This window comes from Cheilinus undulatus, linkage group 8, assembly GCF_018320785.1.
Source record: "Cheilinus undulatus linkage group 8, ASM1832078v1, whole genome shotgun sequence".
NCBI lineage: Eukaryota > Metazoa > Chordata > Actinopteri > Labriformes > Labridae > Cheilinus > Cheilinus undulatus.
The window spans coordinates 26,343,918-26,618,386 of NC_054872.1; the positions used below are offsets into that span (position 1 = coordinate 26,343,918).

The 274,469-nt window shown below is 39.4% G+C and overlaps 6 protein-coding genes across 10 annotated transcripts; 3 read left to right on the forward strand and 3 right to left on the reverse strand.

Moving 5' to 3' along the window:
* Positions 1 to 42,543: 42,543 nt before the first annotated feature.
* On the forward strand, positions 42,544 to 83,943 carry kirrel3l (kirre like nephrin family adhesion molecule 3, like). Of its 3 annotated transcripts, none has more exons than XM_041793072.1 (15): positions 42,544 to 43,137; positions 68,919 to 69,074; positions 69,674 to 69,823; positions 71,759 to 71,916; positions 73,267 to 73,417; positions 74,103 to 74,208; positions 74,461 to 74,609; positions 74,727 to 74,854; positions 77,758 to 77,884; positions 78,036 to 78,136; positions 79,877 to 80,075; positions 80,903 to 81,022; positions 81,204 to 81,313; positions 81,496 to 81,585; positions 81,699 to 83,943. In XM_041793072.1, exons 1-15 carry the CDS (start codon positions 43,098 to 43,100, stop codon positions 82,188 to 82,190), a joined length of 2,277 nt encoding a protein of 758 aa, XP_041649006.1. In that variant the 5' UTR covers positions 42,544 to 43,097; the 3' UTR covers positions 82,191 to 83,943. The 3 variants fall into 3 exon arrangements, with proteins under 3 accessions (XP_041649006.1, XP_041649008.1, XP_041649007.1); XM_041793074.1 differs by having other exon boundaries at positions 80,903 to 81,010; XM_041793073.1 differs by having other exon boundaries at positions 68,922 to 69,074.
* A 495-nt stretch (positions 83,944 to 84,438) lies between these two features.
* Positions 84,439 to 122,449, reverse strand: zmp:0000001114 (suppressor of tumorigenicity 14 protein homolog). The gene is made up of 19 exons (XM_041793071.1): positions 122,268 to 122,449; positions 107,779 to 107,926; positions 106,989 to 107,146; positions 104,541 to 104,611; positions 104,039 to 104,211; positions 101,110 to 101,145; positions 100,364 to 100,592; positions 98,996 to 99,135; positions 98,752 to 98,855; positions 98,258 to 98,367; positions 96,701 to 96,831; positions 96,105 to 96,209; positions 90,820 to 90,927; positions 90,353 to 90,466; positions 89,694 to 89,813; positions 89,007 to 89,187; positions 87,926 to 88,194; positions 87,220 to 87,356; positions 84,439 to 87,072 (listed from the first exon to the last, which is right to left on the reverse strand). Exons 1-19 carry the CDS (start codon positions 122,286 to 122,288, stop codon positions 86,911 to 86,913), a joined length of 2,517 nt encoding a protein of 838 aa, XP_041649005.1. The 5' UTR covers positions 122,289 to 122,449; the 3' UTR covers positions 84,439 to 86,910.
* A 2,851-nt stretch (positions 122,450 to 125,300) lies between these two features.
* aplp1 (amyloid beta (A4) precursor-like protein 1) lies at positions 125,301 to 192,440 on the forward strand. 3 transcript variants are annotated; one of them, XM_041793123.1, is made up of 17 exons: positions 125,301 to 125,611; positions 168,735 to 168,914; positions 169,528 to 169,657; positions 174,308 to 174,420; positions 176,340 to 176,533; positions 176,622 to 176,827; positions 179,894 to 180,021; positions 181,706 to 181,780; positions 182,716 to 182,874; positions 183,628 to 183,756; positions 184,118 to 184,217; positions 184,317 to 184,484; positions 186,096 to 186,116; positions 186,226 to 186,293; positions 186,382 to 186,447; positions 186,585 to 186,728; positions 189,646 to 192,440. In XM_041793123.1, the coding sequence occupies exons 1-17, from the start codon at positions 125,546 to 125,548 to the stop codon at positions 189,745 to 189,747; spliced, it is 2,049 nt and encodes a 682-aa protein (XP_041649057.1). In that variant the 5' UTR covers positions 125,301 to 125,545; the 3' UTR covers positions 189,748 to 192,440. The 3 variants fall into 3 exon arrangements, with proteins under 3 accessions (XP_041649057.1, XP_041649054.1, XP_041649056.1); XM_041793120.1 differs by having other exon boundaries at positions 125,302 to 125,611; positions 176,622 to 176,920; XM_041793122.1 differs by having other exon boundaries at positions 125,305 to 125,611; positions 176,622 to 176,920; positions 189,649 to 192,440.
* Positions 192,441 to 210,057: 17,617 nt separating this feature from the next.
* Positions 210,058 to 227,248, forward strand: zbtb32 (zinc finger and BTB domain containing 32). The gene is made up of 5 exons (XM_041794152.1): positions 210,058 to 210,144; positions 213,333 to 214,254; positions 217,574 to 217,668; positions 223,492 to 223,659; positions 226,365 to 227,248. Exons 2-5 carry the CDS (start codon positions 213,335 to 213,337, stop codon positions 226,592 to 226,594), a joined length of 1,413 nt encoding a protein of 470 aa, XP_041650086.1. The 5' UTR covers positions 210,058 to 210,144; positions 213,333 to 213,334; the 3' UTR covers positions 226,595 to 227,248.
* Positions 227,249 to 231,990: 4,742 nt separating this feature from the next.
* LOC121513150 (ictacalcin-like) lies at positions 231,991 to 232,664 on the reverse strand. The gene is made up of 3 exons (XM_041792706.1): positions 232,635 to 232,664; positions 232,249 to 232,388; positions 231,991 to 232,162 (listed from the first exon to the last, which is right to left on the reverse strand). The coding sequence occupies exons 2-3, from the start codon at positions 232,381 to 232,383 to the stop codon at positions 232,037 to 232,039; spliced, it is 261 nt and encodes an 86-aa protein (XP_041648640.1). The 5' UTR covers positions 232,384 to 232,388; positions 232,635 to 232,664; the 3' UTR covers positions 231,991 to 232,036.
* Positions 232,665 to 241,205: 8,541 nt separating this feature from the next.
* LOC121513887 (ictacalcin-like) lies at positions 241,206 to 242,510 on the reverse strand. Its single transcript, XM_041793904.1, has 3 exons — positions 242,154 to 242,510; positions 241,462 to 241,598; positions 241,206 to 241,356 (listed from the first exon to the last, which is right to left on the reverse strand). The coding sequence occupies exons 2-3, from the start codon at positions 241,591 to 241,593 to the stop codon at positions 241,234 to 241,236; spliced, it is 255 nt and encodes an 84-aa protein (XP_041649838.1). The 5' UTR covers positions 241,594 to 241,598; positions 242,154 to 242,510; the 3' UTR covers positions 241,206 to 241,233.
* Between the last annotated feature and the right edge of the window lie 31,959 nt (positions 242,511 to 274,469).

The following is a 274,469-nucleotide window of genomic DNA, read 5'->3' on the forward strand; positions in this document are numbered from 1 at the left end:
GATAAATAAGGTATAGGGCAGACAGGGTCAACATTAATCACCAAATTACACAGCCGTACCAACATAGCAGTGAGTCCTGTGGCCGTCACACATCATCAGGGAGGGGTATAAGTTTTTTTTTCCTTTCTTTTTTTGAGCCACAGATTTCAAAGGCTGCTTTCGCTGTAGCTTAAATGCCAGGGCAACATGAGAAAATAAGCCACAGAGGGTGCCAGTTGGTGAAGCTTCAAACTGAATAAGGGAGGAAAACATCACAGCTGAAAAGGGATGGCTGCTTAGTTTCTATTTTTTTTTCACCAAAGAGAACATTGTCAAATTCCGAATCACACAAAAGAAACAGTGAACTAAGGAACAGAGACAGTTAACAAAACATGGAGCTGAAAATCTTCATAGCAAGTGGTAAAGCAGCTTTAACCCTCCCAATCCTATCCCATGACTTTTTTGTACATGGCGTGAAGCTCTGCTTGGTTTTTACTCAAGTGTATTTCATTGATAGTGGAGGCATGCAGCTTGAGGGGGTGTAGACAAGCAAAACAAATCATCCCAGCCATGAATCTGCTGCTTCTTCTGCTTCTCTTTTCTCCTCTTGGACAGTTTTCTCATTCAGCACTCTCCACTGACAGTAGACTATAGTTCAAGAGCCTCTTAACAGTCTCCCTCACCCCACTCCACCCCCAGCCGCCTGCCTTTCTCCGAGTTCCCAAGACAACGCTTAACCCAAAGGATGGATGAAAAATCAGAGGCAGCAGAATGTTCAATTTCTCTACCGAGGATCCAGTAAATGAGCCAGAATTTGATTTCAGAGTGTTGTGTTGCGTTAGATGCATCTGTAACTTTGTTGTACAAATGGTCAATACAGTAATAGCATCCTCTACTAGACAGGCAGAGAAACAAGATTGTAAAAGCAGTCATGTTTTTTTTTTCTTTTTTTTTTACAGTGAACTCCTGATTTATTGCAGACCTTTAACTCTGACTCACATGCTAGTAATGAGGGCTGCATGATTTTGGTCAAATTAATAATAATTATTTTGATGACTATTGAGATCATTATAATCACAATCTGTTTTTTAAAGGGCCATTTTTAATTGCTTACTTTTCATTTTGAAAATGTCTTATTTTACCTTATTATTCATTCATTCAAGCTTTATTTTAACCTTGTGGAATCATTGAAAGCATGCTCTTATTTTCAGTGATGTCAAGAGTACAAAAACAAGATAAACAACACAATAAGGTAATAGAAAGTTCAAGGTTAAAGATGGTTACAACATAGTTAAACAGTCACACTCAAAGGCAGAATAATTTTAAATCATGGTTTTGAATTGAAAATGTGAACAAGTGTTGACAGTTTGAATGTTTGCTGTGTTCCATGCGAAAGCAGCAGAAACGCTTAAAGTTGTTTCTCCAAAGAAGTGTTTGTCTGTAGAATTTTGACAAACAGCTAATCACGAGATCATGTGTTTTATGGAATTTTGCCTATTTAGGCTTTAGGCCAGGTCTATTCAGTTAGCAGCCTGGGGGCCACATGCAGCCCAGAACCAACCCCCAAGTGGCCCAGCCTGTGGTCATGCCAGAGATGCAGAGGGCAACCTGTTTCACAAGTTTTCATAAATTCACAATATTTCAGACAGTGAATGCAACACCCTGCACAGTCAATGCACTACAATGCACTGTGTAGTTTTGAAGCTTTGCAAGCAATGCTGACAGAAGTAGCCCCAAGATACCAAGTATAAAACATGACCTTTTCAACTGTAGCTACAATGGTGCAAATTTAGTTTTTATGCAGTTTAAGATATGCCTATGTGAAGATATGTGACCAAAATTATTATTAACAGAATTTCATTTTATTTTTTTTCATTTTATTTATTTCATTTTTGTTCAAGTGAAAAACAACATTTATAGTACCTCAGGTTATGTTCAAATACAGCTCTGCTGTTGTTTTTATGCACTTTTTTATGTGCTTTTGTCATGTTGCCAAATTTAAAAGGGAGAATATAAATAAATTGAATGAATTAAATGAATTTCACATTACCAGCTGCTTACTGGGCACCAAACATGTCTGGCCTAGCTACATTTCTGCCCTTTTTTTTTAAAATAAATAAATAAAAAACAATGCCTGTCACGTTTCACAGTTAGAAGTGCCCAGTACATTTTTCATATAAAATACAATGATGAGTGGAGTAACTGTCACCAGTTATAAATCTGAGGGCTGAGTGATAAATGGAATTTAGGGGAGCCAGAGTGGATTGAAGAATTCCTGTAAATAACACCATAGTCTAAGGACACACTCACACAAGGCAATCTGTACTCATACCGTGCTACAGTCATTTGACCCCTCTCCCCAGTCCCCCTTTGGTGTTCACTCACACAGCTTAACACATCCAGGCCTGAGCATGGATACGTCATGCACCAACGTCACCAGAGCATTCACTGTTGATGATTTTATATGTGTTGATGACTCAGTATACACTGTGTATTATTTTATAGGCTGTAAAATAGCAACAGATTCATACAATATCTGATCTGACACTGGGGTTATTTCACCTGACCTGGGAGCAGTAGGCTACGTTAACTTTACAGAGCCCAGTGAGGAGAGAAAGAGAGAGAGGGAGGTTCATAGCAGAGATTTATCCCCCACCAGAATGCCTAATCTGGAGCCTGATCAGAGTTCCAAGCACTTCTGCTGAATGAAACCCTGACTTTTGAACTCGCATGAGCCCCTACAGTCGTTCTTCTGCGTGTCCGTATACTATTGGAACTAGGGCTGGGCAATTAATCGCAAATTAGATTAAATTGCAATATGGCATGCTGCAATTTTCAAATCGCAGACAGTGCAATATTCCTGAAAGTGTCAAAATACCAGTTTGATACAATCATTTTTCCTTTTTTAAATTTTTGCACTTTATTTAAACATTCAAGTGTCTTTTTTATCTTTATTTTTTTTTAACAATTACCCAACTTATCTTGCTCATGTATTTATTTTTCTTAATTAAAAAGAGAATAATATGAGAGATGATCATCCCCTTCAATATAGCAACTGATATCAAATTGGCTATACAAGCCAAAATCGCAGTAATCAGCCCTAATCGGAACCCCCCTGATATTCCTGTATGTACCATGAAGTGTGCCATTTCACTGCATAATTGTGGATGCCTTTCAGTGTGGCACCAAACAAACTCTTATGTCATAGAACAGCCTGTGTCCAGAGCAGGATTACATATTCAGTTAAAAGAATTTTTTACTACAACAAGATCAATTTTAACCATCTGATGAGAGCTGGTATTGAATACACCACAGAATTAATAAACAATGTTCTGTTCAAACATAAAGGGATCAAGATCACTATTTTTCTTAATAATATGAAATAGAATAATAGGTAAATTACTTCGGTGGATGATAGTATGGCATGATCATTTTATATAACTGAGAGGTTAAATCAGTCGAGAGATTAACCCCAGCACACACTTCCCAGTGTATTTAGCAGACTCTCCTTTACGCACAGAGGTGTGCTATCCCATGAGCTGCTGTTTGTGGCTCAGTCAAGTGAAGCAGCTTGAATTTGCAAATCAAAAAAAAAAACTCTAAAATTTGTTTAAGCCTGACTTTGCAAGAAACTGGTCAGAAATATGGACTAGACTGGGATCATTAGGATGAGAGTTCATAGTGAAGCTGATAAAACCTTTAGAACACGTTGAAATGCATGTTAAGTGTGCTGCGCCCAAGCACGGAACACATGTACTCACAATGGTCAAATGTACTGGACTTTAGGCTCAAACGTGCCAAGGCACAGATGGCCTAGTGTGAGTGCGCCCCAAGACTTGAATTTTTATGTTTTCAAAATCCCATTTTTTTTGTCGTAGTTTGTTGGCAGATGTGTAAATGTGGAACTTAAATGTGAGTTTTTGGTCAAACAACATACCAAGATATTTGTACTCAGAGACTCTTTCAATGGTGTGTCCTGTTAAAAGTGGGGATATGAAAATTATGCAGTTTGTCAGTGAGGCCCCCTGGTTTTGTAGACTAACATAAATGTGGGATTGTTAAGGTTAAGGACCAGTTTAAAATTAAACAGAGCATGTTGCATTGGTCCAAGTATTGCTGAAGCATCTCAATGGCTGAATACACAGTGTTAGTGAAGCAATATAAAACTGCGTCGTTGGCATCAAGATGGCTCTTACAATTTGCAATAGCAGATGTTATATGTAAAAAAAACAGGATCCAGTATTGAGCCTTGTGGAACTCCATTTGGCAATGGCAGAGACACAGAACTTTATTTTCTGAAAACAACCCGTTGTTGTCCCTGTGACAGAAAGTCCTGGAACCATTTACAGGAATCACAATCAAGGCCAACCCTACATATGAGTGAAGTGTGGTCAACAGTGTCAAAAGCTTTACTTATATCTACAAAGGATGCAGCACAGTATTTCCCTGTCCATTGCACAAATAATATCATTGGTTACAGATGTATATTATATGTATTTTTTACTGTCTTACACTTAGTGTACTTTACTTCCAGTTTGGAAAATGCTCTTATTTTGAAAGACGAACAAACTTCCAGTTTATTGCCAGTTAAAGTGGTAATTTAACTACTACAATTTTAAAAAAGTGAATTGTTTGATCTAATTCAGATCACATGTTACTGTGGAATTATGAGTGAAGCTCTGTAAATGGGTGATTTGAATGTCTTTACTGATGAATTTTGCCAACAAAGCACTATACAGGAAAGGAAAGACAAAGCATTGGCTGATGTGTTAGGTGCAGAGGGCTGTATGTGTCTGTGTGTGGTTGTGTGTGAGTGCTCCCGGAGAAGAGATGTAGGAGGCAAGTTTGGCAGATTAAAGTCTCATGTACATAAACCTTTATATAAGAGAAGATTTACAGAATGCTATCTACAACCAAACGTGATTCAAACAGGATAATGCATTCTTTAAAAATATTTTGAATAGACAGGTATTTAAGACATAAGTAATCGCTAACAGTTGACTTTCTTTGATCATGGGATGGTCAAAATCGTGATTATGATGAAAATTCAATTACCCATGCTGGTCCTCTATTGATTTTCATATTGTATCAGCTAATTAAATTAGGAATATTTATAACCTCCTGTTTGAATTATTATGTCATCCAGCCTTACACACACACCTTTATGAGCAGCTAACATCTCTCTGCCCCAACTCATTCAGGGCCTTAAAAACATATTTATGAGAGCATCAGGCCATTGAGCCACAGCAATGTTTGCCATTTTCTCTGCACTCTATGATTCCATCCAAGCGTCGAGATTGATTCTGAGAGCGCCTACTGTGTCACCCTCCATAAGGAATATTTATAATTCAACAGCCTGTTTTTTTTTCTTCTTTTTTCTATAAACATACACTCATACTATTACCAGCCCCTCAGCGACGAAGCCATCCAAGGAAAAAAGAGGATTGTCTGCTTGGGGGACAGAGCAGAGGGGTAGCGGGGTGGTCACTGGTGCAGCTTTTTTATTCCTCTCAACGCCCAGAGTGCAGCGAACACAAGTCCCATGTTGTTCCCTGTGCAGAGACACTAACAGACTGTCACATGGTAGGACACTGCCAGCTGAATAATCACCAACACCAATCCTGCCTGGAAATTGTCAACCTGTCACTTCTAATGGCCATGGTGGGCCAGATGCTCGCAGAATAGGACACACATCAGCCCCAGCTTTATACCTGAGCCCGGTAGAGGAGCCTCTGCTGTGCTTTAGTGATGATTTTCTGTAGACCTGGTGTGCACGTTCCCCTTCAGGGGTAACAACTGAATGTCTACGGACCTTTAAGCGGCTTGCATGATCCAATGTGTACATCAACACGTATGGTGTGTGGGTTTGTGTATGCCAATGTGGGCCGAGTAAGTGTGCGTCTGTCAATCGCCTTTCCCAGCAACTGAGGCCTCTCTAGGCTAGGCAGGACTACAGTCATTACATTCACGCTCTCGCACAAGCAGATGGCAAAACAGATGATCCTCGCTCATCTCACTCATGACCATCCATATTTATTTCATGGTTGCTGGCCCACAGACTCCCCATGCCTATCACTTCTCCATGAGTGCCTTGGCAGGGAGAGGGCTGCCGACGCACACAAGTGTTTGGAAAACAAAGTAGGCATGAAAAAGGAAGCAAGTGTGAAAGAAAACATGCGAAAACGACCACAAGGAAAAAACTGTGAAAACCTAAAAAGGGAAACAATGGTTGCCGATGGTCGGCCATCAAAGCTGTTAAATAACTTCACATTTATCAAAGACAGCAGCAAATCTATGTGTTGTTGTGAGCTACTGTTCACGACTAAGGCTCTGGTCGATGCTGGTTGACGTGATTTATACTGCTCCTTGGTGTGCCAATAAATGAAAGGTCTGATTGGTGTACAACTGGACAGTGTACCTCTTCACTCCTTACCTTTGATCTCCTGCTACTTACTGTGGAAATGAGCAACAGAGCCCTACACAAACTCACAGATAGCCCCATATATTTCCATCCTATCCCTTGGAGCTCAGCCAGGGCTAAAAAGCCCAAATTGGTCCACACCGATGTGGTTTCATGGAACACTATGACAAGAAGCCATTTTTAAATCCACATGAACAGCTCAATGCAGACTAGGCGACATTGATGCAGTGTAGCTTTTGCTGAGGCAGGAAAGTTGGACCCTTTACCAGGTATCCTAATTATCTTCATCCTCACTTCTCTGTTTTATGTATAGATGTGCACATTAATGGTTGGATATATTCTGCCACCATCATCAAATCTTACCTTGGCCTTCTGCTCACCCCCTCCTCTCCTTGCTCTTTTATTGTGGATGTCTTAACACATACTTCTTGGCTTTGCCAGATCTGGCAGCAGTCGTGGACGATGGATGAAATTTAGGTTAATCATAGGAAGTGACACGGAGGTGTCCCCCAAGGGCCAGTGGCTGAGTGAGCAACTCAATTAAGAGCAAACAGCCTCAGACAGGGCCACCCATGCAGGCTTGATCTCCGCGAGCTCCAGGGGAGAGGGAGGGGAGATCTTAGCAGAGACTTGCCTGCCCTCTCCTTACTCTCCGTGGGCAGGCGACGGATTCAGCCCTGGCCCTAGCAAGGCAGAGCCAGGGGATGAGTGACCGTGTGCTCCAGTTACTCTGTCGCAGATGATTCACCATAACTAAGGGGGGCTTCGAGCAGGACATGTGACACACACAGATGAGTGGACAGCAGCTTTGTTCCATTATCAGTCAGCCATGGGATTCAGGGTATGGGAGGGTGGGAGCAGGAAAGGGCAGCATGAGCAGGAATCGTAAACATGATACAAAACCACCACTACCACCACCCCCCCATCCCTTTCCCTTGAGCCAGACTCCAGGAGGGGACCATGTTGAGGTTACTGATAAGGGCAGATTGTTGCCATACTGTTAGCGGTGGTATGGAAAGAGCCAAGAGGCTCAGGATAGATAGCTAGCTCTATCAAGGCTAAGACAGGGCCCTTGAGTCTAAGTGCCATCATTTCCAATAGCAGCAAGCAGATAAAAACAGCTGGTGTCTGTTGAAGAACTCTGCAACTGATTTGTTAAACCCAAGGACGGAGGATAGGAAAAATTCAAAGAATTTGCGTTGCCAGAGTAACATGAAAACACGATTATCATTTTTCCATCACAGAATATGTATTTAGTTATTTTTGTTTATTGAAGACTTTTGTAGCACTATGCATGATGCATGAATGAGTAACTCTTGTAAATTAAGCTGTTCACGCCTTTAAAATGCAGCGTTTATTTTATGCTGAAAATTTGTATTGTAAAAAAAGGGAGACTAAGCTGTTAAGTGGCATTCATAAGAGCCTTGGCATTAGCATATCTGTGAGACCACAAGGACCAGAGAGCCAGTCAGTAGCTTTGTATTCTGAGCCAAAACAACATAAGTAACAAGCAAAGTTGGCTACAGTCAGCTGTCAGTTAAAAAGAGCAAAGGAGTAAAGGAGTTGGTGGACATCAGAGAGGCATGCAAGCCCGGCTGCCTCCTCATTATGACACATGGCATGCAAAGTTCACCGCGAGTTAAGGATCAGTGTGAATCTGAAGGCTAGCCTCAGAATGTGCTTTGGCAGGTAGATTATAAAGACCTTGCAGCCTGTCCATTATAGTCTTTCTTTTCATCATCCATGTGACCATAATATTAAGTTCTTCTGTGTGTGGGCGAGACTCAGGGGAGCTTTATCAGACCTCTCATACCCATTACAGTCATAAACATGCTCACAAAGTAGAGTTCCGTAAGGGCAAGCCTCCTGAAGTACGCTGGAGTCTGAGTCTGGCTCTTTTATGTGCTTCTTGTGAGTTACTCTGTTTGGCTCTTTAGCTCATACCCAGATTGCAAGGTTGTCTGACTAAAAGGAGGATGTAAATAGGGAGAATTTCAAACACTATTTCATAAAACTGGGCTGCCCTAGACTACTGATTTCTGTGTGAATGGTTGTGCACATTAATGGTATTAGTTAAATTATACATGTTTGAACATTAAAATGTTTCTTCAGTTGCCTGTCTGAAGAGGGGTGATATAAAATTGTATGACTTTTTTTCTTTTCAGACACATAAAAATAATAAATAGTCTTAAAATATAGGCTAGAGTCCTCTTTTATTGGACTGTCTTACATTAAATGTTTCTAAAGCTTAATGGGAAGTTGTTTATCACCTGCAGCTGTACTGTCAGACTGTCTTGCTCGCACCGGTAATTTTGCTTAAAACTGGGTGATTAACTTATTTGATGTGGCAGACAATCCTTTCTAAACAACCCATGGACTTTTTTTTAATAGGGATGTTCCAATAGTCTAACTTCATTGTTGAGGTCATAGACATTGAGAACAATTTGTTTGTTTGAACTTTTGGGCATGTTTGGACCAAAATTTGAGGCCAAATTGGGGCATGTGATGGCAAGTAAGCCTGCTTGAGGGCACCATCAGGCGGAAAGGAGGATTGGCACAACCCCAGGTATGCTCTGGATGTCCTTGCATATTACCAGGGGCATGGAAAAATAATCTGTGTTAGAAATAACACACTTTTAGGATGGAGTAAGAGGTGGTTATGTAGAGGTTACATGTCAGTTTAATCTGATACCTCCTTCATACAACTTTAAACTCAAATGTTTAGGACTTCCCTGAGATATTTACCTGACAAGCAAGATGGATTTGTTTCACACTGGCCCAAACTGTTCGGATGGGAGCTTTGCAAGATGGATTTGCCAGTAAGAAACACGGAAATGGGCGTATCCATCGGCTTTGCAAGGTTACTGAGATATGAGAAAACTGTCAAAATAGCAGAAACACATGCAAAACATAAACCTACAAAATGACGTGGGGTGAGATGACCCCCTCTGCCACCCAAAGTATTGTGTCATCCTGTGGGAAACACTGGTTAGGGCAATAATTTGGGGGATGGGGGGTTAAAGCGATGACGAAGGGGACTCATCAAGGCTAAATAGAAATGTTTAGCCCATATGTAGACTATTTTGCAATAGTTAGCATAGCTCAGCAAATTTGATAAGAGGACCGCCACGTGAATTTAGGGCTAGCAATGAATCACACCTGAGTAATACAAGGACACGAAAATATGAAGAGCTGTAGCTCACCCTCAGCTTCACTAGAATAGCAACAGGCATTAACCCTCTGAGACTGACATTGTATATGACAAGAAGAGACACAGGTTATAAAAAGTTAATCACCTTTTGAATTGTCTGTTGTTCCATTCTTATGAAGTTATCTATGCCTTTGTATTCCTTACACAGCTTTTTTGTCCTTTAAAGATGGGAGAACAAGTTTGTGCACAGAAAGTCTTAGTCATTGTTGTTTACTGTGTCACACATAAAAATCTTTTAGTTTTAATTTCAGTTTATTTATTAAATTTTTTTTTTTTTAAATCCCCTAACTTTTTTTTATAATTCTAGTAATGCAACACATTAACCTTGCAAAGCAGATGGATACGCCTGTTTCCGTGTTTCTCACTGGCGAATCCATCTTGCAAAGCTCCTGTCTGAACCATTTGGGCCTGGTTAGAAAGGGACAGGACCAATCAGCATCAAGGGGCAGTACTTTTGGGCGCGGCAGAGTCATGACGTAAGCAAGCAGCAACAATAGGCTGGTGCAATTGTGGTGGAAGACATTAGCGTGGATTCTGCTGAAGCGCCAGCTTTATCAGAACTTGATGACATTCGTTAAAAGAAGAACAAAGAACAGCAGTGAGTTGTTTTCTTTTCAAAAACGACAAAGTCGCACAGTTGCCATGGTTCACATTATGCAGCTCTAATGGAGTTTACTCCTTCGATAGGGGTGCAGCTCGCTGGTGGCTTCGTCACGTGTTTTGTTGTTCTGATTGGCCTGTAAAGATGTGACAGACAGAACATTTATTCAATCCTCCTCAAAGTTTTTTTTCAAAGTTTTCTCTGCCCTTTCCCAAACATTGTGTATCAGTGGTTTGCCAGATGGACGTGTGAAACAAATCCATCTGGTGTTCCAGGTTAGCAACACATATATTCTTAAAGCCAAGTTTGTCCTAAATCAGGATGTTTCAAGCTTGACTGTTCACCAAAGTTCTGATGTTTTACAAACTTTTTAAGACAGTAAGTCCAGGAGAGACAAAAAAGGTAAAAATGATAGCCTAAGGTGGGGGGTTAAGGAGCGTTAAAGAAAGCCATACTTGTACATACCTGTATATGAAGGGTGGAGGGGCTTGGAAATTTTTCCATCCGTTGAAAGGGGGTCCAGCTGAAAAAATGTAGGATTAACTGGATAAGAGAATATCGCGTTAATATTCCCCTTCCTTATGTTTTAATCATGATGATTTTGAATGCCTCCAAAAGCAACACACAACATCAACTAAAAAATGTTCTCCTTCTCTTTCATTAACTTTTAATGCATATCAGTGCTACAACAGGGTAAGAGTCACAGAGATAGTGTTAAGTTAGAAATAGCCAATGTTTACATTATCCCTGAATAAGTATCAAAAAAATACACTGGAAGCAGGGTGAAATGTTCCCTCTAAAAATACAAGACATACTACAATATATGTTAACAATAAGGGAAGTGATAGCTATGTTGATATAGGCTGCAAAAAGCAACACAAAATCAAAGTTCCTCACAGCTGCCTTAAAGAGCGAGGACTGGAATTTGACACTAAAGTTAGCGATCACCAATATCAGTATAAATTGACCTAGACATGAGTGGTTACCAGAGGTTCTCAACTGGTGGGTCAGAGCAGCTTTGGGTCATATGTGTGTGCCTGGAAGCAAAAGTGACAAAAAGTCTATGATGTATGAGAGGCGTAAGTATACACACGCTTCTATATCATTCCAGTCTATTTTGCTCTGATAACAAGAATACTTTGGTCCTTTTCTCAGGATCATATCTTATATATCTCATTGTCTTGGGTTAACAAAGCTGTTTTTTCACATGATAATGTATTACTTTTTTGAGATCAGTAGAAAACAACAACAACAAAAAAGGAAAATATGCACATCATCACATGACAGGGTTAATTGCAGTGTATGCATGCAGGTCCTCGGGGCTTCTGTAATCATTTGCTTTGTCCTGTCTTGGCTAAATCCTGCTTTTGTTCCATCTTAGCTCCAGACTTCCACATTTTTTTATTGAATTAATTTAAAGATTTTCAGACATTTGAGTTAGAATTTCTCATGAAGGAGATGGTAATGAGTCCTGGGGCTTGACCAGTTGAGAAACATTGTTCTTGACTGACACAGCTCCTGAGTAGAGTTGGAGGATTTTTTGTTAAGATAAAGAATATTTGGTGGAACAAAGATTAGTCCCATTGGCTACCCCTTCATTTTGAGCAGTTTTGGTATCAAAGGAATGAAAAAACTCTTCATTGTCAGTGGGGCTTTTATTTTCATTTACATTGATTTTCTTTTCATTTTGTTGTCCCTCAGAATTTTGAGAAAGTAGCGTGCCTAGAGAACTGTCTATAGGAGAAAGTGTCCTTTGTCAGCCAAACAAAAAAATGCAGAAGTGCTCCTTCAAATTAAACTAAACAGGGCTTTAGCTTTTCTTTGTAACAGCTCAGGAAGTTTCCTTAGTCAGTTTAAGGTCCAATCATCCAACTAAACTGTTGTAGAGGGATATTTGGGTGCAGTTGTTCTCAATAGTTGGGTCATTGAGCTCTTTCCTGTGGGTTACAAATGCATGCCTGGAAAAACATCTGCACCAGTAAATCTTTGAAACATTCTAATTTTGTCCTGTCTTTTTTATTTGTAGTTGTATAGCACTTTTAAAAACAAGGGCTTACAACGTGCTTTAATAACACATCAGAACCCAAAACAATAGGGAAAGACAGAAAAGGAACTTAAGACACCCAAACAACATTAAGAGAAACTTAAAGGTAGAAGAAGCTAAACAAAATCAAAACCCAACCTATATATTAAAGCAAAGCATGAGACATCATTAATACTTAAACATCCCAAGACATCATAAGAACTAAGACATCATGAGACTTCATAAGAACCCATGTGCACCATCCAACAAAGAAACCCAGCTACAGAACATGAGACCAAGTTTTAAGAGCAAAAATGATGAGGAAAAATAAAAGTATAAGTATGAGAAAGGAAAGCACTTAAGTGATTCAAGCATCAAAAGGGTAAAATCAAAAATTATTAAGACCAGCCTAACTAAAAATGAATGGTCATGGTTAATAGGAAATCAAAACAATAAGAAGAGTGAAAGGTACTTTAACATGCAAAAAATAAAAAATCAATAATAATAGTAATAATAAAGAGAGAAAGGACATAGAGAAGGCAGGGAGACAATTAAAGGAATAGGAAGATGACATCATATAAAAGCAAGTCTTTAAAAATGAGTTTTAAGAAGTGATTTAAAAGAAGTGATTGCTCTTCATGCCTTAAGGATGTTCCACAGACAATAAAAGCAGACCTAAACTGAACCTTGCGGTACACAATTTGAGTCACAATTTCTCATTGAAAAGTTGATGGTGGGTCTTGAGGGTCAACCAGTTGAGAGCCACTGTTTTATGAGGTGTCATTTAATTACATGAAAATTCTGATATTTTACATACATGTTTGGCTTGTAGTGAAGGGTAAAACCTTTAAAATCAGATGGATTTGTGATGCAGAATCCCCTTTGCACCACCATTAATCAGACAAGTTCACATTGACTGTCAGTTGTAGCCTCTTCTAATTTCGTCCCTGTCATCTAGTTGGCTGACTAGCAAATAAGATAACAACAAAAGACTGTTGTGTGCTATGTAACGTCATCTCTGAGTTCTGTGGCTCTTGTTGCTGTGGCGATTGCAGAGGGCAGGTTGCGGTGCCCTGACCTGTAGTCTCTCCAAAAGGATAATGAGCCTCATGGCTCCCCAAATGAATGGCGTGGGCGGCCGAGGTTCAGTCTGTTTCCCCATAATGAGCTTCCAACCTTTCAGTGAATAGTCACAGGGCTTTTTTAGTCTTTTTAATTTCATCCCCACACCAACTGATTCCATAAGAAACAACCATAGACAAGAAAGCAGAGTTCAAATATGCAAAGAGCCTTGAGCATGATCATGCACACCAGTGCCTGGAACATTGAGAGTAAACAATAAGAAATGCAACACCAGCTGACATTTTGAGGTCAGCGTCATTCTGCTCTTCATCTTTGGTTCCTCAGCAATCCTGATGAGCTCAAGTGGCTTTGAGGGGGGGGCATTTCTAAGTGTTTGTCCATGGAGCTAATTAAGGCCGACATACCAAGCAACAAACAAAACAACATATCAGCTACATTCAATCTCATCTGAAGGCGCTGAGCAGTACAAACATGTCACTCACTCACTCACTCACTCAACCCCTCCACCACCCTACTTCCTGGCCCCCACCCTCACCCCCCTTAGGCCATGGTGTGATACTGCAGAGGAGACAGGGAAAGGTAGACAGTGTGGTGATTTTGGCCATCAAACACATGTCATCTTCCCTGTGTGGGCAGGAAACAGAGGTGGCTGAGGGAGACAGTTGTTGCAGCAGCAGTATTGTGTGATGGGTGAGGAGAAGCAGTGTGTGGTTTTGTGTTTGTGTGTTGCAAAGGCTGAAGGGAGCCGATAAGGGGTAGACAGGAGAGAGGACATTTGCGGGGACTTTTTCGAGTGCAAGCCTGTCAAGCATGGACTCCAATGACAGCCACAAACTGAACTCCTGGTGAGCTGCTATTTCCCCAACGATGGTCAAGATTGGAGTGATTGTCCTCACTGCACAGGCCACCCATAAAGCCGCAGACACAGATGTTTAGACAGCCTGGCTGGGCAAGGCTGGAATTCCAGCGTCTGTGCTTGTTTAACGTGGACAGAAACTCTCTGGAATCAGCATGTGAAGCTGTGTGACATCCAACTCTCCTGTGGTGAATTATACATACATGTTTTCACAGATTAACATTTCAATTACATTCAGCCTTCGTCACTGTTTTGGTAGCACCAGTAGCAGTGGTTCACCTAAAAGTCATGCATCAGTATTAAACTTGCACCTTTTAACAGGGTATCGAGGATGTCTTATTTGATTTCAAAAGCTGATAAATCAATTTTGTGAGAATTAAAGCTTTTAGAAAGTCATAAAATCAAATTTATAAGGTATTAACCTTTATAGCCTGTTTTCAATATTCCAGTTTTTACATTGTCAAAAGAGGTTGTAGCCTAAGTGTTTCTGTTTAGTGTTTATATTAAGTTTAGAGATTCCAATGGAACAAGCCACATCTGACAACCTTTAGCATGCTTACCACCAGCATTTATGTTCTAGTTCTCTGCCCAGTCCATAAACTGTTGTGCTTATACCTAGGAGTGGTGTTGACGCGATGCGTTGTGAGGTGAACGAGGTCCTTCCTGCATTGATGCAGAGGCAGCTCATAATCAATGCAGATGGACACAGCTTCTGTATTTTCCCCTGCTGCTAGACCTACCACACATTTTGAAATAAATGGCCTGTTTCCCTTCCAAACAAGGCTGCTTTCTATAAATTTCAACGGTAGTCTGTGCAGCTTTCCCTGTCTTTGTGGTAGCGTTAGTCACACGTGATACTACTCAACCAATCAGTTCTTTTTATAGCCAAGGCTGGCATCAGAACATGGAAATACTTGGAAGTGTATGGAGTACAGTCTGCTGACAGAAACACAGAAATATGTGGAAAATCAGGGAGAATTAGAAAAGAAGACTGTGACAAAATGTTTGAGTTTAGGTTGGATGGACTCTGATATAGCCGGTATGCTACATTTTAAACACTTGGCACACACCCCCAATTAAGCTTCCCAGTGCACACTGAAGTTGCCAGCCGTTCAATGCTTGCCGGGAAGAGTCAGACGCATTACCAGCTTTTTTTGACAAAGCACTACAGCCAGCCATGTACTGAAGCATAGACAAAAGCCGTTGAATCTGGAGTAGCACAACCTCAAGACTGATGTTACCAGGTGGAACAGCGCTCATGACATGTTGCAGTACTTTCTTGAGCAGCAACCCTCTTGTCACCGCTACCCAGCTTTCCAGTGAAGTGAGGAAGAACGAAAAGGATATCAGCACTTTCAGTGAGGCCGACATTACAGCTGCTGAAGAAATCGTGGCTGCCATGAAGCCCATGAAGATTGCCACTGTTGCCATGGAGGAAGAGAAAACTCTAACACTGTCAGCATTTGCACCAGTCCTTGCACATCTGATCCAAGAACTCCAGGAGAGCCCAGGTGATTCACACATGACAAGAGAAATAAAGTCAGCTATATGCCAGGATCTTCAGAAGAGGTACTTAGATGAGCAGAGGGAGACTCTTCAACTGTGTGCAGCTCTGGATCCCAGATTTAAGACCTTGCCTTTCCTGTCAGAGGATGAACACCAGGTCATCTTTGATAGAGTCAACACAGAGGCTGCAAGGTCCCAAGGACTGTTTCAGGTAAGCTGAGCTATGTCAGTGAACAATAGACTGCTTTCACAAAGAGTCAAAAAAAGTCTTTTAACATTTTTCATAGAAAAGTCTTTGAAAAAACAGTCAATAAAACAAGTAATTGCTTACACTTTAAATCAAATACTTGGCTTAAATGAATAAGTAGATGCTGTTTCAAAGTAGTAAACATTTATATTCAATTTACAAATGATGAACTTTTGAAATTTGGGCATATATTTTACTTAATTTCATGTGATGTTTGTGAGAGGGGGATGCAGGGCTGGAGATGCCAGATGAGGACAAAGAGAACAGCCAAGGTCCTGAGGAAGAGGAGAGCTCTGTAGCCACATCTACAACTAAGAAGAGATCCAGAGATTCTTGTGGCCTTGCTGAACTTTTTGGTCGAACATATGCTTCAGGTGAGGGTAAGACATTTGGAATTAGTTTTTCATCCTCTCCCTGCAAGTGAATTTTAAAGCCTCACTGTGCAGAATAATGTATATTCAGAGTGTGGCACAAAAAATAGATTAAGATTCTTCTGGTTAAAGTATAAGTTTATTCGTCTTTCAAAAATCCAGATGACTCAGAGCAAGTGTATTATACATAACTGGTGTAGTGTAAGTTTCACATTAAGATGTTTTTCCAACAGTCAAGTTTAAAAATCACAAATCACAAAAATCACAAATAATGTTCTGAGAAGTCTGTGCTTTTTACATTGAAAAATTCTGGACAAGTCTATTATGCCAAACTGCTCATACAATATTCTGCACACTGAAGCTAAACCATTCAACTATAGGGGAGCAAATGCATTTGGTGGTCTTATAATATTTTGGTGGGTAATTTTTGATTTTTGGCTATTTTTTCGACACTGGTCAGGTGCTACAAAGAAGCTGAAGACACTAGATAACCAGGCAGAGAAGGAGATGGGAAGATTCAAGGAAATGGCTCCAATGCCAGTTACAAAAGGGTGCCAATCCACTGGCCTGGTGGAAGGAGCATGAGTGCAAGTATCCCCTCCTGTCAAAACTTGGAAAGAGGTATTTGTGCATCCTGGGGACGAGTGTCTCCTGAGTTTTTTTTCTACAGCAGGGGACTTATCACCGCACAGAGGAGTGCACTCACTCCAGAACACATTGGTCAGATTCTTTTTCTTCACAAAAATTTGAAAACACAAGAAGTCAAGTCCAATTAGTTGGCTCATCCAGTTTATGTACACTACACTGGGAATGTAATTTTTTTGTATTTATTTTGTTTACCAGAATACCTTTATTTCCCTCATACTTTTCATCTCTGTTTTCAGTGACATAGGGCACTTATGCAATATGTATGCGCAGGGTTTTTTGAATGCAGTCTATTCAGTTCAGACAGTGACAAGAGAAATATGTAGATTTTTATTTATTTTTGTACTGTCAGTAACTCAAGGCACTTCGTTCCTCATGTTTTCAATTACAGTGTGACCTGCACTGCAGGTTAGGATGCTTTCAGGACATTATTCAAGGAAGAAAAGAATAATAATTTCTTTGCAACATTAGTTTAATGTCACAGTAGTTTAAGTGACAAACTTAATGCACTTTATGTTTTCAAGTTAAGTGTATGTACAGTATGTAACACTGCATTTTACTTTCAGTATTTCAAAAACAATAAAATGGAAAAGTTGTTTTCAATCAAACAGCTTTGACTTAATTTGTCTTTTCAATGATGAGTAATATTGTTTGATTACATATACATCATCTCTGTTTTTTTCTTAGTTAACTGTGTAGAATATAGCAGTATATCACAATATCGTGATATATCGTGATACTATCGTATCGTGACCCAAGTATCGTGATGCGTATTGTATCGTGAGGTTCTTGCCAATACTCACCCCTACCAGCATGGAGACAACATCTGCCTTACCACATTGCCATCACAGTCCAAACCGCACACATCTGTAATGGCCACTCTGACAGACAAAAATAAATTGAATATTTGAAATTTAAGGCACTCAAAAGTCTTAAAAAGGTCTGATATTTATCAGTGAGAGGTCCAAAATTTTAGAGGGCATTTTGACCAATGCCTGTCTGTATTTAATCTTTGTTTTCCAGTTTATGTAATACAATTCTGATCATTTTTTTTTGCATATATGCATATCCACGCAACAGTTCACAGCATTAACAGCAGTGCTGTCTATATATCTGTCTATGAGTCAGCTCTGCCCCTCAGTGTGAGCGGGGCTCAGTGAGGACCCTTCAGTATTAGAGAGATATTTAAGATATAATTTAAGAACAGAAGAAGAACATTTTAGATGTTACACTAGCAATGGCTTGCTTTAGCTATCTTAGCTTTAGCTAAAGATAACATAGCTACATTAGCTACATAATTAATGTTACTACATGTGCCAGTATAGCCATAATAGCTTTAGAAATGTGAGCATTAGCAAACATAGCTAAAGCTAACGTATCTACATGGGTTGCATATCTACGTAGCTTACATAGCTGCTTTGTAAACTTTGCCATAGCCATGTTAGCTACATAACTAACATATCTGTGTTTTTTTATAGCTCAGTTAGCTTAAACAGGGTGAACTTCAGCAAAGGTAGCTGAAGCTAACGTATCTACATAGGTTATGTATCTATGTAGCTTACATAGCTGCTTTGTGAACCAGTATTGATTTTGGCAGCTATTTTTAGTTTTAGTTTTAGTCTTTAAATGAAATGCATTTTAGTTTTAGTCCCATTTTAGTCATTTCTACCCTTTTTAGTTTTAGTCTAGTTTTAGTCAATGAAAACTCAAAACATTTTAGTCTAGTTTTAGTCCATAAATGTCCTCACATTTTAGTCTTTACTTTTAGTCCAAGCATTTATTTTCTTGCCTAAATTTGGTACCAAATCATGGTAGTATGTTCTCTGTACTCTGCCAAACCTGGGATCCCTGCCTTCTACAGCTGAGAGGCAGAGGAGCTGCAGATGTATTGCATTGTGACAGATTTACCCACAGTAGAGAAATATCACAGATTTTGAATGTTCGCCAAAAACTAAATTACATTTGTTTTAGTTTTAGTCATTTTGACAAAAACTAAATTTAGTTTTTGTCAGTTTTAGTCATCACAGATCTATTTTTGTTTGTTTTAGTCTAGTTTTTGTCATGGAAAAAAAAGGGTGTTGAATACTTTTGGTCATAGTTTTAGTCAACAAAATTAACACTGTTGTGAACTTTGCTACAGCCTTGTTAGCTACATAACTAATGTAACTACGTAGCTAATGTAGCTATGATTTTATAGCTCAGTAAGCTTTAATGTGAGTGGCAGCAAAGGTAACTGAAGCTAACTTGATTACATAGATGACATAGAAACGCAACTTACCTAGCTACTTTTGTAGCTTACTTTTAGCTATGTACAATGCTTACGCAGCTAACAGAGCTGTGTAAGCCTGTTGTGTTAGGATGTTTTCATGGAGGACAGACTTTTTCCAGTCAGCAGACTTTTTACTCTGCTTTTTTAGACATTTTGTAGCCGGGTTATGCAGGGCAAATTTTTAACTTTTGATATCCTCCTAATCATTTTCTTACCCTAACTCTAAACAGAAGTTGAATCCACATCATTTCTAAAGAGTTAAGTTGGCGTTTTTAAAGTGGAAGTACAGACACTACTTTATTCTTCTCGCGGTAAAAGCCAAGAACGTAAATGTGAAGTGTACATTATGACCCGGAGCGAAGTGTTTGTCCACGTCCGTTGTAAGCAGCTCTAATCTAATAAAGCATCTCTCAACGGCACACGCTTCTACAAAACTAGTGGCCAAAAACACCGTTGTTGATGCAACCGAGCAATCTTGGCTGCGCCTAAACTGTATATATGGAGAAAATAACAACGTATAGTACGGTATACGACCAAAACAGTTCAAACTTTACTCAGTCCAGTCGTCAAGTTACAACAACACACTGTGCATTGCACTTCCTCCTTTTCCTTCAAAATAAAAGTCTACCGGAAACTGACAGTTTATTAACAGGACACTGAATGTCCTCACAATGACAAAATAGCTTACATTGACACTATTGATGATGATAGCAGGCCAGGTGTGGCTAACGTGAGCTCGGAGCCATGTCGTCCAAGCAGCTAAAGCTGTATTTTTCTGCTCCAGCTTCACAAAAACTTGTGACACAGACTGAAGTGACTGGAATGATAGGCAGGTATGCTATGTGAGAATTAAAAGCACTTAATTGTTATATTGTTAAACTGTGTATTTTTGTGATGAAGAAAATACTAGAAGTACGGTGTCTACCAGTCATGGTCTGTTGAGGTGCAATAAATATTTGAAGTCCTGTGTAAGTACCTATCTATGCAATTCTACTTTAAGCAACTGGCATGTGAAACCTGCTTAGAAAAAAAAAAAAATCTTAGACATATTTAAACTTAAAAAAGTAACTCAATAGTTACTTTACCTGGTAACTAGTGACTTTTATAGTAGAGTAATTCAGTTACTAACTCGGTTACTTTTTGGGAGAAGTAACTAGTAGCTATAACTAATTACTTTTTGAAAGTAACATGCCCAACACTGTAAATATGGGCATATTGGATGTCAGCAAAAATCTAATACCATGCATCCCTAAGATATACAGTAAATGGACGACATGTTGGATGAATTGGGATGCAGTCTTGTGATATTGAAATGAATTGTAGGCCTGATAATTGTTATCAAATTGTAGGACCAGTCAAGATGCACAGCTCTAGTAGCTAATAAATTAACTGTGTGTGACCCAGTGTTTTTCGAGTGTGAATAATAGGTAAATGCAAGTTTTCTGACAAGTTGTTGGAGGAGATGGAGTTGAAGAAAGCACTGAATAACTTTACAGTGAGGCTTGTGCTGAGTGTAAGTCCAGCACGGATCTGATTAAGTTTGCACTACTAGCTTACATCATAGGATAGAAGGCTTCAGCCAGCTAGTCCTGATGAAGTCAAGGAGCAATCAAACAGACACTCCCATCGGTGACACTGCACCTTGCATAGGGTTAGTTACTCAACAAGCTTCTCTTGTTTTTTTCACACCAAAAAAATCAAATTAATTCCACAATAAGGAGTCATCATGTACTAAAGATTTATCTTGCATCAGCATATATCTGTCTGTACAGTAACTGTGTTGCTAATGTAACCAGCTAAATAGTGTAATAGTGTCTCTGAAAATGTCCAACAAGGGTGTTGAAAGTAGTCTTAAAAAGTATTAAACTTAATGTTCCATCTTTTATATAAAAACTGTTAAAGGTATATTTTACTTTCCCTTTCGTGTGAGAAATCATTACCTGCCCTGCTGAGAAAACCAAATGTGCTAACACTAGTTTTATTATAGCACTAAAGGCACATGTGAAGCTGTGATTTAAGAACCTCATTGGTAACATCATGAGTGTAACATGCCTCCCTTCCTCACCTTATTGTTTGCTAATTAGTGGCAGAACCAGTCTGAGCCTGGACCCCTTGAATGAATACTGAGTCCCAGTCCCCATGGAGCACTGTGGGACCAAGGGAGATCTGGAACCTGGCCCTGCAGACTCTCAAACAGTCATATAATATCAGCTCTCAGCAAGACTCTGATTTCATTGAGACTTGGATGTGACCAGTAATGGCTGTTGACAGACAGGCTTGCACCTAGCTCATCACGCTGCTTATTATTGTATTTTCCAGCCTGGCTAAGACCAAGCTCTGGCTTTACCAAGAATTGATTTAATCTGACCTTAGTGTTAAGTCCACATTAACCCGTCTAGGATTAATGAAGTGAGTAGAAAAGAACCTATTTGTTATAGCGATCCAACAGAGATGGCTCAAGCCGGCAAAATTAACTTGGAATGTGACGTCCTGTGTACTTCAGCAAAACCCCCCGTTCCTTTCCTTCAGTAATCCGCAGGATGTAGCTATGTCTGGTCAGATTTGCACAATGCCATGTTTGTTTAAAACGTGCAAACATGTTGTTGAGGAACACTCAGCTTCTGTCAAGTTGTATTATGTTTCATGTCAAACAAGAAAAAATACAACCCATCTTTCATGCATGTACCCTGTGAGTACAAACACATGTACACACGTGTATACCCTGCCAAACATGGGCATGCAGTCTCACACACACTCTCAGTCTCATAGTAGACTGTTTGTTTATAACTCTCTTATAGGCTTCTTGAGCTACAGTGGCCAGCCAACCATATTATTTGCCATGTGGCAGTCACAACAGGTTTGACTCTTCATCCGGCCCAGTTCGTGCCCATCGAGTTAACAGGTTTCAGCTGCAGCGAGGGCATGTCAACCCAAGAATGCACTAATCAATCATATTTCACTTTAAGCACGCTCAGGCCTAACCACAACCTACGGTCGCCTTCCCTCCCTCCTACAGCTCTGCTTTCTTTGCTTTCTCTGTGTCTCCTGAGCACACAGTGTGGGGAACACTTAATGAATCAGACAAGCTGTTCACATGGACAATAATGAGCAGGTTTTGGTTGAGGGGAACCACAATTTCTAGTTTCCACTTAGGTATTTGAGCTAGCGTTACAAAATTAATGAATAGTACCACAGGGATCTCTATTAACTGAACTCGTTTTAAAAAGGTCAGTACTGCACCACACTTACATCGGAACAAGAAATGCTTATATGTTTTCAAGGGGTTTTGATGGTGTAAAATGTATTATCCTGATTAATCTCATTATTTTGAGACTTCAATAGTTGTACTTACTAAATACAAAAAAAATAAAAAATGTCACACATGGACAAGTAGGCCCACTATGTTTCCTGTTGTGTGTTACTAATCAGCCAGTTCTGAATGAATAACAAGACATGATAGTATAACAGTGCTATCAAATGTGCCTAAACCGTATATATATACATATATACTGTATATGATGGTGAATTTCACCTCGGCTTGACAAACACCATCAGCTCGATAAAACCTTCTCTTGCTCAAAGCTTAATGTGACCACATTTTAAGTCCCCATTTTCATTGTTAGCAGCCTGATCTTCTCTGCTCTGGTATCATCACAAACAACATTTGCTAATTCTTGCTAGAATGGCTAACCCCTAATTTCCACATACAAAGTGCTGTCCAGAGCAGATTGTTTTTTTTTTTTTGGTTTATCTTTCAGATTTCACTGCTAGAAGCCCCAATCCACTCTTCTCCACTAGTGTTGCACACAAGGTCTCTTTTTGGCAGAGGCCAAAATGCATCAATCCATGTAGAGCAGATAGAACCCAAACAGGAAGAAGAATTTGCTAAGCATCTGGTCAGTTTCAAAATACCACACAAAGCACAAATTTCCAAATGTTTCTCATCACTTTATCAGCTCTACACTGTAAAGACTAATATGAGGGCCCAACATAAAGCACTGAAAGAGGGCGACACATTACACAGTCATGATGTCTGTTGTTGGGCTGAAACCTCCTTTCCAACCAAAAGTCAGCAATGCTCCAATTATTGGATGGTTTTTAAGATTATCTTGCCAGATTATCCTGTAGTGTGTGGTGTGTTACGAGTGAATTTTTCCCTCTCTAACCTGATCGGAGGTGCTCTGATCCATATCATAAATATTAAACATGTTAAATATTATGACCAGAATTCCTGTTTTGTGTGGTGAGTACCAAGGACAGCTGAGCAGAACTATGACACAATATGGAGGAATAGCCAATAAAGAAGTACGCTGACTGAAGGAGGAAGTAAAACAAAAACACAGCCATGGCAACAACAGTAAATGGCAGCACAGTAGATATGGAATCAACTTTGTGTCAGAAAGAGTCAATCAAAACTTATTTGGTATCAAACAAAAAAGAGCACTTAAGAACAAAAAAATGTGATCCGGCAAAAAAAAAAAAAAAATTCACAAATTCAAAGTTGCAAACAAAAAATTTGTCTTTAAATTTGAACATCTTTTTGTTTGCAGTTCTTTTTCTCTCTCTCAGTGATCAGACTTCTGGCTCAGGCTCCTCATTTTTGCATTTGCGCTGCCTGATCCTTTAGTTTTTGCTTTCAGTTCTGACACAAATGTTATGTGTGGGTGGGCTTTTCTGGGGTGTATCCCTATTGGCCAATGAATTTTTGAGTGGCAGTTCAGTCACTCCAGATAGTTTGGAAGTTGTTGTTCAGTACACATTTGGGAAATTTAAGAGGAAAGCAGCAGACTATCGTTTTTGCATCAGATTGACTAATCATTTCATTCATTAGGTCTAACTATTGATTAAAATGTTTGTCATTGCAGTACAAGATGTTTTGTTGTTTTGTATACACACTTGTTGTATCTTTTTTTCCAGCCACTTCAGGTGTCTTAAAAGACTTCAGGTGACTTATGTCATCAGCTAATCCATTAGCTCAGCAGTAGAGCAGGTGAGTGTCACTCAGGGGACCTGGGTTAGCTTCCCTATGAGCTCATATTTTTCTATGTCTGTACATTTCTTTTCTCAGGAATAACTAACTGCTGAATTATGAACAATTCACACAAAAGTAAACAGTCTAAGGAGAAACTTATTGATTAGTGGCAACAAAGCAAGTGTTTAACAACTCATACTGTAAAACATACCACAGACAAACAGCCAAGGGAGGGAGCTGGACTGAAATGTCAACCATAATGGACTTAGCATGTAGCTATCAGCTAACCACAATAGCTTCTTCACTCTAAAGTCAAGTTTGACTGTCCGAGACTTGGCGTTCCAAGAGAGAGAGAGACTCTGGTAGTTGGTGAACAGAATCTGTTAGTGTGTGGTGTACTGAGTTGATCCTCTCTTTCAAAACCACACACTATGAGCAAGACGGTAAAATCAGTGATTATTTGTCACCATTTGGGGGTCTCTTACATAAAAAAATGGAGATTTAAAGGTCTTTATATGTGTGATAGGCTTAAGAAAAAAGGAACTTGTAATGTTCTAAAAAAGGAAAATAAGGAAAATTCTAAAAATGTAAAATGTTTGACAAGTGCTGTCAGACGATTAAAAAATTAATCTAATCAATATACTTTGTAACCGATTGATCACAATTAATCACATATGCTCGACCATGGAGTGGAAAGTGATATATAACCTTTGTTAGGTTTCTCCTCAGTTTGTTATTTATAATATCATCCCTGTTACCCTAACCCTCACCTGTAGGTAAGGGTGCCTAACCCTCTTATTTTTCCTTTTTATGGTGTGTTAAATTTAAATCTACCCTCAGTAAATTTTCAATTCTTATTCATAATATCTGCTGTTGTGAAAAATAGCCACTTATCGTAGCCTCTGACAGCAAGTGGAAAATATTTGTCATTCAGTATTTCTGGTTCACTTCCCACCCCATGGCTGCGGTCAACCCATTGTCAAGGTCTGCAACAGATGAGCTCAAAACACCCCACCATAGAGGTCTACAGTCATGATCCTCTTGGAGAATTTTTACATGTGTTCCAGTCAAAGTTACAAAGCTACTTTGGCCAGTTGTGTGATGGCATCAGGGTGCGTTGATCAGTATACATTTTTAATGACTTTTTTTTTTTTAATTGTACATTTTACAGCACTGGTGATAACACAAGGAGCAGATGACCTTTGACTTGTCCACTGAGCTGTCTCTGAATTTTTTAAGGTGCAGTGATGTATTTATTGTACCACTGCTTTGTGAGTAATGCCCTTATACTGACAGCCCTAATTTCTTGTCAGTTTTGCAAGCTTGATGTTAACAATCTTAAGTTTTTAAAGCTAAACTCTGTTCAGGAAATCCTTTTAGCAAACTAAACGAGGTTATACAATGTAAACAATGAAAAAGCATATCTGTAACATTAAGCCACTTTAAAAGAGCTTTGATGTATTCATGGGTAAATCGCTGTGTCCCCCTCCCCCCTGTACAGGCCCTCAGGACAACATCTTAAGTGATATAAATCAGCTTTACTGCGACTGGTCAAAGTTTACTTATTCACATCACAGAGCTTTCAAGTGATCATCTATCAGCAAAACTAATCTATTTTCCTCTCAAAAGGGGCCTTTTTTCTTTTCCATTCAAGGGACCACTTCATTTGAGCACACCCTGTTTTAATATGACACGTATTATGTGGAACGGTTGTACCCTTGAGCCGTGTACTTTACCTGCGTTTCTCTGGTGCAAAGCTCAGCTGTACAAATGGGGTCTAGAATTTGTGAGTCGCTTGGGATGAAAGTCTGCGCCAAGCCATGAAACAATAACACCAATATTTACATAAGGTCTCAATTCCTCCTGAATCTTTCATTTTCTAACTCATGGACCATTTTGGGAATGCTTATTGACTTACATGTGATCCATGGACTGTTGGTAGTGTGGTTTGAACAGACACAGGGGCACAAGCTTCCAAAGTAAAATATGATTAAATCGCCAAGGTAATTAGGGTGTGTCCCAGCAGAGCTTTGGGGCTTGTTGCTTTGGTGTGGCAAGGGCATGATGAACTTCCTCTCAGATTGTATTTTCTAAAAACAGTTCTAATCATGGCAAGGATATGGCCTTTTACAGGAACTGCCAGGGAAAGTACACAGCACACAAGAAGTGGGGAGGCACTTGAGACAAGGATGAAAAATGCAATCAGGAAATACTGGAAGGAAGGCAACTGCAGGGAGCAAGTGGCCCACTAATAATAGAGCTGATAAAGCAGTGTAACCCAAACAATACGCAAACTAACTGCTTTCAGTCTTGTCTTGTAGGAAAATGAGTTAATCATTGTCAGGACACTGGTAGTCCCCTTGAGCTATATGCGCAGATGCAGATGAAATCTTACCATTATTATATTTATTCTTCTTTTTAAGATTGCACTACAAGATAAGAAGATTAGCATAACAACTAATACAGTTTTACATGATAAAAATGATCAGAGACAAATCAAAAGCCAGGTTTTTTGTTGTTGTTGGCAAAAAATCATTTCACAATTTTGGCATACAAAATGGATGTTTTACAGTAATACTATCTTAACTACAATCCTCCAACGCAATGTCTGCTAAAATCATAACATGTTATCCCCTCCACTAGGCGAGGTCAGGAAGCCTATGTGGGAAATCACACCTCCTTTTTGAATCAAAACAACCTCTTCCTCATCCTCAAACACAATCTGTCAGGCTGCCCTATCTTCCAAGACATCCTCAGTAACAGATGCTTATCCTTAGCCTATCAAGGAGAGATGAGGGAATGAGGCCAAAGGAAAGGGGTTCTGGAGATATGTAACAACAAAACAAAGGCCATGTTTTCAGCAGTGCTTCTCAACATCCTTGTCTTTTACTCGAGTGGCTGTTCCCTATTCAGAAAGGAAAAAACAAAATCTGAGACGATACTTGTTTTACTTTTGAAGTTACAATAGACATTTTCAAAGACATAAAGCGGCATAACAGCTCTGTCTGACTTGGTGTTGCCTTTCATAACATTGATTTAGCATCGCTGACCTGTTTATGGCAGAACAGTGGGGGTTGAAGGCCCATTTAGTGGGGTGGAAAGGATCTATTGACCCTTAAGACAGCTGAGGTACACTAGTAGATCTTTAGCTCTCTTTCTTGGCCAGTCTTTAGCCCCACACACAAGGGACCTTTGTGTCTGTCTCTCTTCTTTGGCTGGCAGCTGTGGGCTTAAGCACTCATCCATAGATCTACACATTTGCAATCTCGACGAGGTAGGAGCAACACCAGCCTATCATATTTTTATTTCGTTCTAATCTGGGAAAATTTGGAAATGAGGAACTATAAGTACCGCCAGGGGAGGTTGATTATTCTAGCCATGTATTTGCAAGGTTTTCCCTTGAGACATGCTGCTCTTTCTTTCCATTGAGCACCAAAGTATGAAGACAGAAAGTCAGTCAAGGAATGACAGAAAAACTCCACATTATTCTGCCTTATAGTATATCTAACTGCTCAGGCTTTTTGGAGAAGAAGCATAAGATGATTACTGCAAATGTGATGGGTTAAGATAATCACAGGAAAAGCTAAATACATATTTCTGCTTATGATGAAAGGAATGTGGTATTGATTTAGAGCACATGGGTATTAACTTACAGGCTTTTGAGGCTTAAGTAGGGGACATAGATACGCTGTGGTATATTTTGTTTATATCCTTGCTATATTCATGTAGGAGCGTGAAGGTATCCTGAATAAGTATGCTAGAGCTATTCCAGATGTTATATTTTAAATCATGTCATATCCACTTAGTGTAACCGTCCAGGAAGTCCATTTGCAGTAAATACCCCTTAAACAAGATAGTTTTGCAGGGCATTTGGTGGGATCAGCAGTCTTTGATCCACTCTCCTCCCTTCCTGCCACTTGGCTCCCCTGACCTTTCGCAAACCCAATGTGGCATGCACCTTTTCAGCTAAGACAATTTGACAAATAAGTGATGACCGCTCACATTTTTAATTTAGAAGTATGATGAAAAATTAACTCGGGCCAACTCAGGACCTTGATTTTTAAAATAAGTTTCCCAGAGCTTGGCTATCCTCCCCATCTTCCTCTCATTTTTTTGCTCTCACTCCCTTCCCCTCTACAGATCTGTGCTGATCTCTTCCTCCACTCCTCCCTCCCCTCTTCCTACCCCATAACTAATCCTTATTATGCCTCTCACATAAACCATGGGTCTGGCACCGTGCTGCCCAGCCACACAAGCTAACAGGAGCAGGGTGAAAGAGGCGCATCCTTACATCGCAGTGGGCCAAGTAACACAAAAGATGCTCCGCAGACCCTGTTTTCTCTCCCTCATTTGGGACTTTATCCATTATAGTCCTCTGTCATCCCCTCCTCAGCATAATAACTCCTGAAAGGTAGATAACTATTAATAGAGTTCGCACAGCACTGCAGTCATATGGATTGCCCCGCAGCACTGTGACTAAGTAGAACTGATGTCTCCTGTGACAAGCGCTCGTGTCGCTGTCACCCAGGACGTGCAGACACTCTGCATACATTACCCACTGCTGGCTTCCCCCGCTCCGTCCCCCCCGTTGGATGGCACCACAGCTGTCCTAAAGTGAATCCCAAATGAGAGTATCTGTCAGGGTTTGTTTGTTGCAGGCCTTGATTTGATGCTATTACTCTGCAGATGGAGGGACTGGCGCAGTCTGCAGGAGGCTCGAGCTGTGAGTGGACAACTCTTGCCTCAGGCCTGGCCTGGTGGCACCGCAGCACATTTTGAACAAACACTGAGCTGAAACAGATATGCGCTGAAAGAGTTTTTACTTTGTGTCTCCCCCCTTAACACAACATCCTCCTCTGATTCCTCAACACATCTTTGTGCTTGTGTAGCAGAGGCCGAATGGCTGAATCTTTCCCATATCTTTCTCTCCAACACCCCCCCCACCCCCCACCCCAACAGATGTTCCTCATTCATTTTTCCCAGGCACAGCTGCATATGTAAATAATCCACGATTTCTCCTGCTGGATGGGTGGATAGGGGGATAAAGTGTGTCTGTTTTAGTAAGCACTTTCTTCTTCTGAGCCGGGGGAAGACCTGTTTTTGACTTTAAAGCAATGCTGTTAGTTTTTCCTCAAGTCCTTGGGCGACAGAAAGTCTGAGTGAAGAAGATGAGGTCAATCCCTAACCACACCCCTGGCGGCACTTTAGCACAGGTTATCTAACACGAGCAGACGGATGACATCTTAGCTGAGAGCGCTCGGCTACCTGCTCCAGGTTAAGGCAGATTTCCTGCTGTTGGTTTTTCACCATCTTGTCTCCAGACCCCAAAGCATCTCTTTCTTCTCCGTGGCAACCATCAACTGCACTAACCTAGAGAAAGACTGACAGCCGACCCACTGAAGAGGTGTGCAGGCAAGTCGAGCAGAACAATAACAAAACTGGAGTCAGAGGCAGAAAGGGGAAGAGGACAGACCCTAATAATGGCCAGGCCGTGACTTGACATGCTATGAAAAGTGACAGTGGACGAGTCATCCATTATTTATAGTGCAGAGCTGGGTTATTTATTTTTTTCAGCAGCATGAGCAGCAAGGGATCATGGCACCAAACAAGCAGCCAGTCGTGGCCTATTCATGTGATTGTCAGCAGACAGCGAGGAGAGCTCAGTGGTGAAGGAAACTGTGACTGAAGTTGTGGGCTAATACGGACACTGCAACTAGGACGGGATTCACCTTGACTAGTGTTGACTCTATCTGTCCCCCTCACTGTCTCTATTTCATGTCACAGACATAAGAAGTCAGCATCAACTGTTGATTGGTTGAAAACAATGTGGCCATATTGACCTTGCTTATGTTTTTGGTTCAGAGAGTTTTATCAGATTCACCAGCAACATAACTGGATAAAAGAAATAACTGTAAATGGACTGTACTGATATAGCACCTGCCCAGTCTTAGAGTCCCTTAAAACACTCACGTACATGTCACATTCAACCATTTACATCCTCATTCACAGATGGCAAGTGCCCATCATCACTGATTTAATGATTTAGAAATGTACTCAAAAAAATACAAGTACCCAAAAAACTACTGAAAGTAATTTGAGTAAATGTAATTAGTTACTTTCCACCCCTGTTCATACCATAGATACTATGCCAATATTTAAATACAAACCCCAATTCCAAAACTACCAGAAAATGGAGGAGAAACTTGTGGTGTCTGTCTGTGCCTTTTACTCTACCAGCACAGGAATATAAAAGGAGCTTTCTTGGAGGAAAGGAAGTGAAGAGATCAGATTGCCTTGTAAGTTGTGAAAACTTTTGTCTTTCACTTAGTCACAGCAGATATGCAACAGCAATCCTCTCAATGTAGTCAAGCTCAGTCATGTTTGTTGAGAACTGACTGAAATGCCATATGTGGGAGAAGAAAGCCACCCCCCGCTCATTGTGGGCACTCGCATACACGGCATTTTACTCACGAATAAACTCTTTATCTATCTAGACAATGTCCTTTTAGGGATGTCTGCTTATTTCAGCAAGACAGTGCCAAGCCACCTGAGCACCAGTTACAACAGATTAACAGCAATTTACGGAGTAGATTAAGGAAGGATGGGAAAGAATTCCACTTTTATGGAAAGGGATATTTCTGGATTTTTGAAGTTTGGTTGTACGAGGTACTTGGCTATAGTTAGCATCAGCCTCCAGTGATTTCTGTGAAAGTTGATCCTGTGGTTATTACAGATACGGGGCAAAGTGGCTATAAATGGAAGCATCTTATCCTGTAGTTTATGTAAAAATTGACCAAGAAAATATGTTGGCTCATAAAAAACGTACAAAGCACTGAATTTCTTGTCAAAAAAACCCTTCGGCATTTTGTCTCCTCAAAGCCAAGGAAGGATCCTCTAACGGCCGTCTTTGAAGGATACTACGTCATCGACTGCTGTCAGAGGACTGTTCCAATCTCGAGGATCCTCAAATTTTTACTAAGGACTGAGTCCTTCAAACAGAGAATTTCCAAGGATGCTCAAGTGTATCCTCCGCTTGCAGGAATTACCCACAATCCAATGCACATTGTTTTCCGTCTCTTAAAAAATAAATAAATAGCATAATATCAGGAGAAAGCCAGGTCCTAGTGTGCTCAATACACTTTTAAATGTCATGTTTCCGCTTTAAATATGCTGTCATCATTATTTCATATCATCGAAGTGAAGCTGGATGGGTAAAAGTAGCGCCATGTAATATTATTTTATTAAACAACTAGAAAAGCACTCAGAGAGCGCAGACCTCTGCCATTAGCCCTATCTCCCAATAGTGAAGAATCCTTTAAAAAAATTCCTGGATCTGTCCCCATGTGCCCCCGACTCGTCTCCTAAACCGGGCGTGCAGCTTTCAAACTCTGTAAACTCCAAAACTTTGAATAGAAACACACCCACAAATGCAGCTGGGATTGAAGTTACTCATGTCCGCCATCTCCTGGTGTAAAATGGTAGCAGCGCAGACCTCCGCAATTAGTCCTATCTCCCAATAGTACAGAATCCTTGAAAAAAATCCTGAGTCTAGATGGTGATCCGGATCACTCCCAAAATCCTTATGCCATTTCTGACATTTTGTGAATATTTCATCAAAATCCATCCACAACTTTTTGAGTTATGTTGCTAACAAATGAACAAACCCACCCAATCACATAACCTCCTTGGCGGAAGTAATTATATTATATGATTATATTAAATGATTAATATCACAGCGTACAGGCGAGCCAACATATTTACTTGGCCCATTTTTACATAAAACTCGTTAAACTATGGGGATAAAACATTTCCATCTATAGCCACTATGCCTGGATCTCTCTGAGCTTATAATGACCACAGGAGCAACTTTCACAGAAATCACTATTGCCAAGCATCTTATATGATCCAACTTTAAAAAAAATCCCCAAATATCCCTTTAAGCAGTTAGTTTCCTCAGTCCACAGATGCTTACAGATTGTCATCAGAAGAAGAGTTGATATTACACAGTGGTAAGCATGCTCCTGTCCCAACTTTTTTGAATTATGTTGCATGCATCAAATTCAGAGTGTTTGCATATTTTCATAAAACAATGACATTTTCAAGTTAAACCATAAATTTCTTGTGTTTATCCTGTATAGTTGACTTAAGGTTAAAAAGAGATTTTCAAATCACTGTATTCTGTTTTTTTGTCACATTAACACAACCTAACACCTTTTTTTAGAACTGGGCTTTGATAAATCATGTTATGAGCTAACTGCAATAAAAATGTTGACAGATGATCAATACATCAAACATAACGCATAAGGGTGTAAGGAGTCAGTGTAATATTCAACAGACAATCATGAACTGTTTATAGTGCAAACAATCAACTGACATTCATCAGTGAGCGGCAGAAGTGCTGATCTCAGTGTGCGACTGAACCTCCTAATCTATGTGTATGGATTAGGAAAAGGAGTTCAATAGTTCTGTCCAGGCGACTGGAATCACTAGCGTCGTCCCAGATATTTATCGTAGCTGAGTAGAGCGCTGTGTGTCTGGACACGACTTTGTTAAGCAGAGATGCCATGGACGCCATCAGGGCATTTCTGGCACACACAAATGCGCATGACATCAGGAACAGATGTTGCACATGGCGAGGCCCATCAAGGGACAACAACTCTGCATCAGAGCATGAATATTTCAGACAGCTTACTGCTGTACTTATCAGCGAAGACACGGCCTGGCTGGCCAAGGACCCAGTCAATCTGATCTTAAATTTTAGGGATGTTGTAATCACTTCATTGAAGAGGAGGGTGAAAGCACATGCCAGGTTGTTGAAGTGCTGGCTTGCAAAAAGAAAGAGAGTAAGTTTCTTTAGGTCTGATACATTTTAGATAATGAAAAAGTATCTGAAAATTTGACCATGTCTGCACATTTGTTTTCTGTCTGTATTACATTAATGTTGTACTATAAAAGGTTTTGTTTTTTTCAGTGAGGCATATTGTGTTATTGAAAAATGTATAATGAAACCTGTCTTTTTTAGATAGCTCCAAGCATAAAAGTTTGTTTTCATTTTCTGTCAAACCTTTGCTCTTTTACCAGGGTTATCTTTCACAAAAAAATATACCAAGTCAGCTGGTCATTATTTAGTGAAGCCAATAGCTGACTTCTCTTTGAAAGATTCACAGAGAGTTCCTAGACTGGAATGTTAAGACAACTCTTTTCACAAGCATACGACAGTTTTAAAGTTAGCCAATGAACCAAGCCACCTTTTAACAATTCTCTTCAAAGGTAATGATTTTTAATGGAATATTAGTTCAATTGCTTCCCAGCTTCAGTCTTATGGCTTGTAGTTTAGGGAACTCTAATCCATGTGTCAGCTCAGGGGCTGAATCCTTTGAAAGGGTGCGCTTGAAAGCTGTTTGTCAAATGCTGTTCATTCTTGACAGCTCCTTCCAGTGCAGACTGCAGATGCATCCTCCTTTCCCTGACCACTGGAGGACCCATCCGGTGCATCCTGTATGGCCCAAAATCAAGGTTCATTGTGTGCCAGTTCAAATGAGATGGAGGACTCAGTGGCCAAGTAATTTTGAATGTAAGTGGTTGTTTCAGCTCAGTTAAATAATCTCAAATTCTGATGTTTCAGGAACAAAAGGAACAAGGAAACTTGATTTTGTTAAAATCATTTCTTTTAATCCGTTAAGTTACGTGACATGAACTATGCTAGCTTTTTCTGGTGCAGCTGGTGAGGTTCTTTCAAAGGATAATTTCCCTGAATTGTGACACATCACAGCTCTAGTAGGTTTTTTGTGACTCTTAGCTTTAGCCAACTCATGGCGGCTACCTTGCCAGCTATATAACTGGTGAAGACTGGTATAGTGAGACTTGAGTTAGACACCTTCTGCTGACTACTGAAACTTCAAAAATCATGAGCTTTTCTTTACACAGTATTACTTTGACTCAATTCCCATTTAAAATTAACAAAAATGTAAACATATATTATCAATTAGAAGGAAACCCCCACCAGATAACAATACAGATAGGTTAAACAGATAAAAGACACTCAGTATGTTAACATGCCGTGGTAATAGTTCAATTAGGCAAATTAATTTAACTGTCCTTGTCTATACAAGGAGAATTGATTTACTGATGGGCGTAAGTTGAACACTGTTATACAAGACTTTGTCTATTGGGCCAGCCAAATTATTGAATGCTTTATTCCTCAGTAACCTTGCAAAGCAGATGGATATGCCCGTTTCCGTGTTTCTCACTGGCGAATCCATCCTGCAAAGCTCCTGTCTGAACCATTTGGGCCTGGTTAGAAAGTGACGGGACCAATCAGCATCGATGGGCAGTACTTTCGGATGGGCAGTCTTGACGTAAGCGAACAGCAACAAGATGCTGGTGCAATTATGATGGAAGACATTAGTGTGGTTACTGCTAAAGCGCCAGTTTTATCAGAACTTGATGACATTTCTTCATTAAAAGAGGAACAAAGAACAGCAGTGTGTTGGGTTTTTTTCAAAAACGACAAAAGCAGTGTACTGACATGTCTACAGTCGCCATGGTTCGTGTTATGCTGCCCTAATGGAGTTTACTCCTTTGCTAGGGGCGCAGCTCGCTGGCGGCTACGGCCTGTAAAAATGTGACAGAACGTTCATCCTATCACCCTGTTTTTTTCAAAGCCTCTGCCCTTTCCCAAACTCTGTGTATGAGTGGTTTTCTAGATGGATGTGTGAAACACATCCATCTGGCGTGCCAGGTTAGTTCCTCACTTTTTTGCACAAATGATAACATTTTAAGTGCAAGTGTTGTTTAATAAATGCCGATTTCACTCTTTTCCAAGTCTTCATTTGATTATTTTAGTTTTTGATACTGCAATAAATACTGGTCCGGGCCGTACCATGGACTTGTTACCGTGGTATTATCATACCAATAAATTTTGATACAGCTACATCCCTATATATAAATGAAACAATCAGTAACCACTTTTAGCAAAGGAATGTGGATGCTAACATGCAAGGAAGACTGGAGGCCATTGGTGCATTGCTAACGTTAGCCACACTCTGCAAGCCAACTTCACATCTTTCACCCACTGACGTTGTGATTCATAGACAAATAAACAGTGCTCAAGTTTTACTGGTTTCTGGTTGTTTACTTGACTTTAGTCTAGTCTGGACTAGACTAGACTTGACGAAATTTAAATATTCATTTAACCAAATTTGAAATTGTTCACCTAGCAACATGACTAGTTACTTGTGGGCTTTCCTAAGGGTTGACTTATTAAATCACATACCAACCGACACACAAACAAGTTAGCTGTGGCAGACTACTTACATGTTGGATAGTGTTAACATGGACAACTCCACCACTTTTTATACTCATACACACACTACACGAACATGCATTAATGCTGTTTGACTGTCAGGTCAAGCCCAGCACTGAAACTTTGGAGCATGCTCAGAACATCTTGGCCAGTTTGAGCCCGATTGAAGTGTCTGCATGCAGCTGCATCATTTAAGTGCATTAATTTGATTTTGAAAGATTTGACTGAGTATTATTTCATTTGGACTAACATGGTAGCATGCTTTTGAAAAAGAAATTCTACTTTGGCTATTGCAGTAATACACTGTTTTAATGTAGGATTTTTATTAAACCGTCTAACTTAATCCGTCTAACTTTTAAATGATTGATTTGGGGGTAGCACTGCTTTTTATCCTTGAGTCAGAGTATGCTGCCTTACCTCCTTTTTGTCATGATGACTTTATGGCCATGAGACTCTGTAACTTAAAGTCTCCATGTCCAAGGCTACTGTAACATCAGACAGCAGATCTTTTCTAACCAAAGAAAACCTAAGTTCACCACCACATTCCTGTAATCCACACCCCTTTTCTCAGCGCAGCTTGAACCAGAAGCCTCAACCTCTCCTTGACCCCTGAGGAAAAGAATCCCTCAACCCAATCCCCAGAGAGACTTTCATTACAGACAAAAACAAAATCCATGGGTGGCCAGAGTCGTATTCTCATATTAGGGCAGAGGACATGGTTTTGATATGAGGCTGGAAATAGTCCTATAGACTGCAGAGAGAGCCGCAGGTCCGTGTTGAGCTTTAATGGCCCTCCTCCTGCTCGTCAATCACACATAAAGAAAATGCTTAATTGCAAATTTCCAGCCAGTGCAGTGCACTGACGTCACATTATTGGAATGGGAGAGAGGAGACAGGTTTTGAATTGCTCTCAAGCTGGGCAGATGGATATGGCCACGTAGCAAAGGTATATGTCCTGGTGAGTTATGAGCTCGTAGCAGCGTTCAGAGTTATGGTTGACACAGATCAGCTCAACATTCAATATCACAATTACAGTAAAAGCTGGTGTAATGTTTCTCATATGGATAGCAGCGTAAACCTTAGACCCTTAGAGGAACCCAAACATTGTTATATGGACATACAGCACTGTAAATAGAGCAGGATGTTAATATTCATCAATCTAGTTGGCCATATTTCAAACCCCAAGACTAAGTTTATTAATTATGCTACAGATTTAATCAACGGAAAATGATTAATGTGTTTTAATAATTAAATGTGATTCTTTCATATGCCGATACAAAAGGATTCATAGAGAAAGTGTACAGTGTGTTTTCACTGAAAACTATGCAGACTTTTCAGTGATATTCAAGGTTTTGAAACAAAACAAACCCACATTCCTCAACTTCTTGCTCATGTTTTACTTTTGAACGAGAAATGTCTTCTTTCTCCTGTGGTGGATAATGAGGTTGATTTTATTCAGTTTAATATTCATTCAAACTAAACACATGGTTTGTGTCGGTATGAAAACATTTTCCTCCACTTGACCGTTAGATCTGCTTTCCAGCCAGACAAAAGAGAAAAGCAAGCGATTGTAATTTTAAGGCCCAGCGTGCCGTTCCCCACGACTGACATCTCTTTTTTAATTGACCCCAGGTCAAACAGGGACTGGGATAATATTTTGTTAAATTATTCTCATTTCCCTGTGAATCACATTTCCATAAATCTCCACTTCATGCCTTATTTATTACCTCCTTACAATTACCATGCAAACGACGTCTTAACTGTCACCCCTTTCTCCCTCTGAACAGTTTAGTAAATATCAAACCATATTTATTATTAATAAACCCACAGCTGAAAACCCCCTTTTTATTTATAAATTATTCACACACTCAAAAGCTCAGGGAGTATGGGCGCCCTCCATTTGATGCCATGGAGGCCAGCATAATTAAGACTATTGGCTCAAACCGATGCGAGTGCTTGTATCATCTGTTTCTGCCCTCATCTACGTGTCCATCTGTGTGAGCCATAGGACATCATACATTTCAATCGCAGCATCATGCTTGCTGACAGACTTTTCACAATGGATGTTGATTTTATTATCACAACACAACTGTTAGAGGCCCCCCTGCTGCTTTTACTGCTCACCCGAGCCCCGCCTTCAGTCACTCACTCATTGATGGTTTCACACTAGCACACAGTGGCTTACAAACACACAACAAAAGGCAAAATTTCTTCTTTGTTTTCCTCTATTTTTCACATGTAAACACCCACACACGACCCGCGGTCCGTCACACTCTGACTGACGGATGTAAACAGCACACACGCGTCTATTCCTGCACATGCTCATTTACCAGTGTGCTCACTCACACTAACCTGGGTTGGCTTCCCAGCTGTGCAAGCTGTTTCTTCCATCAACATGTGTTTACTGGCAGGGGACCCTTATGTTTGCATTACAGGGAGGCAATAAACAGGAAGGGCCAGCCCGGGGGTTTTAAAAACTACTGTTTTGGAGGGGGGGGGCTCATGAGGGGTGAGCCCTAATCGGCGTGTGGTTCAGCCTTTAACTAAATTCAGCGCTAAAACGTCAAAACTAAAGACTTGTATTTTGTGTATGATGTTTTCTGGATTCCAGGCAAGCTGAAGTCCTCAGTGTCCAAATTTACACTTTGATGAATTTTTCACACTCTTCTGGAGCTCAAACCACCTGGTTGATTTAACAGGGCGCATGTGTGCGTATCTTTGTGTGTGTATGTGAGGGGAGGGGGGTGTTCACATTAAATTAAATCACTGCTTGCTACAATACACATACAAGTGAAAGACTGATTAACCAGATGACTGCGAGGCCTATTATTTTGGTTAATCAATAGATCCTTGAATAGCTAATGAACAACATCAAAGAACAAGCCCATAAACAGCCACAGGCAAATGATAGGCTGCACTGTTTTCATCTCTTTATAAAAGCTTTTGTTGAAATATGATAATGATTTTGTTCTCTTCTGTTCATTTTAGCGCCCACTGTATGAAAATGAACAATGGGCTCTTTTTAGATCAAACTGCACTTGAAAAAAAATGTTTTGTGACTAACTTCAAAAGATATAATTTACAGGAAATATGTTAGAAACCTGCACATAAACCATAGTGTTTTTTTGTTAAAAAACTCATTTATAAGTCAGTTTAAAAAAGCAATAAATAGTTTAGTTAAAGAAACATTTGGCTCAGCAGAATAAACGAAAGACAACAGGTTCATCAACAAATGTTGTTAAGCTGACAGTTTTACGGCTTTGCTCCAAGATCACTACACCATTGTCAGACATCTCCAGCTGGTTCTCCTCCAAAGCAGCTTTCTTCCACCGAAATAACCTTCATTCATTTTGAAATATTGTAGGTAATTGAAGAAAGCTATCCAATGCAGAGCTAATTCTCAATAGTTGGTCCTTCCAAATAGATATTGACTTAAAGTTGACAAAAGAAAGAACAGGCGAGAAATGTTTCTGTGGTTTTTATGCCAAAAGAGATGCATGCTGGGGGAACTTTGAATAATATTTCTGAAGCTCTTGGCTTTAAAGTTAAGTAACTGATATGCAAAGTATTAGGCTACTGCAATTCATATTTTATGAAAGCAGAGATTGTTGATATTTGAACAAAACAGTAAACAAACACCCCTGCCCTCAGTGGTCCCCAAGGAGCTCTGCCATTAAAATCATGGACATTCATTTTCAGGGAAACAACAAAATGCAGTCAGAATTGGGGAATCCAAAGCATTTGTTGCCTAAAGGTAAAATAGTCTCAACAGGGGAAGTAATTTTATTGCTACCATGACTGCCTGTAAGGGTGCATAAGGGGTAAAGTTTTCTGGGGGCCTTCCACATGGCAGGGGGTTCATGAAGGTTAGCAACAACATGGTCCATCCTAAATTGAAGCAATGATAATCAAAATGTAGTTTTTTAACCCTCTGAGTCCAATGTTGTCGTGCATGACAAGAAGAGACACAAAACTGCCAGTCGCAGTGCTTCCTATCACAGCTACATATTGTTATTAAGCATTCATTTGGGTGGTTTACTCCAATTGAATTTTCTTTGTGGTCCAAGTCAGAGCAGTGAGCAAACAACAGACTAGGGCAAAGGGATTGTTTAGCCACCAGTCCTGCCATTAAGCCCAAATTAACCCACTTGACCTACCGTTAAGTGGGGCAAGCCCAGAAGATGCCCGCCTACACCACCTTTAAGTTTAAACTTAACTGCAAACTAAGTCTAAACTTAACCAACATCTAAGTTTGAACTCAACCCACCTACACAGGTTTAAGTCTAAACTTAATCCCCTACCCAGGAATTAAGTCGAAACCATAGACTGTAGAAAGAATTTGACAAAGCCTGGGTGACGTCAGCCGTCTGCTTACAATAGGCAGACTCAAACAGCTTTTGAAGCCACTCCGTGGCGGGCTCCATGTTGAAATCGATGTCTCAACCAGGACTTCCGGTGTTCCTGCAGCCAGCCTCAAGTGGACACTCGACGTAGTGCAGTTATGCACATCAACATTGGCTTCATTTTTCAAAACGGGAGGTTGCCACTTGGTCAAAACTTCACCCTACTAACTCAACTTTTAAGCTAAAAGTGAACACATTCACCACAGTTGAGTCTTCAATAAACCACCTACCTCATTTTTAAACTTGCCCAGCTCCCCTACGTGTAAGTTTAATCTTAACCGACATTTCAGTCTAACGCTGAGTGACATCGTAGTTTAAACTTAACCCACCTACACCACTTTAAAGTCTACACTCAGTTCACCTTCCCTTTAACCTTGCAAAGCAGATGGATACGCTCGTTTCTGTGTTTCTCACTGGCGAATCCATCTTGTAAAGCTCCCGTCTGAACCATTGTGGCCCAGTTAGAAAGTGACAGGACCAATCAGCGATGAGGGGCAGTACTTTTGGGCTTGGCGCAGTCGTGAGGTAAGCAAGCAGCAACAAGAGGCCGGTGCAGATATGGCGGAAGAGCTTGGCGTGGATGCTGTTAAAGGGCCAGTTTTATCAGAACTTGACGACACTTCTTCGTTTAAAGAAGAACAAAGAACAGCAGTGAGTTGTTTTCTTAAAAAAAAAAACAAAAACAAACAAAAAAAAAAAAACCCAAGAAAAGTCATGTACTGACATGTCTGCAGTTGCCATGGTTCGCGTTATGCAATTCTATATGGATTTTCTCCTTGGTAGCGGCTACGCCACATGTTTTGTTGCTCTGATTGGCCCATAAAGATGTGACAGACAAAACATTCATCCAATCACCCTTCGAGGATTTTTTCAAAGCCTCTGCCCTTTCCCAAATGCTGTCTGTGAGAGGTTTTCCAGATGGATGTGTGAAACAAATCCATCTGGCGTGTCAGGTTACCCTCCCTTCCATTAAACCTAAATTAGCAGACTTAAGTTAGCACTTAAGCTTAAACTTAAGCCACCTACACTACTTTTAAGTCTAAATTCAAACCACCTACCACACACTTCGGCTCTAACCTAACCCAGCTGCCCCATCTTTAAGTTTAAACTTAACCAACATAAGTCTAAACCTAAGCAGCATCTTAGTTTAAACTTAACACTGCTTTTTAGTCTACATTCAGTCCATCTGCCCTACAGTTAAGCCTAAATTACCCCTCTTACCTCACCTGTTAAAGGGATATTTCGGGATTTTTGAAGCTGGGTCGTATGAGGTGCTTGGCTAAAGCAGTGCCTGACACAGAGGGGTGTTTTTTTGGGGAGAAATGAAGTGCTTTGGATGTTTTCAACACAGCATACAGGCGAGCCGACATATTTTCTTGGCTCATTTTTACGTAAAACTCATTAAACTACACGGATAAAACGTTCCCATCTACAGCCATTATGCTGCGGATCTAGCTGAGCTTGTAATAACTACAGAATCAACTTTCACAAAAATCACTGGAGGCTAATGCCACTGCTATAGCCAAGGCCCTCATACAACCCAACTTCAAAAATCCCGAAATTTCCCTTTGAGCCTTATTTTGCCAACCCACCTCCCTGTTAAGTCTACATTCAAACCACCCACCTCACCTTTAAGCCTATACATTTTTCCCATCTAACTCAACTTTAAGCCTAAACTTAGCCCTGATATCCAGACTTTAAGTTTAAAGTCGACCAACATCTTAGATTTAACTGACATGTAGTTTCAACGTAACTCAGCTACACATCTTTTAAGTCCAAACTCAGTCCACCTACCCCTCCGTTATGCCTGAAATAACCCACTTACCTCACCTCTTAACCATAAACTAAGCCAACCCTCCTCAATGTTAGTCTTAATTTAAACCACCTGCCCCACCTTTAAGCCAAAATTTAGCCAATGTACCTCACCTGTAAACCCAGCCGTATGTCTAATCTCAAAGGTGAAACAGATTAAAGTTGCTGCAAGTAACTTCTAATTTATGTTGGTGTCGCCCCCCCCCACCCCTTTATACAGTCATTGTGAGCATTTTTAGTAGACACTGTAATAGTTTGCCTCTACAGCCTGTTTTCACACACCACCTCTGACACTGACCTGCTGGCAGCAATAACAGGCATTAAGAATTACTCAATAAAAATAATCAATCTTTTTCCTGATGGTATGGTTGGCTTTTGTAGGTCATATCGAGAAATTAATCATTTCAGTTGGTTTCACGCAGCTAAAACTCCTCACTGGAGCTTTAATAAAGAGCAAAAATGGGGAAATAATACATGTGATAAAGAATTAAACATCCTAAAAGTGAAGGTTGCTACTTTACAATACTTTGCCTGTGCGATGAGATCTAAGTAGTCAGTTTTTGTTCCATTAAAACCATCTCCAGATAACAGCAGTGTCTTTTAACTCACAAATGTGCACCACATTGTTAGCCCATTATCCTTTTCAAGTCTCCAGGAGAGTTTCTCCACCCTAAACTGTTAGGACACTCATTTAAAAGGGAATAAATGTCTTAAATACCCTCCCTGTGACGCCACTCAGCCAATCGCTGCTCCCTGGGGGCGGGGGCTTCGGACCCCCCCTCCAGCCCAGCATCAGAGGCAGAGGGGCTCCTCCGACACAGCTCCTGCCAGATTTTGTTTTAGCCCCTCTCTCCCCACCAGATGACTGTCAGTGCGCATTTCCCATTGGCAAGAGGGAGTGAGAAGTAAACAGAGGAGAGCGACAGGGAAGGAGGAGAGTGTGTGAGAGAGTGAAGGAGTGAGTGTGTTACAGCGGGAACAGCGTGAGAAGCAACTTCACCGGGGTTTATCACCGCGCACTGGCGGAGACGAGAGATCGCCTCAGAGCGGAAAGTGGACTGTGTGGATGAACGACACCGACTGAAACGCTCGTTCACTAATGGACTGTTAGGGAGCGTGAGAGGTGAAATCTGTGCCTCCGTGACGTGGAAACGGACACTGGAAAAGACGCTGATGCAGAGGGGAAAGTTACCAACTATGGATGAGCATTGTTAACAAAGACTTTCCTCTCCTTTCGGACCTTTCAAAGCCATTGCTTCAACACTGGATGCTTTTATAGACGATCCCAGCGCGCTTGTTCGTCCGGTGATATTCCGGTGCCGCCGCGGAGGACCGTACCCAGCTCGGAGTGAGTGAATCCATCCACGCAACAAAACAAGCGGTCAGAGCTACAATGACGGCGTTATACCTCATCTTTTGCCTTATGGTCACAGGTAAGACATCTTTTCATTCGTCGTTAAAGCATGCATGTGTATTGATGGAGAGGATGGTCCGCGCTCCACACTAGCGCGCTGCGTCAAGCCATCCAGTGCGCTGCTGTGGAGGGGGAAACTGAGATGCTGCAGTGCTACAATTCACAGCTGTTAATCTCCGGTAAATGTTTAATTAGTTTAGAAAGAGTGATTACATCAGGAGGTTTCACTATCTGTAAGCCAGCACGGTGCACCGGTGGATAATGGCACTGCGTAATTTTGGAAAAGCCCTGATTGTTTATGCTCTGGTTCAGATATCAGATGCGTTAGGGAGACGGATCTCCGTTTTAGTGGAAGGGGAAGCCACCAGGCTGCCAGTGCGGAGCGCAAAGTTTCACTTGTATTTAATTTCACCCGTGGGATTTGTTGCTCCGGACTGTAACGCGTATGCGTATTAGGTGTCCATCTTGATAAATTCTGTTGTTTTTTAGGTTTAAGCAGGGGAGGATGACACGACTAAAGCGCTATGAGATGAGGTAGCTCAGAGTAGAGCTCCGCCTGAAGTTATTGCAGCTGTCCCTTGATTCGCATTTTGCTATATAAATAAAACAGTTTATAATAAGGACAAAGGAAATGGAAATGATCTCTTTAACTGAACTATAATGGCTGGGTGTGGAGTTCCCTGTCATTAAGTGGCAATTTTACACACTCGTGGAGCGTAAACTCATAAAAGGGTGCGTGGAATATCGTGGGTGCACAGTCTTGCGGCTGCATGCGAATGGGATGGAACAAGGCAGACAGAGAGTGAAAGGGATACACAGAGAGAGAGAGGGAGAGTAAGAGAGGGATGGATAAAAGGAGAGACAGAGAGGGGGAGCATTTGTTTTTCGGAAGACAGGAAGAGACATAACGCACCTGTCTGCACCCCCCCCATCCCCCACCCTAACACATACACTCACCCACACACGCGCACAGACAACCCCCTGCTGCTTTTTGTTTGCAGAGTCCACCACAGCGCAGCGTTTATGAATCCATATGAGTAAAATATCAGGTTTGTGCTCAGAGTGCTCATACTGCTTTTAAAAGGAAACTATTAGTGTTTAACTGAATGCATGCCAGACTTTCAAAGACAGTTTTTAAGCTTTATGCCCCTCCAGGAGACATTGTCATAGCATTTGATGAGACACAAAATCTGTTTGAATAAATCATCAAGATAAAGAAAGCTTGCCAAAGCAGCAGCTAATTAACTGTGGTAAATTTATTGTTGCGAAAAAAGCTTTTGGCAATTAAGAATGAGCAACTGTTGACTTATCAGCATTTCTCAGAGTTGATAAACTAACGCATGGCATTAGGAGTTTGAGAAAATGTAATCAGATTTGAATGTAAGTGGATAAAGAACATCATCACACTGACAAAGATCTTCTCTGTGAGGGTCAAAAAGTTGCAAAATTGGAATCTTAATAGTTTCATGTCTCTGGCTTCTGCAGAGGGGACGCTTGTATCTGTGTGACAGAATCACAATCATAATTTCCAACTTAAAAGAACTACAAAGCTTTCTCCAAAGCTGCATTTCTTTACCTTCTGCCTCAGTTCCGCATGGTTTTATCGTTAGTCAAAGCTCTGGGGGGAGGGATGTGACACTGGCAGACCTCTGCTCCCTGACAGACTAGCAACAGCTGGATGAGACTGAGCGGTAGCCCGACAGTGGCATATTTCCCCCTGACCCAAGCCTCAACGCTCACACATGGCTCATTTTCTCCCTCTCTCTCTTAAACACACACGCACAAATAATGAACAGCTGCCCTAATTAGAACCTAAGAGACCCTAGACCTCATTTATGGTGCCAGTCTTCCACAGAATGAAAATTTGGCCACAGCACAGGGCTTCACTTTGAAATTTGTGTATGGCATATAGCATGCATTTGTATGTAAGTAGTCTTGTACAGCACTAATAAGTTACTCTCTGGTTAAGTCCCCTGGGCCCTCACAGGAATTGGATTCCACAGTGCATCAGTATTCCGAGTAATCTTCAGTGAGCTCTTTGGAACCTTTTGCTTTGGGTTGCCTACGTCTCATCGGGCCAAGTTCAAAGGCTGCGAGCTGAGATTACTAGTTTCTTTCCTTTCCTCTTAAGTCGCATTGCCTGTCATGTCACACTATAGAGTAAAGCAGGGGAAATTTTCCACCTTGCTTCTTCTTCTCACAACTCTTTTGCCCGTTTGCAGAATGTGTGACTGTGGGACACGAGGACGCGAGAGTGTATCTACTTAATGGGCCGGAGGCGGCTGGCAGACTTTCACCAAAGGTTGAAAGCCTCAGCATGCATGTACTTCATGCGAGCGCACACAGGCACAGACGGAGGAGTGATATTAAGCTGAGGAAGTGATAAGCCCTGACCAAGCCCTCTCCTCCCCACCGCACCACCCTTCCCGTTCCCATTACCAGAGATTTGTCTTTTCCTCATGCAGTGCAGCTATATTTGTGGACGCAGTGGCAGCAGGTCCCAAGAGCTTGGTTTTAGGGAACTGTGCATATTTTATGAACTGCCGTTCTGCTGCTCTTTGAATTCTTGTGGAGGGAATCAGAATGGGCAAGAGAGAAATAGGGTTTAAGATGAGTGTGGGAATGGAGGACAGAGCAAAAGCAGTCTTGTTGCAGGGACAGGATTTGATATGTCACAAGTGTCTTGGTGATTAAGCTGACAAGCTGCAGGGAAACACTGAGTAAGAACACTGAGAATCTTTAACCTTGTTTCCATCTTGTTGCTCCTGTCTCTCTCCTCTCTCTCTCTGTCACACATAATCTCTAACAAACACAGCCCTGTTCTCCAGTCTCTCCTGTTGGTTTTCTTATTCACTCCTCTGTCGTTTTCCCTGCTTGTGATATAAAGAGATTGAGGATAAGTAGCTAAGTGGGAGAAAGTTTGGCGGAAAGAACCCGGGCAAGCCAGCCAGCAGATGAGTGTTAGAGACTTGGTGCACAATAGTGCGGACGCAGCAGAACCCCCTAACGCAGCTGAGTCTTCAGCAGAAGTGTCTTGCATTATTTAGGAGACATACTCATGGCAAAGATATAGATGCATTTTGGCCTACTTTGATTTCCTGTCACTGAGACGCCTTTGTAATGGTTTTGCTGCCGGGTTGCTAAATTTAACATCCAATCAGATATTCTTAGCCTTACTTACAGTAAGATCTTAATGTTGTAGAAACAGCTTTATCTTAATCTATACCAAAGATATGTCTTTTACTTGTGCTAAGCGTTTTAGTGTAGCAGCTTAGAAGTTAATATTTGAGATTTTCACTTTCATAAATCATTTCCTCGTGCTGACTCTCTTGCACGCACATGGACAGTAATGAAAGATCAAGATCTTAAACTTTGTCCTGCTGTTTATCCTCATCCCGGAAACATGACGTGCACACATGCTATTGTCTTTCTGCCCTTCTTCACAAACACATATCCTCCCTCTCTCTCTTCCTGCACACTTACTGGAGACACTGGAAGGAGAAAGGAAACAATGGCAGCTTCATACTGTTGCCTGTCTGTAATCAGCTTTGCCATGCGGGTAAACACAGATGAAGAAGTTGGCAGTGTGTCCTGAGGCTTTGTTATCAGCTGTTAGCAACTTAACTGGATGTGCATGCTGCTGTAGTGAAACACAGGCAGCCAAAGTGGTCAGGTAGCAAACCCTGGACGGCACTTAGCCTCCTCAAGTATTATTTTATCCCCCACCCATCCTCTTTTTGTCTTTGCTTTGTCCTTGTGTCAGTCTTTGCACATCCTCACCTTGTTTTTCCTCTGGGGCAGTCGGAGAATCCGGGGAAGGAAATGACAGGGAATGGGACAATGGAGAGGCCATGTCAGCTTCCTGCCATTGCCTGAAGTCTTCTCCATTTGAAGCACTTGAGGCTGTATCATCAGCATACAGACTGGTTGGGGACAGCACAAAAAGTTGTTTATTTCTTCTGTACAAACACTCTAATGGAAGGAAAAGAGCCAGGGAGAAACCGGGATTCTTTGCATGTCATTAAAACAGCCCCCAAAGGGAAATAGTCACGTCCATACAGTAGTGGCTATTTAAAGGAAGATCTGGATTGCATTTATCTCCCCCTAAAATGCCAGCGTCACTTCCTTGTAGAGAGATGTATCACCATTTCAAAAAGACTCAGAGCCCAACACACAACAGGAAGATTGCAGACATACTAGACCACACATTCATTTTTATTTTCCAATCAATTCCTGCCCTGCAAGACAAGAATTTCATATCTCCTGCCGAGACACAGAAACCAACAGCAAATTGAAATTTATCTTCCACGTTGCTGCAATATCTGTTCCTGTGTTATCTTCGGCAGCCCGGTTCCTTAACCTTATATTAAAGATAGCTCTGTTGGATTCTGGCAGCTGAGATGAGTCTCAGGGAAAAGAAAAGTTCAGCCAGCAATACCATTACACAACTTTTACTTAACACTGAATTCTGATTTGTTTTCTTCTTCTTTTATGCAGTTTGATTGTCAGTGGCACTTATTACACATAGGATCTGAAATGTCTGGCTGGCTCAGCTTCTGACATGTGCACATCATCCAGAAATGACTCAAGGACCCCCCCACCCCAACCCCCTCCTCTGACATGCACACAGAGGTCAAGGACATACACTGGCACGGAGGATGATAAGTTGAGATGAGTGTTTGGCATCTTCAGGGCTGTGTGCCCTTTCTAGAGCAATTAGTCAAAGTCCAACTGTCTAATTAATGATGCTGCTGCTCAGGACAAGTCATCTCGGTATCTAAGTAGGGCTAAAAACAGTTAAGAAAATGAGATGATGCTTCCCTGTTGCTCTCTTTATTAATGATGGAAATAGTGCACACCCTCATGGGACTCAAGTGCTCCAACTACTCCATCCTTGAAGTCCACCAGCCTGCCTCTTATTCTTCTTTTCATCTCTCCTTCTTGATGGTTTAAAGTGCCTGGAACACTGCTGCTAATATTGTGTTTGTGATTCTATCATTAACCAAAATAGTGTGTTATTTGTTGGTGAGACTCTTCTAGGGATGCACAGCTAAACTCTTTGTAGTCGGCACCAGAATTATGAGTCGGTTGATCTAATTATTAACATGTTTTTATCATTTCAACCCCCAACTCTTGGTCAAACTCTCCATCTCAACTGTAATGACTACAGCCTTGCTGCTACAATGCTTTTACTCCAATGCAAAGAACTGCTAACTGATAGCACCAATAGCATCTTGTGGGACTTGTGAGGTCTGGCATTATTTTGACCCAGGAAACAGTGATGAAGTTGACACATTTAACCAAAGTTGGCATACATAGTGTCATCGACATATTAGTATCAGCAGATATTACCTCAAAAACTTTAGTATTTGTAAACAGATGTGAATTTCTGCTGATATTTTCAGCCAATGTATTGGCTGTACAAATCAGCGTTATGTATACAGCATATCTGCCTTAAATATTGGCAAATATACAACTGTACCATCAGGTGCAAGTGGTTGGCTAGAGCAGTGGTTCTCATCTGATTGCATTGTATTTAAATATGACTTACTTCTCACTAATCCCTACCTGCATTAATGCTAATGCACCACACTGCTGCTGCTGGCTAAGCTTAACCTCCACCACCCCAGCCTCCTCATTTATAGCATAAAGCTGTTGCACCCTCATTCAGATCCATGCTACTATGGATTGATTGCTTTTGAACTAATTTTATTGTATTCAATACACATTGTCATACATGTATCTGTCCATATGGGGGTTTCTAGCAATGTTCTCCCTGGAAAGTCATAGTATGTACCTTGACTAACCCAGGGAGAATCTTTTGAGCAGAGCCTTCTCTGCCAATAAAACTGTGTATCCATTTTGTAATAAAATGATTAAATGTATGACGAGAGTATTCCTGAATGAAGTTTATTATAGGAAAAATGTGAGAGGCACCTAGCACAGACATCCATTAACACATGCACACTTAGACAGCTGTAAACCCATGCTGCAACCATAAAGTCTGTCCTAACGACAAAATTATCAGTTCAAAATATCAAAACTGATCATAAACATTGAAATACAAGATATAAAGCAAGGATAACATAATTTAAGCCAGTTAGCTAAGAAACAGATATAACCTAAATAACAGGTGAACTTTAAGAGATTTTGAACTTGAACTTGAACCAAATTTTAAATATTTTAAAATTAAATTTATAACGTGTGCACGTGGCAGAGAGAGAGAGGGAAAGCACCAAAGCAGGGCTTGAATCATGACGCCTGACGTTTTTTTTTTTTTTTTTTTTTGTGAAACAGACACAAACTGAGCGCTGTCTCACACCAGTGAGTCATTCAGGCAGCGTGTAAACTCAGGAGATTTGCGTTAGTTCACTGGTGCAGACATAGTGCCATATTTGCTATGAAGCGACGGACAGTGGCTGAGTAAAAATGCAGGACGCGTTCCTGCAAACATCACTGCATTAACTCTTCTCCCTTCATGATTTTCACATCTCACATCATGCATGTTATGTTGTAGTAACAGCGAAAACAAGTCCACTGTGCCACACAAAATAGGCATCTGTGCGTAACACAGCGCGCCGTGCAACACACGGCACGATGTCCAGGCTTACAGCATGGATGTATATGGATACATGACTGGTTTAAGAGAAGCCTCGAGGCAGATAATTTGCCTCGAGGAATTTTTTTTTTATCCAATCACCCAAATAATTCGACGAATCGTTTCAGCCCTGGTTATAACCACTATTTCACAGTGGTAAATATCTAAACTGAACAAAAACGGAGCAGTCCATGAGTTTCAACTCTAAAAATATATTAACTCTTAAAAATTGTGAAATGCGCTATAGATGACTCTTTTCACCATAGAGTCCTTTGCCAGGCTCTCTTGATAAATGTTGTGGTTTGAATCTTGAATGGATGACTGAAAAATAATATGAAGAAGCCCTAAACATAAAACAACTAACAGACTGTCTACTTCCTCTCTCAATTCCACTTGACTCAGCCTGTCTTTGCATAGAAGACGCTTGGTTTTCTTTACGGTCAAAAGTTATCGCTATCAGTATTGGCTAAAACGAATTTGGAAATATCCACATATCAGATATTAGCAAAAATCCAACATAAAGCATCCCCAAACTGAAGCTTTGACTGACTATATTAAACACAGGAATGTGACTGTTAACTTGCACAGGGATTGAAGGCCTGCGGTGCTAGCCATGCTAACTTTAGTCAAAAACACAACTTTGCATTGTTATGTTGTTAAGATTCTAGCGCAGTGTTGTTTCTTTACAGAATGTACTTACTTTGCTTTAGACTAGTCAGCTGAACAGAATTGCCATTTGTGCTTAATCAGATGGGGAATTATTGTAGGAACATCCCTAGTCTTTTCTTTCTGAAAGATTACATGTTAGTGTAAGTGGGTGAGTGAAGCGATGGAGAAAGAGTAATGACGTCTTTTATTTTCACTTCGGACAGGGCTGAGAAACTCACCCTGGGAGGTCTGCCGCAGACGGCAGCCAGTTTGCTATCATCTGAGGGGTGTCAGTCAAAGATTATCGATCGGGGCTTTTAACTGCAGCTTCTTCAATGGTTTGAAACATGTTAATGTTATCGAGCCACGAGGAGACGTGAGGAACAGTGAAGTGTGTGGGTGGTTTAGGTGGATGGCGGTTGAAGCAGTGGGAGGGTGTGAGGTGTGTATCTCCTCAAGCCGACCCAGTGGGCTCAGCATGAGAGAAAGAAAGGGGGGAGCGAGAGGGAAAGAAAGAAAAGAAAGAGAGAGGGGTCAAAGGGATTTACTGCCAGGAGCCTAGAATTTCAGGTAATGGATATGGTTGTATTGGTGTAAACCAAACCTGCTGTTTTTCTTCCTGGTAGGCAGAGGTGAAAAAACAACAAAGGTGTAACTGACTGCAAGTCTTGAGGGGATTAATAGAAAGTTGATATTTTGGCACCTCAGGCTAAACATTATATCTCAGGTGTACACTTGGACACGCAGAGAGGGGTTGTGTTCATGCATGCGTGTATGTGTGAGTCGTGGATGGGGGGGGGTGGTGGTGTTGAGGAAGGTGTATAGCGGGAGGCTTTTCTGCTTCTGCCACATTCCTGTGAAGCTGCAGCGTGGAGGGCAATAACACATGGCTAAGTGCTTCCCAAGCTGGCTGAGGTGAACCTATAACACCCCTCCTGGAGGAAGCAGCCCAACCATTGTTCCAGCACATTGCACCCGTCTGACTGAGGCATCCTAGCGTCGTGCTGATCCCAGGGGGCGTTTCTGGAAAGGGAATGAGGCAGTGGAGGAGAGGGACTGCTTGTTCCCTCTACAGACTATCCGCAGATGGGGCTACGGTACAGGATGCTGGCTGTTTGCTTTAGAAAGTCCCAGGCGTTTGCTTTGCAGTGGCGGTGTACAGAAAGCTCTGGGGGATAGAGGAGGAGAGGAGAAGTGCCAGTGGAGACAACAGCAGGGGAAGAGAAAGAGGGAGTAGAGAAAGAAAGAAAGAAGGGATAGAAAAAGGACCTTGCCTAATATGATGTCAGTGTGAATATAGTGTCAGTGCCAAGAAGGGAAGACAGATGATACAGCCATACAATGATAGGGTAGTTGGGCGAGAGAGTGCTCAAGTCCTCCCCTGTTTCCAAACAGAGACATATAGAGGTGGAGATAATGGAGAAGGGAGGGAGAGTAAAGAAAGTAAGCGAGGAAAGGAAAAGGAAAGGGATGAGATGGGGGGGAACCCAGGCTGCATCCATCATCTGGTTTGGTGCAGAAGCCATTTGTACCTATTGTTCTCCATAATTTGTTTTCTCAGAGCCTGCAACGGGCGGGGGTGAAGGGGGGAGAAACAAAGCTTCAGCAGCCATTTATTTTTGCTCTAATTACATAAGTGAGACAGCATAATTAGACGTATAGCTAAATAGACAATAGGCCGAGAGAGATGCACAGGAGGCGATAGACAGGAAGGTGTAGATGTATTTAAATAGATAAGAGAGGCATGGCCCGCTCTATTTCACATTCAAGAGTGCGGGAGAACATGTTAAAAGAAGTAAAGGGATAAAGGGAAAAGGAAGAGGAAAGGAAACGGAGCGATGGAGGGGATAAAAGATAAGAGGAAAAGGAGAGAAAAGCCCTCTTCACAGACTGCACTTTGAGGTGCGGTCCAAGGCAGCCGGAATAGTCACATCATTTAATACACCTGCTCAGTGGGAGGGAAAGGAGAGATATAAGGAGGTGCCGTGAAAAAAAAAGAGGAAAAGGGCAAAGAAGAGAGGGAAAAGGAGATGGATTCCATCTTTTGCTTCTTTAGATCAAAGGCAGAGAGTGGCTACAGAGAGCTTGTTGTGGCTTGTTTGGGAGGGTCTCTGTCTGCGTGAGGTCACAATTTGACCCGGCCTGCAATTTTGTTCAGGCGGTGTTACACTTCAACACAGACACATGCCGAAACCTTCGATGGCATCGCAGTCTTTCGGAAAGTTTACTCGAGAGAATTCAGGCTGCAGGAAAGCTGAGAGCAGATGTTGGATGAAAAAGTTTGCCTAGGAATAAAAATAAAAGCTGCTGTAGAGTAACTGAAATTGACCACACGTTTTAGCTTTTAGTCGATATTGTGCTGCTGAATGTTTTGTGTATGTGCTAATGCAGTTGTGCATCTGCTCAGGTTCACATGGAGGCGGTGTGTGGGTGTGTTGAGCGTGTCACCAGCCTTTCAGGACTGTGATCCAGGGAAAGATAAATAGGCCCTTAATGAAGCCACTCAATCAGCAGCCAGTTAAAACAGCTGACCAAAGATTGAGGGTCGGTCAGGCCTGATTGGAGGCCTATTGAAGCTGGTTGAGGGAAGCTCTTGAGCCGTCACACTTTAGATTAACCATTCACTGCACTATAGAGCACGGCCTAACTACCCTTCTTTCTCTAAACAGTCGGCTGACACTTTATAGAAGCTCAAGTCGACTCCCTGATTGTGCTGGGGAGTTCTTTAAAAGCCAATTTAAACTCAATCCTTTGTTTAACTCCCCAGGAACTCAAGCTGGGACATATTGTATTGGTTTGCGTGTGTGCTCTTTTAAGGTTAAAGTTTTGTGTGGCCTGTCTTTAAGCATGTGATGTTTTGTTAAAAAAAGAACTGGGTGTATCTCAGAACTAGCACAGACCAGTTTTTTTGGGTGAAAGAGAGGGTGCATGAGAGAAATCAATGGCCCAATTCAGCCTATTACAGCCATGACTGTTGCTGTAATGGTGTGGAAATGGACAGTGGTCATGTGGATCCTCTCTTCTACCTCTAGGCTTGGATCACAACTGAAGCTCCGATTCATTTCCTCCCAGCTTTGATTAAAAAAAAAAGTAGTCTGAGGATTTCAAAGAGCCTCACATGATAGTGACGAGGGAAGAGATCCTCCCGTTTTTTTAAACGGATGAGTCCTCTTTTCTGCCAGGTTTGCCGAAGGACAAACATAACACTGGGCTGCAATTTTGCTCAACAAATAATGGCTCCTCTGGTTCTCTCTCTCCTTCCAGCCTTTGCCTCTTTGATCCCAGGTAATGTGTTAACAAGCAACGGGTTCATGGAATACCCACAACATTAGGATGTGTATTCACAGTGAAGCGCCAGAGTGTGTGTGTGTGTTTGCACATGTGTGGCTTTATGCCCGTGCGTGTGTGTTTTCACACCAATTAATGAATTGCTTTATATGCCTGCTGAGGTGACGATGGCCTGTCTCTAGCAGGGCATTGCTTTTTTCCTCTTCTGTGTCAGCTTCAATCCACAAAGGCTTAGACCCTCTCTCACACTAACACATTAATGAGAGCAGTCTAATTAGACCTGGTGGTTCCATAAAGGGGACTCCGGAAACCGCAGCTCCATTGTGAGTTTGGCTAATCAGGGGGCCACTAAAGAAAGAAGACCAACTAAGTTCACACATACACAGGGACCTGCTTGGAATAACACTCAAATTAATTCTGTTAATTGGAGGAAAGGCAAGAAATATTTTTTCTCCACATTTTGACCACAGAGGTTTGGCTCTTCTAACACTAGAAAACCCAGAAATCCAAACCTTCTAGAAAGACAGTGAGAGGTCAGTTTGACTAACAAAATTACAAACTCTGGTATCTCTGATGATAAATACCCAATAAAAACAGAAATACATTTATTATAATGGGAAACATTTTTATTAAAATAACACAAAAGTGTACATTTTATCTAATTCATGTAGTTTTTTCATGGTATTATTCATCATCACATACAGCAAACTAATAACTCCATATCAAAACTTATGTATTCGCAATAGATAATTCATCTGACACTCAGAACTAGAAAATAAAAACTGGTTGCATCTGATTTGATGATAAAACATTCAGTTTTGATGCCCTATTGTAGTTTAACGGTAATACACATGTTTCATAACATAAATATATCTCTAGAGGTGGAATTGTTTTCCTGATCACTGGAACGTTTGAGAGTGACTTTTCCCATAAATACTGCAGTGCTTTTGCCACCTACATTATTATAAGAGAGGCAGTTTCTCTACTTTTTGTGAATAAGTTGTTTATGCTTCTAGGTCATCCAGAAAAATTGAATTTCACTACATGAAAACTTCATTCAGGAAGTAACAAGTTAAAATAAAGCAAATCAGCTAAAGCTTCTTGCTGCATCAAAGCCTTTTTTGTTAAATTATTCATGTTATTTTTTATATTGTAACTAATTTTTTTAGTATATCAAACTAGTTTGTTGGGGCGGGGGTGTAAATGCTGATTCTGCATTATTAGTTCAGTGTTTTCTGATGCGTCCCTCTCCACAACAGCTGGAGATGATGTCTATGTCTTAGTCCCCCCTGAAGCCAGCCCTTGTTCAGCACCACAGAGCAGCACATTTATCTGGACAGCCTAAAACCTCCTCAGCCTGGTTGAATTCAACTACAAAACATCTAAAATCGGTCCAGTAGGCAACTTACTCAATGAAGATGATGCAGCTGCCACTGCAGAAAACTGTATCAATTTGACAGCCGGGGGTCTTTCTAGGTAGAAGCAGTCCTACTCACAGATTTGGCGTGGCCCCCGATAAACCCAAAGAATGGAGCCTTCCCAAGTTGTGATTGATCTTTTCTTATTTGTTTTCTACCAGTTTTTGCCACTTTAACCCATTTTTTTGACTTACTGCCTATTTTTTCCTTTATTATCCCATTATTTGCCACTTTAGATCCATTTTGATAAGTTTTAAGAAAAGAGGTTTACATTTTAAGAACGCTGTATACTAAAGCATAAACGTAAAAAAAGAAGCTATTGCTTTGATTAGAGCTATTATTAATAGGGTAAAAAATAATGTGGTTATCACAGATTAACTTTACTATGGACCTTGATTTTGCTGATCTCTATTGTCCCCCAATTTTGCTGGGCTCCAGAAAGCTCTCCTCTTTAGCCCCCCTTATGGGCAGCCTTTGGTAAATGTGATCATGTTTTCTTTTTACTCGGTGCAATTTGTTAAAATGAAATTTTAGATTTAAACAGAAACTCTTCATTGAAGAGTCAGAGACCAGTAGCATTTTAACTTTTGGTTCAGCAAAGTTATACTGTACATATTACTCATATAAAAACAGTAAAAAGGACTGCCATGGTCTTTCTAGTTTAGCTCCGTCACTCCCAGCAGTAGCATTCCTCCTGAGGGCGATGCAGGGAAATGATTTTGCTTCCCTTCATCCCTCTCCCTCACTCAAGATAATTCAATCCCTTCAGTATCAAATAATCTCCCCCAATTTTTCAGCCTATTTTAACCTTATCACTCAAACACCTTCCTCTTGGGGACGAGCATCTTTCCACCTTGTTAAAAAAGAGGAGGAGAAGGGAAGAAAGGATGATGTATCCCAGAATAGAGGGGTGGCAAAAAGCTCTCTGAGGACTTCCTTTAAATGCCTCTGCTTTTTTCCGCTCTCATGGGCCATATGTGAAACAGCAGGCAGGGAGAGGAGTAGAGTAAGGATGCAGAGATACAAAGGGAGATAAGGAAGGCAGACATAATCTTAAAGCGAAAAAAGGGGTGTGTGGGTGATGTGCGTTTTTGTACTTAAGGTCTGGGGCTCTAACTTGTGTCCCACAGCACTTAACATGCCCCCAGCCATCTCTCCTGGCAGTTAATTAGAATCCAATAAGGTTGCCGCCTGTTGGTCATTGTTCCTCCAGTGTGTTTACCCTTTCCAGAGGCTCCATTCGCTGCTTAATCTGCCGAGAAGCTGAATGTCAATAGGTCAGGCCAAGACTCCAGAGCCCTGAGAGAGAGGGAGAGACAGAGCGACGGGGGAAGAAGAGAGGATCAGGGGGATGAAGGAAAGGGGTCATCTCGCTTTCTCTACTCTCAATATTTTTTTCTCCGCCGTTCCATTCTCCTTGTTTTTCCCCCTCCCTTCCCTTTCCTCTTGCGTCTCCTCTTCTCTTCTTTTCTTCTCACTTCTAATCCGTCCTCTTGATTGTTCTAAGCTGCTTTCAGCCAGCCCCTGGGAGGGTGGGGGGGGGTTGGAGTCTGTTTTAATTAAGATTTAAAAGACGACTCCCTCAAGAAGGGGAGATTTAAGAGCAGGATGGACCAAGCAGGAGTAAATGAATGAAGGTGGGACAGATTGTGGAGAGGACTTGAGAAATATCATAAATTGGTAAAAGGAGATGGTTAAAAAGCTATAATTTTGCACTCATTTATGTGCGTGTTGCACGCCCACACATTCACGCAAACAAAGCGGGACTTTGAGGCATTCAAGTGCCTAAGCCAAATGGGATTTTTCTCCCATTTGTAATCAAGCGTTACAATCTATATAGATCGATCTCAACTTCCTGTGATTCATACCATATCCTGCAAGGGGGATATGGGATCAGTGGTCGCCACCAGGCAGGCTAAGGGAGTTATCTCAACACTCCGTCTAATGATCGATCATCTCAACAGATGGCCTTAAGAACATGTAACGCTCCACTTGTTTATCACAGCCCAAAACCTTGAGGCCTCTCGGTAGAGTGACCTGGAGCGAAAGTTTCCAGACAGAGACATAGAAGGAATGACAGAGAAGGAGCTCAGGAGGCCAGTGATAGTTAAAAGTTTGCTTTTGTTGTCTGCTTAGCTTGGTTAGAAATGTAGACAGGATCTGAACTCATCCCCTCCATTATGTGGTTCTGTTTGGGTGGCAATGTCACCATCGTTGAAGCCCTAGACGTCCTTGTTAGACGCTTAATTAGCAGTCTTATCACACCAGGACAAAAGGAGATTCTTCCGTCTGGCTATCAAAGAAGCAGGCACTGTTACTTACTTCTCTGCAGCAAACATTCATCTGCAGGCGGGGGGAAAGGCGCGTGCTAAATGTTTGGTAAAACAGTCACATAGTGCACATCTGCCCCTACCACAAACTGAACATTCTTCATCCAGAGTTAAACCCCAAAGAAAACACACCCCGAAACAGGCCACACAATAAAGTGTTTAAGTTCATCAAGCCTCAGACCTGCTGGTGCAGCCGGTAAGGTGTTAAAGGCCAGGCAGGGGTCAAGAGCCCAACCCACGGCTTTCATCACCAAGACACATCCCAACACACAGCCAACATATGTGCGGAGTTTCACAGTCAATGAGCTGACCCACCCAGCATGACAAAGCCCTATTCACAGGCGGCTAACTGCTAGGAAATCTGCAATGCCATGGTATGATTAGGGCAGAATGCAACACTAGCCAAGCCAATGGACTTGCCGATCCAACAGAGTGAAAGGAGTGTTATTGAGAAGACAAAGAACTTTCTTTTAAGCATGATCTCGCCCTCAGCTTGCTTGCTGCAGCTCCATCGCTTGCCTCCATCAAAGCCCCTTGAGATTCTCCCTGCAACACTCTGCCTCCGTCACTCACAGCTCTGTTAATAAGGCCAGCAGTAAACGCCAGGAAAGATATGCAGGGATGAAAGATCCTCCCTTCATGTTCTTGCTTTGAGGATGTGTTTCCGGGTGTCAAGGGGAGGAGGGGGAAAATGCAGCTTTACACAGTAAGGTTGCATTTTAATAGAAACAATAAACCCATCCGCTTATAAAATAATATTTTGTGTCCCATATCCTGTTGTTCTGCGGCTCTGGGGAGTTTTGGCAGACATGAAAAAGCTGAAGGTATAGAAGAAGCCAAAGTATAAAGTGTGTGAAGCTCCTAGGGGAGGGATACATCACACATATATTCTTTCACTGCAGCGATTAATATCCGGGAAAAAAAGGTCAAACTTGACTTGAAACGGTCCAGTATATCACAGTTACATTCGGAGGCTGCATTTCATACATCAATCCCTGCTGTGATGTCTCATCAGCCTGGTCACACAGGAGAGACCCACACGGCACATTATCAAAGATTGATGGGGTGTCCTAGTTAAAGACAGGGGGGAGGAGGGAAGACTTGTTGGAGATGGGAACTTTCTGGCACTTTTTTTTTTTGCCTCGACTGGCCTTTTTCTTTAAAATTTAAACATCATTACTGTAACCTCAAAATGTTATTCAAACTTCCTCAGCTCCCTGACCTTAAGACCTGACCCCCAGACAACTTGCAAATGCAGCGATTCATGACGTCAGAGCCTGAGGAAGCTAACAGGCTTCCATCTCCTCCCATCCGCCCTCTTCTCCTGTAAGTGAAGACAAAACAAACTGACAGAACAAACAGGCAGATTATCCTAAATCCTTTTTTCTCTAACACACACGCCCTAACCGTCTCTTATATCCACTGTTCACCGTCATCCTACCCGTTTCTTGTTCAGAGCGCTTGCTTAATAATTAATTGATTAATTAGCTTGCTCATTAATCATTTATTCATTAATCATGGCCTGATTTTTCTAGAGGAAGCAGAGCAATCTGAAAAAACCCTGACTTCACATTTCACTCTAATTATGCTCCTTTACTAATCAACGCTTAAGAAATGGAGTTTCAGGAAATTAGTTTTCCCCCTTCCCTTCTTTTTCTCAACACAAAGCAGGATGTATCGAGGTCGGCAGGTAACGTTTTCTCCCCTCCTCCCTTTCCTTGTGAAGCTCTGAGTCATCAGTAATTTTAAAGGAATGATTCAAGTTGCAGCCAATCTGATGAGCAGAATAAAAATTTGATGTTAAATTATAACTCGCCTCTTCTCTACCTCTAGATGAAAGAGGAAGCGGAGGGAAATTCTTCACACGGACTAACCACAGACAGTGATTAATAAATGGCAATTTGAAGGCCGTTTGTAAGAACAGAGAGGTGGCAGCGTTGTGAATCACACACTTATTGTTTTCACTGGATCCACGGCTCTCCTGGGAGAGGAGGTAATTTGTTTAATCGCCAGGAGTTATGTTCTCGGGACAGAGAGATGGGAAGATAGTATAGTTCAGAAATATCCTCTGTTGTGTGCATGAGAAGGCAAGAAATCTTTTCAAACAGGTTTAATTAGAGGTGTTTTTGTGCCTTTGTGCTCCTGTTGGATGCAGAGTTCACAACCCAGCTCAGCTGCTTCCTCTGAAGGGGCTCTTGTCAGCTGCTGACAAAAAAAGAATTATGCATCAAATTAAAGAGAGCTCCAGTGAAATGGAGGCAAGTCGGGCATTAACCTCTAAGCTTTAAAAAGCACACATATTAAGCAACACTAATGAGAGTCTCATCGAGCTGCCTCTGTTTTATATTCACACAAAAGCGCAGCCTCAACTTCAGTGTGGCATCGCCAGTTCTCAATGAGGTTGTCTCTCTTCTTCATCTTACCAGCAGCAAACACTGCACAAAGTGAACAATAGTGTAGATGGCCCTTCTTCTCTAATGAGATGCATACATTTACAACATTACCGCCCTCATTAAAAAATAATAATAATAAAGGGAAAAAAAAGTATTAATTATGAAACGCACTACTTCCTATCGTGAAGAGCCAAGGGGGTCTCCACTGGGCTCAATTAGGAAGAGTAGGCCGCAAATCCCCAGACTAAATTAATTGACACCCCAGGGCATTAGGCCCAGAGTCCCAGTATAGAATCAATGTAGAGAGCTCCTTTGTTTTCATTTCCAATGCCTTTTAGAAAAAGCAAGAAATGGAGGCAATTTTAAACATGATCTCTTCATTGTTTTATGAATTTTTTAATCTGTTATTTATTTATATATTTATTTGTTTCATTTACTCATCATGTTTGCTGCAGGCGCAGAAAAAAAGATTGACATAATTTTTTCGCTGAATTCCTCCCCCATCTTTCCCAAGCCTTTTCCATCACATGTTGTGCACCATTGCTGTTTATCCAGCATGTCAGCTGTTATGCACACACTAAAGTAGGGCTTTTGCAAACAGCACAAGAAGTTAATGATTTAAAAGCACAGTAAATTATACTGAAAGCCCTTCCATCCAAACAGTGGTGGAAAAAGAGGGGGAGGGAAGTAAAGAGGGAAATTGGGATACAGAGGCAGAAAGAAAAAAGCAAGAGAGAGAGGTAGGGGACAGAAAAGGGCTGGAACTGTGACACAGATCCAGCCAGCAGCTGTCTTGCACTGAAAACACCAGGGGGTAAGCAGGAATGACATGAAATGACAAGACTAGCTCAATCAACATCTTGTCAACACTGCTGGCTGATGTGTACAGACAATTTCATACTGCTGCCACCAACTCCCTCCCCCTTCCTCTCGTTTTTTTATATGGCTTTTTTTTTATTATTTCCTGTCCTGCTGCCAGCCAGCCAGCCAGTCACTTGCTATCTGTCTGCACGGAGTCAGCTCTCAGCTCTTTTGGCTCTCGTCTTCAGAGTGGGGGAGCTGTTTAAAAGCTGTGCGGGAATTATACTCAGAGAGATGCTTCTGCCCAATAGAAACCCTAAAGATATGGGACTGTGACAGTGAGTGTGCGTCTTTGTGCGCGTGTATGGCAGAGAGACAGTATAAGAATGAGTGTATTTATGGCACTGCAGCACAGTGACTGCGCGAACCATTCACACAGCGACTATGTCACATCAGCACTCTTGGTCTCTCCCTCCTCTCTCAGCCTCCTCCCCTTTCTTTCCTCTCCTGGTATGCATACCACTTTATTACTCCATCCACTGCATCTGCTGCAGCAGGTACCCAGGGAGAGGCTCTGCCACTGCTCGCCCATGCGATCAGCCTCACTGCTGCCCTGATGTGTTCACTGCCCCATTCCAGCAGAGAAAAACCCAGTGGTGACAGCTTCGGTGACGGACTGATTACAGCGTTCCATCAATCCCCCCCTCTCAGGCCCGCTCCTTGGCAATTGGAAGCTGACAGGAGCCCACTTTTTCCATTTTTACCTTTCCTCAGTTTTTCCGCTCTTTCAAACATGTAGTGGCTGCTTTTTTTGTGCTGTTGTCCCCCTACTCTTGAGTGTTGTGGTGACAAGCTGACACAAACCCCTGTGATTTTCACACCAGGGGATGCAGAGAGCGAGAGAGGAAGATAGAAAGAGGTAGGGGGGACAGGAAGGGATACAGGATAGAGGGAGTGCAAAAGGAGAGGCTGGCAAGAGATGACAGCTGACACGGAGTCTGGAAAAGCAGAGCGATGGCAGAAAGAGCCATGGAGAAAGCAAATCAACAATTAGTAACACCTTATATAACTCTCAAAGGGGGCCTGCTAGGCATTGATTTCAGGGATCATGGCTCACTGACTGTAGACGAACGGGTGATAAACAGAGGAATGAGAGGATGGATTGTGGAGGAATGGAAGAGAATGCCCCGGGTTGGGGTATCAGCAGAGCAGCAGAAGGGGAAGAGGGGAAGGGGGGCCTTGGTGGATGAGCTGGTCCACTCTGTAAAAAGGGGTCTAGGTCTGAGCCAAGATTTTCACAATGGAATAAAGGCTGAAAGGGAAGGCTAGGAGGATTAAACTCAAGCAAAACAGCTCTTAAAAAGCTGTTAGAGTGCAATTTGGGCACCAAAAAAACGCAGAATGGGAGAAAAAGATAGTGAGCGTGGGTGGGTGGGTGTGCAGCTGGAATGCAACGTGGGAGAGAAAGGACTGAAGAGGAGACCAGGGCGCATTAAGGTGTGAGAGAGGAGACCATCTGCAGAGGCACAAGCTGAAGCTTCTTCTTCTTTTTGTTTGTTTGTTTGCAGCGGTCCAAGAGAAAGAAAAACAGAGAGGCTGCTCTGTGCCACACTGCCACAAGTTAGTGGGTGGTATCTGCTGTTAGCCCCCCTGCAATCCCTCAGAAGTTCTGTGGGAGTCGTGGTAATGAGCTTAGTAGTCAGATCAAACACGAGATGGGTGCTGGGACCCCTTTGGGACACACTCTTTAGTTGAGCTACCTCAGCACTGCTGCCTGTTTGTATACATGCACAAACGCATGCACACACAAACAGGAAGTGGAGGACAAAAGACACAAAACAAAGGGATAATAATTCCATACAGAGAGAAATGGAGCTTGCATTTTCCAGCCTGATTTAGAGGCCTTATCTAGACAAGACACAATGGATGGCATTTGGGGAAAGGGGCTGTTTATTCCAAGCTTGACACTTTTTTGCCAATTGCCTTGTTTTTGTGCTTTCTGCTCGTCCCCCTATTTTCTCCTCTCTTGCTCTTATTGTGGAAAAACTCAAACCAGCTGGATGCTGGATTCTGCATCCACCACCCTGGGTGAGGATGCAAGATATCGAGCGCTGTTTGTTGTGGTTACATTTTGAGATATTACTGCACAGAGCAAATTGTCTAGTCAAGTTAAGAGCACTTATATTTATAGACCCCACAGGGTCGGATGTTGCTCTCTTTGCAGTGGATGGGAATGAGGACACGGAATAACATCAGGACTAGAACTCTATGAATGCAGATGGAGCCTCTTTAGGGGGAATCAGTTGAGTGTCATTGAAAAACAAGGGGAAATGGACAGAGAGGCTGGGGCTACATTATGTTACAGTTGAAGGAGGTGACTTTTTAAGTGATGGGTTAACTTGATTCATGAGCTGGACTCTGTTAATGCCTTTTTGTGTGTCAGATTACCAAAATGGCACAGCAGATTACCATCTTGGAAATAAGTGCACTGTACTGTGTGCTTTAGATCCACATTTCATCTAAAGGTCATGTGCAATGCCATTATCTTCTCCAGTCTTTAGCATTATGGCTGCCTCTTACACTTATACGTTTGTAGCACCCACACATACACACCCACAGTAGCTGCTTCAATCTAATTTTATCAAGGCAGATGTCCCGTGGTGGACGGATCATTGCTGACATCTGTCCATCTCTTCCTGATCCTTCCTGATGTGAAAGTATCAGTTGAGATGGAGGAGAACGCCAGCAGTGCAGGGTTCACGCAAAGCTCTTTAATAGGTTGTGTCCAAGTCAGAGGCTTTTTTTTTTTTTTGCACTTAACTCTGACCATGTGACAGAAAAAGCAAAGTCACTGTGTCAAAGTATCTGCTAAATGTGCCTACAGTTGCTTCCCCTATCAACACTGCCCCACCCTCTGCAGATCCACGCACAGACATAAACATACCCAGCATATTTTTAGACGCACACTGAGCCCACACAGTTGGGCAGAAACACTCCTCTCTCTCACACACACGCACACACATATATAAACTTAGCCCCATGTGCATCCAGCGGCGTGAAATGATATTCCATTTTGAGAAATCCGGATTAAAATGTATCAGGCCAAATGTGTTTTGACCTTGTTGCTGGGGGATGGAAAAGCACACACACATGCACGCACGGCAAAGGTAAGAAATTTAGTAAATGTTGCTTTTCTTGCAGTTAGGACTTGTAAATCTAAAATATAACTATCTTTAAATAATATATTACCACATGAAGTACAAATAATCTTCACTGTGCATGTTTACCTGCATACATTCACAATGGCATCAGGGCTGCCCACAAAATTAGCTGGGCCCTTGAAAAACCCAAAGACAACCCCTCCCCCCAGTGGGATTCAGTGATGATATCAGTATATGTGTGTTGGCAAGGCTGCCCATAATGGGGGATAAAAGGGAGAACTTTCTGGGGCACAGCCAAACTGGGGGCCAGTGGAGGTCAGCAAAGTTACAGACCACTGTAAAGTCAAACTGGGATAACCTTGGATTATTTTTAACCTGAATAATAACCACTCTTATTAAAGCACAGAGACACAGATTAGCAGATTTTATTTATTTTTACTGTTGTACAAATAAAGCCTTTTTTGGTTTTAAAAACACCCTTATCTTCAAACAAAATAACCTTGATTTTGGGCAAGTTTCTGAATACACCTAAAAACACATAAAGCTTGATGATGATGTGAACAAACATCAAGATGTTAGAAAATAAAACAGGAAAAACCTAACTTTAATTGAAAACACTTACATAATAGTGAAAAGTGGCAGAAAATATGCAACAAGTCTCTAAAAAAAGGTTAAAATGGCCATAAAGCAGTAGAAATGGTAAAAACAAAACAAAAAAACTGGTAAAAGATGTGATGAGCAGCTATAATGGTTGAAAAACAAGACAAATGGAAAATGAGTGCCAAAGAAAAGTGGCTAAAATGGGTGTAAAATGGCAAAAGATTGGAGCTAGGGGTGGAAAAACATCAAAAATGTGGCAAAAAGGGGTTAAAAGTGGAAAAAAGGAACAGGAAATAGTCAAAATGGGTTGAAATGTGAAAAAGAATCAGCAAAAATTGGCAAGAAAAGTGTTGGAAATGGGTTAAAAAGTGGCACAGATCATTTTTACTTCTGAACCTAGTAATAGTTTGACATACTTTTCAGCTCCAAAATGAGGTAACTGTTAGCCAGAACGCTAGCACCGATGCTACAAAGGGCCCAGACAATTCTGTGGGCAGCCCTGTGTGGTGGATGTGTAGCATATTGGTGCTAGCATCCTGGCTAAAAGTTACTTCATTTTGGACCTGAGTATGTCAAACTATTATTGGGTTCTGATGTCGAAGTTATTCATTTGTGCGACTTTTGACCCTTTTTCAGCACTTTCCCCACCTATTTTGCTACTTCTTTTTGCCATTTCTACCCACTGCTTTTTGCCCTTTTTTGTCACCTCTTACCACCTGGTTATTATTTAGGTTAAAAATAAACTATGGCTATCACAGCTTAACTTTACAGTAGACTCTGATTTTGCCAACCTCCATGGGCCCCCAGTTTGGCTGGGCCCCATAAAGCTCTCCCTTTAACCCCCCTTATGGGCGGCCTTGGTGAGATGGTAAATAATGTAACATGGACTACAGAAATGTTTGGATTTCTGTGGGATTGGGTTCTTTCTGTTTTACTTTGATTTCACTGAAGCCAAAGGACAGTCTGGTAGCACCCTGGATGCTCTTATGCTGTCGAGTTTGTGCACACGCTTGTTTGTACGTGACCAAAGCCGAGCCTCCTCACACCCACAGCTCCCCACTTCTCCTGACTGCCTCTCCTCCACCGTTTCTTTGTCTGCCTCTGTTCCTCCCTCTCTCCTTCCGTCAGAAATGTATTCATGTAATTAAGCTGCTAATACACCGTCAAAGAATTGTCTAATTCAGCAAGGAGGAATTAAAGGAATCTGGCATGAGTCATTAGCCAGTCGAGATGTTCTGTTGAGCGTTTTCAATAAGGGAGCCGGAGAGCCATGAATCACTCCTATGGTGTGAAGACATTCGCTACAGCACATACCCTGCACTCTATATTTGTATGCCTCTGTTTGTATGTGTGCGCACACGCCGTGTTAATTGCCATATTTGAGCATGAAAAATTGCATGTGGGTGAGGTGAAGAGAAACAATTGAGTGCATGTAATCCATCTCAACAATCAACCAAAGCGCTGAATTATTACCCGTTGTAAACATTTAGATACTCTGGGCAAGATACTTAATTGCAATCAATGTTTGAACTGTTGCAAGAACAAAAAGGAAAATCCTCTTACTCTCTCTGCAAAGGGATGCAAAGGAAAACGCTCAATAGCCCATAAAGGCAGAATGTTAAGGGACAGGCTGTAAAAAACAGCCTTTTTTAAGGTATGATGAGAAAATGGCAGCCTTTGCTAAACACCTAATAGCCTGAACTAGAAGATGTTTCACTTCTCATTGACGCTCTCAAATTGGCCTCTTTTGATCCGCTGTGCGTGACACACATACAGTCTACCTGTTTGCATCCAGCACTCAATAAGCCTTTCAAACACCCGGGGGCTAGAATGATATACAGGGAGACGTTATTGGTGGACAAACATGCATTGTTGTCTGCCGTTTTTTTTCTCCTCACTTATCTATTAACATCTTTTTGGGCCCCAGATGGAAAGCAAAGGAGTATAGGTGCGTGTGAAAATGGATTTTGAGGCAGTTGGGGCCATGGAGAACTCACGTTCCTGATGAACTCACTGTTTGGCGGCTTTGATTGTGCCGTTGGGCGACAGAGGCGGGAGGATGCAAAGCGAGAGGGGCAGGGTTCAGTCTATGGTGCACCCCTAGATGAAGTGGATAATTGAGTGCGGAATAAACACTGCCAACAACCTCGGAAGCCCACCCCCCCTTCAGAAAGACAGAAAAACCAGAGAGATTGGAGTGAGAAAGGGGGGAAAGAAGAGAAAAGGGGTGAGAGAAAGAGAGAGAGAAAATCCCAGCTACCCTCTGGGGGGAAAAGCTGCTATTGAAAAGCTATTAAACTTGCATTTAGCAGGATTGATTGGAAATGAAGAGGCCTATTAAAAGAGAGGGACAAGGGGACAATAGCGCGTCTCTGGCCGCCGTATGTTGCCCTCCTTTCAGCGGCTTTCTTCGCGGGGAGGGGGGCAACCCTGTCTGTTTAAGCGCTCCCACCAAGAGAAGCAGTTCAGGCGGGGCTTAGCACTGCCTGAATAGAACCCTCTTTATCTGCCTCTGTCCCCCTTCCCTTCCATTCTCCAGTGAGCAACAAAGAAAAAGAGAAGGAGAATGAGTTTTTTTAAGTCCTCTTCACGACTCTCACAGACACCCCACTTAGATAACCAACCAACTGCTTTCCTTCCTCCCTCTCCTCCTCCTACCTTCCCCTACGGATTAGTTACCTCTGGAGTGTTGCCATCTTCCCCTGCCAGTAGGGTTTGTAATGCTCAATCGTTAGCATAGTGGCACAAACAGTTGGAGCCGCAGATCCATATTCACACTGTGTTTCTGCATGCGTGTGAAGGCAGGCCAGCCAATCCAGTGAGACCGTGCATCGTACTTAAACACAGCAGCGGAACGGTGGCAGGTGTCTCTGCTGACTTTCAGCAGGCTCAAACGGATGGGTCTCCTGGGAGCTTTAATGGAGTTTTGATTGTTTAACATCCATTTTTACAAAAAGGCACAGTGAAAAAGTGGCACATTTTTCTCCCAGGAAGTGTATTTGCTTCATGTCAGCGAGCACAGAACCATATGGTCTCGGGAAAGAGTTAAATAAGTTATGAGGCGCAGCTGACTCTTCCTCTTAGAAGCCACATTTATGAGGGGAAATTTAATATTTTCACACATGTCATCCTTGTCCGTTCTCTCAGCAAGTGCCACGAGAACAAGAGAGTGAGCAGACGGGTTCATGGGAGACTCTTATGCACTTTTTTCACACCCCTTACAGTGGAACTTTTACTTTTCATCCCTGCAGAAGCATACTGCCATTGCACTCTCTGAAGCTAGTAGAAAATAGTAAATCAGCCATGAGTGGCAACCTTTGGACCCACTATAAATGCCTAATAAACATTTCATTAAATGTTGTTTTTAGGGCTCTCGAGATTAATCGCATAAACTGATTAATTCAGTTCCACAATAGGTTTTTAAAATCATGATTAATTTCTTGTGCCTTTCAGGACCATTTGGTAAAACCTCTGCAGTGTCTCCCTGCAGCAACAGTGATGTAAAATAAGTCCACCACTGCTCCCTCATGTCTCATTTTACTTTAATAAAACAAGTCACCCTGTTTTATCTAGCATTTACCTTTTAAATCCATAACAAGTTCCTTTTTTTGTGGTTAAAATGAGGGAAGAAAGTAATTACATTAACTCAAATTACTGTAACTGAGTACTTGTTCTTTTTTGAATAGTTAAGTTGAGCTTTACTTCCACTTAAGTACGTTTTAACGAGAGTAACTCTATGTTTACTTGACTACAATACTTGAGTACAGTCCTTTTATCACCTCTGTTGACTACACAGTAGCACATAGCAAGACAATAATTCCAAATAACTTTCCAAAACAGCAAAAACTGGAGTGTTGATATCTCATTTCTGCTTTGATTTTGACTCCAAGTGTAATTTTAACACAATTCTGAGTGAATTGCCTTCAGTGTTGGAGTTATTTGGTTTTTGGTTTGTCACATTCTGTTGAGTTGAATGATCTAAGCTCCACCCACTGCTAGTTCAAATTTGAGGGGTATGTGTGAATGGAGTTCCCATCATGCCTTGGGCAGAGTGTTTAGAGCACACGCGTTACTGGTGGATTGTTGTTTTCAATGTGAGACACATTTGTACTATGAATGAAGTTATCCACTGAGTTAGAGCTCCCATCTTTGCCTTTAGATGTTCCTAAAGGACATATACTGTATATTCTTTATCAGTATGCACTGATTGCTATGAGTTTGACTCTCTGCTTTGTTCTTACAAGAGGAGACCCACTTTGTGACTGATTTTTAGGAGTGACTGCAGCTTCGTTGTAACTTAAATATTTAAGACTTTTGAAAATGTATTTTTAACTGTGTGTAGTTGGATTACCTATTACCCCAAGTTTAAGACAGTAGAAGAAGTTTTGAATGCAAAATAGTGGAATTATTCTGAGATTAATTGCAATTAAAAATGTTGTTCTTTTGAGAGCCCTCATTGTTTTATATTTGGTTAATTTGTATACTAATCAACCACCTACTGTCAGGAAATTTTGAACTCTTAGAGATGTTTTAATACAGCATGCTTTCCCTCTTTTCTTCCAGCAGCCACCCAAGCAGCCTACTTCTCCCAGCAGCCCCAGGACCAGGTGGTCGTATCCGGCCAGTCTGTGACTCTGCCTTGTGTCATTGTGGGATACCGGGGAATGGTACAATGGACCAAAGATGGCCTGGCACTGGGTGGAGAAAGAGATCTACCAGGTATTATCAGTTTTTCTCCTTTCCTTTCTTGCTCTCTGTGTGTTTATTGCTCTTTGTGTCTGTCTCGTCACAATCAATGCCAGGTCTCATTAGAAACTGAGTCTCTCCCTGTCAAACGCTGGAGTTTTACGCAAATGAATGTTTAGAGAACAATGTACCACAGACAGGTCTGCTACAGCAGCACACACAGAACTTTAATTTGTTGCTTAGCATTTCAAGGGCCTTGTAGGAAGGTAGATAATCAATTGGCTTTTGTCACGCACTGACATTTAAATGTGTGGCAGACTAGAGAAGAGGTGGAGAGGCTTCCTCTTGACCTCTGCCAACCCCATCTTTATTGTGTCTGTGCTTAAAGGACACACTCCTCATGCAGCAGCTGTCTCACGTGTTGCATTTCTAGCCTCACGCTGCTCCGCTAACACAACGGCTCAATTCCCCAGCCCAGTGAGGTGCTGCTTTGCTTTCATTTGTGTCTTGCCACGTTTCTCTTGCCTTTGTTCACGGCGCAAGTCTGTTCATTTTATAGTCCTTTCATTATGTGTTTGTTGTCGCTTGGTTTGTTTGTCTCTGACTCTATTCTCTGTGCTGGCTTCACGCAGGCTGGACGCGCTATTCCTTAATGGGCGACCCGCTATCAGGCGAGCACAGCTTGCTGATCGATTCGGCAGAGTTGGCGGATGACGCTGTGTACGAGTGTCAGGCTACTCAGGCAGGACTGCGCTCCCACCGTGCCAAGCTCACTGTACTAGGTAAGATACCCAGCTCATGCATGATCCCCGCAGCCAGCCCTCGTGCCAAGGCCTGCAGGCTGGCAGCGCTCAGGAACAATCAGGGAGAGTTTCTTCACAGACACATGTAGACAAATATATACAAAAAGGATAATCACATTCAGAATTATCATGGAGGAATAAAAAATACATCAAAACACTCTTCAGGTGATTTGCAATTCATAAAACAAACTCTGATTACCCCTCACAGATAACCTCATCGTAGATCTAGTTTTCTGGTGAAAAAATCATGTCCTGAATATACAATTCAACTGGAGCAGGGCTCAGCCAAGAGATTTGACTTGGAAAAAAAAAGGAAAAGGAGAGCCCTCTGCTCTCAGTGGCAGTAATCAAGACTGTGGACGTCTGAGATAATGTGATTGCTGCAGTCACAAATGACTTGCGTAGTGGCTTGAAAGTCAGGGTCTGCACAGTTAGCACATTTTACAGTGAGCTACAACATTTGTCAACTGCAAGGAGGTTTTTACATTAACATGATGTGAGTGATCTATTTCTTCAGACATTCAGGGGGGCAGTGGATGGAGGGGGAGGATAAGGAGGAGGAGGAGGGCCAGGTCTCGTGGGGGTTGAAATAGGCAAAGCACTGCTGGCATCTGGTGGCATGGAGAGGAACATCACTCATTTAATTTGTCCTGTCACTTGTCCACTTACTGTATGCTACGTATAATACAAAAAGAATAGGGAACTAGGAGGTAACAATAACACAGCCATGTTGCTGAAGCTTATCCCTCCTCACAGTGTGGAGCTTTCACCACAGAGTCTTGGATTGTCCTTGAATCTGTTACCACTGAGCTGTGAATTCTGAGTTCATTGAGGCAGGGTGACAAGCACTGCTGGGCTGCCATGAAAAGGCAAGCAGATTAAGATCACGCTATGTCAGAACATTTCAACTAAATGAATAGACTCTCAGAGCTCACCTGTGTTCATCAGCCCACCGCTCTGTGTCTTGTGTCACTGTCAGAGCGGCACAAAGCAGCCCGGTCATCACAAGCCCACACACAGCAGTAACGATGCCTGTGTGGAGGCAGCAGGGAAAGTTGATAATATTACTTTTCTCCATTAAAAAAGCACTCTGAAACACCAGAGTTTGTGATACATTGCCATTTAATGCACTCCATAAATGCAATCAGGTGCATCACTCAGGCACCTGCAGTATGTTTCTGCAAGTTTAAGGGGTGTTAAAGAGAGGAGAGGGCTTTTTTCTGCTAATGTGTAGGTGTGTGCATATGCCATTATGTGTGTATGTGTAAATCAATGTGGCCAGATGAGACCAAAGCAATCCTGCACAGTCAAAGGAGTCAACGGCGGGAGTGCAGTCAGGGGAATCGGCATGGAAATTAAAATCACCTAGCACTCGGATTCCATTAGTGTCCATGGCGCGCCAGCGGAAGGACCTCTGACAATTCAGATACACACAGTGAAATTGGTTCGGTGGAGGGAGCGAGAAAGGCCAGCACAAACCCCATGTTTACGCCTTCTCTTATTGGTTGGGGAGATAGACGCCTTCATCAGGGGTGGCACGCTTGGCTTGCCAGTGGTGCGTGCGAAACCATGCAAATAAATGAACAAATAAGCAATTCAGTTGAAACATCACTCTGCAACAATAAGAGCAAATAGAGTAATAATGCAACTCCCAAGGAAGGAAATAAATAAGGTTGAGTGTGTTTTTTTTTTCAAATGACAACTGTTCTTGCTATTTTCTCCTGTCTGAAACTACACCTTGTTAAACAGACACATGGCCTTAAGAGAATGTTTGCCTCTTTTGCTGCTGCAATATATTGATGCTGGGCTAAGAGCAACAGCAAACTCAATATCAGAACAACTTCTTTGTGGCTCTGTTCTGGCCTAGAGCTGTAATGAGATTTTTGTGAGTGGTATGTTTGTTCTGCTTTACAGTTCCTCCTTCAGACCCAATGGTGGAGGGCGGCCCTGTTGTTCGTCTTAAGGCCCACACACCGCACAACCTTACCTGCAGAGCCTCAGGAGCCAAACCTGCTGCTGAGATCACCTGGTACAGAGATGGAGAGGTCATGGAGACGGCGATTTATTCCAAGGTACATATCTTTTTCACAGCTCTATCATTCAATGACTAACACCCACATGATGTACACAGAACATAACAGGAGGCAGGTAAATGCAAAGCTATTCAAAACACATATTTTTCCTCCTAAGGCCTTCTCTTTTTCATCCCTTCCTCTTTTTATTCTTCTCTTCCTTCTTCATGGTTTCACAGTTTTTTTCCCTATCGCCGCCCTTCTCTCGCACAATTTGTCCGCTCACTCTCTGCAGTCCCCCTCCCATTTTCACTCACGCCTGACCCCCCACCCACTCCCACCCCACCCCAGCTCCCCCTCTGCCTCACCCCCACTCTCTCCCTCTCTCTCTCTCCGTAACCCCCTCCGCCTCCCTTTGCTCGCTAATGCAGCGACACTACAGCATAACTGGAGCATGCCAAAGCTCAGACAGGCATGAGTGTTTCATACAGTAGAGTTTCTGCAGAGAAGAAATCACCCACAACAATGCAGAAACACAATGAGGATGCGCCGGAGCGTAAGCTGGCCACGGCTGGGAAAGTGTCACATTTTTCATGCTCTCTGGCCACGCTAAACGACGCTAAACGCTACATTTAAGGAGGCGAGAGCCTGCAGTGAGATGGGAGGGTGGGAGAGGAGGGAGAGGGAAAGAGGGAATTTAGAGTGATGTAGTGAGATAGCTTTGTGAAAAACAGAGAGATTTTTACAACATTAAGAAGTGAGGCTGCAGGGAAAGAGAAAGCTTTGTCCAAGTGAGGAGTGGTGACAGCGAGTGATGTGATTTGATCTAGCATAAAAATGCTTTTTGTATGTCTGGCTGAGGAAGTGAAAGCCTGCATCCATTGATTTGGCTGTCCAGGGAAAAAGACTCAGCTTGCCCTTGCTGTTATATCAAAAATGTGTGACACCTTTTTCTCACTGTCACCATCCAAAACACACTCGCACAGGCACCTTAGCCATCACCGTTTTTTTCCTTAGGAGGACGAGAGGCAGAAAGTGAGAAAGCAGTGAGTCATATCGTCAGAATCTACACCTTTCCTCACTTAGGTGTATTGATTCCTTTGAGCAGTAAATAGATTTAAAAGATGATGACAAACAAGAGCGCTGACAGGGAACACTCTCAAAAATGTGGGAACAGCACAATATCCCCTGCTGAATCATAAAATACATGATTTAACTGTCATGCCATAGAACAGGATGGCAATTTTAATGCCTCAGACATGAAAAAATAAGACCTGCAGTGTCAGAGAGATATTCCTGAAATGATTAGCTTGTGCGATGTCGAGAGGATATGCAGTAAAAGCTTGTTATGAAGGCTTGCTTTAAACCAGACTTTACATGATTTGATCTTTTTGTTTTCCAACTCTTCAGATGCTACTGGAGGATGGGAAAAGGGAGTCTGCTGTTAGTATGCTTCCAATTGTCCCTGAAGACAGCGACTCAGGACGCACCTACACCTGCAGAGTTCTTAACCCAGCTGCCCCCGCTGGACGGCAGACATCAATTACAATCAATGTCCAGCGTAAGTATCACAGCGTTTGCAAAATATCAGTAGACTTCATGGTTTCTATTTACAAAAATCTGAAGCTTCACATCTAGTTCATGGTCTGGTTTCTGCTGTTTCAGAAAAAGTCTTTAGAGCATCATGGACAGGGCTGGGAGAGAGTGGGGATAAGACACACCCACTTCTTTCTTCCTGCTGTCCCTAATCAGCCACAACATAATTCAGTCTATGCTGCTATTTAGATTTGATATTAGCCATAATGTCAGTGTAGACTTGCCAGGAACTACATAAATGTGAAACGATGATATATGTCTACCCAGACAATGATATTTTTTTATTTTATCCATCTTGTTTTAAGAAAAACCTGGTTTATTTAGTGATCTCGGTCAACAGCAATACATTGCCCACTCTCTTAGAGTGTCACAGTGATCTCTCTGATTGGCTGAACCTGCCTTTACATGCCAGACTTCCTTGTTCTGTCCGGTTCTGCTTCTACTAGTGAATGTAATGGTTGTTTACAACGAATGGCAACACAACATTACCCACAATCCTAGAATGTAACAATAACATCTGATTGGTAGAGCTGTGAAATTTATCGTTCGTTTCAACCTGTAGGGGGCAGTCCCTAAACACAACATGTAGCATTCTAAGATTTCTTATGAAGATTCTTATGTAAGTAACACAAAGGTTTACCTCCTCACAGACCCGCCTTCAGTGACTCTGTCAGTACAGCCTCAGACTGTGACAGAAGGAGCCAAGGTTCTCTTCATCTGCTCTGCTTCGGCCAACCCTGAAATCACCGGATACAGGTATCTATACTCTGTTTAATTACAATTCTTCACCCCTTGCCACCATCTGAGCAAGGCTAGCTGAAACAGAGATCAGTGAAGAGATATCATCCTCAGGCATGATAGTGTTTTGTAGATTCACTTACTTGATTGGCAGTGTTTGATTGTGATTGGCACAAGCCATGAATCAGCTAATAGCCTCTTTGACACGCATGGCTAAGTACCCTCCCTGAACTAATGCGGCTGTATAATGTGATTATTCGTCTGTCCCAGGTGGTCTAAAGGAGGAGTTCCCATCTCTGAAGCAAATGGGGACAGCCTGGAGGTGACGGTGGATTACTCCTACTTCACAGACCCAGTCTCCTGTGAGGTTTCCAACTCTGTGGGCAGCACTAACGTCAGCACTCTGGTCGATGTCCAATGTGAGTTTAACTTTAGGCTAACAATCTCTACAGTGTACGGATATGTTTTCTCTTGTTGTTATTTTAAAAGCACTCTGCTATTGATTGTGACCGACCATCTTTGCTGCTTTACCCTAGTTGGCCCTAGACTGCTGTCAGAGCCCAAGCCAATGACGGTGGATATTGGTATGGATGCTGCTTTTACTTGTGCCTGGACTGGAAACCCTCCTCTGACCCTGGCCTGGACAAAGCACGGCTCTAGCGTGGTAAGGCGACAAACATCAGTCACCACTTTATCTTGGTTGGGGTGGTGAAGCTTCAACATCATCCCTCAACACCACCCCTCTAGAGAGAAACATTCACACATGGCCTTGAGGCATGAATCCTTCACACTTTACCTCCCCCCACACATTCTTTTTTTTTTTCTGGCTGAATCTTCAACACCTCCTCTCTGCATGCTCCCCGAGGGCTGAAGCCTCTGGCAGGAACTGTCTGTCCTCTGACTGATTCATATGGCACCATCATGCCACATGAAATGCTACCGTAATTCTCGGCAGAATCAATCAATTGATTTTCACTTGAACCGCAGGGATCTCTGTATACTTAAAAAAGCCAGCGGGTAAAATTTACCCATTATATAGAGTATTGATGTTCACAAAGAGCACTGATCAAGAGCAATTAATTAATTACAGACACTGAACAGCTGATTAAGAGAGAACAGGATCACTGTCTGATGATGAGACATCACATCAAAATACTCTTAAGACTGATTGCTCAGTCCTGAAACCTCCCCTCCACCAGATTCTTCTTAACACAAAGCATTGAGCTTATCTATCGATACTTCACAACAATGAATGCCTTTTTTGTCTGTGGTATTCATGTGGAGGGTTGAGCTATGACTTTGCAATAGGCAGTGCAGCAGAGAACTGCCCTTGGGGGGTAAGTAGTGATATGACTATGCCAAGAATTTGAAGTGCAAAAGTATGGACACCCTTGATTATTAAGCTACTTTTGTGTCCCTAAAGTAGTGAAATATTCAGGAAAAAAATAAACATAAAAAATGTGGAAAAACAGCAAAAGTGCAGTTTTGCCATGGTTCAACTCATTATACTCTGATCTTACCCATGTTTCCTCAGCTGATCTCAGTTCAGTCTCTTCATTATGATAAAGAATGTGACTCATTTTAGAAATCCAGATCATTTGGCTCAGCTCAAGAGAGTTGGTTGTTTGACTCCCAAACGGCCTCTCATTTGGTACCAGTTTGGCTTTTTAAACCATGGAGGAAAGGAAACTAGCACTGAAACAGGAGCTAGCTACAGTGACGAGCTGTTTCATAGCACAGGCTCGTCTGTGAACGGCACATCTTTACTTGTCACTTACCCACAAGGTTTACTTAGTTGATTGTACATCCCTATTTCAATTTAAAGCATGTTTGTGGTGAAATGAGGATTTATTTATATGTTAGAGGGGCTCTGCTAGCCTCTTAGTTCAGTAAAAGACTCCTCTAGACTCTGTATAGATAACGCCACATGCTAGGAGGCATGCAGGACTCAGTATTTGTGATATTGTGCACCTCCACACCAGGTAAATCTGTTAAACGGTGGAAAAAAATAGCTTTTTTTGTTAGTTGTACGGATCATATTCAGTGTATTTAGAAACTTTGTGATGATAATTGCAGCATGCAGGACTATTACTCTGGCATTATTATTACTATTATTATTATTATTTTGCTGCAGGACGGAAAGATATAGGAGATCTTTTATACCCTCAGCAACCAGACTCTATAATTCTACTATAAACAGATGACTACATGAGACTCCAGACAAATGAATTTCCCTTCGAGGATGAATAAAGTTATTAGTGTATTGTATTGAATGGTATTAAAAGCCATAAAGTGCTAACTTTCCCTTGTTCCAATTCATTCCTAATGACTGTCCCCCACTTCCTGACTCCCAACGGACATTTGGGATCACAAGATTGCAAAAAACCTAAAGAAGAAGAGGACGTTGTTTCCATGTTGACATCTATTGTTTATCTAGTCAGGTGAAATAAAACAGAGGGAAACATTAATGTTTTCTTTTAGGGTATATTTTACCCGCATGGCGGTTCTAGGTATAGATGGCCATTTTGAAAATCTGAATTTATGTAAACAATTTTTAGTCACACAACAAAATCAGACCGACAGACTTAAACGTTTTATTTTCATGAAGTAAGACAGCCTCAGACAGATTTTACCCAGTGTTTGTTCTAGTGTTAATCAATCAGGAAACCAGTGAGACAAGTTGTGGGTGGAAATAACAGAATTATAACATGTGCTACACATTTTAGAGCTGTATATTCCACATAAAAGAAGCCCAACTGCACTTGAGTAGCCATTTCCTCAAAGTTAATTTCATAGCTGAAACAAATGGGATATTTCCACCTTCACTTTACATCATCCTGGTAAAAGTCTTTGAGTGTAAACACCATCAGCGGGGACATCCCATAGGAGCCTCTCTCCTAATATAATTTCTGAGGCGGTGCTGGAGAAAAAACACCTCCCTAGTAAAGAATGTGCCTGCGGGATGGCGTAAGCGATGCTGTCATCTCTAAGAGTGAACACTTTTAGCCCCTCCAAGGGAACCGAGCAGGCAGTTTTTCTAATCCACCCACAGCCACTGTCCCCCCACACAGCCACGAGTAATGGATTAATTGGGTTACTCTATAACTGTGTTGAAATAAAAAATCGGAGAGAGTGATAGCAGGGGGGTGTAGAGATGGAGGAGGTGGAGAGAGAAGGGGTAAATGGATTAATCACAGCTTGATGGAATGACAGGATCAATGAGCTGAGGAGTGAGTGAGTGAGTGTAGCGGCTCAAAAAGGGCTGGGGCCCACTCACACCGGAGTGTGCTCTGTTCTGTCCCCACTGTTTAATTACAACAAGCTCCCCAGCCGCACGGTCACTCGGCGGCGGCTGGAGTGCTTAATGCTGTGATTAAAGCTCTTCACAATGAAATTAAACTCAAACCAGCGGCGTTTGTTACAATGGTCAGCCCACCTCTGCGCTGCCTCCAAAATGAGTGGGCCACCGATAAAGGTCCCAGTCTCCCTTTGTCTGCCTCTTTCCTCTTGTTCTAGCTCATTCTCGCTCTAACACACCTCTTGCCTGTGTTCCTGGTTTCTCACTAGGTGCTCAGTAACGGTAACACCTTGCAGCTGAAGGCTGTTACCCAGGAGGATGCTGGAACATACACCTGCAAGGCTATTGTACCTCGGATTGGAGTTGCAGAAAGAGATGTTACTCTGACTGTAAATGGTAGGTGGATTCATTTCAAACTGGGCAGCTTTTCTTGCAATGTTTTGATCTGATCGGTGGAACAAAAAGCTTAAAAATCAATTGGTGGCATTGTAGTATTGATCAGTAATTCAGAATAAATTACAATCTTTTTCCTTCTCTTTCACACCAGGCCCTCCTATCATCACAGCAGACGCCACACAGCATGCTGTCAAGCACTCCAAGGGCAAGCTAGAATGCCGGGTTGGAAGCAGTCCCCCGCCTGATAAAATTGTAAGTGATCCTTTTATTTGCTTTGTGTCATCCACTTGTGTTTGATAGCCTATGTACAGCAAGTTCCTCCTTGCCACACCCACATTAGATGGCTCACTCAGTGCAGCTGTACCCCTGACCTCCCCTTCACACCTTTACACCCTCACATTTCCACCTCGCACGCTAACAAACACGTACACACACATATTCACAGCTGTAATTGCTTAGACATTGACTGGAAAGTATGTCTAAGTTAAAGCAGCTGTGGGAGAGCGGCTTCCTGCAGGTTTCAGCCAAACCGCATTCAATTAGCGGCCCGAGAGGCATCACTCGACTGACCCTGTTGAACTGCTGAACGTTCGCTGGGCTGGGAGAGGATAATTAGGGTGTGAGGAGGAGTGAGAGACAGGTGCCCTGCTGGCCCTTGTGCTAGAGACGGAGGAGAGGAGCCTTATTTCATAGTGCAGATACCAAACCCTCCTTAGGCCTCACCTGCAGGGCAGACGTGGGAGGCAGCTTAAACATGAGCCTGTGAGCTGTGTCAGCCATGGAGCACTGTTAGGGTTGACACAAAGAAAGTGGAATGAAGGGAGAAACTCATGTTCAGTCAGCGGTAGGCTGGATCTAAGGATAAACAGCTGCACAGACCTCAGCTTTGTGAGTTTTCATAGAAAAGTTACTTTAACAGGGGCATTTCAGGGAGTTGAGCTGGGGTAGCATGGCCCCTGAAATCTGACTGACCACCCTAGTTGACACTAACCTGACATCCCATGCAGACTGTTTCACATTTCCATTGTATGGAATGTATTTACATCCATCTGGGTAATGGCACACACACGGCATTTGGGAAAGGCAATTATTTTCACGCTTGAAAGTTTTAGTCCAGTTTTAATTTATTTAAACTTAAACACTTTAAATATTTGTTGCCTTATTTGGGAGATAGGACAGTGGATAGAGTGGGAAACAGGGATGAGAGGATGGGGAATGACATGTGGTGTAAGAGCCACTCAAAACTGTGCCGCCCATAATGTCAGAGGTGCCAAAGCATTAAGCAGAAGGAACTAAAATAGCTTTAAGAGAAAGTTATTTCATTAATTGGGAAAAGAGGCACAAAGGCTGAAACGTGACAAAAAATGGGTTTAAATTGACAAAGTTAGGCAGTTAGACGTAGTGGCAAAAATTGGTTAAAACAGAAAAAATGGTAGAACGGTGTCCAAAATGGGCTGAGAAAGCCAAAATGGGTGGTCGGAAATGGTGACAAGTGTTTAAAAAGTGACAAAACCTGTTTAAAGAGGCCGAAATAGGCAAAAAAGTGGCAAAAATTGGTTGAAAAAGACAAAAATGGGGTAACAGCACATAAAGGGGTGGTGGAGGGGAAAAAAGTGGTGAAAAATTGGCAAAATGGGTTAAAAGAGACAAAAATGGGGTAACAGCTGCACAAATGGGCTGAGAAAGGGAAAAATCATGTATAGTGGATAAAAAGTGGCAAAAACGAGTTAAAAGCTGCACCAATAGGTTACAGAAGGGGTGGCATGAATTCAACACCAGAACCCAATAATAGCTTCACACACCTGTCAGCTCCAAAATGAAGTAATTGTTAGCCTGGAAGCTAGCACCAATGCATCTGATCCAACACACATGCATTTTCATCAGTAAATAACAACTGGGTCCGGTCCATTTGCTGGGTTTTTCTGGGGCCTAGGGTCTGCTCCCAGTCAAATTCCCCCTAGAGTTACACCCTGTTTTCTGATTTCTCGACAGGTATGGACCTTTGGTGATATGAGCCTGTCCTCTGGTTCCTCGGGTCGTTACTCTGTGCAAACAGTAACTAGCAGCTATGGTGTTGTGTCTTCTTTGGTGCTGTCTGAGACGCTAGCGCAAGATTTCCAGCTGCGCTACAACTGCACCGCATGGAACCGCTTCGGCACTGGCACCGCCCTGGTCACGCTGAAGGAGCAAGGTACACACTGATAGGACCCCCCCAACACAGGTCCCCAACCACCAGAGCCCTCTGCAGAAGCTATAGTGAAGCACTTAATTCTGGCTATGAAGGGGGCCAGATTAGGTGAAAGCTCCTCTCTTGTGCTTATCTTAATTATGCTGCCCCTAATCGATATGATTTAATCAGCAGATGGTTCCTTTAATGAATATGTTTGCCCCATACCATAGATATTGATTGGGGACAAAAGTCAATTAGAGGAAGCCCCATGTGTCTGTGGTTGGACTCATATTCTCTATCACTGTCCCAGAGCCAAGTTCAGCAGCTCATGCTGCAGCCCTAAAGTGATCTTAGAGTAAGGCAGCAGTGCTCTTATACTGATACCACTTGAAGCCTTTGTTGCAGCAGACACCAAAAATAAGGTCCTCGCCAGTAATTTACATCAACGTAGCAGAGAGGGGTCCCCAGAGAAATGGGCAGCGGTATCTCCTGGAATCTCTAATTAGATTACTGTCTGTTGCTTCATTGCATGTCAGGCCTTGTTACCCTTCTTTCAGAGAGATTAGAGACAATAGCCAGGCTGTGAGTTGCCTGTGCGAGCATACGCTAGCTGTGAGCAGGACAGGGCTTACAGCAGATGAATTTATATAGGCGCTGACGTCTCCGGGATTAGCAAGACAAATGAACGGATCTCTTTTCCTTTCTTTTTTTTGCTTTAAGCTGCTAGTTCTTGACACTGACACTTATGCTCCACCATCTCTCATTTCATCCCTTCTCCTCACAAACCATCCACCCCCCTCCCTACCCTAAAACACCATACTTATCTTGTATTACTGTTCTCGTTACAGAAGCCCCGCCAATGCTGATAATTGTTGGTGGAGCTGTGGGTGGAGGCTGTGTCCTGCTCATCTGTGTCATCACTCTGGTGTCCCTGTGCTGCAGGCACACAGGCAAAGGTGAGCTCAACGGTCAGTATGGGCAAGAGGGTCAACAGCCAATCTTCACATCAAACAATTTCAAGTCTTTCAAATGCATGAGCTCAAAATCTAACAGTTTTTTTTCCACTCCAGTATGTTTAAAGAGAATTTAAAAGTTAATTTTGACGTTTGGAAATGTCAAGTAAAGTTCCTTTTCTTTTCATTCCCATAGGCAAAAGGTGCACTCGTCTCTCCAAGAGCGACATCAGAGTTCAGATTGTTCACAGCGATCACAACGCTACACGTGGCAACGATGATGAGGAGGATGTCAAAGAGCCCATGGTAAGTTTTTTTTCTTCATTTCTTTGTTTGACAGATCTCTCTCTCTCTTTCTGTCTCTGTCTGAAGGTTAGCAAGATTTCACACTTACTCTCCAATGAAACACTCAGACTTTGTTTTGTTCTTATCCAAGTGAGGTCTTGTTCATCGTAGTAATTCTTCAGAAATTATTGGTCTTCCCTCAGGCTCCTAACAGCAGCGAGTCTCCTGGGACGTCCCGCACAGAACACAGTGACCTCCTTGAAGAGGAGGAGGACGAGAGATCGGACATCAAGGTAAAACTGAGAGTATTGTTTAAAGAAACAAACTCAGAAGAAGCAAGAATTCATTACTTTTATACATCATACTTAAAACTGAACAATATTAATTTCAATTTTCCTTCTCAAAGGACCCCACCAATGGCTACTACAATGTCCGAGGCCATGAGGATCGCCACATCCGTAGCAGTGGATTCTCTGAATACGTGCCCAATTCTCGACCAGTCTACACTCCATCCCAGCTCCCCTCCCCCAGCCCAATTTATGGTCAGCACGGTAGCCAGCCCCGCATTTATGACTTCTCCCAACGATACGCTACAACCACAGCGGGCAGAACCGCTTACGAACAGCAGCAGGCGGCCCAGCAGCAGCCTGCCCAACCAGCCAGCATCTATCCAACAGATCCTGTCTACAGTGGCTCTGCCTATCTGCCTGCCACCTACGGTCGCGCCTTTACCAGTTACGTTAAGCCCGCCTCCTATGAGAAGGTGGATGCCTATGACCAATCGGACCAGGCAAGCAAGGTGTCCAGCTCGTCTCGCTTCTCTTATGCCTCGTCACAAGTGTCCTCACAGCAGTCTGACTATGGACGGCCTTCACAGCGGATGCAGACGCACGTCTGATTGGACAAAAAATGGGGAAAAAGTGCGGGAGCAGTGAGTAGATAGCCATTGTCACCTCCACATGTATGTGGCTTGACTAACATGAACAGACTTTTCTTCACTGGGACGGTCCTTAAGGGACATGTTGGATCGCATTTGGAGGAAGTCGAATTTAGGTTATGGATTAACCTTGCTTTGTTTGTTGGGATGGGTAGTGGGATCTGCGCTAATGCTAACTGTGGAGCTCCTGAGCTGGAGAATTCAGCAGATTATGATGTTCAAGTAAGACTAATGATTACAGTTTGATACCTCTTGAGGTTATCTCTACGGGATGACCATCCAAACCTGGGGAGATAGTCTGTCAGATTGAGGGCCAATGAGAAAATGAATCAAAAGCATCTCCTGAATTTGGGTGGCCAAAATGACTGGGGTAGCTGTTTACCTGCCTTCCAGAGTTTACTTTGTGTCAATGCTAAATGCTAAAATACTTTGAAAGAACAAATGACAAGCTAAGACACATTTGAGGAAAAAACAGCCTATTGTTGTCTGTCATTTGGTGTTTTGTTGGCATGCGAAAGGAATTCTAAGCACATTTGTTTCTCTATCATCAACATGAGACTGAGCTATCCACAGAGACAGACATGAACTGTTCTGCACAACAGGCTAGCTCGACCAACCAACAAGTGCTCCAGGCACTGTACTATAAGAAGAGTCTAATCAGCGGAGGAATACTTCTGGCCTGAGCTGTATTCCTGGAGCCACTCCTGATTATAACCCTAACACGTTGGACTTAGCAGTATTGCTCACAGGTGGAGAAAAGAAGGAGACATGAAGAGAATGTGTGTTTTACCTTCATTTTAATGGAGGTCTTTATGTTAACTGTGTGTTGTACCAAGATGGACAAGGCAAGGCCATGGAAACCCAAAGATGGTGGTAATTTTAAAGGGTGAAAAACGGGCTGAGGTTGAAAACTACTGTCCTAGCCCTGGTACTGTTTTCTGCTGTGATTTCTGATTGTAAATTAAGAATAGGCTATAGCCAGAACAATCAAAAAGCGGTGTTTGGAAAGATGGCAATCTTAAATTTAAACTTGAATGCGGCATCAACTTTAGCAGGGGAAAGATGTTTAAGGCAGTCCTTAATGTGGACCATACACTCTCAAGTTTTACAACTCAATCAAATAGTCTCAATATGTTTACAAGAATCAGTACTACCCTGAAACACTAAGTATCTGTACAAATGGCTGAGCCCATACTTTCTCTCTGTTGCATGCAAATGATGTGTCTAGTGAAACTCTTCAGCGTTTATACCCATGTCCATTTCATGTTGGAGACATTCGTTTCAGCACCTGGCCCTGTCGCATTCCAATACCTGGTTGTTTCAGTATGGACACCTGTACTGCCATTTGTCTACAAAGCTGTTTCCAGGCAGCCTGACGAGACAGCAAATGTCACTTAAAGTGAGGAGGCAAACATCATCGCTTGTCTTTATTTTTATATTTTATATAAGCCTTAATGTACAGCGTGTAAGCTGCTCTATTGTAAAGTATCTTTATATACATATGTATCTATTGGTTGATTTATTTTGGTCCACAGATATTCATCTCTAAGTTGTTCATCAATCATTGAATGCAGTTACTATGCTTTTTTGGAACACAACTAATTGCCATTTGTTTGTTTATTCTTTTAATAATGTATTAAGAATTTTATTTGCTAAAAATGAGCTATCGTTGCTTGTACCTTTGTACACATATTTATATTTAAATAAAACCATTTCCGATAAAGCTGGTGTGAATCTTGAGAATTAATCAGCCTGGTGAGCAGCTTCATTGGGCATGAGGAAGAGCAACAAACAAAGCTTCCCATTAGGCAACAATGATGAATACATAAATTAGCAGCACTGTCTATGTTGATTTTGCTATTCCCCCAGTGGAGCGCGGCTTTTAATGAGGACAGATGAGTTACTAGAACCCCCACTGCATGTGTATCCTCCTCGTGAAGACGGCATGCCCATCTTGTAGGGTAATAGGATGGAGCTGTGACAAAGGCAGGTATTATTTGACAGTACGAGTTTGTCTTGTCACCTCTGTTCCCCAGGTAGATGCGCTGCTCGTGATGGGGAGGAGAGCTACATGCTCATTACAATTCTACTATGAGGAGGGACAAGGTCTCACAAGACACCCATTTATTATGCACGACATAATACAAAACCCGGCCTCGTCAGAGACAAATAATACAGGTGATGCAATTAGGAAATAAGGAATCTGATGACAGATGTTTATTATCACAACTCTTTCAGGTAAAAACAGAATACAAGACAATAAAAAAAAAACATCCACAATCCAAACAGTTTTAGAGTAAAATGCTTGTGAATATATTAATAGATATAGCCTTTCAATGCTTTTCAGATATACACATTTACACCTGATTATTTTCACTGTATACCTCCAATAACTGAGCAAAAAGAACAAAATCTTATTTTTCCACCCAAATGAATAATACTTAGTAGAATCTTTGGTCTGTTTTTCAAGATAAAAACATTTTTGTTAATTTAGGGATTTAGAGTAACAAAGCATCCAATCAAAACTCAGATTTAAAAGTTGATGGAGTCAGTCGTGCAAACTCAAAAGGGTATAAGAAGTCATTGCATATGTCTGGCGGCTTGTGAAAACCCCCTTCAGGTGTGTGTGACTGAAGACCCCAATCACCCTGAGCTAATCCTCGTCCTCTGCCTCCCCTCCTGAATATAACATTTTGGCAAATCACTCACACAGCAGCCAAGGCCAGTCAGCATGTGTAAATATGTAATAGCAATACTGATCAAGGACCCCGGTTGAGATCAACAACAACTTAAAAACAACTTCAGCATCAGTACAGTCTCAGACTCAGATCCATCTTCAGGCACCACACTGGAGTCTCTGCCTACAAATCTAGTGTACTTAGCATCACTGCTGGCCATTTTCCAAAGCAACTAGTGGGCTTTTACATTGATTAGTGCTTTTTCTACCTTCCAGGCTGCATTTGGTTTTCATTCATTTTAGTATGTTATTAAAATACCCTCTTTTTAATCTTAATTTCCACTCTCAGAAATGTTGATGTCCCTACAAGTTGATGTTTTCACTTAATAACTGATAAATAAACAAGACTGGTGGCTGCCTGGCAGATAGATAAAAACTTTAATCAATCTAAAGATCTGAAGCAGTGATTATCAACTGGTGGCCTGGGGGCCATGTTAGGCCCCTAAATCTCCACATCCAGCCCCCAAAAGATGATTAAAGTGTGGATCCGTTTCTGTGTCTTTTAATCTCTGCAGTTATCAAATCAACCCCAGAATAATCAAGAATGCAAGGGTGCAATAGTTTTATCAGGAATGGCTGAACATTTGATCTGATTTTTACAGAAAGCCACCAGTCAGCCATTATTAGTAGATATCAGGCTTAATAAACACATAATTAGTCCATAATCAGTCCAGATTAAATCTGAAGTTTTCTGTGTCATCTTTTCACTTCAGGCTCTTGGAGAGTGCAATTTTCCTGCCCAAGAGTCAAAACAAAACATGTTTCCTGCATGTTTTCCATCTATTAGGGCACACAATACAATGTCAAACAGCAATGGACATTCTGACAGTAATATGTCAGTAAAGTATTTTAACTTATAGGTGGCTGCTGTATAGGTGTTAGTGCTGATCTCACCGTTAATGCCTTAAAAGTGACTTGATGTTTGATCTACAATGTAAAGTAGTCCTTGGTAATGTTGGGGTGTTGTGAAGCTAATGTAAAGCTAAGTGTAAGAAATCCCACACTTCAAGCTATGTACAGCATAAGCAAAGTGCAACATTCACTGCAGCCCATGGCACCTGTTCAGAATAAACAAAATAAAGGCTTCTGACACACTCACACTGGGGCTTATTGCCCCATACTTTGCTGAAGAATGTTTGTACCCCCTCCCCAGTCCTTGCTGGCCTGCATTCATATTGTTCAGCCCCAATCGAGCCTGTGCACTGATATGCCATCATGTTGCAATATGATGCACAGCCTACATGCATGGTCTCAAACAGTTGGTACATTCAGGAAATACACAAACAACATGGCAGTAACTTGACTCCTTTTGTGGCTTATTTTTAGTCATTTTGGTCAGGTACGGCCATCTAACACTCTGGCAATGTTAAAAGAGGAATGGTACTATTGTTAATATCATTTCTACATTACTCACCTGTGATTGTTTACAAAGGTGAAGGAAGTATACTGATTGCCACACACTAGCCAAACAAACTGAACTTTGGGGGTTGAATGCGCTTCAGTGCAGTGCAGACTGCCCAGTGTGAGTGTGCCCTTAAAATAATCCTAAAAAACTGTAAAAGACTACACAGATCCTGCATCAATATTTCTATAAAAAATTAGAGATAATTCCCTGATAATACATATTTCATAAATTGTACTAAGGTTATGCTACTTAATGAAACATAATGGGGTAAAAAACATGTATTTCAAAGGCAATAAAAAATTGAGTTGGTGTTTTTACATGTAAGGGTATGTGTGTGAAAATGAGTTTGATTGGTTTGAAGGGAGTTGGCAACTAAATAAAGTGCTTCCACACCAGTATCCGAGTCATACAGCAGTCCCCTCTGTCTGCTGATAAATGACTCACTTTGGGAAACTTGTCCAGGTTAAGACTCCAATGTTTCATCTTCAGCATGTTTATAATGTTGCTCTCCATCCTTTTCTAAACTATACATTCCTCCTTTAAATCCCAGTCTCCTTCTTGATCCACCCTATCAGTTTGGTGACACGTGAGTAGACACCGGGCTTGTTCCGACGTGCGCAGCCTTCGCCCCAGCTCACAATGCCGGCCTGGAACCACTTCCCACTCTCCTCGAAACACACCAGGGGCCCGCCGGAGTCTCCCTGGTGATGATGGGAAGTGGAGGATGGTTAATAGACTGGGTTTTGATGTGATAGCGTGATAATTATGAGGGTGTGACAGCCTATATGTGGTGAAGAAGATCTCTATAACCCTGGTCTTTGGCTGGAGAACATGTAGCATAGCCTCACCTGGCATGCGTCGACTCCTCCAGCCAAGAAGCCGCTGCAGAGCATCCTGGAGGTGACTTGGCCTTCGGTGACAACGTTACACACCGTGTCGTTGATGATTTTCACAGACGCCTTCTGCAACAGCCGTGCTGCCTGACCTGCGAGAGCAAGACAAAGGGGTCAGCGCTCCACCACATGACCCCTGTGTTCGTCACCAACATCAAAGGTGTTAATGGGTTGGATTAGAGTTAGCTAATGAAGGTTTAAGAGACTTCCCAGGAGAGCTGACGTCTGTCTTGATATATGGGTATGAAAGCAGGCTTAATGGAATAGAGCAGATTAGAAAAAGATGAGAGGAGAAAAAAAGAAGGGAGGGTTGAGCAGAAGAGAAGTGTGTCATGATGGGAGAGATAAAGAAATGGGAGGGACATTAAAGAAAAGGAAGAAGACAGGATGAAGTGAGAAAGAGATGAAGGGAAGAAGAAAGACGCAGCCAGTGAAAAAGATAAAGGACTGAGATGAATAGCTAATTGTGAGAAGGATGGGGGAGGAGTGGGATGTCTTGATTTTGATGTTAGCAGGGTATGCGGAAAAGAAAAACACAGTTGGAGAGTGGGTCACCAGTAATTGAGGAATAACAGCATAAATATTCAAAATTAGTCCAATAATCAGTTACAGCGAGGAACAAAACAAAACAGGATACTATAGTTCTACTCCAGCATAATACCTCCTTCTCGGAGTGCACCCCAGCCTGTGACCCAGCAGGACATGCCTGCAGGGAAGACGTGGGAGGATGAGGGGAGGCAGATGGGCTGGATGGTGTTGGTGAACTCCAGCGGCTCACTGAGCTCCAGCAGTGCCACATCATAGTCAAAGGTCATGATGTTGTAATCCGGGTGGGAGATGATCTTCTTCAATGAGCGGCGTTGTACGTCATCCTGCTTGTACTGGTCCTGCATACCGCTGTAGGACTGCCAGTTGGATGGAACATGGTTCCTGTGGTAGGATCAGAGGGGAAAGGTTACACACTAGCACCAGGATAAGAGGCTGCAGTGTCATGACCATGCACCCAGTATAATGCAATCTAAAGCAAACTGGCCTGAAGCATATGCAACTTAAAGATAGGAGTTTTAAAAGCTGCTTAACACAACACCTTCTCCCAAAGTCACTTGCACACTCAAAATTTTATGCAACAAAGGTAGGATTGCCACACTGTAATTCTGCTGAATTGCATTTAATTTCATTATATTGTTTAAAACCCTGTTCAAAAACATGCTAAATTGCACATTATTTATGATGATCAATGAGTGTAAAGAAAACCTCTTTAGAGGCTTGAATATCCAATCTAGAAAATGCCTACAAATTAAATTATGGTGTTGTGTAAAGCAAATATCTAAAGCAACTGCAAGTCTTGGAAAATGCACACACTCCCTGGCTAACAGCATGGTAAGTGCTCCACCTACAGTCCAGTTTAAGAACTACAGCCTCATGCTTTTCATGGATGAGATGTAAATTTAGCCCCCCAAGGTTTTTCCGAATTAACTGCATCATCAGGGGCTAATTTTCAGACTTTGCAATTTGTATATAAATGGTCCTCTGTTGTGCACAGTTCTACTATTCTCCACAGAAAGTGCATGAGAGTGTTGCATAATGAGATCTAATAAAATGTTAAATAACGTGATGAATAATAACAGTTTGGAGGGAAACAATAACAGTTCATATGAGAAGGACAGGTTAGGTTTTGTTTACAGAGAAGTCCAGCTCTGTGCATGTGCATGAGCACTGTGGATGCTTTAGCTGGGACTCACGATGGGCTGCTGGTGACAAAACAGTGTGCTGCAGATAGGAGCCACCTCTCTGATATGATGGAGGCTCCACAGGTGTGTCCATAGGTCAAGAAGTGAAGGCTGACCTGCCACGGCCACTCCCCCAGCTCAGCATTCTGCCCTCCTACGATGCGATTCAGCTTGTAGGGCCTGGTGCCACAGCCTGACATTAAAAAACAGAAAACATAATTGAAGAGGAGGAGCACTGGATTGTAGGTTTAAAATACCAGCTGAGACTGGCAGGAATGATCAGAGAAAGAAAATCTGAAGTTAGATAAAGCTGACTTGAAGGCATCATGATGTCGGCCTTGGTTTTGAGTGCTACTACTGCTTTTTGGAATCCTAATAAGGCACACTGCCATATTAGCTGATCAAAAAAAAAGAAAAGAAAAAAAGGGAAAAACGCACAGACACACCCTGAGGCTGAAATGGAAAAAAAATAAAAACTTCAGAGATGACAAGAGCTGCTTTCAAAGAAGAATGAAATAAATAAAGCAGTAAAGGCCTGGGGCTCTTTTCTAACAGACAGCCCAACACGCAGCTCAACCAGCTCTTCTGTAATCTATTTGAATGGCACTGAAAAGATTAGATCCACTTTCTGCTGTTTGAGACAAAATGTAAAGGCTTAAATTTGTAAGGCAGAGTAAAGATGGAGAAAAAATTACTTGCCACAGTTTTCCTCATCTGAGTTATCAGAGCAGTCGTTGATGCGGTCACATTCTGCGTTCACCTTGTTGACACATTCTTTGTTCTTACACTGGAAGCTGAAGTCGGAGCAGATACCCGGAGCTATGGCGGGGCAGAGACAGGTCCCAAAGTCAAAACACACATAGCACGTATATTTCAATCAAAGCGTTAGAGCGATGCTAAGCTGAAGCGGTAAAAAGACTAAGCAATCAGCGAAGCTTCAAAGTGAGCTTTGAATGCACAATGCAAAGTGATTGAGGAGCAGATTGCATTGATTGGGGGTATTGATTGGGGTGGAGGTCTAATATCCCTCTTTATTCACAGAAGTGAAAATCAAGAGGAAATGCAAGAGTGCACTGTGGATGTGTGTGTATGTCTGTGTGTGACTGAGTGAGTGAGCGAAAAAAACTGAGAGTGAAGTACAGAGTAGGATGAAATGATACAAGAATATTAGCAGTGAAAATGGCTTTATGTTAAAAATTAAGTCTTTACTGTAGCATTTAACTGTTACCTAACTCTTTACTGAGCAGCAGATGAAGGTTAATTGCTTAAAGGTTTGTGTAACATGCTTTTGAATCACTCTAACAGTGTTTTCTTCAATTGGCTGAGTGGCTGGGAAGAGAATAAGAGCAGCCACTTACAGGTTTTACAATTGGCTTCATCGCTCCCGTCTTCGCAGTCCTTCTTGGTGTCACACACAACATCCTGGGGCAGACAAGTACCGTCACCACAGCGCCATTCATTCTCCTCACAACCTGGAGATGACAAAACAAAGTCTTGAGGAAATAATATTCTAAAAAGTCTAAAAAGTCAGATAAGGAAAGGACACACTAATAACTTTCAGGAAGACATAAGCAGTGCAGCCATGGTGGCATCTGTTGCCCTTCTTCTTGTGTGTATTACACATTATTGAGCATCTGGATGGATGCAGATTAAATTGTGCGAGGCCTCAAACAAACTCCATTACTGACACAATAATGACTGCACAGCCCAGGAGTCAGTGACCAGAGCATTAGCAGTGATGTGCCTTTAATGTTAGCACAATTAGCCTAGCATTAGATAGGGGGTTGTGCCCCCTAAAGAGCGCTTAAAGACAAAAACCACTTACTGCATTGTTCCTCATCACTGCCGTCACCACAGTCATTGACCCGGTCACACATCCAGATTCTGGGTTTGCACAGGCCATTCTTGCAGCCAAACTGGTCATCCTCGCACTCTGAGGTAACAGAAAAGCCATACACAAGAAACACATACATGTAAGAACACCTCATATTCTGCAATAATAATCACTAGATATGTAACCAAAGGTTAATTGCTTTCTTGTCTACAGTAAAAGAAAAGATAGGTACTAGGTAGTAGTTGCAGAGTCTATGTTAGGCTAGCAATCTTAGCTTCCATAGCATACAAGCCTGACTTATAAAAAGACAGTGGCCTGCAAATTTTTGGAAATGTGCTAATTTGTTTTTATTGTGAGAAAAGAATGATGCAATTCTAAAGCTCAAATTAAATGACAATCTAGTTAGCTTAGCCTAACACAACAAAACTAGGGATGCACGATATTATTGGCCTGATATCAGTGTCAGCAGATATCAGCTAAGGAGGGCAAATATCATTATCAGCAGATATTTACATCCAATATTTTGGCCATGACTATCTGCATGTATCAACTGTAAAATCTGGCGCTATATAACAATAAATTAGTGGAGTTTAACGCTGGACCAACAGACCTATGTATGCTAAGATCTTTTTCTTTATTCTTCACCATTCTTTAAATTTTAAGTGTGTTTTAAAAAAAAATGCTTTGTTTCATCCTCAAACCTTAAATTGTGTTCAAAGGACTGAATTTTTAGTTATGTAAAATATATCTAAATATCGGTATCAGCTAAAATGAATCCGTAAATATCAGCATATTGGATATTCACAAAAATCCAATATCGTGCATCCCTAAACAAAACTGCAAATGTGGCTCAAAAAATGGAAATGGCTTTATAGAATGACTATAAAATGATAACTTTTTTTTTTTTTAAAGCAAAGAGTTCATTGAGAGATTTGATACTCTCAAGACTGGAGACAAGATTAGTTGGCTTAGCTTAGCGAAAGGACTGGCAATCATAAATGGATGACTGCAGTATAAAGTATCACAAATAATATAAAATAGAACTCATTTGCCTTATTTTCAAGAACTCAGACAAGAATGATACTGATCTCATGTTCAGAGAGGAAATATGAAAACAGTTAGCTTAACATAAAAACTAGAAACAGCAAGCCTGTCTCATACAAAGCAAAGACAGTAGCGTTTGAAAAAAAAAAATAGAATACATTTGAGGGACCACACATTTTTTTTTTCAACTGCCAAAAGTAAAAGGACAATGTTACTCCTACCTCTAATTTCAAGTCCAGGGATCAAATTTGAGGATAGTTAGCTTAGCTAAACAACAACAACAGGACTGAAACCTATTACCTGCTCTTTTTGAAGGTAGCAAACTTGGAAAGTTCCATTAAGAGCAATATACATTTTTACATTTTCAGCCTGTGACCCCCAAAATAAAGGTGCTAGAGACTAGGAAACCCCACTGTACCTGAAGGTGATTGAACACAACCATGCACAATCAAGGATAGTCATGTGGAGACAAAACCGCCAAAAAAGGGAGATAAAAGGGAGAGTTTTCTGGGACCCAGCCAAAGTGGGGGCCCATGGAGATAAGCAAAATCATGGTCAATTGTAAAGTTAAGCTGTGATAACCATATTTTATATCTAACCTGAATAATAACCAATCCTATCAAAGCAACAAATAGGTTGTTTTTATTCATTTGTGCCATAGAATTAAAGATGTAAATCCATTTTCTTAAAAATAGAACTAAAATGAGTGAAAATTGTTAAAATAGGTTAAAAATGGCAAAGATTGGTGAAGACAGTGGTGAAATAGGATTTCAAAAGTAGGAAAATGGGTTAGAAGTGGCAAAAATGAGATAAAAGTGGGGAAAGAAAATAAGCAAAAATGGCAAAAATGGGGTTAAGCAGCAAAACCAGCATTATGTGGTTAAAGGGGATTTAAAAATGGGTTAATCTGGCAAAAATGGGCTAACTGAGACAGGAAAACAGGCAGAAATGGGTTTAACTGGCAAAAATGAGCATAACAATTTGTGTAATGTGATTAAAATTGGCAAAGATGGGCAAAAAAGTGGTAAAAAGGAGTTTATAGTCAACAGAGGCAATAACAAGTGGAAAGTGGCAAGATATGTCTATAGGTGCCAATAACAGGCAGAGCTTAAAAATGTCAAAAACTTTATAAATGTGGGCAAAAAACATAAGCTAAAACAGCAAAAAATGGGTTGAAGTGGCAAAAAAAATTGGGCATAATGTGGTTAAAGGGATTAAAAAATGGGTATGATCTTGCACAGTGGGAAAAAGTGGTTTAAAGTGCCAAAAATGGGTCAACTGAGGCAGACAAATAGGCAGAAATGGGTTAAATGACCATAACAATTAGTGAAATGTGGTTAAAATGGGCAAAAAAAGTGGTAAATAGGGGTTAATAGTGGCAATAATGGGTCAATGGAGGGAATATTAAGTGGAAAGTGGCAAGAATTGGTTTAGAAGTGGCAAAAACAGGCAGAAAATGGGGGGGGGGGCTGTTTGAAATTGAAAGTTATGTGTTAAAATTGGCAAGAAGTGGAAAAAAAACTAGTCAAAATTGTGCAAGAAAAAATGAAGTGGAAAATAATAGTGGCAAAATTTGGTGGTACAAGTGGTTTAAAAGTGGCACAAATACTAGTACAAATACTTTCAACATTAGAACCCAAAAATAGTTTGACTTTTTAGCTTCAAAATGAGAGAACTGTTATTCAGGACACTAACACGAAAGCTACTAATAAAACACTCAACATTGATATCATCAACAAATCCACAGGGAGGGTCCATTCTCTGGGTTTGTCTGGGGACCAGCCAAATCTGTGTGCAGCCTTTTTTCCGTTTTCTTTTTTCTTTTTTGACTTCAATTTCAGCATAAATCCACCAAATTACCATGTTTTTATTTTACATTTAACTATTTTTTGCATATATTTTCATAAAAAATGGTAAAATAAACAATTTGAAATAATTCCAAAAGGGTCCCCACCCCCACGTTAAGAACCACTGATCTAAAGGAGGGTCTGTTTGAGGTTAGGGTAAGGGTTAGGATATGGAAAGTAGAAAACCTGATTACACAACCTTTAATAAAGTCAAGTAAACAGTCTGCTTGCAGGAAAAAAGCTTGTCCTCCTTAAGAACAATCTAATGCAGCAGGCATAGCAACATGTTGCTCTGTTAGCTGCATTAGCTATGTAGATAACGTAGCTGTCGTAGCTAAAGTTAAACTCACAAACCAGATATGTAAGCTATGAGCTACATTTTCTATGTAGCTATATTAGCTTTAGCTGCCTTTGCTAAACCTGTTTCTAAAGCTAGCTACATTGGCTTATGTAATAATGTTAATAACGTAGCTGAGCTGCATTAGCTTTAGGTAAAGCTAAAGATGCCAAAGCTAAAGAAGCTTCTTTTGTGTAACAACTTGTAAAATGGGTCAATAAAAAATTAAATTCCAGATTAGATGTCAGATCTTTTTCCCTGTTTTATTATTAAATGTTTCTTAGTCTGTAATGTTAGAAATGTGGTTATTTCATGAATGTAGCTGCCAGACTCTGTTTATGAAAAAGTTTAATTAAAAAAGAAACATCTCATACATTGTACCAGCAAATTACGACACTTCTGTTCTGAAAGAGACAGCATCTCAGATGAACAGTCTGTGAGAGTGGTTGTCAGAGACAGTCTGCAGCCAGACCCGTTTCTCAGAAGACTGTCTTGTGGGTTAGGGGGAAGAGCGCTTGGGGGGACAATCCTGGTCGAATGCTTCACCTGAACTGTAATGCAGTTTCCCACCACTAGTAGCCACTGTCGCTTTTCTTAAAGACTCCTGCCTTGCTGCCACAATGCTCTTTAACGCAATGTAAACAACTGCTGACTCATAATATCATTAGCAATGGTAGAAACAGCCCAATTTAGCACTATTTTGATCTAGAAAATGGTGATGAAGTCGTCCAGAGGCTGTGTCAGATTATACACTCACATATACTTGAAGCACTGAGTGATGATATTCAAGACAGGATTGAGGATTGAAAGCCAGTGGTGCTATCATTGCTAACATTAGCCACATGGTGTGGATTTGTTTTACCGTTGCAGTGTGAAGTTGGTTTACAGCTCTGGTTCCCAAAGTGGAGGTCATGAGATGCTTTCCAGAAAAACAAAGAAAAACTTAATATGGTTCAAAATTATACACTGTATTATTTATTTAAAAAATGTTGTTAAAATGACTTCAAAATAAAATAATAAAAACAGTTTAAAATAAAAAAAGTTATCAAGTGACATTTGTGATTAAATGTAAGCAAAAGTTATAAAAACAACCAAAAAAAAGTTTTGTACAGGATACTTTGTGCGACATCGTGCACTTTATCTCCCTCAAAGAGGGTGGGGGTCCCTGGTCTCTGACGCTGTTTTTTAGGGGTTACAGAACTAAAAGTTTGGGAACTCCTGGTTTACAGTGTGTTTACTTGACTCCAGACTTGCCAGCTAAATGCAATTATAATTCGTGTTTAATTGGATTCACCTCGGAACATCAGTGGACTGAAATCTATACTAATGCCTCTATATGACCTGCAATAGCAGACATAAGTGACAAGAGTTACTAAAACTGTATAAACATATCTAATGTCTGTTGCCCCTGCCTGTAGGTGTAAGATGAGACGATTAATGGCCTAAAAGAGAGACTAGGTTTGCATTTTCCATGGCAAAGATTTACATTTAAGATGCACTTTATTGGCAAAGAAAGCAAGATGAGATACTTTTTTGTCAGAAAGCTGTCCCTATACATAGGTTACAGGAAAAAATCACTAAATAAATGGGTTATATTTCTTTGTCCGCAGGGGATGCTCACAAGACAAACCAAAAGTTTCTGCCATTACAAACTTCCTGAAGCCTGGCAAGCTCAAAATAAAAATAAGACTCCAAAGAAACCACTGCACCTGGCCAAGAAACAGTCTGTCACATTAACGTCTATGAATAGCACACTCTTTGTATTAACTCATGAGGTTTTGTTACCTTTGCTGAAGCCAAGCTAACTGTTCCATAAAGACTGCTTCCAGTCTTTATGCTAGGCTAACTGGCTGCTAGCCATAGCCTTGTATTTAACAGGCTAAGTAATGAGGGTGGTATTGATCTTAACATTCACCTCTTGGCAAGAAGGAGAGTAAGAGTATAAGCCAAAGTGTCTAACTACTCTTTCAAAGCAGCGGGGTAGGAAGAACGAGGTATTCAGATCGGAAGAAAGACAGAAAATGTGCAGATGTGTCAGAGGAACTTACTGCACTTCATCTCGTCACTCATATCCCCACAGTCGTTCCAGCCATCACACCTCAAGTCTTTGGCAATGCAGATGCCAGAAGCACAGGCAAACTCATTGGGGCAAGCTGCTCGAAAAATCAAAAAAAGAGGAAAGACACACCATGATGAGAAATTGAGCGAGAGGGAGTGACAGTATATGTTTGCAGCATCCATCAAGTTGCCAATGCTTGTCCCTGTTGATCAGAGTAATTATAAATCTATTTTGCTCAAACTAGGAGGCTACACAAAGAGTGGAGGGTATTGAGAGTGGAGTGCTCCTGACTGACACTGGCAAAAAAAACACCAAAAAAAAAAAACCCAATAAACAAGCTCTCTGGTGATTAGTCTAGCTCTTGAGTTTCACGGCTGTAGTTTCTAAGCCTCTGTCGCTAAACAGCTCTATTTGACAATCTATTTGACTGTCAGTCAGCTACTGCCTTGCCATCTCTCAGATGACAGGGCCCCTCCTCTGCTCTGTAATGGCAGGATATAAGTGTCACTGTCATGGCAAAACATTTCAAGCCAGTCTTGCTTAATATCAAGCAAATCTGGGTTCAAAACAAGAGTTTTAACTCACGGTTTTGAGGATCAAAGGCGCTGTACTCTGCACTGAAGCCTTTGTCCGTGTAAGACTCATCGGAGTGAAAGTACACCTCAAGGATGTTGGTTTTACTGGTATGGGACAAAGAGGATACTTCTCCACAAAACCTGGGGCACAAAACCAACATCAAGAAGAATTACAGGCTTGTTAACAAGGCTATTTAAATCCTTACTTTTTTTTTGCAAAAAAAAAAAGACTTTTAGCTGTTTTCCATCAATCTGCTGTTTGCAGTTCCTTGATTCAACAATATTTTTTGAATATTCTTTCAGGTATAGTATTTCACAGAAAGTTGAAAAATAACTTAACACCCACTCCACAAATACTTCTATATACTCTAATGTCAATATCAATGGAAATTATTACAACTTACATGTAATATAGAATTCATTCAGAAAGTATTCAGAGCCCCTTCACTTTCTAAATTTTGTTATGTTGCAGCCTGAAGTCACAGCTGAAAAAATCTTTTTATTCTTGGTAATCTACACTCAGCACTGTAGCAATACTTAAAAATTTAGCTCAGGCTCCACCCATTTCACTCTGTCTTTGCTGAGATGTTCAACAGCTTGAGTCCACATGTGGTAAATTAAATTGATTGGACATGATTTGGAAAGGCACACACATCTCTATAGAATGCCTCACAGCTGACAATGAATATCAGAGCAAAAACCAAGCTATGATGTCAAAGGAACTGCCTGCAGAGCTCAGAGACAGGATCTTTTCAAGGCACAGAACTGGGGAAAGTTAAAAAAAAATCAGCTGCACTCTAGGTTACCAAGAGCACAGTGGCCTCCATAATTCTCAAACGGAGGAAGTTTAGCACAATGAGGACTCTTCCAAGGGCTGGTCATCTGGCCATCTGAGCAATCAGGGTAAAAGGGCCTTGATAAGAAAGGTGACCAAGAACCTGATGGTCACTCTGACTGAGCTTCAGAAAAAGTTGGGAAAAAGTTCCAAAAGGACAACAACCACTGCAGAGTGATGGGCTTATGGCAGAGTGGCTGCCTCTGCCTCTGCATTTGATCCTGTTATGATCAAAAGAGACGGTGCACAAATCAGACAAAAAGGTGCGTGCAAAAATAACTGCAACACAACCATGAAGTACAAGCTTCATGCTTGATGCTTTGACCTTATGGCTTGGTTTTGCTCTGAAATACATTGTCAGCTGCAAGACCTTCTAAGGAGAGGTTTGAGCCTTCCCAAATCATGTCCAATCAATTCAATTTACCACAGGTGGGCTAAATTTCAAGGTTCTGAATAGGTATGTCGATGTGATATTGCATTTTCTAAAATAAATTTGCAAACTTTCTCATAATGTGGGAAGTGTGTGGATTAATGAGAAAAAAAATGAATGATTTCAACTGTAGCATCAGGCTACAGCATGACAGAATTGAAAACAAAGTGGAGGGGGTCTGAATACTTTCTGAATACTTTCTGAATGCACTGTATATTACATATGTGCTGTGATGATTGATTAATACCACAGATTGCTCAAGCCATCATTTAAGGTGTTGTTTTAATGTGTTACTGTCATACTTGCGGTCCTCAATCTGCACAAAGTCTTTGTTACACTCTCTGATGTCCACCCCGGGCTCCTTCATACGAAACATGGTGAACTTCACCCGCACCTTTTTCCCAGCAGGGACCTGCAGCACAGACAAAGTCCTGATTGGTTCATTACAACCCTATTTACCATGCATGTCACTTCTCCACCCACATATCGAGACATGTGTCTGTAGTTCACGTAAATGCAGGCAAACAAGCTGCAACCCACCCAAACAGACTATAGGCATTGACACACACACAAACACACACCAGCATAAAACTCCAACACACTAAACACTGCAGCACAGCTAGAGCTGCGGCAGCAACAGCGCTCTGACAGATGAAGATAGAAGAGGTACTGAACAGCTTGGCTTCTACAGTGCTGCCTCAGCATTCCTCTCATGGCAGGCTAAGGATGGAGGAGGAGGAGGATGGAGGGATTTCAGGTGGAGGAGGGGGAAAGAGAGAGGAGCAGTGATGCAAACCTTGATGGTCCACTTGCAGTCCACAGCAGGAGGATAAAAGCTGGGGTGAAGAGGGGAGGTGAAGACTCCTTGGCTTTTAGACAACTCACCACCGCAGGTTTTGACTGTAAACAAAACATATTGCCACATTTTAGTTTGTAATGTATAAAGTACAAATACAAGTATACTAATCTTTAGTGTTTTGGATGATGCTAAATATTACAGTCAGGTAACTGATGGAAAGTGATGCTCAGGTCATTGATACCTTTAGACTTTGGGATGGCTTTATAGTTCGCTGAGAACCCAGGCCTCTGCACCTCACTGTCAGTGATCAGGTTAATCAGCATGATATTTCCAGATGAAGACACTTCCAGAGGGTTGGAGGGTGGTCTCTGACCACACTTCCTGTTATGATCAAAAGAGACGGTGCACAAATCAGACAAAAAGGTGGGTGCAAAAATAACTGCAACACAACCATGAAGTACAAGCTTCATGCTTGATGCTTTTACTGAATGTAGATATGCTTTCTCTAAGGATGAGCTACACAGGGCACTCATATAAAGCTGTTATTCCCTTTAGTCAGGAGCACTAAAACATCCATTCAGCAAACAAGTTTGAAATGCTTTAAGAAAAAAATGTTTGAGAAGAAATCAATAGATAAGCAGTGAGAGGCAGAGAAAGAGATAAATAAGCAGAGATGTGCCAGCGCTGGGTAGAAATTGCTTAGGCAGAGTTTCAAAGTCAAAGATTAGGTACATTAGCAAAAAGTTTCAGCACCGCTGGCGGCAAAGCAATGGAGGTGTGAATGACGCTGCAAGAGCAGCAATACATCTACCTCCAGTAGAATAATGTCATTACAGAGTATTATATTATGGCTCTCATAAACCCCATGTCACCTTGGATAAAGCGGATCGCTCAATAGCTTTATAAAAATTTTATGCATCACTTGGTAACTCATATTTGTTTGGCAATGGTTTCTGAGTTTAAAATTGCCTGCAGCTACAACTGATTGTAGCATCAGGAGCCTGTAGTATCAGAATTTCAGCTCTCCCCCATAGACTCAGTGCAATTACACACAGTGGTGCAGCAGGATTCAGGTTGGCACCCATCACACATTTGAAAGGAGAGGTCTTTTTGAGCCAACTCAATCTCACTGAGGTCTCAAAAGTTAACAATAAAATAGGACATGCAGCACTAAAGGCTTCAGGGCCAAAAAAGAGAGAAAAAAAGCAAAAAAGTTGTTATCACAAATCCAGTGAAAGGAATCAAGTGAAAAATGTTTTCCACCCACATTCAAACAGCTTTTAGTCCTTAATCCCTTAGCAACATTTCAGTCAAATACAAAGTAAATCCTTGTAGTCTTCCTCGAGAAATAGACAGAACTACGTTCCCCCTCTCTTTATCCTGAAGGCTAAACAAATGAGACAAATGTTTTGAAGCCCTATCAGGTAAACCCTGCTACCAAGGTCTAAGGCAATGTTATTTGAGCCACATTATAATGTAGCCTCCTATTACAGTAAAATGTGCTAATTATTTTAAATAATTTCTCTTAAGGGAATTAGTTCTAAGATAGCAACAGTATGTCTCAGTGCCAAGGACATTGTTCCTACCCTGTCAGACATTCATGACTTACTCCGTGATGGCCTGAGAATCATCTGGACTCAAAGAGTCATAGATGGAGACAAAATCATCAGAGCAGTCATCCTCAACGTTGAAGAAAGGGAAAGTGACAAATATGGCATTGTCGACTGAAGTTCGAATCTGCCATTGGCATCGAGATTTGGCAGGGTAAGCTTTGGGGTAGCCCGGTGATTCAAAGGTCTTTGTCTTATCTTCAGCCTCCAGGCGGAAGAAACACTCCTCTGGAAATAAAAACAGTTCAGTGAGTATGATCATGTGGCTACAGCTTTTTGAAAGAATCTGATTTAGGTTACAAATTAGGTTACAAATCTGATTACAAATATGCATAGTATCTTTCCTGGTTTTCCTCAAAAATCCATTTGAAATCATGAAAAGCTGAGATTTTCCACTACAAACAACCTATTAAAACACTTTGCAATCAAAAGTTTGTCCATCCCTTATGCTATAGCTGTATATAGTGACTGATTAATGTCAGAATAGCACATCTACTATGGTAATGTAATGTAGTCTAATCATCCCAGTGTTGTAAATCTCCAGACAGAGTGAAAGAAAAGTGTCTGGCACAGTCAGTGACTGACTGGCTCCGGCCTGATACAGGGTTCTCAATCTCTGACTGGAGCAGCACATGTACAGGACAGGCTGAAGCAGCCATTCGTTACTGACTGGCAGGAGGGTGTGCATTTAGCCAGCTGGAAAATTACAACTGCGAGTGATTGAAATGGGACACGCCATACTCACTGGCTCTGGGGTTCCTGGCCATGCGAGGATCTGTGGCTGTAGACAGAGAGAAAGGGGAAACAGGAGAAAAGGTAAGAATGGGTCACTAACGTTGGGATGCTGATAGAATTTGATGCATGAGCCCAAAATATTTGGGTTGCACATTTTCTGTCCCATTTCCCCGCGGTTAAGGGAACTGGTGATGGTGTGTAGCTCTTTCTGCTTCATCTCACCTTGCCCTACAGCAGCAAACCATACATCTCTGTCTAACTATCTGGGACAGCAACATCAAATCATACCCACAGAAATCATTTTAAAGAGCACCAAAACCACTGAGTCACAGGGGCCAGTGCTTGGCTGGTGGCCAGGATGTGGACAAATGCAATGTGAATGCTGAGAAGACAGAAAAGAAGAAAAATGGCTGTCTCAAGCCCGGCCAGAGCCCAGCTAATATCATTAGAGGGTCCAAACAACATAAAATCTGCAATCTCAGATGCAGCACAAGCAGAGCAGTCTGGCTTATCTGTTATCATCTTATCAGCAACTCAGAGCAGGCTTCTATAACACAAATAGAAAGCATACACAATACCAAGACTGATAGGAGGTGACATCGAACATATTCACAAGGCTGCCATTTTCCTAGATGTCAGGCTCAGGGTGGGGAAATCAAATTTGGCAAAATCATACCGCTGTGCTCTAGGTCATATAAATTAAGGGACTGTGACAAAGTGTTGTCATGTCACAGCTTGTGTATTGAGCAGCAGCTGAAAACAATAAACAGTACAATTCTGGAGGTAAATATTTAGTTAAAGCAACATATTATATGAACCATTAGCTATACTAGCTAACAGTCCTGCTCACAAAATAGTCTGGGCCCCAGCAAATGGGCCCTCCCCAGTTGTGATTTATTAATATCAATGCACGTGTGTTGAATCAGAAGCATTGGTGCTAGTGTCCAGGCCAACAGTTGCTTCATTTTGGAGCAAAAATGTGAACCAAGCTGTGCAAAATTGAAGAATTTAGCAAAATTGCAGTGTTCAGATGTGCAAACCTTACTGAGAACTATGCAGACTCAGTGATGTGATTGTAGCCAAAGGTGCGTCTGACAAATATTGACTTGAATGTGTTTAATATTTGTGCACGTATTTTACATTACATATCTTTATCTTATTGGCATTACTGGGTAGAAATCAGTTTTCACTTTGACATTTTAATGTTTTTTTGTAATGAAAAGAGCCCTATCATAGTGAAAATGACTGATTTATAAAATCAATAAAAGGGTAAAACATCGAAGGGGGTAAAAACTTTTTACAGGCAACGTACTTACTATTAACAAGAACTTTATATGTCCCCTCATAAAAAATACAACTATCCCTTAATATAGAGGCAGCTGTGGCATTGTAAACATGTAATCCCCATCTATTTTAGCTTGGATCTCAAAAAAGATCTTTAAAATCTTAACAGATGTTTAAAATGTGAAACACAGGATCAAAAATCAGGGACGCAGCAATAAATCAGTTTAACATCAGTGTCGGCTGATAACTAACCTGGCATGCCAGATGGATGTGTGAAACACATCCATCTGGTAAATCTCTCATTCTCGTTTGGGAAAGGGCAGAGGCTTTGAAAAAACTTGAAGGGTGATTGGATGAAAGTTTTATCTGTCACATCTTTACGGGCCAATCAGAGCAACATAACACATGACATAGCCGTTACTGAGGAGTAAACTCCATACAGAACTGCATAACATGAACCATGGCAACTGTAGACATGTCCGTACATGACTTTTGTCGTTTTTGAAAAGAAAACAACTCAATGCTGTTCTTTGTTCTTCTTTCAATGAAGAAATGTCATCAATTTCTGATAAAACTGACGCTTTAGTAGCATCCACGCTAAGCTCTTCTGCCATATCTGCACCGGCCTCTTGTTGCTTACGTCACAGCTCCGCCGCGCCTCAAAGTACTACCCCTCAATGCTGATTGGTCCTGTCACTTTCTAACCGGGCCCAAACGGTTCAGACGGGAGCTTTGCAAGATGGATTTGCCAGTGAGAAACATGGAAACAGGCGTATCCATCTGCTTTGCAAGGTTAGCTGATATCAGCCCTGTTCACAAAAATCTGCCACTGGCAAACAGTGTGGTATGAACAAATATCAGTTACCTGTGTTTATATGTTGTAGTGAGAGTCTACACCAAAAGAAGTAATGGATAAAGCATTACCAATTACCAACTAAACTGTTGCCTTAAACACAGGTGTTTGTCCTAATTTTCACAATCTATGTCACAAATAAAAACTAGAAAAAAACTCGGAGAGCGCAGACCTCCGCCATTAGCCCTATCTCCCAATAGTCAAGAATCCTTTAAAAAAATCCTGGATACAAACAGTGATCTGGATCACTCCCAAATCTAATCAGTTCTTCCTTATGCCATTTCTGACATTTCCTGAAAATGTCATCAAAATCTGTCCATAACTTTTTGAGTTATGTTGCTAAAAACTAACAAACCCTACCGATCACATAACCTCCTTGGCGGAGGTAATAATAATAAAATTGTTTTGTTTGCAGTGTATGGAGAGCAATGGTGTGACCAAAGTGTCAAAATAAATAAACTTATTCATATTCTAAATTTCATCCAGGAACAACCAGAGTCCTGATTCTCAAACCTGGTAAACCTCTTGTGGTTAAACATGACTTCACAGTTAGCAAACATGGCAGATGACAGAAGTGAAAGAACTGGCAGTAGTATTTGGACTACTTTCTAACACTTCTTCTTTTTGTTTTTGAAAAATAAAGTAAAGCATATCTATCTTTCATGAATTGAAATTGAATAGGCCTTGGTGTTCTCCCTATCAGGTTGGCTCACACCTGTCAGACATTACACCAAAGAAATTATCTTGAAGTATGTAGCCCCAGTAAGTGTCACCCGCCCACCCCTCTCCTACAGGTACCTACCTGAGGCAGTGATCTCGGTGATTCTGACAGTTTTAGGGCCTCCTGTGCTGCGCTGGGCTTTTATGCCATTTTCAAGTGTCTCCAACACTCGCTCCTCAGAGATCTCTGGCACAATCTCAAGGTCTTCAACTGGAATATCAAACTGGGACCAGTAGTAGGCTACCACACCCTCACTGGGGCAAGAAGAAATGAGAGAGAGAGGGAGAAGGTGCAAAAAAAATGAGACTTATGAGTTGAGTATGAGAAAAACTGAAAAATCAGAGGAACAGTCCACACAGGCTGTGGAAAAATAGAGCTTTACTAATGACTGAGTAGTAGGTACACAAATTAAATGGTCACAAGTCAACAACCTCACCCAACCTTTAGTTTAAGTACTACGAATCCAACAAACTTCTAACTTTGAGTGCTTCAAGATTAAAACTTTCCCATCATACAAGTTTTGGTATGCAGTTTCTTTTCCACATTGGCTTCAAAAAGAAGAAGAGCTGAATATCAAGACCACCTGAATGCACTGACGACAGACTTGGTGTAGTATTTAGTGAGGAGATCATCTTTCTTGAGGTTTTCCCCCAGCTGTGAAGAGAAAATGTATGTTTTTACTGAAAGGAACATGTACAAGATTTGTGCTTGTCTGCCTAAAGACAAAGTATAAAATTAGCATGTTAACATAAAAACTGCCTTCCATGAAAAGCACACTACAACAGGATTCTCAATTAGCTGTCTGGCCTTCAGCTGTAAAAGGCTGCAAATTGTTTCAGACAAGGCAAAAGTCATACTCTGTGGTCTTAAATGAAGGCTAATGCTATATTTTATGCATGTGAAGTGTTATCTATCTGTAGAGTGAGTGCTTGCTGAGAAAAGAATATAGAAAAAAGACTGCAGGGGATGAGCAGGTTTCATTTGTATGGTTTGGTCATAAAGGCAGAAAATGGCATGGTTGTTGACAGGACAAAGTGGCTGATTATTATAAAATAAAACACCAGGAACTGTTAAAAATGGCCACTTATACAGTTTGTCATCAATAGCAGATATGCCACCACTCTAGTTAAATCATCTGTCTTGTCATCAAACTTAAGAGGTGCAGATGAGATAGATACTCATAGACAGTTCAAAGGCTTCTATAAGTGCAACCTTGGCTTCCTAGCAGTGCCACAGACTGATTGCCATATATGCCGTAATTCATGCAACAAGAGCTCCAACCAACAAATGTGTGCATAAATGAGCATAATTTAAGTCAGCATTTCTGTATTATAAATCCTTTTTCATACGTTTTTTTTTTGTGATATTCTAATATTTCGAGATAGTGGCTTTATAATTTTTTTGTGAGCTGTAGGCCATAATCATCAAGATTAAACCACATTAAGTCTTGAAATGTTTCAACTTGTATGAGATGAATCAAGAATATATGGAAGTTTCACTTCTTGAATTAAATCCCCATTAAATTGCATTTTTTTCCAATTTTTGAAACAATTTTCCCCATATTTGCGACTTCTTCTTTATACTTTATCCCATTTTTGCTACTTTTAGCCCATTTTACCAATTCTTTTTTATCCTTTAATTTATTCAATTTCGCCACTTCTTGTTGTTACTGTTATCTCATTTCTGACATTTTTGCCTATTTTGCCACTTCTTTTTGATACTTTTATTTGACCCATTTTTACCACTTTGTGCCCCTTTTGCCAGTATTTTTCCTTTGTTTGCCCATTTTCTTTCTGGTGCTGTGATCCTATTTTGGCCAGTCTTTGCTCATTTTCCCATGGTCACTTTTAACCAATTTTGGCTGATTTGCCTATTTTGCCACTTCTTTCTGACACTTTTATCCTATTTTTGCCATTTTTCCACCATTTTGCCACTTTATTTTTGGTATTTAAATCCAATTTTTGCTGCTTTCTGCCCATTTTAACAGTCATTATCAGTCAGTTATATTTCACAAAGACAACCCAAGCAAATAGAAAATGCAGTGTTTGAATGAATACTTTTTCATGGCACTGTATTTGTGTACATTCTGGCCTTGTTATGAAGTCTGATATTACTTTCATAATTGTTTACATCAGTGTGCCCATCCACAATGTCAACATCACCAATAAAAAGGTCATTTTGTTTTAAGAGAAGGGGTTCATATTTCTGAAAGGCTAAATTGCACTACAGCATAAATGAAATTCCTTTTTTTGTTGTTGCTTTGTGGATATTAGTCAGAATATATCATTGTCATGCTCAACTTTTCAATGGACCATGATTTTGCTGACCTCCATAGGCTTCTAATTTGGTAGGGCCCCAGAAAGCTCTCCCCCTTTTCCCCCCTTATTGTCAGCCTTGTTGGTACTAATAATGTTAACAGTACTGAAACATCTCTGCATTACTGTAGCATCATATATTGTAGCCATACTTCATATTTCATACAGTGCATGTCACATAAACAGTGACCTATCTTTGAAAGTGATCCTCAAAAGCTATCCTTTTTGTTGTATGAAAGTGCAAACCTAGAACATCATAAAGCCTACCCTACCCCTCCATTTATCTAGTCATCTCATATTCCAGTCAACCACTTACACTCTAATCCTCACCTAACACCCTCACTTCAGTAGCTTTTCACTGAGAAAGTGCTTGCTTGATGGTGTTTGAGTGAATGCTTTTTTGCTATCAAAACATGCTCCTAAGTGGTGCTACAAACAGCTCCACTGCCTCCAATAATAGGAGATGCTGTTGAGGGAATTACTGAGGGAATGTGCGGCGTTTTATTCCACCCACGCAAATGTGCCTTCAGCAGTTTCTGTGCACGAGGAGGAGCAGTTTTTAAAAAAACGGCATTTCCACGGTGCCAAACATCCACTACTAATCCTCAGTGAGTGAAAGGAACCGGATGTAATACTCTGCTCAAAATAGTTGGCAGTTAACAATGCAGAAAGGGAGTAAGAATAGGAAAGTCATGTCTTTTGGGTGTCAAACTCACAATTGCCTCCAGGTCATCTGCCAAGGCCTCAAATTCCTTGCTGTTGGTTTTCTCCAGCTTCTCGTTATATGGCACATTAGGCAACTTCATGTGTCCACTGAAGACCAGGGTTGATGGTTCAAGCAGCTTACTTAAGGTGGATTCCTCAGTAGATTTAACTTGGAGGAGAGAGGCAGATGAGACTTCAGTGTTTGATCAACAAAATGCTGTATGATAGCTGCCTTTGATGAAAGAGAAGACTCTGGGTTTTAAACAGGCCTCGGAGCACTATTTAAAAGTTGTGAAGTGTGATCTCGCACTGAGAAGACAGTTTGGCTCTCAGAGCAATTAAAACAGCCAGTTGAATCAAGGGGCTGTTTATCAAGACTTCAGAGGCCTTTTTATCAGACGTACGAAGAAGCTGTGCCATGGACTCTGTGACATTTTTCTCCGATGCATTATTAAAAGGAGAATGTCAGAGCTGTCAAATAGGCTAACACTAATGGGAAATTACAAAGTCCAAACAAGCCACTCTTCCACTTTAATATCAAAGAGCTGTGCTTTAACAACAAGTGGGAATGATCCACTTTACAGTTTTCTGATGTGATGCCCAGCCTGGCAGTCACTGCTCTCAGAAATGTAAATATTCAAAGCTTCGTATTCAATTCTATGAGGAATAACCTTGATTATGAAAAAATTTTTATATTTCATATTCTTTACATAACATTTTCACAAACAAAAAAATATAAAAGTACTAAACCCATTAATCTTGCAACTCCACCATTAATGACAGAGTTTCAACTATACTTACAGAGGAAGAGCCAAATAAGAAATGCCGCTAAAGCTGCGAGGATAAGAAGAGCTGCAAGAACCCCAACCACAACGGCAATCGTCTTCTTTGACGACTTCTTCTCTTTGTTGGTTAAGAAGTCAATCTGCTCTTGACGGCCATTATGACCCTGAGGCAGAAAAAAACAGAGAAACATAGTCAGCAAACATAAAGAAACAAACTTTGATTAGAGTGTGCACAATGAGGCATGCACAAGATTCCATCTTAAGACAAACATCAATAACAGTTACAAATCTGGAGACACTGCCTGGAGGCTGCAAGTCTCCACAGTTGTATGAATCTACTTTAAATCCATCAGTTTCCTATAGACTGACATTTTAAGTGTTGCCAGTTGGCAACAAGATATGGTTAGGGAGAATAAAATGCATTTTATCTTAAATTTAAAAGAGAATATTACCTAAAAAAACTAAGAGAACCAGAAACATTCATCTGTTTCTCTCAGAGCATGCTATTGATAGCAGACCCAGTCCCAAACAAACAAATGAGAAAATAGAAAAAGAATTTAAAAACCAACAATATTGTAGGGTTTTTTTTCTGCCATAGCCACTTAAATCCAACAGATTGGATGGCGTGGTGGTTGGGTCAGAGCCAGGGCCTCCTCTGACAAAAGTGAGGCCCCAAGCAGACTCTGGTAGACACGAAGCCCACTACACCGTGACCGTTGTCTCCCTAGCAAACTCAATCAGCATCACAACAATGACAATAAATAAACAATACAAAGTTTTGAAACTTGTAGTTTGGCCTGATAGATGTAAAAGGGGCAATTCAGAGTTACAGTTTAGTCATTAAAAACAACCACACATAAACTACTATCACAGACTCGTGTCTTTCAGCAAAACTAACTTTTATCTGAACCAAAGCATCACAAAAACCATTATTGTTTTTAATAATCCTATTCCTTGTTGAAATAATATAGTGAGTCAGTCAGCAGGAGAGGTGGAGCGAGTCAGAGCAAGCAGACACTGTGTGTTTAATAGATCACATACGGCACCAATCTCCAAAAGTAGAAGGCTTAAAGGTTAATTTACTAATGTGTGGCACCCAGGTAAAATGTATATTTTTCAGCGCTTTTTATACATTACCTTGATCATATTTATCATACAAACAGCAGCCTGATGTGCAGGGGACCTGCCACAGATGACGAGGCCCTGTGCATTGTGCATGATCTCCACATAGGGAACAATGGGCTTGGTCATGCCTCATGCGTGCAGGCAGGTTTGGGCGTGGCCTGTGTTTCTGATTCTGTCTACTATCCTCCCTTAATAGTGGAGGACTAATAATTAATTATATATTAAAAATATATATATAAATATATATTTAAAGAACATAGACTGTTATGTATGCCATCTCATCGCAACTTCAATCAACCTAGAAACCAGGAGAAGACCGATCATCGGCCTTGACCATTATTGAGGCCTATATTTGGCATTTGGCTGATTATTGGTGTCGGCATTTTATTTGCCAATAATAGCCAAATATAAATCGTTCTAAAGTATGATAGTTTGGCTCTAAGGTGTGTCTTCTCCTCTGTCTTAGTTTAACTCTTCTCAGTGTCAACAAAAGTCCTCAATACGATACAATCTGACTTGCTAGATTTCACATGAGTACAAGCTACACTAACCCTTGGTGCCACTGACACTGACACAGTAAACGTATGGCAGTACTTCCTGTCTTCCACTTTTTGGATAACACTATATTACTTTTGCCACATGAAGTACATTTTCTAATTTATAATAAATACATATCAGTTCCTAATATCAGTTATCAATCTCATGAATTACTTATAAACAGCATTGGCCCTGAAAAAGCAATACTAGATCAACCCCTAAAACAGAGGCCATGGTCCTTAATGCATTGTTCACAGGATCAAGTACCTGTCCTGGGGCTGTTTTGGGCCATATTTCACGTTTATCCTCAGCTGTCCTATCAAATAAAGGCAAAAAGTTAAAAAAATAAAACTTCTCAAGAAAAACTAGGAGATCACTGATAACACATTGTTTTCTTCACTCTTTAACTTATCTTTCTGACCCCTTGTTTGGTTTTTAGGCATCTCCACAGCTAGCATAATAACATGACTTGAATACAGGGAAATGCTGTTCGTTTTTCAACCCAATGAACAGTTCTTTACACATAATTTTGTAATGCAATATGGAATTTTCCATTGACATTGCTGCAACACTACACACACTAATCCATTAAAGACAAATGCATCTCTGACTCACATTCTGATCTGTGGATTAACAAAAATATGTTGGGCAAGGTTTTACTGGAGGAACAGATTATTTGCAGAATTGTGTAAAACTAATAACAATATTAAACTAATGAACTTTGACACATGTGATGTGTAATGCCCTAAACTAATTTTCAAGCACAGCAGGTTCAGACAGGCAGCATGCACAGCCTACTACATGTCAGCAAAACTGGTAAAACTAGTTTAGTGACTGTGACAAAGCTCCCACACTCAGACCCTCATAAACACATGCATACATTCAAAAACTGCATAATATAAAGGATGCCTTGAAGAAATGATGAGCTTGTTGCTTCAGGCTGTGTGTGTCTGTCGATACTGTGTGTGTGTGTCTGTTGTTGGGCTCTCTTGAGTGGGCGGACGAAGAGAAAGGTTTCGGGCCGCTTAGTAATCAACACACAATGAATTCAGTGCCTGAAGAAGCCTGAGTGCCATTAGGGATGGAGAATCACTTTGGTATTAAATCAATTTGTCAGATGTGCTGCCCCTTAAGATGGGGGCTCAATTACACGAGTCTAGATGATAACTCATGGCAATTAAGGCCTATTCTTACCCGGCTCCGGTCTCCACACATGCTTTCTAATTGGAATCTCAAACAGCAATCATGGGCCCGAATGAGGGAAATCATTAGAGATGGGGGTCAGCGAGCGCTCCAGGGTCTCAGCCCACCCTGATCATAGCCTAATAAAACCATTACATGCTCTTTATCATATCCCATTCTCCACTCCAAAAAAGAAATACTATCTAATTTTTACACTTAGTGCAGCGTTTTTTATCATTAAATACCAGCTTCATTCTGTATGCTGTTCCACGGGAGGTAATCCTGTCTGTCTTTAACACCAAAAGTATGAGGGAATGCCACATTGTGCCGACGCGAACTACAACAAACTGTTAATGTTCAACAAGAGAACAGTGGAAGCTGCAGAATAAGGTTTAAGAGTATTTGGAACAGTCAAGATTTCTAGTAAATAGAAAAGTGAGGGGTGATTCTGTAGTGTCTGCACCTGTGTATGTCTAAAAAGTTAAACCAGTTTAACAAGTGTGATAGAAGTACGGTGAGGTGTGGTGTTAGAAAAAAACAGGTCTGCCTTCAGGCAGAGTTCTACTATATTATTCACTAACTGATCTTTATAGTTTTCATTCAGAATGGTTTATTTATACAAACCCAGTTCTCCTGTCAGCTAAAGGGTTTAAAATTTATCGTAATGTATTTGGCTGCCTTTAAGGAATTAGCAATTAACATTATTTTACTGTATTGGATAGAGAATGTCCTGTTGCTTTCTTTTTCAAGTATCTGTCTTTTATCAATGACCACATTTAATGTGTACAACATAATACCAAAACAGTGTAGGAGTGAGTGACATAACTAGTTTTGAACGAACAATATGCAAATTTCAGCCACCAGGGGGCTCTCTCAGAAAAAATAACAAAATACGTGTAGAAGAGATCACCACAATTTCAGTGAAAAACTCTAGATACTGTGACTTCAATATTTCAAAAATGTTCCAATTTGAACAAAAGACAATATTCCCCTTTGTCCTTTTGTTCCCTATCATGCCTTTATTATATTTGCAATAATTCTGGATTTTAAATTCAAAAAAGTGCCCTTTTGGGTTTGAATAGGCATAAAAAAACAACAAAAAACAACAAAACAAAACAACTACACTTATCTGTTCTGACATTTTATTTATTTGTGCCGTTTTAAATCTGATTTATGCTATTTGTAATGATCAAATTCTTTTTTATTTATGTTTTACATAATATCCCAACTTTTTCAAAACAGAAACTCAGGAAGCAGATTAGGGGACTCTTTCTGCCATTGATCTAAAAAAAAAAACCTGGCATACTAGAGGTAAAATGTTTAAATGCTCAATCAATAAACATAAATATGTATAATATGATACCAATCAGGACTGCAAAATCACGCAGAAGCATGAAACAAAAGCAGCATATGTTCGTTTTGTTTTGTTTCAGGTCTCAGTTGACATGTAAAAAAGGCATGAAAGAAGAAAATAGCAAATAAAGAACAACTAACGTAACACTGAAAAGCTTTGAACAACAAAATAAGACTGATTTAAACTTCATATTCAGGCCAACAAATGACTACTTTGGTCAGTCATAAATATTTAATCACATGATGTGATGTGTTAGTATAACAGGACCTTTAGGAAAGCATTCAGTCTTAATTATCTGACTCTCCATACATGGTAGTTAACTGCTAACCTCTTCAAGATCTCAGCTTCATTATTTATTGTGGTTAACATTTGATCATATTGTACTATATCTGGCATATAGTTTTCATCAGGTGACATTTCCTTAATCTAAGCATCACATTGGTAGGTGTAACAACCATGACCTTTATCATTGTACGGTTTTGATTCATTCACCAATTTCTGTCTGAGGACATTACAATTTGGCTGTTCTACAACATGGTAATCATTTCTGTTGTTAGAATTTTTTAGATAATTATTCACAATATCCGTTTAATTTTAAGTGATTTGCTTGAAATGTTGGGATCATGAACTGAAAAAATATTCATTGATCTTTATTAGAAATTTCTGTCCCCCTTTTATTTTATATTTTGGGGCATTTACTTGGCAATTTTTAAAAGTATTTTAATGGAAATTTTGAGTATCTGCTTGGACATTTTAGAGTGTTTTTTTTTTTAGTTTTGGGGAATTTGCTTTGAATTTGTTTACATTAGCATGGGAATTTGTGGAATTTATTTGGACATTTTGCGGCGATTTCATGTAAAATTAGGAAATGTATTGCAATTTTGGGGAATTTACTTAAACTTGTGTTAATTTTGTATTTTAATGGTAACTTGGGAAAATAATTTGCACATTTTGGGAATTTCACTGGGCATTGGGGGTACTTCTTTCATGGAAATTTCAGGGAATTTTTTATGGTGCTTAGGGAAATTTTTATGGAATTTGGGAAAAACTGATTTGAATGTTAATGGGGAAAAATCACTGAAACATTTTGGGAATAAATAAGAAAAATTGGGGATTCTTATTAAGGTATACTTTAAAAAAATATTATTAGGAATTTTCACACAAATTTTGGGCAAATTCTTTGAAATTGTAGGAAATTTGTGTAGATTTTGGAATGGAAAATGCCCAAGAAATTGCAGTGGTAATTCTGTCCATGCTTGGACTTCACAAGCCCCTGTGGTTCATCTGCAGGCATTTGTGGACATAACTTTTGGTATGAACCAAAAGACAAGTCTGAGCTATTAAACGTATCAAGTCCTACCTATCCCAATTAAGTGGGAGGAACAAAAAACACATTCCAAACAACAGCTCAGGTCTCAGGAGGTTAAAGCCACTGTAAAACCTGCACATCTAACTATCTAGTACTTTTTCCAGAGTGTGTAAACAAGGTTGTGCCTTTAGATTTCATGTTAAATGTTCCAGTTTCTTCATATCATCATGAATCTAGAATATTTGTCACCATGGTGTATTTTTTCATGCTGAAAGAAGCCAAACAGTGCACAGACAATTTCAGTGCTCCACACATGTAGCACTGCGGCCACAAAACACAGATAGAATCACTGCACATTTTAAGACATCATAAAAAATGATGCAACTGAACACATTTCTGAGTTCCTTTCCAAACATTCATCTTTCTCTTCAACCTGGACCCTACACTACCCAAAATGCAGCTTGATAGCTGACAGACATCCAGGTGTGTCATGCTAATGGCGGTTAACATACCCTTAAGATGCTAGCCTCAAGCTTAGCTGAGGAGCAGGCTACTGGTGTGTTTACCTTTCTGGAGCTCCTCATAGACAGATTTCTGATGTAATTTCAAAATAAGTAGGCTAAAGCTAAAACTGATGCTGCCTCAAGCAACATCACTTGAGGCACTTATTCAGACTTCTTCCTCTTCCGCCTGAGTCCCAACAGGCTTTAAACAACTTTTTGGCCCACAAACGAACTTTGATGTACAGGTTAGTGATGTTTCCATTTAAAATGCTCACAGAAATGGGCTGCAGAATCCTTCAACGCATTTTAGGGCTCATTGGCCTATGATTTACCTCATTAAAAACACCAACCTGACTGTAGTCCCAAAACATTTCACAGTTAAAAAGAGTGTTGCTACATCCTCACACCGTACTGAAACCTTGTAAAAGTGTTATTGCTCATAGTTAAAGAATGAACCCATCCAAGGTCTGTCACTGTTTGTTTGAATTCATCACTCTGTGAAGTTCACATTAAAACATTAAAAAAAAGTTGTGACTTTAACACCACATTTACTTCAAGCACGTTGCTCAGTTTCAACATGGCTGCCCTTGAATTATGGCCTGAAATGTGAGAGAAAAGCAGTGTGGCCTTGCCTAAAGAATTATTTACTCACTCTGCTGACTCACCACAGAAACAGAGAACAGACAGACTACATTAATCATAGTATTCCCATTTGATCCAGTATCTATGGCACTGCCTGACTGACCCTGTTGTCAGTGAGTAATCAAATATTAACTATGAAGGGAATTTTCATTTATCAACCGTTTCACGTGTGCTATCTCTTCAACTTAAAGCTCCTGTGTGGAAGAGTTTTTAGCTGGTTATGTGACAGACTGAAAGTCAAACTAATGCCTCTTCGTGAACTAGAAAAGTACACATTAAATAAAGTATACTATATAATGTATGTAATTGCTGCTACAGGGTAGGTGACTGATGAAATTGTTAGCAGCAGGCTGCACAGCCATTGTGTAGGTTTTTCTACTGCCAAGATTTACAGTGAATGAGGCATTTTAGTGTAAAGAGAAGGCAGGAACCCTGTAGCTCTGCAGACCTCGTCTCAGTCCCTTCTATCAATGAATTGATTCAGATGACGCTGCTTTTGACAGTTTTGTGCGATTTTTTTTGCTACTGACTGTGCACTCTGTTTCAGCTTAAGAGCTGTCATTATGCCTTTTCCATGTACCTGTTTTTATAAGGCAATATCAAATGAAACATTTGTAAATGACAGTGATGTTATTTGAGCATCTGTATAAATGCCCTGTTGTTGAGTTGCCTAATTAAGGTTGCGAAGCTGATGGATCCACATATGTGTCATCGGCTGGATCCATCTTGTAAAGCTTCTATCTGAAACAAGCGTATGACCAATCAATCAGTGTCCATTAAGGAGAAAGAGGAGGTAACTACAGGCATCGTTTAGTTGTACTGTAAGCCTATAAATAACGGTGACTGTGAAGAGGTTAGTGCAGATGCAGCTTTAATGGTAGTTTTATCAGAACTGGACATTTCTTTACCAAAGAAAGAGCAAAGAACCACACTGAAAGCCTTAAGAAAAGATGCTTTTGCTCTTCTCCCAATCGGCTTCAGCATGAGTTAAATTTACCAGCTTGGCTCCACTGATAGTGAAAAATTATAGAAGCTGTCTGTCAAGGTCTACATTTGCAGTTTACCCCCAAAGTGGGGAGCATAATTTATCATGTTTTGTTGTCCTGATTGGCCCTAAATGAATGTGACAGACCGATGGTGACTGGATGAATGTTCTGAGTTTTTTCAAAGGTCCTGGCTGTCCCAAACACTGTATGGGCTGATGGATGTGACACATATTGTCAAGTTAGAGTCTGATATAAAAAGATCAGAAATATACAGGAAAGAGGAATGGTGAGAGGCAAGAAAGGAGACAAGTTGGAGAACAAAGGACATGTAAATTATTAGAATTTTATTAAGTAACCCTAGATTATATAATTAAATATTTTAATAGCTGACCACGCCCTACCCCTTTCATCATATTTTTCACCACAAAAAGAAAGGGAATCTGTGTTTGGTAGATTATTTCTTTGTTGTAACAATGCTTCTTGGCAATAGATCTTATACCATTGGAAAGTCTGTTTATTTCCCTTTTAAATGGTGCAACATTTGGAACAGGTAATTCTGGGATGAGCAGCAGAGCTGAGTATGTGGGTTGTTCTTATGGAACTTGGCCTTCTGTTGGGAGATGGTACTAGGGCTCACTCCACCATTTAAAAAGGAAATAAACAGGCTATTTAACAGTATCAGATTTATTACCAAGAAGCATTTTACAACAAATAGTCTACCAAACACAAATTTCCCTACTTTTTGTGTTAAGTTTAGACACAGTCCCATGTGGTAGGAAAAAAGACAATGGTAAACAGGGGGCGCCATAATCAATACAAATTTACATCTTCTCATAATAGTTTTAAAACTAATTCTTCTGTGAGTATTTAGGTTTAAACAGCCTGCCGTGCCATAAAAAACTATGGTACCTTAAGTTGATTATTCATAAAAATGTACAGAGTTTGAGAATTGGATTGATGTCTGGCTTTAACATTTCATCAGTTTCGTTCTGTTTCCTCCATCAGTTGGAATATATTTATGGCATGACTGTTAATTCATCCACTATCCTGTTTCTTCCTTAGGATGACAAAAGAATATTTCAACAGCTGGCTTCTGACCTACTGTATTTAAGACTATTTTAGACCTAAAACAAGCCAAACCATTTCTTGAAACGATAACAAAACCTATTGTGTTATTGTGATTTCTTATTGGCCTCTTCAATACAGCAGGATTTACCAAATAAAATGCCTTGATGCCTATGCAAATATACACAATTTCGCCACCTACAACAGCATTTTAAACAAAGAGTCATGACTGTTCTGTATCCTGAATATAAAGCAGTTCATTTCATGGAAAATCAAACACACCATCCTAAAGAGCAACAAGAATTGAGAGAAGACAGTCCTTTTCTAAGTTGGTGTTTTTTGTCACCCAAAGAAGGGAGGCAAGTAAGAATATGACTGTGTCACATACCTCACAGTGTGTGCCTCTTCACATCTCTAAGCTTTGAGATACCACTAACAGATGTGAATACTTTCATAACAGGCTACCGCTTTAAATAGTCCCTTTAAATGTCACATTATATTAAGAAAGAAAACCTGTCTCTTTGGCTGTAACTGTTTGCCCCCGCTCTCATCAGTACACATATTGGCACTCTGCAGTGTGTATTTCCCCAGGCATGAGGACTGTTTTTATGAAGCTGTCAAATGATGGAGGAAAGAGCCGGTGAGTTTCAGCAGCATTGACCAGAGCCTTGTAACCATTAATGAATCCCATTGCAGAGCGAAGTTCACCTTTGGCTGCTTGACACTATTTTCTGCCCACATTCTCTGCTGGTTTTTCCGTGCGTCTCAAACAAGACTGAATTATGTAGGAACAAGAAATGTATGATGGAGATTTACATAATGTATGCAAGCTCCAGGAGAATTTGACCTATAGGTTAGGAAAAATAATCTTTCCGCAGATTTCACATCCAATTATCTCTTAAAATTCAAGCTGTTAAAATATAGCCTTGCAACATGCATGGGGGCTCTGTAGACAGACAGGAGCTTGTATTGGTTGATCCAAAATCACTGTTTATTGTTTTTACATGTCTATAATTTATTTTCATTAAGTATTTTTTAACACTCAGCCCAGCTCTCACAGCAGCATGAGGTAAAATCCTCAGCACCACAGAGTAAACAGAGGAGTGACCCCTCCCCTTAACTATCAACAGTTGGAGATAATGGCTGAAGATGTAATACCTGCGTCTCCTTCAGAGGAGCATGCTCATCCCTGGTCAACATCAAGACTCTTTGCCTTTCAAACCACAAGGAACAACAGCCACATAATGCGCTGCCTACTGTGTCTACCGTAAACGCTGGAAATCTCCAGCTTAAAATAGCATGTCAAATCTAAGAAAGCACATTATGGTAAGTAAGATAAACAAGAAAACGACTGCACTGCTGGTTGGCTTAACATAAAAGTTCAAATCTCTGTTTTAACTTGCAGACTGCAAAGACACAGTTGTGTCAGTGATAAATGATGTCACGTGTCCAACCACCTCTACAACTCTGCCACAAATGTGATTTTACGCTGCATTATTTAATGTTACGTCATAGGTGATACTGTCATCTTGTGTGTGGCATATCTCTTATATCAGTGATTATACCTAACATGGTTATAAGTTGGGGCTAATGGGCCAAAGTTGTCTTTGGTTTAATAAGTTTCAGTTTGGCTTGCCAAATTTGTTGAGTGATAATCAGGATAAAAATTCATAAATTGGAGTTAAAAAGTGAAAATTAAATTAAAAAAGGCAAAAGTGGGGAGCAGGTGGCCTAGTGGTTAAAGGCGCTCCCCATGTAGGCAGGCGGCCAGGGTTCGAATCCAGCCTGAGGCCCTTTACCGCATGTCTCTCCCCCACTCTTGACCCTGTTTCCGACTCTATCCTCTGTCCTCCCCTATCTAATAAAGGCACAAAAATGCCCAAAAATAAATCTTTAAAAGAAAAAAACAAAAACAAAAAAAAGGGCAAAAGTCAGAAATGAGGCCAGTTCATAAGATTAATTTCATAAATATGATCCAAAAATCATTCAAACATGATAAAGTAAATATAATGTGATTAAAACTGCAATGTACAAATTCATGTAGGTATGTGAGATTAAAATCATCCTGTAGAAATAAGATAACTGTTATGAGAGAAAGAGTCTGTTTTTTCTCATTATATTGATTTTTTCACCCCATAATTGTGATTAACAAACATAACTTGACTGCTGCTTTATGAATTAAGTTAAGTTTTTTATTCATTTTACTTTTGGCAAGTTATGCTACTTTATTTCTGACAATGTGCAGTTTACATCACTACCCCTGAATAATATGTTGTAATGCAATACATTTTAATAAATTGCACAAAATGAAGTTACTCACCACTTAAATAGTCTTGTAATAAGGTACTTATTCACTCTTACTCAAGTACTTATTTTTATGAGAACTTTTACTTCTACGTAAGTAATTATTGTTAAGCAACAGTACTTTTACTTGAATACTGTAACTGTGTACTCTACCCAGCACTGGGCAAAGATAGGCAATTACCTGGGGCCTCATGCACAAAAGAGCCTCAAGGCAAAGGTGTGCACCGAATGTGAGGTACACATCAAAAATTATTTGACTTATATAGACGAGGGTTAAGAATGTAAATAAGGAGCCCTCTTTGTCTTCATATCAGCAAATTATAGCAAGCTATAACTACATAAAAAATATCAAATCCATAACATACTAATAAAATAAATGTTAGCACATGATCTTATATTACATTAGTAGTGTGCATATATTGTTTATTTCATTTGTACGATTATCTGTATCATCATTTTATTTTACAGATATTGGCCAAAATCAATTGATTCAAATGTGTGCTACTTTGGCTTCACTGCAATGTGCATCTTCTCCTTTGGTTATGTTCTGCCCACAACAATATCTGACAAGCTTGATGTCATACAACTACCAGCCAATCAACATTGCAGCCTGGGTGGCACTGACACAGGGAACATGTGACACTACTTCCTGTTTTCTGCTGCTACTAGTGCTAAATTGTTTTTTTTTTTCCATCATTTTACCTTGCAATTTTACATGGCCACATTAAGTACATTTTGTTTATAATAAAAAATACATATTGGCTCCAAGTATTGGTTATCATTCACATGTACTTCTAATAGGAGGTATCAATATCAGCCCTGGAAAACCAATACCAGTCAACCCTTACTATAAAGAAGAGTGAGAACATTCTCACATTATGCCAATAAAATAGTTAATACATCGGCACTAAATATTGTCAGACATGCTCATATCTGCCAATATCAATGATAAACTTTTCAGCTACTATCTACCAATACTTACATCATGCCAATAATATTGTGCATCCCTGTTATCAATTTTTAACCTAGTGGTTAATTTGAAAAACAATTACTATAAGCTTTAACTTCCATTAGTAGTTTCTTTAAACATCATTTTAAAAGCCAGAGTATATGGCCTCCTGAGCTAATGGAATTATCAGGCAAAATGTCCCAGGCTTTTATTGTGAAAAGCCCCTTCCCTTACACGGAGTTAAGGACTGCCAGAGCTCTGCTGTTGATAATCATGTATCAAAAAGGTTCCTACTGCTTACAGATTAGAAGCAATCGACCTCGTGGAAGTAATGTGACTGGATTAAATCTTTTACTGGATGTAAATCATCAGGACCTGTTCTGCTGTCTCATGGCTGTTTTTATTGAAATATTATAATTACAAAGGTACAGCAGACCTTTTAACGATAAGTTTAATAACTCTACAAATTTGTTTGTCTTTTGTTTGTCTTTCTAGTAATATATAGCATGGTAGTTATACAAAGTGGTTTTGTAAATAATCTTGATAAGAAAATGGAAAGTGGCAGGTCATGTGTCATTGAAATGGTTTTGAAGGGGACATATTTTACCTTTTCAAGACAAGTTAATATTGTTCTCAGAGGTCCCCAAAACATGCCTGTGAAGTTTGTTGCTGAAAAAACACTCCAGTATAGGATTTTTGCATGTCTAAAAACCCCTCTGTTTCAGCCCTCCTCAGAACAAACCATGTCTGTGGCTTTAAATGGTAATTAGCTGTCTAATTCTGCCCCTAACCACACCTCCTTCAGGAGTGGCACTCCTGATGTTGCAATGTTACAAACACTTTAATCCAAAGTTAAGGATCTGACTGGGATTCGAACCATCAGTCTCCGAGACCAAAGGCAGCAGGGTGACCCACTGAGCTTATCCAGCAACTCAGCTGGCAGCAGAGGAGAGAAGATCAGGAGACGAGCGTGGAACTTTCCCACATGAGTTGCTAACTCCCCACATGAGGTCATGAGAGTAAAATCTGAGAACGGCTTGTTTCAGCACACATTTTCTGAAAGGTGGAGAAAGAGAGGGTGGAAGGGAATGGATTTTTCTAGTATTTGAGGGGATTGTGGACAGGCCAGGAGCACATATTTTTGTTAGTAAAAACAGAAAAAGTGATTTTTGCACAGTATGTCCCTTTTAACATTTACTCCTGCTAATCTTCAGCAGAACGAAAAGATTAACTGTTACTGATGTTAACATTTCTGTTAATAGATTAATGGCTAACGGAGTTAAATTTTGGATTAATTGCACCAACTTCTTACAGTTATACATATAAAAGGTGATTTGTACAAATGGAATGTCAAATGTGCCTGAGGTAAAACTTCCATGTGGTTTCTCTGCCTATCCCGCTGTGGATCGGATTCCTATAAATGAGTTTCTACCTAAAAGCAGCATAAAACTGTTTATCCATCCATTTTAAGGAGGAGTCTTTATTTGATAGATGAGGACAGTTGGAAACAGGGATGAGAGAGGGGGAGCAGCATGCGGCCAAGGGCCTCAGGCCGATTCGAACCCGGGCCATCCGCGTACATGGGGCGCACCTTAAACCACCAGGCAACCTGCACCCCATGGCACTTCTGTTTTAAGATGTATGGTGTCTCTGATCGCCAGTCTATGAGAGTGGCTGTCAGATATGATTGGTCTGCAGCCAGACTGTCTTGCCATCATCCAATACCACTCATCCTGTTTGGGGTCACAGGGGCTGGCATTGAAGCTGTAACTTGGGGAGAGGTGAGGTACACCCTGATATGGTCGCAAGAGCAGACATCTGCTTTAGCAGCCGCTTGCTCACACTTGCACTCACAGTCAATCTAGAGTCACCAATTTTCCTAACAAGCATGTCTTTCGATCATGGAAGGAAGCGGGAGAACACTGAGAGAACCCATGCATGCTCCACACAGAAAGGCCCAGCCCAAAGGGAGTTTGCAAAAGAAACCCTCTCACATGCCTCTGTGCAGCCCCATAAAACTGTATAATGTATGGAACACTGATGGCATTGAAGTAGTTTACTTGATATGTCCTGATATTTAGTTCAACTAAAATGAAATAATGCTTGAAAATGTCTGTCTCCACTAGCTATGATTGCTTTCAGCTCTCAGGCCTCTTACTGCTCTTTGCCTGAGGCCTCCTAATGACTAAAGCCGCCCCTGCGAATGACACTGCGAGCCCAAGCCAAGAAGTCCTACTTTAGTCTTTCATTCAAACATCTGCATTAAAGGTTAACTTTCAACTAGTGTTTAAAAGTCTCAAAACGATACTAATGATCCAAAACCAACAGAGACAGTCAAAGTCTTTGTATCAGGGTTTGGCACGTCTGTTATGTCACTTCTGATAATGTAGTGTTGATTTCCAGAAGACAACAGGTAGCTCTAGACACAAGAGGAAGAGCAGAGTATGTAGTACAGGTCACTACAATGTCACTGCACTGGAAAGAAAACAGCCAACACTGACAGTAAAAACAAAAGGAATGTTAGAAAGGTAAACGTTAACCAAACTTACGTCGTATCTGGCGGAATACATCTTTCAAAAACACTCCTCGTTTGCACCTCTTCTCTTCCCGTTCCCAAGAGAGCTGCAAATGTATGGATCCTGGATATGTAATGTTTAATATCACGTAAAAAAGTAAACAGAACCCCAATAGAGTATAGAAGTATGTCAGTAGTAGCTACAGTTAAAATCTCTTCCCGTGTCGTCGAAACTGTTGAAACACCTGAATCGACCTCCCCTCCAACACCTAAACTTTAAACCACGCCTAGATTACCTACGAGAGCTGTCTGTGTGGAGCCGTCAGCTAGGTGAAGTTTGTTTTTATCATTGAACTTTGACATCACGGACATGAACACCCGCGCTTCCCCACAGACCAGAGAATGATGAGAGGTAACCGTCAATCTAAACACCTGCTTTCCTTCCTTTTAGGACTTAAAACTGTGAATGTGTGGCACATATAGGAAGAGGATCTCTTTATTTTTTTCAAACCGTGTGTTCCCCCTACTGGCCATTTGCAGATGTCGTTTCAACAATACTAAAGGGGGACAGTGCAGTGTACTCAAGTCACATATTAGCTGTAGTGTTTGGCAAGGTAAAAATACGAGTCAGCACGTTTTCTCAGCATAAGGATTCTAGTCCTGGTGTCTTGAACAAACGCATACTATATTTTTGTAGCCTGTGTGAATTAGAGAATGCGCTGATTTGTTTTTGATAGTATTCTGATAATAAGGGTGGGAAACAGTTGTGCATTGATAATTTCTCCTCAAATAGTTTGAAGTGTTTTTCATACTGGGGACCCTGTTCCCTGAGGGGGTCACCAGGGGGAGCTAATGGGTCGTGGAAACTTCGAACAGAGACCTGGGGGAAATGGAACAATAAAATCAACTAATAACATTATCTGTGACAATGACATTTTTATACAGGTGTATTAATATTTATTTTGAAACCCCTGCATCAGAATCAAGCAGCCACAGTAGGCAACCCCTGAAAACTACCCACCTATCTCCCCTTATAATGGAAAAAAAGGCATCTACATTAAGGGCATAGAACAAATGAATGGCAGCTAGCCTAAACATTTTAATATACAGTGCCTATAAATAAGTATTCACTCCCTACTCCCTTGGGTGTTTTACCTTTTTTAGTTTATAAATGTATATCATGGTCAATATAATTTGGCCTTTTTGTAAAACAAATCCAAAACATACTTCTTTAATGCCAAAGTCAAAACAGATTCCCACAGAGTAATGTAAATAAGATGAAGATACTTGTATAATGTAAAATAAGTGATTGCATAAATATTCACCCCAGTATTTACTAGATTCACCTTTGGCTACAATGACAGCACTGAGTCTGTGTGGATAGGTCTCAATCAGGCTTGGCATCTGTACACTGCAATTTTACACTATTCTTCTTTGTAAAACTACTCAAGATCTGTCAGGTTGTACAGAGATTGGACGTGAACAGCCCTTTTCAAGTCCAGCCACAAATTATCTATTAGATTGAGGTCAGGGCTTGTCTTAACTATTTCTGTGTAGCTTTGGCTGTATGCTTCGGGTCATTGTCTAGCTGGAAAATAAATTTTCTGCCAAGCCGTATTTCTATTGCAGACTCAATAAAATTGTATTTATTTTACCCTCTACCTTTACAAAGAAGCATCCCTGCAGCATGATGCTGCCACCACCATGCTTCACAGTGGGGATGCTGTGTTTGTGGTGCTTTGCAGTGTTTGGTGTCAACCAAACATAGTGTCTTGTTTGATGTACAAAAAGCAACCTTTTGGTCTCATCACACCAAAGAACTTTCTTCTTCTTGACCATGGAGTCTCCCACATGCCTTTTGGCGAACTCCAGTCAAGATTTAATCTGTTTTCTTTAACAGTGGCTTTCTCTTTGCCACGCTCCCATAAAGCTTTGACTGGTGAAGAACCCGGGCAAGAGTTGTTGTATGCAGAGTCCCTCTCATCTCAGCTGCTGAAGCTGGTAACTCCTTCAGAGTAGCCATTGGTGTCTTGGTGGCTTCTCTCACTAGTCTCCTTGCACGGTCAGTCAGTTTGTGAGGACAGCCTTATCCAGGCAGATTTACACTTGTGCTATATTCCTTCCATTTCTTGATAATGGATTTAACTGAACTCCTTTTCAATAACTTTTTCTCTGAGTTGCTTGGTGTCTTCTTTTGTCTTCATATTGTAATGGTAGCCAGGAATACTGATTAACCAGTGACTCGACCTTCCAGACACAGGTGTCTCTGCTCTAAGGTGATCCCCATTGTAGTTATTGTGAGACTACTAGCACCATTTGGCTGCACCTCTGTTGAATTACGTCAGTCACTTTAGGGGGGGGGGGGGGGTATTCAGTCATTACTTTGTAGAAATCTGTTTTCACTCTGACATTAAAGTGGTTATTTTTTTGTCGATTATTTTTGTAAAACAAAGCCAAATTATATTGACCATGATTGATTTATAAAATCTATAAAAGGGTTAAACATCCAAGGGGATGAATACTTTTTTATAGGCACAGTATAAAGGAAAATACATTAAAACATATAAAACTGCATGTTCATTTTATTTTGATATCAGTAGATGAATGTATGTGTGTATGTCGATGTGTGAGTGTACAGTAAGTACATATACATAGTTGGTAAAACTATGTATATGAACACTTGTCAATACTCCCACAATCCCAAAGATGTTACAGCAACCTGTCCAAAGTGTGCAATTTACACAGTTTTTTTTTTCTTGTTATCTGGCATTGGTCCATCCACAAGTAAAGTTGTGTTTGTTGTTTGTTTTTACTAATAATAGTGGGGGTTTTATTTGTTTATTTGAAAAAAAAAAACAGACTCACAAAGGAACACTGTAAACAACGTTATCTCTATTTCAGGTGGATTTTTCCTTTAAACTGACGCATGAAAACAAACAGACGAGTTTGCGCTTGCACTACCATCCATCTACCACCAGATGTCGCCCTCCACTAAACCATAGCGTAGACGCCACGAGAGCAGCCCATGATAAATACCCGCAGAAACAGGGCTTGGTTCTGTCAGACTTCATCCTGAGAAAATCCCTGGCTGCCATTGGAGAGAGAGAGACAGAGGGAGAGAGAGAGGGAGAGAGAGCCCAGTGGCACGAGCCAGCTGGACGCAGACGCAGGAGAAAGACTATCGCAGGACGAACGAACGCAGTATCCATCACTTCAGCTGATGTAACCACACAGCGTATGTTGGTGTCACATATTTAACCACAGTTGCTTCGTGATAAAAAAAAAAAGAGGGAGACAAAAGGAGGCGAGAAAATGGGACATACCGCAATACCTATATTGATGGCTGTTTTGTCCTACTGCGCGTGGGAACACGTCGAGGTAAGGATCAAATGTAACAGTGGCGCATTGAAATTCTGTTTTAACTTTGGTTCATTTTCAGAGAAAAATGCTGCTTTTTTTTTATTAATGTCGCGATCACATAGAGCACTAGTACTGTTTCTTGTATCTCCATTTTGCTGACACACATCCTTATCTGGGGCAGGTTTAATTTGTAAATGCATCCTCGCGCACCGTCCCTGTGTCAACAAGAGTAATGACGCACAGCGTCCACAAAATACATTAATAGTGACAGGAATAAAATGCAAATCCTTCTCTGAGATATTAACGCAAGCTCACTCTCAGAGCATGCAATTAAGAGGCTGTGGCTTACTGTATTTTTCGGCTCGCTGCGTCAAGTCTGGGCCTGTATGAAAAATGTCACACAGGCCTTTTTTTTTTTTTGTTGTTTTTTTTTTTTTTTTTTTTTTTTTGCTCAGTGGGAGGAGGATGGAGATCAAATCCCATCTCTGCATCCCATCTGGCCTTGTCAGAGGAGGAAATCAGCTTGCATCCGCGCTTTAGAAGAGTGCTGGTGCAGGATGGAGTCATGCATATTCTATTACTGTTCCATCTTTATGAAAGATCACAGAATCTTAAAGGAAACATGCCCCATTGTTAGATTTTCAGAGGACCATCTTCTTTTAATATGCCTCTTCTTCTACATAGAATGCATTAAAAATGCATGTAAATCTCCAAAGCTGGGGTGACTTTGATATATCATTGAACATGCAGTGCGATCTGGAGTATACTAATGAGAGATATGGGGTCAACCTATTGGCATTTGTCTCCATCAATAGCTAGAGAGGAGATACTGAAAGGGTCTTGTACAGAGCAGCAAATCAATGGGCCACCAGCTGCTCCCACCTCCCTCCTGTCTGGTCACGACTGTACAGCAGACGCACACTGTGACGGAGGCGACCTTTGATTCTCAATAACTTTTCAATCATCTGTCATCTTCCCCCCTCCTCTGAGGCGTGCATTAGGGTCCAAACATGGACGACTTGTGTGTAGGTAGGAGCAGGATGGTGTGTTTGAGATATGAAGGTGGAGGACGAGGGGGGGGAGAAGGAGGGAGGGAGGATGAGTCATGATGTCCCAGCAGGTCAAATGTACTTTTCCACCTGGAAATGAAAAGCAAACGAACCTGCTCTGAAGTTGATCTCCGGTCGAATATGGAGCATCTAGGGTGTTAATTCAGACTCCTCAAACTTAAGAGGATTTCAGAGATGTTTATTTATTAGCCATCTTGCACTGTGGGGTCTCTAACAGTCATAAAGCCTCTCCTTTCATTCTGAAATAATTTCACTTCTCTAAGAGCCTTAGTGGGATTACTGCTATGCTGAGGAACAGGCTTTAGCCTCATACAACCAGACCTGCCCATGAAGGTTTACACTGAAGATTACACTGTGAGAGGGTTGCTTAGGCTGGATTAAACCCTGGTATTAGTCCTAATAAAACTGTCAGCCTCCCTTAATTTACTCCTAATTCGTTCAGCTGAAATGTTTGAATTGGACAAATTTGTTTCAATCTCTCTTTTATAGTGTCACATTTTAATTTGCTGGTGCATTTGGACAATGTCAAATCATAATATAATCACGCCTGGAAATTAAATTTCAGCACAGTGCTTGGGGCGAGTAGGCTGACAGCCAAAGACATATTTAGTAGAAAAATCCAAACTTAGCACCTTCTACTGATACCAGGTTGTCACGTATGTCAAGTCTCAGTCATGGCCTCCCAGGTATCTCAGCTATAATAGCACTTACCTCTCCACAGCACCCAAAGCATTTAGCTAACTGACACACCAGACAACTCCGCTGGTACGAGAGGTCACGCATGAAAGATGACAGAAACAACGGCCTTATATCATGTAGTCCTACATTCATGGTGCGAGATGAATCATTTTATTTAAAGGTGGTGTTTTAAGCCTTTATTTAGGATCTCTATACTATTTTATCCTTTACATGATTGGGCATTTTAGATAACATCATGATTAATCACATTTTTCTTTGGAGTACATGGATGAGTTGTCATAGATTGAGCCATATTAGTCATCCCTGCTTGTCTTTGTATGTAGCAGTTCTTTGTAGCAAATGAATGAGCAGGTCTGCTCTACGCCACTGCTCTTTTGTTGTGAATTATTTTTTCAGATTTATCTCAGCATGTGCTGACCTTTGTAAACTGGATTTTGTATCTGTTCCTGAATATCTTGATCAAGGCCTCAACAAACACTCATTCTCTTCCGAGTTAATGTTAATATCTGACAATCATTCAGATATTTAATCATTTAGTCTAGGTTCTGTTGGTTGGGTATCATTTGGGTTTTTTCTAATACCGGTGCCAAATCGATACTTTTGAAAGATAAATGGGTACTGAAAGTCGACAGGAGATCATCTGGATATTGTAAATGATTGGCTGACATAGCTCAAAAAGATACCAGTAGATTATAAGATAAGGAGATGAAGCTGGTGTAACTTCTTAAAGAGGATCAAGTAAAATTCACTGGTGTTGCGTATGAGATGAACAATTAAGTACATGTGCCAGTCAGTGTAACTAATTCCTCGGTTGGAAGATGCAAGCAAAGCAGAGACATTACTCTAGTGAGTGAGCATGAATCACAAACTCCATCATGTATTTTGTGCCTTTCATTTAGAGTGGTGGGGGGTTGCATTTGGGTGGTGGGGTATCAAAATGAAGAATCGATATCTGTGTAGTTATTCGGTCCTGTAGGTATCAGATGTGTTGGTATCAATACCATGTCAGTACCAGATTTTGATACTCGTCTTTATTGATGAATGGTGTATAAAATAAGAATTTCTGAAAGCCAGGCTGACTTGCATAATGATATAGCCCATCAAGAATCTTTGTCATATAAATAAATAACAACTTCAAATAGAATAACATAAATTACAATAAAAAGATAAATAAATAATAGAGAGAATTGCAATGTTTTGGCAGTTTGCCCTTTGTGTAGAAACCAACCAACAGCTGCAGGTATTAAAATTATTAGGGATGCACAGTATTATTGATAATGTTGTTATTGGAAGATAATAGTTTTTAAAAGCAAATTAGCTGTATCAGCAGATTGGGAATCAACACTGACTTGGTACCAACACATCCGATACCTACCATACCAAATTATAAGACAGATTTTGGTGCTTCATTTTGTACCCTGCCACCCTACAAAATCTCTGTCACTTCAAAGGAAAAGTACAAAATACAGCCACCATGTGGTGGCAGTACCACATTAAAACTAGGGCTGAACAATTTGCAAAATAATCTGATTGCGATTTTTTTCCCTCAATATTGCAAGTGCGATTTAAGATGTGATTATTTTTAGGTTCCTCATCTTACATATTTTTCAATGAAGACAAGAAATAGATTATTTTATCTTTAAACCATTTTTAATATACTGGGGCAAAGCAATTTAAAACGCATATCTAATTGTGGTTATTTTGGCTCATATTGCAAATTTGATATCAATTGCTATGTTAAAGAGGATTATCATTTTATGAAGCCACCAGAGGAGGCGCTCCAACACCAGAAATCATTCAAACTAAAGTTCAATGACACAAAAGAGGATTATCATTTTTATTTTGATCTCATTTTAATTCAGAAAAAAACGTATTCATTAGTTTAGCAGGGATTTTTATCTGTTATAAAAATTAGCTATATAATTTTTTTAAAATTATGAACCTGGTATTATGGATACAAAATGTACAAGAGGCATCAGGCTGCATTTGATATGGTGGGGCGTTTTGGTCTCATCTGTTGTAGACCTCTACAATAGGCCGACATTGACCATGGGGCGGGAACTGATGTGCTAATCCTTAATGTTTTTTTTCTTTTGTTTGTGGTTTTTTGTTATTAATTTTTATGCCCCTCCTCCTTACCCTAACCCTAGCCTTTAAGGTCTGGGTTTCCTAACCATAACCCCATCCATCCATCCATTTTCTATACCCCTTATTCTGTTCCGGGGTGGGGGGGGCTGGAGCCTATCCCAGCTGTCATTGGGCAAGAGGCAGGGTACACCCTGGACTGGTCACCAGTCAGTCGCAGGGCTGACATATAGAGACAGACAACACATAGAGACAGACAACCAGGCACTCTCACATTCACACCTATGCCGAATTTAGAGTGATTAGTTAACCTAATACGCCTCCTAACCATAACCCTCTTTGGGTTTTCCTTAGTTTGTTGTGTATTAAATCAAAATCCATCCCCCTTAGGATTTTTTTTTCATTCTTAAAATTCTGTCATTTGAAAATAGCCACCTACCGTAACCTCTGACAGTGAGTGGCAAAAATACATTCAGTACGTCATTCAGGTTCTGGCTTGGGTAACGTGCGTCAGTTCCCATCCCCATGGTCAAGGTCTATGGAATGTTATATGCTTTTATTTCGAACATGTTAACAGTCAAAGTATAAAGCATAAAAAACAAAAAAGACAAAAAAGAATAAATTTTAAAAAAAGAAAAAAGGACAAAGGAGGAAAAGAACAAAAGAGTAACAAGATAATAAAAATGCATCGTCCATCATAGTTTTCATGTTCGAAAAGGAGAAGGAGGAAGTAAAACTTATCTGGTCCTACTCCTTATTCTCTAGTACAATGTTATCTCATACTTTCAGTTTGTCATAACATTTGTATTCATGAAATAAAGTTATGTAATTTCAGAATTATACACACACAATATACAGATGTACTGCACTGTGCAAAAGTTCCAGGCAGGTGCGAAGAACCGCCACTAAAGCCAGAACGCCCCCAGAAATACACACATTCCAGGCATCCATATGTACTGTATATACACATTCACACGTCCATATGTATACACATACATATATATCCATATACATACACACATGGGCACACATACACACACAAAACTAAAGTACAAAAATGATCATCTATAATGATAAACAGTTCATATATTCCTTTTTTTAATTTAAACACTATTATTTTGGCACTTTAACTTCATACATTTTCCAGAATCAATGCACCCCCTCCACATTCCTGTACTTCTCCAAAATAGTTTTTTTTATGTTTCTTTTTAAACTGAATTAAGTTTCGACTCTGTTTTAGATCATCACTTAGTCTGTTTCATAATTTTACTCCTTGTATTGAAATACAGAAGCTCCTCATAGTTGTTCATATATTTGGAATTTTAAAAGTTAACTGACCCCTTAACTTGTACCCCCTTCTCTGTCAGAAAACATTTTCTGTATGTGACTAGGCAGTACATTATTCCTTGCTTTATACATTATTTGTGCTGTTTTAAATTCCACAAGATCAACAAATTTTAAAATTCTTGACTGTAAGAATAACTGATTTGTGTGATCATGATAACCTACCTTGTGAATTATTCTTATGGCTCTTTTTTGAAGAGTGCATAATGCTTGTAGTGAGCTTTTGTATGTGTTTCCCCAGATCTCCGAGCAATAATCTAGATAAGGTGCAACCAGTGAGTTATAGAGAATGTAAAGTGATTTATGGTTTGGCACATGTTTTGCTTTGGCTAGGACAGAGATACTTCTGGAAAGTTTAGTATGAACATGCTTGATGTGAGGCTTCCAGCAAATCCTGTCATCTTTAATCACACCTAAAAATCTATTTTTATACACTCTCTCTATGTTGACACCCTCTATTTGTACCTGAACCTTACTATTTGATTTGTAATTACCGAATACCATGAGTTTAGTTTTATTTAGATTTAATGATAACTTGTTTTTATCAAACCGTTTTTTACCTTTATCCATTTCTGACATGACTAGAGACAGAAGTTGCTGTAGGTTTTCACCCGAAGCCAGGATGTTTGTGTCATCCGCAAACAATACAAATCTTAGTGCTCCAGACACTTTACATATATCATTTATATATAGGTTAAAAAGGATAGGTCCCAATACTGACCCCGGAGGGACAAAACACACACAACTTCCATAAACCCATACAGACATCAGTAATTATAAAATAGTGGAGACACGAACCCCCGTCCCTTGAGAGAAAGGCATTCATATTACCGCTGAGTCACCTGATAAGCTGATGACGTAGGCGTAGTTTACATACAAAGCAAAGACAACACCCGAAGTGGCCAGAAAAATAGATAAAACACATATGTGTACGAAACAATACAACATCTACTACTGCACTGACAAATAAACCTGTTTAATCAATAGTTAGATTTAATAAAGCATCAATGATTCAGTCAAACTGATGCAACAACGATAGTCCACTGGTTTCCTTAAATTTCCCAGATGTGAGCAGAACATCAACTTTCGGAGCATCTGAAGTGATTGAGCCATCACTCAAAAACTCGCTGGCCAATAGGGATACACCCCAGAAAAGCCCGCCCACACGTGACATTTGTGTCAGAACTGAGACCAAAAACTCAAAAAATGTAAACAAAGGATCAGGCAGCAAAAAGCAAAACCGAGAAGCGAAAGTCTGATCACTGAGAGAGAAGAACAGGAACTGTAAACAAGAAGATAGATTTTCAAACTTCAAAGACTAATAATTTGGTTGTATTTCAAATTTTTTCTCTTGATGTAAACATTTTTTTGCTTGGATCATATTTTTTTGTTCTCAAATGCTAATTTTTGTTTGTTACTGAAAAAGTTTTGTTTGAATCTTTTTGACACAAATCTCATTCCATAAAGGTCACCCCATTATAGAGGTCTGCAACAGATGAGCCTAAAACGCCCCGCCATAGAGGTCTGCAGCCATGTCCTCTTGAAATGTACACTGTGAAAATATCCTATATGTTCTGGTTGTTTTAACTTTTCAGATGTTCAATTCAAGGTTTGGACAGAAAGGTCAACTGGACTAGGAAAGCAGTTTTTGTTTCCAGCAGCCTTCTTTAACAACCTTACATGCAAAGATTGTTGATGGCTGATTGTATGTCAACATCAGTGGTTGACAAGACTGCATTGTGATCAGGGCATCTAAATAGACACAAACCAAAAGTTCCTCACAGGAGCTTTAAGATTAAGATGTTGATACTGCAACCCTGGTGATGTGGCATTTACTGCAGTAGTTTTACACAGCCAGAGACAGTAAATAAACAGTGCTGCAGAGATGGTTGCGTGAAACAGTTGATTTCTTTCATGTTGATTGTGATACCACCAGGCCCTCCTCCTTAAACCATAATCATTTGGGAGTCATGATGATATTGGATATTCTTTACTACCAGCATGACATGAAGCCAAACTGCAGCTTATAGCTCCAGAGGAAAATCTGATTTAAGAAAGCAATCTCACCATGATTGTGCCTGTGTGTAGCCGTGTCTCATAAAAGGGGGGGGAGGCAGAGTGTTGGGACTACAGAAAAGCTCAGCTTTATTCCACCAGTTCCGTACTTATGGAGATAAATGCCCGCAGTGTGAACCTGAGCCTGAACACTGCATTCCAGCAGAGAGGCTGCAGGAGAAGCATAATGTCAGAGCCAGAAACAAACCTCTATCTACAGGTTTCAGGAAACTCTGAAGGTCTGTTAAAGCATGCAGCAGAAAAGGAAGGAAAGGGAGTGAGAGAACAGGGAGGGAAAAGTACACAAGGCTAGGAAACACTCTTGAGTATGTCGCAAGATTTCACAACAACTGTGAGTCACAAAGTCTGTGTAACCCCCCTTGTCCTTTTAACAACAGAAATTTCAGGCCTTGTGTTGGAATATACAGATCACGCACCTCCCAGTCCCATCTGCCTTTCACTGCAGCAATACAAGAGGATTAAAAAAAAAAAAGATAAGGACAACCAGATTTCCCCCTCACACACACATAATACACATGCGCACACACTCTGCCCTACACTCACTTAATTAATTTCAGAGCCAGGAGATAATCGGGTTCCACTAATGGATTCCCGTGTGCTCACTCTTCTCTGCTTATATCCGTGTGCCAGTGGGCATAAAACATATCATTTTATTGTATCACATGCCCCCCCGTTCGCTCTAACAGGCTTCCTTTCCAAGGTTTTGGAGTGCAACACACACACAATGACACACACAAGGAGAACCTGGATTAAATCCTGCAGAGTCATTGTGATATGAGAACTACGCTGTACCAGAGGAAAAGAGGGCTGCAAATGTGGCTTTCAATTCAGCTGTTAGCAGAGGTGACTCATGGATGAATGAGATTACTGCACACGTTTGGCCATTGTTGCAGTGGGAAACATTGAAACGGTGCCTTGTTATATGGTTTTCATTTCCAGCCTCACTCCTAGTTGTTCAGGGAATTGTTTTGGCCTGCACATAAGGCGGCAAAAAAACTGATATGAACTGCATATTTACTCACAAGGCATATTCCCAAAGGGTTGGAAAAGCTGCCAGATCTTTAAGATGATAGAATCTTTTCTTCTTGCCTTCATAGAGTAGAAGAAAAAAGTTAGAGAGTGTGGAGGTAACAACACTTTTGACTCAAATGATACATATCAAGATACAGGGTGTTTTATTTTTATTGTTGTTTAAAGGAATTATACTTTCAATTTGAAGCTGTATCGTAAATGTCCCCCCTGTATTATGTGACGCTAATGATAACTTATTGCATTATATATCAATTTAAACTGTCCACCCTGGCATTGATGTTTGTGAGGTATCATTGCATCCCCTTTGGAAAGGATAGCACTTCGTGTATACCAATTCCAACACTGATGTTGGCCTCCAGTACTGCCTAAATGCTGCCCAGGTGTTGTCAAGTACTTGATTTGAGCTTGTTTAGTGCTTTTCTAGTCATCTGACTACTCAAGAGTGCTTTTTGCATGGCAGGTCACACTAACCCTTTCACACCATATTCACACACTTGTGACACACAGGTAGCAAAGGCTACCTGTGTCCATCAGCATGAACTAATACCATACGTCCATACACATCACTGACGCAGCAGGGAGAACAATTTAGGGTTCAGTGTCTTGCCCAAGGGCACATCGGCATGTGCCGATGCAGGAGCTTGGGATCAAACTCGTACGTAAAGCAGACATGTAAGGCCGATGTATCGGTTGTAAATATTGTAAGAAATTTTCATATCTGCCAGTTTGGTTCGGCTGTACTTATTTCATTACATTACAACCAGCGGTGCATGTTTAAGTTTGTCTTTAGAGTGGACCACAGCGCAGTGCCAAAGTGCTGTATCATCCTGTGACACATAGCGACAAAATACAGTCCTTTTTTGATTTGTTTGCAAATTGACACATTGGCTTAACATCATTAACAGGAGTTCTCACATCACTTTTATAGCTTCTTTACTGGGACACAAATTCCTAGGCACCATAGCACCATCATTATTATGAAAATGAAAACAGTACTACTTCTAAATACCCCTGGATACTGTTTTACTGCCCATTCCTCACTTCCAATACAGATGTTTAGTGCTCTTTAAAATGCATATATCTGCAGGCACCAATATCATGGCAGTCATCAGTGTTAATTCAACTCCTAAGTGTTATATTTAACAGTTATCAGTTTGGAGTTTGCATGATTCTAATTACATAAATTTGAGGTTTTTATACTTTTAATTATTTTCACAGCACAAAGTACCATTCATGCTTTAAAAAAATGCAGCCTAGCATTAAACAACTGTGGCAAAGTAAGGTAATGTGAAGCAAAGAGGCAGATGCAGAGCAAATCGGCACTCCTCCCTTTATTGTAGACCATCTCCTACCAAAGGGCGGAAGGGACCAATTTAGTGGACAACCTCACTCATGGTGCAGAAGTGTTTAACATTAAACAAAAATAATAATATTTCACCAGATACCAGAACAAAGACATCCCAGCAGTGAAGACTGTACAACAGGCAGCATCTAAACACATATATACTCACCAGGCACTTTATTAGGTACACCTTGCTAGCCTGGATAGGACCCCCTTTTGCCTTCAGAACTGCCTTAATTCTTCATGACAGTTTCAACAAGGTGTTTGACAGTGTTAATTTTGGCCGCTATTTTGAATTTTAGTCACGTTTTAGTCATTTCTACTCCTTCTTAGCTTTAGTCTAGTTTTAGTCAACAAAAACTCAAAAACATTTTAGTATAGTTTTAGTCCATAAAAAAGTCCTTACATTTTAGTTTTTACTTTTAGTCCAAGCATTTATTTTCTTGCCTAAATCTTCTACCAAATCATGGTAGTGTGTTCTATGCACCCTGCCAAACCTGGGGTCCCTACTTTTTACAGCTGATAGGCAGAATGGCTATAGGTTCATATTATGACAGATTTACCCACGGTGGGGAAATATCATGGATTTTTAATATCTGACGAAAACTAAATTATGTTTCTGTCCAGTTTTAGTCATCTTGAAGAAAACTTAACTTACTTTTTGTCAGTTTTAGTCGTCATAGATCTTTCTTTGGTTAGTTTTAGTCTAGTTTTCGTCATGGAAAAAAAGGCTGTTGACAAATAGTTTTAGTCATAGTTTAAGTTGACAAAATAACACTGGTGTTGGAAACATTCCTCAGAGATTTTGGTCCATATTGTCATGGAAGCATCAAGTAGTTGCTGCAGATTTATCAGCTGCACATCCATGATGTGAATCTCCTGTTCCACCACATCCCAAATGTGCTCTATTGGATGGAGATCTGGTGACTGTGGAGGCCACTGGAGTACAGTGCAATTGAACAGGTGTACCTAATAAAGTGGCAGATTCGTTTATTTATTCACTGTCACTTTCACCTATTGTCTGGTTTGTCTTCTTTTCACTGCTGTGTGACATCATGCCAGTGTCAGCTTCCTCAGTCATGAAGCAGTGACTCAGTGGGTCAGATAGATAGGGAGATCTGTCTCGAATGCTTTACTTTAGAAAAAGAAAATACTGGTTCTTGCCACCAGTGATCAAAAACTACCACACGAGTCAGGATGAAGGTACATTTCAAAGTTAATATTTTGTCCAATCCCTTCTCAGCATAGGCTTATATGCCAATCAGAGTATTTGGATCAAGGAAAGTATGAGAACGACTTCAGGTATTCTCTTGATAGGTTGAAGGATTCTGTGCCAAATCCTGTTTTGTACAGTATGATGCAATCTTTCTCCTGTCTTTTCTGACATATTTCACACTATGCACCCCTGCTGGAAATGGAGATATTCCTACTTTTGGAATTTAATAATGTTTGCTTGCAAGGCTCATCACTTCCTGTCATCTCTGCAGCCTTTCACACATAACTTCATGTGCTGCATTTGATGAGCTCATTTCTGTGGCTTCCCTTGACTACGGGGGCTGTTTCAAGGATACTAATAACAAGAAATAACCTTTAAAAAGAAAGTAGATGAAAGCTCCTTCCCAGAGATTACTTTACCTTTCATCATCCCTCCTGCTGAATGTCAGATTGAACATATATGTAGATTTATGAGGCTGTAACCTGCAGGTCAAATAAGATTGGTTGCAAAAGATGAAGGCCATATGGGACTGTATTTTTGTATGTGTGCACAGCGTATTCTCTGCCTGTTTGCACATGTTATAAGTTTGTCTGATGTCACCTAGAGGGATTGAGATACCAGCAGAGCTGTCGTGATCACATCCAGCTGTGGCTGCTCTCCAGAGTCTTGCGGGGCAGAGATATCAGTAAGCCTAATGGGGTTGGATTTCTGCAGAAAAAAAGTTTAATACTGCATGGGACGAGATGTTTGGCCCTTGCTGCAGCCGGTGGGAGGCTTCAGAGGAGAAAACATCTGCAGTGTGGTGATAACACTTGTCCTCCATGTTCAGGGAAGGAGGGAAAGAGAGAGAGAGAGAGGAAAAAAGAGAGGGGGGAATGTCCTGGCATGGCGGATGATTTGAGAAACGGAGAGGGTGAAGGAGGAGAGAGTGAGTGATGTAGAGTATACAGAATTTTATGTGGGTTGCAGGGTGGAGTGCATGCTAATGGAGGAGGAGCACAGCCCCAGCAGGAGCAGCCCGGGAGAGCACAGAGAGATCCATCTCTGTCATGTACATGTACTCACAGGTGGCCTTGAATTGAGACGAGGAGAGAAAAAAAAAACATGGCCAGAGAGGAGCGCCGAGTTGTATGAAAGCAGGACTGCAAAAATCTAATTTCCTTAACGGCCTTGGCTGCAGGGTCTGACAGAGTGAGGGGATGTTGGGTCCACTGAGGCCGATCAAGCTGCTTTAGCATTCAGGATAGGCAGTAACGGAGAGAAATGGATCTACTTTTCGGCAGCTCTGCCATCATTTGCAAACAGCTCTATCGGCTCCTTGCTAACACATTAATCAAAATAGAACAGGTACATTGCTGTATATTGATGGCTGGGAACTGCTCACATACTTACAATTAGGTCACACAGTTAAGATTTACAGAGGCATACTCTCCCTCCACACACTTGCTGCTTTATAAAGATGGCACGCTGCAGAAGCTGCATCAATTATTGAAAGCCGCGGAAAGGTCTGGGCTCTCGCTCAACGACGCAGCTTTGGCACTTGTCACGCACCCTCTCATCACTCCTCTCTCTGAGCTACCTAGTTTTTATTCCCCTCCAACCCCAACTGGCCTGTCCCCACCCTCCAGGTCCACACAAAAGAAAATCCCCATGCCTGTCTCCTCCTCTCCTCCCTGCCTCTGCCCCCCCCAGCACATCCCAGAGGCTCTCATTACCCCTCCCCTCCCCTCTTGCTTACTCTCTCGCCCAGACACTGCTCCTCCATCTGCCTCAGCAGCTTTCAGTGGCCAGTGACATCTTTTCACTTTTCCCTGTGATTGTTTTTGAATAATTCATGCTCTAAACTCAGCCTTCATTTTGTTATTTTATGTCTCAACTTTGCCTCTCTTGCACCGTTTTATGTGTTCTGGACATTTTACAGCCATCTGATTCTGTCTTCTTCTTGTTCTTGGTTTTTTACTTCTTCCCTGTTGACCTCAGATTTAAAGAAATGTTTCATCATAGGTGATTTTTACACTATGAATTAGTTCTTTTATATATTGTGCTACTGTTTTCATCTTGCCGTAAAATGATCATTTCCTACACTTCCTTGGATTTCCCCAGTCAGCCTTGAACATGCCACACTGATCTGCATGCTTATTAGCAGTTAAACAAGCTTGATTTTGCAAATGCCGCATTGAATAAGTATGTTTTACATTTAAAAGACTGTAAGGCACCTACATTCACTTCATCAAGTAGGAGAGAAACATGTCTTCTCTAATTCTCAAATGCTGAATTTGATAGCTTTCTAAATTGCCAGTTTTTTTATTTACTGTTGTTGAGGATGGTATGGGTAGAATCTTCTTCAGAGGAGTGTACACATGCAGAATACTGTAGGAATGTGAAACATACCCTCTCTTTGAGACAAAATGTTCCCACAGCATTTGACTCAGTGCTCAGTGTTCAACAACCCCATCATAGATTGTGCAAAGGCGGCCTTGCAATTGATTTGCCTCGTTTTTACACAGTGTGCACAGATGGTGTTCCTGCTGTAAATAACTGAGCTGGTGGTACAAACAGCTATAGATGACAAATATTAATGCCCACTGCATGGTGCAGCAGGCATTGACTCATTTGCAACATGACTTCAGTGGAAATATGATTCATACCTTTCTTCTGTTATATGTATACAGTATAAATGAATATAGAGGAGTTCATTAAATCATACCAAAAACATGCAGCAACCGCCAGTGCCAATATGAATGATACCTAAGTGAAGGAAAACTGCAGATCCTTAAGGTTCCGCTTAAGACAAGCAGTTGTAAGCCAGTTTAGATGGCCTTTTGATGCGCCAGGCTCCGTCTTGTTTAGGTTTCTCTGGCATCTGTGCAGAACTTGCTTGTACTGGATTAGCAACTTTTCCAGTAGGGCGCTCTGACATCTTATCTTCCTCACCATATAGGGACATCTTGTTGTAGAACAGCCATTAGCCCTCCGAACTGAGCCCTGATTTGCCAAAAAGCATGCATCCCTAGTGGGGATTTTCTCAAGTCAGAATACAGAGCCAGGAAGAGGTGTAGAAATCAGATTTTTTTTTTTTTTTTCAGATGACTTACTGTATATTACAAGAGCGGTCAGATTTAAGAGTTGTCCGATTCAAGCCCGACACATATCAACAAACATGCATGTTGTTAGGCAGCCGAGGTCAAGCTCGATGACATTTTCTTTGGTCCAAGCCTTTTTACCCCTGGTGATATGCCCGGAAACCACTAGTGGGTTTAGAGTGCTCGTGACATCCACAGCATGATCAGGGGCTTGTGGCAACCCTACCACCTGAATGGACAGCAGTCAAGGCCGACAGATTATTTTAACATGCAGAGACATCCAGAACATGACTGGGGTTGTGCCAGTCCTCCTCTCTGCCCAATGGTGCCCTCAGGCAGCTTATTCACCAAATCTATGCCTTACTCCAGCTTCGATTTTTGGTCCAAACATACCTGTAAGTTATGCACAGCATTGAATTTTCAAAATGTAGTCCTCTCCATGAAGTTATGATGTCAGGGTTGCATTGATGCAAATAGAACCATCACAACCAATTAAACATCTTGTGAATTCTATGTGACTTTGCAATTTAGTCTAATCCCCGCAAATTTTATCACCCCCTTTGTCCTAGCATCTTCTTTATTATCACCTTAGAGGATGTGCAACACATAAAGCTCAGATTAAAAAAATGAAATACATTTAACCTGGTTTTCTGAAGCTTTACACAAAAGCGGGGGTAAATTTTGTTTTTTGCATCATACAGCTAGCACCTCTTTACTGTAACACATGTCCAGAGGATGGCTTGTGTGTGAATGTGCTACATGAACTTAAGCTTTTTTTATAACTACTTGAGACATTTAAGGCTGCAGCAATCACAAACATTTCTGTGAAGTCATGGAGGGAGTGATCATTCAAGACCTCTCTGATTTGACTGAAGGTGTTTGCTTTGTAGCTGTTTACCAAGAGGTTCAAGACCCACCTCTGCTCCAGCTGGTTGCCTGTTTCTAGGGTGCTTGTGGACTCCTGAGACCAATATAAACTTGTCTTTAAAGGACAAAATATGTCCTCTTTAATTTCAATCCATCACCAATTTTGTTTGTATAGCACTAATTCATAACCAAAGTTTTCTTATGATACTTTCTGAAGAGGAAAAGTCTATGCCGTACTCTTAAATGCGGTCTATTATGATGAAGACCAGTGTTTCTAACCATGAGCTCCCTTTAACAGGCATGAATTACAAGCAGAACCAGACTCATGTTGACAGCCATCTGCTGAAGCCATGTTGGGGGCTGGGGTTGAGGGGAGGCTGTTAGTGAGAAAAGCAGGTAGAATTGGGTGTCATCAGCATGACAAAGGAAATCTTTGGCATGGTTCCTAGAGGGAGGGTTTGGAGGGTGAATCAATTCAAGTACAGAACTTTGAGGAACTCTGTATCTAGCTTTGATGCATGTCTTGCGATGAAATGGGGTAAATTAAGATGTACTGCTGCTTGTCCCTTAAGGGATTTCATAATATATCATACATTTAGTTTAAAATCTGTTATCATTGTTAATAACCTTGTCTGACATTGTTAGTGCTATAAGTAAGGGTGGGAATTGGTAAGATTTTATCGATATCGATGCTGTTATCGATTCTTCTTATCAATTCGATTCTTTATCGATTCCCTTATTGATTCCTTCCTTTGAATTTTCTTTTTGGATTGCTAAAAATGTTAAACATCAAGTGTTTGGGAGGAGAACATTCTGTAATGTACAAAAAAAATCTCTTTTTTTGTTGGTTATGTCTTGGTTAAGACAAACTGCTCTCTGGATCTTTAATCCGTGAACTTGAAAAAAAGAACACAGTACTACTGCTCATTTTCTTTGAAAAATAAAACCTTATAATAAATATAAAACTAATCTTGGGATTTCAGATCTCCGAAGGTATTAAAATAAATTGAACTTGTGCAAAATTAACAGTTCTTGGGCAAAAAGATGCATGTCATGCATTAGACATCACTGTTTGACGTTTCACATTGCCCTGTGTCATTTTTGGAGTAATGAAGCCACACTTTTGACCACTTTAGTCTGTTTGTGTGACAGTTCACTAGAAATGGGTGGTAATAGGGTAATACTGTATCCTAAGGGAATTAAAATTAGTCACGGTGTTGCTCTGATTACCATCATGAAGATGGTGCTGTGGGATTAGCGCACATTGATAATAAATTCCTCAAGAATATATGAATTTTTCCACCCACAGCACCACTGCCTGTGTATGAACACGCTTTAAAAGTGATGACTTAACTCCTGTTAATGATGTCAGGACACTTTTGCAAAAGACTAAAACTCACATATAGGCCTACCCCGGCGCACAGATACTCGTGTGCTATGGCTTGGCATGGTGCGGGCACAGCTCTTTCACCGTGGTGTGGTCTTCTCTAAAGTCAAACTGTTAGACGTGCAGTGCTGCTCTAATGTGATCTCAGACAACAAGAGTTTAAAAACGCTCTAACTCTTCTTTCTGGGTATACATCAGTGATGAGAAATTATTATGCACACTCACAGGTGCTGCATCCTGCTGCTGCCATGCCAGGTACAACAGAAACCACTGAGGGTTTTAAAAACATTTAAACTTATTTTTACCAGTTTAATATGAAATGTAGATGAAATTATTTACTGCTTGTTGGTCATTTTATGCGCTTGAGTATTCTGTATCTTTTAATAAGATTGGTGTAAACACTCAGGATGGAGCTCACCATTGAAGCACAATGCGGACATAAATTATTATAAAGTCCAATCTCTGTTTAAAATCACACAGAACATTACTTCACATTCAAAGATTCTGATATTAGATTAGGATGATCAATTCTCATTTTACATCTGGGAGAAGAGGAGGGAGGAAAAAGAGCGCATGTCTGTGTCTTTGAAAGAGAAAAAAGAGAAACTTTATTTGATCCCCTGCCCTGATTTAACCTGTTTTACTTAAATTATTCACTTCTACCGCTCCTGTAAACATGTCCTTAGAAACGTGTTTTATTTTGGACTCGAAGCATTTTGATAAAGGATTAGATGAAGCACCGCAGATCCGTGTGCTCCACTTGTTGTGCATATGCATGCACACCGACAAGTGCTTGTATGGGTTTTTTAAACACCTGGCGGAGATACTCTACAGTCCTGTAAATGTTTATTTCCTCAGCTTCTCTGTTCATGTTTGCTGACTGCCTCATGTGAGGCCTGTATTTTGTGGCACACAGGAGTGAGGCATTGATAAGGGAATCGTTAAGATAAAATGTAGATGATGTGGATGAATCAAGTCAATTGGAACTGGTTCTCAACGGGAACTGGTTCTCAGTTCCCACCCCTAGCTATAAGCTGCAATAAAGACATAAGCACAGAGAAAGGTCAGTTGCATCAGCGTAGGTTTGGTATTGAATGAAGGAACACAGGACATCCTGTCTTCTTTCATTCATACAATTAAGATTGTAAACAAATTCATCCTGCACTACTGTCACAATCAACTAAGGATCCAGTTTACCCCGAGGGTAGTGAAAAGGAAATCAGTAGAAACACATGGCACCAAAATTGAGGCATGGTACAGCCATACCAGCAATGACAGAGACTCCTAATACTGCTGTGAAGTCAGCATTAACATTCAGCTTTTAATTGAGAGTGCTTGTTTTTTTTTTTTTTTAACTCTTTCTTTCATCAGCACAGGGTCACAGTACAGAGGTCAGGCTGTGTCAGTTCACATCCAGTACTCACCCAGGCCTGGCTGACTAATTGCCAGATTCTCTTGAGTCTAGCCTTGACTTGCAAAAAGGATGTAATGAAACTACAAATGGAAGTTTCAGGCCCCGGTAAGGGGTTCTTTTGTACTGATCGTCTCAGTGATTAAACCTTTTTCCCTTCACTTGGACAGTCTGTGGAGACTTTATGGCCTGAGGAAATGAGATAACACTAATATTTAATCTACTGAGTGATTCTGTAGGCTGCACAGCCAGCACACATTATCTCACCACAGTGGCCCGGTCTGAAATAACACTGAGGCGACTAATGCGAGACAGGACATGCCAGCCTGACCTGATCTCACCTATTATCATGATTTTTTGTCAAATGTTCTTCTACTGCTACCACAAATGTCAATTTACATCGTTAGATATGAGGTGGGGAGAAACCTGGGCTTTTAAAATGAAAGAAAAATAAAACTTGGATTAACTTTTTCACTCATCAATTTATGATTAATGTTCATCATTTGATTCACAGTTGGTATAAGCAAACTTGAAGAATGTTTGAAACGACAAAAACAATATAAAGATACTCGAAAAGAGTAAATAATACAGTCATGTAGATTAGAGGTAAGTTTGTCTTTTATTTCTGACAGACACTATCTGCCTCTTTATGAACAAAAATTTCTCCATATCTGATAAAGTCAGCGTTAGAATTCAACAATTGGGATTTTGATCATAGTTGGGGAGAATAAAGATTGCCAAAATAAAAACCCGATGCATATTTGTTTTGTCTCGTCATAGAATTAACAATTTAATGCAAAAATTGATACACAGTTTTGTTTCAGTTACGGCTCTCCTCTACATAGCTATGTTAGCTATGTGGCTTACAAAGCTGCTTTGTGTACTTTGTTAGAGTAGCTTCAGCTATGCTAGCTACGTAGCTCTGTTATCTACATAACTTATGCAGCTAACAGAGCTATGTTAGTTACATTTGTAATGTTAGAACGTTTTCATGGGGGACTAGCTTTTTTCCTTCAAGCAGACTGTTTACAGTGGCTGTTAGTAGAGTGATTAGCTCGGGCTTAGCCAAGTCCTGGTCCTGGTCTGCTTCAGCGTAGGTTTGCAATCGTTATGGGTGGGGTTTGTTGGTGTATCCAATGGCTGCTGCCCCGGTAGCTTTTAGCTTGTATATAGCTGTAGAAAAGTGGCACTTTAAACAGAACTGGACCACATTTCTTTTTTAAAACAAGATCACAGATCCACATTGATAGCTTGGCTTGGCAGAGAAGATGTTCATGCACATTCCCCTACAGGCCTTGGCATCAATTTTATTCATAGAGAAGCTCCGCCAATAACAATCCAAGGCAGCAGTAATGTCAGCACAGCATTGTATTTTCAAAATGTTTCAGAACGTTCCTCCAATTACCTTTTGAGAATTTTTGGAAAAGTCCTGCCCTTCCCAGACACTTTCTATGAAAGCTTTCCCAGACACATGTGAAATATATCCATCCATTGGCTAACCCAAAAACCAATCACTCTGCTAGAACACACATTTCAGTCTGGCATTTCAACTGGCATCCCTGAAAGTTGTGGCCAGCCATGTTTAAGGCTTTAACCTAGTCTTAATAGAATAGAAAAAGATGAATAAATAAACAGATTCATTTTACAATGTGGAAACATTTCTACAGTATACTAGTGTAAACATTTAATGCACATTAAAGCCACAAAAAGACAGATTCAGCAGAGGCAGTATTGCATAAGTAATTGAAATGGCGTGTAAACAGTGACAGACAGTGAGAAGAAAAGCTAACCAGCCATTAAGACCAGAGACCAGAGGAGAGAGAGAGAGTGACATGCTTGAAATTCTGTGGGGAACCAGTTGCTATGGTAACAGGGAAGGTAGCTGGCTCCTGTGGGTGGTGTTACCATGGCAACCACCCTCAGTGGCCAAGTGATGCTGAGAGGAAGAACATAGAGTAGAGTTATTCTTTATTTAAAAATGTGTGTTTACAAGTTCAGTGGGAACAAGCGAGAAGACGGAGAGTGAGCTGAAGCTGCTTTTAAAAACCGCTGTGTGACAAACATCCAGTTTGTCATTTTGGTTTATTTGTTTGTTTGTTTTTTTCTGGCTTTGCTGGTCTCAGCAGAGCCTGTTTTAGCTGTTTTTTTCCTGCTGTTCATTAATAGAGCACCTCATTAGCATGAATAGCAGATGAAGAAAGATGCTGTGCAGGGCATCATGGTCTCTGAGAAATCTGTGGAGGTCTTCCCCTCAATATGTCTCTGCAGCTTATTTGGCTGAAGCCATCCATGCTGAGTGTTTTTATCAGCAGTAGTGACATCGTGACCTCTCCCTGGGAGTTAAAGACTAGCTTGTCCCTGCTGTGGTGTTCACAGGTGCCTTTGAATTAAACACAGACATCCTGAACTGTTATACCTATACTATAAAAATCCTACTGCGTTATTGTTTATGGTAAAGATCTGGAGCCCTGGCCTCTAATTTAAAAAAATCTGTTTTTACTTTTAGATGTTTTTTGCGACCACGCCTTAACAAATAATGAAATGGTAATAATGAATGCATACAACCACACACAACTCTGCCTCCACCCCAGGTTCTCTTCTGCAGGCTCACATAACCTCAAAGCCTCATTTCCATAAGATGCATCTGCTAGACACGCTCCCAGGAGACCAAGCACGATGTGATCAGAATGGTATATGTGCATGAATAAGTGACAGAAGGAAAAATATGGTATATGGATGTTCTGAACCCCTCCTCCATCTCTGTACCCCATCCCATCCTTCTCTTATGCCCCCCTTCACCCTGCACAGGGTGTCACACCCTCTCCTGCAGAAAGTCGGCATGATTTATTGCTCTATCACTTCACATGAACGCTCAGTTCAGCATATTTTTTATTTGACAGGCTTGAATTTAAAAGGCTTGATTCATTGTAAAGATACAAAGTCTGATGGAACAGCCAGTGGAATCAAGGAACCTGAGATTATTTGTACATGTTTTTGTTTTAGTGAAATATAGCATCCAATAAAGGATGTTTTACTGTATTTGCTATTCAAAACAATGCATCATATTCTTCAAAACTAAATCAACTGTGATGCCAAGTGCTGCTATAATGTGTGGCACTTTGCATCATCATGCAGGTCAATGATGCCAATCTAGTTCAAGAGTACCTGGATTTGGATCATACATAGATTTATTAAAATTAATCTTTTGTAATCGCTGTGCTTGTTAGTCTAAAAACTCATGTATTTTTTGTCTACTTGTATTTTCTTATGTGGCGGACTTTCCTCTATTAATATGACATCGATGCACGAAGAAAACAGTGAAGAAGACGTTCGGTTCAAGTAACTACCGGTATTAGAACACGAGATATGGCGGCACTCATCCGACTTCTGGTATGAAGTGGAGGTCCTCGGCTGCATCCAGATCCCTCTCATCTAGTTTGCCAAGTGTTGCTAATGTTAGCAGTACTAGCAGAAATAGCCTCTGGACCTCTTTGCAGGTTAAAAATCAAATAGATGGCTACTTGCCTAATGAACTTAACAAAGCCTACCTTTAAGATGCCATCTGTCCACTGTGCTACTTTCAATCAATCCAGGAGGTAGAGCAGGGATAGCAGGCCCATTAACGGAAGTTACAGGGGTCATGTGTCAAAATGAATAAAACATATCCTTAGCACTAGAACTGCAATCTCTTAATTCTTACCCAAGGTTTACTTCCAGCTTTGTCTAGTTTTGTGTCAATAGAATATTTCAAACCAACAGTTTTAACTTTTCCTGCAAGTGTGTTAAAATTAGTTCACACTAATTGGATTTCAAAAAGGGCCATTTAACCTATAACTGCCATAGGGCATAATCAAACCCATAATAATGCCTTTATATTTTGCTTTTATTTTCACACTATAAACAACAGATGCTGCTATGTCCAGTTTTGTGCAAGTTCACACTTATATTGAGCTAGCGCAAAGTTCAGTAAATCAGCTGACGACCAGCTGATCCCAGTTATCGCCTCTCAGCTCCTACAGCCTTTTAGACATACTGGTTTCTGTAGCATCTGTAGCATTGGGGAGAATTAAAAAATAAACATCTGTTGTTTTTTGAAGAAAAGCTCTCTGTCTTCTTGTCATGAACAAACTGTCTACTGTTTATCCCTCCTGTCTGTACTAGTCCCCTGTGTGCCTTCGTGTCGTAAACAAAAAATTTGAATGGCCAAGTAGCATTACACTTGAAAATCTATACCGTAAAGTCAAGAAGAGCCGCACATTTAAAATAGACTCCTGTTTAAAAGCAGTAAAAACACACCTGAATTAGCATGTTAAACCTTTATTATACCCCGGCCGAGGAAATACAGTAACCTTAACAGATAGGTGTTTCATGATACTGATACAGAATTTGTATTGGCATCCAATATAGAAAAAAAGGTTTCAGATACTAATCAGGCATCACCTCCAGTGTTGAAAAATGAGGCTGATGCTGCATAAAAACTGCATTTCCACAACTGCCCATTTGAGACAGGTATCAAAAGCCTCAGAGGGCCCATAACCCCCCATGCTGAGATGCCAACTTTTAAAGCAGAAATAAAAATGCTCGCACTGGGTTAAAAAAATGGTTTTGATTTGAATAGCTCATGTATTTATCAGCTAACACTGTACAGTGGATGGTCAATGAAACAATGCCAAAATGCACATATAATGTGCTGATTATGATTTTTGGGTTTCATGTTACAATCAACAGTGTGATGTTGGCAGAGGGTGTTATGATAATTGAAGATGGTAAAATGTCAGCAGCTAGTGTTTGTTTACCCATTTATACAATATTTTATTCCTGCTGGAGTCATAGATCCACTCTGTATGTGCTGATATGTTTTGTTATTAGTATTGAGTAGTAAAAAGTGGTATCAGAATATCTCTGAACATAAACACAGAAGAAACAAGACAGAAGAGATTATCTGGTTCACATTTACATATTTCTGCTGTTGGATGGATGCATATGAATGAAATGCATCCGTGGCCCAAGGGACTCTTAAAAAGAATGCAAATTAGATGAATTCAGATTTGAACCTAATTTATATTTACTACTAAACATGAAGAATAAGAGGTCTTAGCCCTGTGAAACTATATTTTGAGATGCTGTTTGTTTCAGGAAATGAACCAAGCACATCATGTGGTCTTTAAACAACATGTTCAATATTCAGAAAGTGCAGAACATGACAAGAAAGCAAAACAACTGGGGGAGAGATGACATCCAAATCTGAAGGAGAATTCCCAGGAAGAAAGACTTCAGCACAGACTGACTGCAAAAAGAGAAGAGTCAAAGGCAGAGAGAGGGGTGTGAGAGGCAGCAGAGGCCCAGAGTGTGGGATAAAAAGGAAGCAAAAAGAAGCGTCAGATGTTATTGATGCTGGCTGCTGCCTGCTGTTTGTCAGGGAGACTGTAGAAAGACAGTCTGTCCTTAAGTGGATCAATTATTACAGTCCTTTAACCTAAACAAGCCCTCATTTAGGCTTTAAGATTGCCTTAATCTGCTTACATCTTGCTCAAGGGCATTCTGCTGTCGGTGTCTCCTGCTGTATGAAATACGCCATAACTCTTTCCACTGGAATATGAAATTATAAGGAAATATATGTTGTTCCCAGTCTGAAATTGAAAATCGTTTTACCTCCTAATCTCCATTAACCTGCTGAGTGTAAGATGTGGTTCCAGAGTGGATTACACATTTAAGGGATCAGCTCAAAGCTGCTCTGTCCATCATTCAAATGAGGGACGCTCATTCTTAACACCCCAAACTAATTTGGATTCTGTTCTTCCTCTGTTCAAGTCTCAGTCTAATGATGATGGAGTGGAACCATGAAGTTGAGAATCACAAGAGGGAAAAGGCGTCTGGAAAACAATGTGTAAGAGGTCAAACATTTCATCTTTCAAAAAACGCTCCCGACAAAAGAATTTTGAGCCTTTGAGTCCTTGATTTGACTCAAGCCTTTGGAGCATATTTACCGTCTAAATACAATGAAGAGCTTGTTTGCATTGTGTCAATCAGAATCTGCCTGCAGAAAATCCCTGATTCAGTGGCATTTGTGTTGACATTAGGATGTTTTCAGCTGGACCTGCACTGCTCAAATCTCCACTAAGCCTTTGATTCCTTCAATCCCCCTGAGGTAGCTCTTCAGCCTGAAATCATATCTGCAGGCACACACTGTTTGGCATCACATGTTGGCTTTCCCATGTTGTGTGGCTTTGCCGTGAAGGAGGTTCAGCCATGTTATGTAACAGCAGAAATTCATCAACAATGCTCCAAGAAGATGAAGTCATTTCTACATGGAAGCATGAAGCTCGGAATTATTAATATTTCATGATTTCAGGCTGTTTTCCTGGCTGCTTTTATGAGACATTATTACACGGTGATTTGGCTCCCACAGATCTGCAGGAGGCGGCAGAGTTATACAGTAGAGACAGGGTAGTGAAAATGGCCAATCCTCTTTGTTTTTCTTTCTTTTTTTCAGGGTGAAAACATTCACAGTGTGGTGTGACTCAGAGAAAATGTAGGTGGAACAGAGAGACAGACATACATTGTCAGCCTACTCAATGCAACTAAAGTATCACAATTGCTTGTTTCATTCTGAATACGACGTTTCCATAAAGATGGGAACACCTCACATGAAATTAATTTATGTCCGTGGGAGTTTCCTGTTATGTTCTTATTGGATCAGGCATTTTTGAAAGATTAATACCCGGATGCTGATGAAAGGCAGGCTATATGAAAGAAAAGATCACAGGAAATAAAGATCAACTTCTATTTTCATGCAGACTAATTTGAAATGTACAAATAGACAGTCAGTCATGGCAAGCTTTGAGTCTTTAGATTGCTTTACAACAGAGCAGGGGTCATAGAGTTAGTCTTTAACAGCAACAGTATCTCGGTTAGATGGAGCAACCTCTGATTTTGGTTATTTGCAAAGCTTTCACTGATAAGGTTCTCACTTTGGATGAAAATAACAAGCAAACCTGTTCACTGATCAAAGAGACAGCATCCTGAACAGGATACACAGAGTCAAACAGCAAGGAGATCAGACAGTGCAGTCAGCAGAGGCAGGTCTAATCCTGTTGTCTTAAAGTCCCTGTCAAGTGATTAAAAAAAATATGTTTTTTAGGTTTGCTGTATGACAGGCCACTGTATTATGACCATCAGGCCAAATTTCAGTCATGAAAAACATTTCTAAGATTATAAAGTTAAGCTTCAGTATCATGAAAAATGAGGCAGAAATATCTGCTCTAGGATGCTGTGGGCGTGTCAGTTGAATGAGCCGAAGCCACACCCACGCACAAGAAATATAGTCCTCAAATTTTCAAAAGTGCTCCAACCAGACTGGAGGAATCATCTTGTCTGCTATGCTGCTGTGTTACAACTCTCTTTTTTAAGCCATCAGAGAAACAATCACACATATGTTGGGAAAGGCTGACAGTTTTGAGCTAAAAGGTCTCAATTTCATCTTTCATCATCTTTGGTGTTAAGTTGCTGCTGAAAACATGCCCTTTTCCTGATGTTGCTCTTCATAATAAGTCTTCAGTGACAATTAACATTGGAGGCTTTTATTGTGACAGACTTGGCAGGAATAGAACATGTCTTTCATTAGACACTTTGTTGAACTTTAGCATCATGGTTCTTACAGACAGGAGGGATTATATGGTTTCTGCTTTTAGAGAGACAGTCACAGTCTGCTTCTTTTAATCATCCAGGGCTAAAGACAAGTGAAAAATGGATGAAAATACAACTTCAGTAGGTAAGATGTTTGTTTCTGCTGCATCTGGTTCAAGTGTAAAATAGATAAGCACTCCGGCAATTAGCCTGCCCCCTGACCTTATGCTGAACTCTGGTCAGAGCACAGCTGCCTGGTTCTGTGCCAGAGAAGAGAGACGGAAGTCCATGTTTTGGCTCAAATCTCTTACTTAGGATAGTTTAAATGATCTGTTGGCCACTGTGGTGATAGATCTGGAAAAATTACCTCACAATGAACAAAAACACAGCATGTAGCAGGCTAATAACTTTTAATGAAGGTAGTGACATTGGCTAACAATAAACTGTATTGAGATAAACTGCTCTGTGATTTTATATCGTTGTAGCGTTAATGCTGTGTTCACCCCAATTACAGATTATCACCTATTCACACATCATGCAAATAAAGAAGTTTACTTACTTGATTTTTTTTCGTTATTAGTGCAGATAACTAGCTTCACCTGTGTTTCAAATCAGGTGTGTGCGAGTGCCCAAAGATGCGAGAGGGGAGGGGCATCCTTCTGCCACATCTGGTATTTCACTCAGTTGTCAACAAACTTACAAACAAGTAGAGAAGTGAATGAGAAATTAGCTTGCCTGATGGGGTTATGCTAACGATGGTGCTAACTTGATGGCTGAAATCAAGCGACATGAATATTTTCACTTACCAGACAATCTGACCTCCTCACTCACTTTCATTCTCGCAAGCTCCTTTTTATGCCTGTGCTGGTTGAACAGGCATGATGTATGATTTAGCAATAATATTTAAATTCAGGTGTGTGTGTGTTATGAAGTGTGTTTTATCGTGGAAGAGAGAAAGGAAGAGAGGAGCATAGATGTGAAGATGATATTAATCTAAACTTTGCACAAAAAGAAGATAGAAGATTTGGCAAATTTTTCATGGGCACAACCTACATACTCAGCTCTGCTGCTCATCCCACAAATGCATGTTCCTTACAAATGTGGCACCATTTAAAAGGGTAATAAACAGGCTTTCCAACGGTATAAGATTTATTGCCAGGAAGCATTGTTACAACAAAGAAATAATCTACCAAACTCAAATTTCCTTACTTTTTGTGCTAAGTTTATATTCATGTGGGTCCTAGTTGAGGCTGGTGAGGGCTTGGTTCTGTGGATGTGGGGTTTCTGTAGAGTCCTTTGGGTGCTATTGTAAATCAGGGGAATATGTGCGCAAGGAGGGTCATGTGATTCCACATGGAGATGGTAACTTTTACAGATAAGAGGAATAAGTCTTACCTTTTCCCTCAACTGCAGTGTATGATATGATACAATACAATATGATAGGGCATGACAGTAAAATACAGGGTGACATAATGAGATGTAACACAGTGCATTACCATAAGAAACAATGATTTAAGTGATAAGATATAATATGAATTAATACAATACAGCTGGGAATGCTGCCATACAGTACAATATAATGCCATAACATATGATAAATTTCAATTGCATTCAGTGTAATAGAATGACAATATGATAAAATGAAGTATGGAATGATACCAATACATTGTGATATGATTTGATGTTACGCACAAATCATGCAATCACGCAATCTTCTGTTTGTAAAAATGCAGACCAAAACAGTGAGAAAAATGAGAGACTCAGGCTTTAAATAAACAGACCCTAGTGGAGCATTACTAAATAATCAGACTCCAAAATAACCACCATCATGACACAGTTGGCACTGCCTGCCTTCAGATCAATGGGTCTCTCGCAGTGAAGCCATCTGACATGTTCTGTATTTCAAGCAATACTTGAAATCAAATCAAATTTTGGGAGCTGGTTTTGGCTGCTGTTGTAGTCCGTGATGAACCCTGGTGATTATGGAGCCATCTGCTCCCAGTGTGCCCAGCTGGAGGCTGGACCGCTGTAATCTGGGTTGATGAAGTCTGAGTTAGAGAACAGCAGCCACATTTGCACATCTCTATCAAAAATACAAACTCGGTCATAATGGGGGGTGATCAATTATTTACATTACAATTTAAGTTTCTTATTCAATAAGTCACCAAGTGGTTGTATGTGGTTTACAGAGGAAAGCTATACAGTGTTACATCAAGCACAATGCTGTGTTTCCCACTTTGCCCATCAGTCTTTTCTTAATAGAAAATTAATGGCTTCAATTAGCCATTAGTCTGTGATGTAGAATAATGAGTGTCAATGTGCAGAGCTAGCCTCCTCTATCCTTCTTTGTACCCTCTGTATCATGAGAGTCTGGTGCACTAATGTTGCTCCTCTCTAATAAGAACATGCCACACCAGGAAGAGGCCTGATGGAGCCCATGAATAATTAAGCAACATGATTACAATGATGAATGCTCCCAAATCTATCTGGCCATTTAGCACCGGCCGAGAGGGGTAAAGAGGCCAAACAGCAGAGTGTCAGGCAGTGTGTGAAAGCTGTTAGGAGGGAGAGGGAGACAAGAGGGTTATCAAGGATAGGGCAGATTTGGATGGGTGGAGGGAGGCCTGGAGAGGAGGTGGAAGGAGGGAAAATAAAGAGAAACAGTGAAGGAGGGGCCCAGAGAGCAGGAAGACACCCACTATTCAACCATCTGCGCCACAGAGGGGCACAAAGCCATGCTCAGGAGGGTCGGTTTGTGTGAATATGTTTGTGTGTTTCATACATGCATGGGGCTGTGAATCCACCAGGCCTTTTAGTACCTGGGTGTGCTCACTGCTAGTGTTGGAAGTGTGCCAATTTATGTTGTAATCCCAATCAGAGGCAATCCAAGTTTTTATGAGGGTAGCATGATGGGGTGGTGGGAAGAGGTGTGGCCGGGGGTTGATTGGTTAACCTCTATGCCACTCCAAAATCCCAAACTATTATTGGCTATTTACCATAGCAGAGGCTCTTTTCCTTCTATTTGCATGTCTGGGTTGGACCAAATCTGGAAACTAATCTGCTTGTTGGAGAGATTCCAGAGTACTGCCAAGGTACTGTTGAGCAAGGCCCCAAAACCCAAGCTGCTTCATGTTCAGCAACCTCTCACTCTGCAATTTGGTTAAATGTACTTTTTTTAAAATCTTAATTTATGATAATAACTATTAACAGGACCACTTGTTCAAGCAAGCACTGTGTCACTATCTGTCTTCTCTGCTCTCTGTCTGTCTCTAATAGACTCTAGCGCCAATGTGTACATTTTAATGAGATGATAAAGGGACTTAATACAACATATTTGCAAGCAGGGGAAGCAGGCTGTTACAGAAAAGAGTGGCAACATGCCAGCATGACTTTAGTACAAACATCAAACATTTCACATCTTTGTGTTGAGTTGAAGATGTGTTGTTTTTAAGTTATTCAAAAAACTGCTGTTTGTGACTTTGTGTCCCTCTCTCTGCCCTGATTGGCCACTCACCTGCCTGTGGTCTTTCTCATCTCGCACATTCACTTAGCTGCATGCTCCTGCTGTTTCTTGTTTCCACCGTGCCCTCCATCCCAGGCACATGCACAAGCAACTTACTGACCAATGGGATCTTGTTCAGATGAGGTTTCATCGACCAACCAATCGACTAATGGCTAGAAGGTGTCAGCCCAGTTTTTTCAGACTTCTACTAAAATTATTCTTTAATGTTCGACCCTGAAAACAGAGCAGAGTTTGTCTGACTGGTCACTTCTTCTGCCCTTTAAGAAATCCTGTATTTGATTCAGGAGCTAAATATACCTGATGCCAATATAAAATTGATTGAACATATCAGTTAAATTTCGGTAAGTGATGTCTGTTCATTCTACATTATTTGGTTGATTGCCAGTGTCTGTAAATAGAGCCAACACCAGCCGTATCTGATGTTAAACTGATTCATCTGTGTAGTGTGCAGTGAGTATGACCAGAGGGGAAAGGGGTGAGAGAGAAGCTAATTTGATCATGTCTGTATGACAACTGCTCATCAGTGCCAACTGTGAAAGACAGAAAGAGAGTTGGAACAGCCTACATGATGCAGCAGTCTGTCCTGGGTTGGCAGATCATGACCCTAAAGCTCTAAGCCAGGGGTGTCCTGGGCCAAATGTGGCTTGCAGTCCATTTTACCTGGCCCTAATAATAAAGTGAAATATGGCCCATATTTAAACATGAAGCTTGTGCTTGACTTTGTTGTACTCCTTAGTTTGAGTGAAAAATGGTGCTACCATGTTAATTCTGTAAACAAACAGTTTGACAGGAAGAGTTTATTGATCCATTGTTTTTTTGTGACTAAATTGAGACTTTTCTGTAATGGTTTAAAATCTTGACAACCAAAACAAAAACAATATCTTGATTTAAAACACCCAGGGGCGTAGCCAGTGGTAGCCAGGGCCAACCAGAGTCCAGGGTGATTTACTTTTTGTCTTGTTGCCATTAACTAGCCATTTGAGCATTCTTAATCACTAAGCATATCTGAACCAACAATATATTTGTTTTACTGACCTTACTATCCTCAAGGTGCAGTATATAAGGGAAATATATAAGAGTGGCCCCACCACCCTTATGTATTTCTGTATGTGTCCCTCAGTGGATAAAGCTTGGACATCTCTGCTGTAAGCACTGCTGTTCACACCTGGCCAGATCACTATATCTTAAAAGTCTGCCAGACTTAAAAAACATAAAACCACGGCAGACCATGCACAATCTGAAATGCACATACCTTGAGGCCCATTTTTAAAATGTCTTTCTTTATTCATACAAGCAGGTGGGCATGTGGAGACATAATTTTTCATATACTGTACTATGCAGAACTTCTAGGCATGTTTGGGCCGACAATTGAGGCTGAAGGAAGGTGCAGTAAGTTGCTTGAGGGCACCATGGGGCAAGAAGGTGAACTGACACAAGCCTGGTTGTGCTCTGGTTGTCCTTGCATATTACCAGGGGCATGGGAAAATCACCTGTAGAAAAATAAAAACATCTGCATGTTAAGGGCAGAATAAGGGATGGATGTGGCAAGTAAGCATGGCCTAGGGTACCTAGAGGCGGGTTTTAGGTTACCATGAGCCCCTGGTCAAGCTGTGGATGTCCCAAGGGCCCTAAAACTGCCAGGCGGTCTCCGACACATCATCAGGGGTAAATGATATGATAGGATTAAAAGCAGATATAGAGTAGATAATGTAGCCAGAAAGAGTAAATGGTTGCTTTTAATTTATTATAAAATGAATGTTGAAAATCTTACTGGTATTTTACTTAAGTTAAGCTTGGTACTTTTGGTCATCATCTTGTTTGGGTGGGAGGAATCATAACATTTCCTCTTCCAAAGGGATATTAACAGAAAAAAAAAATGTAAGAACCTTTGGATTAGCTTCTCAGGGGTCTGATGACTTCAAGTATTAATCTGCCTACATCATATCCTTGCCCAGAAACTGTGTACTTGTGTATATGTTTGTCCTAAAAACATTCAGCTTAAAAAATGTAGAGAATGTGAGATATTAAAAGCAAGTGCAGGACAAATTCTTTCCAGATAGAGGAAGATTCTGAGGCAATGAAATGATCAAGTGATTAACAGCCCTGATGTTTGTGGTTGTATTCATTACATTTAGCTTCCTGCTCATCAGCACTAAAAGTCCTGCATCTACGCCAAGTGCCTAATGCATTAATGGCATGCTTCTTACAAAAGGTGACAAATGATGGGTGGGCTCCTCCTCTCCGCCTTTACCGCTCCGGCTTGCCTGCCAGGGCCAGGAGATTGCATCATTACAGAGGATGAAGTCATCCTGCAACATAAGGGTGGAACAGGTGCTAAAAATTTAATTAGGACATGGCGGAAGCTGCTGGAGGAACATGTAAATGTACTGCCCAGGCCTGAACCTGGCCCTCACTGACAGGAGCATTTATGTTGCGCAATTATGTCTGATGTGTGCTCTTATTTTGGGTACCTTCCAACAATACATCATAGTTTAAATAGAAGAAGGATGGATTTGGGACTGTAATTAACCTGTGTTCTGTCTGCATCAGCTGTTCATGGCTCTGTGGGATCACTTAGTTTCCTTGTGATGTTTTCTGCTGTGGTGACTGTGGAGGTACTCAGTGATACAAAGTGAGGCAGCACAGTATGCAGGCAGAGAGGAGGAGATTATCATGGGAGAACAGAGGCAAAGAACCTGGTGAAAAAGTCAGAAAGCCTATCGATGCGTTAATATCACCGGGTCATTTTTTAATGATGCAGCGTGCTCTGCAGTGGGGAGCTGTCAGACCTCTGGGCTGTCTGCCTGTTTAGCCTCATCAGCACCAGGACATGATATGTGAAACTCAGGGTGGTTGAACAGCACCTCTTTACCAACCTCTGAACTTCCCTCTCCATGACTGAACACTTAATGCGGTAGATGCTCCAGTACACTTCAGAATTTTCTCACTGAATTGTAGAAAATGGTTGGCTTTTTGTTCTTTGTGGGAGCAGATCATGATTGTTGACAGATTTTAAGGCCTTTCTGTGAAGCCAGCTGGATCAGTGTGCTTCAGAGGGACTGCTGTGATCACGACACAAAAGTTTAAACTTTAAAGTGTCTCTGGCATGGAAAAGGGAAATTTACCCCAATGCATCCAACAGGAATTACAGCTAGTAGTGTGCAGCGAATTTTTTCTTTTTGTTTACCTCAGACTTGCTACCAACCAGCACCTGACAACCTGGGGTGTGCACGGGGATCTCGGTTTAGGAATTACAGCTATTAATAATAGATTAAAACATGAATACAAACTGTTTAAAAATACAAGAGAATTAAATTAATTCTCTGCAGTGAAAACTACTTTTAGCTGTCCACAGGAGCCTCATCATTCATATCAGGGGACTTTTTCTTTGGCAGTTTATTTATTTTGTAAGTAGCCAACATGCCTGCTAAACACCTTCAGAGCAATCAGGGAAAAAATACTTCTTTGAAAGCAAGTCACACTTTTTGCTATTTTTAAATATGAAAATAAGAATTACACATATATTTAGTAATTCGTTTCAATTAGTTTCAGTTTCACAGAAATAAAATTTTAGATAACACTTTATTTTAGTGGGCCCTGATTATCTAGTAATTTTATAGTGTAATTATTAAGTCATTTCTCAAGAATAAGGTGGTAATTAGTAATAAGCTGAACTTGACAAGTATTAACCAAGAAATGTGGTAATATTAAGTAAGTGTTTACCTATTAGTAATAAATTAACTATGAAGTAAGACCTTGTAACATTTTGGCAGATCTCTGGTAGTTAGGTGGCATTTTACCCTTCCCCTCGTAATATTATGGTCAATCTCTGGTATTTTATTGCTGTACAGACTGATGAAATAAACACAGAATATAAGAACACAAAAACTGTTCTTCAAAGAAGCTCAGTGTTTCAACATCATTCTCACGAATGAACTCAGACCTCTGTCCTTGTGTGACTTCTGGTAATTACAGTCTTGCGACATGCTTCCCAGATTCCTCAGCACCAAGTTTTATGGGTTCCCATGAATTTAATAACAATTGGTCTATTCTGCTTGGCTCATTTTTTACAGAAATATTCCAGTAAACACCAAATATCATGTAACCCAGGAAAGTGATCTATTTTCAAATTTAACTTTTGGGTGGCCTTCACAAGTATGATTACTGTGTTCATCTCCCAAGTTTATCAAGAGAGCTAGCTAACTTATGCATCGAGTTTTATGCTCAAAAGTTTGCTGCAACTGCAGACTTTGTTGGGACTATCAGTTTGACTGCCTGTGTCTTCAAATCTGTCTGTGGCCAGTATGTGTTTTTCAGCCAGAGGTGATAACATTTAAATGAGTGAATACACTGAGCTTTTTCTTATCCAGATTGACAAGTCACAGTTGTGGAAACCCTTCAGTCCTAAAGCATATTCTCTTATATCCTATTATTTTAACTCTGAATAAGGAAGTTACTTTGCAAATAAATGCCATGTTTTGAAAAAGACTGTTAGAAATGAAGATCTAAATCTCACAAAGACAGTGCTGAGTCATTGTCATGTATGATGTGGGGTCATTTTCTGTTCTAGATTGTTATTTCTTTTTGCACACAGATGAGTTAGCTCTTTGAAAAAACACTAAGTCAAAACACAAAGTATAGCAATGGCGGAGGAAATTTTATCAGTTGCATTAGTTCTGCATTTTAGGTCTTAAAAACCAGCAAAAAGGAGCTGTTAAGGTGCGTTTTTACCAAGTTGTCAAGTTTGGCACAGTCCAGTCTCGTATGGTAAATCAGATCTTGCTTGAATTTCCACAGCCAACTGTTCACCAAAGCCGGATTTATGCTTCTCCATCAAATCTACACAATAGCTTCCCGAAACCCAGAGGCCTCCACATGTAGCTGATCATGTGCAGATCCTTAAAAATATAGCTGCACTTTAAAACAATGCACACTGCAAGCCCTGTGATTGGTCCGCTGGTGAGCACTGGTGAATGCCGGCCTCTGAGTATGTCTACAGGCATAATGTGTGTAATCTAGAGTGAGATGAATGTCTGCAGATGGCGATTCAACTAGTCAAATATCCATGTGTCCAAAAATATCAGACATGTGTTTCCTCACTAGTGCCTCAGCTGATGCAGCAGCACACCTTCCAATAACTGCCATATGTAGGGATGCACAATATTGGATTGTTTCCAGTAGCTGCTATGCTAAAACTGCTGCACTAAGAAACACATGATTTAAAGTTTGAGGATGAACAAATTAACACGTTTTAGTCCTTAAAACACAATTATAAATGTAAGGAATGTTGATAAGTAAAGAAAAAGACTTTAGCTGGCATAGTTGTGTTGAACCAGCATTAATCTCCTTTAACTTATTCCTTCATTTGGCCAACATTTACAGCTGATACAGGCAGGTTTTTAAGTCCAAAATAATAGCAGAAATGTTCATATCTGCTGATACCAATGATTCACTATTTAAGCTAATATTTTCCAATACTGATATCATGCCAATAATATTGTGCATCCCTATAACCATATGATGAACTACTGTTCAGTATTTATCATTTATTATTTATTTATTTATATTTGTAACACTTTATTTCAGTGGGCCATAATTATCTAGTAATTTTACAGTGATAAGTGTAATTATTAAGTCATTTCTCAAGAATAAGGTGGTAATTAGTAATAAGCTGAACTTGACAAGTATTAACCAAGAAATGTGGTAATATTAAGTGTTTACCTATTAGTAATAAATTAACTATGAAGTAAGACCTTGTAACATTTTGGCAGATCTCTGGTAGTTAGGTGGCATTTTACCCTTCCCCTCGTAATATTATGGTCAATCTCTGGTATTTTATTGCTGTACAGACTGATGAAATAAACACAGAATATAAGAACACAAAAACTGTTCTTCAAAGAAGCTCAGTGTTTCAACATCATTCTCACGACTGAAATCAGACCTCTGTCCTTGCGTGACTTCTGGTAATTACAGCCTTGCGACATGCTTCCCAGATTCCTCAGCACCAAGTTTTATGGGTTCCCTTGAATTTAATAACAATTGGTCTATTCTGCTTGGCTCATTTTTTACAGAAATATTCCAGTAAACACCAAATATCTAGCAACCCAGGAAAGTGAAAGACTTTTGCATTCTGACTACAGATTGGATAATGCTACTAGAATGTATTGGCAAAGTACAATGTAAAACCCACAAAGCAGTGTTTGGTTTTCCCATTGATCTATTTTCAAATTTAACTTCTGGGTGGCCTTTACAAGTATGATTACTGTGTTCATCTCCCAAGTTTATCAAGAGAGCGTGCTAACTTGTGCACTGAGTTTTATGCTCAAAAGTTTGCTGCAACTGCAGACTTTGTTGGGACTATCAGTTTGACTGCCTGTGTCTTCAAATCTGTCTAGATTCCAGATTGACAAGTCACAGTTGTGGAAACCCTTCAGTCCTAAAGCATATTCTCTTATGTCCTATTATTTTAACTCTGAATAAGGAAGTTACTTCGCAAATAAATGCCATGTTTTGAAAAGACTGTTAGAAATGAAGATCTAAAACTCACAAAGACAGTGCTGAGTCATTGTCATGTATGATGTGGAGTCATTTTCTGTTCCAGATTATTATTTCTTTTTGCACACAGATGAGTTAGCTGTTTGAAAAAAACACTAAGTCAAAACACAAAGTTTAGCAACGGCGGAGGAAATTTTATCAGTTGCATTAGTTCTGCATCTTAGGTCTTAAAAACCAGCAAAAAGGAGCTGTTAAGGTGCATTTTTATCAAGTTGTCAAGTTTGGCACAGTCCAGTCTCGTATGGTAAATAATTGCAAACTGGACCACTAGGTAGAAATGCACCATGTGAATTTAATTATATCTACATCAATTATCCTAAATTGTCATATGACTAAAACTGAGGGAATATAGGCAGAAAATAAAACCAAAAAGCTGATCTTTAAACAAGCACAACATTTCATCATTCACAGGAATGAAGTTTGGCTTCTGTCATCGTGTCTGAGTTCAAGGACAGTCTTGCCACATGTTTCCCAGACTCTCTAGTATTATGTTAAATAGTTTCCCACATCTGTATTGAGAACTGGTCTATTCTACGTGATGTACTTTGCACATATAGATGTCCACCAAATATGTGGAATAATAATAGTATTGATGTGTTCTGTGTACAGATTGGATATTGCTGTGAGAAACACCTACAAAGACAGTGTCTTGCCTTCACGCAGCAGACCAGAGTGGGTCTGTGATATCAGCCTTTCGCTGGTGTTTATGTGATGCAGTTGTGAAGCACAGGAGGAGTGGTGATCACACTCCAAACTGGGTCAAAAACAAGCAGCTGTGCAGGAACACGCTAACAGGGAAGCACATAATTTGACAATATTTTATACAGAGGTTATCACGATAGGGACATCTAATCTGCTCCCAGATCAGTTTGGAGATTTGGTGTACAGCATTGCCGTGCAGGAGGTCGGGGCCTTGGGCTCCTGATGGACTACTATTGATTGAGGGAATGTGGCGATACAGTTGCAGTCGCTCAGCATTGATTTTCTGCAAGTGCAGTAGTGAAGAGCAGGCAGAAAGAGAGAGCCGGACTAGGGGGAGCTGCCAGGTTATCTTCTCAAATATCCGGATGTTTTTTTTTTTTTTTTTTCTTTTTGCACTGACCTTCTCTGAATCACAGATATGTCTATGTAGACATTAGCTCAGCAGCTACACGAGACGGACTGTTTCAGCAGTTTCAGCAGCTTATCCAACATTACAGTTAACTAATAAAAAGCTCCATATTAGCAGAGCCAGCAATTAAGGCAGTCTTCATTTAGAGACAATAAAACATTTGAATTCCTTAACTAGCAGAATAAGAGTTAAATGTTAATATCTGTTATCCAGAGACTCCCCAGAAATCACTAGCAAGCTGTGGCTCTTAAACAAAGGCCCACTACATGCATGCAACTCACTCCCTATGAGTCATTCAGGGTAGGCCTACTGTGCTTTGTTATAGTTTTAAAAAAAAAGTACAATTATTGCTCTTAAACAAAAATCATGAAGCTACCGACATACAAGCCCAGACTTTTTTGACTGAGTAAAAAAATCAGATATAAAATTATGAAACAAGGAAATGCTGTTTTCATAAGCAATGCAAATCTTCGTTTCATAAAATTACACCATTACACAATGTACTGGGGAGCAAACAAAAGACAGCTTCCCACTCATCTCTGTACCACAGAAGGCCAACATCTCATCTAAGGCTTCACATGATCATGTGCACACAGCCAAGAAAGCATGACTTTTGACTTTTTTCAGGTCATAAATGGTATAGTTAAGCTGGCATAGTGATCACTTATTTTAAAAAGTGTTTAGATTTATTGGTGAAAACAACCATAATGCTTAATTTAAGTGCACTTTATAAATGAACTGGCTCTACATAATGATGCTTTCTCCAGTGCTACAGCAGCCACATAGATTTTAAAGAACTTACCTTTTGCTGATCACATTACTTGTAAACAAAGTTTACCACAAGCAGGGGCCAATCACATCTTTATAGGAGTTAAAATGCTTTTTAAAAGCCTCTGTTTTCTGGCTTAAAATTCATTTATCATTTGCTGACTAACTCCTACTTTCAATTTAAAGGGGACATACTATGCAAAAATCACTTTTTCAGGCTTTTCTAACAAAAATATGGGCCCCTGGCCTGTCCACAATCCCCTCAAGTATCAGAAAAATCCATTCCCCCCTCCCTTGTCTTTCTCCACCTTTCAGAAAACGTGTGCTGAAACAAACCGTTCTCAGATTTTAACTTAATGACCTCAGCTGCCAGCTGAGATGCTGGACAGCTCAGTGTGTTACCCTGCTGACTTTGGTCTTGGAGATTGATGGTTTGAATCCCAGTCAGGTCCTTAACTTTGGATAAAAGTATCGTTTCACATCCGTTTCCTTAGAGGGGTGTGGTCAGGGGCGGAGTCAGACAGCTAATACCATTTAAAGCCATAGACACCGGAATGGCTTGTTCTGAGCAGGGCTGAAATAGAGGACTTTTTAGACATGCAAAAATCCTATAATAGAGTGTTTTACAGCAACAAACTTTACAGACATGTTTTGGGGACCTCTGAGAACAATATAAACCTGTCTTGAAAGGGTAAAATATGTCCCCTTTAAAATAAACGATACAGTGTTGCTAAAAATCTGCTGTGTTGTCTTTACTTGTAGGCAAGTACTACAATAGTGTAGATCTCCAACCAGGTTGTTCAAGTAAAGTCACACCTCTATAATAGAGTAAGATACACAGCAACAGTGTTAATTTAAATTTTAAAGATATCATCCAAAGTGCATATGGTTAAACCACACTTATGAAAGTGTTAAATATATTTTAAAATATGACAGAGCTGCAGAAACTCTTGAAAATCTGTGGCAACGTTGGTCTCTGCTGGCAAGAACAAAATGAAGAGTCAACCTCGTGGCAAGGCAATCCATACTGATGAAGAATATGCACTATGCACCCATAGTAGTACCAGAAGTCACAGTTGGTAACTCTAACTCGGTGGATAACTTCACTCATGGTGCAAGTGTGTCTTACAACAAAAAATCTTAACAGGGATCGCTGAACAACAGGCAACATCCAAACACAACTAAACACATATAGAACACATCTAAACACGTTGCCCAAGGGTATGATGGGAAACTCCACACAAGCCCCCAGATTTGATATTGCAGTATTTTTTCAGTCATTATAGATATTACAGTACATTTTACATACTTTCTCAGACACCATTGTATCCTTTCCTTTACTAGTGCTAGGATCATGAACTTGTAGGGACTTGAATCCTCTCTGAGATGTGTAATCTATCACACTAGAGGTGTCAACAAGTGCTGACAGCCAGAGCTCAAGAATTGGCTGTGAAACAGCGATGTTTCAAAATGAGAATATATCAGTAAACCTCATGGACAATGAATCACATGTAAAGGGAAAACTATTTTATGATGACGCAGATGATCTGTCAGACTGTCAGTATAACTATCACATCACTTTTAAGAACACATAAAAATCTGGATCATTCTTTACACCACCCTTTGTTTTGAAGTGGTTTAGAAAAAAAAGAGATCCACTGCAATGTACTACATTGTTAAGCAACTTTAGGAAACTCTGCTATTTGATATGAAAACATATTTGAATAAATTGGATAAAAAAATAAAAGAAACAGTGGCCTACAAGGAAAGTAAATGCATTCATGGATCAAATGGCTCTTTTGGAAGTGGTCAGCAGTAATAAAAAGTAGATCCGCAAATTGTAAGAAATCTGCTTGGACATGCAGAAACACAAACTCCTTTCAGCGTTATTATAATGCACAGACTGCTTAGGGCTTATTATATTTATTGTACATTTACTCAAAGTGTTTTTATATATTTATTTTATTCTGTATGAATTTTAATCAGGACTTCAAACACTCGAGCTCGGGTCGGCCATGGCGGGGCTTTCCTTTGATCAGGCGTCACTCTCCCAGATTTTCTCTCCTCCATTTCTTCCCTTTGGGCATCTTCGTTCTAATTGGCTCAGCGTCACTGGTCTTGTCTGTCGTCAGAAAGTCTATCTCTCTGTCTGTCAGCACAGATGAAAGGATATGTGATATACATAGGGCCCCCTGGGTGTGGGATGTCTTTTTTGATGAAATCCAGGGTTGGACAGTAAACATAATGTTAGTTCTCTGACATGAATGTTGCTGTCAAATGACGCAGGAGGAAACCAATGTTTTCTGAAATCTCTGCTGGAAACTCTGCAAGTCTTTGTAACTATTTTTCACCAGCAGTGACGCAGACATCCACAGGAACATCACATACTTTAGTACTTTTCATCCAGAGGACTCCCTACCTTTTTTTTCCTGTTGCCTTAGATAAAGTCCTTTACTGAGCTGTTTATAGAGCCTTTTCCTCTCTACCTCACCTCCCCCTCCTCTCTCTCTTTGTGCTTCTATGCTGAGTGTTAATGTAGTGAAGTGGCCCACCGCTCAATGAGCTTGTATTAACACCTGACTCCTAGCACTAGCTGCTGTTTGTTCCTCTATGTGGGGTCCCGTGGGCCCTCCTCAAGGCAGAGGCAACATATCCCATGATCAATAACAACATCCAAGAAGGTGGCTGGTGGAAGAGAAGGAGGGCAAACGAGAAGGAACAGCAGTCTTTACATATGCCACTATATTTTTCTGTTTTTCTCTCCATTGAACATCTTTTCAATGTTTTAGCTGTCTGTGCCCCTACCAGCCTTAGCCCCAGTGGAAAAAATCAGGTATTTTTATTTTGGATTTTGTTTGCATTGCTCAGATCTGATACCAGTATTGGTATCAACTTTAAATGCTGCCAAAAAATCTAGAAAATTATCAAGTGACAGCTTCAAAAACAAAAACAGTGAAGTGATGGTCTAGAGGGCAAGTACACAAAATGTCAGTGATCATTGTTTTTTGACCTATAATGGTTATTTAGTGTAATCCTACTGTGTGCAGTATTAATGAGCAAATCTGGATATCATTCTCATATGTATTGCTTTGTTTGACACACTGGTTGTAGGATCAATTCCCAGCATGTCTTCCTTTCTCCCATCTAAAGAGCGCCCGCAAATATCGTGTAAAAATAATTTAAACAATATGTTAAATATGTTTAAATGTGTTATTTCACTTGGACTGTTAGAAGCATATTTTGCTTTCTTTTGCTATTACATGCAGTATTTACTGACACCTGCATGTCACATGCAACATTTTGCTTGTCTTAATTGTCATGGGCAGCATTCTTTATGACACTGTCATGTCATATGCAATATTATTTTTCACTCACGCCATCATGTGCAATATTTCTTTTACAGACAATATAATATGACATGATATTACTTTTACTATCTAATGCAATATATCCTTTACTAGCTGCATCATATCAATGCAAAGTTTGAGTTAACTTTTACCATCATGTCACTATTTGTTTTAATGACATTAATGATATTTTCCCACCTTGCACTATAATGTGCAGTGTTTCTTAATGGGCATTATGATGTCACTTGCAATATAAAGTTAACTTTTACAATATTTACAATATACAGTACCTTTTACTTATATAATCTGCATAATTGGTAACTTTTTAAAATGTTACTATTACTGTCGTGCATCGTTCTTTACTGACACTTTTATATCAGTGCAATATTCCATTTACAATACTATTAAGTGTAACATTTCTTATACTTTTACCATCATATGGGATATGTTTTTATTGGCAATATCATATAATATGAAATATTAAGTTTACTGTAATATCATGCAATATATCCTTCACTGACACTTTCATGTGCGCATTTCATTTAATTTTACTGTCATGTATAATATTTGTTGTACTGCCATAATCATATTACAGGCAATATTTTACCTCCTTGTTGGGCTGGGCAATTAATCGAAAAACAATCAAAACTGACATTTAGAGCCTCTAACCGACATGAACCTGCCCTGTCAATTATTAATTTTTTTTTTTTTCCTTGTAATTCCATCTTTTTATACAATAGTATAAAAACAATTAATTTTGATTGCAAAAATACCAGTTGTTTATTTTCCACTTTTCTAGGAAAATGCAACTTAAAAAAATAATTTCACCTGATGTGTGTTTTGTTTTTAAGAAATAACTATAAATTGTTAATCTGTGCATGTTCCTTTCAATTATTTGCTTTAAAACTCTACAGCACAAGCAGAGTCAGGGACGGGGGTGAGAAAATCTTACATCAATCGTAATCGAGGTAAAAAGTTCAATTAATCGAGATTTTGATTTTTGCCATAATCGCCCAGCCCTACCTACTTGTAATATAATGTGCAATATTTCTTTTATGGACATCAGTGTGTCACCTGCAGTATTAAGATTACTGTAGCAATCGTCAATCATACACTGTCTTTCACTGATACTCTGCGTATTTCATATATTTCTACTCTTGTGTGCAATATATCTTTCATTGACAGTTTCATGTGTACTGTTTACTTTTACTGTCAAGTGCAGTCTTCTTTTACTGACACGTAATACCAATGCAATACTTCATTTACTATACCATCATGTGCAACATTTCTTTTACTGACACTTTCAGGTCATGGGTAATATTTATGCAATATTTCCTTTGCCGAAAAAATCATACAACATGCAATATAGAGTATAATTTAACATTTAGCCGATACTTCATGCCTACGTTTCATTTAATTTTACTGTGATGTGCAATATATCTTTTGCTGGAGGTATTTTATCAATGCAATACGGAGTTTACTTTTACCACCATATTTCTGTACAGATATTATAAATCACATGCAGTATTTTGCTACTTTTATTATCTTATTCAATATTTCTTTTACAGACATAACGATGCCACCTGCATCATTAAGGTTTCTTTAACTATTATGTGCAATATAGCTTCCATTGACTCTATCATGTGCATGTCTTTCACTTTTACAGTCACATGCAGTGTTTCTTTTCTAATCACAATCATGCACAATATATTTTACTTAAACCTTCATGTGCAGCATTTCTTTTACTGACACCATATCAATGCAGTATTTTGTTAAGTCTTACTAGCAAATCTGCTTTTACTTTCACTATCATGTGCATTATTTCTTTAACTCTCACTCTCATGTTGATGCAATATTGCATCATATGCTAAGTTTTAATTTTACAATCAGATGCAATTCCTTTCCTTTTATAAATATGCAATATTTCTATACTCTTATTTTCACTATCGTGCCGTTTTTGCCACCATGTTCAAAAAATACTTAGCTTTCACACATAAGTGCTTTGTTTCTTTTATTTTTGCTACCACAAATTATGAATTTTAATGTCATTTTCATGTAGATTTGCTTTAATTGTTTTATAATTTCAACTGAATATCACAGGCTGTCTTCACAAATAGGATCTGTGGATCATGTGTTGAACATGGTAGTATGACTAATTTGTTATTTTGTTTGTGTGTCTTTATTTTTAATTACTCTAGGGTTACTGGGTATTGGCCAGAATTGTAGATGTCAGAATATGGGTCTTGATGAAAAAAATGTGTTAGACATCCTAAACTGTTGTGCTGCCGTTCTCTGTCTTTATGAATCTTTCTTGAAGTGTAGACTCAATATTCTGTTTTCCTCTGCATGAGCTTCTCTTTTCTTTCCCTCCTCAACATTCTCACTTCTCAGTTTCAATCTCGCTCTCTCTCTCTCTCTTGCACCCTTACAAATACTCTAATGTTGGATAGTGCTGGAGTGCATTTAGGACTTATCCATTTTCCCACCCTCCCTGGATCAGCTTCAAACACAGTATTGTGTGCCACTGTTTGTATTGACTCCTACTTACCACTCATCTCTCTGTCTCTCTTTATCTCTCGCTCTTTCCTGTGCTCTGCAGGGTCTGGCCATGACCGAGGTGAACGGGCCTGTTGTCCAGGTGGCCGAGCCGCAGATCGCCATGTTCTGTGGCCATCCGCTGTTGCACGTGAACTTACAGACGGGCCAGTGGGAGCCGGATGCTCAGGGCCGCCAGGGCTGCTTCAAAGAGCCTAGCGAAATCCTGTCCTACTGTCAGGAGGTACGATGGTCAACCTTCCAGGAGACAAAACAAGAACACGAAGAACAGTGATAAACAAAAAATTGGATCAATGCCTGTAACAATGTACTCTCACATAATGTTATTTAATCTTCTGTGAGAGAATCTTGGGAAATGTAACCCTCATACACACCTCCATTTGAAGCAAAGGCTACCAAGCACCACCTGGTGGTTGAAGTAGGCCTTGCTGTAGAGCGGCAGACATAATCCTGAATGGATTGTAATGCGATTATCTGACACATTATGCATCTGTGACTCATTTTTATGCTAAATGTTTCCTTTTTTCCATCAGATTTGTTTAAAAAGCATTCTAGTGTGACATTATTCTAATTTAACCACATTATGAGTCTGTGCTTCAAATTATTGGCCTATATTTAGACATTAATAGCCAGATATAAAAGCTGAACAATAGCTTTAGACAAGAGCTTTTTATAAGTAGTTAGAGAATATTTTGCATGACTCTTTCCCTCTTTAGTCTCCTCCTGACTGACTGTGTCCCCCTCCCTCCTATCCCTCTTTATTATTCCTCCCAGTACCTTTAACTTTCTATTCTTCTACCTGTCGTTGTTTTCTCTTTATGTACCCACACATCCAGGTGTACCCAGCACTTACCATCTCCCACATAGAGGAGTCAAAAAGACCCGTCACCATCCCTTCATGGTGTAAGAGAGGCTGGGGCCACTGCCAGACACACCCCTTCATTGTGTTTCCCTTCCGCTGCCTAGGTAAAAAAAACACACCTGTTTTTGGTTGTAATAATTCAAACTGCCTATATTTAACATTTTTCCAGTGTTACTGTCTCTTTCCTGTCTTTGTATATTACGGTGTCAAGTCAAAGTCAGGTCAAATTGCTAGTATGACCCTTTTTTATCATGTTGTTTTATGTTACCCATAATCAAGTTTGGTGTTTTTTGTATTAGGAATGAAAAAGGTAGAAACAGAAGTATTTTTCCTACCCATTGTTTGATTTTGACTTACTAGCTAATGTGCTCTACATATAACCTTGCAAAGCAGATGGATACGCCCATTTCCTTGTTTTTCACTGGCGAATCCATCTTGCAAAGCTCCCATCTGAACCATTTTGGCCCGGTTAGAAAGTGACAGGACCAATCAGCAGCAGCAGGCGTGACGTTAACAAGCAGCAGCAAGAGCTGGTGCAGTTATGGAGGAAGAGATTAGCATGGATGCTGCTAAAGAAATTTTTAACTTTTGTCATTGTACTGAGATGTGTCTTGTTATGGTGGTTGTCATGTTGGAGCCACTGTGACAGACATGGCTTGTTTTTCATTGGCATGGACAAGCTGCATGGTCCAAGACTACGACATAATGTTACTGGAAGCCTGACTTTTGATAATCATGCTGATTGCCATCCGTTCTGAGTGTTGACGCCAAAGCTCACCCTTGTATCACAGAACTCCAGCGCTCCAGGAGGCATTTCCAGGTGTAGAAAAGGCCAAATGAGCTGCTCAGTCAACCACTTACACCACATACAGAGTACAGCCTCCTGAGACCTTAGCTTTTCTTTAGAAGGCATTTTTAGTTTCTCCCACATTTTTTGGGATCAGTAGGACCTGATAAGTTTAAAAGTTTGGCCTTGTCTTTGAACAGGATTTAGTTTTAACCAAAAATGTTGTCTACAAATCTCCTGAAGACCCTGTTTCTGCAGAAAATGCAGCACTGGGTCAGATTTTTGGCTGAGTGTTGGCCAGTTGGTCAGTTGTCGGGGTCTTCAGTTGTCAGGAGTGGTGTTAGTCATTGAGAGACGGATTGGGGAGTCATTTTGATCATGGGCAGCAAGGACTGGTTGAGGCCAAACATCAACAACATTAACACTAAAAGTCAAAAATCCACACACATCCCCTAAACTTGAAAATAATTTACCTCAAAATTTCAGTGAAAATTCTTTTACATGTTTTAAAGAATCCCATAAGAAGTACGCCAAAATGTTTTGTCATGTTCCCCAAATATTTCTGTGAAACTTTATCATGAAGCCTGAACATTCAGATATGAAATTTCCCTCACAAATTCCACATACATCTCTGAATATTTTTCTGGGTGCCAGTTTGGTTCAGTGAGTGGAGCAGGCGCTCATTTACAGAGGCTGTGGTCCTCACTGCTCTGGTCAACCTGGTCTGAGCACTATTTGGTGCCCCCCCCAGATTTCAAGTCTGCCCTCAGTTGTCCTATCCCAATAAAGGCAAAATAAGCCCCAAAAATTTTTAAAAAGAACAAAAAAAAAAAGAAATATTTTCAAACAAACCCTCCAAAACTTAAAGGCAAATTTCCCGAAAATGTCTTTTGAAGTTACAAATAATTTACAGATAAATTCACCCAAATTCCATGAAAATGACAGAATCCCTGTTTTAACAAGAAGTTAGCAGCAAAGGTGTTCATGAAATCCATTAGCCAGCACCTTGGAAGCTTATCAATCAAATGTGTAAAAACTCAGAGCAACAAAAAAAAAATCACAACAGTTTACTAATGAAACATACATTTAAATCTTATCTGTTAGTTTCTATTGTTCTTTTTTTTAAATCTATTTTTAAGCAAAGACAAAAAGGATTAAATAGACTACTTGGGGATTCTTATAAAAATGATATTGTCTCAGATATGTCACTAAATATTCCTATTGATCTTACAAAAAAAACATTTTATGTTTGGGGACACAAACTGTTACTCATTGGTAAAGCAGAAAAAAGCATGTCGATAACTATTTTGGTAGAAATTAAGCCAACAAGTTAACCTTAATTTCAGATATTAACTCATTTTGATTGTGTTTTTAGCAGTGAGACCCCAAAATTCCATCTGTGAAACTATAAAAATATGCAGTGAAAGAAGCAGGTAATGAAGTTAACATGTGGCAGAGAAATCATACCTGCTGTAAACCACTGGGGGGCAGGTAGGCTAACAATGGATGATTAATGAATGACTAATAAAAATGAGTCAGTTTGAATTCATGAAGCTTTTAATCTTTTGATCATTGCAGTTTGTTTGGTTTCTACAATTCTGCCTGTTGTATGGTTAAAGACTTCCCTTTTTATGTGAGCCTAAAGCCAGCACATTTTACAACAGAACTGTGTAAAGAACTGGATGAAAAAGGTTACAAAATCTGAGCTTTAAAACCATTCTGTCTTTATAGTTTTATATAAAGAAAACAAAGTTCTTGTCTGCATTTATAATCTTTGTAATAAATGTTTGATATACAGTGCTTAACAAATTTATTAGACCACCACCCAAAGTAAGGTTTATGCCACAGCTGCCCTAAATTAACAGCATTGGTAATTACTAAAACAATTTTTTATGTTTCTGCAATGGTTAATACACCAATAAGTAGCTCTTTGACTGAAATGGTATTTTTAATGCTGTATTATAATTATTATTAGTCGGAGGGGAGAGTTGCGCTTCACATCAATGTACACCGTCAGTGGAGTGCTAAGCCCAAGTTCAAAAATCATTCAAAAATTTCAAAAAACGCAGCACATCTCAGAATCCAAGTTATGGAGGACAAAACATCACCATTTTGACTTGTTTATTTGGCTCACATCACAAACAAACGCTTACGCGTTTCGGCACAAGGCCTTCATCAGAGCATTTGTTAGACTGAATCCACAGATTCCTTTTGAACAACTCACAAGAGCAGAGTGTAATTATTATTATTATCCATGGATTTTAAAATTTACTGTTATACAAAAAAACTGAAAAAAAAATAGTAAAGCACATTATTATTTCTTGATTAATATGTCAAATTATAGTTATTTACTTGGATTCCTGAACAGAAAAATGAGTTGTAGTGGTTGAATGTTATGCTTGTTTAATTTCTGACTTCTCAGAGAAGCCCAGTGAGCCGGCTCAAATTTGGGTGAATTCAGTTTGAAATTCCTCATTCCTGTTCAAAATAGTAAAACGTGGAAAGCTCACTGAGAATGAAAGAGTCCGCATTAAAGCACTTCATGATGCTGGATTGTCTCTGAGACAAATAGGGAAAGACAAAGTGTTCTCACAGTGTGGTCAAGTATGCTTTGGAGTCAATTGCAGTGACTAGTACTTACAAAATGCGCCAAGGAAGAGGCAGGAAACCAAAGTTAACTGAAGCAGATGTCAGAAACCTCAAGATTTGAAGTACTAGAGACAGAAGGAAGACCACTGCTGATCTTCAGGCAGAGATGAATGCTTCTAGATCAGAGTGTGAGAAAGTCTCCAGAATGACTATAAGCAGACGACTGACGGAACAAGGCTTAAAGGGAAGAATAGCTGCTAAGAAGCCATTATTGAGGCCTGCAAACATCTAGAAACACCTCAGATTTGCCAGGGAGCACAAACACTGGACTGTTGATGACTGGAAGAAGGTACTCTGGATGGACGAGTCCAAGTTTGAACTCTTTGGTCAGCATCGTCGTGTTTATGTCCGCAGAAAAGCTGGAGAAAGTTTTGATGCCAGATGCATTGCACCCGCAGTGAAACACGGTGGAGATTCCATTGTGGTATGGGGTTACATTTGTGGATACGGCATGGGCAAATGAGTGAAAATCGACGGTATCATGAACAGGACCATTTACTACAACATCTTAGTGCATCATGGAATCCCTTCTGGACTGAATCTGATTAGTCGTGGGTTCATATACCAACAAGACAATGACCCCAAGCATACTTCAAAGCTGTGCAGAGACTATTTGACCAAGATAAAGGAATCTGGAGTACTGGAACTGATGGACTGGCCAAGTCAAAGTCCGGATTTGGATCCTATTGAACAAATTTGAAATTTAGTAGATTCAAAGATTGATGGCACAAAAGTTTCATCTACAGCAAGTCTGTGGGAACAGCTAGAAACTATTTGGACCTCAATAACAAAAGAGACTGTGGAAAAGTACATAAAAACAATGTCTGCAAGAATGCAAGCTGTTATCAAGGCCAAAGGAGGCCATACAAAATATTAAGTTTTTTGGTTATTATGTGTGAAAAAGGACTATTTAGTTGTTTCAGTTTGTTATTTGCCAAATAAATAACAATAACATTTTTAGGTTTAAATGAGTTTTTGAAAGATTTCTAAAATATTTATGTTTTCTCGTTTTTATCACAGGTGGTGTAATAAATTTGTTAAGCACTCTTTATTTAAATGAAGGCTGCTGTAGCTATAGTTTGTCTGGTCAAAGTACTCCAGTATTCCACCTTCATGCTTTCTTTAACTTCTTGTTATGCACCATATCCCCATGTACTTTCGTCTGTTACACTTCTTCTTCAGTCCTACAGTCTCTTTATTTCATTATTAAAGCATGATATTAAATAATATGAGTTTTGACACCAAAAAATCTTTAGTTTGAGCCTTTGCTTACATTTCTTCTTTCACTGACAAAATTTTTTCCCTCTCCCTGCCACAGAGGGCGAGTATGTGAGCGAGGCCCTGCTGGTGCCCGACCGCTGCCGTTTCCTCCACCAGGAGCAGATGGATGCCTGTGAGAGCTACGTGTACTGGCACAATATTGCTAAAGAGGTGAGTGTAACATTTAGTCAGGAATTTATCTGCAATATATATACAAACTTGCAATTCAAGTACAAGGTGTTTGTCATATGAATGGTTGTGACTCAAGACTCAAAGCCGTCTTGTTGTCAGCTTTTTACTGCTGAATAACCTCCCAAACTCTCATATTTTTCAGTTGTGTTTTGTCTTGCTGCATGTAGCTGTCTCTAGAACAAAACTTGTTTGTATGCAATGACAAAAGCCACAGACCAAAAATCAGGTTCAGAATTGCCTTAATATTCTCCATTGTTGTTATGTTTGATGTCAGCTGTCTTGAGCAGCCCAGTTATGACAATAGCAAATTAAACAGATTTCTTACTTATTTCATTATCACGGTTAATACTGGAAATGCTCATGTAGAAGGATTAACAAAGAAAGAAGCTTGTTTTGTTGTTTTGTGAAAGTTTGTACTGACAAAAAACACTGAAATACAGTGCATTCAAAAAGTATTCAGACCCTGTCTACTTTTTCATTTTTCTTATGCTGCAACGTAGAGACACAGTCAAAAAAATTATTTTTATTCTCTTTCATCTGCGCTCATCTACCCCATCATGAAAAGTGAAAACAGAGTTTTAGAAATGTTTGCAAATGTATGAAATATAAAAAACTGAAACATCACATTTACATAAGTATTCAGACTCTGAAAAATGCTTAAAATTTAGCTCAGGTTCCTCCCATTTCTCTCAGTCTTTGCTGAGATGCGCTACACCATGATTGGATTCGACCTGTGGTAAAATAAATTGATTGGGCATGATTTAGAAAGACACTCACCTCTCTATGGAAGGCCTCACAACTGACAATGAATATCAGCGCAAAAACCAAGCCAGTGAGGTCGAAAGATCCTGTCTCTGAGCTCAGAAACAGCCTTCTTGCAAGCCACTGAACTGTGCAAGGCTACAAAAAGTTTCTGTTGCACTGAAGGTTCCCGAGAGCACAGAGGCCCACGTAATTCTCCAGTGGAAGAAGTCTGGAACAACCAGGACTCTTTTAAGAGCAGGTCACCCAGCCAAACTTAGCAATCGGGGGAGATAGGCCCTAGTAAGAGAGGTGGCCGAGAATCTGATGGTAACCCTGACTGAGCTTCAGAGATCCTGCGTGGAAATGGGACAAAGTTCCAGAGGGACAACCATCACTGCAGCCCTCTAATGATCTGGGCTTTATGGGCTTTAGGCTAGACAGAAACCTCTCCTCAATGCTAAACACATGAAAGCCCACTTGGAGTTTGCAAAACACTTTCTGAATGCACAGTACTTGAGCCTGTAATGGATAATATATATTCTTTTTGACCTTTAAGGCCACCATAACTTTACCAACAGAAGAGCTGAGCAAGTAAGCGTTGCAAGCTAAAATATGACAGTTGGATGTCACTAATATTCCCAGTTTTATGTATTGTACCTTTAAATGAACTTGTGCTTCTGTAGCACCTTTCTGAGTGTCTGAATACTCAAAGTGCTTTAAACACTTCAGCTCACACTTACACATTCACACCCATTAATTCCAAATTCACACCATGGTGTCAAAGGCTGCTAGCCTAACCCTAATCTGCTAATCTCTTTCAAACACATCCATATTAATTCACACAATGCTGATGCAGTGGTGGGAGCAAGTGTCATTCCCAAGGACACATCAGCAGGAGCTGGGGCTCTGAAATGAGTTTTAGATGCACAGTAACATGTCTTTGGAGCATCTTTGAGTCCTAAAGATGCAACAGTATAATTTCAGTGTTCAGTGCCATTAAGAACTCTTTACAGGAGCTTTGACTTGTCATATTCAGAGGGAAAGGCACAAAACTCTGTCTCATTACCCTAAGAACCAACTGTAGGACCTTTGAACATAATTAAAAATCTATCAGTGTTGTGTTGTAATTGTGTGTTTTTTGTGTCTCCCTTCAGGAGTGTGCTGCTGACAATCTGGAGCTTCACAGCTATGGGATGCTGTTGCCATGTGAAGACCATTACAGGGGGGTGGAATATGTGTGCTGCCCAGGCCGAGGAAGCTCCACTGGGAAGGGAGAGACAGAGGAAAGAGACCCCCCAGCTGGTCCTCAGACCCTTACTCCACAGTCCAGCGCAAAACACAACTCTATGTAAGATGATTCAGTCTTGCCACAAATACGTTGGAGGGAGACTGTGTCTTTATCATCATCAAATTGTTCCAATTTGTTTTTTCCACAGCACCAAAGTGACCGCCCCAACCCCAAGCCCCTCACCTGACACCGATATGGATGAGGCTGATATGGAAGAGGAGGATGACGAAGTGGTAGAGGAAGAGGAGGAGGAAGAGGAAGATGAAGTTGATGACGAGGAGGCGGAAGATGAAGAGGAAGAGGAGGCGATCGCTGTGAAGGATCCCGAGGAGTACGAATACCCCATTGACTCAGGTCCGTACCAGACATCAGACTATCTGGACTCCTTCTACTACGAGAAAAGCCACAAACCCACCACCTCGGCTCCCCTGATGAAGGGCGACAGCTGTGAGTGTGCCTCGTTCTGTCTGTGAATCCTGCTCTCAGTGTTCAGACGCTGTGGTTAACAAAGCAGCCAGATGACTAAATTACCACAGGCAGAGTCACTCCTGCTTTCTCAGTCTGAACAGTCTTTAACTGCACTGTTCAATGCACATCTTTGCTCTTTTTCAGACAGAAACGGGAGGATAACTCTATTTTTCCACTGTGCACACCATCAGCAGTTCTTGATATATAGAGGAGCTGTATTCACTGGTTAATTTTTCTCATATCAATCACCAGGCTTTCACAGTGTTCATACCTCAAGTCTGAAACACATATGGAAAATGTGGCCATCATCCTCTTTTGGGAAATATATGAAATATAACTGTCATAGCAAAACTTGGTGCTACTCTTACATTTTTTTCTTTTTTCTGTTACGTGTGTAATTGCTCTGTGTGCAATCCTTGCATAAGCTTTGGTAAAACAGAAAGTAATGTGAGAAAGCAATCTGTATCACCTAACACTGAAGTTTAAATATAAGAAAATATTAAAATACAGGAAAAATAAATATGGTAGGGTAACCAAATAAGCAAAATACAGTCCGATAAAGATAATGATAGCAATGCATTCACAGGGTTTCTTATTAACCTATAACAAGTTTTTGAAAATTATATTTAGGCCTTTTATTTCATAGGACAGAAACAGCCAAACACTGCAAACTAATGTAGCTATTTTCATACAGAAATTAGATATGTACTGTGACTTATTAAAGTAGAGATATTCTTAACTGAAGCCTCCAAGAAACTTGAACTTCTCCTTCATCCGTTTTGCATCCATTTTGTTTCTTTGTGTCTCTCACTTTGATTCTTCTTGAGTGTGACAATCAGTAGGCTTTCTTTTATCAAATCACCTTAAAATATACAATGCTTAACGAATTTATTAGGCCATCTGTCATATTTGTCTCAAAGATCATCCAGCATCATTAAGTGCTTTAATGCGGACTCTTTCATTCTCAGTGAGCTCTCCACGTTTTACCATTTTGAACAGGAATGAGGGATTTCAAACTGAATTCACCCAAATTTGAGCCGGCGCACTGGGCATGAATTTGAAAATTCATGGATAACAATAATCATTATATTTTAGCATTAAAAATATCATTTGGGTTAAAGAACTTCTACATATTGGTGTATTAACCATTGCAGAAACATAAAAAATTATTTTGTGTAATTACCAATGCTGTTAATTTAGGGCAGCTGTGGCATAAACCTGACTTTGGTTAGGGTGGTCTAATGAATTTGTGAAGCACTCTACATTATTTTTTTTTTCACCCACCATCTGATTTTAAAACAGCTGATCTGCATGAGGAAAACTGATATTTATTAATTCAGGATCAGGACCAGCATGGTAACTTACAGAGTTTTATCATAAATTCACAAACTAAGCAACAGCAGAAGATGATGTTTGGCAGGATGAGTTGCACAACAATGACATGATTTACAGGGAGAACTTGATAAGAGAGTCTCTTTACAGAGGCGGAGAGGAAAGAGAGAAAGAGGCAGATCGAGGCAACACATGCCTGCTTATTAATCGACTATGGATCGCACCAGTCTCCAAAAATAGATCTTTAAGGTTAATTTACTAATGAGTGATGTCCAGTTAAAGTTTATCTTTTGTGAATGCTTTATATACATTTCCTAGATCATATTTATCATGCAAACACTGAGCTTATGTGGTGAGGCCCCTATGCGCTGTTCGTGGTCTGCGTAAAGGGAGAGACAGGCCTGATTGCATTATTTTAGGGACTGTTAAGAGATGATGAAGTATATGTTTACTTTCAAATCCATCAAGAGACACAGCACAGCGCTACACAACATGATATGAATTTACAAAACAAGATACTACACAATAGTGTACAAAATGAAACAACAAAATACAATAAAATAGGAAGCTGATACAATACAAAACATTAGGAAGATGTTTCCCTGTCATTTTTCCTTGCCCCCCACATGTGTGTCAGAAAAGTGGACACACTGCAGTCAAAAATCAACTTAGGTTTAAAATTGTTTTTCTGACCCCCCCCCCCCCCCTTCTCCCCCAAGATCTTTGTCACCTCCCCTGGGGGTTCCTGGACCCCAGGTTAGGAACCGATGCCATAGGACATGACACAATACAATGCGATATATTCTGACATGATATGATGCAATATGATATCGTATGACATAACATGGTACCATACAATATGATATTGTGCAATGTTAAACAATACAATATGACACAATAGTATAAGGTACAAGATGATATGTTACCATGGGATAAATGCAATATAGGCAGGATGTCCTATGATACAGTACGATACAGTCAAACTGATACAGTACATAAGAGATGATGCATTAAAATTAAAGGTTACTTTTTAATTCATGAAGAGACACAACACTCTAGAATTTAAACATACAATACACTACAATACAATACCATAGGACATGACATGTTACAATGAGTTGTGGTACAATACGATAAAATACCATATTATATAGTACAGTGTTACAGAATATAATCTGACCTGATAGAGAGAGGTACAAAATGATATGTTACAATGCGATTTAATACAATATAGTTTGACAGGATATCATGTGACACAGAGTAATACGGTTCAGCTGATATAATACAGTATGGCACAGTAGTGTTCTGTATGGTACGATGTGATACGATACATGAGATGATACCGTAACAAATGATACAAAATGATGTGGTACAATAAGATAAGATTTTGTATGACAAACCAGTATGTTACGTTACCATAAATACAATAGCAGGCAATAAATAACATTTTTTTTTTTTATTACTTCATTCGTATATTAAATTGACCTTTACCCTCTCTTTCTACTCCCTCTGTGCTCACATTTATCCAGGACTGTTCTTTTTATTAGGGCATATTTGCTCTCTGACTCTTGCAGTCTCACTGGTAGTACCAACATCTGTTTTTTGTCTTCCTCCCTCTAGTGACTACAACTCGGCCCACAGATGGCGTTGATGTTTATTTTGAAAGGCCAGTGGATGACACTGAGCATGCCAACTTCCTGCGTGCCAAAACAGACCTGGAGGAGCGCAGGATGAAGAGAATCAATGAGGTGACTTTCACGGGGCTATGAACAGGCTAATCATTTTTTTGGCCGCAGTGTCGGACTCTTGACAGCTGAGTCATTAATGTGGGATGAGACCCTCTAATCTAATTCTCAGAATGACAGGGGTGATAGCCTGAGCATGTTTTACCTGCATGCAGGCAGAAGATCAATGCAGTACAACAGGAGTGAAAGTTTTATCAATAAAGTGCTTGTACACTTTGCAGAGTTTGTGAAGGGAGTTTCCTTCATGGGGAAATTTGGAAATTTAAGGGCTTTTTTTATCACATGAGAAATCAGACTATGTGTGTGTGTTTGTTAATGGCTGAAAATGGACGTTGTGCAACTTAGAGATGGTCTTTTTTTTCCACTTTTGACTGCGTTATCGCAAATCAGGTTATCAAGCCATCTCTCTTAACAGTTTTGAAGAACCACATTTTTACAGATGCATAGTTAGGATTATTATAATGCTTTTCATAACTTCCCTTAACCCTTTATAGGCTACTCACTGAAATACTCAGAAATTTAAAATTGAAGCCCTGGGAAACAGGATAAGTGGTGTAGAAAATTTTTGAATGGATCTCAGGTTAGCAGTTTGTTCAACAGAAGGGCACCTTGGTGACTGAGGGTGTCCTCACACTAATGCCAGTTGCTGCATGCTGTGCTGAAGCACAATCATACCCCCTTCCCAGTCCTCTGCCTGCTCTGACACTGGTACGGATGAGGCATGCAGTTTACAAAATGCATGGTTAGCACATAGAAGAAATACAGATGAGGGCTTAACTGACTTTGTGGCTTATTTTGAGGTGTTTTGGTCCTCTACCTCAGGGGTTCCCAAATTTTTCAGCCCATGACTTTGGTGGTCAAACATGCACCCAATGAGGTGACTTTCACGGCGCTATGAACAGGCTAATCATTTTTTTGGTTGCAGTGTCGGACTCTTGACAGCTGAGTCATTAATGTGGGATGAGACCCTCTAATCTAATTCTCAGAATGACAGGGGTGATAGCCTGAGCATGTTTTACCTGCATGCAGGCAGAAGATCAATGCAGTACAACAGGAGTGAAAGTTGCACCCTCACCTGGTTCAATGTAAGGATGTCTCCCATTGAATTGATTATGGTAACAGTAGCTGTCTTTAAAGCGCACTTTAGCCAAAATAGTGAAAACAGATACACAAATGAACAAATAAACACAAATAAATATTGTTGAAAATTATGATAGACAGTTAGTTTTAGGGGTAGTTGAACATTTACTCTTAGTGGTTCTCAACTGGTGGAAGGGTTACCAAAAAAGGGAATTGCAGAGCTGGATTTATCGGGCAATAAATGTGTGCATGAGAAAAAAATATGTGGCTCTAAGTCCAAGAAGACTAAGCAGACATTAATCCACATATTCTATTTTACTCCATATGCCCTGTCTCAAGTATTTTGTCCAAAAAAGTAAAAACAAAAAACAAAAAAAAGTTTTCTTTAATGTTTTGGAGTGGTTGAAACATTTCAGAAATTTGGGTCACAACTTCTTATTAAAGAGGTGGTGGTAAGTCTTGAGGACAGACCAATGGAGAAAAACTGATATAAATGAATCAGCCAAATCAAGTTGCACACCTTTGTCAAAATGCTGTTATATATACATTTCACTGTTTATAGTGTGATGGATGTACTTATAGAAATGATGTCTTTTTATCTCCTTAGATCATGAAGGAGTGGGCTGAAGCAGATAACCAATCAAAGAATCTGCCAAAGTCAGAGCGACAGGCCCTGAATGAGGTGAGCAGAAAACCCCTTTATTCGCTTTTATTGTATACTTTAAAGAGGCTATATGTAACTTTTAGAAAAAAATCAGTGTGCGACACCGTTGGCTATTAGGCAAACTACAACAGTATTGTGTTCCTTGTCCATGACAGTGCACTCCTTGCACATGAATGAGCCTCTGATTCATCAGCTGATACACATGCAGACCAAGATGATTTACTGGCAACATGTATAGATAGGAGGTTAAGTGAAGTAACAAAATAAAACACTAAATGAGCAACGTGACATTAGCGTTGTTTGGATAGCATCTTCAAAAGCAAGCTAACGTAATTTAGCATACGTTTTATAGAACATAAAACACTACATTGTATTTCATGGTCCGAAGTCATGCCCTAACTTTTCTACAGAAAGACAGCCATGTCTGGATCATTATTTAGTCAAAGCACAGAGTGAAGCTCCCTCCGTTTCTCAAATGCTCCACTTAAATTAACCCTTGATCTCCCCCCGCGTCAGTTAAGCTCTTGTTTTGCTTGATGGGCTTTAGCAGATAAAATTATCTTTTTTTAATATTACACTGAGTTTGTGTGGATGTTTGGGTTGCGCTAGCCAATCATTTACCTGCAGAAGCAGCCTTCCCCATTTCCGTTTCTTTCCATTCTACAGACCGTAGCCAGGTATAAACAGAGCGGGGGGGTGCACGTACTACGTAGCACCCTACATCACATCCGTTGAGATTTCGCGGAAAATTCGGCCCGAATTCTTTACAGATAAATGGCTCAACAGGCTCATACAGGCAAAAAAGGAAGAAATAAAGAGCCTCGTTTTTCACATCGGGATAAAGTGTGCACCAATATATACACAAAAATGGAAAGGGTGAAAAATTACATATAGCCCCTTTAAACTGCAATGCACTTATGCAGAAATCTATATCTTTATGTTTGGTTCATCAGCACTTCCAGTCTGTGCTGCAAACTCTGGAGGAACAGGTGGCCGGAGAGAGGCAGAGGCTGGTAGAGACTCATCTTGCCAGGGTGGAGGCCATACTCAACAACAACCGTCGCCTGGCCCTGGAGAACTACCTGACCGCCGTACAGTCTGACCCCCCTGAGGTTAGTCCATCATAGAGAGCAGAGGAAGGGCTAAGAGCCACAGACATAAACCTTGCAACAATCAAATATGTGCTGAAGATCACCTTCTTTGTCAGTAGGAAAGAGGAATTGGTTGAGACACTAAAAATCCCATTTATAACATTGAGACTAAATTGGTTGGAAAGTAACACCAACAAGCAACAGAAGCTGAATAAAGCTAGACAAAGCATGGCAGTAAACAGATCAGATTAAAAAATTAGAATATCATGTAAAAGTTCATTTTTCCTTTTTCAAGAAATTGTTTGCAGAGGTAACAAATAAAACAATGATGAACGATGAGGAATGTAAATGTGCATATATATTGAGTAGAAATCAATTAAAGATGAGTACATGAAAGCTTATTTAAAGGCTGAGTTTGAAGAAGGGGTTTAAAGATTTCACAGGTTCTGCACATATTTCCTTAGGTGAAATATTTCAAAGTCAATGGCTCTGCTGGTAAAGCATGCTCACCTTTAGATCTAATCCAGGACTTTTGACCAATATGAGGGGCCCTTGAGGATCTAAAGCTGCAGGCTTGTTCATATGGGGTCAACCTTTCAGCTCTACTTCCTGAGGCCTGACCTAGATGAGCCTAAAAATCATCAGTTATATTGTGAAATCAGTTCAAAATACAGGCAAACTTGTTACATTTCCTCAAAGCCTAAATCAGAAAATCCCATTAGTGCGTGGTGTGGCCTCTCCTTTACAGTGTCTCTCTCTATCTCTGTCCTCTAGCCCGAGCGTGTGCTGCAGGCTCTGAAGCGCTACATGGCTGCAGAGCAGAAGGACCGCAGACACACACTCAGACACTACCAGCATATCGTGGCTGTTGACCCCCAGAAGGCTGAGCAGATGAAATTCCAGGTGTGTGTGCTTTTGTGTCTGAACACACCTGTGCTTTAAAGATCTGAGGCTCCTTTCTGCTGACGATGAAACATACAGAACACTTTGTGCTGAAGAGGTAGTACGTGCCACAGTGATAAATACTAAACTCAGAAGGTGAAGCAGCAACACGTCTCCTTTTCATCTATATTTAATCAAAGCTGTCTCAAAAATACACTTCAGACACATGAGGTCATCTGTATTTTCAGTCATTTTTTATTCCACTCAAGAATCCAATACCCCACTTTTTGTTTCAAATTCTATGCAGACAGCCATTGTTCAAACTCTGTTTGCCCTTTCATGGTTTAAAAAATAAAATTTTATTCATATGAACATTTTACAGGTGTACACGCATCTCCATGTTATTGAGGAGAGGATGAACCAGAGTCTGGCCCTGCTATACAAAGACCCCACCTTAGCTGAAGAGCTGCATGATGATATCCGTGAGGAAGCTAACTTGTCTCCCATTATTCCCTTCATATTTTATCAGCTTGAGTGTTTTTATTGCTACTAGTGGATTATTTTACATTTATTGTCTACAGAAGAGCTGGTCAAGGCAGAGAGAGGAGACATCAGTGAGCTAATGACCACGTCCTTCTCTGAGACGCGCACGACCGAGGAACTCCTGCCAGCTGAGAGTGAGGAGGAGAAGGATGATGAGGAAGAAGAGGAGAGAGCTTTCCAGAACAGGCCTTATCCTCCACGCGTTGGTACATAAAGACAACTCACACACACCACCAAATTCAACATCCTTTAGTCTACCTTATTGTTTCTTTTACAGGGCCTATAACAAGTATTAACCCCCTTTGATGTTTACCCTTTTATTGATTTTATAAATCCATCATAGTCAATATAATTTGGCTTTTTTGACCAAAAAATAACAAAAAATTTATTTAATGTCAAAGGGAAAACATATTTCTTCAAAGTAATATCACATAAAAATATCTAAGGTAAAATAAGTGATTGCATAAATATTCACCCCCTTTACCATGATGGCTGACCTAATTCAACAGAGGTCCAGCCAACTGGTACTTGTAGTGTCATTATTAGTGAAATGTGCATCACCTGAGTGTAGTAAATGGGTCTCAAATGATTGTTGTATAAAGACACCTGTGTCTGGGAAGTCCAGTCACTGGTTAATCAGTATTCCTGGCTGCCATTACACCATGATGACTAAAGGACACTCAAAGAAACTCAGAGTTCAGTTAAATCTATCATCAAGAAATGAAAGGAATATGGCACATGTGTAAATCTGCCTGGATCAGGCCATCCTCACAAACTAAGTGACTGTGCAAGAAGGAGACTTGTGAGAGAGCCCACCAAGACACCTATGACTACTCTAAAGCTCTAAAGCTTCAGCAGCTGAGATGGGAGTGACTCTGTGTACAACAACTGTTGCCCAGGTTCTTCACCAGTCACAACTTTATGAAAGATTGACAAAGAGAAAGCCACTGTTGAAGAAAACTCAGATTAAATATTGACTACAGTTCACTTAAAGGTATGGTCAAGTGGAAGAAAGTTCTTTGGACGCATGAGACCAAAATGGTGCTTTTGCCCATCAGACAAGACGCCATGTTTGACTGACACCACATCACTACAAACACACCTTACCCACTGTGAAACACAATGGTGGACAGTAGTGGCAGTATCATGCTGTGGGGATGCGTCTGCAGCTGGCCCTGGAAGGCTTGAGGGTAAAATGAATGCTGCAAAATATTGGAGAATCCTGGAGGACAATCTTTTCTAGTTTGCAAGAGAACTACAGCAAGTCAATGATCAGAAGCATACAACAAAAGCTACACAGAAATTATATAAAGACAACAAGAATAATGTTCTGGAGTGGCTGAGTCAGAGCCTAGACCTCAATCAAATAGAGAATTTGTGGTTGGACTTGAAAAGGGCTGTTCATGCCCGGTCCCTGTGCAACCTGACAGAGCTTGAGCAGTTTTGCAAAGAAGAATGAAGTAAAATTGAGTCCAGATGTGCAAGCCTTATTGAGATCTATCCAACCAAAGGTGAATCTACTAAATACTGACTTGCAGGAGGGGAATTTTTATGCAGTCAATTAACTGACACTTGATTTTTTTTTTTTTTTTTAATTAATTGACATTATTTTGCAGAAGTCTGTTTTCAGTTTGACATTAAATAAGTTTATTCTAGTTTTTTGTCAACAATGCCAAATTATCATGACTATGATTGGTTTCTATATTGAATAAAAGGGCAAAACATCTAACGGCGTGAATAAATTTTATATGCTCTGTAAGTCAATTGCTTGTAATGAAAAGATGCTTTTCTTAACAATCTTTTTTCTCTCTCCAAAGAACTACAGTCAAATAAGAAAGGTAAGCTGCCAATAAAAGCATGGATGTTTACTTTTTTCAAGATGTAAGTGTTTTGTTTTATAACTTTTGTTTGAAGCTTCATGACTGATTCCATTTTGCTTGTTCACAGTGTCTGCAGTTGATGAATATGATTATACCACATCTGAGAGAGGCCCTACATATGAATATGAGGAAAAGGTAGCATGATAACACCTATTGTTCTGTATATTTATGTCTATTCATTAAAAAAGTTTTTTCTCATTTTCTCTCTTTTCCTTCCTTTTAGATTAACACCTCTGTGGAGCTCAAGCAGGTAGTCAACAAGCCTGCTGAGATTGAAAGAGATGAGCTGGTGAGGGGCTGAGTACGATGAATAAAACACTAATCTTATTGCTCAAGGAAATAACTTACAAAATTATTATCAAAAAAGACAGATGTAATTTGGCCCCCTGATTTAATTTCCCACTGCACATTTCTTTCTGTCTCTAGCAACCTGATGCCTTGGAGACATTTAATCGTGGCGCCATGGTGGGGCTGCTGGTGGTGGCCGTGGCCATTGCTATGGTGATGGTGATCAGTCTGCTGCTGGTGCGCAGGAAGCCATACGGCACTATCAGCCATGGAATCGTAGAGGTACGACTCCAGGCAGGCTGTCTGTTTCAGCAGAGAGCAATCTTAATAGTAACACACACCAGTTTGCTATAACTTCACGGTGTCACTAGAAACTGTATGAATAAATTTTACATTTTGACCATAATAAGAGTATTATAAGCTTCACAGAGATTGTAAGATTATTGTTTATCTTTAAGCTATCCTTTTTTTAAATACATTTTGTATTTAGAAATAATTTAATTCTGCTTTGTTGTTGGCAAAAATTTACAGATTACTACATGCGCATGCAAACATACAACATAGATAGCAGGACTTTCAAGATTAATTGCATTTATCACGATTAACTAAAATACCCAATTAGTGCATTCATTTTTTTTGTTATGATTAATTGTATGTTTGATTGTCCCTTCAACACATTTAAGCAGTATCCCTGCAGCCACAGTGATGTGAAATAAGTCTCCCTCTGCCCTTTAATGTCCCATTTCACTTTAAAAACTCACAGACAGCTCAGTGGACATATCAAAAGTCATCTGCACCTTGTGCTATCAAACATTGACCTTTTTTCCTTTAAAGACATAACAAGTTCCTTTTGGATAAGTTTATGTTAACATCTTCGATCTACCAATAAAAGCAAGTCAGTACCCAAACAGGAAGTCATAAACCCTTAAATTAGGACAGTGGAAAAACACAGAATGACACAAAAATAGTTTTAAATTCAAGATAGTGGAATTTTAAAATACAATAATAAAGATATGATCAATCACAGGGATCAGATGGGATTAACCATGATTTAAAATTTAAATCGTTTGGTAAGCCTCATTGATAGTTTTCAGTTTTGGAATTAAGTGCCTGAGCCAGGGTGACCTTACTTCTTGATTAGACTGGGACTGTCCTGTTTTCAAGCTCCTTGTCTCGTAAAACACCAAAACAACTGATTATGTGCAATGCAGCAGCAAGGGCTGTTACCATTTACACTAAATGAAAAACATCACTAACACCATCAGTCAAAGTGGTACTGATTTGTCTGTACATGTGTCAGTCACGCTCACAATGTAGCTATTTCTTAGCCAGCTCAGCTTGTCATACAGACAGGACCAGCTGCATATGTCAGACTGGCTAGCTGTCAACCTGTAATGAGTCAGAGTTTACCAGAGAAGAGGAGAGTTAGATTCCTTTGAATACAAGGTAATGACTATGCTGCGATTTGCACACAGCAAGCATCCACTTTCAGTTATGTACAGTGGAAATGTAGGCATACATCTTTTCTTAATTTTCTATGATAGCTAATAGTTAGGATACTGACTGGCTTAGTCAGAATAGGAAAAAGCATCAACAGGCCTGTGACTCATGGGTTAGCATCAGCCTTTGACAGGGCATAGTAATTGACTGGCTTACATACAGATGAATCAGTGTGATTAAGGAGTAGTCTGTTCATTTTTCCACTGGATAAAAGTGGTTCAAACTGGGACATGTTTGTGTTAAATATTGAAAAATGACAAAGTATAGTGTTTTAAAGGTGTTAATCAGAACTTTTGCTCTCACCAAAGTTAAAAAATGTAATCAAACACTTATTTAGATAGGCCTACTTATAAATATTATGTTTCATTTTTACCAAGTTTGTGCTGCTAAATGCAACCAGGCTAAAAATAACACACTGTAACTTTACTACTTCTTAAAAATAAGATTTTAGAATAGTGATGTTTTAAGTTAATATGTTGTAGTTGGAACATTTTAATCCTCCTGATTGTCAGACTGCCTTCCTCCTGTTTTCATTCTAAATGCAAACTAACTAACTGGCTGCTAGCTTTAGTAATATATTACAACACAGAAAGGAGGGCAGTGCTAATCTTTTATAGAATCCTGAGTAAGCAACAAAATGGCCATTCTTTTCAAAGAGTTATTCAGCCTTAAGTAGGCTGCTGGTGAATAAATATGGCTAGTACTCGAACACTTGAAGGCTGTCAAGCCACCCTCAGGTCACCTGATCAAACTTGCCCACACAAATGTCTGTGCCCCTAAAAACCCTAAGAGGGTGGGTCCGCCTAAGTCGTGATTCATTGATGATATCGATGTATGTGTGCTGGATCAATAGCATTGATGCTAGACCCTGGCTAACTGTAACTTCATTTTAGAGCTGAAAAGTGTGTCAAACTTTTAACAGGTTTTGAAGTTTGAATTATTTATTTATGCTACCTGTGTCACCTATTTTTCAACCTGTGTTTTACCACTTTAAATCAATTACTGCTGCTTTTTGTCCATTTTTGCCACTTTTTTTTTTACTTTTAACTCGTTTTTGCTGCTTTTGCTGCTTCTTTTCCCCCATTTTTTTTTTTTTTTAACCAATTTGTACTGCCTATTGTCGCCTATTCTTGCCTCTTTAAAGCCTTATTGCCCCTTTTTGCCCCTTTTAACTAATTTTTCCCCGATTTTACCCAATTTTTGTCCCTTTATTATTCAATACTTTCCATTAAAGTTATCTCAGTTTCTTCTCATTTATTTTCTGGCATCCTGACATTGGTGCACATTATGGCCTAGCTAGAAAGTCAGACATTTCTGTCCAACTCGTTTAGTTCAGTGTGCCCATCCACATTGTAAGCACAAGTAATAAAATGGTAAATCGGTTTTAAACAACTATGAAGTACTACAGCATAAATAAATAAATAAAAACTAGTTTTAGTTGCTATGATAAGAGTGGCTATTATTCTGGTTCAAATAAATATGGTTATCACAGCTTAACTTTACAATGGACCTTGACTTTGCTGACCTCCATGGTCCACAGTTTGGCCGGGCCCCAGAAAGCTCTCCCCTTAATTCCCTGCTATTGGTGACCTTGCACCTGATGTTAATTTATTTTGAATGACTTTTTCAGAGCTCAGTTGCCGGTGTGCTCCTTGCTTGCCTTTGGTGTGAAATAACCTAAACTTTGGTTTTCTCGCAGCAGGTTGACCCCATGCTGACACCTGAGGAACGGCAGCTCAACAAAATGCAGAACCACGGCTACGAAAACCCCACCTACAAATTCTTTGAACAGATGAACTGAGGTACTGGTGCCACCAACAAGTCATGCCTGACCACTTGTTTTGTCCCCCCCTCCCCACATTCCTCCCTCCTTACAGTGATGTCCCAGCTACACTCCTTTGATGATGTGTTGCAAACGTAAAGTAACTGGATAAGTAGGGGGTACATCCCAAACCCATTGTAAATGACCAACCTATCATCATGACCAGAATGTGAATATTGAGATAAAATACACACTCACATCACTTCCTGTAATGTAATACTCCTCTGGGTTAGAGTCTGAGCATTGTTCTCTGCATTAGCGATGCTGTGTCGTTTCATGATCCTCAAAACCATCCCAGTGGCATGACTTGACCTGTTGCCCCTCACTAGAAACTGAAGCTGAACGGTGCATAATGCTTTATAGTATTTATTTTCAGTAGTAGTTTCTTTGCTGAAGTTGTACCACAGTTAGATATTCTGTATCTGTTAAGATGAGTGTGGGTGAAAGCCTAGTTAAATTATTGTGAAATAAAGACAACTCAGTGGGGAAAGGGTGGCTAGCAAGCTAACCCAAACCCCTTTGAGTTAATGTAACATCTGATATTAGGAATATAATGTGAGGAAGGGGATTTTTGAGACATTTAGGCTTCACTTAAAAACACTGAAGTAAAAAAAAAAACTACACTAGATCTTTTAAGATGGTACAAGAAACACATTTTGACTTTTAGTCAATTTAAATGATTTGGCAAAATATACCAAATATTCAATTTAGCTTAAAGAGTCAGTTAGTTTCCTTTGTACTGGCACCTAAAGAAGTTTAAAACAGAAAAACCAGAAGTCCATTATTTTACTGAAAGCATGACAACTTGGCTGCTGTATTTATTTGTGTTGTTCTTGTCATTGCTTTTGAAGAGTCAGAAACGTCACCGTTCAAAGTGGACACTGTAAATAACGTAAGAAATACATACAACTAGATGTAGACATTTCTATGATTAATTTGCATCGATGTTATAATGGATTAATACATAAAAATAGTACATTGTGCTGTAACGAGAAGGAGAAACATTTTCCTAACATGGCTGATTGAAAACGGACTGTTGTAAAAACCAGCACAAGACAATGACACAGTTACTTCTTTCTGAATGTATTTAAGGTAGACGTCGAGATTCCATCTTCTTTTCGCATCATTTCCCCAAGTAGAGCGAGTAGTGAAGTCTGACACGTCCAGCAGACAGACTACATGCCTGATGCCCTTCATCACTTCCTGTAGCAGCCTGTTCATTTGTCACATTTGAGCAGAGGAGGTTAGATGTGTACAGAGAAGGAGAGTGTAAAGAGGCCACAGCTATAGTCATGTGAAATGCCAGTGTGTGTAGTATGTCTTAAAACAGACCACACTTAGGCATGGTGGTTGAAAAAATACTCTGTGAGTCTTCAAATCTGCCACATTTGGACACAACAACATTGAATGTTATAGACTCTATAGACGCTTTATTTAAGTTACTAGCTTTCACTGAATGACTCGTCGTAGTTTGTGATATTTAAGATCAACATAGTACCCTGTACAGGTAAGTGGAAAAGGGATAGTCCCTTTTTCTGGCTGATTGTTAACTGCGTAGTGTCAGGCTAATTCTGTCAAAGCATCTTGGTTGAGGAAGGTCACATTTTGACATTGTGGGATGTTGCTTTTTTCTTATCAGTCTTTATTTGTATGCTAGAGTATAGAGAAGATAATCCAGACCAAAATCAGTTCATTTTAATTTCACACTGAAGGGAGTTTGCTTTAAAAGCCTGTGGAAGAAAAGTAATTTTCTTATGTTTTAGGTAAAGTTTGCTTTATAAAGCAGCAAAAAAAAAAAAAAAGACTTTGACTATCAGATTTTTTCATTGATCTTCTGTTTCTCTGGTTAGGCAGGTGAGTTGCAGGTTGCGGTTACATTATGACGGGTGAAGAGAAGTCATAAGCCCTTGTATAATTTGTACAGCTACGTTAGTGAATGAAAACGTTGTATGTTCACAGTTTAAGTCAGTCGATCTTGTAATGATACTACTGAAACCATAGATGAGAATAAGCTTGCCTGTGTTTCCCAAACCACTGAAGGTTTCCTACCAGCATTTAGCAGACGTAGAATGGTGTATACTGTAGTTACTCAAATCACATTTGTACGTACGTCCTCTGTCAAATTCTAGACTTCTTTGTTGGTCTGTCCCCTTAAATCCCCCTGATGAAATATAAAAAATGTTATTGAGATTTTAATTGCTGCATTATTGCCTTTTACAACGCTGTGTTTTGGATGTAATTATTCTGTATTTTTTATTTCTATGTAACAATCAGTTGGATCAAGGGTCATGCTTTTCACCTGTAATGTAAATCTAGGGTATCGTATGAGAAAACATTGACATGTTTATAATGTTAAGAAATGTGAACTATAGACAGACAAAAGGCCTCTTCCTAATTGACAAGGAGTGGCACTAAGCACAAGTAGAACCAAATGATGCTAAATGTTAGACATTGATTGTCTGTCCTGATTCAATTATACTGCATTGATTCTTGCATCATTAGGAGAGAGCTGTTCTTCATTTTCATTCAGACCTTTAACCAAAGACATGCTCCACAAACACACAGACAGATATCAATTTGGAGAAACAACAACATAAAAACTGTCTGATGTGTAATTGTAAATCTGAGAAATTAGAAAGCTAATGTGTAATAAAACTGAATGGCCCATTAAATGATGTGTTTGTGCTTATTGGGTGTTCTCTTCTCATGCAGATTTTCTCTTTCTCTTTCTCTTATAAGGAAACTAGTAGTAATCTTTATGGGGGAGATTAAAACCTGTCAGTGATGAAGGTTGTGGTGTGAAGGCCACAGTGAGGAGGGGGAAACCTTAACCTCAATGGAAAGTCAGCTTTTTCAGCCGTCTCCTCAGCTATTTCTTTAGAAAAAGAAACCCTGAGTACACAATAACAATTTTTAGTTCAGTCAGGACCACTTTTCAAGAAACACATGATCCCTTCTATAAATATTTTTTTATTAGCAGTTATTCACTTGTACTTATTACTGTTACTGATATTTGCCCATGTGGCTGTTCTGGGACCCCCTGCCCTTCCATGAACCTACATGAAAAGCATTAAGCACAAGTTCTTGCTCTTCCGATGCCAACAAGGAAAGCATAGGGCAAGGAGAGAAGTAGCAAAAAAAAAAAAAGAAAAGACAGAGCAGAGCAGGCATCAGTGAATGACACTGACTAAGTCAGAAGCAGAATGAAGGAGGAGCTAGGATGGAGGAGGGCTGCAAGAGTAGCTTTCAGGGAGGGACTGGCAGAGTGTAGCCAGGCTAGAGCAGTTTGAATAAGGCATCATGTGAGCAATTAGTCAATAGTGTGCTTAGAGCAAATCATCTAATGAAGGCCTTGTTCATGTAGTAATAATTGAATAAATATGATTCATTCTATAGTTCAACTTCTTTAAAATAATCAGTAATATGATAAAGGTATGATCTCAGGATTTTTTCACAGTATGGGATTCAGTACCTCAAATAAAAAGTGTCTTCTCAGCAAAGCTAAAACTTCAAATGAACTTTCGGTGTTGGGAAATCTGCATAGATTTAAAGGCACCGTGTGCCATACTGGGAGTATTAGCAGCAACAGTCAGATTCTGGATTGCCTTGCTCTCTGCTGGTGGTGACTGTTGCAACCAGTGGAATAAAAAATAAATGTATCTGTTATTTGCAACCTTCTGTTGTAGTGTAGATATATGCAAGATGCAAAACACTGACACTAGGTCAAAACCTTGTATCTCCATTTTTTTTTCCGTAAATCAGTGCTATTGGTCACCCTTTACATCTTCCTGTGGGTTTTAACAAATTTAAACCACTAGGAATAGTGAAAAATGCTAACTATGACCATTCAGTGTTCAATTATTTGGAGGAATACAGTGTTTTCTTTCTTTTTTTTTCATTCCCTTTAAAGTGGTGATTTCGTAGACACAAGGGTTTGGCCTGATGCCAGTAAAGACTTCAAGATCACAAAGTCTGTGGGAAGCCCTCCCTATGTATGAATAAAAGGCTTGTTCCAAGATATCAAAAATGATACATTACAAAACTTTGCAACATTTAAATATTAACAAAGCAGGTATGAAATATACCCTAAGTAAATGTATCGCTGTGTTTTGAATTTTTAGAAAAAGGAACATAAACTTCCTTAGGGTTTGTTGTTCTCAGCTCAGTGTATACAATAACAGGACAACACTTTTTTCAGTGTGTTTATTTTTCGTTCATGACCCATGTGTCTCCAGTTGGAGAGGTGGAAGAAAGGAGATGGTACTACCTGCTCTGGGATGCTGTTAATTTTGAAAAACAGCAGTTTTTCACAAGAGTAAAGTTCAATATTGAGTCATGAGTCCTGCAAATGACTGAACTTGGTCGGAAAACTGGGGGAGGGATGGCAGAGGAAAGGAAGCGGTGTGGTTTGTTTTACTCTGAGAGACTGTTGGTGCCAAAGGGTGGCATCTATCAGGCATCCGCTCTGAAAGTTGCACGATAAGTCATTAATGTTCATAATGAGCTCTTTGTTTATGCAACACAAATACCAAAAATACTCTGGTTTACCTAAAACTCAGGAGACAACCTTTTAGTTTGTGGGGTACCTTTCCTGTGCAAGTGCAAAGATGGTCTTTGAACAAAAACTGACATTATGCTTGGTTTCAATCAACACACAGTCATGTGCCTAAGTTTTAGGCATGTAAAGCGCTAAAGATACATCACGAGGCCCAGTGCACCACGATCCGGAGCTGGTGGCCAGAGTCAAGCTCAACACATGACGACACAAACGTGTTGCTCAGCTACCAAGGTCAATCTTGACGGCATCTCTTTTGTACAGGCCTTTTCACAACTTGTAGTACGCCTAGAGACCACAACCAGGGGTTCATTATTACCCTACTACCCAGCCAGAAAGTATCTGAGGCCATGCTTACTCGTCATATCCACTCCTTATCGCCCTGAAGGTGTGGGCATTGTTATTTTTTCAACAGATTATTTTCCCATGTCCCTGGTAATATTCAAGGACATCCAGAGCATGACTAGGGTTGTGTCAGTCCTCCTCCATCCAGCCCGATGGTGCCCTCAGGAAGCGTACTTGTCACATTTACACCTTACTGTCAGTTTTTACCCCAAACATGCTGTAAAGTTCTAGACAGTACTGTATATCACTCATGGAGACTATGAAAATGGTAATTTTCTACTGCATGTAGTTAATTACTTTGATACCTACCCTGCAACAGCAGCTCCAGACATTAAATAAGTATAGAGATGAAGTATTTTGAAGGTCTTTTTTGCTTTTGTTTGTGAAAAAGAGGCATCAAAAGTATTTTCAGCTTCCTGATAGCCAGCTAAACACACTTCACAGGAGCTTAAAAATAGTGGTACTAAGGAAAACCCACACTAGACACAGTATGGAGATTTCATAGGATTCAAGAATGACAGGTATAAGCAGGGTGAAGCCTTTCTTACACATAAAAATGTTTTACACTTTGGTACAGAGTAACAACTAAACATAACAGTGACAAGAAAAATATGCAATTTCTCCAAATGGCTTTAAGTTTTTGGGTCCAGGCACTGGTGCATCCCTTATTCACTTCTGGAGTGTAAGTAAATGATTGACAGGTGTCATGGCATGGTCCTTTGATATGTCAGACATTTGGGCTAAATTTAATCTACAGGCTCCTGACCAGTGGCTCAACTGCAGAGCCACAGAAATAGATGGTTCTTATGATAAAATTTCTTTCTTTCTGTTGTAATCCTAATCTTGTTAGCCTAATTATTACAATTTCTATTTTGTGTTAGCATCAAGCTAACTTAAGTTATACCCCCCCACCCCACCACCCCCATACACTCACATGACCTTAGATAATATCTGAGTTTTGAAAGTAGCTGATCACTATTTCACTTGCACTGAGTAGTGATACATTTGTGCTGTGGAGTGTGTATGTTTGCTCACTACTTTTCACTTTGAAACTATATTTTGCTGTGGTCACACTTTTTCTTTTTCTCTAGGCTGTGAATAAGTACTCACAAACATCAGTAAAAACGTACAGTTTTGATATGGTTCTCAAGCATTAATTCACCTTATAGTCACATGCATGGGCAGGCCTCACGCTTCCTTCACCTACAAATTACAAAGAAGTGACAAGACCCAGCCTCAAGCCCTGCACAGGTTCACTTCTAAACCACAACAGTGACGGGTAGTCCTGCTTCACCCGATTACCGTGAAAATGCTCTGTGGCTGTACAGTTGCAGTTTGTCATTGATACCTCCGGGACTCACCAGTCATCTTGTAAGTGGTTCCTCTGAATTCCACTGTTCACTTAAAGCCATTGTGGTAATGTCAGATGACTCAGATTAACCAAGACTTTTTATCACGTCACAGTTTGAGTGTTCAGCTTGCTTATACTTTGATTCATTCAACAAAACAACAGTATGCAACCCCGACTATGCACGGATTAAAAAACCCTTTGTAGATAGATCAAAGGTGATATCACATGACACATGATACATTTATCAAATGCATCATATGAGAGGAGTGGGTGTAAAAGGTCATGCTAAATATGCATGGACTCAGCACAGTTGGACACCTCAATGAGTCAGCATAGATGCAGTGGTGGTGGGGTGAATGGTGATTGTTAAACTGACAGTGAGGAGGGGTTAGCAGGTGCTAAAGGGTGCGGTGTAGGGGGGCTGTCAATCTTGATATTACTGGTTGGTAAAGCCCTGTGCATCAGCTCTGTCTATGTCCTCATTGAATGACATTTAGGTGTTAGTGTAATGCTAATTTGTCTGAGAGGAATAGATGAGATCAGACTGTCCAGTGGTTTGAGTGATACTTGACTTCACAGGCAAAGATATGAAAGCCCTAAATTTACCAGCCTACGCATGTTTACGTAGCACAAGAAGAAATATTCTGCTTATAAACCACTGAAAGGAAGAAGGAAATATAAAAAACATTGCTTTGTTCCTTTCCTAATGCAACATGTCAAATATGTGATAAGAACAATTGAAACAAAACCACATTGTTTTAAACACTTGAAAGGTGACAGATATAATCAGCTTTTAGTCTAACAGAATTAAAATGCAACACATTCAATGTGGTAAAGGAAGTTGCATTTGTGTGAAATTTGACAGAAAATAAAAAAAATCATACGTGTTTAACACACAATTTAATGGAGAATGTGTGCAGGAAAATGACACAAATTCCTGTACACTTCAGACAAAAAGTACAGGTAAGTCACTACCAGCACCACAGGAAAATGGGCATCAAAATACCAAAAATCATGAATATTTCAAATTCATTTTATACCATTTATCATGCATCATAAATGTTTAAAAGCTTATATTTTTCATATTAATTATTTTTAAACAAAACAAACTTCTGGCATGAAGACAGCTGTGATTAGCTACAGCTTCCTACCACCCTGCAGGACATGCTGCAATGTAGACATACCTGAGAGATAGGGGAGTAATACTTTACCATCTCACAATCATAACAAGAAACAGATTAAAAACATTTCAGGTGAAAACTCCACACTACTTCCAAAACATTTTACTAACACCTATAGACAGACAGCAAAAATGACTACACAGGCATCCAACACCATTATTAACAAAAAATATTACTCTTATATATTCCCCCATTATTACTAAAATAATAGTAATTATAATAAACATGACTGGTAATTATAATTGTAATGTTAGCTATGTTTACTACATGTGCAGTGTTTCTTCAATGAAATCGTTCTATTTGGGGATTCCATCTTTGCCTTTTTCTAAATGACAAATTGTAAGAAAGAGATCTCTGTTTTGGATTGTGGCTGCAGCGAATAATTAGGTTAGAGGGAGTGTTACCAAAGTTATCGTTTTAAGTCTAATGTTGGTACACATGCTACATTACAAATTTGCCCTGCCTGTGCCTTTCCTCTTGGTCTCTCTCCTGTCTGTAATTTTGGATGTCATCTTTTTTTATTTATTTTTTTATTTTTTTACTGAAAGTGATGCTGCTGTTTTCCATTAATAAAGTGAGAGCTTTGCAGTAAACAAAAGTCCAGGTCTGCTGGAGGATCTTTAGACATGTGCAGTAAGAACAGTTCAACCCCAGCCAGGAAGACATGATCAGAGCAAGTGTGGGCACTGAATGGAATAGCAATTAGCAAGCTACCCCTCTCCTTTGGAATGAAACTCTTCCAAATGGGCTGGATCAAATCGAAATCTCTACTTTTATGTTTACACGAAGCATTTTTATTCTGATCAGGCTATTCTGATTCCAATAGTACAGAATCCGTCAAAAAATTCCTGGATCCAGACGGTGATCCGGATCACTCCCAAAATCTAATCAGTTCTTCCTTATGCCATTTCTGACATTTCCTGAAAATTTCATGAAAATCCATCCATAACTTTTTGAGTTATGTTGCTAACAAACTAACTAACCCTGCCGATCAAATAACCTCCGTGATGGAAGTATTGAAGTTTAAGATGTGCATTATTGGGATATAAGGATGGTTCTGGCCTCCTGGTACCTTATTGGTCTTGATGATTCCACAGGAGAGAACTGAAGACTCTGCCATAGAGCTGTATAGACAGCGCTGGAATGGGAAGAAAACTTGGCCCTGGCATTTTATGGTGCGAACTGGCCCTTTACCCCTGGTTAGGGTTAGGATTAGGGGTTTAAACATGCCATGACTGTTTCTTCATCCCTCTCAATAGGTCTACCAAATGGTCCCCTCAGACTGTTAAAAAAATGAGACATTGATATAGACAAATAAAATGGCATGATTCCAAATCTATTTTCACTGACCTTCTTGATGTTAAGTGGTAATGTGGTGGACACAATACCCTCATTATGGTAGTAGTATGTGAGCAGTTTGTATGATCATTGGAAAAAAAAACTTAAAAGAATCATAACCTAATGGAAACCTATAAAGTGGTGGCCCACAGGGAAAATGCCCTGTATGCCAGATTACCAGTCCAGCCCTGTGTATAGACATGCATACAGTATGGGTTTTTAAACTATCATGGATCAGCCTGACTAACTATCCACAATTTTATTTTTGTTTTTTCTATGTAGAGGTGTTTATTTAATGCACGCATTTTCAATTTAATGAGCTTAACATATTCCATAAAAGCTGGAACAGCAGCAGGATAAGGCTTGGACATGTATGGAATGTTTAAAATAAACACCTGGATTATCTCACAGGTAAGTAGGTCTTTTGGTAACAGGCAATAGTATCATGATTTGGTATAAAAGGGGCACTTCTGAATGGCTCAGTCATTCACAATAAACCACAGCATGAGGTTCTCATCTTTCTGAAAGATGTTAAAGTTAATACTGTACATTGTTAGGAGTTTAGACCCTACCATGCAAAGTGAAAGCCATAAAATAACAGCAGCCAGAAGTACTGCTGACTTCTCATGGGCCAGAGCTCATCAGAGATCAACTTAACTAAAGTGTAAAAGTGCGCCTCCATATTTCCAATTGTTTTAGAAAATAATGGCCATTGAATCCTCTATGCTGAAGAGAGAAAGGACCATACAGACTGTTATCAATGTACCTGTGTTGCTGTGGGGGTATATTAGTGCCAATGGCATTGGTAGCTTGCACATCTGTGGAGGCACCATTGATGCTGAGGTACATGCAGGTTTTGGTGTGACAGGGATGCCCCTGCTTATGTCAACAACACAATGCTGAGCCACATTGTACACAAGTTACAACAGCATGGCTGTGCAGTAAAAGGGTGCGGGTTTGTGTAAATGAATATAAGCATGAATATAAAGAATAAACAGGATGATCGTCAACTAGCAGAATATAGTAATGTCTTGTACTGACTGCTGTTCTACAGAAATTTGCCTCTACAACATGACTGTGTACAAGATTTTACCATCTATTTACCCACTGTATCCATTCATAACAGATCAGACTTCAAAGGGATTTTGTGATATTACATGAGCTATCACTCTCTTCTATTATTCAGATATACAGCCATCTGCTCGATGTTTTGAAGTTCACTGGCAACCATCGACCACAGCTGTTGAAAAAGAAAGTGTGCAAAGCTTAACTGTCTGTGACTGACTCTAAACTTTTTGTTTCAGTTGTAGTCAACAAACTATCTACCTACATATATATTTTAGCTGACTATGATCAAAACATCTCCCTTTCTGGAGGGGGTTTTTACCTTTCAGCATTTTAACTTACTGTTTTGTAGCATCACTCATTGCTGTTCTGTATTGAAAACCTTGCAATGGCATTGTCAAGATAGCTATTGTAGATCTTGCAGACACTTTAACAGACTGATGTGGGATTTTCCTCTTTTCTGATGATTGCAAGTCTGAAATTCTTCTCTGTGTTTTCCAGATACAAGCTGTATAACACACAGATGTAGTCACACTGACATCACCCACTGGTTTCTGAAGCAAAGTTTTGAGGCCATATGATGGCTCACCATATCAGAAAAGCTGTTTACAACTTCAATTTCTATCAACCTAGCAACAAGCTAGCTAATACACTCTTAAATTGTTACAAAGGTGTAAATATGTCTTTGATAAAGTAATAATGAGAAGAAAATGACAATGCAACATCTTCTGACTCATGAGCTTTTAAATAATCCTCTGAACTGTAAATTAAACATGTATCTGTAGTCATAGATCTGTAACAAGTCACCCAAAGAGCTGATGAGGTGGCGTTTTACTAAAAGGTAGGCTACTTTGAAACAAATTATTAAGGCCTTTAAGCTGGTGTCATTGCAGCTATACCTCTTGAATAATTAAATGATCCTGCAAGAAAATAGTAATTAGAATGACATGAATACTTCTTATAAATTGAAAAATCCTACTTTCAAAGAAAACTGAGGTATACAGTACTCTTATGAAATAAAGCATAAAAGCTTAAAAATGTGCAAAAATGTTCATGGTATGGCAATGTGTCAGACATGGATTAGCTAACATTAGATAGCAGGCTGAAGTGAAGTTTGAGGTGATTTCAAACTGTCTCAGGCAGGTTGTAATCCTGTTTATACCAAAAAACACTGCATCCTAATACAGCGGTTATCAAACTTTTTTGCAAGAGTACCTGGATGTATCCAAGGACCTCCACTTCACACCGGAAGTTGGAAAATCACTGCCATATCTTGTCTTCTAATACCAGAAGTCACTTGAACTGAACATCTTCTTCGTTGTTTTCTCTGTGTGTCGCTGCCATGAGTAATATAGAGGCAATAATAGAGGCAAGTCAACCAAGTAAGGAAATACAAGTAGATGAAAAATGTGCGAGTTTTCGGGTTAACAAGCACAGTGAAGCATTACATTAATTTTACTAAATCGATTTATGATCCAAATTCACATATCACTGAGCACAGGCATAATATGCGACAGGACCCTGGCTGGCTGGCTGGATGTCAGTGAGTTGCCAGAGGCAAGTCGCTACGTCATTCAATATAGTAGACAAGGATTTTGGAAGTTTTCAGAATAAAAAGCTCAAACGACGACATTGCATGTATTTTAATGAATCATTTATAAAAAATGGTCCATGTTGAAATAATAATTGACAGTGAAACATAAAAGCAGAATCTGCTTCCTTGTATTTTCTAAGTTAAATGAAAAGATGTACTCCAAGATTTAAAATAAAATGTTATTAATGATACAGTTTTATATAGGAACTGATATTTTTTATCTTGAATTTTTATACATATAAATTTATATATAAATCTGATTGTTTGAGCTTTTTATTCCGATAACTTGCACGTAAGACTTTTTTTCACGTGTATATGAAGTACTTCCGGTCCAGCGTTTATTGTGCTGGACCACTTCTGCCAAAATGGACCGTCTGCACGAAAAACGATTAACAACTTATTTATATATACTTATATGTTACTATCAGTTATTATTTTTATATGGATCATTTATTAAATGATTTATTAAAATTCATGTAATCTCGTCGTTTGAGCTTTTTATTCTGAAAACGTGCACAATCCTTGTCTACTGTAGCGAATGACGTAGTGGACTTGCCTCTGGCAACATGGCGGGGATGTCAGCGTCTGGCCAGCTAATCTCCTGTCACATATTATGTCTGTGCAAAGTTATACTTGAATTTGGATCATAAATCGATTTAGTAAAATCAATGTTATGTAATCACTGTGCTTGTTAGTCTGAAAAGTCACATATTTTTCATCTAATTATATTTACTTAAGTGACACACTTGCCTATATTAATATTGGTGGTGATGCATGAAGAAAACAATGGTATTAGAAGACAAGATATGGTGGCGCTCGTCTGACTTCCGTTGTGAAGTGGAGGTCCTCAGATGCATCCAGGTCCCTCTCACTTTTTGGGCCAAAAGGTTTAACCAGAATAGCGATTATATTGCCATTATCAACATTTTCCCTAGTTAGCACCCTGACAAATGATTATATCAATCAGGCCTGCTAATTATGGTGAGTTTTACTGGCACGGGGTTCAGGAAAAACTCAAAACGGAGGACCCAAAAGCAGATAAAACAAAAGGATTTAATGAAACAAAAGAACTTACTTGAACAAAAAACCAGGAATCAAAATCAACTAAACAAAATCCAAAGGAGCACGAAGGAAGCACGAGGAGTAACTGACACGAGGAAGACATTTGCAATGAACCGACACAGACACAGGGAGACACAGAGCTTATATACACAGGGAGTGATTAACAATGGCAGACAGGTGTGGACAATCAGACACAGGTGAAACTGGTGAAGGATAATCAAAGTGGAGGGAAACTCAGGCAGGAAGCAAAACTGGAATCACACACAAGGGAAGGCAACTACAAAATAAAACAGGAAACATGGAACCTAACACAAGAAGCACACAAGGACTGAAAACTGGACACAGGAAGCTAAACTACAGAAACACTGAAAACACAGGAGGATACAAAGAACCAAGGAGGGAAACTCAAACACAGGGAGTAAAACTAAAACATGAAACAAAACAAGAAGCACAGGGAAACTAAACATGAAACAGGGAATTAACTAAACATAAAACACAAGGAGCAAAAACTGAACATGAAACAACAAGAAATACATGGAGTACTACACATGAAACACGGGAAAACCTAAACATGGAACACAGGGAATTACTTAATACAATAAAATACTAGACACATGGAAAATAACAAAAGCCCAAAATACACAGAAACACAAAGACTATATAAAACATGAAATGAACTGAACTAAACACTAAAAGCTGAACAAAGGAAACACAAGGGCTACAGATAACATCTAAGAACTAAACCTAATACAAAGCCAAACTAGAAATCACAGAATTCACAAAGGAAAACCATAGGAAAACTCAGAAACATAATAAACCAAACCCTGGGTCATGACATTTACTGCTTAATATTAAAATAACAATCACACAGAGGGACGCTTCAGAGGCTCTCTCTCTCCCTCCATTATGCTTTATTCAGGCAGCATGAGGCAATGACCGAACAACCTGCCATTGGCTGACACAGAGATATGGAGACGGCTGATAGACCCACACAAAGGGAAATCAATATGGCAGTTAGCATTTAAGCTAGGGTTAATAAATAATCAAAAATGTATTACATTTGATTAAAATAAAGACGGCCAATATCGGGTCAATGGGTGGATTTAATCTTTAACGTCTCTAAAAGTCACCCAAGTTCTAGAGTCGCCAGAAATGCTGCTGTAGGGGATTTAAAGGTATTAACAGCATCAATGGGACATCACAACAGCTTGCCTCAAGAGGAAAAACAAGCAAGATTCTACGATTTATGGTTCAGGAGTTAGTCAGCTTTTAATAACCTGTGTCATTTCTTGTCGTGCACGACAACGTCAGTCTGGAAGGTTTTTAAACAATACATTCAGAGAATATTTGACATACAGTCTACTATCTTTGCTGCTGCAGCAGGTCCTTTGGTTCTTCTTCGCTGAACAGTAGCTCGTGCACTCACTGTTTTCTGGCAGTAAAGAAGAATTGTTTTCCAGTATATAGCGCTAACACTTATCATTGCTAAGCACAGCGAAATACGAAGTTAAACAGAATGGTATTGGATCGGCGTATAAACACGTACTCACCGATACCAATACCTGCATTTTAAGTAGTATCGGACGTATTTCCGATACTGGTATAGGAATAGGAACCACAATCACTGTTACCTAGCTAAAACTGAAGAAGTAAACACTGTCATGTGAAGTGAGTTAAATAAAGCCTGTTTTGAAAAACAAGACTACACATGTGCACAGGCACTCAGACAGTTATTGTTGTAACCTCTCAATAAAGTTTGGAGCTGAGCAGATTAATTCATTGAGTGTATGAAAACGCCACATGGTGTCAGAAGTCAAACTGAGGGTGAGAGGAGAAACTGAATGATTGCTTCAAGTCACTTTGGACAAGTTTGTGCATTGCCATGGCAAGGTTTTGCCCTCTGGATCCGCTGGATTTTACGAAGCCTGCTACTGGCCGGATTGGAAACAAGGGGTTTTTCGCGGTACAGGGAAGCTACAAGCTAACAAAGGACAGGGAGTCTGTGCAGGTTAGCGTAATGATTTTTTCAATGGGGGTGGAGGCAGAGCACATATTTATATCATTCACCTTTGTCAATGCAGAAGATGCAGGAAAATATGACTCAGTGCTTGCTAAGTTTGATGAACATTTCATTCCAAGACGTAACGTCATTTATGAGACGGCTAAGTTTCATTCAATGGTACAGCTTGCCGGTGAGAGCGTGGAGGCTTTTATTGGACAGCTGTACGAGTTAGCCGAAAACTGTGACTCTGGAGCCCAAAAAGAGGAGCAGCTGCAAGACAGAATAGTGATCGGGATTTGTGATACAGCGCTGTCTTAAAAGTTGCAAATGAGGAATGATTTTTAACTCTACGAAATGCAATAGAAATGGCGAGACATTTTGGGCTCATCAAAGGACAGAATCAAGAATGACCTAGCTCAGCTAATGTGGATAAAGTGAAGACATTCAGGAATAAGGTGAAGCGAGGCTACGGTGCCAGTGCAGCAAAAACACAAACAAAGGAATGAGAATGTAAAGAAGTGTGGGAGATGCAACAGGGAGCATGGGGATTCTTAGCAGTGTCCAGCGAAAGGGGAAAGATGCAACATGTGCAAGAAATTGGGCCACTTTGCAGTAACATGCTACACAAAGAACGTGCAGGAAATAACTGTCAGCAACTGTAAAGATGAAAATGAGGGGTATCCAGTACTTTTGGGGTCACTTACTGAGGCTTAAAAAACAGTAAATGAGGTAATCACAGAGGATGAGCCACCATGGTACACTATAATGAACATTGCAAACACTCCTGTCACATTCAAAATAGACTCAGGGGCTGACACATCAGTGATTACAGAAGCTACATACAATAGCCTAAAGAAAAAGCCTCATCTCAAGCCTATAAAAGGACCGCCACTTGGCAGCCCAGGCAGCACTGTGACCACTAAAAGGCAGTTTATGGCCAAAATTAAAGCTGAGGTGAAAGATAAGCTGCAGGACTATTATTTCAGAGTAGCTGTTGTCAAGTCATTTGGGGACAATCTACTTGCCTGAGCTACTGCCACCAAATTAGGCCTGATAAAACATGTAAAGCTGAATGAAGTATATGTGTTCGGTAATGTAGGCTTATTAAAAGGAGACCCTGTGAGGATCGTGCTCAAAGATGGAGCCAAACCCTACAGTGTAGCCACACCATGACGTGTCCCAGTCCCATTATTACCCAGAGTGGAGGAGGAACTAAAACGAATGGAGTCAATGGGCATTATAGAAAAAGTTACTCAGCCAACACAGTGATGCGCACCCATGGTCCCAGTTGTGAAGAAAAACAACAAACCCAGAATTTGTGTTGACTTAAAGAGACTGAATGAATGTGTGGAACCTGAAAAGTATATCTTGCCCACAATCGATGATCCTTTTCCCAAGCTAGCAGGAAGCACTGCCTTCTCAAGCCTGGAGACCGCCAGTAGGTTCTGGCAAATCCCCTTAGCAGAGGACTGCGCCCTGCTGACTACATTTATCAACCCACTGGGCAGATACTGTTTTAAAAGACTGCCATTTGGCATCACATCTGCGCCTGAAATATATCAAAGAAAAATGTCAGAGCTACTGCAAAAGCATGGCGGTGTGATAGTCTATATGGATGACATTTTGGTTTTTGGAGAAACACAGGAGCAGCATGACATGAGACTCAGCAGAGTGGTGGAGTCCATTGGGAAGTCCAGCCTCAAGCTCAAAAAGGAGAAATGCAAGCTGTCACAGCCAAAGTTGGACTTTTTGGATCACGTGGTGAGCAAAGATGGCATTAGGCCAAACCCAGCAAGAGCTGCTGCCATCACAGGCATGAGCGCCCCCACAAGCATTGAGGAACTACAACGCTTCCTGAGTATGGTGAATTACATAGGCCGCTACCTGCTAAACCTGTCTACCTGTCTTCAGCCATTAAATGACCTGCTAAAGTCCAACAGAGTATGGACCTGGGGTCCTCGACAAGACCAGGCCTTCTCAGAGGTAAAAGCACTGATCTCATCAGCCCCAGCTTTGGCCTACTTTGACCCAGAGAGACCCACAGTTGTGAGTGCTGGTGCGAGTAGCTATGGGCTCGGAGGCCTACTGTTACAAGAGCACAAAGGGATACTGAAGCCAGTGGCATTCTGTTCCCGAACCCTGACTGATGCCCAACAAAGAAACGCCCAGATAGAGAAAGAAGGTCTGGCTGGCGCGTGGGCTTCAGGACATTTCTACCAGTATCTGTGCGGCTTAGAGTCATACAAGCTCTACACAGACCACTAGCTTTTGGTCTCATTAATCAATTCAAAAGACTTGGACACGACGCCCCTCCGCTGCCAGTGCCTTCTCATCAGACTGATGAGGTTTAACCCGGTGGCGGTGTATGTTCCAGAGATAAACCTTGTCACTGCCGATGCACTGTCAGGGCACCCGTTGCAGAGCATAGAACCAAATAACCTTGAACAGGAGGTCCACACATGTCTATAGTGTATCCAGTACAACTCTGTGGCAATACAGATGCTGGAAGCTTCAAGGCATGTAAGCCAATGACGTTCCAGAAAGTGGCATCAGGGGTGTCCAGTCATATTTTGGGGACGGCACTGGCCACCCCTTTAAAACCATGGTTGTGAGGCAGAATTTTACATTCCTGACAAACAGCCTCAACACTCCCATGTCTAAAAACTAGCAACACCAAAAATCCGACTATGAATGTGCATCAGATATGTGCTGTATGTCTAAAATTACTTTCATTGTTTAATATTCGTATTTTGAATGTAAATAAGCGGCTAAGAGTGAATAAAACAGCATTAAAGTTGATTGTCCTAAATGACCCCGGGAAGGACTAGCCTAGCCCAAACAGCGAGGTTCAAGCCCCTCAAATGATGCAGAATATCTTAATGCCAAGCAAATTATCGTAAGGTACATCCCCATAGACACACTGAACAATGATTTGGTGAATTACTGTGTGGTTAAATGGCATGCAATATATTAATCCAAATTTATGATTCATGTTAGAAGGTTGGAAATGGTTTTTTTTTTTTTTTGAAGTTCTCTGGCCTAGGGTCATGTTAAGATATTTAGATCTGGTAAGTTTGAAATGAATTAAGACTGACCAGTGAACGGTTGTTAAAAAATGAGTTGCGTTAAATTAAACATCCAAAATAGATACTCCAGCTCTATTTTTCCAAGATGACAGAACACATTTTAAGTTGTAAGTAAACATTACTCAACTATAACCTTGCAAAGAAGATGGATACCCCTGTTTCCTTGTTTCTCACTAGCAAATCCATCTTGCAAAGCTTCCGTCTGAACCATTTGGGCCCAGTTAGAAAGTGACGGGACCAATCAGTGATGAGGTGCAGTAGCGCGGCCACAGTCGTGACGTAAGCAAGCAGCAACAAAAAGGCCGGTGCATTTATGGCGGAAGAGCTTAGCATGGATGCTGCTAAAGTGCCAGTTTTATCAGAACTTGATGACATTTCAATCGATCAATCAGTCAGTCAATCAATCTTTATTTAATTTAATATTTATTTCTTCGTTAAAAGAACAAAGAATAGCACTGGGTTGTTTTCTTTTCAAAAACAACAAAAGTCATGTACTGTCATGTCTATAGTTGCCATGGTTTGCGTCGGTAGCTATGCACATGCAACTCAGTTGTGGCTACATCACATGTTTTGTTGCTCTGATTGGCCTGTAAAGATGTGACAGACAGAATGTTCATCCAATCACACTCCCAGTTTTTCTCAAAACCTCTGCCCTTTCCCAAATGCGTAGTATTGTAGGTTTGGCGTGTCAGGTTAACTCGACCATGCCATAACACTCAAATTATTTGACAATCAGCCTTTTATTTGCATAGTTTTCTCCGAATGTCTTTTGGCATCAGTCACTTTTGCATCATTAGTGAAGTTACCCTCAGAGTTAGAGAAGTCCCGGCTGTGGAGACCAACTTCACCACAGCTAGGATGATAGACTGAACTCTGGGGAAGATCACTTTCTGAGTGAAATGTATCTTTTAGTCTTTGTTACTTGTAGTCAATCAAATTAGCTGACTTTAAGTAGCATGATAGTTCAAACTTAAAATAAGTGAAAAACTTTGGGGAAAAAAAGGCAGTGGATGAGAAACACATTATATTTTAAATTTCTTTCCACTACTTAAAAACTTTAACATAACCAGTTATTACAAAAAAATTTGAGTATTTTCAACTTTTTATGTTTTTATAGCATATAATTGCTTTTACCCACTATTAAACTGCACCTATAAAATGCATTTATGTCATAAGTCATAACAAATAAAATTATTATTATTGTTAAAAATGAGTTGAGTTTAATTAAAATCCACAACAGCTATCTCAGCTCTATTTTTCTGAGTTAATAAACACATTTTTAGTTTTAAGTAAACAGAACAGAATGCCTTTGGGCATGAGACACTTTTGCACCATGAGTGAGATTACTGACTCAGAGAAGTCCCACCTGTAGGGAGCATCTATAATAAAATGGACAACCTCAGGTGGCATTCATTTTCAAGATTAAAGAATGTGATAGAAATAAGGGACAACTGCAGTGGATGAAGTACATGTTAATTTGAAGAAAACTGCTTGTTATTTTGGGTTGGATTTAAACTGAATTTTTAGGTATAGGAAAGTTTCCACGATGTAGTTTAACTTTAAAAAGTCAAGTCAACCCAACATTAATGTACGAGTAATTATTATTTGGAAAATCTTTTTCCACTACTTACAGACGTAATCATTTTCAACTTCTTTAGTACAATTGTACTGTATATTAGTTGTCTGAATGTCCACTTTCTGGAGACATAGTTCAGTTCGTATACTTTGATTTGACATTAATGTTGGGTGTTTGTCAGAAATATCCACAGGCCTCTTTTAAACAAACAGAAAAAAACAACGCAAATAAAGGACTAGAAGTCTGGAATCAAGAAAAACCCAAATACACAACTATTCTTCTTTTATCTAATCATTAAAAGGCCAGTGTTAACAAGGCACACAATGGTAAGGTAAAGGTCTATTAAACTGACCCGCTCTCTACAGTTGGCCTATTTTTTTTCCGGTTTTCACACCATAGTCTATCATCTCTAAAAGGGCGAAGCAGATATATATCTATTTAAAGGGAGCAGCTTTCAGTGCAGCACTGCATATCAGTACCACTGGCCTTTTGCCTGTAAGTTTCCTGTTCTACATCGGGGTCTTTGAAGTGGTTTTTGTCTCAACACAGAGCTGAGTATTAGCGTAGTGACCAGCGTGTACAGCAGGTACAGGAATACTGCAATAGTGGGGCACACAAATATCCCTTTAACCACTGTCCTCATTTCTCTCCCTCTTTCTCAATTTCAGACTCAAACAAATAAAAACACATGCTCTTTGATAAGCCTTTATTCTGCAGAAGAGCATTGTTCTCATAAAATACTATGTACAAGAAAGCTAGTGTAGCTTCACCTTTGAGTGGCATTCATGTTTACATTCATGTCTAAGAGGAAATCTACTGCGCAGAATGTGATGTTTATGAAGTTTGATTACCCAGCCAAAAGAACATTGCTCATATTTTTACATGTGTAGAAAACTTCATCTCAGTGTGTAAATTATAACTTTATTTAGCCATGTATGTTTATTTTTACTCAGTGCACTTAAACTATATGAAATATAATGAATCAATATGTGACAAAGTCACTTTCTGTTATTTAAAAAAGCTATCAATTTAACAGTATGAGTATCAGTGAACCAATAAGGGAGAGAAAAGATGAAGAGGAGGGACTGTAAAGACAGAAGAGGAAACCGTGTCCCTCACCAAAAACTGTACCCAGACAGACATGTCCCTTTACAAGTCTCTCCACAGTCATGACGCGAGGTTGATCATCTCTCTTCAAGGACCATATTCACTGATCAACAGGTAAGTGTCTCATTCACAAAGCTCTCTAACTTCTGGGGCTACACAGACATGAAACCACAAACAGATACACTTTAACACTGCTCACCTTTCATCTCCTGTGAAACAGCTACCGGTGAGGATTACCAGCCTTAAAGTTCAGTCTTCTCACTCTTCTCTTTTACATGTGAGGCTGCTGTGAGCTCAAAGGGTGTTAAAACATCTGCAAGTGTCCATGTTTATTCTGCAAACAGAACTCTAACCACAGTGAGCATGAAAAGATACTAACTATGTCACTGCTCTGCAAGAGCGCACTGAGGATAAGAGAAGTATAGGGGGGATTTTTAGAATTGCACAAGCCAATTTGTGACAATATCAGATGACTTCAAACTTTAGATGTAAAGGATTTAGACTTACTTGAGAAGGATTTTATACTTAATAAAAGAATTGATTTTGGGGGTTACCACAACATATCCAACCTCACAAAAAAACCTATACATCATCGAGTACAACATGACAGACATCAGATCAGTATGAGTAGGAAGAGTGCTCAAAGCGATGTTCATTGGTGCTCAGTTAGCCAAGCAAATACAACAACACATCTAAAATGTCTGAACAGAGAAATAGACGGAACTCAAGGAATCAACAGCCTGTATATATTTACATCCATTATAATACTCTGCAGGGACAATGTAGTTCAACATAGTTTCAGTACAGAGCATGAAGCTGATGTGCTGCATTGATATTATAGCGACTCTTGTCCCTTGTTGGGCCGTTCATAAAATGTACAGTATTTAACAACGTAAATTGGCACAGCAGTGGTTGTCAGACTTTCATCCCACAAACCCACAAATAACAGTGCCAGAGACCAGGGACCCCCATGGTACCTTAGTGTAAATGTAGTTGAACACAGCTGTACTTATTCAAGAATAGTCATGTGCAGACTTACATTTTAAGTTTTTTTTTTTTTAATTACTTTGATTAGAGCTTAAATCTCACCAAATGATCATGTGTTTTTTACATGTAAACAATTTCATGCATATATTTTGACAAAAAATGGGAAAAATATACAATGGGAATCTTTAGAAATATTCTTTATTCTTTTGGAAGGCATCTGGGGACTCCCTCTCAGTGTTTTGCGACCCCCGAAGGGAATGCAAACCCCCAAGTTGAGAACCACAAAAAAAAAAGAAACATAAATTCTATAAACCAGTACAAAGGTTTAAACACGACGATCTAAAATTAGTGCAGCTCTGGTTAACTTTCATTTTACTTTTGTAGTGACGGATTTTAAATTAGTGATTTTTTTTTTTTCAGTCCTTTAGTGTTAATGGAGAAAGCTGACTGACCTACGGTTTTGTATGTTACAGTTTCCGTCCTCTGTGTCATGATAATAACATGATTGCGTGTCACCCTTATAGTATCTAAAAATATTCTCACCTTCAATGACAACTTGTTTATCAAGGTCAGCCTAGTTTTATTTATGATGCTATCAATAAAACACCACATTGTACATTTATTTTATCAGTAACTTTAAAGTACTTTTATAAAAATCATAGCACTTTATGTGCTTTTTTATAATTATCATTATTGTCTCTTTATTGTCTCTTTGTTGTATACTGTGCGTGCAGATTCACCAAATTTAGAATGATATTAACAATAGTTTTTTTTTAATTGGGCAAATGTTTTTTCAAGTATTGTAAAATCTTGTGACATTGGCCAAAGACATATGATGGCATATTGTATTTTGTATTATATAAATTCTAAAACGACTCACAGTCGTATTAGAATTCAGATAGATGGATACGGTAGCTCAGTGCAGCCGTGGATGTGACAAATTCAATAACTACTTTATATTCATGAACACAGACGACATTTTATACTTAATTTGAATACTTTTTTTCCATACTCTTGACACCATTAAATTATTATTTCTTTTTACCCTTGAAAAGGATTGCTACATGTTAAATTCAAAGCCTACAGCCCTTATCAAATACATTAAAGCGTTAAAGTAAACCTTCCTCTTTTGATACAGATGCAGCTTTCATGTCACTTTCATTTTCACCACTATATGCCTTTTTTTAAAATAAAATTACAACAAAGTTATTTAAAATCATGGCTCTTCTGATTCTAACTTATTGATTTGATTCATGATACATTAAGATAAGGAGAGCCTTCACATCTTTTCTGCTGGGTTTTTTTTTTTTTTTTTTTTTTTGGCAAATATGCATGCACATCAAAAAGAATTCCAGTAAATGGGCGACAAAATGTCATTTTGTTTCTCATCTACTTTCCGTTTACAGTCACTATCAGACAACCCAATGGGGTTGTGATCGTGCAAAAAAACAAAAGTGCCTCCATAATTGCTGACAATACTTGTGACCTCTGCAGCAGAAACTCACCACATACTGTATAATCATAAAGGTTCATTAGAGACTTCAGACTGTGTGAAGAGAACGTCTCAGGCTTCCGGTAGTCTCGACAGGCAGCTGCAGCCTTTTCATCCATGTATTTTCACTTTTACACAAAAGACTCCTAATATTTCTGTGACATACTTACATATTTACATATTCCACCCCTGTGTGCTCTTGTATTTGCTGTTTATTGTGACCAAATACGGTCTTATTGTTGTTGATGTTGAAACTTCACTCGTGTTTACTCCGCTGTACAGTCATTAGTCATGGTTTCGTATGCTGGTAGGGCTTTGTGGCTTTACAGAGTGTATGTGAGCGCTGGATATCAAAGCTTTCACAAAACTGAGTACATTTCCACACATTGACCAAAAATTCAGTCACGACATCAGATACAACCTTTTTCTTTTCTTTTTTTTTTTTTTTTGCACCTTTTAGAGTCTTGTGAAAAAGGCCTAGTGGTTATGAAGATTGAAATACTTGATTTGTTTTCAAAATAAAACCCTTTTTAAAAATGCTGCCAACTTTCAGACCAAGATGCCACTATATAAACTAATACAATTATTCTGGGTATCTTCTGCCCCCTCAGCTCTCACATTGCTGTGTGGAAACAGTTGGAAATCTGTAAACCACAGAGAACGTATCTGTTAATCGCATGCCAATTAGAGAGTGTTTTTTCTTCACACATTTCAAATGTCACATAACTGATTACACTGATTTCAACAAGGTGTGGGCTGAATCTAATAGCTTCATGTTCTTGTTCCCTTATCACACTTTTATCTTGTTTTCCAAAAACTTCAGACATGATCCGAATCAACAACACCCAATACTTCCACTTCCTGGAGCAGGCGGACGTCCTACGTCGCTCAGGGTCACTCTGTGACGCCATCATCTCCGTGAAGAGTCAAACTTTCCGAGCTCACCGTCTGGTCCTGGCCTGTGCTAGCAGAACACTTGCACAGCAGCTAGCCCAGGGAGACACAGACAGCCCAGTCCACTGCACCTTGGAGTATTTCTCTCCACGCACCTTCCAGCAGGTCCTGGACTTCACCTATGCACAGACTCTGGAGGTCTCTGCAGAGGACCTGCATCTGCTGCTCAGAGCTGCTCAGGTGCTGGAGATGCAGTCGCTGGAGGATCAGTGCAGGAAGCAGCTGGACAATCTTCACGGCAGAGAGGGGAGGAAAGAAACTACAGGCATCAAAGAGGAGGACAATGAAGAAAGTGTTCATGATCTAAATGAGAAAGAAGTTGGAGAGGAGAAATCTTCCTCATTAGAGGAGGAAGGCTGCATCATCATGACTGAAAACAGTTCATCCCCTGATCCTTCAAAGAATGACAATCACCCCCCATCCCCAGTAAAAAAGCCCAAAATGTCCCCTGCTTCCTTCAACAGAGAAAGTGTCATCACCAGCTCTTCCTGGCCATTCCCTGCAAACATGTGGAGCTCTGTGAGCACCCTAAGGCGCCTAGCCGAGTACTCAAACCTGGTTGCAGCTCCCCCTCTTCAACCCCCAAACCATTTCTCCCTCTCTTCCCCCCACATGTTCCCCTTTCTCGGCCCCCATTTCCAGAGCTCAGTGATGGGATACTCAGCCTTTCACCCGTGTTACACACAGAACTTTTACCCCGTGTCGGCAGGGACGGGCAACATCATCAAGCAGAGAATCTTTAAAAGGAGAAGGTCGAGCAAGAGAGCGTCCACAGGGAGCGTTCAGGCGAGGTAAGGCAGACATGATTTTGGAAACGTGTTAATTATTTTTGCTACTGTCTCCTCATTTTTCCTCTCAGAGTCATTTAGAATCTGCTCAGTTGTTCCCTTACGACAGACACTGTACCTGACTCACTGCTGTTTGGGTAGATGTTCATGTTAGATGAGACTAAACTTTCCAACTCAAGCAGTTTCACCTGTTAACCCTTCCCTGTCTGTCCTTGAGTGACAAACTTCTACTTTTGTCAAATCAGAATCCAAGTTTTCAACCACCCATGACACAAAAGTCCTACTTTTGTTTCTATAATCCATTTAATATGAGAACTTCATTTCGTTTATTCAAACCATTCAGTCTTTGATTTGGCTCTGAATGAGTTAACCACTCTTCTCTCATGGTACTAGATAGAGTGAAACCCCTTTGACTTTTCCTCTTTTTTAGCAATCTTCCTCTTTTCTCTTTAAGTCTATGCATATTGTACAGTGTTCCACGCATTGTAACCAAACTGTATGAAGGGGAGCCCCCTAAATTTCTCCCCTCCTTAGCAGAAATTGAGATTTTCCACCCACAGTTTCAGAGTTTAGTTACGGCCTCCTGTGCAACAGAAATAGAGAGCTCAAAACATTTAGGTGTCTTAGGGCAAACAACTGTAAATATCCTGTTCTGTCTTTATCATGTCATGTGGTTGTGGATTTAGAAGGAGACAGCAGCCTGTTTAAGAAATCAGTCTGTGATAACACTATGTTAGACTTCAACAGCTGCTTTTGGTCCTTTTTGCCTTTTGGTAGCACTGGAGATCAGAGAGAGTGGGGAGGATATGGCTTAGTAGTGACTACGGCTCAGAGGTAAAGTTTGTTATTTTTCAACCAGAAGGTTTGGTTTGATCCTGTTGTCACATGGAGACGTGTCCTTGGGAAAGACACTCAACCCCAATTTCTCCCTCTGCTGCTGCAGTCGGTTGTGAATGAATATGAATGGGATCACCTACTTTTGATGGCCACTCTACATTGTCAACTTCGTCATCAGTGAGTGAATGGATGTGAACGGGAGTGACTTGCCTTATTAAAAGCGCTGTACCAGCTCAAGTCTATTTGCCATTTAGAGTGGGGAAAGCAGGCATTGGTTTTGCTCAGTTGGAAAGGTAGATGCCAATTTAGTCATAGAGAGCCTGTAGTCCTTAACACAGTGGTCGCAGGATCCATTCCTAGTCTCTGCGCTGTTGTGTTGCACGGTTTCCCCCGCTGTTTCTCCACATATTTCCTGTCTCTCTTCAGCTTCCTTTCAAAAATTCCCCAAAAATAACTTTAATAGAATGTGAGGAAGGAGGCTGCAGGCCCCGTCAAGACCTGGGCCACTGGCTTAGAGTACCAACTTCTGTACATAGTCACTTATCAACTAGTCCATCAGTGCACCTACTCATGTTCGATTTCAAACTGCTGCATATTTCCCCAGGGATCTTTGTAAGAACTATTACTAGAGTAAAAAGTCCAAGTAGACATAGTTTGAATTACAGGGGAGCTAAGGGGAGCTCGGCTCCCCCGAAAGCTTCAACTGAGACTTTTAGGTGGACCTCTGAAAAGTAGTCACCATGTAGGTTTTATTTTATTTTATGTACATTACATTTCCTGAAATATAAAATCAATAGTATAAATCTCTCAATGTTTTCCGTTTACTTTTTCATTATATAATAAATTAAAAATTTCAACCACAAATCAACAAAATTCAGCTTTTATTCCTGCTGTGGTCATTCAAAAGTGGCATCGCTGCACTGAAATGAGGCTCAGAATTATATAGGTACCTGAACTTATCAGTGAGTTGGTGTTTTTTCTTAAGTATTTTGTGGGTGTAACACTGTGTTTCCTGTGCAGAGTTGTCACACAGAAAATCATAAGATTCGATGTGTGTCAGAAATTCACAAGGAAATAACATTTACCCAATTATGGACACAGATCAGCTGTATTATGCTGCAAAGTGTTTTAGCATGAGAATAATTTGATGATGAGAAACAACGGGGATAAATGGCCTGTCACAAAGCACTGAAGTTTCATTTTGTAGCTAAAAGCTAAACAGTCAAAATTGATATTTGTTCTTAAAATCTCTAAGCTTGCATCTCACAGTAGTAAATCGAACATCTAAAAATCAAACTTGATGTTGAGTTGTTAAGTTATGATTAATACAGTGCACCTTTGATAACTTAACTAGTTAATACAACACATTTGAGGGTTTTTTTTGAGGCGACATAAAGATTTAAGTTGAAACAAGATTTTCTGGGGCTTCACTTAAATAGTTAGCACAGCTACTTCAGTGAAGCCAACAGAAATGTAAAATTTCAAACTCAACATTTTAGCTATAAGAATGTTATGCCAGCTACACGGCATCATTATGTATTAAGTTTGGCCACTCAGCCCAAAAAAGCTGTAAAACTTGTTCCTTAACGATTTTCTGTTGGGCCCCTGTGTTTGTTCTTACTGTGCATACAATTGAAAATTGTCCCAAACATCGTAAAGTCAACCAACTGGTAAAGTAGTTTCCTACCCAGATAATGGTATGTTACTGTAAAAAGCTTTTTTTAAGGATGCAAGAGTAAAAATTATGATGAGAATGGTTTGAGAACATTTAGATGTAAAATAAGGATTGTTTTTCTTTGGTGAAACTGCATTTTTCCCCCTTAAATGTGTGCAATTTCTTTTTTGACCGTTTTTAATCTTGGCTTGAAAATAGCACATAAGTGTCGAACAGGTACAACAGATATTAAGGAGCATGGCCCCTGACCCTAAGCTAAGTCCTGGATATTTTGCCTGGTAAACATGATTGTTCCTAAAACAAATTTAAGAAAAATGTCTCCCTTTTTGATTTTAACTCAAATAAAGTGCAAAAGACAGGTGGAAAAAGTACCAGTCTATTGTTCTCAAGTAAAAGTACAGTAAGTTTGGTTCAGATGTATTTCAGTGGAAGTAATATTACTATACTATTAATATACTCAAGTAAAAGTACAAAGTAAGTCATTTAAAATTTACTTAAAGTGCTGGGTAGCTATTTTTCATACCTCAGCTGTAGTAATTTGAGTGAATGTAATTACATACATTCCACCCCTGGCAAAAGGAGGCCATACTAAATATGGGCTTTTGACTGTAGGGGTCATTTTGTTCTGAAATGTGTGCTTTACATGTTTTACATGTCCAATATTTGAATGAAGTGATCACACACTGATTTCCATCAAAATAATGCTAAACAATCAAGCCAAAGGTGGCCCAAGACTATTTCACAACAGTGTTACTATTTACTTACTTAATTTTGTTTTTTAATATACACCTCTCTTCTTTTTTATTTCAGTTACCAGGAAGAACCTAAAACCAGCACAGAGAGAGTTAAGGCCTCCCAGCAGTGCAGTAAAAATCTCTCTGTTGATCCAGCCTCCACACTGTCAGGTGAGAAAATCATAATAAAAAGTGTTTTTATTAATCAATACATCTTTTAAGTATGGCATCAATCCATAATACCTGTTATCTTGAGACACTACACTAGACCATGGTATTGTTTATAAAGTGAATCCACCATGTGCACAGCACTAAGCAACATTTAGTAAAGTTACTGTGACAAAGAAAAACTTCCTTTTACAAAACAGAAATCTTGAGCATAAACAGACTGCATTAAAATAACTTGGACTGAAAGTAATATATTTAACATGACAGTATCTGCCATGACCCCTAACCTTGCTTGGCAGACTCCTGCTTCATACATTTAGCTACGCAATGGAAAGTGATAAAGAGGCTTGTGGTTTTGAAAGCTCCGGTGCAGCAGGAGCAGTTGTGTGGTTAGATAAAGCGAGATACATGCTATACAGTATGTACTGCATCGCAAGAGTGGTTTCTCCTGAGCCAAATACATACATATATTCAGATTTTACATACATACACGAATGTTTGGTTACATTTTGTGTACAAAATTTAACTACAGGACTGAAGTAAGTCAAAAAGCTGCAACAATGTGTGTGTGTGTGTTGTGTACATTTGTGTAGGAACATGCAAATATGATCACTGGCTGTGTGCAATCCAGCTGATAAACACGGTTAATCTGATGTTTGATATCTCAGCTCTGTGGAACATTATGTCCCCAACAGCAGATGAGGCTTTGGTTACACTGCTCTACATGTGATCTTAGTGTAGTCTGCTTAGATCTATTATTACATCATGGTGCTACACTAGCTCTTATTCAAAATCCATACCTCTATTACGAAATTCCAGACATTCTCAAAGTAGCAGAAATGTGTTTAAATCCATGTGTTTGGTGTTGCTATATGAAGTTTCATGATCACGCTTTGTGTTTGTATGTTTTTTCTCTTTAAAAGTAACAACTGGAGATGAATATTGGACAGGAAACATGCTAATGGCAGCAAGTTTAAGCAGGTTGTGTTTAGAGTGGTGTGTGTTCAATTGTTGTGGTTTTTTCTCTCGTTCTCTCAATTTCCCCTACTCCAGACCCCTCCTCTTGTTTCAGCATCCTGTCTACACTATGAGGCCCCTTAGTTTTCACCATAGAAACCTTTAAAAACGTGTAAGGTCAGACTGCTTCACAGTTGCTAAGTTAACCTCAAAATCACACCTTTGTAATTGTTTAAGAATCACCACCGCATATAGCTGCAGAGGAGACATGCATGCAAAGTGACAGGAAAAGTAGATGCAAACTGAATTTGTGTGTCAGAGCAGGATGCAGAGCTAAAAATGACATGCTCTTTTACAGGTGGTTAAAATAATGCATACAAAAAACTTAAACAAAATACTTTGGGACAAAATCATACCAAGGAGGAATGGACGTTTCTTTTTATCATACTTTTTCTTTTCCTCTACTTTTTCCACCACGCTTTCTCCTCCTCTGACTCTGCCACTCTTCCTATGTACACTTTTCCTGCTCTGCATTCAAACCATGAACCCCCACACTGTAAGGCAGCAGTCTTAACTACTGCATCACTGAGCTGCATGTTAGTGCCTGGTGTGATTAAGTTTAAGTCCTGTCACCTACCTTGGAGAAGTCCAAAAGCAAGATTTTTTGCTTGTAGTACCCAGATCCTTCTAGCCCCACACAGAAAGGCCCCAGCTGGGGTTCAACCCTTTAACCTTTACAATAAGGGGACACTCCTTACCACAAATTTTCAAGTTTTAGGGGTTAATATACTTCTCAGTAAATTAGGATTGTTCAAAATTATGGCCCGCGGTTAAATGGGCTTCTCCTCTGCATTCTTCTATGGATTTAAAACATTTTGGCAGTTAGATTCAAGAAATAACTACATTCAAATAACTAAAAAAACATTTCATCAACAAAACAGAATAAAAGGTCAGAGGTCTAACCCGGGATTAAATTATGCATAGACCCATTTTAGAAGTAGTTACGCAAACGGTGGCCTACTTTAGCTTTGTTAGCTCTGGCTAAAGCTAATGTATCTACGTAGTTAATGTTACCTTGTAAGCCAACATAGCTTTGTTAGCTTAAGCTTAAGTAACATGAGCTTTAGCAAATGTAGCTAGGGCTAACATGGCTTTGTTAGCTAAGTAGGTAATGCAGGTACATATCCCATGTAACTAAAGCTGTGTTAGCTGTAGTAAATGTAACAGAAGCTTATATAGCTAATATAGCTTCATTAGCTTTAGCTAAACAGGATGTCTTTGTAAAAATATGAAAACCATCTAAAAAGGTCATAAAATCACACTGTGTGTTGTGGTAAGAATCACATTGTTTATTAAGCGTGGGTATTTCCCTATTTAAGCAGAAACCAACAGATAACTCTGTAACAATATGACTGTTGTCTCTTGCAGGGATTGCGCCTGAGTATATTGTACAGATAATAAGTTTTACCGATGGGCGAAGGAAAGCAAACGTATGGGGCCTTGTTCTCTAAAAAAAACTCAAGAAATAGTCATTGTAGGTGTGCATCAAATAACATAGATTTCTAAAATTACTTTTGCAATGTAAATAAGGTGCTTCAAATGTATGAAATAATACAACAAAATAGATTTTGATTACCTAAAAAGGTCCCCAGGGAGGACCCCTGGCCCCAACAGCCGGGTTCAAGTCCCTTTACAAAGCTCCTGAATTAAGTTGTGGCAGACCACAGCTATTGTACCAAAATTGAGCTTAGATATGTGTGTATGGGCCATTCTACTGAACTGGTTCAAATTCAGAGTTGGAATTTGATTAAAATGTGTATGTTATTTCATTTTTTTTTTTTTTTTACTGTATATCTTTTTCACTATATATAGAGATGTTAAGTTACACTCAATGTTCATATTGGATTTTCAAACTATCTCTTAATAACTTAACTTTCTCCAAACTTGTCACTACCACAACAAAGACTTCTATTCAGCATAAAAATTAGACTATTAAAAAGACTATTTTTCTAACATTAATTTAAAAGGTTTTTACAGCAAAGTAGATTTGAATCAATTTTTTCATATTTTTTAACGTTGATTTTAAGATTAATTAAATTCTACATATCTTATTTCTTTGTAAAAGTTCTAAATTTAATCGTATTGCCTTCAGAATTTTTGATCATTGCAATTAGACGTACACCTAAACAGTCGTTATCACAAAATGTTGGTTGAGAATGAGAGATATTTTATTTTGACAAAATAACCAGTGTTTCAGTAGTAAATGCACTATTTCAGTAGTAAGATCACCCTGAGTGCATGACAGGTGCAGCCCACTGCTTCCTAAAAGATGGGTCAAATTTAATTCAATACAATCAATTTCACAAATACATGTTTAAGACAAGGAATGGGACTTTAACCTTATCATCAATTAAATATAATTACTTATTATCAACTTCCATATCCATTCATTTGGATGGACTAAAAGGTAAATAACTAGAAGCATTTAATACAAAACATTTTAGTAGAGTCCCCAATGACAGTTAAAACTGATATAGAAGGCATCAAAGTGTGTGAACTTTCCACAACTAAAGTTACTGGGTCAATCAATTAATCAATCTATGTTTGTATAGCGCCAATTCACAACCAAAGTCATCTCAAGACACTTTACAAAGAGGGCAGGTCTAGATAGTACCCCCTATGTAGCCTGTTATGATAGACTAGTGTGAATCATTTGTATTATGATAAAGAGTGTCCCCTATCATAATAGACCAATGTTAATCATTTATATTTAATAAAGACTATACCCTATAATAATAGACCAGTGTTAATCATTAATATTATAGTAAAGACTCTACCCTATTATAATAGACCAGCGTTAATCATTAATATTATAATAAAGACTCTACCCTATAATAATAGACCAGCATTAATCATTAATATTATAATAAAGACTCTACCCTATAATAATAGACCAGCGTTAATCATTAATATTATAATAAAGACTATACCCTATAATAATAGACCAGCGTTAATCATTAATATTATAGTAAAGACTCTACCCTATTATAATAGACCAGCGTTAATCATTAATATTATAATAAAGACTCTACCCTATAATAATAGACCAGCGTTAATCATTAATATTATAGTAAAGACTCTACCCTATTATAACAGACCAGCGTTAATCATTAATATTATAATAAAGACTATACCCTATTATAATAACAGATCAGTGATAATCATTGCTGTTATAGTAAAGACTATACCCTATTATAATAGACCAGCATTAATCATTAATATTATAATAAAAACTATACCCTATTATAATAGATCAGTGTTAATTTATCATAACAGTAAAGTTGTATTGCTATTGGATTCAATGAAACTGGTTTAGTAAGCATTATAGATGAAAGAATGATGTTAAAAGATGAAGCAATGATCACTGTAATACTGGCATTAGCAAAAATAATGGTTGTGAAGAGAAAGATTTATAAAAGTGATAACAAAAATGCAGTTTTAGCTTTTTTTTAAGTTCACTTTAAAATATGGGATAATTGCAGTAGAAACAATAAAGATGATAATAACAATACGGTTGATAATAATAATAATAATAATAATAATAATAATGATGATGATGATGACAATGATAATAACAATAATAGTAAGGATTACAGAAGTCTAATCTAGAGGTAACAAAAGCAAGGACACGTTTTTCAACATCCCTTTGAGACAAAATCTGTCTGATTTTAGAGTTGTTGCAAAGGTGAAAGAGGGCTGTCTTTGAAACATGCTTTATGTTTGTTGTTAAAGGACATATCCTGATCAATTAGAACTCCTAGATTTCTCACAGTGGAGCTCAATGTCAAACTAATGCTGTCTAAGGCAGTTACACTCTTAGAAAAAGCCTCTCAGTGGTGTTTGGGCCCAAGCACAATAACCTCAGTCTTGTCTGAGAAGCAGGACATTTCTGGTCATCTAGGTCTTAATGTCTTTAAGGCATGCTTCTAGTTTAAAAAACTGAGTTTTATCATTAGGCTTCATGGATACATACAGCCGGGTATCATCAGCATAACGATGAAAATCTATGGCATAAAGTCACCTAGAGAAAGCATATAAAAAGTGAAAAGAATCAGTCTAAGCACAGAACCCTGAGGAACACTGTAGCTAACTTTGATGTGAGTAGAAGACTGAACATTATATTATTATATCATCATTATAGTTAATTACTTACATTGCTGAACAGAAAAATTAGCTTTAGTGGTCGAATGTTATGCTTGATTAATTTCTGCCTTCTCAGAGAAGCCCAGTGAGCTGGCTCAAATTTGGGTGAATTCAGTTTGAAATCCCTCATTCCTGTTCAAAATGGTAAAATGCAGAGGGCTAAGTGAAAATGAAAGAGTCTGCATTAAAGTACTTCATGATGCTGGATGGTCTTTGAGACAAATATGACAGGTGGTCTAATAAATTTGTTAAGCACTGTATATAAATAAACCGTTTTGAAAAAAATGATACAAAAATCATTTAAATAATATTTTCATTCATTGAAATGTATGTGTTGGAGTTTGGGTCAGCCACATCCCAATGTTTTTTAGTATGGGACTCCAATTTTGTAGAATGGCCCATAAATACAATTACACCTGGCCTATAGGGACATGTCAAAATAAGAGCAAACCTTGTTTGGTATTTTGGGTATTTATATTTCAGATTTGGATATATTTTTCAAATTCAAAATGACTGCTTTTAATCTTTTTTTTACACTTTGCCTGGAGCCTTTAAATTAATTGAACCACCCTTTCTAGCGCTCGTTGTTCTTATGAAAATCCAGACCACAGAGATTGCCAGGTCCACCACAAAAGTTTACACATTGACATGTTGCTAATTTCACAGGTGAGATCTGCACAGGGTGTCAGTTCTGTGGAAGAGCAGCGATGGCCCAGCATGAACCTCAGTCCCATCGACAGGAACTAAAAGGGGAAAAACCATATCAGTGCAAACTGTGCCCCAAGAAGTTCAGTTTGAAACATCAACTGGATACGCACCATCGAGTACACACGGGTAAGAATGCCAAAAATGCCCTTAATTTATCCATCAGAATAAATAAATGTGTTTATAAATGCATTACATTACATGTGTAAAGTAATGCATTTATAAGCACTCAAGCAAAATTCACTGGACAGATAAAGGTAGCATGGCTGGTTGTCTGATTATTTACTTGTGGTTGCTTATGTGTATGAGACATGTTGCTCCAGACTCCAGACAAAACTGAGTCATTTTTAGCATGAGAATGTATAGACAAAATACACAACATATGACTCATTTTGATTCCCGACTCTTTCTGATGTTTGAAAAAAACTGTTTCGATTGTTTGTGTATTTTTTACCATTAAAGTGGTACTGAGGAGTTTTTCACTGGCTATGAAATGGAGCAAAAAGTATAATGATGCCCTAGAAGAGCTAAAGAAAGCAAATGAACCGCTGATAAACTGTTTTGATGCAGTTATTCTAAAATCTCTTCAAGCACTGCAGTGGGGTAGGTGCCACACAAAATGACGGACTTCAGGTTTCAGAAACAGCCTTAGTTCACATTTACCATGGCAAAGATTCACTCAGAGTTACTTTGTCATGTACAGGATAAACTAAATAACTAAAGCTGTTCGGGAGCTTTGAGTCTGGGCCAGTGATAAATATGCTTCACAGATTCTAAAATAAAGTGCTGTGTTTTAGATTACTGACTGTCTCCCTGGCAGGTTGTAGTTCCAGCTCCATTAAGTTCAACAAAACTCACCAACAGGAACTGGAAACCTGCAACCTTCAAGCATGCAGAGTACATAAATGCTTTTAAATGAGGGAGACTATTCTGCACGAATGAGCAAAGAAGGGGGCAAAAACGAAGTTAGTGCTGAATGTATCTGCTGATTTTCCTGGGAAAAAATTTTTGGGGGGGTGGATTTTTTATTTATTTATTTTTAATCTAAAGGACATGTCTGACCAAAATAGGTCAGGTAACCTAATTTCATGACATATTAAGTATTTTACACTGAAAATCACTAAAATATGAATATCTTACCTTACTTAATACAAGCTACATGTGCCTGACAAGTCCAGACCATAAGAGGTTCACCAGGGGTGCCACCCACCCAGACTCATTAACATAATAATTAACCAATTGATCTAGGTCAGGTCCACCCCTTTTGTGCTAGAGGGGTCTGACTGCAGCACTCAGATTCTGCCTCTAATACAGAATGTTACTGTGAGATGTTGCACCTGTCATAAGTCAAATACAACACTAAACTTTCAAGATAAAATCAGACAAAAATTTTGGTTAGCTCAGGGTAAAGGTAAGGATACTAAATTAAAAACCTGACAGAAAAAACTAATCACAAAGTATTTAATAAAGCTGCAAAAACAGTCTGGTTTAAGCATAAAACAGCTTGTCCTTCATTAGGGTAGCAAACATAGCTCACATGTTGTAGCTCACATAGCTCTGTTCACTGCATAAGCTACATAGACAATGGTGCTACATAGCTAACTTAGCCAACAAAGCTTACAGATATCTATACTTACAAAGCTACAACCCTAACATTAGCAAAAGTAAGCTATGTAGATAGAAGAGCGACATAGATAACAGAGCTTAAGTTAAAGCTTTTGAAAATAATGGTTAACTAACATTAGCTAAATTAAGCTATGTAGATGTTGGAGCTATGTAGCTAACAAAGCTAACAAAGCTTATGGATATCTATACTAATGAAGCTATGAAATAAACATCAGCTAAAGTAAGCTATGTAGATAAAGGAGTGACATAGATAACAGAGCTTAAGTTAAAGTTTATGAAAATAATGGTTAGCTAACATTAGCTAAATTAAGCTCTGAGATAATGGAGCTATGTAGCTTAAATTGCTAACAAAGCTCATGGATATTTATACTAATGAGGCTATGAAGCTAACATTTGAAAAAACTTACGTAGATAACAGAGTTAAGCTGAAGCTCATTAAGGTCATGGATATCTAAACTGACAAAGCTACAGCGCTAATGTTAGCTAAATTCAGCTATGTAGAAAACGGAGCTATGTAGCTCACATTGCTAAAGCTCATGAGGCTCATGGATATCTATGTTAAAGAAGCTATGAAGCTAGCGTTAGCGAAAGTATGCTATGTAGTTAACGGAGCTGCGTAGATAACAGAATTAAAGCTAAAGGATATCTATACTGATGAAGCTGCAAAGTTAATGTTAGCTAAAGTAAGCTTTGAAGATAACAGAGGTACGTAGATAACAGAGCAAAAGCCAGGGCTTGTTAAACTCATGGATAGAAAGCAGAAAGCATTTCTTGGTTCTCCTTAATGTGTGGCAGTCATAAGAGATGCTGCTTCTAAGAAATTTCCTTCTATGCAAGCAAAGCCTCTCTGTTTCCGGTGAAGGACTGGAAGTCCATTGTGACTGTAAGCTCAGAAAGGAAAAAGATTAGGAAGTTGAAGTCACAGAAGACAGAGTTCTCTCTATCGTTCCACTGGGATTACACAATTCTCAATCCTTCAGAGTTCCCCAAGAAAAGAGTTGGTGAATGATTCACAGGAAGAATCATGTCCCTCAAAGTGCGTGCACTATGAGAGGATAGAGTTTATTAAAACACAGTACATAGTGTCTGTGGTAGCCTTGTTGAAGTGTCCATTTATGTATACTTGAAGCTTCTGTCCAGACAGCCAATGACAGGTAACTTTGAGGGCATTTCTAAAATATACTCCCCTCTCTTCCCTCCGTTTCTAGGAGAGAAACCGTTCGAGTGTCGTCTCTGTGGGCAGCGTTCACGGGACTACTCAGCCATGATCAAACACCTGCGAACTCACGGTGGGGCGGCACCCTACCAGTGCACCGTGTGCTTGGAGTTCTGCAACAGCCTGGTGGCCATGCAGAGACATGTCAAAGGTCACGCTGTGCAGGACTTCCCCCCTGACTGGAGCATCAGCAGCACCTACTTGTATACCTCACACATCTAGACCTCAAATAACAGACACCATGGGCTATGACAGAGTTGTCAAGCCGTGAAAAAACTTAAATATAATTAAGTATTTATTTCCTATTCATTTACTCATTATGAGTCACATTCACCTGATAAACACCTTATTTTAAGAAATGAATATGACATTTTTGTACAGACCAGAGATGTCAGACCCCCAAAGATTGGGTTCCTCTATAGTGTGTAGATCACTCTGACATTTCTCTATAAGGCATGTCTCTAGGATTCTGAGTACATGTATTTAAATATGTTTGTCGCATTTTCATAATAAAGTATAACTTCTTTGTCATCATAAAACATAAAAGAAACTGAATTGGTGGTTTGAGTAAAAATATAACATAATACAGTGTTATGAGTATAAGCCTGAATGACTGAACTCACAGCAGATGGCATCCACCATAAGAAGACACATCCTGTTACAAAAGAATATGAAGAATTTATCTGCTTTTGAAGATGTTTGGAAATATTTAAGTAATTTAAGAACTCGGCTAGCTTTAAGAAATACAGTTCTTCAGTAAAATGTGCCTACTGCATAATCAGATTTTTTTTCTTGATTCAAACCTGATTTTTGTGATTATGTCTTGGAATATATTTATTTAGCCATGTCTGTGAATGCAACTTAAGTGTATCTGTCATCATAAATTAAACAAGTACACTTTCTAATATGTGAGTTTTTGCGGCATGGTGTTTCTGTACGTTTTTCTTTCATGTAATATCAATATTTGAGTGGGCTTTATTTCTGAATAAATATCTATACATTTCTGTGTAATTTTATTATCAAAGTATATTTCATATAAACACACTGTCCATAGTGATACCACTGAACTGATAGAAAATAAGAACAACACAAAATCACTTAAAATTTAACTGAATTAAAAAAAAAGGCCACCATAACAGTGATGCAATGTCAATTATCAAAGAGTGAGAAAGTGTAAAAACTTCAATTATAACGTTGCTAAAACCTTGTTGAGGTCATAACAGTACTCCACATTAAAAGTCCGATTAAAAAGGAAGGTCTTTTTTTTTTCTTTAAAGAGGAAAAGTTTTGTAATTTTGATATTCAAAGCCAGTCAGTTCCACACACTTCACCAGCAAAAATATAAAGGCTTTATCACTGGTACTAATGTATAGTAATGTAAAGAGGAGAAACTTTATGCCAGGCTTTATAAACAAGTAAAAGAACTAAAAAAAAACCTAATAAATACATAGAATAATGAACAGATTTAAGCTATTACAGTGTAAGCAATAAAAATCAACAATAAACATACTGGTCAATAAAATAGGAACCGCACACAGATGCGTTCAGACATAAATGACATTTTCATTGTAGCCAACCCTCTTTAATCTTCATGTTGTATTTTCCTCCAATTTAAATTGATTTCCCCCATAGTGGCAATTTATTTTATATCATTAATAAACTTTCATGGTTGGAATTGACTTGCAGCCATCAAAATCTTTAAAATGTATTTGTGTCCTCACTGAGACCTTCACAGATATTTCCAAGATGCAAATAACTGAAAGAAAAATCCACTGTGTAATCCAGAGTCTATAGGAATAACGGTCCACTCCTTTCCAGAGCTGTATAAAATATGAATAAGACTTAAAATCTCTATCTAACAGGGACACCAAGGAATATTTGATGTAGGCTTCTGTTCTTGGGTAATCAAATATAAATTTGATTTTTCTACAGACATGTTGCAGGAGGAAAGAATTTGTGGAATTGATCCAATGTTCTCTATTTCAAAGACATTTCTTCTGATATTTCTTTGTTAGCAGAGGTAGACTGCTATGTTTCTAAACTCTACTGTGAGGGGACAGACTGTCACTGCAGTAAGCTGAGGGGAAATGTGAGCTAAAGTAGTCATAAGGCTGTTGAAACAGTCTGTAAGGTTGGTAGTAAAGTAACAGTTTTTACAATGAAATGTAAGAGGCACCAAATGGAGCAATACACTGGATACATACATTACATGCATTGTGTATGCACTGAAGTTACATTAAAAGTTCATATTTATCAAAGAGCAAGTCATCGTCATTTATGAGTTCATAAATACTGGAAGCTTGTATAAACTCAGCCATTTTAAACTATAGATTTATAGCACCCTCGTGAGGCCAGTAGCTGTAACAGACATTTTTTTCTGCAGTAGAGTATTGCACACAAATGCACCTTCATTACAAAAGAAAGCATGACCTGATATATTATACAATGCAACAGTTAAAATAAAATACAAGCACAACACTAGTGAATAAAGGATAAATACAGAAATGACAGCCCTCTGAAAAGTATGTTAGTTTATGCTCCCAACACTTGGTCAGAGCCCCTTTTTAACAAATGACTTACTTCAGCATGGCATGTAGGAAGTGCGCCTGTGGTACAGCTGAGGTGTTAAAACCCATCTTGCTCTGAATGCAGCCCTCAACTTGCTTTTATTGTTGGCTCTGCTGTCTTTCATTGTCTTCTTGTCTATAGATTTTCTTTGGTGTCAGGCAAGCTGACTGGCCAATCAAGCACAGTGAAACCATGGTCAGCAAACCTGTTCGTAGTTTTTGCTTTACTGTGAGCAGGTACCGAGTCCTTCTGGAGAGGCAATTGGCATCTTCGGAAAGATGTCAGCTGGTGGCAGCATGAGATGTTTAAAAATTTCCTGATGAGCTGCTATGTTGACTCTGGACTTGATGAAACTCAGTGGACCAACAGCAGCAGATGACATCCCACCCAAATCATCATTGACCGTGAAAACTGAACACACTGGATTTAAGGGAGCACGGATTTTGTCCCTCTCCACTCCTCCTCCAGACCCATGGACCTTGATATCCAAATGTAATGCAAAACTTACTGTCATTTGAAAAGAGGGCTTTAGATCACTGAGCAATGGATGCTTTGCAAACAAAGCAGCAAAGCAAGGAAGAATGCTTCTTTTCTGTTGTTTTGTCATTTAGTCTGAAACTCTGGCTTCAGAATTCACTGTGTATTACACTGTCATTAAAATTTAAGCATATCAGTTTGAGCCTTTATGATAATTGCTTCATTCTGCTCCTGTCATTGTACTCTGAGAAACGCAGCTTGCGTTTTCATGTTTTCTTTAGCTTATTTCTATATACTTAGAAATATTTTTCATAACTGAAATTTGGCCTGGTGGTTCACAGCACAATTACCTGTTACACAACTAACCTAAACAACATTTTTAATTACTTTACAGGGGCATTAACACAATGAAATTTGTATTTCATGTTTTTTATTCAGTTGTAAGGTATTTTAGGAAATTAACTTGTTAAGAAAAGGTGCATAAATACAGTTTATTATTTTGATTATTATAGGTACTATAATTATCATTATCATTAGTAGTAGTAGAAGGACTACTAGCAGTATAGTAGTAATGGAATTGATAAATGTTCGTATAATGGCCTTGATAATAACCTCTTTGATGTCTGTGTAAGGTCAGATGCCAAAAGACAATTTTCTTTCCCTTTTTGTGATTAGTAAAATCAGCACAAAATCTGTTAGTGAGGAATGACACGGTTAGTCAAGTGACCTGAGGTTATGTGTTTATTTTCCCTGTGTTTTTAGTTATTTCCTGTTTTATTTTGAAGTTACCTACCCTTGTCTCTGGCTGTGTCCGAAATCACTTTAGAGTGAATACGTCATTTTGTAATGGTGTCAAAATTCTAATTGTGCATGGTTATTCACCATGTAGTGCACTCATTCTATCCCACAATGCATTGTGAAAAGTAGTGAACAGCTGATGGTCACTAGCTCAGCAGTATTTACCATCATGCATCACAGTTGCTGCTCTCAGACATGACATACAAACAAGAGAACCACAGGAACACATATAAAAACATTTTTAAAGCTTTGTTGTTTGTTGGTTTTAACCAAAGTATTTAATGTGTAAGAAAATGTTAAGGATTCAAAATGGAGTAACTTTCCCCCCTATGATGATTACAAGACATGAGACCATCATCTTTATGCAAAAATAAGTGATGACAATACACACAAACATGTATACTATTTTACCACTAAAGACAAAACTTTTTATCTATTAGTATTTTAATTTTTTGTGAAAATATGTTACGTTTAGAATTAGTTTTCAGTAAAATTCTACTGTTAATTTCGATCCTCAGCTGTTGTCATCCAAATCTACGAGCCGTTGTTGCTAAACGTTTGAACTGTGAGACAGCGATGACATCATTGCCCACGGCCAGAGTAGTGTCCGAATCATTTTTGTGTTTTGAAGTTAAGTCCACTATATAGTCCACTATATGCTGCTCACTTTATAGCGAATAGGGAGTAGGGAATGGATGAGTGATTTCGGATACGGACTGTAAATAGAATTGGCCAAGGCCTCTGTAACATTAAGCGTTTGATTACAATAGGCTTTTGAAGCCAATCTGTGGTGGCCTCCAAATTAAAATCGCTGTCTCAACCGAACTTTGGATCAACCTAACATCAGACAAGAGCCCACCCACTGAGCTCGACTTCCTGTCAGCTAAGCTATCTCCTAAGCTAGCCTTCTGGTTGACACATAGGTAGTGTTTGCCTGTCAAGCTATCTGTCAATAACATGAGAGGCGCCAAACAGTGTGCGTATTTATATCTATCTATCTATCTATCTATCTATCTATCTATCTATCTATCTCATATGTATGAAGAAAAGGCTTATTTTAAGTAAATAAAGAAATTTAGTTTTCTTCCGTTTGGCTACAAGAATGACATTTCCATGTTGTGATCAGCAGGGTGCATGTGTTTCTTTTCATTTATGTGTTTTTGCATTAAGCTATTGTAACACTCTGCAGCAACTCAGAAGATCTGGGGCTTTTGAGAAAACAATCAGGGCATACATTAAGCCCTGTCAGCCACCCCCCTGGCTCTGCCTGTGTACCGAATCAAAAGTGCAGATCATGGTGAGGTTTGTCTAGCTTTTTTTAAGACAGGTATTTACAGCCACATGTTCTCTCCTGTGACAGGAATTTGGATGATGAGCAGTTCAGCAAGTTCTGAAAAATTTGCCCCCGGTAGCCCTGAGGGAAAAATCACAGTTGCAAAAACACTGGAATGAGTTGAATGAAGAGCATTTGACGATCTGTCACACTTATGTAAGAAATGAACAGATACAGTGTGAGCTTGAAGTCTTATTATGTCTAATTTTACCCAAGAATACATAAAAATCACAAATTGCAGATATGTTTTCAGTTCTTCATCATTTTTGTCTGGGATTCAAAATCATTACACTTTTAGCCAGCAAATTTGATATCACTCAGAGTGTTTGAGTAAATCAGCCTTTTCAGAACAGGAAAAAGGAAAATGCAGGAAAAGAAAGAAAAATACATACTTTTAGTTCCATATAAAAAATCTGAGTGATACTGATGCAAGTAGGGTCATTCTTTTTATTCAGTAAAGAGTTACAAACACATGTGGCCCAAATTATTTATTTTCCCTTGCAGATGATGGTGAGGACTGATACCAAGGCCATGAATTCTTGAAAATCAACAACCCCATCCTTGTCTTGATCCAGCTTCTGGAAGAACTCACATACTTCATGCTGGCATTTACACTAATGAGAGAAGAAAAAAGGAGTGGTTTTGAGTTAGAAACACCCATATCATGTCAAAAAGATATTCATAAAGCTTTCTTACTCACCTCAGCGATGGGCATTTGATCGTGGAGCAGCTCTGAAAGTTCTCCTCTGGTCAGAGTTTGTTTGTCTCCTTCTTTTTTACTGTACTTCTCAAAGGTGTCAATGATGAGCCCCATTGACAGACAGAGTTCTGACATGGTGGCTGAAACAAGAAAACAGTATTTAGATCAGAGTGAATGCATTTATTTGCAGTTGTATGATCATTCCTGGATTGAACTAACTCTAGACAATCCAACCAGGAATGAGCCAAAGATGAATAACCCAGAATAAGGCATCGCACATAAAAACAAAACTAAAAATGCTCTCTTCCCCTGGAGCTACATAAATCTACAGTATTCAGCTATTTGGTTAAAAAATCTAAAAATGATATGAAAATATTTTCACTCACCAGATTGTCTGACAACTTGTTTTGAGAAAGAAGAAGAGGAGAATCTGGGTATGGAGCACAGAGCCTAACCTGTTTATATAGAGAGACACACCCTGAATCCCCCTCCCTTCCTCTCTCCTTTCTACAGAAGGATGCCAATTTTCTAGAGGCATGAACACATTCTTTCTTGTTTTCCCTTTAACACAATGCCTTTCGACCATTAACACCGAGCACAACATGTATAATGGTGTGAACTTGATTCAGTCTAGATTATGAGGGAAGATCCTGATCTTCAGGTACATGGGGAAATTTGTTTTGAAAACCCAATTCTACAGTTTTTTTTAATGAAGATACTGAAATTCACTAAAGCAGTCTTAACTGAGATTTTTTTCTAAGCTGAGAATAAAAGTTTAGGGAAATATTTGACTTCAAACAGCAATGTTGTCTTCATTTGCATTGTTTTGAACAGGCATCTGCACAGTCACCTATACTTTCTTTCCAGGTATTCGTGGCTTTAAACTTATCTTGTGACTCCACAACACTTTCCTCAATATGTAAATGTCTCTGCAGGCAAGCGGTGTAATTGCATGTTAAGCATTGTTTGTTTGTTTCTGCCTGTCCTTTTCTGCAACTCTCTCTATTCCATAACAACAACACAGCTTCAGCAGACGGCTGTTCAGCAAATTTTTCTCCGCCAGTGTAACTTTATTAAATGCTGCTTTGAGCTTTAGCTACACATGGTGGATTTATGCTAGGTACAACAAAGAGCACGGGCTGGACCCACCCTCTTTGTAAAGTGTCTTGAAATAACATTAAAATAAATTTAAATAACAACAAAAAATAAAAATTGATTGATTGATTAATTGACTGAACGTTATTTGGAAGGTAAACAAGAATCTTAAAAAAAAACACACCCAACTGAATATCTGCCTGGGATATCACTAGTTAATCCAACACCAGTTCAGCTGGCTCACCAGTGCTTCTGTGCATGTGTGCGTTGACACTGATCGCCACCATCAGTAAACATTAGCTCGTCTCAGAACCAACAGTGTAATAGTACTATGTAATAACAGCAAACTGCTGTGTCTAATGTATAGGGTAATACTGAGTGTGTGTGACCGTATGTCTGCTGCAGCCTGTGTAGGCTAAGTAAACACCCATCATATCTATGTGGCCAGCAAGTGTTCATCTTAGCTAAAAAAATGACAAAAATACAGTTTTGAAGGCAAAAGATAAAAACAACTGTGACCCAGAGGTTACAAGCAGGAGTCACAACACTAAAACAACAGCTTAGCAACATCAGCCAGTAGGCTACTATTGTCAGGTACCAGGTTGACAGAAGTCCTAAGATGACAGACCTAGACCCAGTAGCATCACTCCCAGGATTCATCTCCTCCCTCAGTCATCTTTTGTTAATAATTTGATAGAGAGCCTCCTGGTGGTGGAATAAAAATACTCTGTGACCCAGTGACAGAAAAGTTAGGGCAATAAGACATGTATGCCTATGGCATCATTGAGAACTGTATTGGGAGCTCAGACACAGGCCCAGGCTTCATCAATGCAAGCTTGAGTTACTGATCAGACTGATACCATATAATAACAAAGAAAAGTAAAATTACACGTCATCACCAAATATTGTGTGCAATATTTCTCCACATGTCAGGCTTTATCATGATCATTACCATGTGTAATTTAACCAAGGAGTTGGTCCCAGGTTGTAAATACATTACAGCCATTTAAGTAAACATGTTAAATGAAAATTAAAGCATAGTTTAAAAAATGTTCAAACAGTGTGGAGGATGTCTTCATCTGCAGACCCAAAAGACAAGGAGGCACTGTAAGAAGTTGTTCTTTGACTTCTTCTGGACTTTTTAAACCATCCAGTCCTGCCTCCTGTGGAACAAGCCCCTGGATACGCAACTGAACCCCAACAACACAGTCTGGATCTTGTTAACCGGCCCCTGTGTGTAAGAGAGGACTGCTGCTGGTGAAGAGCAACACTAGAGTACCCCAAGGAACTAGTATAGTTATAGTAGCTTTTCTTTTCACTCTTTTCAACTCAGACTTCCATTTCAACTCTGGTTCTTGCCAGCTCTGAAAGTTTTCATAGACTCCTCTTTTGTTAGATATATCAGCAACAATGACGGAGAGCTTTGCCACCTGCAACCACCTGAAGCTCAACATCAGAAAGACCAAGGAGGTGGTGTTGGACTCATGAAGTACAGGGGGCCTGTAGGTTGTTTGCAATCATGTCATCCAGAATGTCCTTTGGGGGTCAGGAAGTGGGGTACAGTGATCAGGAATGAATGGGATTTGAAGAAAGTTAGTAGTTAACAGCTCTAACTTCTACACTAGTTTTATAATTTAAAAAAAAAAAATTGAATGAATACAATAAATTGAATACCAACCCAACACTTTACAAAACAGTGATTCTTAGCTTAGTATAAATGATTTACATGCTGAGAAAGAAGGAAAAAATCAAAGATGTGCAAAAATATCATCCAACCTAGGTGCAAAACTGAACATTTCAGGCATTTTATGTGCATTTATTTTTAACTATCCAGTTTCAGTTTTTATCTGTGCATTACAAAGCCTCTCCATCTTTGTAAAGCTTGTGCAATTTTATTGCATTACACACAAACATGCACAAGCTCCAGAAAGGTTTAGATCTGACCCATAGTCTAATTTCAGTAAGACACACCTTGAAACCCATCAAGCAGGTGACATTTTCATCAGAGGCTCAGACCACTTCACCTGTTACCTTTGGAGGTAAAAGAGCAGTGGTTCTACTTTAAGCCTACTCATGTTGCCTTCGTTCTTCACTTTAAGGCTTAACCCTGGGACAGGTACTTATTAAAGCCATTTGTACCTGAAATATCATTCGTCAGTCACTTCACAAAGCCTGTGACTTGAGGTTGGGGTTGGAATGTAGACTGTGAAATTCTGCTTCAAGCACCAGCTCCATCTTTATAATAATGGTGGCTTAAAATGCTAGCAGTATCCAGCAACTGCATCAACTCTCACTACCAGTTTTACTGGAAAGAATCAGCAACCATCCATTAATTCCACTTGGTTTAAAAGTTCCTAAAAGTGCCTGGATAGTGAAAAACAAAATCAGTGAAAAGCAGAAATGCTATCATGACGTAACCTGACATGCCAGATGGATGTGTTTCAAGGATACTCTAAGTAAACTTCATGAAAAGTCACAATCTTGTGGTGGGGTTCTTTGGGTTCTGTTAACCAGTTGGATAGCTAGCATTGGAAGCTAGTGAGGCCTTCACATGGGCAAAATGATCATAAATGTTAGTGACTCTGTCAAGGCCCCTTGAGGGCAATCACAAACTCCCTACGCGAATACCTGTAGGATATAGTTCTTTTAAATATTGCTTATGTAGATGGAAAACTAGAGGCATTCACAAATGCTAAAGGTCACCAGTAATCAAGGTCACATTTTCAATCCATGCACTGGTGTTTGCTAGTGTTAGCGTTATCCCACTTAGTACTTTTGTTGCAAATCATTGCAGGTATTGAAGGGCTAGTGTTCACAGCTGATGCTTTAAGTGCCTGCAGATCATTTTCAATACAAGGCCAATGTATGACCACACACTTACAGCACTCTCAGTTGAAAACAGTTAAACTTTTGGAACAGCGCCACTCTTGTCAGTGCCACGTCTCCTTTACTGATGAATCAGAATCAAGAAGCGGCGAGAATTAATATACCAGCTTTGTCAGCAGGCAGTAGCAGAAGAGAAACTGATCTGACTCATCTTTTCAAGGGTTAAGTTTCCATGTCTACAGCTGCCTATTTCAGGACAGGATTCCCTTGCATTGGTTTTAGTTAAGTTTCTTGGTGATCTTTCCTTGATTAAAGGAAATATGACACACATACAACTATTTAAAACAATATGACCAAGGAAAGCAGAAATCAGCTTTCATATCCTATCAATAATAACCACTGATTAGAGGGTTCTGAATCAGAGGTTGTGAGTGTAGCCAGCAGTTCAGGCACAGGCCCTAATACTAACATCTGTCTAAGCGTTCCTTGTACAAAATGTGAAACACCGCCTTGGACACCTGAGTGACTAATGACATAGAATCAAAATCCCTTTAAGATTTCTGGCATTTTCTTTTACATAAAAAGTCAATGGAGCATGAATCACAGTATGTTTGAATATGGTGTTGATAACTGTCCATCAAAGACTTGGACAAAAGCTCTCTCTCCCTCACACAGACACACATGCCATGGTTCTCCATAAGGGCTCATAGGAGTCAGGCAGCAGCACTACAGAGTCCTCAGCTATGTTACAGCTCAACACAAAGTCACTTTTATTTAACTTTATTAAAGTCTTTTAAGACAAACATGTATTTTTACTTTACATCTGCTCTGATTCACTCTCTGCTGTCTGTCCCTCAAAGGGAAATGCTTTAAACCAATGGCCTTTGGTTTCAGACAAGGCATGGGATCAGGTAGTGATGATATAAGAGAAAACTAGTGTGGTGTGACAGGCAGGTCTGCATTCTTTGAAACAATCCATGGCATTTTAAAACTTCAGTGCTCCAGCCTTTTTAAATCCTTTAAATCAGCTGGTTCTTTAAGATTTTCCACACAGTTTTCTAACTAACCTTAGTTTCTTGAAATCTTACAAAGTTAAGGATTTTTTTTTAATTCACCCTTGTATTCACATCAGTACATGAGTAACAAGGACTCTTCAAGAGTAAAATGACTTAGGATGTGTTAGTATTCAGAAGTACAAACTGAGGGTTTGGTTAAAAAAAAAAACAAAAAAACAAAGTAAACTCAGAGGTCACCGCTCTTTTTCTGTATCTTTTCTCATTTGCTCATGTCTGAACATATAAAGTAAACTGACTGTCCTTTCTAAATCAGCTTTTATAATATGCTGGGTATGCTTCCATTCATTTGTGCATATCAGAACCAGCAAAGATTTTTCATGAGTGCTATTCATCTTTATTATTTTATCAGGAATAAGTCTGTGCAAATACTTCCATATCAAAGCTGTGCTTCCAAAAGAAGTGAGCTTCTTTGCAGTTATGTAATCCTAATGAAATTTGAAAGTCAGATGGTGGGAGCAGGTCTGTCCAAAGAATTGACTGGCCCCCTGACAAACCCAGAAAATTGGAGCAGCATTGTTGATAGCGTCCAGGCTAACAGTTACTTCATTTTTTTAGTTAAAAAGTGTGACAAACTATCATTGGGTTCTGATGTTAAAATCATTTATTTGTGGCACTTTTTAACAGCTTTTAGCCACTTTTCCCACTTTTGCTACTATTATTTGCAAATTTCCATCTATTTGTCAGTTTTTTTTGCTCATTTTTGCCACTTAAAACCAATTTCTTTACAATATTTAACCACTTTTTTCTGCCCATTTTGCCAATATTAAATCCAGTTTCACCACATTTTCCATCAGTTTTACCACTTTTAAACAATTTCCACCACTTCTCTACCCCTTTTTGCCACTTTTCAGCTACTGTTGCCGCTGTTTACCAGTTTATGCCACTATTAACCCCTTTTCACGACTCCCTTTACCCATTTTTGGCCATGTTTGCCACTTCAGACTTATTTTTGCCATTTGCAACCCCTTTTCAACAATTTTTTTGCCTATATTTTCAAAAAATAGTATTTGGCTGCAAAACCCAAGCTAGTGAACAAAGTCTGTTCTACTGAGTGATACCGTATGTTTGCAGAAATATTGCCTCTCTGTATTTCTATGGTCTGTATTTCTTTAGATTTTAGCCAGAAATGTGAAGCCACTGTTAACTTTACTCACTCTATTGTACTTGTTCAAGAAAACTGAGTGTAATCTGTTTCTTGTCATTATTCAATAAACTGAATGGCACAGGGAAGGAAAATTAAAAGGCTGGGCTTTTTAAGATGAAACATTTGGACACAAGGGGGCAGCAGTGGAGAGACTGAATGAAGTGCCTACGGTGAATAAGTCACTGATGACCATATTTGATGTAAGAGGACACACCACGCTTTTACTGACATCTGAACAGGTGTATAAAGATTACTTCCATGTCTGAATAATCAAGAGAATGTCCAACTCTCAAAGTTTCTTTGTTTGAAACATCAACATTTGTTAATATACTTGAGTATTCATATTATAATGACAGCAGTGTTAGATGTTATACATAAACTGACACAAATTTTTCTAATTCAAGATTTTTTAAACAAGTTTCCCAAATAAAAAAAATCTTAAGACCATTTCACAGCATTAGAGTTGTACTGACACTCTCGTTATGTAACAGTTGGCATCTATGCAAGTTCCTCCTCCTGTTTTTCCCCTGTATCCGTTACAGGGAGCTGAACAAATCTCACAGTGACTATGGTGGATTGTATTTATCCTAGTTTTCCAGCAGCCTGTGTTAATTTGATAGATCTCAACATTTTTTGGTTTCTAAGATCAGGTAAGTTCCTGAGTTACATGTAGATTAAGATCTGCTGTAAGGCACCCTAGAGCACTGGTTCTCAACCTTTTCTTCCTTGGAGTCCCTCTGCTTGTATCCAAGAAAAGCTTGGCTCCCCTAAAACCCATGTAGAAGAAAAAGTGATACATTACTGTCAAAAGTCAACATGGATTTTACTTATTTCAGTGATAAAACCTGAGAAATTAGGTCCACACAGTCTACAAGACCTTTGTGAAAACTATTTTAGAAGAGCTTCATCATGACTTTGGTTAATACATCAAGTAGTGCTGTAAGTCAATTGAGAAAGTTAATCCATTGTTTTCCTAGACTTTGAAATTAATTAATCTGATATGTCCATTATTGAGAAAAATTGCATTACTGGTCGATTTTATAAAATAGTAACAAAACCATCATAAAAGACATGTCCCTGATTGGTTTCAAAACTTTTTATTAGCATTTAAAACAGGAGAAGTCGAGACAAAGGGCACTGTCCACTTACTCGTCAAGCTATGGTGTTAATCTGATAATAATTAATAATTATGGATTTTATCCATACATCATACAGTTTAAGAGCACAGAGGGTTTTTATGTGTTCTTATTAAAGTTACAAAGCTACTTTAGCCCGTTGTGTGACAGCATCAGAGAATGAATGATTAAATGATCAAAAATCATGACAGCACTTACACCATAAAAAACAACTTATAGAATCTTCTCAGTGAAACTGAGATAACAATTTGCACTCTGATTTTTTATGTTTGGCCCAAATATCTAGAGAAAGTGGGACCTAAATATGACATTGTACTCGAATAAACTGAATATTTTTTCATTTAAAATTTCTAATCATATTTAAACTAATTGCTTAGTAAAAATGAGAACTATTTACTCTTTCTTTTGCAATTATCTCACCAATACATTTATTACACATTGGCTTTACACTATATTTTGTATGCCTTTTCTTCTCAAATGAATCACACCCATGGTATCGTGGCTGGTTCCGCGATTCAGTTTGGCAGACCTATCATATTATAGCCACGCCCACTTCCACAGACAGATGATCACTAACTGTGTGTAACTTCACTGATGATGCAAAAGTGTCTAACCACAATAATACATGGAACATGCACAAAAGAATCTTAGCAGTGATTACTGCAGAACAGGCAACATCCACATACACTCATACACCTCTGACTTTTAGTCTAAAATGCCCAAGGGATTGCTGGGAAAATTTGGTGGAAAATTCTGATTCCTAAAAATAATAACAAAGAGCTGAATTTAATGGCTCTAAGCATAAAGGCACCATGCCCACCTTACAGTGCAAACCCAGTGTTTTTTGGGCAGAGTTTAATCATGTTTGCATAGTTACTGTGAAAAATAATTAATGTAAATCTAATGTACCCATTATAATAAAATTATCTTACTTACTTAACTCCTTTTAGTACAACTTTAAACAATTTGATTGAATGTAATATACTTTTAAAAAATCATTCTATAGTGCTCATCAGAATCTAATTTTGGCTACATTAACTTGGACAGAGGCGGTGCCCCCCTACCCCAGGCGCTGTTGGACTCCGTGCTGGGAAACAACGCTCTATTAGAGTGGATTCAAAACTTTGTTTTTTCTTTTTCCTATGGCACGCCTAAGCTCAAACCAATATCCCACACCATTTCCATGTCTATAAATATTAACCTCTTTGCAATGTCTTAGAATATCTTCCATGTTTTTGTAAATTCATAGTAAAAAAAGTGTTTGTACAAGTTCCGATCGCACACCAAGACTTACCTCAAAGCACACCAGTGTGCCTCACCACACCATTTGAGAGCCACCGCAAAAGTGTAAGAATTTCATGGAATAAAGCTGGATATATATGATTGTGGGTATAAAATGATGTACTAAACATGTGCCATTCATACTAACAGGATACCAGAGTAGAGATAGACTTAATATGAAAAAGCATAATATTCAGAAAAGTTTATTTTATGACTCATACAGTCAGTCACAGGGGGAAAAAAGTTTTTGACTCATCTAATGTTCCCCCCGGCTCATATTCTGAAGCACTAGTGAGTTTTTCTCAACAGTCCTTTGAATTATAAAAGTTAATGAAACAAATCCACAGCAGACAATAAGTTTTATCATTTTATTTGGTACAAATAAACCCCATAAGAAAACTGTGAAACATCATGGTCAGAGTCTTTATTACTCATTGCAAATGATAGTGAGGGTTGCTACGAAGGTGACGTACTCTGTAAAATTAACAACACCGTCCCTGTCAGAATCCAGGTTGCTGAAGAACTGGTCCAATGCGGCTTGAGAAGGAGCCTGAGATAAAGACAGACATTACAACAGGTAAGTAGACCATCAAGTATATCCTAAAAGTGGCTTAAATGGCATTTAAGGCTCTGTTTTGCAATCTTTTTAACTCACTCCTGAGCAAGGTATTTCATTGCGGAGCAGCTCTGAGAGTTCTGCCTTGGTTAAACTCTTTGCATCTCCGTCTCTCCCAGCGTACTTGTCAAAGATGTTCCTGAGGATTTCCATTGCCTGAATGAGTGACATGGTGGCTAGAAGAAGATTTGTTGACAGTTGAGTTCAGTGTTCGATAATTTATTTAGACAAAATTATGGTATTGCATGCAAGAACTTTTCTGTACTGGATGATCAGCATTCAACAGAACTGATTAATTGACTTATGTTTTCTTTGTACCCGACAAAAAATACTACAAAACTGCAACTACTGGTGTTAACAAAGCAAATGATCCAAAAAAGAAGCAAACTTTAATGGTAGCGGACTGTTACAACATCTTAACACAGCTTTCAAACTCATTTGGCCTTATAATTGTCATCAGATGTTGCCAATAGTCTCACTTAACTTCTCCTTTTTTTGCACAACTTTGAAACAGCTTTGTACTAAATTGTAAAAAAGGCCCTGATTTTCCATCGTGGACCTCTTCAGATGCAGCACACAGAGCATGAACCACACCCAAAACTTCATTCATATGTTTAATTTCAGAAAATCGTACTGTACATTTTTAGTTTCAAATTCTCTGGCAACTTCAGTGCAAAAATAATCATTGCTATATTTGAAATGATAAATTTTAAAGACATATTTCCACTTACCAGAGCTGTATGAGGATGTGTGTGGCTTGAGAGGATGAAAAGAGGGGTTTGTGCAGAAATCATGGGCAGAACTTTTTTATATAAAGGCGGGCACACCCTACATCCAAGTCCGTCCCAGATGTCTTTTCCCTCTTTCTCCTCCCTCAGCTGGACAGAAAAAAATACACCAACCAGAATCAAATGCTGGAATGCCTTCCCTCCAGTAAAATATTCCTCTCATACCAGTTGTAGCAGCATTGGTAAAGTAGTGGGGATTTTTGGAATTCTGAGGTTAACTTTGAGTGAGAACTTCATCATAACACATCTCATTTTTCCTCCAAAAGTCTATATGTAACTGCATGTTATAGCCAGATTGATACCCTGGTGGGTGGTGAAACATAAGAGTGGCATGATGAGGGGCAGAGACGGCAGCACAGACAAAAGAGGAAGCATAAAAGAATGGGGGTAGGCGTAGTCCAGAAACACCATGACTCACCAGTGGAACATTTTTTTGGAACACCAAATAAGCCTGAAGTAAACCATACTGTGTAAATTATCCTGTTCCTGTATCCCTCAGTGGACTCAGGCAGACTCAAACACACTGAAAACCATCAGATACACAAATTATATAACTGATTCAAATCTGTGCTGCTCATAAACCCTTATTCAGGCTGGATTTTTACACAGAAGATGTGCTTTGTGAGCTCTAAAGTGGGAAACTACATACAAAACTTCTCACGTATTCCCTAGCCTGTATTTGTTTGACTTGTTGTATAAAGCCTGCTGTAAAACTCTTGATCTATTAACGCTCGGCTTATTTTTTCTCATGTTTTCTGCTGAACTATTTCCTGTTTTCCTCATCCAAATCAAGGGCCTTGATCCAGCCTCCCTTGAGCCTTCCTGTGAAACATATTCTCGTGCTAAATGAATTTACATGACTTGATGCACAGCTGCTTGTGGTACTGCCTTTGTGGATTATTCAGTTAATTACAAGGAAAGGCTCAAAGATTAGCTAAGCCTGTACTTTGCCTCTGAGTTTTACCCTAATTGTGTCTAAACTGTACCATAACAGCCAATTAAACTCGGAATAGCACCGTGGACAGTTCAAAATATTAAACTCCTTTTCAGTATAAAAGTTGTATCTTTTTTTGTAAACTTTTAAGCACTTCTGAAACAAGGTGTGATACATCGGTTGCCTGTCTCACTGCTCTAAATCCACCTCAGTCCAATCCTATTTCACCATACAAATTTCAAACAAATGTTTGTGTGATGTACTTTACAGGAAGAGGCGGTCCTTTGTGAGCAAGCACCCAGTGTGAAGCAAACGTCTCTGACTGGATAGAAGGAGGAGTTGATGGTGAGGTGAGAGATGAAAAAGATCCTAATTCCTTGTTTACCTTATTCAGCAGCACATACACATGTACATCTCTAAAAACTTCTAGTTCTAGATTCATCTCATACAAAGTGAAATAACCCCAGCTTTTTGTTTTCATCCTTATGATCACAGCTTACAGCTCACTAAATCTAAAATCCAGCTTTGAAATGATTAGAGTAGTGAAGAAAAATCCCATTTGCAAAGGCTTCCTGAGCCTTCATTCTCACTCTGGTTCAATACACACAACCACAATCATGGGGAAGATTGCTGACTTGACAAATGTCCAGAAGACAATCACTGTCATCCTCCGTAAGGAGGGTAAGCCACAGAGGGTCACTGCTGAAAGGGCAGGCTGTTCTCAGAGTGCTGTATCAAAGCACATTTATGGAAAGTTAACAACAGGGATGAGCTCAGCCTTCAGAAGATTGTCAAACAAAGCAGATTCAAGAACTTAGAGGGACTGAGGCTAGAGTCAGAAGATCACAGTGTCTCATCACATGTATGAGCTTATTATACAATAGGAATATTTCTCAGTGCATCTTTCAACATTATGGAAAGTGTCTCTGCAGATAAAAGTCCTGTTTACTGAGATTTATCGTAACTTAATTTGTTTGCAACCACAGAGGGTATAAACATGGATTAGTCTGAATACCCATTGGTTGCTGAAGTGGACCTTTGTACCCCATTGGTGGTTGTTGCCATATTTGAAAGATATCTTAGGGCATTCTCAAATTAAGCATGATTGTTTTACACCATGCCCCTCTCTTACATCTCCCACTCCCCCACTGGTGTCCTTTTACTTTAGTAAATATGTCACCTGCCCAAGCACACTTGCACACGAACACAGTGTGATACAGTAGATGACAATGTGTATATAGTTTGTTTGTAACTCCACCCAGAAGAAAGAGGAAGAACAGACAACCTTCACGCAGATGAAAGAGTCCATCCTACAGGCCTGTATGGGAGTTTTCATTGTTTTGATGCCAACTTCCACATCTACAGTACAGCTCAGGGGATGAAATGTGTCAGTACTGTGTGGATGATGATTTTTGTGGAGACAAAAGACGTTTAGACTTGTGATAACAACTCTACAAATTGACAGGTTGTGTACTCGGATCTGGCTGCATTCACATCTCCCACAAACTGTGCCCGAGTCCACATGATTCATGCAAGAGACCCGCAAGCAACAACAAGAGGTTGGTGCAATTATGATGAAAGACATTAGCTTGGATTCTGCTAAAGTGTCAGTTTTATCAGAACTTGACTCATTAAAGGAAGAACAAATAAGATCATTAAGTTTTTTTCTTTTAAAAAAACAACAAAAGTCGTGTACTGACATGTCTGCAGTTGCCATGGTTCGTGTTATGCAGTTCTATATGGATTTACTCCTCGGTAGCGGCTACATCACATGTTTTGTTGCTCTGATTGGCCCATAAAAATGTGACAGACAGAACATTCATCCAGTCACCCTCAGAGTATTTTTTCAAAGCCTCTGCTCTTTCCCAAATGCTGTGTATGAGAGGTTTTCCAGATGGATGTGTAAAACACATGAAAAGTGAAAAGATACAGCTACTCAATCACTGACTATTTTTGAGTGCTATAGTATTCAGTATTTTTACTTTTACTTTCGAATATTTTAAGGGAAGTATTGTACTAAATTAAATTTTTAAAAAGCATCAAGTGCTGAGTAAAAAACTAAACATTAAAAGATCTAGGCTTTCTGCTGCTCCAAAGCACACAGTGAGAAAACAAGTCTGCATCACATCCAAAACAGTTGTGCATTTCACCTTAATTTAGGGTTGAACCTTTACATATTTTGGGGATTTTATAATCTCTTTTTGTCAATTCACATTGAAAAAGATCATATTTTACTGTATAACCCCTTTAATATCAAAATACACTCCCTATAAAGAAGTAAATTCCCCTTGGATGTTTTACTATTTTACTGTTTCATTGAATTTATAGATAAATCATGGTCAGTATAATTACATGTTTTGACAAAAAAAATCCTTTTTAAACATCTACAAAGTAAGCCCACAGCATGATGCTTGCACTGTCATTGACTTTGTGAGGACGGCCTGATTTAGGCAGTTTTACACGTCCCATATTTCCTCAATGGACTGAACTGGATGTTCAGTGCCTTGGAAATTTTTTTGTATCCATATATTCATATAATATTTATGCAGTCACTTATTTTACCTTACATGTTGTTCTTTAATTGATATTACTTTTTAGAAATCTGTTTTCACTTTGACATTAAAGATGGGGTGTTTTTTTCTGTCAAAAAGCTAAACTATGTTGACCATGACTGATTTATATAATCAATGAAGGGGTAAAACACCCAAAACATATACATACTTATACATGCACTGTAACCTATAAGTAGACAATGAGTCCTCTAGCAGCCAGATGTACTTTGTGTTTAATTCTTTTTTTTTTTTTTTTTTTTGTTTACAAATTTTAGCAAACTATCACACTAAATAATCTGCAAACTCCCAGGCTGAATGCAGGAGAAGAGGAAACTTCTTCACTTACCCAGTCTATCATTGCTAAGAATTCTGCACTGATGGGGGCGTGGCTGGTCTGAGGGGCAGGATGCTGGATGCTGCTGGCAGTCTACTAGACAACAACACAGCTTGTTCTCTTTCTGAACTTAACCTCTCCACTATGTTTGCTGTTTTGGTGCCTTTAGGGAACTTTTCATGGTAAAATATTGTGCATACAAATATTGCTGTCTGTGATGTTTCTTGTACCAACAGACCATCCAAGTTTCTGTGCTTCATCTTTTCAGTGACTGAATATTTGCCAATATAATTCCTTTGTTAGCAGTGCTGAGCATGCGTTGGCTTCACTGCATCTGGCTTGTAAGCCTGTTTATTATATGCTATATATTAGTTTTCTAGTTGTCCTGCTTAGAAAATCGAGAGTAACCATAATAAGAGGGCCATCTGTGTATCTGGTCTTCCCCTTCAAAGAACTGTTAGGGTTGCCAACCGTTCCTTGAATAAGGAATTGTTCCTTATTTGGAAGCTAAAGTGCATGTTCCTTACTGAATTGATTTACTTTTGACCCATCTAAAAATCAATGTCTTTATAGTTTTTATTCTAATGAAAGCATTACAGCTGCTGTTGTCGCTCTGCTTGGAACGTGAAGTGCTTTTCATTGCCCATTGAGAGGCCTCAAGTTTCCACTATGCCCTTTCTCACTGACCAATGAAAATCATTTTTAGTGATGTTGCCCAATGGATGCTTAGATACTGCAGAGAGACAAGTTTTGATAAAACATTTAGCTGACATGGAGGCAATGTCTGGCAAATATAGCAACCTAGCTACAGAAAACAGACCTAGTTAACATAGCTAAAGCTTAGCTCACAAAGCAGCTACTTAATCTATGTTGGTGCGCTACATAAAAAAATATAAAACTGGGAATACGTTGCATCGGCAAGTTACAGCACTTCCTTTTTGAGTTATATGGTGTCTCAGATGAACGGTCTGTGTGAGTGACCATCAGAAATGTATGGTCTGCAGTCAGACCCTCTCAAAAAATGGTGACTTCCTAATCTGCATGACAGCTAGCTTATCTGAAATTATGCAGCAGGTCCTGTCAGTATGATAAGCTGGGATAGCGTGTATGGACAAATCAGTGTGGAACATTGTTTGCAGTGCATTATTACGGTTTTTCTTTTGGTTAAAACAGCAACAGCAAGGCATAGATGGCCTGAGGTTGGGTTGAGCCCTGTATGCATGGGCAGCATGCATGGTTAGTGAGCTCAGTCAGCGCAATCATGGCCACCCAAAAGGGAGGAAAAAAGGGTGAACTTTCTAACCCTAACCCTGCCAAACTGGGGGGCCCATGGAGGTGAGGAAAATCATGGTCCATTATGAAGTGAATCTATTATTACTTTATTTTATTTTAACCAGAATAACAACCACTCTTATAAAAGAAACAAACAAAAAGAAGGATTTTATTTATTTATGCCGAGGTCAAAATAGTCCTTTTTTAAATTGCAAACCCCTTTTCTAAACAGATTTACTCTTTTTTGCTAATATTTACAATGTGAATGGGCAAATTGACTTAACCATTTGGAAACCAATGTCAGACTCTATTCAGAAATGTCAGCATGCCAGAAAATAAAGTAGAAGACACAACTTCAATAACTGAGTAATTGTAAGAAAGAGGCAATGAAAAGAATCATATGAAAAGTGGCAAAAAAATAGCAAAACTGGTTAAAAGTAGCCAGAAATTTAAAACAAAAATATTAGTAAAAATTGGTATAAAAAAAGAAAAAAAAAAGAGGTAAAACAGTAAGGCAAGAAGTTATAAAAAAAATTGGCAAACAAATGCTTGCAGTACTCACAGCAATAACTTGAAGGGGGGGGAAGTTAAGTATTGCAAAAAGAGAAAAAAGGGCTAAAATGGGTTAAATGTGGCAGAAAAAAAAGGTGGTAAAAAAAATTGTTACAGATTGGCAAAAAATGGTTTAAAAAATGCAAAAATTTAAATTAAAGTAGCAAAAATGAAATAAAAGTGGCAAAAAAATTTATTAAGAAAGGCAAAAAGGGGTCTGAAATGGTTGTAAAAATGGTGAAAAGAAGTTAAAAAGTGGCCAAAAATTGTTAAAAGGTGTGAAAAGGGTGCAAAAGGTGGAAGTAATTAGTGAAAAATGGGTTACAGAGGCAAAAAAGTGGTGTCAAACATAGATTAAAAGAGGATTAAATGGGCTAAAATTATGCAAAAATTGGTCAAGTGTGGAAAAAAAATGCAGCAAAAATAGGTGGGGACAGTGGTGAAAAGGGCATAAAAAGTGTCACGAATAAGTAACTTGAACATGAGGACCAAATATAGCCTGTCACACTTTTTCAGCTCCATAATGAGGTAACTGTTAGCCAGGACTGTTAGCTGATAATAACCTACAACTGGGAAGGGCCCATTCATTGGGGTTTTCAGGGGCCCAGCCAATTGTGTGGGTTGGCCTTAATGCAATGCATGATGGGACAGCTGAATTGAAAAGTTGGCTCCCAGATCAGTGTGAATGCTTACTACATACTCTATTTGGCCTCAGACTCAACATAAGTGTAAATAGTATTTAAGTATTTGGTTCTGACAAAATCGTATTAACATTCAATGGACATCATAAAACTGTACACCAGAAAATGACTGGACTTTTGTGAACCAAAGTTACACTTTTCTCCTCACAAGAACAGCAGTTTGAAATGTCTTAGTTTTGGTCTCAACTGGTTGGTTTTACTTTGCTATGTGCAAAAAAATCTTCAAAAATCTGTGACCTTTAGGATGTGATAATTTAGGCGATGATCTAAGTGTGGAGAAGAGGGACTCTGTTTTGGGTGAAACAGGCCGCTGTTGTGTGATGTTGTGTTCACGCTGTCTCTCTTGTGGATGAAAAAGCTAAGAAAAAAATCAATTTCAACTCTAAGGCCATTCTGCACATATTTGTGTTCAAATATGCATGTTTGTTTACCACAAGCTTGTACCAAGAGAGGAGGTTCTCACAGAGGAAGTAGCTTGATTGCAGAACAAAGTAAGAAATGAGAGACTATGTCAAAATAGGAAAGAATTCTTTCACTGCTCTCTCCACTTCTCTTTATCTTTTGGTAAAAGTCTCTCTGTTTCTACCTCTTTCAGATAAGAATGCACTTTAAAAACATTTGATGCACACATGATGTCGACAATACATTCTTGTCTGCTTTCAAATGGGAAGAAAACCCCAAAAGCATCATATGAAAACAATTAGAGTCCCATGATTAAAAAAAAAACCTCCTGGAGCCAAGCGGCTCCACTTGCGTAAGAGTTCATTTGAGTTCATTATAGTTTATGAGCTCTGGTTTGGCAGAATTTATCACTGGAGAGGAATGAAAGGACAACATGTAACTTAGTTCTCTTTTCAGCGCTGTGGTTTTAGTGAAGAAAAAAAAAAAAAGCTTCTACTACCACCAGCAGCTGGGTTTACAGTGACTTATGATTGGGTGACAGGAAATATGAGACCCACACAGAGCAGCACAAAGAAATCAAGTTTGTGGAGAGCATGACTCCCTCCATACCTTCCTCTCTTTGTGTCTTTGTCTGTTCTGTTGTTTTACAATGTTTTGTTATTACTCATGCTGAAGCTGTTATTGATTATGTGCTCTTACATAACAAACTATTTTTTTCTTAGTATATAATTTGATACTAGCTAGTTAAAGAGTAAGACATTTCTCATTGTTCCTTTATAGCAGTGGTGCTCAACTGGTGTAACCTCAGGGCCAGTCACCACTTCCTGAACAACTGTGACAAAATTTCTGAAATTTTGCAATAACTTGAATTTCTGTAATGAAAAGTGTTAAAATTTGGACCTGCATGTGGGTGAACTAAAAGAAAGGACATACGCAGTAGAGGACATGGATTTAAATGTAATATTTATTCCATAAGATTCATGCTTTGGTGGTTTTGTGGAAAAATTGAAAAATGTACTTTATAATAGAAAAGAAAAGAAAAAGGTTTAAATGTGTTATGATTTTTAACAAAATATTTAAAAATTGCATATCATTGAAAAACAGAGATGTACAGTGCATTTAGAAAGTATTCAGACCCCCTTCACATTTTGTCAGTTTGGTTACTCCCCACATTCTGCTCGCAGAGTCACTCACATGGTGCTTTTTTTTTTTTTTTTAAAGGTTTATTTTGGGCATTTCTGTACCTTTATTTGACAGAGTTGGAAACAGGGACTAGAGCGGGGAGAGAGAGACATGCGGTGAAGGGCCTCAGGCCGGATTCGAACCCGGGCCGTCCACGTACATGGGGCGTGCCTTAACCACTCGGCCACCTGCGCCCCTCACTCACATGGTGCTTTTAAGCAGATTTGTGCAATATGTGCACAATTTATGCACAATTTAAGAAAGTGAGAGTGAGAGAATTAGAGTGCAAAAGGTGCCAGAAAACGTTTTAAAGAGTTGACATGCCCCATGCTCGTTTCTATCTATAACAGTTACAAAAGTGACTTCTAAAAGTGAAAGAAAACTAACAAACAAATAAGTGATATAAACATAGATTTTCTTTATTTTCAGTAATTTTGCAGGTGACACTTTCAATCAAATTTACCAGGTGCAGATTGCATCACATTTTCTATCTTATGTTGTCAATGAGGATACGGTCACACATATCTTTTTTGTTATATAACATGGTTGTTATATTTCAGATGATTCATGGCCAATCTTCACTTTAGTCTTTTTTCCACGTGATAGAGGAGTCTGATCAGAAAAGCCACACCGTGAGTAAATTCTCTGATGTTGATCATCCCATCCTTGTTCCTGTCCAGCTCCCCTAGAGCCTCGTCCAGCGCCTCATCTGTGATTTGATCCTGGAATCAATCACAGGGAAGAGCATTAATGCTGAACAACACACAAGTGAATATGTTCTGTGTGTTTTTGCATGTGCATTGTGTGTGTTTGAGAAGTTTCTTACTTTAACATCTTTGCATGCGATTTCATTATCCAGCATGGACTTAAAGTCATCCATGGTTATAGCGTTCCCACCATCTGCATACTCATTGAACAGCTCCACAAGGGTTGTGATGGAATCCTCCAGACGAGACATAGTTTGAGCTGAGCACAAAGAGACAAAAAAAGGACAAAAAGGAACATTTTTAAAAGTAAGAACTGACAGTGTAAGAGTCAGAAATTCACTTCAAAACAAGGCAAAAAAGGAGCACACTGTAACCATTTAGCTTCTTCAAGTGTACAACCAAAAACACTTACAAGTTAATGGACTGAAAAAGTCTTTTAGAATATTTTAATTCTGGGTAATACTGCCGTACCCAGAATTAAAATATTTGAAATGACTTTTCTGAGTGCTGACTTGTCCCTTATCTCAGAAATTCAATTCAAAGCCCGAAAAAGGGACAAATTCAGTGGGCTAAAAATAATGCTGTAGTCAAAGAAAGATGCTTAGACCTACAATATTTCTGCATGTAGTAATAATAAAAAAAATCATCACAATATCAGATACATTTCTACAATTGTCCAGTCAAGAATCTAAATATTTTCTTTCCTTCCACTAAACCCCCTTCTTTTCTTCCATCAGGACTCACCTTTGGGTTCTTCAGGTGATGAGAAATCAGGTCTTTGAAACCAGCTTGGTCCAAGACGAGACTGATGTCACATTTAGAGGAAAGTCTCCTTTTATAGCTGCTGACACATGATGTCTTCCATATGTACACACATACATGTACAAGCAGCACACATGTCATATGGTGATTCATGGGTTGAAAACCTGTCCCACTCCCCACAAACCTGCTGCACCTGTCTTTGCGTGTCTTTAAAGAATGACCATAATCATTGCTTGGGGGGCTGACTGATGTTTGTGTTGCCTATATAGAAAATGCTTGCATTTGTTGACATTGCACACATGTGTATGCATGTTTATGTGTGTGCAGAAACGTGTTTTGTTAACAGATAGCATTATCGCTGTCAGGCAAGTAAAACCTTCTACATGAGCTTTAAAGCAGCACCTACGGCAGAAAAGATATTTACATATAGGTAAACACCAAGAAGGTCACATAAAGATGATCTCACCGCCAAAGGGCTGCAGTGCTGCATATATCACTTCACCAAAAAAGATATTTACTTATCAATTAAGGAAAAGTGCAAATTTACAGCTTCTATGAGAATATATCTAACCACATTTAATATCTAAGCTCAAAGGCAAAAAGACATATTTAATCTAATAAGACAAACACAGAACTGAAGTAATTTAAGCTGCTCTTAAAGTAATTACAAAGTATTTATCAGTTGTTAAAGTATTTTGTTCCTTTTTCGAAAGCATTGGTAATAAACTACATACTAGTGAAAATTTAGTAAAGCATTAATTTATCATCTGTAAAGCATTATAAACATTCATTTTATTTCATAACTCAATTACTAATGCTAATGCTTAAGGCGTAATAATTCTCTGTGTTTTATTTGCACATGGTTATAAACAGCTTTCTGTCCTTACTCTGTTTTTATTTCATCCATATTTCTTCATGTTCCCTATAATCCTGCACCTATGGACCATATATTGCAATACTACCAATAACTGTGGAGGAAGGGTCTGGCTGAAGACCGTAGCTCTCAGACACTCCCTCTAGCCGACTGTTACTGTGAGATGCTACATCTGTCAGAGCTGAAATATACACAAAAATGTTTTTAATACAATTGGATTAAACTTTTATACTTTAATAGAGCTCAGTAAATAATCTGCTTTCAGGAAAAAACACTTGTCCTACATGAAAACATTCTAACTTTACAAACATAGCTTGCATTGCTTTGTTAGCCATGTAGATAAAAAAGCTGTTGGTTATCTACATTGCTAAAAAAAAAAAAAAAAAAAAAAAAGCTTTGCTAGCCACATCTGTAATGTAGCTACATAGCTAAAATTGCTACATAACATGGCTCATTAAGCTCATGAATATCTACCCTAAGAGGCTCTGAAGCTAATATTTTCAAAGCTTTACGGTTACCAGTTGTCCCTGATTTTTGGAGAAAGCTGTGAAATGCTGTGACCCTGATGCAGGGTCACAGCAGCTCTTTGAAAGAAAATACTCTGCTAAAAATAAGATAAAGTAAAATTAAAAAAAATCCTGGATCTAGATTTTTTAGGAAGAAGTAAAAATGCACAAGTTTAGTGAACACAAGAAAAGGCAGAGTGGAAAAGTTACAGATGAACAGTTATGTTGCAGAGTTATGTTGATGCTATTTAATTTCTGGTTCCTTGGTACTGGTATTAGTTCCAGTATTTGATCAATTGTTAACATAATAAAGTCTTAGAATAAGGCAACAAGGCTGTGTTTGATGCCTCCCGCATATTTTTGTCAAAAACACATACAATACTGAAAACACCCCCAGTTTTCACTTAAGAAATCTGGTCACCCTAACGTAGCTGTTTTCTACATAGGTCAAGTAGTTATGTTAGCTTTAGCTACTTTAGCTTTATCTAAGTTTGCTTAAGATCACATTGCTAACGCTAACATAGCTACATTGCATATGTAGTAATGTTAACTACAAAGATACATAACTTTACGGGGCAGTGTTGAGCAGTAAATGCAACAGTGTAAGCCAGAGCAGCAAAACACAACAAGGCAGATTTTTACTTGAACTTTTAGAGTGAATACTGACAGATATTGAGTGAAATGTTATAAACAATGAACAAATTTGTGATGTTAGCTCACTATGGCACAGAGACAGACAACTGCAACAAATCTGCTGGACACAGCAGCAACTACAAAAGCACTCAGAGAGTGCAGACCTCTGCCATAAGCCCTATCTCCCAATAGTGAAGAATCCTTTAAAAACACTCCTGGATCCAGAGGGTGATCCGGATCACTCCCAAAATCTAATTCACTGATTACTCCCTCCTCGTAGGGGTGGAGACACGGTGAGACAATGCATTGGCTTTGCTACGTGTGGACTGTCATGGCAGAGGGTGAATATTCCTCTATTCCTCCCAGCATTGTGAGTATACTCGCTACAATTCGCTGTCTTTCTCTCTGTTACGCTCCGACTCGTCTCCTCGACCAGGCGTGCGTCTTGCAAACTCTACAAACTCCAAAACTTTGAATAAGTTACACATGTCCGCCATCTCCTGGTGTAAAGTTGTACAGTGCAGACCTCCGCCATTAGCCCTATCTCCTAATAGTACAGAATCCTTTAAAAAATTCCAGGATCCAGCCACTTTTCACCCTGGTTCCAGATCCAGATCAATCCCAAAATCTAATCAATTCTTCCTTATGCCATTTCTGACATTTCCTGAAAATTTCACGAAAATCCGTCCATGACTTTTTGAGTTATGTTGCCAACAAACGGACAAACAAACTAACCAATGAACAAACAAACCTACCCGATCACATAACCTCCTTGGTGGAGGTAACAAGGAAGCAAATTAATTTCCAACATCCAACTCATCTTAACTGACATGAGTATGCCAGCAGAGAGAGCTGTGTCAATAACAATTTACAGATCTGTTTTTGTGTGTATAGGGAGTATTAAAAAAGCGTTAACCCTTACCACACCCCTTTGCTAATGCTTAAATTATGTATTAATGAACTATTTACAGCTGTGTTTATAAATCAGCTACTTCATGATGCTTTATAAACGGTGAGTTTATGTTTAACCAATTCTTTTCGCTGAAGCCATCAGCACAGGACTTGAGTGGGCAAAGCAGTACCGTCCCTCCAAGAAAACCATCGCCTTTGTCAGAGCTGGGGAGCAAGCAACCCCTACAGCCAAAAGAACACCTGCAGGCATCCTGACCTCTGCAAGAGACTGGCAGCTGTTGGTGGACCTCGAGCGGCAGCTGAAGTTCCCCAGTCACATGGCTGTTACCACCCTGCATCCAGACATCGTCCTTGTGTCTGAGAACGCCAAGCAGGCTATGCTGCTGGAGCTGACGGTCCCATGGGAAGACCGCCTGGAAGAAACCTTTGAGAAGAAGCTCTCCAAGTACCTGGGACTGGTCAGCGACTGTCAACAGGCTGGATGGAGAGTGAGGTGCCTCCCAGTGGAGGTGGGTTGCAGGGGTTTCGCAGCCCGTTCTTTGGCCAGAGCCTTCAGCAATTTGGGTATCGAGGTAGAGAGGAAGAGGAGAGCCATCCGCAGTACAACTGAAGCGGCAGAGAGGGCCTCAAGATGGTTGTGGCTCAAGAGCTAGCTAGCCATCTGGACACAAGCCGAGGTCTGATCAGCCCCGGCTGGGTCACCTGGATGAGGGTGTATGATGTTGAGAGACCCGAAACACCCAGTGGTTCCAGGAACATCACTGATGATGTGTCCAGAGGCATCAGCGGATGTATTTTTCACACTATGAATGCATCATCATCGTGACTGATGTATTCGGGGTGACTTTGGCTCAGGCGGTAGATTCAGTCTTTCAGCAAAGCATTTAAAAATAGAAAACTTCAGAAATAATTCAGGCTAATTCATATACCAGTAATCAAAGATTATTGTATACATATCTCTTTTTTCATATGTGTACTTGCATGGTATTTCTTCTGGCATCTGAGTTTGAATCACTTAAAAGGCAGATCCTTAATGGCATGTGCCAATAGATACAATGAGAAGATATAAATAACCTTTCATTATTATTATTTATTATTAGTAATATACAGTAGTTTATTTATTCAAACATGGTTTTAAATATTCCCCCATATAAAAGAACCTTACCTGCTTTTGTAAACATTTCCAAATATATTGTCCAAAAGGAACCCACGAGTCAGCTAAAATCTGTGGCTACTTTAAATATGCTTCATTTAAGGTTCTGTCACCCTCATTGCTTTTCTATTCTACAGAAATAAAGCAGTCTTTGAAATGGAAAAGTGGACTTCTTTATTAATGTTTTGTATCCATGAGGAGTTATGTAAGCACGGATATCTTATCATCTCTTATATATCTCATATTCTGTATGATCAAATCAGGGCTTTACATTTCTAAAGAGTTTGTTAAATGTTTGACTTTGTGAGTGTATGAGGAGGTTTCGGACTGTATTTGATAAAAGCGCTTATACATAGGGGCTTCCTATTGTTATGGCCTATGATCATTTTTGTGTGTGAAAAAAAAAAACAACAGGAGAAGAAGAAAAGAACCGGCTTTTTGTCTGCACATCTGCAACTAGAAACCTGTTTGGTACTCTACATGTCAACAGAAGAAAAATGACTGCTCTTTAGCACCTATAGACTTTGTCTCATCTTCCCCTCCCATCAGATTTGCTGAGTCAAAAAAATGTGTGTTTATGTCTTCTTTTCTCTTTGTTAAGAATCATCCTGGGTCTGTGACTAAAAGTGGTGCTGATACATAACTAGTCACATCACATGCTACACTGTGTTTTTAAATTATTGTTTTTTTTTTTTTTGTTGGTTAGTGCTATCAGATACATTCATTCCTGTTGTTGTCATGATTACAGCCTCAAAGCTAACATAAACAGAACAGACGTGAGCCTATTTTATAGCATATGCTAAGGCCTGCTGATATTTATCCCTTTATGATTTCTACTCACTGAGGCAAAGTGTGCAGGGAAAATATCATATTCCTTCAAACTTTAGTCATTTTTTAGTCTTATTAGTGAAAAAATATGTAAACACAATGAAACAGTGCTCAACACATCCAAAAGATATAGGACAAAATTAGCAACTGTTTGGAGTCATGGTCCAGGTAATGGGATTTATATTAGCCCATTTATTTACTCTCTTTAGGCCATGTGCATATTTCCTTAAAAAACCCTCTCTGCTGAGTTGGCTGCCATGCCAGGCAGGTGATCCTCTTTTAGGCTGGGGCTTCAATGAATATGGAAATCAACAGCATAAAAAACATCAGTGAAAAATATCTGTAAATGGCTATGAAACTCAGGGAGGTGTCTGATGGACTGGCAAGAAATCATAGCTGCAATTGTTGTTTGTATGCCACACCTGGCAGAGAAAAAAAAGGGTGGACAAAACAGATAAAAGCATATAAATACAAGGATGTTAAATGGACTTGACAGAGGTGGACAGGTAGCTATTCCTGGTTATAATACAATAAATCACTTGTATTTGTCTACTATTCTTTTATGCTGTGGTCATGAATCTGTTTATCTTTCCACTTAATTTGATGCAAAGAATGTAAGATACTGTGATATGCTCTTATGTAAGACTTAATTGCAGATATTTCCCACTAATCCTGGGAGAACTCAGTGTCCCACTTTTATTGCCACAGTTTACATTCAGGCTAGCCACTGCTTTCATTAGATAACTTTAAACAATAATGATGTCACACTGAACCCCCAGGTGTTTATGTATTCAGGCGACGTGGCTGTTGCTGATGTATTAAACTTCTGACAAACTAACCAAACAAGAACAAAAAAATTCCCAAACCTGTTTTACACCATTTTTAACAGTTTCAGCCCTGAAGACAGAAAGGTTCGCCTGTTTTCTGCTTTAATTTGACTGTGGTTACAGACAACTGCTGGGTGAGAGCATTCAGCCAGGAGGGAAGGTGGGGACCTCTGCTGGATCTGGAAGAAAGTACAGGGACTATGACCCATGTAATATGGATGTTCATACTCTGTATGGACAAAAGTATTGAACCACCTGATTATTACACCAACAGGGTGTAATGATGCTGTATTAAATATATGCTCTGTAATATGGAGTTGGCCCCATTTTTGCAGCTATAACAGCCTCCACTTTTCTTGGAAAGCTTACCATGTAATGTTGGAGTGTTTCTGTGGGAACTTGTGCCCATTCGTTCTGCAAAGCATTGATAATCAACTGGCTGCCCTTGGGACAGGTGTTGTGGTTTTAGGGTGTCTCTTGTCTTTTAATCCCTACAGCTATCAAATAAAATAAATTTTTTATTATTTGGACCAAAATATTCATTTTGTTTTCGGTAATTTAAAAGTCTGGCCCTCCAAAGTGCCTTACAAGACAAAATCTGGCCCTCATACAAATGCAGTTGATGACCCCTGCTGTTGAGCATTTATGAGGTCAGGCACTGATGCTGGATGATTAAGTCTGGCTCACAATCTCCATTCCAGTTCATCCCAAAGAGGCTCGATGGGGTTGAGGTCAGATCTCCATGTGGGCCAGTAGTAGTTGTAGATGTAAAAAAAAATGTTGTTTTAAAATTTCAAGCTGTGTTGCTCTGAATAAAAAAGAAAGAAGCATGCTTTCTTTATAACTTTATTGTTCGTACACGTGACTGTTGTTGTGTAAACACAATATAGGGTTATGTGCTGGAGAGAGACTGCACATGTTAGAGCAGGAGAACTCTGTGCTCAGCTTGAACAAGCCGACAGATTCATTCACAGACTGTTTTAAAACATCCATATATTCATAGAGGTGAGAGATGCTGAAATTATGTATTCATGCAGCTTTTTTACCCTCTTTAACACTTTTTTCCATCCATTTTTGCCACTGGTAGCCATTTTATTCATTTCCTCCCTTCTTGCTCATTTCTGTTGTTTGGTGTTGCCACATAACTCATTTTTTCCCCTTTTGCCACTTGTTGACTTTTTCTGCCTCTTTTGAACAAATCTGTCAATTTATGCTGCTTTTGGCCACTTCTTTTTGCATCTTTAACCCATTTTGCAATTTTTTTGCCATGTTTAACCATTTTTTTTTTTTGCCATTTTGCCATTGCTTTCCACTTTATTTTTTTCCACTTCAACTTTATTTTCTGGAATGCTGACATCCATGAATGAAGTCTGACATTACTCTCCTATTGGCTTAGTTCAGTGTGCCCATCCATATTGTTAACATTACCAATTATAAGCTAATTCTGTTTTAAGAAAGGGGAGTTATACTTTTAAAAGGCTAGATTGTACTACAGCAAAAATAAATGAAATTTATTGTGTTGCCTTGATAAAAATGGTTATTATTCAGGTTAAACGTTAGATATGGTTATCACAGACTAACATTACAATAGATTAAGATTTTGATCATCTCCCCAGGCCCTCAGTTTGGCTGGGCTAGTAGACTCCACCCTAAATCCAGTTCTGGAGCAGGTGTGTGTGTCAGGGTTTGGCCATCAGCCCACTAAATGAAACTGATTTCTCAGTCAGAGGTGAACCTTTGTCCTAATCATCTGCTTGTTAGTTGAATGATAGTAACCTGAAAAAAAAGCAGTTGTATGACAAATCTTAACATGTTAAGATTTGTCATACAACTGCTTTAAATACCATGGTATTATCTTTTATGTGATTGCTCAGATTTGGTTCTGGGAAATGTGCTTCATAATTTGGCTAAATGCTGTTACTGATGGGTTAAATCCCTCACCAAATCATTGCATATTAAAAATCAAATCAAAAAGCTAAACGCAAACTGAGATTTACAGGGTTTCATCTTGAATTAGCCCCTCTGCATTCAGGAGGTGATGGTGAACTTTTGGAAAATCGTACTTTTTACACAGACAGAGAGAAAAAGTACCACTACTGTGACATGGTATTTTGTAAACAAGTGTATGGTAAATGCATTTCTGTATGAATGTAATATATTAGGACAGTGCACTTTGATCTTTGATCAACAAGTAAGCATGCCAGAATTAGTACAATAGGTAAATTCAACACATGTAAGTGTGACAGAAAAAAGGGACTAAAAGCAATTTCTCCTCAGATTGATGTTTGCTAGTTTTCCTTGACTACGAATAATAAAGCAAAAACTATTATTAATGGAAAAAGCAGAACTACTGGGGAAGAAACACTGCGACAAAGTTGAGACAAGCAAATACAGACTGAACCAGAGGTTCAGAACTGAAGCTGAAGAACTCCCCAAGACTGATGGAGAAGGGCCCGGTGCTGCGTTCAACTCTGACCAATGTTACGAAACTTTTATTTAAACAAACACTGCTGTAAATGTGTCACATGCTGTATATTTAAGGGAGATGTTAAAGTCAGTGGTTTATACCTTTGACACACCCACCATCTTAAAAAAACACAAGACAAAACAAAAAAAAAAATCAAAACCTGTTGCACACCATTTCAGTTTCAGGTGAAGCAGCCCTGAAGGGCTGAACCTTGCACAATTTTCTTTTTCATCCCAAACGTTCCTCAGATCTTTAATTTGTAGGGTCAGTTTCTAGTTTTAACATATTCTTCTGGGTTTTTTCTTTTATTAAAGAACTGTCCTTTAAGAAGGAATAGGCTCCATTTTTTTAGACATAATGAAACACAAATATGTGCTCAGGAGAAGAATCAGCAGACTTTTTAAATTAGTATTCTCAAGCATATCATTTGTGCTATAAATTTAGTTTTTACAGCAAGTACAGGAACATGTTTAGTGTTGAATATTTCAGCAGATTAAAGCCAATCTAAATCCTCCTTAGTCAATTTATCTTATTCAGAGAATAAAGAGGAGGGTCAAAGTGACACTATTTTAAACTTCATTACAATAATAGTAATGGGCTGAACAAGGGTACAGTTGTTGGTTCTGTCACCTCATGGCAAGAACATTTCTGGTTCAAATCCCAGACAGAGTCTGTCTGTGTGGAGATTAGGTTCTCTCCAGGTACTCCAGCTTCCTCCCTCAGACCAAAGACTTGCTTGTTAGACTAATTTTGATTACTCTAATTTTTCCAGAGGTAAGAAAGTAAGTGTTGTTGACTGGTGGCCAGCTGGGATCTCACACAAGCCCTCATCAGCTGACTGCCGCTGGATTCCCTCTTGGCTAATTGCACTTATGCTGCCGCATTTAAAAAGCTCTAGCTTGGCTAAGCTGTCAAACTCAAGGCCCAGGGGCCAAATCCGGCCCGTGGAATGATTACATCCGGCCCGCAAGATCATATCTTATTTGTATTATAACTGGCCCACCAGTATGAGGTCTGCAGATTTCCTCCAGTATGATAATGTCCTTGTTAAGCCATAAAAATCTAAAAAGTAAAGAATGAGAAATATATCATAAAAAGTCAAGAATGTGGGGAAAGAAATAAAGTAGTGTTTTTGTCTCATATTTTCAATTTTGCATCTCAAGATTACAACTCAAACTTATGATTTTGACTTTTCATTTCATACTTTGACCTTTTCAATTCATAATTTGGACTTTAAATATCATATTTTTATCTTTAAGATTCCCAATTTTAAATTTTAAGTCATATTTTGACCTTTTCAACTCCTTAATTTGGCTTTTTAATCCCTTTTTTTTAACTTGTTAGCTCATGGTTTCAATTTTTTCCCATATTTTGACATTTTAAATTAATAATTTTTACTTTTTTATATCATATTTCAACCTTTTAGACTCCCAATTTTAAATTTAAGTCATATTTAAACTTTTTAAGTCAGCATTTTTAATTCTAGCTCATATTTTGGCATTTTCAACTCCTAATCTTGGCTTTTTAACACCGTATTTTGACCTATCAGACTCAGTTTAACATTTTAAGTCATATTTGACTTTTAAATGCATAATTTCAGACTTGATCTCATATTTTGACCTTTCAAACTTATGATTTCAACTTTCTCCTCAATTATTTACCCTTTAAAAACATTATTTTTCTATTTTTAATATCGTGTTCTGATCTTTGAACTAATAAGTTGGAATTTTTATCCCTGATCTTAGCCTTTAAACTTATCATTTTTACTTTTTTGAATTTCCTAGTGATTTTAATCAGTGCTGCTTTTTCATATTTTATTACTGGTGAAAATAAAGTTGACAGTTATGGTTAAATGCTGACCCTGTTATGCTCTCAGTTTAGACCTAAATTCAGAATCTGGCCCCTGCTGTGATTGAGTTTGACACTACTGCTCTACATGCTGCTTTTGCAACTGTCCTCCACCCAAGCTCCTCTTTTTTCTGCTTCTGACTTAATCATTGTGATTTTACTGTCATTGATTCCTGCACTGCTCTAGATTTTTGGTGCTTATCTCTTTGCCTTAGACTTTCTGTGTAGGCACAGGAAAGGTAGGAATGTGTGCTGTTCCTGCTTGATGTTTAATAAATTTCCACAGGTGGGAGACTGAGTGTAGATTAATGAGAATAAAAATATGTTTTGACTGTAAAATCAGACTGCAACACAACAAAACTGAAAAAAATGAAAGGGGTCTAAATACTTCCTGGACACACTGTAATGTTTTAACGAAAAATCTGTGAGTGCAATAAAAGAAAGAAAGAAAGAAAGAAAGAAAGAAAGAAAGAAAGAAAGAAAGAAAGAAAGAAAGAAAGAAAGAAAGAAAAAAAAAGAAAGAAAGAATTATTTTATTTTAAATATGCCAAACTAAGTACCAACTCACCTTAGCAAAGGTGACATCTTACATTGTCCTTTTTTACCCTATGTGCCCTTCAAGGAGCGGCTCCTATAAGCTCAGGTCCTGCATGATTTAACAAACATAAAGGCCTGTGACCTCTGCTCAGGGTAGCAGGCTGTGAATGAATCTGCTAACTCACTGTTGCCTTGCACTTACACACACTTTATAATCTGCTCTTCAATCAAAACAAGCACTACCATGCCATTTTATCCACCACACCTTTAAAAAGCTGCATTCATTAATGTGTATATGAGACAAAGGTAACATATACAATCGCTAATACAAACATTGACAATAAAAAAAAATGTGTATTTACACAGGAGGACCGGTGAAGCTGGTTTGTGGGGAGTGGGTCAGATTTCTAGGACATCAGTCATACTTGTTTTGTTGTACTGTATTAATTCGCACCTTGTTTGTCTGCTCTTATATAAAGGCGATTTCTCCCCTTGGTTTGGTATCAGATTCATCTGGGACCAAACTGCTGACACAGACGTGATCTCTCTTCACCTGGCCAACGAAAATGGAAGGTAAGTCCTGATGGTAAGGACGAAGGAAAAAAACAATAGATGACATCAGTTTAGTTCTTGCATGAATGAATGCAAATCTGATATCATTGTCTAAATCTGCACAAATGTTATTTTTCTAAAAATGTATTCTGCGCAACTGCTTAAAAATTCTAAGGATTTGACATCACACTTTTTAAAATTTACAAGAAAATTTAGATGAAAAAACCTGAGTAATGTCAGTTAGGACTAGTGAAATCTGAGCTCAGAGTGATCCTTAGAAAGACATTCAAGGATACACTGTTAAACAACTTCATTCTAATTAGGCAAGACAAGTTAGTGGATCTCTATCTGTCAGGAAAGTAAGACTCCAGTCAGCATCTTCAGAGGGCTAAAACACCAAAAGGCACACAGAGGAGAGCTCCAACTTAAGGATCGAACGGTCTAGATAAAAAAATCTGTCACGCGACCTTATTCCAACATATCTAATGTGTTAAGACACAAAGTTTGGATTCCACTTTACAGGGACTTCAATGTCATTATCTCTATCTCTGTCTATCTCATGTCATTTTGAAGGTTTTTTGGCTGTCTTTGTATGCTCTTTATTTTCTACATGTTTTATTAAAACTCTGTTAAGAACTTTGAATGGTGTTGTGTATGAATTCTATACTTGCCTTGCTTAAACTTAAGTATGACAGCATTAACATCTAACCTCAAGACACAAAGAGATTTTATAAAGCTCAACAACATAGGGTCAGTTCAAAAATCTGTGCACCAATTTCAGTATCTAACATCCTCTCCTATTCTCCCATGATCTCTATATTTCTCTGAATCTATCTCTTCCAGCTTGTCCAAAGCCTTGTGAATTCCAGCAGTCCATCGATACCCTTGTGGAATGTTTTCAGGCTCAAGCTTGCAATGGTAAACTCAGAGATGGGCAGTTAAAGGACAAAATCACAGAGATGATGGCATGTGACAAGGTTAAAGTAAGGGACTTGCACCTTTTACTTAACATGACATGATAACAGTGCACATGCACATGTGAAATAATGCTGTTCTTACCTTTTCTGCCATTCCACATGAAGATGCATTTTATACTGCTAACTCTGAAAATCCTTCTTCTAGGCTAAAATGGAAGAATGCAAACAGAAGATAATGGCTGGGGACTGTGCCATGGACGAAACGGAGAAGTTTTGTTGTTTTGTGGCAGGGGCAATCAAATGCCGCTATGAAGGCAAGCAGATGACTTTTGATAGACTTTATATTCTAAATATTTTGTTCAAACTTCTGTAAAATACAGTGATCTGAAATAAACTCTACTTGCCTTACCTTCCTTAACTTTAGTTCAACAGCATATGCATCTAATCTCAAAATATAAATAGACTCTAAAAAGCCTGACAAAATAGGTTCAACAATGTGTTTCAGTTTCAGTATCTAACGTCCTACGTCTCTCCCTCAAAAACAGCCTGTAATCTTTATATTTCTCTGAATGAATCTTTTTCAGCTGCACTGGAGTGTAAAATGAAGCAGGCCATCAGTACCCTTGCCCAGTGCTTTAAGGATCAAACTGAATGTGGTCAACTAAAAGAGGGGCCGTTGAAGAAGAAGATGGCAGAGATGATGGACTGTGACAAGGTTAAAGTAAGTAAGGGACTTGGGACGTTCACCTCACAGCACATGTACACATCAAGATCTGCTGTCATGCAGTTTTTATGCTCAACATTCAGATTCATTCATTCTGCTAACCATCCAAATCTTTCCTCTAGGCTAAAATGGAAGAATGCAAAAAGAAGATAGAGGCTGGGAAGTGTGAAATGGACGACATTGAGAAGTTTGGTTTCTTCGTGGGAGGGGCGATCAGATGCTGCATTGAAGGCCAGCAGATGTGTAAAAAATGAACACAGAACTTGCTCTGAATTCAGTGGAGAATAACGTTACAGTGTGTCTAAGAAATGTATTAAAAACATCCACTGTCAACGTGAGTGAGAATTCTGGTATTTACAGAAATGTTTATTCAGTTCTGTCCGAGAACAAATAAAAACTTTTAAGTTTAATCCGATTTGGGTCTCTGCCTCTTTTTTATGCTAGCATACAAAGATGAGTTTTTGTCATATACAATTGATCTTATTACATATATGTATTTACTGTTACTGAGAATGAGAACCAACATTATAGACATATCTTACAATCAAAATATAACTCTGGGAATAATTTTATTATCTCTATCAAATATATCAATGTATACATTTATGTTTACAGTGCATTCAGAAAGTATTGATTGATTAAAAAACTGAAATATCACACTGACATATTGCAAAAACACTTCAAACTAATCTCAGGGTGCTCCTAGTTCTTTTGATCTTTGCTGAGATGTTTCTAATGACTCCATATTGAGGGTCATGTATTTGAAAACAATGTTATTACAGGCCTGTTAAAGCAACGGTCAGGCGGCATGAAATCCATATACTGTATTTCTGGTTGTATGACTTAGGCCAGGGGTGTCAAACTCAAGGCCCAGGATGGTACTGTTATATCCAGCCAGCAAGATTATATCGTATTTCTATCATAACTGGACAACCGGTATGAAGTCAGCAGATTTCCTCCATTATTAAAATGTAAACTTAGCCTTAATGACTAAAATTGTCCTTGTTAAGTCTAAAATTGAAAAAATAAAGATTAAAATTCATTACATAAAAAATCAGGATGTGAAAAAGAAATAAATTTGTGTTTTCATTTCATATTTTCAATTTTGCATCTCACAATTATGACTCAAACTGATGATTTTGACTTTTTATCCTTTAAAATGGCCTTTTCAATTCATAATTTTGACCTTTCAGGTTCACAATTTTAAATTAAGTCACATGTTGACCTTTTGAACCCATTAGTTTTGAATTTTATCTCATGTTTTGACCTTTTCAACTTTAAATTTGATTTTTATTTTTACTGATAATTTGATATTTAAGCCTTACAGTTTAAATCTTGGCTGATATTTTCAACTTTAACAAATGACTGTGACTTTCTTTTTCACTTGCCTTTTAAAAACATTGTTTTGATAGTTCATTTCATGTTTTGACTTTTTAAACTAATAAGTGTGATTTTTTTATCTTACATTTTGAGCCTTTAAACATATTATTTGGACTTTTTCGTAATCTCAAAATCATTTATTATCAGTGCTGAGTTTTTTGTTTTTTCAATAATTTCATACTGTTGAAAATAAGGCTGACAGCTTATGGTTAAATGTTGACCTTCTAAGGCTCTCAGGTTAGACCTAAGTTCAGAATCCAGCCCCTGGTGTGACTGGTTAATTTTATTATCACTGATTTATTCTCCTATCTGAGCCCTAACATAAGACGTTCTTGAAAAAACTCAGCACTGATGATAAATGATTTTGAGATTACAAAAATTCCAAATAATAAGTTTAAAGGCTTAAAATAACTGTGTAAAAACTCCTTGACAGGAGTTGTAAGATTGCACTAATGACACCATCTGAAAGATAAATCCTTTAGAATTAGTTTTTAAATGCCAGATTTCCCCTTTAAACAAAGAAAAGACCACAGCTGGTGTGAGACAGAGATCATAATGTTGCCTCAACAGATAAATAATGAATTCTTAACATAAACAGGCAGACAGAAACCCACTCCAGATTAGGCTTCATAGTTTTTATTCATTCTCAGACAGAATTGAATCAACACTTCTGTGAAGACCAGCTTTCTCAATGTAAACAGCCTTAAGTGGATGAGCAAAGTACATTTCTTTGACACATTCTGATGCTACAAGGAGTTCACAGTGACTTCTGTGTTTATTCACATTCATCGTCAGATTCCTCTTTGCCCAACTCTTGTCCGAGCTTCATTCCCACCAGCCTGCAGTACAATCCGATTTCGTTACACTTCTTACGGCCGCCCATCCTGCGCCTCATCATGACCTAGAGGACACATTTTTGGACTTAGCTGAATGAAATGAGTCTGAATGCTGAATGAGAAGCAGGATAAACCTGAGCATGTTATCTGCATGTCCACTGTGTCGTGTAAATGACAGTGATGGGTTTCTTACTTGAAACTTAGGGTTAGCCTTTAACTCCTCGAACTTGTCCTTCAGTGGCCCGTCTTTCAGTTGACCACCTTCAGTGTTGTCCTGAAAGCATTTCGCAAGGATTTTGATGGCATGCTGAAACTCAGGATAAGGACAGTCTGGAAAAAAGAAAAAGTGGATAGTTTTGTTTTGTTTAAGTCAAATGACAAATGTTCATTACTGGCTGCACAGAAAAAGCTGTAGTTAATAAATCACTCACAAATTTCAGACAAAAGAATGATTCTGTCAGTCAATGGATCATAAAAACCATCTGATATATATTCAATACCTAACATCTGCTACATTTAAACTGATTCAGCCTTTTCATTCACAAACTTCCCTCGCCCCATCAGGACTTACCTTCCATTTTCTTTGACTCACTGAAGACAGATCACGCCGATGTCTTTGGTCCACAGATATGAGACTGAAGGGAGAACTCTCCTTTATATGTGAGTGGACAAACACTGTCTGACACACAGAAATGAATACAGCACAAATGAACCAAACATGATTCATGTCCTGGAGATCTGGCCCAGTCCCCAAAAACCGGCTTCACTGGTCCTCCTGTGAAAATAGGGGGTTGTGCAAAGCATTGATGTATGCATTGATTTCTGCAGTTTTTAAGGTGGGGTAGATAATACAAAATGGGTGTGGGAGTGGAGCACTATAGGAGCTTCAGTATAGCGGAGAAAATCTGTTTAAATGCTCAGCAACAGTGAGTGAGTTGTTCAATAAATACTGTATGTATATGTCTTTGTGCATGTTTGTGTCTGTGTCTTTGTAATGTGTTGCTACATGCATGCACGTACTCCTTTTTTTATACTAATTGAGCATGTACTTAAATTGTGATCTAAGATACTCCTCTCTGTCTTTGTCAGCTGGTTAAATGGACATAACCACACTTTATTTTGGAACGTTTACAACAAGGTGGTGATGTCAGGGAAGTTTGCTGAAAAGTGAAGACAATGTGGCATGTAGTAGCATGTAGCAGACACATAGCAAGAAAAATCGTTTGAAATTGTGATTATATTCTTTTTATAGTTTTCTGATTTATACTTTCCCAGCTTCACAAAAACAGGCAGCAATTCGTGAAAATGGGAGAGTGTAATTCAGAATGTTTCAGGGGGTCTGACTACAGACTGTACATCTGAGACACAGTTTATATCATAAAGGGATCAACTCGCCCATTTTGGATTATCTACCCCACCTTAAAAACTGCAGAAATCAATGCATACATTGAACCAAAGTCAACAAATACAAACTGTCTCTACAAACACAAGGACATGTTTGGAGCTTTTCTCATGTATCTATTTTCACAGGAGGACCAGTGAAGCTGGTTTTTGGGGAGTGGGACAGAGTAGATCGAACACTTGTTTCTTAAACATGAACGCCATTATTTTGCTATGTATCCTAAACCAAACTCAGTATTTTTGTCCAGCACTGACTGATGTGAAAATGCCAATCAAGAGTTCTTACATGAAACTAGTTAAGTTCTGGCATGAATGAATGGAAAAGAAACCAGGCATGCTACAGAAATCAGATGATATTGACTGCAAATTGACAAAATTACCTCCACTCTGATTTTATTTTTTGTGCGAAAGCTTTCCAACTTTAGTCCAGGGGCATATGCATCCAATCAGAATATCAAAAAATTAGTAAACCTTGATGAAATGATTTCAACAACAATCATCAAGTATCCACTTTTTCTTTTTTCCAGACTGTCCTTATCCTGAGTTTCAGCATGCCATCAAAATCCTTGTGAAATGCTTTCAGGACAACACTGAAGGTGGTCAACTGAAAGACGGGCCACTGAAGGACAAGTTCGAGGAGTTAAAGGCTAACCCTAAGTTTTAAGTAAGAAACCCATCACTGTCATTTACATGACACAGTGGACATGCAGATAACATGCTCAGGTTTATCCTGCTTCTCATTCAGCATTCAGACTCATTTCATTCAGCTAAGTCCAAAAATGTGTCCTCTAGGTCATGATGAGGAAGAATTCATTGTTTATCTGTTGAGGCAGCAGTGTGATCTCTGTCTCACACCAGCTGTGGTCTTTTCTTTGTTTAAAGGGGAAATCTGGCATGTAAAAACTAATTCTAAAGGATTTATCTTTTAGAAGCTGTCACTGACAGTTCAATCTTACAACTCCTGTGAGGAGTTTTTAGCCAGTCATTAAAAAACACTGAAATGATCAGTGATGCCTCTGACAAAAGCAAATCAATTTCCTCAGAATAAAAACTGCCTTATCCTGTAGAGTTACAGAGATTTTAACACCTGAAACCACTACAAGAGGATGTATCAGATGAGACAGTGTAGTTGTTGAAACAACCTATTTTTTCCTTTTTCTGGCAAAGATTCTCAGTGACTGAAACATTTAACAGTGAAAAGATATGGCCTAAAATGAATACTGCAATATTTTTAAATATATCGCAATAGACATCACAATATTTTGAAATCTCCTCTAAATTAATGTGTCCTTGTTTAATTCAGCTTTTTGATGCATAAAATGACACCAGTATGATGAAAATAGACCACTCTATGGTTTTTTTTTTAATTTGTATGCAAAAAAAGTCAAATCAATATCAGGTTGAATTAAGCACACTTTTATTTTGAAAAGGATACAAGGTTTTACAAATAACAATAAATAATGCCACAACAGGCCTTCATCTAAATAATGTCATGAAATACCCACAGTCTTTTAAAGTGAATAAAATTTTATCAAATGCCTTCTTTTCATTGATTATAAAAATAATTATTTCCCTCAAAAAGAGTGAGACAAACCTTTTCAAAAAGTCATCAACTGCAAGATGCAGTCACCAGCGTGACAAGATAAGTCAACTATTTTCAATCGATATTGCTCTTAAACTATTTCAATATTGTTTTGTTTGTTTTGATTTTATTGAAAATGAGATTAGGCCTATTTCAATTATTCTTTGTGCCACACCCTGATCGGGTCTTCACTGAAAGGTGGAAGTGGCCCTCTGTCTCCCTCTAGTGTTGAAATGGTTCTGACCTCAAAGTGTGCAGTGGGCCTCTCTGATTGACGTTCATGCAGTCACTGTGTTTTATTATTGTGCTGAGCTTCGAATGTGGTGTTCCCTTGTGCAGTGCCCTCTCATCAGTGTGTAGATTTGATTAGTTTGTAGTGCTTTAAAAGGTTGTTGAGTGGCCACTTCAGCCTGGACTGACCTCAGTGGAGCCTTTTTTTATCCAGGGTTTTTAGCCATAGTTTTAATGAATTTATTTGTCAATAAAGTAATCTTTTACCTGAACCTCCATCTGTGGTGTGAATTTCTCTTGCCTCTGACAGTGGACCAGACTGGGTTACAAAAGGTGGTAGCAGTGCAAAAATCTAAACCTACCCTAAATTCATTTCAATGTGTTGTGCTGCTGCTGCCTTAATTTTAGTGTCATTTTGCAAGGCAGTTCAAGGATTACCATGTTTTTTTTTCCTGTGTCTTCCTTTTTAAATCCGAACCACTACTAGATGACAGATTCAGTTCCTTTTTTTCTTTGGAACTAAACTGTCTGTTTACACCTCAAACTTCCGACTCTTAGCACTGCTAGCTCACCTTGGCTCAGTGTTTACACCCTTAGCTCTCTCATACTTCCCTCCAGCCTCTTCTGAAACAAAAACACATGGAGGAGAATGTTCTGGATGGGCGGAGTAGTGTGCTGTCTGCTCTATAAGAGAGGCTGAGCAGACAGAGAAGGAAAACACTAGAGAGAATTGCAGGCTGACAGGAGCTTAAAACTTCCATGTAATTAATACTCAGTAGTTGCAATATAGTCATTTTTATCATCTCACATAGCAAAAGCCATGATATATCGAGTTTAATCTATATATCACCGACCCCTACAAGATGTGCATGGGACAAGTTAATGAGATAAATGATTCCTCATGTGAGCTTAAAAGAGTAAATGAGCTCACTATCATCTTAAAGAGCTATGATTAGAAGATAAATCTAATTTTATGTGTATACACAAAGCAGAAGTGTTAATTTGGGCAGCTATTTTTAATTTCAGTCTTAGTTTTAGTCTTTAAATGAAATGCATTTTAGTTTTAGTCACATATTAGTCATTTCTATCCTTTTTAGTTTTAGTCCATAAAAAGTCCTCACCTTTTAGTCTTTACTTTTAGTCCAAGCATTTATTTTCTTGCCTAAATCAGGTAACAAATCATGGTTGTGTGTTCTCTGCATCCTGCCAAACCTGGAGTCCCTGCTTTCTACAGCTGGGAGTCAAAATAGATACAGCTGCATTGTTTTTTGACAGATTTACCCACAATGGAGATGTATCATGGATTTTGAATGTCCGACGAAAACATTACATTTTAGTCATCTTGACGAAAACTTAACTTAGTTTTTGTCAGTTTTAGTCATCACAGATCTATTTTTCTAAGTTTAAGTCTAGTTTTTGTCATGGAATAAAAGGCTTTCAGCGAACAGTTTTAGTCATAGTTTTAGTCGACAAAATTAACACTGCAAAGCAGAAAAACCAGAAGCAGCGCAATCACAGAATACAGAATTTTCTGAGTCTTGTGAGCTTTATTTAAACTCATGGAGAAAGAAAAGATCAAATTTAGCCATGATGAAACAAAAAAAAAAACCTCTTATACAGACTGACCAAATTTGTGCCTCTTTTTATTTAATCACTTTTTGATGTGGAATGTTAACATGACTGTTTTGTTGTTAAGCAGTTTTAATGAGTTGTCTTTGAGGTTGACTGGATGTCTCATCTTCCATATGAGCAGATACAGTAGACTCACAAAAATATTTCAGATGTCGCATGAACTGCAAAAGAATTAAAACTAAGTGAATTCAACTTAACATGTCAAAAACATCAAGTTGGTTGTACTCAACTAATTGAGTTGGTCTGACAGTAAATGACTCATAATTTACTCAATAACTGCTGAAGCTGGAAGAACTCAAAAGTTGCGTGCATAAAATGAACACATTTTTTTTAAGTGGTGCCAGGATATATATTTTCAGAACACATCAAACACTTTTCCCAGATCAATGTGAAATATATTCATGTAATGAATATATGAAACAGTCAAGCTGGACTGTCAGGTCAGAATGCTGCAAATGTTCATGTCTTTTTTACGCTCCTCCCTCTTGTGGACGGTAAAGAGAATGCAGTAAGACACTAGTGTAACTATTTGGCAAAAAATCTGGGATTTATGAGGAGGTGAGGCCTCAGGCTGGAATCAATGTATAATTGAATTCCTTGTTTAATGCTGCATTTTGTGTTAATTCATAGCTGATAGATGCAAGGCCAAAAACTGAGGCTGAAATAAGGAGTAGATGTGGAAAGCAAGATACCTAAGGGGTAGGAAGGAGGATCTACACAAACCCTGGCGTGCTCTGGATGTCCTTGTATATTACCAGTGGCACGGGAAAATAGCCCTGCTGAAAAAATACAAAATCCACACCTTTAGGGCATAGTAAGAGGTGGATGTGGAGGATCAGTCAACAAGTACTGTCTGGGTGGGTATGCCAGTGGTCTCTGGGCATATTTATAAGGGTGAAATTTAATCACCTTGCAGATGACAAGTCATGAAGGTCTGTTTGAGCAGCTGTCTCCAACAAAGAAAGAAATGAGTTAGCTCCAACTACAACAGAAGTTATTGACATCTTAGTCTTTTTGAACTGGTAGAGGCTCATATGACTGCTCTGTTTTGATTAATGAACGTAATTAAAAGAGAGAGTCCATCATTATTTAAACACATGGTCAACTGCTATACTCAAACCGGGAGTATGTGCATGCATGTAGCAACATATAGCATAGAAACACACACAAATGTACACAAAGTCGTGTGATCTCTACACTAACATTTCAGGCTGTAAATAAATCTTCTCACTCACTGTTGCCAAGTATTTAAACAGATTTTCTCCGCTATAGTAAAGCTCCTATAGCACTCCACTCCCCCACCCATTTTGGATTATCTACCCCACCTTAAAAACTGCAGAAATCAATGCATACATTGAAGCAAAGTCACAAAAGGACATGTTTTGGAGCTTTGCACAACCCTTTATTTTCACAGGAGGACCAGTGAAGCCGGTTTTTGGGGAGTGGGCAAAATCTCTAGGACATGAATCATGTTTGGTTCCTTAGTGCTGTATTCGTTCCTGTGTGTCAGACAGTGTCTGTCCACTCACATATAAAGGAGAGTTCTCCCTTCAGTCTCATATCTGTGGACCAAAGACATCGGCGTGATCTGTCTTCAGTGAGTCAAAGAAAATGGAAGGTGAGTCCTGATGGGGCGAGGGAAGTTTGTGAAAGGCTGAATCAGTTTAAATGTAGCAGAAGTTAGGAATTCAATATAGATCTGATGATTTTTAGGATCTGTTGACAGGCAGTTATTTTTGTCTGAAATTTGTGAGTGATTTATTAACTAAAGCTTTTTCTGTGCAACTAGTAATGAACATTCGTCACTGGCCTTTTCAAAATAAAAAAACTTCAGTGAACCGCATACTCATCTAATCTAAGAGGATTTGACAATATAATGTTAAAAATTTCTCAAACCGTTTCATTTTCTATCCAAAATCTTTGTTTCTTTGGGTTTTTAAATAATGAAATTCACTATTTTTCAAGTGATTCTAAATCAAACTCAGTCGCTCTCTCCAGAGCAGACTGATGAGAAAATGGCATCAAAATCCCAGCATCAAAATCAGAAATCAGTTTAGTTTTAGCATGAATGGATGAGGAAAACAAGGCATTAGTAAACCTTGATGAAATAAAAATTTTACAACAATTTTTGTTTCTAACTATCCACATTTCTTTTGTCCAGACTGTCCTAATCGTGAGTTTCAGGAGGCCATCCAAATCCTTGTGAAATGCTTTCGGGTAGAAGAAGAAAAAGATGGTCAACTAAAAAATGGGCCACTGAAGAGCAAGATTGATGAGGTAAAGGCTAACTCTAAATTTCAAGTATGAAACTGGTCACTTAATGTACATGACACAGTTACAACACCCATATACACGTAATGTAGTTTTTATCCGTTTTTATTCTGCTTCTTGTTCATCCTCCTATAATCTCTCCTCCAGTTTAAAATGAAGCGCAAACAGAGGCGTGAGATGAAGGGTGGTCAACGCAAGAGGAATCCTGATAAGAAGTGTAACGACATCCCACCGTACTGTAGAATGGTGGGAATGGCTATCAGAAGAGAGTTAGGCAAAGAAGAGGAATCTGAAGATGATGAATGTGAATAAGTAAACACAGAAGTCATCCGTAACTTGTACTATCGCCATCAGCGTGTCAAAGAAATGTACTTGAATCATCTACTCTAAGCTGCTGTATGAGAGAAACTTCTTTTTTTTTTTTTCTTCACGGATATGTTATTCAACTCTGTCTCAGAAAAAATAAAAACTGAAGCTTAATCTGACTGGATCTCCTTTTTCTTTTATGATTACATCACAAAAACAAGACGAGTGAATAAGGATAACCAAGAAAGGCAAACTATTTTGCAGTGTTTTCTCAGCCTCACCCCGGGTGTGGTCTCCTCATCAATCTGGTAGAAAAAAAACAGTCCTACTGTTTTACTTAGGCCCAGTGTGTTTTTTAAAGCACTATCATTTAAGGCAGCAAATGAACTTACTCGTCATTCTCAAGCTCCAACCTCTGAGGTTGAAAAATGAAGCCACTGTGGA

Excerpts from the sequence above, each read along its gene's own strand:
- kirrel3l (XM_041793072.1), top strand. The coding sequence starts at position 43,098 with ATGACGGCGTTATACCTCATCTTTTGCCTTATGGTCACAG. Across the intron at positions 74,855-77,757 it reads CAAAGCACGGCTCTAGCGTG|GTGCTCAGTAACGGTAACAC; the intron begins GTAAGGCGACAA and ends GTTTCTCACTAG. Across the intron at positions 81,023-81,203 it reads AGGCAAAGGTGAGCTCAACG|GCAAAAGGTGCACTCGTCTC; the intron begins GTCAGTATGGGC and ends TCATTCCCATAG.
- zmp:0000001114 (XM_041793071.1), bottom strand. The coding sequence starts at position 122,288 with ATGTATTCCGCCAGATACGAC. Across the intron at positions 104,212-104,540 it reads TCTGTCGTCAGTGCATTCAG|TGAGGGTGTGGTAGCCTACT; the intron begins GTGGTCTTGATA and ends TTCTTGCCCCAG. Across the intron at positions 96,210-96,700 it reads CGCCTTTGATCCTCAAAACC|CTTGCCCCAATGAGTTTGCC; the intron begins GTGAGTTAAAAC and ends TTTTTCGAGCAG.
- aplp1 (XM_041793120.1), top strand. The coding sequence starts at position 125,546 with ATGGGACATACCGCAATACCTATATTGATGGCTGTTTTGTCCTACTGC. Across the intron at positions 180,022-181,705 it reads GGATGAAGAGAATCAATGAG|ATCATGAAGGAGTGGGCTGA; the intron begins GTGACTTTCACG and ends TTATCTCCTTAG. Across the intron at positions 182,875-183,627 it reads TACAGTCTGACCCCCCTGAG|CCCGAGCGTGTGCTGCAGGC; the intron begins GTTAGTCCATCA and ends TCTGTCCTCTAG.
- zbtb32 (XM_041794152.1), top strand. The coding sequence starts at position 213,335 with ATGATCCGAATCAACAACACCCAATACTTCCACTTCCTGGAGCAGGCG. Across the intron at positions 217,669-223,491 it reads TCCAGCCTCCACACTGTCAG|GTGAGATCTGCACAGGGTGT; the intron begins GTGAGAAAATCA and ends CTAATTTCACAG. Across the intron at positions 223,660-226,364 it reads GCACCATCGAGTACACACGG|GAGAGAAACCGTTCGAGTGT; the intron begins GTAAGAATGCCA and ends CTCCGTTTCTAG.
- LOC121513150 (XM_041792706.1), bottom strand. The coding sequence starts at position 232,383 with ATGTCAGAACTCTGTCTGTCAATGGGGCTCATCATTGACACCTTTGAG. Across the intron at positions 232,163-232,248 it reads ATCAAATGCCCATCGCTGAG|TGTAAATGCCAGCATGAAGT; the intron begins GTGAGTAAGAAA and ends TTCTCTCATTAG.
- LOC121513887 (XM_041793904.1), bottom strand. The coding sequence starts at position 241,593 with ATGTCACTCATTCAGGCAATGGAAATCCTCAGGAACATCTTTGACAAG. Across the intron at positions 241,357-241,461 it reads ATGAAATACCTTGCTCAGGA|GCTCCTTCTCAAGCCGCATT; the intron begins GTGAGTTAAAAA and ends TCTTTATCTCAG.